Below are 280,092 nucleotides of genomic sequence, written 5' to 3'. Positions count from 1 at the left end.
ACACATAGAAAACATATTCCTATTCACTATCATAAGTTATAGAATGCTCATGACACATTTTTGGCCATCAATAACATATTAAAAAATCATTATTTACTTGTCTATGTGATAAAATGGGTATAAATTACGACTAGATAGAAAGAGAAAAGGAGGATAGAGGGAAAGGTTGTACGACTAGTAAATTCCAGCAATACCTAACGATTGGTGGAACGGGGAGATTTATTTTATATTTCCAATGGTAATAGTTATTCTCGTCAAATAAAGAAGTTTTGGTTACAAGCATTCTATGGCAAATGTTAGGGAAGAGTTATGGCTAGCCATTGTGGATCTTTTGTATAGGCTCAAGAGTATCTTTACTCTACTACCACTTTTAGGACACCTCAAGGCGATAAATTGGTAGGATGGACGAGGATGTCGAATTGCTTTATCAAAATTTCAAATATAATTTGAATTTTTTACCCACATCAAAACAATAACAAATAGGTAAATTTAAACAATAAATACAATCAATCACCACTACACCTCAAATGTTTATAGTAATTCATAATTAATATTTCAGATTGTCTACTCTTAAGGAGCCCTTGCCCTAGAATGAAAACATTGATTAAAAATCCAACCAACGACATCTACAACTAAAAACCCACCAAGGACCAACTCAATATAGGACTCACAACCAATAGTTACTAGGTACATGTACCTTGACCCAATTAAGAGATTTTTAGCAAATCCCAATCTACTTATACAAATCTTACTTGGTTAACAAGTGCAAAAGATACCTACTTATCTAGTTAAAACACAAATATGGTTCTTAATATAAAGATATTACATCTGATTCCAATACAAAATGACACATAATCCTAAGGTGAATCAACTAGCAATTCAATAACTCTAAGGGGTAAAGCTTTGAACTAAAGGGCATCCAACAACCCTGTTAAGTTGGTAATGAGGGGAAGTTTCAAATTAGCCAAACAAATGAAAGTCAAAGCCTATTATTATATGAAAATCAAAGAGGAAACTACCACAAAAAAAAAAAAAAAAACAAGTATTCAATTCAGATCAAAGTATTCAAATAATTAGCTTTCATTGAAAACCATTGGTGAAGTCATTCAAGGGTATTATTAACTTGTCAATTTGACAAAATGGGTGTAATTACAACCAGATAGAAAGAGAAAAGTGGATAGAGGGAAGAGGGAAAAGGTGATAGGACTAGTAAAATTCCAACCATACCTAACTGTGAGTGGAAAACTGAAATGTTTCATTCAATATTTCTATTCAAAATAGATATTCTTATTAAACAAAGGGGCTTTGGTTACAAAAAAAATTGTGGCAAATGTGCGGGAAGAATTATGCATGGCAAGCCATTGTGGATCTTTGATACTCAACTTATGGTTTGGATTAGGCTCAAGAGTATTCTTACTCTGATACCACTTGTAAGGTCCCACAAAGATAAATCTGGGGGGCGAGAAGTTGAATTCATTTATAAAATTTTTAATTTGAATTTGAATTTGAATTTTAACCCACATCGAAACAACATAGAGAGTTAACTTTAAAGTGAAAACACCTTGAGAGTGCCACTCCCCCAACACCAAAACCCTAAAAAATCTACGTGTATCTAGTGATTGGGTGATATGTCACTTGGGACATTCATAGGAGTCCATACCAACATTAAAAACTTATGCAGTCACATGCACATCCACAAACTAAAAGATGCATATTCATGTGATTAATATGGGTTAAACTAATCTTAACTAAGTCGGAACTAGTTCGGTTCTGTTTTTTAGATCCAACTACTCAATAACTATAGTTTTCTAAAACTATGCCTCCCAATGAGGCATCTATAAGGACTCCAATCTCTCTCCTCGACTGAAATAGTGAAAATGGCAACTCATGATGAGGGTTCAACTCATTTTTTAAATTTTAGAACTCAAGATTACTGGGGTTCGACTTCTTTTTCCTTCCTTCATGCTGGAGGGCTCGAACCATTGTATGGGTTCGACTCTTTTCTGAAAATGTTTGAAGTCCCTTTCTTTTTTGCAAACAATTCACTCAAATGCCAATGTTAAATTTCTGAATTGGTTATCCTCACAATTGAGGTTCTTAGAGATAGCTTGAACCTCAATTTCAACATGAATGGGGCTGGATTTCTAGACCCATGACTAATTGTTATAAGTAAGATTTTAGATCAAGTTCATCGGATTGGGATGGGTTTTCAACCCTACATGGAAAACACTTTCTATTCACTATCATGAGTTATAGAACTCACAACATATCTTTGGGATAGAACGATGAGGAATAGGTGGTAGGATAAGTAGAATTCCAACAATACCTAACGCTCAAACTGGATTGAACTAGTTCAGGGCAACTTTCTGAATTTTCTAGTCCACTTTAAGAACAAGTGTGACAAAACCCTGTGATCTAATCTGATCCTACTTGTGCCTTAATTCAAAAATCTACCATATCAATCCTCATGAACCTTGCACCTTAACCCACCCTCGTGATAGCTAATAGTCCATCCAAATTTACCTAAACATTATTTAAAATGGTAAAATAAAAAAATCATAGAATGAAAAAAAAATATAACTATATTTAGAATTAAATAAACTACAAACATGGTTTGTTTGTAGCCTCTTAATGTCCAATGGGGAGCCAACATGTAGATAGTACCCTTGTATGGGCATGCTTGATGACTCTCATCTTCCTGATTGAAATGGGAGACAATGAAAAAAGTGCAAAAGTCATGTGACACTTACAATTTTGCCAAGACAGTTTTTAATTGTATGAAGTGTCACTCAAACGTTAGGGCCTCTCTCCCTTTATATATATATATGTTTTCATGAGGTTCCGGATCAATAACAAAAATAGAACAAACGTCCATTCTCAGCTATGAAACGTTTTAGACCGTGATTTTCTAACAATCATCCAGCCAAGTCCAAACATAGCCTATTACTGGTTTTTTTCTCTACAAGAAGCACTATATATATAGACAAGTTACAATGATCAGATCCCATCAGAACCTAGAAAAAAAAATTAAAAAGTAAAATGGCAGCCAAGTCTCTTGTTTCTGTGTTGCCTCTCATCTGCCTTGTCTTCGTCTCCGTTCAAACTCCTCAAGTTGCAAATGCCCATGGCATCTCCTACATCAACAAAATCTGTTAGAGAGCCACCCGGTTCAACTGCGCTATCAAGCTCGACTTCTGCGTCACCTCCCTCCAAACCGTTCTGGAGAGCTACACCACCTAGATCGCGGGACTATTGAAGATCACCACTGATTTGGCTCTGCAAAACGCTTCAAGCACGAGTGGTCTCATCAAGAAGTTGAACTCTGTAGCTTGCGAAGATTTGACCAAGGACCAGTTGAATACCTGCTTCAACGCCTACACCTCTACTGTTTCCTCTTCGCAAGAAACCGCCCAAGCCTTTGTCGCAAAAAAGTATGACGTAGCCAAGCTGGGGACTGTACTGGATGGGGAAGCACAGTGCGAGAAGGCATTTGAGAAGGGAAATGGGTCTCTGTTGGCTGATGAGATCAACAATCTCCGTCAACTAGTCACCATTGCTCAGGCCTTCCACCGTTTTGCTACCAAACACACGAAACATTGATAATTTGATCTCTTCTTCTGCATTCTTGATGTGCTATTGCTTTGTCCATCTCCTTGGGATGGAGCCATATCCTATTTTTTTATGTTGTCTGGATAAACTAAGCAGCAGTTTATAAAAAAAATAATTGGGAAAAAGTGAAGAGTAATTTCATTGTTACTGTTCAAACTCTTATCCTACCATGGTTCCATGTCCTTAGTTCATAGTGACTTTGATACTTCCCTTGGATGTGATTCATCTCTCTTTGGAAGAATGAGTTCTGTTTCGATGATCCCACCATGTTTTAAAGACTCAATTTGTTTGTATCCTTATAAACTAAACTTTTTTTAAAGATAAAAATAAAAGAATATTTATGAAGATCCATCTTAGCCTAGATACTAAAAGAAAGAAAATAATACGAGAAAACTTAAAAATCATGATATGAAATTTTTTTTTTGATAAGAAACATTAAAATAAATGTGATGATACATGATATAAATATTTGTAACTATTCTTATTTGTAATACTCATTTGTGAAATTAAGTACATGATTAGAGTAATTTCTTATTCATAATTGGTAAAATTTCCCACCTCTAGATTCCAACTTTATTTTGAAAATGTATTTAGAAAAATAATCTTTTTTACTTTTTTTAAAAATATTTTGCAAAATAGAACATTCTAATCGGATTTATTTGTTCAAAATTTGCCACCCTTGACTAGGAGTGGGTTTAGAAAGGATTAAATGAGGAACCCAACTTGACTTGACTTGATTTTAGGGGGAATAGGTTTTTCCCCTTACTTTGTGGAGCAAGGATGGGGCAAAGAGAAATACCCGATGTAGATATGGAGCAGAGACAATATATATTTGAATAGAAATTTTATTATTATTTTTACTATTGTCTATATTACTATCTCAATCCTTGGGAACCCCGCACCTCAACCTACCCTCATGATGGTTGATAGTCCATCCAACTTCACCTAAACATTATTTAAAATGGTAAAATTTAACAACATGTGAAAATTAAAAAAAATCATAAAATGAAAAAAATAACTATTTTTAGAATTAAATAAGCGATAAACACGATTTTTTTGTAGCCTCTTAACGACCAATGACGAGCCAATATGTAGATAGTACCCTAGCGTGGGGCATGCTTGTCGGCTCTCATCCTCCTCATTGAAATGGGAGACAATGAAACAGTGCAAAAGTCATGTGACATTTACCACTTTCCCTAGACAGTTTTTTACTGTATGTAGTGTCACTCAAAGGTTAGGCCCAACCCTATAGACTGAAGTACTCCTAGTAATAATAATTGTTTTTTATTGAGCTGAAGAAAGCTAGACTAAGCCTCAAACCTTCATCAAAAAATTTATGCTACCCCAACGAGTTGCCCCCATGCATGTTTAATGTCGATTGTGTCAAAATGGATTCCCCACTGATCTTGCCTCAACCCCGCCTTTAGTCATACCTCACTATTACAAGGGCGGGTAGGCAAGGAGAGGGGGTTGTTTGAATTGGTTAGCAATCTTAAATGCTAGTTTCTTAATTAAAAAATACTCAATTTCACTTATTAAATGACCAAAACATAAACTTAAACAAATCAAGTACGTCACAAGCTCTATAGAATTTATAGTGGTTCACAACCCATACTCAAGTTATCAGTCTAATCTCAAGGTGTTTGAACCTCAAAGTAAATTCACTATGCTCTTTAGCCCTAATATATCTACAACAAAATACCTCAAAGGTCTAATTTACAACTCTAGCTTATACTTGGGACTTATGGTCAACATCAATTAGGTACCCTTACCGAGACCAATAGAGGCATTTTCAGCTTCTCATCAGCTTACCCAATCTAATTGATCAAAATTTTAATGCAAGCATCGCTTGCTTTAATGGTATAACTCATGTTTGCTTGTTTGATAAGCTGATATTACAATGAAAAGATCAAAATTAAATATATCTAAGTCTACATGATGTACCAAAAAAACAACAACTCAGAGGTCAAATAATTCAAGAACTACGATGAAACTTTATTGAAGAAAACAAAAAATCAATGACTCAAGCCAAATATGCATGGTAAATAACCTAATTGAAGGAGATGATTTAATTATCTTGAGAACAAATGTATATAACTCAACTTAAACCTAGAGGCAAATCACTCCTTTGTAACCTCTTAGGTAGCGAGAACAAGAATTGGAGCTTAAGAGGATTTTTGGAACAATACAACGACTTTTGTCTTGAAGGCTTGGGTCAAAATTTCATAAACAGACAAAAGTAGAATATTCCGAACGATAAACATTTTACCCAAAAAAAAACAACCTTTTGTCCATGATCAAATGTCGTTAAAAAATTATGGGAGAATACTTAAAATTTCATTGTTGACCTTTTGGTTCATCAATAGCTCACTTGCAAGATTTGAAGCCCTATGGAGGCTTATTAGATGCTTGAAATATTCCTCAACGGCAATTTGTCCTTCTACCATTCAAACATCTTGATTGGTCGAACATTCAAGTTGTGTAATGAGCTTCTATGTAGGAGGGATTGTCTGAATGTTGATCTTACTTGAAAATCCATTTTTCTACAAAACTTTTTGTCCATTAATTGTTGTTCAAATAATGTGTCAGTTTGAATACATCATTTTCCAACAACTTTCTATTTGTTCAAATTGTTTGAATATTGCCTTTGGTCAGACAACAATCTCAAGTAGAACCTTTTGTTACTCTACGGTGTTCAAATTTCATCATTGATCGGGCACACGCCATCTCAATTTATCCTTCAATTTCTTTGCATCATTCAAATGTTGGCATTGTTTAAATAATCATCTTCTTAGCTGATCCTTCTGTTGTTGCACTCTTGTTTGAACGGTGCCTCTAATTGAACATTCTTTGTCTACATATGTTTTCTATTTTGTTAGCTTGTTCGAATAGCCTCACCATTTGACAACCTTCTTTGACTTAGGCTTAACCACTTGTGGAGCTTATTCGAACAATATTTCTACTAAAACACTTTCTTTGTAATATGGCTACATTAAAAAAATGAACACACATAATAAAGTTTAAGGTTCTTGTTATTATAAATCATGTGATGAGAATCTTGAGACCAAAAAAATGAACCTAGTACAACAATTTACTCAAGGATGAGTCACAATCTGATTTTCCTTGCATAAAATAATTGTACAAGGTGAGTTAAAAAGACATTTGCATATTATTTTGTGTGGAGAATTATGATTTATATTTCACAGTTTGGATTTTTCTGTCCATTCACTAACATAAGCTTTTGTCTCTTTCAATCACATAGTGACGGTGAATGTACTCATTCACTTGGGGAGGTCCATGTTAGAGAAATAGAACAAGTCTTATTTTAATCCATGGACTTGTAAATTCCATACAGTCTTGAATGATTCTCATTTAATAACAAACATTAATGCTAATTTATGGACCAGTAAATCTCATCCTAATTTGAAGTGATTAAGGTGTACTCAAGAAGAGCCTCACCTTGTGTGTCATTATGGTTGATGCTAGGCATGGGCATCACATGTGGGCAGCTTGACCTCCACCGATTCACTACCAATATTGAGATATATTCTCTCTCTCTCTCTCTCTCTCTCTCTCTCTCTCTCTCTCTCTCTCTCTCTCTCTCTCTCTCTCTCTCTCTCTCTCTCTCTCTCTCTCTCTCTCTCTATGTTTTCTTGTGATTCCGGATCAATAACAAAAATAGAACAAACGTCCATTCTCAGCTATGAAATGTTTTAGACCGTGATTTTCTAACAATCGTCCAGCCAAGTCCAAACATAGCCTATTATAGGTTTTTTCTCGGCAGGAAGCACTATATATATAGACAAGTTACAAGGATCAGATACCATCAGAGCCCAGAAAAAAAGATTAAAAAGTAAAATGGCAGCCAAGTCTCTCGTTTCTGTGTTGCCTTTCCTCTGCCTTGTCTTTGTCTCTGTCCAAACTCCTCGAGTTGTAAATGCCCATGGCATCTCCTACATCAACAAAATTTGTCAAAGAGCCATCCGATTCAACCCCGCTATCAAGCTTGACTTCTGCGTCACCTCCCTCCAAACCGTTCCGGAGAGCTACACTACAGAGATCGCAGGACTATTGAAGATCACCACCGATTTGGCTCTGCAAAATGCTTCAAGCACAAGTGGTCTCATCAAGAAGTTGAACTCTATAACTTGTGAAGACTTGACCAAGGACCAGTTGAATACCTGCCTCACCGCCTACACCTCTGCCATTTCGTCTTTGCAGGAAACCGCCCAGGCCTTTGCCGTGAAAAAGTATGATGGAGCAAAGCTGGGGACTGTACTGGATGGGGCAGCACAGTGCGAGAAGGCGTTTGAGAAGGGAAATGGGTCTCTGTTGGCTGATGAGAACAACAATCTCCGTCAGCTCGTCACCATTGCTCAGGCCTTGCACCATTTTGCTACCAAACACACGAAACATTGATAATTTGATCTCTTATTTTGCGTTCTTGATGTGCCATTGCTTTGTCCATCTCCTTGGGACGGAGCCATATCCAATTTTTTATGTTGTCTGAATAAACTAAGCAGCTCTTTTTAAAAAAATAATTGGGAAAAAGTGAAGAGTAATTTCATTGTTGTTACTGTTCAAACTCTTATCCTGCCATGGTTACATGTCCTTAGTTCATAGTGACTTTGATAGTTCCCTTAGATGTGATTTATCTCTCTTTGGAAAAACGAGTTCTTTTTCGATGATCCTGCCGTGTTTTAAAGACTCAATTTGTCTGTATCCGTATAAACTAAACTTTTTTTTAAATATAAAATTAAAAGAATATTTTTGAAGATCCATCTTAGCCTAGATACTACAAGAAATAAAATAATACGAGAAAACTTAAAAATAACGATACAAAAAAATTAGATAAGAAACATTAAAATAAATGTAATGATACATGATATACATATTTGTAACTATTCTTATTTGCAATACTTATTTAAGAAATTAAGTAAATGGTTAGAGTAATTTCTTATTCATAATTGGTCAAAATTTTCCACCACCAGATTTCAACTTTAATTTGAAAATGTATTTAGTAAATAATTTTTTTTCACTTTTTTTTTTTACATCTAGCAATTGTGGTCTTTGTATTTATCTGCCATTGCAGTCTTTGGTACTCAACCTATAGTTCAGATTAGTCTCAAGAGTATTCTTACCCTTCTACCACTTCGAAGACACCTCAAGGCTATAAACCGGCAGAATGGGCAAGGATGTTGAATTGGTTTATCATCAAAACAATAAAAATTAGGTAAATTTAAACAATAAATACAATCATTCACGACTACACCTCAAATTTTTATCGTAATCCACAATTCATATTTCAAATTGCCAACTCTTAGGGAGCCCTTGCCCTAGAATAAAAACATTTGACTAAAAATCCACCAAAATGACATCCATAGCTAAAAACCCACCAAGGACCAGCCCAATACATTGGACTCACAACCAACAGTTACTAGGTACATGTACCTTGACCCAATTAAGAGATTTTTAGCAACTCCCAATCAACTTATGCAAATCTTAATCGGTTTACAAGTGCAATAGATACTTACTTATCTAGTTAAAATACAAAGAAGCCTCTTAATATACAGATGTTACATTAGATTCCAATAAAAAATTACACATAATCCTAAGGTGAATCTACTAGCAATTCAATAGCTCTAAGGAGTAAAACTTTGAACTAAAGGGCATTAAAAAACCTTGTTAAGTTGGTAAAGAGGAAAAGTTTCAAATTAGCCCACCAATCTTAGCTATGGGTGGAACTAGTTTAGTTATGTTTTTTAGATCCAATTATACGATAACTAAAGCTTTCTATGACTATGTCTCCACATGATGCATTTGTAATGGCTCCAATCCCTTCCCCGACTTAAATGGGTGAAGATGATAACTCCTGATGAGGGTCAACAAGTTTTTTAATTGTAGAACTCACAATTACTAGAGTTTGACTCCTTTTTTCATCCTTCATTCTGGAAGGCTCGTAGCCATCGTATGGGTTCGACTCTTTTCTAAAAAATGTTTGGAGCCCCTTTCCTATTCACTATCATGAGTTATAGAACTTGCAACATATTTTTTAGCCATCAATAACAACATAAAATCATTATTATCAACTTGTAAATAAGACAACATGCTGTAAGTTACAATACAATCGAAAGAGATCAAGGGAAAGAAGGAAGAGGAAAATGTGGTAGGATAACTAGAATTCGAACAATACCTAACGGTCGAACTGGATTGAAGTAGTTCAAGGCAACTTTTTGAAATTTCTAGCCCACTTTAAGAACTAGTTTGACAAAACCCTATGACCTGTTGGATTACAATCCTATTTGTTCCTTAATTCCAAAATCTACCATCTCAATCCTAATGAACCCCGCACCTCAACCCACCCTCGTGATGGCTAGTAGTCCATCCAACTTTACCTTAACATTATATAAAAATGTAAAATGAAAAAACATTTGAAAATTAAAAAAATATCATAAAATGAAAAAAACATAACTATATTTAGAATTAAATAAGCTACAAACACGGTTGGTTTGTAGCTTCTTAATGACCAATGGAGAGCCAACATGGAGATATTACCCTAGTGTGGGGTATGCTTGATGGCTCTCATCCTCCTAATTGAAATGGGAGACACTGAAAAAAGTGCAAAAGTCATGTGACACGGACAACTTTCCCTAGACAGTTTTTAACTATATGAAGTGTCACTCTGAGGTTTGGTCCTACCCTATAGATAGAAGTACTCCTAGTAATAGTAATTGTTTTTGATTGAGCTCAAGAAAGCTAGTCTTGGCCTCAAACCTTCACAATTTTTTATGCTACCCCATCGAGTTGCCCCCATGCATGTTTGAAGTGGATTGTCTCAAAACAGATCCCTCATTTATCTTGCCCCAACCCCACTTTCAGTCATACTTCATTATTACATGGGTGGTTGTTTGAAAATGTTAGCAATCTTAAATGCTAGTTTCTTCATTAATCAATACTCAATTTCACTTATTAAATTACCAAAACATAAAGTTAAGCAAAACAATTACATCACAAGCTCTATAGATTTTTTAGTGGTTCACAACCCAAACTCAGGTTATCAATCCAATCTCAAGGTGTTTGAACCTCAAAGTTAATTCACTATGTTCTTTAAAACAACGATATCTACAACAAAATACATTAAAGGGCTAATTTACAACTCCATCGTATACTTGGCACTAATAGTCAACATTAATTAAGTACCCTTACCAAAAATAATAGAGGCATTTTAAGCTTCCATTCAGCTAACCCAATCTATTGATCAAATTTTTAATGCAAGCATTGCTTGCTATACTAGTATAACTCACCTTTGCCTCTTTGATAGACTAATACTACAATGAAATTATCAAAATTAAATACATATAAGCCTAGGTGATTGTACCAAAACAACAACAACTCAGAGGTCATGTAATTGAAGAATTACTATGAAACTTTAGTGAAGAAAGCTAAAAATCAATAACTCAAGCCAAAAATGCAAGGTAAATATACCTAATTGACGGAGACGATTTAATAATCTTGAGAACAGATGTATATAGCTCAACTTAAACCTTGAGGCAAACGACTCCTTTGTAACTTCAAAGGCTCTGAGAAAGAGAATATAAGCTTAAAAGCATTTTAGGAACAATACAACGACTTTTGTCTTGAAGGCTTGGGTCAAATTTTATTAAATAGACAAAAGTAGAATATTCCAAAAGCAAGACATCTTACCCAAAAATAACTTGTTGTCCATGACCAAAATGTAGCTAAAAAATGATGGGAGGATATTGAATTTTTTTTTGTCAACCTTCTGATTCATCGATAGCTCACTTACTAGATTTGAAGACCTATGTAAATTTATTAGATGCTAAAAATATTCCTTTCTGGCAATTTTCACTTCTACGATTCTAACATCAAGATAGCTCGAACATTCAAGTTGTGTAATGAACTTTTATGTACGGGGGATTGACTGAATGTTTATCTTATTTGAAAATACATTTTTCTATAGAATTTTTGTCCGTTAAGAATTGTTCAAATTATGTGCAAGTTTGAATACATCATTATTCGAACAACTTTCTATTTGTTCTTATTGTTTGAATATTGCCTTTGGTTAAAAAAAAATCTCATGTAGAACCTTTCGTTGCTCCACGGTGTTTAAATTTCATCTTTGATCGGGCACAAGCCAACTCAACTTATCCTTCAATTTCTTTGCATCATTCAAATGTTGGCACTGTCATATGTTGTTGCATTCTCGTTTGAACAATGCCTTTGATTGAACATTCTTTGTCTGCTTATCTTCTCTATTTTGTGAGGTTGTTTAATTAGCATCATCATTTGACAACCCTCTTTGACTTAGGCTTATCTACTTGTGGAGCTTATTTAAAAAATATTTCTTCTAAGACATTTTCTTTGTACTATTGTTACATTAAAAATAATTAACACATATAATTAGACTTTAAGTTGCTTGCTATTATCAAAATCATGCTACGAGAATCTAAAGACCAACAAAATAAACCTAGTACAAAAATTTAACGATGATCCTCAATCAGTCTTTCTTTGCATAAGATAATTGTACAAGGCGTGTAAACAAGACATTTGCATATTATTTTGTGTGGAGAGTTATGATTTATATTTCACAGTTTGGATTCTTCTGACCATTAACTAGCATAAGCTTTTGTCTCTTTCAATCACATAGAGACGGTGAATGTACTCATTATCTTGGGGAGGCTTGTCTCATTCATTCTCTCCATGGACTAGTAAACTTCATGCAGTCTCTAATGATTTTCATTTAATGAGAAACCCTAATGCTAATTTATGGACCAGTATATCTCATCTTAATCTGACGTGATTAAGGTAAACTCCAAAAGAGCTTCTTGAGAGCGATTATGGTTGACGTGAGGCATCGGCATCACATGTGCGCAACTTGACCTCCACCGATTCATTACTAATATTGAGACATATAGTTTGGAATTATGATTGAAAATAAGGTTACATGATCGATTGTTGACTTTTTGTAATGCAATACCTTAAAAACTTGCAGTAACTACCGCTTCTCTATGTTTTCTTGTGGTTGCAGATCAATAATAAAAATAGAATAAACGTCAATTCTCAGCTATGGAACGTTTTAGACCGTGATTTTCTAACAATCGCCCAACCAAATCCAAAGGGTTCCCCCTTCTTCAACCTTTCCAAACATAGCTTGTTATTGGTTTTTTTCTCGGCAGGAAGCACTATATATATAGACAAGTTACAATGATCAGATCCCATCAGAACCCATAAATAAAATATTAAAAAGTAAAATGGCAGCCAAGTCTCTCGTTTCTATGCTGCCTCTCCTCTGCCTTGTCTTCGTCTCCATCCAAACTCCTCAAGTTGCAAATGCCCATGGCATCTCCTACATCAACAAAATTTGTCAGAGAGCCACCCGGTTCAACCCCGCTCTCAAGCTCGACTTTTGCGTCACCTCCCTCCAAACCATTCCGGAGAGCTACACTACAGAGATCGCAGGACTATTGAAGATCACCACCAATTTGGCTCTGCAAAATGCTTCAAGCACAAGTGGTCTCATCAAGAAGTTGAACTCTGTAGCTTGCGAAGACTTGACCAAGGACCAGTTGAATACCTGCCTCAACGCCTACACCTCTGCCATTTCATCTTTGCAGGAAACCACCCAGGCCTTTGCCGCAAAAAAGTACGATGGAGCAAAGCTGGGGACTGTACTAGATGGGGCAGCACAGTGCGAGAAGGAATTTGAGAAGGGAAATGGGTCTCTGTTGGCTGATGAGAACAACAATCTCCGTCAGCTCGTCACCATTGCTCAGGCCTTGCACCGTTTTGTTACCAAACACATGAAACATTGATAATTTGATCTCTTCTTCTGCGTTCTTGATGTGCCATTGTTTTGTCCATCTCCTTGGATGGAGCAATCTCCTGTTTTTTTATGTTCTCTGGATAAATTAAGCTGCAATTCATAAAAAAATTATTGGGAAGAAGTGAAGAGTAATTTCACTGTTGTTATTGTTCAAACGCTTATCCTACCATGGTTACATGTCCTAAGTTCATAGTGACTTTGATAGATCCCTTAGATGTGATTCATCACTCTTTGGAAGAACGAGTTCTGTTTAGATGATCCTACTAAGTTTTAAACTAATTTTTTTTTAAAGAAAAAAAAAGAGAGTACATTTATGAAGTTCCATCTTAGCCTAGATACTACAAGAAAGAAAAAAAACCCATAAAACTTAAAAATCAAGATTTGAAAAAAAAATAGATAGAAACTTTAAAATAAAAGTATTGACACATGATATAAATATTTATAACTATTCTTATTTGCAATAGTTATTTAAGAAATTAAGTAAATTATTAGACTAATTTCTTATTCAGAATTGGTCAAAATTTTCCACCTCCTTATTTCAAATTTATTTTGAAAACATATTTATAAAAATAAACTATTTTATATTTTAAAAAATTATTTGAAAAAAGAATATTCTAATCTAATTTATTTTGTCAAAATTCACCATCCTCGACTAGGAGCGGGTATAGGAAGGGATAAACGAGGAACTCATCTTGGGTCTACTAGATTTTAGGGGGAATAGGTTTTTACCCATACTTTGTGGAGCAAGGATGAGGCAAAGAGATAAACCCAATGAACATTACTTGAAACATGTCTGTGCAAAAACTTGTGACGGGTGGGCCTTGGTTGAGGTCAAGTTCATGGGATAGGAATAGGTTTTCAACCACACATAGAAAACATATTCCTATTCACTATCATAAGTTATAGAATGCTCATGACACATTTTTAGCCATCAATAACATCTTATAAACATCATTATCTACTTGTCAATGTGATAAAATGGTTATAAATTACGACTAGATAAAAAGAGAAAAGGGGGATAGAGGGAAAGGTTGTACGACTAGTAAATTCCAACAATACCTAACGATTGGTGGAACAGAGAGGTTTATTTTATATTTCCAATGGTAATAGTTATTCTCGTCAAATAAAGAAGTTTTGGTTACAAGCATTATATGGCAAATGTTTGGGAAGAGTTATGGCTAGACATTGTCAGTCTTTGGTATATGCTCAAGAGTATCTTTACTGTACTACCACTTTTAGGACACCTCAAAGCGCTAAATCGGTCGGATGGACGAGGATGTTGAATTGCTTCGTCAAAATTTCAAATTTAATTTGAATTTTTTACCCACATCAAAACAATAACAAATAGGTAAATTTAAACAATAAATACAATCAATCACCACTATACCTCAAATGTTTATAGTAATTCATAATTAATATTTCAGATTGTCTACTCTTAAGGAGCCCTTGCCCTAGAATGAAAACATTGATTAAAAATCCAACAAACAACATCTACAGCTAAAAACCCACCAAGGACCAGCTCAATATATAGGACTCACAACCAATAGTTACTATGTACATGTACCTTGACCCAATTAAGAGATTTTTAGCAAATCCCAATCAACTTTTACAAATCTTAATTGGTTTACAAGTGCAAAAGATACCTACTTATCTAGTTAAAACACAAATATGGTTCTTAATATGAAGATGTTACATTTGTTTCCAATACAAAATGACACATAATCCTAAGGTGAATCAACTAGCAATTCAATAACTCTAAGGGGTAAAGCTTTGAACTAAAGGGCGTCCAACAACCCTGTTAAGTTGGTAACGAGGGGAAGTTTAAAATTAGCCAAACAAATGAAAGTCAAAGCCTATTATTATATGAAAATCAATGAGAAAACTACCACAAAAAAAAGTATTCATTTCAGATCAAAGTATTCAAATAATTAGCTTTCATTGAAAATCATCGGTGAAATCATTCAAGGGGTATTATTAACTTGTCAATTTAACAAAATGGGTGTAAATTACAACCAGATAGAAATAGAAAAGTGGATAGAGGGAAGAGGGAAAAGGTGGTAGGACTAGTAAAATTCCAACCATACCTAACTGTGGGTGGAAAACTGAAATGTTTCATTCAATGCTTCTATTGAAAATAGATATTCTTATTAAAAAAAGGGGCTTTGGTTACAAAAAAAATTGTGGCAAATGTGCGGGAAGAATTATGCACGGCTAGCCATTGTGGATCTTTGATACTCAACTTATGGTTTGGATTAGGCTCAATAGTATTCTTACTCTGATGCCACTTGTAAGGTCCCACAAAGATAAATTTGAAGGGCATGAATTTGAAATCATTTATAAAATTTTTAAGTTTATTTTGAATTTTAACCCACATCAAAACAACATAGAAAGTTAACTTTAAAATGAAAACACTTTGAGACTCTCACCCCCCCCCCCCCCCCCCCCCCCCCCCCCCCCCCCCCCTCCAACACCAAAACCCTAAAAAATCTGTGTATCTAGTGATTGGGTGATATGTCACTTGGGACATTCATTGGGACATTCATAGGAGTCCATACCAACATTAAAAACTTATGCAGTCACATGCACATCCACAAACTAAAAGATGCATATTCATGTGATTAATATGGGTCAAACTAATCTTAACTAAGGGTGGAACTGGTTTGGTTCAGTTTTTTAAATCCAACTACTCAATAACTATAGTTTTCTACAACTATGCCTCCAAATGAGGCATCTATAAAGACTCGAATCTCTCTCCTCGACTGAAATGGGTGAAGATGGCAGCTCATGATGAGGGTTCAACTCATTTTTTAAATTTTAGAACTCAAGATTACTGGGGTTTGACTCCTTTTTCCTTCCTTCATACTGGAGGGCTCGAACCATTGTATGGGTTCGACTCTTTTCAGAAAAGGTTTGAAGTCCCTTTCTTTTTTGCAAACAATTCATTCAAATGCCAATGTTAAATTTCTGAATTTGTTATCCTCACAATTGAGGTTCTTAGAGATAGAGTGAACCTCAATTTCAACATGAATGGGGCTGGATTTCTAAACCCATGACTAGTTGTTAAAAGTAAGATTTTAGGTCAAGTTCATGGGATGGGGATGGGTTTTCAACCCCACATAGAAAACACTTTCCTATTCACTATCATGAGTTATAGAACTCACAACCTATCTTTTGGCCATTAGTAACATAATAAAATCATTATTATCAACTTATAAATATGACAACATGGCATAAGTTACAATAGAAAGTGATCAAGGGATAAAAGGATGAGGAATAGGTGGTAGGATAAGTAGAATTCCAACAATACCTAACGGGGAGCCAAAATGTAGATAGTACCTGAGTATGGGCATGCTTGATGGCAAAACCCACTTTAAGAACAAGTGTGACAAAACCCTGTGTTCTAATCTGATCCTATTTGTGCCTTAATTCAAAAATCAAGCTAATTTGATCCTATTTTTACCCTATATATATTTATGTTTTCTTGTGGTTCCGGATCAATAACAAAAATAGAACAAACGTCCATTCTCAGCTATGAAACGTTTTAGACCGTGATTTTCTAACAATCGTCCAGCCAAGTCCAAACATAGCCTATTACTGGTTTTTTTCTCAGTAGGAAGCACTATATATAGAGACAAGTCACAATGATCAGATCCCATCAGAACCCAGAAATAAAAGATTAAAAAGTAAAATGGCAGCCAAGTCTCTCATTTCTGTGCTGCCTCTCCTCTGCCTTGTCTTCGTCTCCGTCCAAATTCCTCGAGTTGCAAATGCCCATGGCATCTCCTACATCAACAAAATCTGTCAGAGAGCCACCCGATTCAACCCCTCTATCAAGCTCGACTTCTGCGTCACCTCCCTCCAAACCGTTCCGAAGAGCTACACCACAGAGATCGCATGACTATTGAAGATCACCACCGATTTGGCTCTGCAAAATGCTTCAAGCACAAGTGGTCTCATCAAGAAGTTGAACTTTGTAGCTTGCGAAGACTTGACAAAGGATCAGTTGAATACTTGCCTCAACGCCTACACCTCTGCCGTTTCCTCTTTGCAGGAGGTTGACCAGGCCTTTGCCGCGAAAAAGTACGATGTAGCCAAGCTGGGGACTGTTCTAGATGGGGCAGCACAGTGCGGGAAGGCATTTGAGAAGGGAAATGGGTTTCTGTTGGCTGATGAGAACAGCAATCTCCGTCAACTCGTCACCATTGCTCAAGCATTGCACCGTTTTGCTACCAAACACACGAAACATTGATAATTTGATCTCTTCTTTTGCGTTCTTGATGTGCCATTGCTTTGTCCATCTCCTTGGGACGGAGCCATATCATGTTTTTTTATGTTGTCTGGATAAACTAAGCATCAGTTTATAAAAAAATAATTGGGAAAAAGTGAAGAGTAATTTCATTGTTACTGTTCAAACTCTTATACTGCCATGGTTACATGTCATTAGTTCATAGTGACATTGATTGTTCCCTTAGATGTGATTCATCTCTCTTTGGAAGAACGAGTTCTGTTTCGATGATCCCACCATGTTTTAAAGATTCAATTTGTTTGTATCCTTATAAACTAAACTTTTTTTAAAGATAAAAATAAAAGAATATTTATGAAGATCATCTTCGCCTAGATACTACAAGAAAGAAAATAATATGAGAAAACTTAAAAATCACGATAGGAAAAATGTTTTGATAAGAAATTGGAGACAATGAAACAGTGCAAAAGTCATGTGACATTTACCACTTTCCCTAGACAATTTTTTACTGTATGTAGTGCTACTTAAAGGTTAGGGCCAACCCTATAGACTGAAGTGCTCCTAGTAATAATAATTAGTAATAATAATTATTTTTTATTGAGCTGAAGAAAGCTAGTCTCAACCTCTAACCTTCCTAAATTTTTTTTTACTACCCCTACGTGTTGCCCCCATGCATGTTTAAAATCGATTGTGTCAAAATGGATTCTCCATTGCTCTTGTCTCAACCCCGCCTTCAGTCATACCTCACTATTACTAGGGCGGGGAGGCGAGGAGAGGAGGTTGTTTGAATTGGTTAGCAATCTTAAATGCTAGTTTCTTAATTAAACAATACTCGATTTCACTTATTAAACGGCCAAAACATAAACTTAAAAAAATTAAGTACGTCACAAGCTCTATTGAATTTATAGTGGTTCACAACCCAAACTCAAGTTATCAGTCTAATCTCAAGGTGTTTGAACCTCAAAGTTAATTCACTATGCTCTTTAGCCCTACAATATCTACAACAAAATACCTCAAAGGTCTAATTTACAACTCTAGCTTATACTTGGGACTTATGGTAAACATCAATTAGGTACCCTTACTGAGACAAATAGAGGCATTTTCAGCTTCCCATCATCTTACCCAATCTAATTGATCAAAATTTTAATGCAAGCATCGCGTGCTTTAATGGTATAACTCATGCTTGCTTGTGTCATAGGCTGATATTACAATGAAAAGATCAAAATTAAATAAACCTAAGTCTACATGATGTACCAAAACAACAACAACTCAGAGGTCAAATAATTGAAGAACTACGATAAAACTTTATTGAAGAAAGCAAAAAATCAATGACTCAAGTAGAAACACCATGGTAAATAACCTAATTGAAGGAGATAATTTAATGATCTTGAGAACAAATGTATATAGCTCAACTTAAACCTAGAGGCAAATCACTCCTTTGTAACCTCTGAGGCACTGAGAACAAGAATTGGAGCTTAAGAGAATTTTTGGAATAATACAACGACTTTTGTCTTGAAGGCTTGGGTCAAATTTTCTTAAATAGACAAAAGTAGAATATTCCAAAAGCTATACATTTTACCCAAAAAGATAACCTTTTGTCCATGATCAAATGTCACTAAAAACTTATAGGAGGATACTTGAAATTTTATTGTTGACCTTCTGATTCATCAATAGCTCACTTACAAGATTTGAAGATCTATGGAGGCTTATTAGATGCTTGAAATATTCCTCTATGGTAAGTTGTTCTTCTATCATTCAAACACCATGATTGCTTGAACATTCAAGTTGTGTAACGAGCTTCTATGTAGGAGGGATTATCAGAATGTTGATATTATTTGAATTGTTGTTCAAATAATGTGCCAGTTTGAATACATAATTTTTCCAACAACTTTCTATTTGTTCAAATTGTTTGAATATTGCTTTTGGTCAGACAACAATCTCAAGTAGAACCTTTTGTTACTCCACGGTGTTCACATTTCATCATTGATCGGGCACAAGCCATCTCAATTTCTCCTTCAATTTCTTTGCATCATTCAAATGTTGGCACTGTTTGAATAATCATCTTCTTAGCCGGTTCATCTGTTGTTGCATTCTTGTTTGAACAGTGCCTCTAATTGAACATTCTTTATCTACATATCTTTTCTATTTTGTGAGCTTGTTCAAATAGCATCACCATTTGACAACCTTCTTTGACATAGGCTTATCCACTTGTGGAGCTTATTTGAACAATATGTCTACTAAGACACTTTCTTAATACTATGGCTAAATTAAAAAAAATTAACACACATAATTAAAGTTTAAGTTGTTTTTTATTGTCAAAATCATGTGACGAGGATTTTGAGACCCACAAAATGAACCTAGTACAACAATTTACTCATCGATGAGTCACAATCTGACTTTCCTTGCATAAGATAATTGTACAAGGTGAGTTAAAAAGACATTTGCATATTATTTTGTGTGGAGAGTTATGATTTATATTTCACAGTTTGGATTTTTCTGTCCAATAACTAACATAAGCTTTTGTCTCTTTCAATCACATAGAGACGATGAATGTACACATTCACTTGGGGAGGTCAATGTTAGAGAAATAGATTAAGTCTTATTTTAATCCATGGATTAGTAAATTCCATACAGTCTTCAATGATTCTCATTTAACAACAAACACTAATGCTAATTTATGGACCAGTAAATCTCAACCTAATCTGAAGTTCACTTCAGGTGAACCCAGAAGAGCCTCACCTTGTGAGTGATTATAGTTGGTGTGAGGCATGAGCATCACATGTGGGCAGCTTGACCTCCACCGATTCACTGCCAATATTGAGATATATACTCTCACTTCAGGTGAACCCAGAAGAGCCTCACCTTGTGAGTGATTATGGTTGGTGTGAGGCATGAGCATCACATGTGAGCAGCTTGACCTTCACCAATTCACTGCCAATATTGAGATATACTCTCTCTCTCACTCTCTCTCTCTCTCTCTCTCTCTCTCTATGTTTTCTTGTGGTTTCAGATCAATAACAAAAATAGAACAAACGTCCATTCTCAGTTATGAAACGTTTTAGACCGTGATTTTCTAACAATCGTCCAGCCAAATCCAAACATAGCCTATTACTGTTTTTTTTTCTCGGCAGGAAGCACTATATATATAGAGACAAGTTACAAAGATCAGATACCATCAGAACCCAGAAAAAAAGATTAAAAAATAAAATGGCAGCCAAGTTTCTCGTTTCTGTGCTGCCTCTCCTCTGCCTTGTCTTCATCTCCGTCCAAACACCTCAAGTTGCAAATGCCCATGGCATCTCCTACATCAACAAAATCTGTCAGAGAGCCACCCGGTTCAACCCTGCTATCAAGCTCAATTTTTGTGTCACCTCCCTCCAAACCATTCCACAGAGCTACACCACAGAGATCGCAGGACTATTGAAGATCACCACCGATTTGGCTCTGCAAAATGCTTCAAGCACAAGTGGGCTCATCAAGAAGTTGAACTTTGTAGCTTGCGAAGACTTGACCAAGGACCAGTTGAATACCTGCCTCAATGCCTACACCTCTGTCATTTCCTCTTTGCAAGAAACCGCCCAGGCATTTGCCGAGAAAAAGTATGACGGAGCCAAGCTGGGGACTGCACTGGATGGGGCAGCACAGTGCGAGAAGGTGTTTGAGAAGGGAATTGGGTCTATGTTGGCTGATGAGAATAGCAATCTCCGTCAGCTCGTCACCCTTGCTCAGGCCTTGCACCGTTTTGCTACCAAACACACGAAACATTGATAATTTGATCTCTTCTTCTGCGTTCTTGATGTGCCATTGCTTTGTCCAATTCTTTTGGATGAAGCCATATCCTGTTTTTTTTTTTTTTTTTTTTTGTGTGTTGATAAATTAAGCTGCAATTTATAAAAAAATAATTGGGAAGAAATGAAGAGTAATTTGATTGTTGTTACTGTTCAAACTCTTATCTTTCCATGGTTACATGTCCTTAGTTCATAGTGACTTTGATAGTTCCCTTAGATTTGATTCATCTCTCTTTGGAAGAACGAGTTCTATTTCGATGATCCCACCATGGTTTAAAGACTCAATTTGTTTGTATACGTATAAACTAAACTTTTTTTAAAGATAAAAATAAAAGAATATTTATGAAGATCCATCTTAGGCTAGATATTACAAGAAATAAAATAATACGAGAAAACTTAAAAATAACAATACGAAAAAAATATAGATAAGGAACATTAAAATAAATGTGATGATAGATGATATACATATTTGTGACTATTCATATTTGCAATACTTATTTAAGAAATTAAGTAAATGATTAGAGTAATTTCTTATTCATAATTGGTCAAAAATTTCCACCACCAAATTTCAACTTTAATTGTAAAATGTATTTAGAAAAATAATTTTTTTTCAGTTTTCTTTTAAATCTAGTGATTGTGTCTTTGTATTTATCTGTCGCTGTGGTCTTTCGTACTAAACCTATAGTTCGAACTAGTCTCAAGAGTATTCTTACTCGTCTACTACTTCGAAGACACCTCAAGGCTATAAACCGGCAGAATGGACAAGGATGTTGAATTGGTTTATCAAAATTCAAATTTAATTTGTATTTTTAACCCACATCAAAACAATAAAAAATAGGAAAATTTAAATAATAAATACAATCATTCACTACTACACCTCAAATTTTTATAGTAATTCACAATTCATATTCCAGATTGCCTAATCTTCAGGTGCTCTTGTCCTAGAATAAAAATAATTAACTAAAAATCCACCAAATGACTTCTATAGCTAAAAACCCACCAAGGACCAGCCCAATGCATTGGACTCACAACCAACAATTACTAGGTACATGTACCTTGACCCAATTAAGAGATTTTTAGCAACTCCCAATCAACTTATACAAATCTTAATTGGTTTACAAGTACAATAGATACTTACTTATCTAGTTAAAATACAAATAAGCCTCTTAATATGCAGATATTACATCAGATTCCAATAAAAAATTACACATAATCCTAAGGTGAATCTACTAGCAATTCAATAGCTCTAAGGAGTAAAACTTTGAACTAAAGGGCATTCAAAAACCCTGTTAAGTTGGTAAAGAGGAAAAGTTTCAAATTAGCCTACCAATATGAAAATCAAGGCCTATTATTTTATGAAAATCCGTGAGGAAACTTCCACCAAAGAAAAACCAAGTATTCAATTCAGATATTAGAATCAAAATATTCAAATACTTAGTTTTCATTGAAAACCTTTGGCGAAATCATTCAAGGGATATTGTCAACTTGTCATTTGACAAAATGGGTGTAACCTTACAATTAGATAGAAAGAGAAAAGTGGATAGAGGGTATAGGAAAAAGTGGTAGGACTAGTAAAATTCCAACCATACCTAACAATGGGTGGGAAACTAAAATGTTTCATTCGGGGGGGGTGGAAAGTGTTGAATTGGTTTATCAAAATTTTTAAATTTAATATGAATTTTAACTCACATCAAAACAACATAGAGAATTAACTTTAAAGTGAAAACACGTCGGATTGCTCCCCCTCCCCTAAACCATAAAAAATGTTTATGAATTTAGTGAACTGCTGATATGTCACTTGGGACGTGCAATCGAGTCCATACCAATATTAAAAACATATACACTCGCATGCACATGCCCAAACCAAAAGATGCATATTCATGTGAATAATATGGGTCAAACTAATCTTACCTATGGGAGGAACTAGTTTAGTTCTATTTTTTAGATCCAACTACACGATGACTAAAGTTTTTTATGACTAAGTCTCCACAAGAGGCATTTGTAATGGCTCCAATCCCTTCCCCGACTTAAATGGGTGAAGATGGCAACTCTTGATGAGGGTTCAACTTGTTTTTTTAATTTTAGAACTCACCATTACTGGGGTTATACTCCTTTTCATCTTTCGTGCTAGAAGGCTCGAAGCCATCGTATGGATTCGACTCTTTTCTGAAAAATGATTGAAGCCCCTTTCCTATTCATTATCATGAGTTATAGAACTCGCAACATATTTTTTAGCCATCAATAACAACATAAAATCATTATTATCAACTTGTAAATAAGACAACATGATGTAAGTTACAATACAATTGAAAGAGATCAAGGGATAGAAGCAAGAGCAAAATGTGGTAGGATAACTAGAATTTGAACAATACCTAACGGTCCAACTGGATCGAAGTAGTTTCAGGTAACTTTTTGAAATTTCTAGCCCACTTTAAGAACTAGTTTGACAAAACCTTATGATCTGTTGGATTCCAATCTTATTTGTGCCTTAATTCCAAAATCTAGCATCTCAATCCTAATGAACCCCGCACCTCAACCCACCCTCGTGATGGCTAGTAGTCCTTCCAACTTTACCTTAACATTATTTAAAATGGTAAAATATAAAAACATTTGAAAATAAAAAAATATCATAAAATGAAAAAAAACATAACTATATTTAGAATTAAATAAGCTACAAACACAGTTGGTTTGTAGCCTCTTAATGACCAATGGAGAGCCAACATGTAGATAGTACCCTAGTGTGGGGCATGATTGATGGCTCATCCTCCTAATTGAAATGGGAGACAACGAAAAAAGTGCAAAAGTCATGTGACACTTATAACTTTCCCTAGACAGTTTTTAACTAGGATGTTTGGTCCTACCCTATAGACAAAAGTACTCTTGGTAATAATAATTGTTTTTGATTGAGCTCAAGAAAGCTATTCTCAGCCTCAAACCTTCAAAAAAAATTTTATGCTACCCCATTGAGTTGCCCCTAGGGATGTTTAAAGTAGATTGTCTCAAAACGGATCCCTCATTTATGTTGCCCCAACCCACCTTCAGTCATACCTCATTATTACATGGGTGGTTGTTTGAAAATGTTAGCAATCTTAAATGCTAGTTTCATAATTAAACAATACTCAATTTTATTTATTAAATGACCAAAACATAAAGTTAAGCAAACAATTACATCACAAGCATTATAGATTTTATAGTGGTTCACAACCCAAACTCAGGTTATCAGTCCAATCTCAAGGTGTTTGAAACTCAAAGTTAATTCACTATGTTCTTTAGTACAACGATATCTAAAACAAAATACCTTAAAGGTCTAATTTACAACTCCACCTTATACTTGGCACTTATAGTCAATGTCAATTAAGCCCCCTTACCAAGACTAATAGAGGCATTTTCAGCTTTCGATCAGCTTACCCAATCTAATTGATCAAATTTTTAACGCAACCATTGCTTGCTTTACTACTATAACTCACCTTTGCCTCTTTAATAGACTAAAACTACAATGAAATGATCAAAATTAAATACATCTAAGCCTAGGTGATTGTACCAAAACAACAACAACTCAGAGGTCATGTAATTGAAGAACTACTATGAAACTTTATTGGAGAAAGCCAAAAATCAATGACTCAAGCCAAATATGCAAGGTAAATATACCTAATTGAAGGAGATGACTTAATGATCTTGAGAACAGATGTATACAGCTCAACTTAAACTAGAGGCAAACCACTCCTTTGTAACTTTGGAGGCACTGAGAACAAGAATAGAAGGTTAAGAGGATCTCAGGAACAAGACAATGACTTTTGCCTTGAAGGCTTGGGTCAAATTTTCTTAAATAAACAAAAGTAGAATATTCTGAAAGCTAGACATCTTACCCAAAAAACAACCTTTTGTCCATGATGAAAATGTCGCTAAAAAATGATGGGAGGATATTGAATTTTTTTTTGTCAACCTTCGGATTCCTCGATAGCTCACTTACTAGATTTGAAGACCTATATAGGCTTATTAGACGCATGAAATATTCCTCTCTAGAAATTTTCACTTTTACGATTCTAACATCATGATAGGTCGAACATTCAAGTTGTGTAATGACCTTGTATGTAGGGGGGATTGTCTGAATGTTGATCTTATTTGAAAATCCATTTTTCTACAGAATTTTTGTTCATTAATTGTTGTTCAAATAATGTGCAAGTTTGAATACATCATTATTCCAACAACTTTCTATTTGTTCTTATCGTTTGAATATTGCCTTTGGTCAAACAAAGTTCTCAAGTAGAACCTTTTGTTGCTCCACAATGTTTAAATTTCATCATTGATTGGGCACAAGCCATCTCAACTTATCCTTCAATTTCTTTGCATCATTCAAATGTTGGCACTGTTTGAATAGTAGTCTTATTAGTTGATTCTTCTGTTGTTGCACTCTTGTTTGAACGATGCCTCTACTTGAACATTCTTTGTCTGCCTATCTTTTCTATTTTGTGACGTTGTTCAAGTAGACTCATCATTTGACAACCCTCTTTGACTTAGGCTTATCTACTTGTGGAGCTTATTCAAACAATACTTCTGCTAAGACAATTTCTTTGTACTATGGCTACATTAAAAAAAATAAGTTGCTTGCTATTATCAAAATCATGCAACGAGAATCTAGAGACCAAAAAAATAAACCAAGTACAAACATTTACTGATGATCCTCAATCAGACTTTCCTTGCATAAGATAATTGTACAAGGTGAGTAAAAATGACATGTGCATATTATTTTGTGTGGAGAGTTATGATTTATATTTCATAGTTTGGATTCTTCTGTCCATTAACTAGCATAAGCTTTTGTCTCTTTCAATCACATAGAGACGATGAATGTACTCATTCAATTGGGGAGGCTTGTCTCATTCATTCTCTCCATGGACTAGTAAATTCCATACAGTCTTGAATGATTTTCATTTAACGAGAAACCCTAATGCTAATTTATGGACCAGTATATCTCATCTTAATCTGACGTGATTAAGGTAAACTCTAGAAGAGCTTCACCTTGAGAGTGATTATGGTTGATGTGAGGCATCGACATCACATGTGCGCAACTTGATCTCCACCGATTCATTACTAATATTGAGACATATAGTTTGGAATTAAGATTGAAAATAAGGTTACATGATCGATTGTTAGCTTTTTATAATGTAATACCTTAAAAACTTGCAATAATAACCGCCTCTCTATGTTTTCTTGTGGTTCTGGATCAATAACAAAAATAGAACAACCATCCATTCTTAGCTATGAAACATTTTAGGCCATGATTTTCTAACAATCGTCCAGCCAAATCCAAAGGGTTCTTCGTTCTTCAACCTTCCCAAACTTAGTCTGTTACTGGGTTTTTTCTCGGCAGGAAGCACTATATATATATAGACAAGTTACAATGATCAGATCCCATCAGAACCTAGGAAAAAAAAGATTAAAAAATAAAATGACAACCAAGTTACTTGTTTTTGTGTTGCCTCTCCTCTGTCTTGTCTTTGTCTCCCTCCAAACTCCTCAAGTTGCAAATGCCCATGGCATCTCCTACATCAACAAAATCTGTCAAAGAGCCACCCGGTTCAACCCCGCTATCAAGCTCGACTACTGTGCCACCTCCCTCCAAACCGTTCCGAAGAGCTACACCACAGAGATCGCAGGACTATTGAAGATCACCACCGATTTGGCTCTGCAAAATGCTTCAAGCACAAGTGGTCTCATCAAGAAGTTGAACTTTGTAGCTTGCGAAGACTTGACCAAGGACCAGTTGAATACCTGCCTCAACGCCTACACCTCTGCCGTTTCCTTTTTGCAGGAGGTTGCCCAGGCCTTTGCCGCGAAAAAGTACGATGGAGCCAAGCTGGGGACTATACTGGATGGGGCAGCACAGTGCGAGAAGGCATTTGAGAAGGGAAATGGGTCTTTGTTGGCTGACGAGAACAGCAATCTCCGTCAGCTCGTCACCATTGCTCAGGCCTTGCACCGTTTTTCTACCAAACACAAGAAACATTGATAATTTGATCTCTTCTTCTGCGTTCTTGATGTGCCATTGCTTTGTCCATCTCCTTTGGACGGAGCCATATCCTTCTTTTTTATGTTGTCTGGATAAATTAAGCTGCAGTTTATAAAAAAAAAATGGGAAAAAGTGAAGAGTAATTTGATTGTTGTTACTGTTCAAACTCTTATCCTGCCATGGTTACATGTCATTAGTTCATAGTGACTTTGATTGTTCCCTTAGACGTGATTCATCTCTCTTTGGAAGAACGAGTTGTTTGAAAATGTTAACAATCTTAAATGCTAGTTTCTTAATTAAATAATACTCAATTTCACTTATTAAATGACCAAAACATAAAGTTAAACAAAACAATTACATCACAAGCTCTATGGATTTTATAGTAGTTCACAACCCAAACTCAGGTTATCGGTCCAATCTCAAGGTGTTTGAACCTCAAAGTTATTTCACTATGTTCTTTAGTACAACGATATCTACAACAAAATACCTTAAATGTCTAATTTACAACTCCATCTTATACTTGGCACTTATAGTCAACATCAATTAGGTACCTTTACCAAGACCAAGAGAGGCATTTTAAGCTTCAAATCATCTTACCCAATCTAAGTGATATAATTTTTAATGCAAGCCTTGCTTGGTTTACTGATATAACTCACTTTTGGCTCGAAACTACAATGAAATGATAAAAATTAAATACATCTAAGCCTAGGTGATTGTACCAAAACAAAAACAACTCATGGGTGAAGTAATTGAAGATCTACTATGAAACCTTATTGAAGAAAGCCAAAAATCAATGACTCAAGCCAAAGATGCAAGGTAAATATACCTAATTGAAGGAGATGATTTAATGATCTTAAAAATAGATGTATATAGCTCAACTTATACCTAGAGGCAAACCACTCCTTTGTAACTTCAAAGGCACCAAGAACAAGAATAGGAGCTTAGGAGGATCTTTGGAACAATACAATGACTTTTGTTTTGAAGGCAAAATTGCTTAAATAGACAAAAGCATAAATATTCCAAAACCAAGACATCTTACCCAAAAAACAACCTTTTGTCCATGACCAAAATGTCTCTAAAAAATTATGGGAGAATACTGAAATTTTTTCTGTCAACCATCTGATTCATCAATAGTTCACTTACTAGATTTGAAGACCTATGTAGGCTTATTAGATGCTTGAAATATTCCTCTCTTGTAATTTACACTTCTATGATTCAAACATCATGATTACTCATACATTCAAGTTGTGTAATGACCTTTTAAGTAGGGGGGATTGTGTGAATGTTAATGTTATTTGAAAATCCATTTTTATGCAAAAAAATTGTCCATTAATTGTTGTTCAAATAATGTGCAAGTTTGAATATTTTTATTCCAACAACTTTCTATTTGTTCATATTGTTTGATTATTACTTTGGTCAACAAAATGCTCAAGTAGAACCTTTTGTTGTTCCATGGTGTTCAAATTTCATCATTGATCGAGCACAAGCCATCTCACTTATCTTTCAATTTCTTTGCATCATTCAAATGTTGGCACTGTTTGAATAGTCATCTTCTTAGCCGATCCATCTGCTATTGCACTCTTGTTTGAATGATGCTTCTAATTGAACATTATTTTTCTATTTATCTTCTCTATTTTGTGAGGTTGTTCAATTGGCCTCATCATTTGACAACCCCCTTTGACTTATCTACTTGTGGAGCTTATTCAAACAATATTTCTGCTAAGACACTTTCTTTGTGCTATGGCTACGTTAAAAAAAATTAACACACATAATTAGAATGTTATTATCAAAATAATGCAATGAGAATCTTGAGACCAACAAGATAAACCTAGTAAAAAAAATAACTCAGAGATGATCCTCAATATGACTTTTCTTGCATAAGATAATTGTACAAGGTGAGTTAAAAAGACATTTGCATATTATTTGTGTGGACAGTTATGATTTATATTTTACCATTTGGAATTTGTCTCTTTCAACCACATAGAGATGGTGAATGTATTCATTCACTTGGGGAGGTCCATGTTAGAGAAATAGAATAAGTCTTATTTTAATCCATAGATTAGTAAATTTCATTCGGTCTTGAATGATTCTCATTTAACAACAAACACTAATGCTAATTTATGGACCTGTAAATCTCATCCTAATATGAAGTGATTAAGGTGAACTCCAGAAGAGCCTCACCTTGTGAGTAATTATGGTTGATGCGAGGCATGGGCATCACATGTGGGCAGCTTGACCTCCAACGACTCACTACCAATATTGAGATATACTCTCTCTCTCTCTCTCTCTCTCTGTCTCTCTCTCTCTCTCTCTCTCTCTCTCTCTCTCTCTCTCTCTCTCTCTCACACACACACACACACACACACTTTCTCTCTCTCTCTCTATGTTTTCTTGTGGTTCCAGATCAATAACAAAAATAGAAAGCTATGAAACGTTTTAGACCATGATTTTCTAACAATTGTCCAGCCAAATCCAAAGGGTTCTCCGTTCTTCAACCTTACCAAACATAGCCTGTTACTGGTTTTTTTTAGGCAGAAAGCACTATATATATAAACAAGTTACAATGATCAGATCCCATCGGAACCCAAAAAAAAAAAGATTAAAAATTAAAATGGCAACCAAGTCTCTCGTTTCTGTGTTGCCTCTCCTCTGCCTTGTCTTCGTCTCCGTCCAAACTCCTCAAGTTGCAAATGCCCATGGCATCTCCTACATCAACAAAATCTGTCAAAGAGCCACCCGGTTCAACCCCGCTATCAAGCTCGACTTCTGCGTCACCTCCCTCCAAACCGTTCCGGAGAGCTACACCACAGAGATCGGAGGACTATTGAAGATCACCACCGATTTGGCTCTGCAAATTGCTTCAAGCACAAGTGCTCTCATCAAGAAGTTGAACTATGTAGCTTGCGAAGACTTGACCAAGGACCAGTTGAATACCTGCCTCAACGCCTACACCTCTGTCGTTTCCTCTTTGCAAGAAAGTTCACAGGCCTTTGCCGCGAAAAAGTACGACGGAGCCAAGCTAGGACATGTACTAGATGGGGCAGCACAGTGCGAGAAGGCGTTTGAGAAGGGAAATGGGTCTTTGTTGGCTGATGAGAACAACAATGTCCGTCAGCTCGTCACCATTGCTCAGGCCTTGCACCGTTTTGCTACCAAACACACGAAACATTGATAATTTGATCTCTTCTTCTGCGTTCTTGATGTATCATTGCTTTGTCTATCTCCTTTGGACAGAACCATATCCTGTTTTTTTATGTTGTCTGGATAAATTAAGCTGCAGTTTATAAAAAAAAAAAAAAATTGGGAAGAAGTGAAGAGTAATTTCATTGTTGTTACTATTCAAACTCTTATCCTGCCATGGTTACATGTCCGTAGTTCATAGTGATTTTTATAGCTTCCTTGGATGTGATTCATCACTCTTTGGAAGAAATGTTTCATTCAATATTTTTAATGAAACTATATATTCTTATTAAAACAAAGGGAGTTTGGTTACAAACACTCTGAGGCAAATGTGCCAGAAGAATTATGCATGGCTAGCCGTTGTGAATCGTTGATACTCAACTATGGTTTGGATTAGGCTCTAGAGTATTCTTATTAAGAGGCTACAAACAAACCATGTTGGTAGCTTATTTAATTCTATATATAGTTGTGTTTTTTTTTTACATGTTTTTACATTTTACCATTTTTAATAATGTTTTGGTAAGGTTAGGATGGACTATTAGCCATCACGAGGGTGTGGGTTTCCGGTGGGATTGAGATGGTAGATTTTGGAATTAAGGCACAAATAGGATTTGAATCGAGCAATTCATTCAGAAGGTTTTGTCGAACAAGTTCCCAGGGTGGGCTAGAAACTTCAAAAAGCTATCCTGAACTAGCATGAGTTCCATCAATAGCTATTGTTGGAATTTTTCTTGTCCTATCGCCTTTTCCTCTTCCTTTATCCCCTTTTCTCTTTTCATCTAAGGTGTAATTTACACCCATTTTTGCCTAAGGTTTGAGTGAAAGTTAAATATTTGGATGCTTATGATTCTAATATCTGAATTGAATACTTAGGTTTTTTCTTGGTGGAAATTTGCTCTCTGATTTTATATAATACCAGGCCCTGATTTTAATATTGGTTTACTGATTTCAAAACTTCCCGTCATTACCAGCTTAGCCAGAGCCTTTGAATGCCCTTTAATTCAAACTTTACCCACTAGAATGGTTGAATTGCTAATAGATTAAGAGTAATTTTGTATTAAGAGGCTCATTTGTGCTTTAACTAGATAAGTAAATATTCCTTGCACCTATAAACCAATTAAGACTTGTATAAACTGATAGGAAGTTGCTAAAAATCCCTTAATTGGGTCAAAATACCTGTTCCTTGTAGCTGTTGGCCGTGAGTGTAGGAAGTTAATTCAAGGTAACTGTTATTTCATCTCAACCTTTTTATTTTTTTCCTTTTCTTTAAAACTTTTTATGACAAGTTAAAGGCTAAGGAGAAGAGGTCTAGAAATTTCAAAACAAAAAAAGTCTAGGAAGTTATTTCAAGATTTTTTTTTTTTTTACTTCATTTATCAGTTTTTTTCAACAACTAGAAGAAAGTGGAGTTTCTCTCAGTAGTTAGTCTCATTCTGCTTAGAAGAGATACCTCCTTGAGATCTCTAATAATACCTATAATCTGGACCCAGCTTTGACAGCCCTAAATTAAATTTACAGAATTCCATGAAATTTTCTAGGTTATTCTTGCAATCTTATATGTCAAGAACAGGATCGAGACAACATCAAAAGTGCACCTCAAGAGAGTCATTAACTGCACAACCTGGATCAACAACCAATTACACTAAGAGACTCTTTAACTTGTTTATGCTTCATGGCTCATAAGCTGACGTCTGAAGTCTCAATTGCAAGGAAGACTTGAGCAGGGGTTCTAGGCTTATTTCTAACCAGGACATGGGGATGAAGAAAATAAAATAATCAATAAGCAGAAGCATCAACTAGTCAAGTAAGAATGACATGCTAAATGGTGACAATTTTACAAATCTGCAAATAAGAAGGATGAGAATAGTCTCCAACGGGACAGATCATATTCATCAAATTTCACAACTAAAACCATGTTGTTAGGACAAGGATCATGCAATAAGATATGGAAGACCTGATGACAGGTACACAAGAAACTTCATCAATCCTCCTCCAAATTAATTGACTCCTTGAATTTCCCATATAAAATCTTTTTTAGCTCAGCCATCAGTGAAAGTACCGATTCCTTCTCTTCCTCTAGTTTCTCCAAGAGCTTACTTGTATCCTCTTTCATCTTCTCTAACCTGTTTTCAACTTCCTCTCTTGGCACATGTGTGAACACTTCACCTATTTGAAACCTCACCACATCCTCATCTGAGAGGATCAGTTCGTTACTTGCATCCTCCAAATTATCATTTGTTTCCTGCCAGTAATTTTGTTAATCAAGCCTTTTGGAGCCAGCTCAAGGATGGAGAAGTCATTTAGAGGAGACTGAAGCAAATTGATAGAAACAGACATACTACATGGTACTCGAGCAAAAATTACATCTATGTGTAACATAAAGCTTAAAAGTTCTAATTAACTTCAAAAGAAACTTAATACAAATATATAAATAATTAAATAAACAAAACAACAGAGTCAAAAGAATCTCTCAAGTGTTTTTTGGTGCATAAGTGTTGTTGCCTAAGACAATTTAAAATATCAGGTTATTCTTTTCTCAAAATGGGAACCTTCCAAACTTAATTTACTTGCTTTAACATCCATTTTATCAATTCTCTTTTAGGATTTAAAAATGCAACTCAAATTCTGTATTCTTTTTTCTTTTTTAGTTTCTTGGAATGACAATCCCATTGGTATATTTTTTTAATATTGGTTAGACATGCACACACCCCTCGCACCCCTTGGTGATACTTGACCTCACACTGGAAACCCTTCATGTGAACATTAACTGAAAGGCCTAAGCCAATCCAATGGTATTCTTTTGAACAAGAGAAAAGAAGGTCAAAGTTTACTTTTGAAGAGATTAATGTATGAAGAGCTTCCAAATCATCAAACTGTGTAACTCAAGCAAAATGAAAGCGAAGGTGACAGAAGCAGGAGGGAAAGAAACCGAAGAAACTTTCACCGGCAATGGGAGACATACACTTCATCCATGCAAATTGCTAACTCACAACACAGTATGAGAAAGAGGAGAGAGAGAGAGAGAGAAAGAGAGAGAAGAAGGGTAGTGAACAAGAAGCTTGTGACATATGGGTTTCAGCAACAGTAAATCCAGCATTCAACCATCTTTTCCAGCCACACACTGCTTTCTGTATATCAAGGTCTCACCTAAAGTCAAACGGGACCTTTTGCAGACTCTGCTGTTTCATGGTATAATCAGTAAAAAATGAAGTTGAACACTGTCCAAGAAAATCTATCACAAAATCCTATTCTCCTATGGATAAGTTAGCGCAAAGTCATCAGCATCCCACAATACATGAAATGAAAAAATTGTACAACCGTTACGACCCTTTATCTCGAGAATGCAGTTCTTATCCCTATATACATACTTCTTCTGCTATAGCTAAAGTTGAACTCAGGTGATAGTTCAAAAATCCAAATCCCGAGGGACCCAAGAAGTGATCATGGACCTGAAAGGATGACAGTGAGTCAAAATGGGAGTTTGGTTGTGTTATGCATTTTTGTCCTTTTCTTGTCTCATTCTCACTGCCACTTATTTGTGCATTCTAGCATACAATATCCTTGTGATTAATTTTTCTTTAAAATATTGTGAAGTTCAACTTTCGTGAGCTCAAATTTTTGGTATCATACCAACCTTGTATTTAGATTGTATCGAGTCTTATCTTAATCTGCACCATTAAAATTTTCACAACTCTATCAAGGCTGAACCAACAACTCTTCTCCAGGGAATCAAGATATATTGTCCACGGATTTTCCCATTGTTGGAATAGGTCCACAGATGTTCATCCAGTGCTGGACATCATAAAACAACATTAAGAACATTCAAGATCTCAGGTTGGTTCTCTCCATTGAATGATCTCACAAAAAAATAGCAGAAATTTGTGTTGAGGATTCTCGAGCAAGAAGTGGACTTGTCCTCCAACATCTTGTTGTGACCTGACTCCCTATCCATGTAATATTTGTTGTGAATTTCTACTCCGTTTGGCGTTTTCTTTGGTCATCCTTCTCACTTACTTTTATTTCATAAAATTGTTGGCCACTCAAAGAAGAAGAAGAAGAAAATTTCAGTGCAAAATAGCTATCAAATACTCCAATCAGAGCTTGAAATGGAAGAAGAAAATGGTATAAGAGCACACGAGTTAGGGCAGTAACACTCCAATCGAAGGGAAACTCAGAACAATAAGACACTCTCACGCCATTATGTAGTGTTAGTGACCCCAAGAAATTAGTCTGGTATTAGCAAAACATTTAAACAACAAAGACGCCAGTGTAAACCGACAACAAGTCACATCACTACCTTGTTCAAAATAGAAAAGGAAAAAAATTCCAAACAACGCCTAGAAAAATTTGAACACAGCATTCTAACTTAATAAATTGGTTTATTCACTATCTCCAACGAAAAAAACACCTAATGTATTACTTCTGGATTCCGGCGAGAGTTAAAACACTTTTAGTAGACAAATAACAGCACCTCGACAAAGGATATCACTTTAACATTACCTTCGCAACCTTAATCTCGTCCTCTAATTCGTGAAACCTGTTGTTCAATCTTCCGAATTTATTAATGTTCTGCTGATCCTCCCAAGTCACCTCCGTTTCCGATCCGCCTCCCTTTCATAGAAGATTAAAACATTAACACACTAAAAACAAATCGAAAGCAATTAGGATTCAAGAGGCCCGCTTTACCTGCTGCATCTCGCTCCTACGACGATCTCTAACGGCACAACGAGCTAAGTCTGGCTTCTGGGAGTGCAAGCAGTAAAACCTCTCCCGGAAAATGTTATACTTGTCTACAGACGCGGGGCGAGGCGAACCAGATGTCTGGAAAGAAATTGATGACCCAACCCGGGTTCTAGGATCTGATGCAAAAAATAAAACTGATTTTTTATTTTATATGTATTTTTTATTCATACATTTGATTTTTTTATTTTTTATTTTTATCAAGTATAAAATAGAGATATTTATATTTCCTTATTTTAATTTAATAAAAACAATTTTCTCGTTATTTTTAAGTCCTCATAACAACACGAATTATTATCTTTATTTTTAAATGTATGTTTTCTTTTCCAATGTCGTCCACCCCACTCAAACTCAAAGGCAATTCATCTCAAATTTACGATGTTTCAAGGCAAATAAAAGCACGTCTCCAGGTCCTCTACCAAGTAATTTAACTTTCTTCTTTTTCCCATGGATCTTGGCATTCACCTTTATCTGTTAAGTTGTGGAACCAAATCAACGCCTTATGTTGAATCGATATACGATCCATCATATATTTATTGTTGTTTCATTAAGGACAGTTTGAGAATTTTATTCTTGTATTAAAATTGCCTAATTTTTTTTTGAATTGATATACGACCCACCATATATTGATTGTTGTTTTATTAAGAACAGTTTGAAAATTTTACTCTTGTATTAAAATTACCTTAATTTTTTTTGTATTTGGGGCGATAAGTATATGTAATTTTTCTTTGTAAATTATTTCATCTTTATAGTAAATCACTATAACATCAAAAGACAAGACATAACCTCACCTTTATAAATCATATTATATTTTTGTGTTTATTTTTCCTTATTTCGAGATTATTATTATTACTTTCGTTAGTTTGGCCCTTCCACGGAGATAACAGATGGGGTAGCCAACCGAAACAAAGGCTTTCATTATGCTGACAAATTAATGTACCACAATCCCTCGCCATAGTATGAAAAGAAGCCGACCACACTAGACAGAAGTATACAAAGCCAAAAGAATACTTGAAAAATCTACAAAAAAAAAAATCATTTGTACACCGTAGGGGCATCTAATCATCCCTGAACTGCTAACTCTTGCAAGTGCTCGATAAATACTTGCAAACTAATATCATCTGTAAATATTACCTCAGATCCATCAATGACCTGTGACTTCTGAGTAACAGAAGGATTCAATTTCGCCAGCAAAAACCTTGACTGACTCCCATGCTGGTCGCATCTTATTAACTTTGGCACAGGGAGACGATCAGTTATCAAAGCCTCTGCATCAATTTCTGGAGCTTCTAACAGTTTTCTCAGGTTTTCATGGTTCGGGTCCTTATCATACCCGAGCTTTTTCCACTGTGCAATTTTAGATCCATAGTGAATCACCACATAGAAGAAAGAATCAAACAGCAAAATAACATCTGGAGATATTGAGCTGACATCTAGAAGGACGGGCACAGGAGGGCCATCAAATGAGTACCGAAAGAGTGTTGGTTGTATCATGATAAGAGACCCTACTACCCCTTCTCGGTTTAATGTTATCTTGAAAAAAGCAGTTTCGTCAGGGCTGCTATTGAACAGATCTACAAACTGTGACCTCCTTAGATAGAACATGAACTGGGGATAAAGGGAAAAATTCGATGCAAGACGAAAAGAAGCTGGGTCTTCAGCTACATAATCACCAAACTTGGCAGCAAACTTTATAAGGTTCTCATCCAACCATCGTATGACATCTCGAGGGAAACATTTCTCTGCTTTGTCTGCTGCAAGTCTCGCCATAACTGCAGCAGCAGCTTCCTGATCAAACCCTGCAGCTATCTCTGGTGATCGGGTCCCAACCCATCTTCTAGCAACAGTCGTTACTCTGAGCCGCGCAGAACCATTCCCATGACGATACCTAGTCATGAATTGGATTAAGAATACTGAGAGGTCTTTCTGTTCATTATTCACTTGGAAGAAGAAAGCAATGCAAGTCTTGCTTGTGAGTGTACCCAACTTCCATGAGCAGGTCCCTCCTTGGCCAACCTCTTTATCACTAACCAAATTGTTCTTGTTCCGTAGGGAGACACATGGACCTAAAGCTCCACAAATTTTCACTTCTTTTGTGGTGACTATGTCAATACTTGCGGCTAAATTCATATTCATGTGACCCTGGCCGTCCTGCTTAAAAATGTGCCTTATGCATTTCTTAAACTGATCTGACTCAAACGACTCAGCAAGGACCATGAAGCCACAGGACCTCTCAATGGGGATTCTGAGCTCTGCAGCCCCAACTTGATCAAGAGAACAAGCAAATAAATCCAGACTAAGAGATGCATTTGATAGTCTTTGAGCCAGCTGCTCATAAAAGTTGCATGATTTTCTGTAATGGGGAGAACTTCCACTGATTATATCCTGGTGATTCCGGATTGGCTTACTAAGATCAGTCTCTACAACAATACCAGGCCCAATAGTGGGAGGGCCAGATGTAAAAACCATGACACGACCACCACTAGATGATGAACATCCTTCTAGTAGTCCAACTGCAATGGATATAGCTGCACCAGTGGACCTTTGAGGACGATGTCCAGGCAAAGGTTGAGAAAGAGAGTAGAGGTCTTCAATAGCAGAGGTGAAAATGAAATCACAATCAGATACTGCTAGAAGAAAGCCTGGCCTTTGGATTGAGAAAGGCTTCCTGAACTTCTGGCTCTGGGATGTAGAAAACCCTAGAAGCTCTCGCACCTGGAAGTTTAATAGGACTTCAGATTTTAGCCAACAAGATATGATCAATTTACTGAAGAAGATCCCTCTTTCCTACTGATATAATATTCAGGAACAAAAAAGAAAAGAAAGATCACTTTAGTTGAATCATATCACTTTTACATAGTTACAGTACATGAGCAATTGTCATGTTCTTTGATATGCTTATCTGATTTTCAAGGAAATATATATGACAAAAATACAATTGATAAAACCATATCTGTGAACAGCATGTGCACTTCTGCCTTTTTTTTTATAATATTAAGTACAACTTAACAATATCTACATTGTCAAATGAACTTCCATACATTGTTATAGGTGCAGAACACATCCACTGGAAATTAAAAATGAACCCATCAACACATAGACTTACAAGAAGTAGACTTCAATAATCCCCAAACAAGAATGATCTAGATGAGGGATACCACTTAGGTGGTAAATAATGTCATCATTGGCATAATAACTCAAAAAAGTGCAATCTCAGAACCAGAAGAACAGACAAAAGATCTGTTGGATGTGGCTGATCATATTAGCACTTTGTATGTTTACAACTTAACTGCAATGTTTGGCATTATTACAGGAGATACATGCAACAAGAGGCAAAAGAAAAACTGATGTGGGACGTGCACAGTTTAATGAGTCTGACGGTGGAATTGGAGAAGAATAGAGGAGAAACAGAGAAAGAGGAGAGGAATTGAGAAGAAGAAGAAGAAAGAAGAGATTAGAGAAGGAGAAGAGAAAGATCGGGAAGAGAAGACAGTAGAAGGAAATTCTAATTCATCATCAATCTAATGCGATTACAATCCATTCATAAAGAAAAAGACTGAAATTAAAAATTAAAAAAAAAAAAGATAAATCATTAACTGATAAATCTCGTAAAATGGGAAAATAAAAACAAAATGAAATGAAATAAATAAATTACATAAATATCGAATCACTCAACCACAATGTGGTGGGTCCTGGTGGGGTCCAATGCCTCCAAGTGTAAACTCGTGTGACTGGTAGCAGCACATTGGTTTCCCTACGACAAACTGTAGTTGGGTAAAAAAATATATGGTCCTATGTGCCACATATCTCAAGCTAGTCATCTAACATGAGAATTGTTGTTCTTAGGGGTAGAATATCATGCTGGCCTGGGCATGAAGAGATCTTGTGTGTATTAGTGAAGAAGAGACAAACTAACTTCAGCTAGTCAGTTTGGGAGTAAATGGCCCAACCTTAACATGGTATTAGAGCCGACCTAAGCTCATGTTCGTATTCTCTGTGGCACCTACGGGCCAAGAGTGTGTCTTCCACATCTTGAGCAAAGTTTTCTGCCTACACCTAGATGGAAGGGAAAGTGTTGGTGGATAAGAAGTTCTCAATCTGTCATTGTGCACGCTTCTCATATCAAGCTAGTTGATTGAAGTGAAAATTGTTGTGTGGGAGAAAAGTCTCACATTGGTTTAAGTTTGGAAAGATGCAACGCTTAAGTTTTCTTTTTCTTTTTCTTTTTCTTTTTTAAAGAGACAAATTTTATTCCAAAACACAAGGAAGAGGAACAACTTGAGGACCCCATGACAACAAGGAATTGCAGGGTCACCCCATTTTAGCAAGAGAATCAGCCAAATGATCGGTTAATCTCAGAGAGGCCTCCTAACTTCGGCTAGTTATTTGAGAATATCTAACGCAACTCTAAGACAAACTTTTAGGTGTAAAATTATACATGACATATTCACTACAAAATAAACAAGGGCATTAACACAATAAAGAAGGCCGACTATAAGATAGGAAAACATCCATGTTAAGCAACGAGACTCCTGCTGTTTAGCTCAATTTACCAGGAGTACTCTTAATTCAGTCAATGCCCTTCCCTGCAAAGTCAATGCCTTTCCAATGTTAAACCCCTTTCCATGATAGGCCACCTTACCTCATCCAGGTTCAACAATTGAATGTCTTCACTTGGTGTTTCTTTGATACAGTTACAATATCATCAGTTATACTTTTATCATTTTTTTGTTATTAATTTTTCTTAGTTGGTTATTTCTGTTGCTTATCTGAATTTTCTATTTTAGAGCAGCCAAAAACAATGTAGGGTTAAGGCATTGATGTAAGAGGCATTTTTAGTCTTTTGACCCCCAAAGGCAAACAGAATTCCCACAAATTTCCTCTGTGTTTTGGAGTTTAGGAGATTTGGTAACTTCTTGAATTGGTACCGAACCAATACTCCGATCTCTTTCATCCTTCTTCACATTCAGCACTTGTTATCCACTTAGTAATTAATCTGTATCAACATAACGTAAGATTTGTTATCAGAGCAAATGGATTCTCGGACTAAGGAATACGTTTGTATGAGGTTGAGATCAAAGAGAGAAGAAACAAGCGACTGAGACTTTTGGTCACCAAGAGCTCGTTTCTGCATGAAAACCATAGAAATCGGAAGACCAGGTTTCCATGGAGGCCCTAGATGAGTAGGCTTGGCGGGAGAAGGGTTTCTTTCAAAACCCTAATTGCCACCAAGACAACCGATTGGGAACAACAAGGCTGGTTTGTGCGAGGGAAGGCGATTCGGTATTTCCATGTCGTTCTTCTATTTTTCCTCTTTTGAGCACAAACACGAAGAGAGCAGACTCGAGCAGTACTCTTTGACTTGCAGGTCAAGTGTTCAATCAAATTTCGGCATGACACACTCACATACCATGCACCAAGCTATGTTGGAGACACTTTTGTTAAAGGGATGTTGGAGACACTTTCAAAACGTCGTGATAGTCTTGATGAAGAATTTAAGGTAGTGTGCAAGAAGATAGACATGTTAAAGCAGATTGTAGATACCAAATTCGCAGCACTATGTGAGCTTCTTTTAGAGAGACTTGCAAGTGAAGAGAAGGAGCCGAGGGGTTCTTTGTCAATGGGACAACCAGACAAATCCTCACTTACAGATGTTAATACAAGGTTAATACATTAGATTGCCCAAGATATGTGGATTGCGAAGAACCTACTGTATGGGTCAAAGAAAATGGAACAGTTTTTCGAGTATCATGGGACTCAAGAAGACCACATGGTGGGCTTAGCCAGTTTTTACTTAGAAGCGAAGGCACTTTAATGGTACTATAGCCATAAGGAAGACAACAGGGAGCCCCCATGGACTGATTTTGTTGTTTATTTGGCAAAAGATTTGATCCAAAAGAATATGAGAACCTACATGGCAGCCTTGGCAAAACTAAAACAAACCACTACAGTCCACACTTATCAAGCCAAATTTGAACATCTTTCCAACCAGGTTCAAGGTTGGCCTCAAGATGCCAAGGTGGGTTGTTTCATCATTGGATTGAGAATACACATAGTCACAATGGTTAGTTCTTTTAATCCCAAGACTATGATTGAGGCAACATGTTTGGCAAATGTCCAAGAGAAGAAACTTAACATATTTTGGAACCTAGAAATGACTCCTACACGCACTACAACCTAGCCCACACCTCAACCACAAAAACAGGGGTGACAAACACACCCCAGAAACCGGCTACCAACTCTAGGTCCAAACCTTCTGCAATTTACTCAAGAGAAGATACATAACAGATGTACACAGGGATTCTATTTTAATTGTGATGAGAAATTTGCACCAGAATGTAAGTGCAAACATTTTCAGCTACTCCTTTATGAAGAACGCGAGAAAGCAGCCAACAGTAGTGAGATTGAGGACCCCAACAAGCTATTAAAATTTTTTTCAACAGTGTCCCTTCAGGCGATGGCAGGGAACTTTACAACCCCACACTATGAAATTAATGAGGACAATAAAAAAGGACCGCATTGGACGTACTATTGGACAGTGGTAGCATACATAACCTCCTCTGCATGAAAGTCGTCAAGAGCATATTTTTTTTTTTTATAAAGATGCAATCCATTAAAAAGGAAAAAAATTACAAAGAGATAGGGAGCAGATTCCTAACAACAAGATGTTGAAGAGATGCTCCTTGTTTGGCAAGCACATCTGCTGCCGAATTTGCAGATCTCGGAGTGTGAGACCAAATACAAGAAAATAATGTGGTAATCTCTAAAATCTCCTGAAAATTTTCCTAATGCCTCCATGGCAGAAAGGAAGTGCCACGGCCCCATCCAATGACTACCTTGGAATCCCCTTCAATGTGAATTGGGCCACCACATTTATCTTTGAAAATCCGGAGCCCGTTGAGAAGACCATGAAGCTCTGCAGACGTTGAGTCGGAGATGCCTAATGGACCCGCATAAGAAAAACACTGATTGCCAAATGAGTCCGAAATCACACCTCCGAAACCTGCGATCCCCAGATTACTAAGAGAAGAACCATCAAAATTCAATTTTAAGTATCCAACCTCTGGGGACGCCCACTCTTTCATAACTTGAATCTTGGTCCCCAAATGCATCTTTGCTAGATTGCTCCAGTTTTCACGAATAGAAGTGTCCTTGAAAGAGCAAAAAGGTTTTTGCGTCAAGAGCCAGGTGGATATTTGGCCCATCACTTTTTCCGCAACATTTTTCTCAGATTCAAATTTAGCCTCGAACCGCCTCCTATTCTATTCATTCCAAATCCCCCATGGCACAAAACTGATACATGCCGATAGCATCATTTTACCGAGCCCAGGAAGGGGATAACCATAGATTGACTTGCTAAAACTGAACAGATTTGCAGAGATACATATTTGCAAACCGAAATTGCAAAAGATAGAGGACCAAACCTTCCAAGAATACGGGCATAATAACAGGGTATGGCTGGCGGATTCTTCTTCAATGTTACAAAAAGGACATAGGAAGTCTATTGAGAGGCGACCCCTTCTTCGAAGCACATCTGCTGTAAGGATCTTATTTTGGCAAACACTCCACATGAAGAATTTTACCTTTGGAGGGCAACAGAGACGCCACACAAAGTATATATCATGCTCGCTCTGCGTTGAGTCCCAACCATTAATGTGTCTGTATGCAGATGCAACTGAGAATTTGCCACTTTTGTCAAGCCACCATATGAACTTGTCTGCATTAGAAGGCCTCATCCTGACATGATTAAAAGAATCCAGTAAACGGCTTGCTTCCATTGCTTCTACATCAGAAAGACCCCTTCTGGGATGGAGACTCAAATCACCTCCCTCGAAAGCATCTGCCACTGTTATCTCCCTTTGAGTGGAGATAAGAAATAGACTGCTAAAAGAGTTTCTCAAAGGTTCCTGTCCTGTCCACCAATCGTCCCAAAATTTAAGAGACCTGCCGCTGCCCATAAAGAATCTACAAGCTGAGGAGAAATCTGGAATAAGTAAATGAAGAGATCTCCAAATTGATGATAGCCTTCTCCGAAATCCCCCTGACATCCACCATAAAGAATTCCAACCCAACTTGGTACGAACCATATCCTTTCAAAGGTTTGATGAATTTGTGTTAAACTTCCGTATCCACTTAAGAAGCAAGGCTTTGTTCATTTCTTTTGATTTTCGAATCCCTAGTCCACCTAATTTCTTAGGCAAACAAACTTCATCCCATCTATCCAGGTGATATTTAAAGGAATCACTCGAACCTCTCCAAAGGAATCTTCTTTTCAATTTATCCATGGTTTTGCATACTGACGACGGGCAAGGCATAGAGGATAGCGCATAGTTTGGGATACCAGCAATACATGACTTGAGGAGTATCAGTCTACCTGCTTTGCTGAGGAGCCGCCCCTTCCAAGTTGCTAACAGAGCTTCAATTTTTTCCACCACCGGGTTCCATAAGTTCTGAGAAATTCGCCCATGAAAAAGAGGGAGACCAAGATATTTTGCAGGTAGTGTAGTAGTAGAGCAACCAAATAAACTTGCCATCTCTGCAAGGTTCTCCTGGTCCACATTAAATCCTATGAGAGATGTTTTCCCCCAATTAACTTTCTGTCCAGATGCTATTTCAAAAAGTCCCAATACTGCCTTTATCCTCCTAACACTGTGCATATCTCCGACTCTAAAAATAATAGTATCGTTTGCGTACTGAAGAATCGGAATATTAAAAGCCCGGTGTGGACTTGTTGGAGATAGTCATCCAAGGTCGACTGCTGAATAGAACATAGCAGACAGGAATTCTGCTACTATGTTGAATGGGAGCGGGGAAAGAGGGTCCCCTTGGCGAATACCCCTGGTTCCTTTAAAGTAACCACATATCGAGCCATTGAGTATAAGGGAATATGATGCTGAACCCACACAATTCCTAATCCAAAATCACCATCTTTCTCCAAATCCCATTTTTTCCATTATTTCATCAAGCAAGATCCAATTTACTCTATCAAAAGCTTTTTCAAGATCAAGCTTTAGGGCGATTCTTGGGTCCTGATTACGTCTGAAATGGTCCATAAGCTCGTGTGCAGCCATTGTGGAATTCAGAATCTCTCTCCCCTTTAGGAAAGCGCATTGACCTCTGTGAATGACGATGGGCAACACTGCCCCAACAACGTTGTCATCTTTGTGTTATGGTGGGTAATGATCAGTCTCATTCTTGCTCAACTATGTGTTGGCAAGTACCTCTTGCTATTCAAAGCACTTCCATCTCAGCCAATTTTGATATTCTTTTGGTGAAAGGAATAAATGTGGTACTTAGCCTAGAGTTGCTTGAAACTCTTGGGACCATCTAGTAGAATTTTACTAAGCCTTACTTTGAATTTGACAAAGAGGGGTAGACAGTCTGTTGGCAAATAGTGAGGCCATTGGAAAAGGGAACTGAGCAAGCTACTAAGTTCAGTTATGGGAGCATCAGCATCAGAAGTCACTTACCTGCATTTGAAGGGACCTCCTTACCATTTGGTGAAGGCACCCAAATTAGAGGAGATGGTTGCGACTGCAGGTTGATTGGATGAAGCAAGCTGTCAAACAACAACTAAAAGGGAGTTCCAGGTCGGCAGCAGAGTCTATTTGAAGCTTCCACCATCCCATTGAATATCGATGGAGCAGCAACAGTTGACGGAGTCAACAGTATCCAGATTCTTAGAACCTTGAGAGCAAGGTTCTTTCAGGGAGGGTAGAATGATACGGTTACAATATCATTGTTTATACATTTACCATCTTTCATCATTTATTTCTGTTAGTTGGATAGTTCTGTCATTTATATGCATTTTCTATTATTTTAGAGCAGTCTAAAATGATGTAGGGCCCAGGGATTGATGTAGGGACATTTTAGTCTTTTTTACGAACAAAGGACGTAATTAATAAAGGATGTCCAGCATGCCCCAAAGTCGGGCAGAATTTTTTTCAATTTCCTAGGTTTTCCAGAGTTTATGAGATCTGATATCTTCTCGAATGAGTACCAAACCACTTCACTATTCCAATATCTTCCATCCTTACTCACATTTAGCACTTGTTATCTACTAAATAACCAATTGGCGCCAACAGAAGTTAATCGTTTTGTGTAATCAGAAGGCATGTATCAACAACTTTATAGGCAACTCAAAATTTGGTTCAATCTTTAAATTCTTCGTTCATCTTTCAATCCATTGATCTTTCAAGCGAAATCTACGAATTAATTTGGTGAAGTAGGAGTACCTGTTCAGAAGAGAGCTCACGCTCACCATGAAAAAGCACCACCCGCGAACAATTTGCATATCCAAGGTCATGCACACAAACCGTGAGACCAAATGAGACCAGTCCAACCACAGCATTTTCGGGCAGCTGAGCAACTACATGCAAAACCTCGTTCTTCAGCACCCGGAGCTCCCCCTCTTCAGTACAAGTGTCTACGACAAAGACAAAAGCAGGCCCTCCTTCCACCACCACTCCCGATGCCACTGAAGAAGAAAAAGAAGATGCTAGGGACGACCCTGAGGGCGATGTCAGCAGATTGGAAGAAGATGAGGACACCCCTGTTCTACCCCAGTGCGAAGCAACATTTGCATGGCTATAACTAGCATGTGGAGTAGAAATCTTCGCGCTGATTTGGTACTCAACAGTACTATAAGTGGGGAAAAGCTCTGCGGGTAGATTGTTTTCACCGATTCCGGCATAGGACCTGGGGAAGGAATTCTTCTGATAGCAGAAGGGGCACATCCACAAAGCCGATTGGTAATCTACTCGAGCGTAAGGATTTAACACAGCGCGACATTGACCACAGATAAGAGGGTCATAGGGGAGGACAGGTAGATCAGCGACCTCCATCAAAGGACTGCACATTACACTAAGGGGGACAACCAGCGAGGAGGCCTCGGAAGCAGACGAGGGCCACGAGTTCCAGGGCCATCGGAGGCCTTCAATTGCTTCCAGCTCAACGAAATCCATCGACGCAGAGAATCTCCGATCACTCAAGTTTTAGAGAAGGAGGTCATCTGATTAGAGTTTTTATACAGAGAAAAAAAGGTCTGACCCTCGAGAGAAAAAAAGGAAGGGATGTCATAGTTTGTTTAAGATCTATCAGAGAAGAGGAAATCCAAAGGTGAGAGAGAAACGAGAGTCGACCGGTTTCAGAAGCGAATGGAATCATCGCTTTTCCGCAGACAGACGAAACGGGAAAGCAAATTAGGGCTACGGATCGGTAGAGAGAAATAAGGATCCGAATTGACGATTAGAGAAGCATTTTTTTTTTTTTTTTCAAAATCAGTGAACCAATCGGTACTGACGAAACTTTGGACTTCAGACAAATGAACAGAAGAAGTATCGTCTGTTTCTACGGGAAGCAGAAGAGAAAAGTGAATCATCTGATTGACACGTAGTGCTACTCAGTGGCAGCTAGATGTATCTATGGTAGGCTCCAGCCGCACTACCAGTGAACCAGCTGTTGCAATGGCGATAATGTGACAAGAAACCTCCCACCATGGACATGGAGATTGGGTTCTTACCCAGAGCTCGGCCTTCCCCAACCCATGACAGAGTGATCTATGGAGGACATTCTCTCCCATGAAAGAAGGTGAAGAAGTATCACCCATCTCCTTTAAAAAATAACAATAATAAGATAATATTCCAAGATAAAAGGGGTCTAATAGTGATTTTCTCCTCTTTAAAAATAATCATCTTAAATGTAGTATTTTCAAGTAGAATCATGAAATAGAATAATATTATAATATTAAAAATAATAATTAATTAAAATAATTCAAAACTCCTCCACACTTGTAGTAGCTTTGGAGAGGAGGGTCACAAGGCACTAGCTGTGAGACCCTCCCCTTAAAAAGAGAAGGGAAAGGGTTCCCCCACCTCATTTGTTCTCAAAAACGGGAGACCAAGGATGCCCCAACCCTCCTCCTCCTCCCCCTACTTTTTAAATATTAAGTTTTAACACATTAATTTATATATTAAATAATAGCAAATAAATTAATCCCTTGTTATAGTAGAGCATGTTAAGATGAATAATAAGATTAGTAAATGTAATTATTATAAAATATGGATTTGAGAAAGAAAAAAAACAGTTGATCGTTCTCTTTCCATCTCTTAGAGTTACTTTTTAATTAAAATATTTTTCTATTTTATTTTATTCCCCTTTTTAGAATTTAACAAAGCTGAAAATTAAAAAAAAATCAACTAGAAAAATCGTATGTTAGAATTTTAGAACATTTTATACGTTTCTTTGTCGATCTGAAGCAAAAATCAACCGAACCAACAACATTTTTTAGGAAGAAAAAAGCCGCAGATTGAGTTGCAAACTTGCAATTACAGCAAAGAAGACTAGATAGCAGAAATTACAGTTGTTCAACAAGGTAGTTGTCAACATTAATACAAAGCAGATCGAACCTCTGTCATCATCTTCTTCTATAATCCTCCTTTACATAGCAGGGGAAACCCGTCATCTTCTCACTTACAGGGACAACCCAGACTCCTCGTCTTCCTCAAGGGTGGAAGTGTAAACGAAGTAGAGAGCCCAGATGAGGGCGAAGACACCTAAAAGGATCCACCCAAGAAGGTTGTTGCTGACCCCAAGGCTCAGCCCTGTCCCTTCTGTGCTCAGCCTCTCATCCACCAGAGCCAAGGCAGGGCCAGATGAGGCCACTGCACTTGCGGCTGCCAAAAGGGAAGCACCCATTGTCATGTTGACACCTGCATCTGGCTTCTCCTCCGTCGAGCATCTCACTCTTCCTCCCCTCCTCACCATAGCGGGCAAACCTATTATAATAAACAAAACAAAAACAAAAAAACAAGAAAACAAAGATTGAGCTTTCTCTCAGTACTGATGCATATATAGCTGCAAGCCGTATAAAACGAATTAACTCTGAGAGTTGCCAAAAATTCCCAACTTGTTTATATTACAAAGAGGACAAGAGAGCTTCTCTTTTCTACTTTACCCTTCTTCACATCACACATCTCTGCAATTATCTTGCTGCAAGAGGCAAGAAGATAGCCAGATAAATCAGATGACCCATATGGTCTAATCTGACAAGAATCTCACCTAGAACATGCGGCGAGGAGGCACCGGTCACCCCCCTTGGGACAACGGCGGTGGCAGCGACGGATGAGGTCGGAGTTCTTGCAGTAACGGTGGCCATTTTTCCTCTGAGAGTGCAAGGAGAAGCGGAGGAGGGAGAAGAATAGAAGAAGGCCGCGGACCGAGTTGGAAATGTTGCAATTGGATAGCGCTGGTTTATTTGAGAAAGGAATTAAGAGATTATTAGAAAAATGAATGGTCGTCCAACAATGGAAGGATAGGGGGATTGATGGCCTTCAAATTCTCATCCCCATGATCCCAATTGTCGAATGACACGTGTCCTTTTCTCATCCCCATGATCCCATCCTCAGCCATTTCCATCTTAGTCCGATGCCCATCAATTCAACCCGTCGTCACATGGGTTGTCCATTCACGTAAGCCAAGCCCTGATTCTAGCAACATCAATTACAAATGACAAACAATGATCTTACTTAGATAATTTCCCCAATTCAAAACTGAAGAGAAAATAAACACAAAAAATGCACAAAATCACTCAAGGTGAGATTAAGTCTTATATTTTATCGTTGCAGTAATTCCCTATAAAAATAAAATAATTTACGAAATAAATCACACACTTAACCGCAACCAATGATCATTCTCAATGATAATCCCTAATAACGACCTCCCCTAAATATAAAGAAAAAATTAGGGCAACTATAGCACAAGTGTGAAATCTTCAAACTACATTGGGAGAGAAGGGGGAACGTGAACCCCATAACGACCTTATTGCGAAGGTCGATTTGTGTACCAACTCAACATAAGACGTTAATTAGGCTCCATAACTTAACAGTTACTATTCACAATAAAGATAAATTGCATGTAGTGCAACTAAAACTATAACAAATTTGTACATGGTGTTGTCAACAAAAAGCCTAAACTATAAAAAAAAAAAAAAACGCCAAAAGCAGACTATTACTTTACCTGCATTTATAAACTAAAATGAGCTCTATTTAATTATGCCCGGAAACAAAGAGAACAAAATTTACATGAGGAGGAAAAAGAAGAAAAGAATGGAGCATCTGCTTTCAATTGTTGAACTACTGATGGATGTTGCATCGTTCCAAGAAAGGGTGCCCATAACTTACATATTTGTTCCAATAGCCTTTGTATTTTTGTAACCCAATGTCGAGCCAGGGCTTCAACTGCCCATTGTAGTGGATCACTGCAGCCCGTTCAATTTCACTCCGGCCAATGCCCGACTCAGCAACACCTAGACCTTGTAAATGCCACCTGCGGTCCAAAACCAGTGTGTGGTTGTAGAACGTAACCAGACCCAGCGGCAAGCTCCCAGCTTTCCACAATTGCCTCTTCTTCCCCTATGATCAAATTCGTACAAAGAGAATAGATGACTATATGCAGATATTAAATTTTTTTCTGTTTTTAGTAGCTAATAATACAGAAGTCGTAAGAATCATAGAATGCATTCATAGACAGCCACTTCTCTCCATACATGAAAACACCAAGAAAGCAATGAGGCACAAAACCTGGCATTGATCATGCTCACATGAACAAACTTCAGAGATTTAATGACGCACAAGCACTGTCATCGAAACACAAATAGAAGCATCATGCATGCATGCACTTATTGTCTAAAATAGAGTAATATCAAGATACAGACAAGACCTAGAATGACAAAGTTCAGACTATGATGCAGCTGCAGGTCTTCGAGTCCTGTAATGTATAAACATGTTAATCTCTGATTTGGGATGCTCAAACTTCTGGCACTAGGAATGCGCTTTCCTGAGTGAGCTTATATGAATTAAACATACCTAATGTGTTCCTATCATCCTAGAATATCCACATAACATAGAATACTTTCAATGATACTGTTAGAAAATACATCCAGGGGTATTTTGGTCACTTTACATTTCAGGGTATTTTGGTCATTTAACCACCTCTATGGTTAAATTTCTTTATGTAATATTTTTTTTCATGTTAATTCATGTCAGTGGTTAAATTTGTGTAGTTAGGGAGATATAAGGAGAATAAACTTTATTAAGTGTACAAGGGTATTTCTGTAATTATTATATCTGGGAGTCATTTCTCAAACTCTCAGCTCTCTTCTTTCTCTTTTTCTCTCATTTTTCTCCTCTTTCTTCACCACAATCTTCACTTTTTACAGATACACTTATATGCAGATATGTAACTAAAACAAAATCAATATCCTTACCAATTCTGACCACTTATGGTAGACACTGGTCAAATCTTGTCTCCTCCATTCTTGAAGATTAAACATGTTCATACCAAATGCCCACGTGCATGCCTTAGCCTTAAAATTCTTTGCAGCTATCGGATCTGAGAAGTTAATGAACACATCCATCCAAGGGAACAAGTCAAACTCCTGATTGCCACATGTCTCAACGGCTCCATTCACGTTTCCCTTCATATCAACTTCCCATAATCCCCCAAGATCCCTCTGCACAACCACATCATGGTCAAGTAGCACAATTTTATTCAACTTGGGGAAAAGCTCAGGCAAATAGAAACGCAAGTAGTTCAGCGACGAACAAAATCTTGGGTCCTGTGACTTTGGCTGCTGAAAGATTGGACCATGGTTTGTAGATTCCACCTTAACCCCATCAATAGTTTGAACTTCAATTGTTGCTTCACCAGGTTGGGTAGTCAAAAACCACATTTTGATTGCTGGTGCATTGAGTGCATCAGTAACAACATGAAAAACTACTTTCTCCGGTTCCTGCCATAAAAAGTATCATAATGCATAAATTACAGTTCAAGCCTACAGACTGTATCATTTTTGGTAATAGAAAGGAAACAACACATACTAGAAGTGTGAAGTGGCAAATTAAAAAAACTTTAAGCATCCAACGGAAGCACTAATATTTGACCCTTGAAAACTAGGGACTAGTTTGTGAGTCAGATGGCCAGAACAAGATTAATTTAAGGCTGCGCATCAATCAAGGTTATCAGATGCAAAGCCCAATAACATTTTCATGTAGTACAAAAATCAGTAAAAGATTGTTCTAAAAAATAAGTAAAAGATTCTTGACATAACATAAAACACAAAGAAGACAAAAATATAGAACAACAAAGCTGTCTGTTATGCCATTTGAAAACATTTTAACTGTCATGCAGAGCCAAAGACCTGGAATAAGTTGAGGAGACTTCCGCCTACAGTTTCCAAAACAGAAATCATAACACTACAAGAAGTCTCTCAAAAAAACACTACAAAAGTGAACAGGGAGGGGCACAACAGATTTTTAAAGAAAAAAAACAGCAATGACATAGTGGAGTTGATAGAAGAAATTATGAAGTACAGGTATTGACCAATTTTCATAAAAAGGCAGGTTCTCCTTACCAGAGATGAGGATACAGTTGAGTTAACAACCACTGCACATGCAAGGACATTGTCCGAAAATACAGCATAGTGATAAAGATCTGGTTTTTGCAATTTCTCTCTATTGGGGAACTCCCGTTCCTCAGGTGGAAGGGAGAAATATTCATCTGTAAGCCTCATTGACAAGCAGTGGAGACCTTTAGGGATTGTCCTTCCTAAAAGACGAACAAGGTAATCCACCTTTTTCCTCTGTGCCCTGAGTAGTTCTTCAGTGTTTGCAGTCATAGCACGGAGTTTTGAGGACATAGGGGAGCAGTTTGAGTACACACTGCTGGCTTTAGACAATGTAGCATCCATTGACTTCAATTTCTGCAAAGCACTGAAATTTTTGGTCCATAATTAGTCAAGTAGAGGATGTAAATGCAGTTCCTCTATCATTTTGCTTCAGACCTTGAGAACTGAATATGATTAGCTTCATCTTTTCTTCAACATTGTTCACTCTTTTATTTCTCTTAATAAACTTTTTTTCCAATTTGTAACTCTATTTCCGTTAATGTTTTTATCATTTTCCTCATTTCTATGTAGATTGGCACTAATATTTATATTTGGAAATGATAGTTAATGGTTTTACTTATTAGTACCTAAAACTGGGTTTGTTCTACTACTATCGCATGGATTCAGCAGAAATGCAAACAAATACTATGTGAACAAGTATCATATTTACCCCCTATGCAAATCTGAATCCTTTGTGGCATCACCAACTGCTTGTTCAACCTCCTTTATTCGCAGTTGTAGCTCCTTTACTAAGTGGGAATTACTGTTAGGTGGTGCAAAAGCTAAGTATACTTTGGCTAAGATCACTTGATCTTTCATTTCTCTTAGCTTCTTATCAGCAGCATTCCTAGTATGGGACATCCCATTTGGATCTCCTTGTTTATCCTGTTGCTCCTGTTTCTAGAATCAAAAGAAACAGCAAACAGATTAGAAGAATAAAGAAAAGTCAGGTCACAAAGGAAGAAAGAGTAGAACAAACAGCAAATTAAAAGTCATTGGTTTAAACAATGTCATGCTTGAGATCTTCTATGGAGCCTAGCATCAAAAACTTTCCTCATGCCTACTCCTGGACAATATCAGTAAAACCACAACAATGACCAAAAACAGTATGATCACACCCTAGATTTCTAAACAGAGGATTTCATCTCTGGGCCCCATAGTTAGATTCAAACACAAAATGCTACTTAATGATCCTTGATGTCCACCAAGAACAAACCTGTACCAAAAAAAGAGTCCACCAAAACAAAAACTGTACCAAAAAAAAAGTCCAACAAAAATGTGTACGTATAAGCCTCCCCTGAGAAGAGCAAGTGGAATAAAAAGAAATTTATAACATTCAATGTAGGAATTTATATTCCATACAAGCAACTATTCCTTACCATTCCATAGAAATTTAATATTTACACTGCAAAAATGTATGGGCAAACATTTTCTTACGTTTGAATCATGTCTTCAGGACTTATAGTTTTTTTAGAAAATCTATAATTGAAAAAACTCAAACTAGAACTTGAAAGGCACAGTAGCCCCTATTAAAAGTTATGTTCTTCTACTTGTAGGTCCACTATTTCAATGTGAATCTTGTCCCTCTTACATGAGAACACCACTCTGATGTGTCTGCTAATATGGAGCCCATCAGAAAAGATCACATATCAAATGTACAAGTAGCACTAAAATGGCAGACCCACATGTCTACATTATAATGAAAAAAAATCATAATAGCTTTTCACACTTTATGACTTCTATACCATAGTTTCATCATTTTCCAGTCTGATTAAATTTAGTTAAAACTGTGACGATTTTCATGTACTGAGTAATTTCTAACTTTTCCTAGGTTCTACAGGCCTCTGGGTTCTGAGGAACTAATGTTGCTCCAATCCTACCAACTATATAAGATGTCACATTACAATTACTGAATTTGACAGTGAAAAGCCATCTCAGAAAAGGTGAAGCAAGTTATATTTTTTCACTTTAGACATCTCACTGCATTGAAACTGAGATGAAAAATACAAAGTGGAAAGGAGTATAGTAGAGAACACATTGTGTGGCTATAACTCCAAATTACATAAAATTTCAAGATTCAGTTGTACTAAATTATCTATTTTATGCAGGATCTCATAATCTTTTTTTGTTTTGCAAAAATAATTGACTAGATCTCTTAATGAAAGACTCCCTTACAAAATTTCAGAAAGACACATCCAAAACTACTTCAAGATAGCTTCCACTCCAAATGTCTGAACTGTTATATGCCCTTTTTTTCTAATGGTGGGCTAAGGACCATTAGAAACAGAGATTAGCTATATTACCTTTTCCTTCAAATTCTCTGCAACCCCTTTGGGGATTGATACAGGTATATGTTGAATTCCTCTCTCGCCACCATCATCAACCGTGGCGACTTCAGTTGGAAAACACGAATGATGGTGATCATCGCAAACAAGAAAATAATATAGGATAAAATCTAAGCAAGAAATATTACCATTTTTCACTTGAATGTCTGCTATACTATCTGCATGCTCATTCATGAATTTATCATCATTGGAGGTCCTACTAGCTACAGAACTAAAGTCACCATCCTTATAAACAACTAGTTCCGGCACTCTTAGATCCCCGCGTATTTCCTGAATAGAAATTACCAACAACTGCACTAAAACACTAAATAAAATAATCGATAATTTCTACAAACACTTGCAACAGAACGGATCAAAACAAAAACCTGCTGGATCGCATTGAACCTCAAAGAATCACGCGCATATCTCTGTATAACACACAAAGCACACGTTCAATCGCTCAGAGAGAAACATAAGCAAAACGTCAATTTTACGGTAACAAAGAATACGGTAGAACAGTTGCCGGAAATGTTATAGGAGACAACAATCTTACAGGACCAGATATATTCTCCACGGAGCCATCGAACTCTGCATCAAACATATATCATCAACGATCACGAGAACTTCCGAAGACAGAGCAGAAACCATCCCGGAGGAAGCAAGTGAATTACAAAAATAACAATAATAATAATGATAATAGATTACCAGTCGAGGAAGAATGCTTTGCGATCTTTCCAGGTAGATACAGGAGAGGAGCAAATACGGTAAGCGAGAGCAAAGAGAGGATGAAAATCCTCTGGCATTTGACACCCTGCTTCATCAATACAAGGTTCAATCTTCGTTGCTGCCACTCGCCGATTTCGATCTTTGCAACGCAGACAAACGCTTTGAACACCAGAAATAGTGAACGAAGTTCGCCTTCTATCTTACAGAATAAAAAACTACTCGAGAGACGAAATTCAGGCTCTTGTCTTCCTCATTATGTTATTCAGATTTTATCTTGATTCAGTTTTTCTTCCTTATTCTGAAGAAGAGGGGGGAGGGTTTAGATCGGCCACCGGCTTGCCTGTTTGTCTTGGTATTCGGAGGTTTAAAGAGGTGAATAGAACAATAATATGTTCTCTTCTCCGGGGAATGTTTTCCTCGACGCCTCGACGCTGCAAGAGTAACGAGATTTTGTATGTGGCAATCGTCATGATGGTGATGGATGCACTGGGGCCTGTGCATGGATGAATTATGATGTGACATTTTAAGTAAATGTACATGACATAGTTCAGTTTTTCTTACACGGGAGAGTGCGATAGTAAGCGGTAAAATCCACTACCAAGTATGTATTCTCTCAGATCACATTCAATTTCTCCATTTAAATGGGTTTTATTCATTTGATCTTGTGATAAGAAGGGATCAATTACATTATAAATATATGAACTAACAATCTAATATTTAATTATAATGGGTAAGTTCTGAACAAGCAATATATTACTCTTGTGTAATATTCAGATCCATAATTCATAATTGAGACCTGTTTGGTAATATTAAGAGAAATTGGCTCGGACCATTCATAGAAGATTGATATAGCAGAGCGGGGTGCGGTGGAGTTCGCTGGGCGAGGTTGGTTGTTTCAAAACCAGCCCAAAACCTGCCGCGCTGCCATCGCTAGGCCTATAGATGCCGTCGCGAATTATCGTTCTATAGCCCTCCCTACTAATATAAAACCATAAAAAAAGGTCATAAAAGAGTCGGCCTTTCTGGCTCACACCGAACGCCATGTAAGCATCTGAGAGCTTTTGGAGGTCGTCGATGGAGACGAACCTGCCCGCGATTTATCACTCCAGAACTTGCCATGTGGTTTTGCTTGCGGTTATCTTATAATTATTCCGTTTGTCGGTGCTTCTTTCGCGAGTGTTGATGGTGTTAAGTATCAACTCCCTACTTGATACTTCCGGCGTTTCTACCTGAATTTCTCTGCCGGCGTTTCCGGCTGCCTCTCTGTGTTGAGATTAGGAATTTGACCTCGTTTTTTTAAGTGAAGTGGATCACCAGGAACGATTGTGATCGATATCTGTAGTTCTTCAGTTTCCTTTCGCCGTGTCTCCGTTGGTGATATGAATTAGGAGGCGGAATGGCTCGAGACGGTTTCATTGTCCCCGTTGATACTCAGACAGCTTTGAAGAAAAAGGCAGCGGCTTGTAGAAGTTGGATTTTGCTGGATTGTACGGGTGAGGGTACGGTACTGGATGTTGATAAGTATGCGATCATGCATAGAGTGCAGATTCATGCACGAGATCTTCGAATTCTTGATCCGCTGTTGTCGTATCCTTCAACCATTCTCGGCAGAGAGAGAGCTATCGTTCTCAATTTGGAGGTTAGTTTTAATTGCTCTTTGCTGTTTTTTTTTTCTTTCGTTTTTGTGATGGTCAGTTTGTTCACATCACGGATTTTTGTCAACTTTTTTTTTTTTACTTTTTCTATTTTTTTTTTTTTTTGTTGCTAATGTGTCTGAAGTTAGCTTTATATTTTTTCAGCATATTAAGGCGATAATCACTGCTGAAGAGGTATTTTCTCCCTTCCTCATAATTTGTCTTTAAAGTTCTGCAGCTGCTAATTGTTTGAATTTTGCTTTCTTCATACTCATTTACTGAGAAAAGTACTTTAGCATTTTTGTTTTTTAAAATGTATTGAATTCACTTCTCAAAAATAAAAATAAAAAATTGAATTCAGAATCTGATCACTTAGCTTTTTCAAGCTTTTGCAATCATAAGTGAACGTGATATTTATTGTCCGTAAGAAAAAAAAAAAAAATTCTTCCAGTTACTATCTTCCGGGAAGAAGTTTTGTTGTGTTCAGTAATCAATAGCTGATTGCAATTGGTCATTTTGTTGGCTCTATTGATTGAAATAATGATTTGGGATTTTCCTGGAGAAGGTATTGCTTCGGGATCCCTCGGAGGATAATGTTATTCCCATTGTTGAGGAACTTCGCAGGCGTTTGCCAGCTGCAAATGACGAACCCCAAGGACAAGGAGATGGGAGGGAACAAAACAGTGGACTAAATGATACTGAAATGGGTGAAGAAGATGGTAATTACATTTGCTTGTATATTTTGTTTCTGGTATGAATTTTCTTATCACTCCTGAGCATAAATAAAGCGTGAACTTTCTTTTAGATAAAATCTTTCATTTAATGCAGAGTCTCCATTTGAGTTCAGAGCCCTGGAGGTAGCTTTAGAAGCTATTTGCAGCTTTCTTGATGCACGGACGACAGAACTAGAGTCTGCTGCTTACCCAGCTTTGGATGAGCTTACATCCAAGGTAGGTTCATTTTTCATTTGGAGATTTAAAGTGTGTTTCAGGTTGCTTTTCTTGAATCCAAAAATATGTATAAACTTACTGACCTGGGTTCATTACTCTAAGGTTCTTTATACATTTGGTTTGTATATTTTGGTGAATCTGGCCCATATCTTTTTGGTATGAATACTCCTAAGAATTACATGAAGAAATGTTTGACAAACTAACACTATGTTATGATCATTGTCTTTTTTCATCCAAAATAGTTTTTTTTTTATCAATGCAAAAAACAAAAAAAAAAACTCTTTTGCCAAATGTTGCAGAATGCACTTGTGATATGCTTGTATTTTTAGCTTATGTAAACATATATAATACACTATCATTATCATACCTTGTCCCAGCTGTCCTGGTATACAACAATGTGTTCCACCTTTATGGTCTATCATATTTTAGCTTGGTATTCTTCAAAAGAAAATTTTTAGCTTGATAATGAGGCCACCCTTTTTTCTTGTTTAAACTTATGACTTCCATTTGGCTATTGGTCTTTCTTTTCTTCATTTCCACCAACCACCTTAATAAAACCTTACAACTATGTACAAACCATGTTAATATTAAATATTACATCATTTATGCAATAAAATAGTTGCTCGGCATTGAGGTAGATATAACAAAAACCATATTATTTCCTTAAAGGCATCTTAATATTAAGCTGGAAGCCTTTTTGAGTATATAGCTGGATAACAGAATTCTTATAAGTTAAACATAATATACCAACTATAAAGTTAAAAAGTAGAAAAATGATAAAATTATAATTTTCTTCATTCCGAGAACACTGCCATTTATTAAAGATTGTCTTTTTCCATGGATAGTTTCCTGAACCTCAGCACATGACTACCATGCTTATGTCTTTGAGCACACTTATTGTATCCCATCCAACTCTTTTTAGCAATAGCTGAAGACTGTAAAGGAATTAGCAAGTGCGTGTTGAAATATAAGTGTGAGTTTAACTTTGAGGACTTTGGATTTCTTGAATATTTTACATCTACTTTTCATGTATCCAGCTGTTTGCTTCCTTGTTTCAATATTTTAAGTTTATATTGGATTAGAGTAATCTGTTGGTTAATTGATTTTTAAAAAAGATGAATTTCATTAATTTGCAGATCAGTAGTCGCAACTTGGATCGGGTGCGTAAATTGAAGAGCCAAATGACCAGGTTGACTGCTCGGGTTCAAAAGGTGAAAACATTTCCTCTTGCAGTATGAGTTGGTTTTCATTTATTTTACTCATTATCTTCTTCTGAAAATGATGATAAGTCATTTAGAGGGAGAAGAGGATACCGTACCGGGCCAGTCACCTAGTAGAAAAAACGAAGAGAGAAAAAGAACAAAGAATTGAAAAAAAGTACAAGTGTGTTAAAATACAAGTCCAAGGTTATTTTTGTTTTTTCCCATATTTTCCACATTCTTATTTTATCATTAGTTAAATTTTCATTCAATTTAGACATGTATTTTAGGAGATATGTAATTTTGTGTATTGAGGAACATTTTTGTCTTTTTGTATATATTCACTTAAACCCTGATTATAAAGAAGCCGGATGGACCTTTTTGGCTTGGTTTCCAACGCAACAAAGTTGCTGTTCTTCCAGAACTCTTTTTCCTCTTCTATTTTCTCCCCAAATCACATATTTTTCATGGTATTTGAGCAGTGACGCTTGGGCAGGTTTCTTTCGTTTTTGTGGATCTTCTCTCCATTTTCAGCAACCTCTTTGAAGGTTTTTCCCAAATTTTTGGACCGGTAGGGTAAAAATTCCAATTTTCCCCTTTTTTTTGCCTATCTTAGCCTATTGGCTAATGATTTATTGCCTCTATTTGATTGATTATTGAGATTTAGAAGTGTTTGATGATCCCAATTTGAGGAAATTTCTCAAATCTGCTTGTATCATCAACCCAATACTTACGTCATAATCCATATAGCCTGCGTTATCCTATTTTCTTGCAATTAGGTCATTCTTTCATCGATTTATGGTCTCAATTGCTGAAATTGATCATTATTGGTTTAAAATGGAGTGAATTGGGTGCTGAATTGCCCTAATTGAATTCGGTGTGGAACCCACTTGATTCCACAAGCATAAAATTTTTGGGAAAGTGTTTCCCTTTGGTTAATTGACGTTCTAGTGTACTAAATTGAGGTGATTGCTGATATTTAATGGCTGATTCTAGTATACGGGTTGTTGTCCAAAAGACTGTTGAAAGCTCAGATGTGAAATTCTCTCAGTCTGTTAAGATAATTACGCTTCGGCTGAATGGATTGAATTATGTAAATTGGTCCAGATCAGTTTTGATATATTTGAGGGCTAGAAGAATAGAAAAATATATAACCGATGATTCCCCGGTGCCTGTTACTGAAGATTGGGTAGCAGAAGATAATTTAATAACGACATGGTGTTATGGTCCTAACAGGCCGGTCTTTTGGGATGTATTGGCTAGGTGCTTATCATTTGGTATCAGAGCGGGCTCCCACGTCGCGAGTTCGAATCCCCGAGGGGAGTTCCCGCACGTGGGTGATCGCGAACCCCGGACATGGGCTCCGTAAGAGAGTATGGGTTCTTGACCCAGACCCCGTCGCTAAGTGTTAAGCCGTCGTGGACGTCGGCTTGCAAAGGTGGGGTGTATTGTTATGGTCCTGGGGTTAAGTACCTATGCCTTCCGCTCCTAACAAGCGGGTCTTTTGGGATGTATTGGGTAGGTACTTATCACATGGTTGGTCAACAATATATAATTCAGATTTAGTGACCAAATTTTGAGTTGCAATACTGCTAAGGCAATGTGGACTACCTTGGCTTCCATTTTGTTTCAATAAAGTAATTTGTCAAAGATCTATGAGTTATATGTGAAGTTCTTTAATATGAAGCGTGGAGGTTGATTAGTGACAAATTATTTCACTGAGATGAGGGGAGTACTACATAAGATTAGTAAATTACATCATTTTACTACGAATGTTGAATGCATTCATAAGAAAGAAAATCAGATTCAAGTAACCCAATTTTTGGATGGTTTGGGGCCTAAGTATGATCCTATTAGAGCCTAGTTGGTCGTCAATGACGATGTGACCACCCTTGAACAATCCTTTAATAGAGTTCTTCGAACTGAAAGTGCAATTGTAACTAAAAATGAGTCAGGTGGAGCTCTCTCAGAAGCAGTTGCTCTTAACCTTCAGTTTTCTACTAGTAAGCCCGATGGTTAGTTTCATGGTGGTAATAATAGAGGTAGAGGTTGCTCTTACTCTACCCGTGGCCATGGCCGAAATAATCGATGGGATCAGAAATGTGTTTATTGTGGTAGGACTAATCATATTTCTGAGAAATGCTGGGAAAAAATTGGTAAGCATGCCTGGGCCAACTCTATAGTTATAGATATGGATGCATCCTCACACACTGGATCCTATGAGGAAATTCAACGGTTATTACACTGACTAGGTCAACCGATTGCTTCATCTATTGCTTCTCTGACTACTGAGACTCCTCCTTCTTCCTCGGCGAGTGCCTCGATGGCTAGTACAGGTATGAATGCACTAAATGTGTCTCATTCCCCCTCTTGGATCATTGATGCAAGAGGCTCTACACACATGTCAGTTATGCCCTCCCTATTTCAGTCCATTAGTCCATCTCATTTATATCGTCGAGTTACTTTAGTTGATGGATCCACCTGTCCCATTCAGAGAAGGGTACAATTCACACTACTCCACAAATATCCTTAGATTCTGTTTTATTTGTACCAATGTTTCCAGTTAATCTCTTGTTTGTGAGTAATATAACTAAAATTTTAAACTGTTCAGTAACCTTTTATCCTACTTCTTGTGTTTTCCAGGACTTGCTGACGAAAAAGACAATTGGTTTAGGACATGAGAAGGGAGGGCTCTACATGTTGGATGATGTATCCGTTTCTCGTGTAGCTCTCACTACCGCAGTTTCTTCTTACTTGTGGCATTTGTGCTTAGGGCATCCCTCACTAGCTAAGTTGCGTCAGTCTTTTCCTTCTTTGCTAGCCGATATTTTCATTTGATTGCGAATCTTATCAGCTAGGAAAGCATCGTCGCTCCAGCTTCCCATTTTGTTCTTGTCAAAGCACCAATTTGTTTGAATTAATCCACTCTGATGTATGGGGTCCATGTTGGGTTCCTAGCCCATTTGGTTTTTGCTTTGTTCATTGATGATTTCAGTAGAGTCACTTGGTTGTATCTCCTACGGGAGAAGTTCGAAGTATTTGATGTATTCCTCAATTATTTCAATGAAATAAAAAATTAATTTGGTGCCTGTTTTCATGTACTTCGTACTGACAATTGTTTGGAGTATCTTAACCATAAATTTTTAGTATTTTGTGTTTCTTATGGTATTACCCATCAAACGTTCTACCCTTATACACCACAACAAAATGGGGTGGTTGAACGTAAAAATAGACATCTCTTCGAGGTTCAAGGACACTATTACTGCATATGAATGTTCCTAAATCATTTTGGGGAGATACAGTTTTAGCTTCATGCCACTTGGTTAATTGTATGCCTTCATCTGTTTTGAGTGGTCAAGTTCCTATTCAGGTTTTAAAGCCCAATTGTAAATTGCTTGATGTGGCTCCTCGTATTTTTGGATGTACTTGTTTTGTTCATATGTTTGGAACTTCGGTTGATAAGTCGTCACTTCGGTCTATCAAATTTGTTTTTCTGGGATATTTTTGTCGACAAAAAGGGTACAAATGTTATGTTTCTATTCGATGGAAGACATATGTGTTAGCCGATGTGACCTTCTTTGAACATATTCCATATTTTTATCATCTACTAAGCTTCCTATATATCCTGAATCTCCTTCAAACAGTCCTGTTCCTGTTGCAATTTTGGATGTACCAGCTTCATCAAGTTCTTCAATGCCTCTTCGCGTTTACAGCCATCACTCTTGAGCTCCTGCAGTGTCTCCAGAAGTTACCTCTACAAAGCTCTCTTCTCCACCAGCTTCCTCATTGCCTGCAGATCCTGTAGTTTCTGATTTGGACCTACCTATTAGTCTATGAAAAGGTAAACGATCTTGTACTTCTCATCCGATATCCAAATATGTATCTCTTGACTTTTGGTCCCCATCCTTCAAGTCCTTTGTTATGTCATTGTCTACTTCTCATATATCTCGTTCAATGCAGGAAGCATTGTGCTCTCCAAAATGGAAACAAACTATGGATGATGAGATGAGTGTTTTGGTGTATCAGGGAACATAAAGTTTATGTAATCCACCTAGAGGAGCAACTATTGTGGGGTGTCATTGGGTTTATACTATCAAATATAATACCGATGGCTTTATCAAACGGTAAAAAGCTCAGCTAGTAGCGAAAGGGGTATACATAGACTTTTGGAGTTGATGTCTTTGAGACATTCTCTGGCCCGACTTACTTTTGGTACGTATCTTAATATTTGTGGTTGTTAATAAGGGTTGGTCTCTCTTTTAGCTCGATGTGAATAATGCTTTTCTATATGGTGATCTACATGAGGAAGTGTATATAGAGCAACCTCCTGGGTATGTTGCTCAAGGTGGGATAGAAAATGTGTGTAAGCTACAGAAGGCTATTTATGGGCTTCAACAGGGTCCATGAGCATGGTTTAAAAAGTTTAGTGATGTGGTACTACTATTTGGGTTCTATAGGAGCCATTGTGTTCATTCCATGTTTCTACTTAAAAGGAAGACTAGTATGGTGGTTTTGGTTGTGTAGATGACAGTGTGTTATTTGGTTATGATTTTGATGGTATTATAGAAGTTAAACAATATCTGGCCACACATTTTCAGACAAAGGATTTGGGCTCTCTCAAGTACTTCCTTGGTATTGAAATCGCTCGTAGCAAGTGAAACATTGTTCTTTCTCAGAGAAACTATATATTGGATATGTTACAGGAGTATAGTTTATTAGGTGCTAAACCCATAAACACCCCCATGGAAGTTAATCATAATTTACATGACACCTAAGGTCCTACACTTAAGGATAAAACTTAATACCGATAGTTAGTAGGTAAACCGATCTATGCTACAGTTACCAAGCCGAATATCTCATTTGTTGTGAAAGTTGTGAGCCAGTTCATGGAAAATCCTTAGAAAGTTTATTTAGAAGCTACTCAGAGGATTTTGAAGTACTTGAAGGGTGCACCTGGAAAAGGTCTTCTGTATACTCAAAATAGGAAAATTGATGTACTTGGGTATTTTGATGCCGATTATGGTAGGTGTAAGATGGATAAATGTTCTACATCAAACTACTGTTGTTTTGTTGGAGGCAACCTAATAAGCTGGAGAAGTAAGAAACACACAATTGTGGCTAGGTCCAGTGCAGAGGCCAAGTATCGAGCAATAGCTCTTACAATTAGTGAACTTATGTGGATTAAGTTTGTGCTTCTTGAGTTTGATTTTACGTTACCTGACCCTATGGTTTTCTTTTCACTGCTTCTAATTTCATTAAAAAAAATGGTTATGAATTGTGAGAACTAGGGAACCATTTTTATTGCCAACAACCCTGTATTCCATGAGAGAATGAAACATATGGAGGTTGACTGCCACTTCATTAGAGATGCAGTGATGCAGGGGAAGGTGGTAACTCCTTATGTAAAGTTTTTAGACCAGTTGGGAGATATATTTACCAAGCCTTTGGGAAGACTTGAACATGTATCCATTAGTGACAAGCTTGGATTGTTTGATATCTACTCTCCAGCTTGAGGGTGAGTGTTAAAATACAAGTCCAGGGGTATTTTGGTCATTTCCTATATTTTTCACATTACTTTCTTCTCTTATAGTATTGCTATTAGATAGAGAATGTCTTATTTTATCTCTAGTTAAATTTTCATTCAATTTTGACATGTATTTTAGAAAATATGTAATTTTGAGTATTGAAGGGCATTTTTGTCCTTTTGTAAATTTTTATTTAAATTCTGATTATAAAGAAGCTGGACGGGCCTTTCTGGCTCGGATTCCAAGGTGGCAAAACTGTTCTTCTTCCAGAACTCTTTTTCCTCTTCTATTTTCTCCCTAAATCACATATTTTTCAAAGTGGACCAAAAATTTCGAGAGGAGCAGAAACCTGACTACAAGTTGTGGCTGCAAATTCACTACAAGTGAGGGCGGTGTTAACCTAGTGATGTTTCTCCACTGGGATGTCATTTTAATGTATAATCTTCTTGTTAACATCTAAAAATAGCTAAATTCCAACTAGAGTTATAATATCTGTCAAAATCAATAGAATAATAGTCTTTTCATAGAATTTGAATTAATAATGTGAAAAACCAAATGAGGGGGCTGCTGTATCTCTCTCTCTCTCTCTCTCTCTCTCTCTCTTTTCATAGAATATTTGTCATGGAGGGATGTGTTCCCCATATATCTTCTAACAGAAGAGCGGCTGCACTTCCCTGCTGTGTTCAAAGAGGGAAGTGCCGAGCTCTGACATCCTCTTATTTTTCTGATGAAGGCAAGGGCAGTGGGGCCCTCCCCTCCATTGTTTCGCCAATCTTCAAGCTATGAGTGAGGATGCCTTCCACTCCCATTCTCATCCTGGAGAGGGAGGGTGAAGCTCTGTCCTATTCTCATTTTCTGAGTGAAAGTAGAGGAGGGAAGGCCCACTTTTGTTGGAAAACAGTGCCTCTGTCATGGCCACCTTTCCATTATCGCTGCCACTCTTGATCATACCTTGCACAATGTTAGGTCCTGTTATGAAAGCCTAAGCAGAGCTTTGGTCAATTTCTCCTTGAGGTGTGCTTGGGTACTCATTCTTATCTTGGATTATCCATGAACTTGTGCGGAAAAATGCCTGTGTATCATTGTAGTCCCTATCCATCAGTATACAGAGTTGAATATGTGTTATTATACTGGCCAGGTTTATCTCTCCTTTCTTATTCTTATACTTCATCTCCAAAACGCGACTAGTAGCAACTGGCAAGTTTAATTATTTTAATTCTTTATTACTGAACTGGAAATTTGGATTTGAGTTTTAGGAGTTAGTTACCTATGACCTAAACCTAAAATCTGGATTATGATTTAATAGATAAGTTTTCACACGAAGAAGAAAATTATGAGACATCCGAGGAGACCACTATATGACTTCAAACTGATCAACACTACAACCACTCATGATGGCCTAATTCGAGGAGAAAGTATGATTAATGAAGTTTGTTAAATTGGGTCCAAGGCCCTATCCCAAATTGACTAGCCAACTTAGGAAACCTTTTTCTCAACTAATAAACTCAAGATCTTTGTACTTACTAATCCATGTGGGACTATTCCTTAACACTCCCCCTCACGTGTAGACCCTATTTTTGTGGCTCTACAAGTGGATAATTTAGGAGTAGGCCCCTCTTTTGTGGCTCTACAAGTGGATAGTTTAGGAGTAGGCAGTTTAGGTGTAGGCCCCTCTTTTGTGGCTCTACAAGTGGATAGTTTAGGTGTAGGCCATCTTTTGTGGCTCTACAAGTAGATAGTTTAGGTACAGGCCCACATATGAGTACCTGCTCTGATACCATGTTAAGTTGGGTCCAAGGCCTTATCCCAAAATGACTAGCCAACTTGGGAAACCTTTTTCCCAACTAATAAACTCAAGTGGATAGTTTAGGTGTAGGCCATCTTTTGTGGCTTTACAAGTAGATAGTTTAGGTACATGCCCACATATGAGTACCAGTTTAGGAGTAGGCAGTTTTAGGTGTAGGTCCCTCTTTTGTGGCTCTACAAGTGGATAGTTTAGGTGTAGGCCATCTTTTGTAGCTCTACAAGTAGATAGTTTAGGTACATGCCCACATATGAGTACTTGCTTTGATACCATGTTAAATTGGGTCCAAGGCCCTATCCCAAAATGACTAGCTAACTTAGAAAACCTTTTTCCCAACTAATAAACTCAAGATCTTTGTACTCACTAATCCATGTGGGATTATTCCTTAACAAAGTTGAGTCATATGGATGATGAACAAAAGAAATGCTAAAATTCCTCAATATTCAGAATGGGGAACCATGAAACCTAGAATTTGCCTATTCATTGTCCTCGACTGAGGTTGTATTTGGTCTCACTTCTTTTGGGTAAAAAGGTCACCTGTGCTATACTTGTTTGTGAGCTGTTATTATGGGCTGCCTGTTTTTGTTGTTGCTGGATTCTTTTGTGTGGTGTCACGAAGTAAGTTGCCTTTTAGATATTTAAAAAGTTCATAAAAACTGAGCCTTTCAGTAAAGCTATGTCACTGAGACATCTCGTGATAATAGTCACTCTGTAAAGAAGGGGTGGGATGTGCCTTAGGCACTACGACGGGAGATATGAGTATGCAGAAGTGATCTGTCATTTCAACTGCTTACACTACCAAAAACTTCAGCTAACATGACATCAACCGGGCAAACAATCTTAAGGCATGACCCTCAAACCATCAGATAACCTGATAATTCTGCTTTGGGTCGAGAATCTCTTGGTGTGGGGAGTGGCACATTATTGTGGTGATGTTGGACAAAAATGTATACCTTATTTAAAGAAGACTCACATATGATACTGGCGGTTCTCCTTTACTGAAGTTGTCTGGTCTATGGACTTGATGGGAGGGCATATTGAGCAACGGCTGCGCTTTGCCCCTTGAGGAATAATACTCACTGTAGGGTCCATTATTAATAGGTTTAGATGATTAACAGTAATCTAACTTATTTTTTAGTGTGAAAAGGTAAGGAAGAGAGTATAGAGAGAGGAATTACAGGAGGAAAAAGGGGAGAAGAAGTTGAGGAGAGAGAGAGAGTCACAATTACATGACCTCCTCATCTTTTTTGTTAAGTGAAAAAAGATAATATTACATAATTGCCCCTATACACTTAAAATCACTTAAACCCCCTTATATCTCCCAATTTACATACTCAAATTACATGAAAATAAGTCTAGACGTATATCTAAACATGTAGAACAAGATAATGTAAACACCAGAAACAACAACTGATATGAAAAGATGAAACTACCCCTCAGTAGATTATCTAACACTTAGGATGTTGAAGATATTTGCAGTTTCTTTTGTTAACAGGGCGGATAAGCTCTGATCATCAAACTCAATGATTTAACTCTTTCTTTTGGAAGGGTGATGCAGATTAGCTTGTACGGATTAGCCTCCCTGCCTGAGAAAAGGACTTCTTTGTTGTATTCTTAGGGTGTTATTTTTAAATAAAGTCTTTAATTGTCATTCAAACAAAAATAAATAATGAAAAAGAATGACTAAATTTTTTATTTGATGAAGGTTTTCTACTATTCTCCATCTTAAACTGTATGTGTTTGTTCTTGGTCACTTGAAAGAAAGCAAGCAAGTTTTTGGTGCTGCAACATCACAGATTTCATCTTGTCTTGCCAAGTCTTCTATCTTGTCTTTTTTTTTAATTTTTTTAACAATGCCTAGCCTTCTATCTGTTGACCAAGCATTCTTAATGAATGTTAACTTGATGCTTATTCAAATAAGATATTTTATCTTGTGTCATTTGTTTATGAACAGATCTGTTTGTTTTTCTAGGTAAGAGATGAGCTTGAACAACTTCTTGATGATGATGATGATATGGCAGACCTTTACTTATCAAGAAAATTGGCTGGGGCATCTTCCCCTGTAAGTGGTTCTGGAGTGCCTAGTTGGTATCCTGCCTCTCCAACATTTGGTTCCAAGATCTCTAGAGCAAGCAGGGCAAGTATGACAACCATACATGGAAATGAAAATGATGTCGAAGAGCTTGAAATGCTTCTTGAGGTAAGTCTAACAAACACTTTTTCTGAAGGAAGCAATTACCTGATCAAATGAAACTGAGACAAAGTTTTCTGAAACTTGGTAGGCATACTTCATGCAAATTGATGGCACATTAAACAAATTAACCACGGTGAGTGAGTCTGAACTGTGGGTGTTCATTTAGAGTTATTAATTCCTTTTATATTTAGAATCTAGTTTCTTCTAGGACTAAATTGACTGTCATTTGTCTGATTGGTTTAAAAAGCAAACAGATGATCCTAGGTCTGGACCTGGACTTGGGTATCGATTATTTTCAACTTCTCTAATTCTTTGATAGCACCCCTTTTGTTCTTTGGTGCCAATATCTAGTGGATCATTTGTCCTGTTATGATGCTTTATATTAAGGTGCAGAATTTTTTGCGTGTATATATAACACTCTTATGGACTTACATTAGTGCTCCTTGAAGCCTAGGTATGAATCTCATTTATCAGATTCCTTCTTCTCTCATGCCAGTATTTTCTTTTGGCAGTATCGGCAGGAGGTCATACTAATTGTCATCAAAATATGTTAGCATGAACTTGGATTTATATGCTTTTATGTACAGTAGATATAAAGCTAAAAATGATTTCTTATGCATGTAGCCAGATAATATAACAATAGCCCAAATAACTTATTTCAAAGAGGTACATGTTTCTCATCACTCAAAAGCTGAACCCCATCCAGAAAGTAGCCATTCAGAAAAAGAAAAATAAACAATCATATGGAAGTAGAGATTCCTGAAGTTTGTTCATAAATTCAACTGTATTTTCTGTTCAAAAGAGAAAAGGCGAAAAGTATTTTGGTAAAGTATGCCTATGTCCTAGAAGTTGAGTTTCAATCTTCTCAGACTTGTTCTCGTGTACATACAAATGGAAAAGCTCTGTTTTGCATGTCAGTGTCTGCTACAATGACTTTTGGTGAACCTCCATTTAGTGCTCTGGATTTGGATCCTGCCAGTTTTAGTCTGTTTAATTGATATCATTGCTTGGGTCTAGGTTTATGTGAAGGGTCACTTGACATGTGCCTTAGTGTAAATGCTATTAATTCCAAATTATATATACTCTTTGATTATGTTTATTTCACGTAAATCTGATTGTTTATTGCTTGAATGGATGTAATTATGAAATATTTCATTGCTTCTACTGCTTTTTGTGCACACCATAGTGTGACTGAATTGGGTATTAATATTTTTTTAGCTTCGAGAATATATTGATGATACCGAGGACTACATTAATATTCAGGTAATTGCTTAATAAGAATATTTCCTTCAGTAGAAACAATCACTATGATGATTTTTTTTTTTGTTATTTCTTAAGACATTTTTGTTCCAGTTATTATTTTGCTAATGGCCTTCTATTTGCTTTTGTCTTGCAGCTAGACAATCACAGGAATCAACTGATTCAGGTTAGGCTTCTGACAACATGAACGTTCTTCACTTTTACTGCTATCTTATTTCCTCATTGTACAAGATTCTTTTGGTGGTGTATTTGCTCCTGCCCTTTATTCTGAATTCTCCTTGTTCTTTAATGGCAGTTAGAACTCTTCCTTAGTTCTGGAACTGTTTGCCTTTCTATATATTCATTGGTTGCTGGAGTTTTTGGCATGAATATCCCATATACTTGGAATGACGACCATGGGTATATGTTTAAATGGGTAAGCTAAAATATATGTTTGCATCTGCTAAACAATTTTTTTTTTTTTTTTGTCATTTTTTTGATTGACAACCGTTCCTTTTGGTGTTTGGGTCGAGCAGGTGGTTATTGTTACAGGAATAGCTTGTGCTGCGCTCTTTGTACTGATAATTTCTTATGCTCGTCATAAAGGTCTTGTCGGGTCTTAATATCAAATATTATTAAGGAGATCAGGAAGTTGGAAAATGCCTACGTACTCGAACCAGTTAAAGAGACAAGCTTTGAAGGCTGAGACATTGCATCATAACAAAGACAAGAGCAGCCCTGCTTATCCTTGTTCCCCTCCCTCAAGTCACCATTATTCCTGGATTCTGTTTTGTTTCTTCATTTCAGATTGAAGGGGCCTTTTACAGATTTCACGTGCCAAGCAGGGATACAAGTGGTGAAATTGGATTTTGATTCGCTACATTCTTAATTCTTTTTTAATCTCAATTTGCAGTCTGCAGCAATGTGGTCGGCTTCAAATGCAAGCCAGAAAGGGCCTTTGATATCTATTTAGATATTTGGGTATTCGAAAAATAAAAATAAAATACTTAGAGGTGTATTTTTACCTCTCTGGATTATGTATATTTTATTTCCGCAGGTGCATATTATTGTCCAAACATGTGTCGTGGTAACGAATAGCAAGCCTATTCTCTTAAGAGATGGTGATAGTCTGGTTGCCGATGGTCAAAGTTTAGACCGCGTTTTGATTATTAATTTCCCGAGTGACCAATCGTGCATGGAACAGGATAATTGTGTTTGTTGGGCAATGGTCAGAGACCCACGCCGGGGGGACAAACTGACATGAGCACAATGTTCGGTGTTCATGGCGAATGGGCTTCATCAATTCGACATGTTCAATGTGTGGCCAAACATTAGAGAGGGGTGGAATAGATATGAAGTAAACATTAGAGGGGAAAAATGTGTCAAGTTGATACCTAGGATGAATAGATATGAAGTGGATGTCTTACAATCTGAAAAAAAGGTTTTATGTTACTCTCCAAAGCTGAAGCAAGTGTTATAAATGTAATATTATACATGACGTATAATATTAATTGCTTTTCAGTTTTGGCTTGGATGTAGTCAACGATGGCATTTTAAGTCATCCATACAATAGGCCATTCTAAATTGCTGTCTCATCTCTCTTATATACTTTTGCATTAATTGTAAGTCAATGTTGTTTCTCTAGTCGAGGTAAGGGTGATCTGACTTGACCCAAAAAATGTGGGTAGGTAAAAAAAAAAACCTATGGGGTTTCAAACTAGGGATGGGTTTTTTCAAAATTGACCTAACCTGACTCATATATGAGATAAAAATATAAAACATGATTAAAACGAGTCGAGTTTTATTGGGATGGGGTATATTTATTTTGGTTTATAAGGATGGGCAAGGACGTGGTTATAAGGATGGCGATCGGGTTGGGTTCGGGTTTGATGAATTGGGTTTTTTTTGTTCGAGTTTTGGAGTCGGGGATCAGTTCTGGTTTTAATAAATCCGACGCTGACCAAGTCCAAGTTAAACCATCTGGATGGGGCCCCCTCACTTCAAAGATCTAAATCGAAATCTAACGAGATTTGTAAATTTCATGACCTTAGTTTTAAGCAACATACTATGCACGTGTCCTGCTCTCATAAGTCCAATTCCAGAGAAAAAATTGTACTTGGACGCATTTATTTTCGTGTCTCTGACTCCAACTTTTGTAACCTCTAATCATGCTATTGCCACCTTAAAACCTGATCAACCAATCTCCTCCTTTCCCTGCGCCTGAGCGGCGTACTTTAGTTTCCATGTTATTCCACGCGTGCTGAAACCGGGACGCCGATGGCACTAAAAATAGAAAACGGATACTCACGAAATGCCGCGCGGGGAGGAAACTGGTAGCGCATCCGGCGCATGTTAGTGCTTTTGAATTGTCTTAATTCACTTTGGTGCCGAACTCGTAGTTCTCGTAAGAGGGAAAACTCTTCTCTTGGTCCATGTTGTTTCGTTGAATCTCTCGAATCCGAGCCTCGAGCAGATCAATCAACGAAACTTTCCTGCAAATCCCGCAGAAACCACGTCGGTTCTTCGCGGATTTTTCACGTCCGTCCCTGATTCGACGCCAAAATTTGTTTTTTGTTTACGGATCGCACGGCTTATGCTAATGTGAGAGGTGGAAACGCCGTGTTTTCTCATGGTTTCGGCTTGCTAATCTCTGCGGTTTCGCAAGTCGTGGCGTTTACGTTTTATGGAACGAATGCAGCTTTCGGGGAGGAGCACTGATCCATAACTACAACGTTTTTAGCTTCGTTTTTCGTGGTTTTTTTAGATGCCGGGGTGGGACGTCTGTTGAGGTGCGCTGTTCTAGTCGGTAAATATGACGACCCAGGTCGTGAAAGTGAAGAAGGAGTTGCTTGTGGCATGCATTACATGCCCCCTCTGTGATAAGTTGTTGAAAGAAGCTACCACCATATCCGAATGTCTGCATACTTGTAAGTTTCAACTCCAATGTTCTTGTTTCTTATCATTGGTTTCGGCTTCAATGATTGTACTACTTTTTCGTATTTTTTACCCGGGACGTTCGAATTGATGTTTTTTCTTGTTAGAAAAAAATGAACGTGCCATGTTTCTCGGCTCTATTTTGATTATTGACGTCGTACTCGTTTATGTTGATGTCCGTTGGATCTCTTGTGCTGTCGATTTGATGATTGTCATAGTAAAAGAGATATTAATGCGTCTTTCTGCTTATTGAATTGGATTCTTATTCGTGAGTGTAGCTGTTCTGTTCGCGTTTGAGTGTGCTTTTGCAGTTATTCTGTAGCGTTATTTTCCCCCTGAGCTTCTCTGGGTGAAAACTTATCATCCCATTTTTGCGTTTGCTGTTTTAATTTCCTTTCCGTACTCGAAGCCTTATCATTTCCTACCATATTAGATACTGCTAGTGTACAGTATCCAAAATGTTATTTTTCTGTTTGCATTCGGGTCTTTTCATACTTGGCACTATCTAGTCTTCGTACGTCAACCTTTCCCTGATTTTTTCTTCTTTTCCTTGAACTTTTGCCAGATCCGAGTGCTTCTGTATTTGGAGTTTCATCTTTGCTGCTAATGGTCGCAATCTTTTTTTTTTCCGTTTTTATATTTCACTGTTTTCCGTACTTTTTGGTTGAATTAATTTTATTATTCTTTAATTATCAGGGTGTCTCTTTTTATATCTTCAACCGTTGTTTCTTATTGAACTAACTATAAATGAATCACATTTTATATACTCCTATTCTGGCTTTTATTTTTCTATAACTCCAGTTCAGGCTATTTGCCAGTTTCCAAATGAATTCCGTGATTTTATCTTCTACTTGCAGCAAACTGATTTGCTCCTAAGTAGAGGTTTGATTATTACTACTTACCAGGTTCCTCTGGTGCTATGTATTATAATATGAAAAATAAAATGTTTAAACACATGAAAAGAAATTGAAAATAAGGAAAAGAGACATGGTCACCAATGCTGTATGATTCAACTTGCCTGTTTCAAGATCCAATGTGAAATTGTTGTTTCAGCAGTTAATTTGTCATTTTACATCTTTGGATGCGAGCAGCAATCTACAAAGCAGTGGTTAACCATTAACTTGCTTAGTAGAAGAGCCATTCTGTGATTTTCCTTTTTGCTCACATGTGTTAGTTGACCAGCTTTCAGGCTCATGTATTTAAAACAATTCCTATTAGATGTAATATTGAGTTTAAATGCCAAATATGAAAAGCTCTGCATGCTCCACACTTGGAAGTGGAACCCAAAATTACTGTTGTGGGAATTTGTTGTTGTTGTCCAAATGTAAGTGGGGCAAATTTTACAACTTGGAATGGTGCATGTGCCAACTTTCCACATTAGGAAGCACTCTCACCATCTTTCTGAGTTTTACTGAATAAACTTCCTATCTTTTCGTGGAAGTTGTTTAGTCATTCAAGTTTTGGTATTTAAGAGTATCATTGCTGATTATGTGGTTCAATCTTGCTTTGTGTCATATACAAACTATTGTCTCTCACATTTATATTGTGTTAGGTTTTTGACTATTAGGGTCTATTTGGTACTTCACACTTGGAAGCAATATTTAACTCACGAGTCTCATGGAATATATTGTTTTGGACTTTGATTGAGACTACAAAATCAGCCTTTTGTTGTTCACACTGACAAAGGCTGGTTTTTGATTTATTTATATAATTATTTATTTTATATGGGTGTTTTTAAAATTTTGAATCATGCTATTCAAAAAAAAAGTTCTCGTAAACAAGGATAATAATGAGAAAATAGCAAGGCAATTGTGCGTATGTTGATGTTGAATAGTAGACATGAAAGAGTCTTACATGATTCTCACAATAAGAAGTCTTACAAAACCATAATTATTATGGAAGGAGATCTCACAGAAGAGTTTCAGTTAAAAGGTGTTTTAGTTATGTTAGTCTTCTATTTATGTTCAGTTGTTTAATTATGCTAGGACTTATCTTTTAAGTGTTAGACTTTGGGTGTAATTAGATTCTAATACTTTCTTCTATTATAAATAGGGGCTCATGTAATCAAATTATAAGTTAGTAAAGTTTTTCTCTTTTCCGTAAATTCAACATGGTATCAAAGCAGGTTTTGTAAGTTGACTCGGTCAACCCACAGAGATAATATGATCCTTTTCTTGATCTATCATCTCAAGTAGTATAGGTTTGTATTCTATCTTTTTTCGTTTTGTTTTGTCCCAATACCTTTTGTTTTCTTGTCATTCACACCTCAATACTAAGTTTTTCATATTACAAATTATATATTGACGGAAAGATCTTTGAATCTACTTTCCAACGCACGAAGAATTTTAGCAATCAGAGTTTTTACAAAGAGAAATCGATATTTGAAGCAGCAAAGGTTATATTGCAAGAGAGGTTCGAGCAACAAAAAAAAAAACTTCAAATTTTGAGCCGTTTTATGCCATTAAGAACGAGGCTTTATATAGAGAATTATATATCAAAAGAAAGATTTGTAAGTATATTTTCTTACCTAGTCAATCAATTCTTAATCTGAGTTTTCTAGAGGGAGATATTGATCTCAGAAGAGTCAATTGTCATGCTAGCCAAAGAAGAAAGAGTATTCAATTTGATCAGATTACGGAAACCGAAATCAATTAGATTCTTTATCTCAAAAGAAGTATATTTTATGAAGAAAGGTTATACTTGGATGAAAGATATTGAAGTCTAGTTTCAGAAGGAGAATTTTTTATGTCAATCTGATCTCTATTTAATGAGATATTCGCATTGGAGTCGGCAAGGGTCAAGCTACGAAACAAGGAGAATCAAGAGATCATAAAGATTCAAGAACAAATATTTTTGTGTCTATCAAATTAAAGTTCTTCAAGTCTAGTTTCTTGAGCAACAAACATTTTGTGATTTTGAGCTATATTTTGGGAGATATTGATATCAGAAGTACCAAATGTCAGTTCTACTGATTTTTTTTCCTATTTTCCCTCCTATTATCTCTCTAGGCATTGACGTGAATTGAGTTTTTTTTCTCCTAAAATCAAAGTTTTTTAGTCAAATTTGTCTTCTAATCAGAGAGTTTTGGTTTGACTTCAACATTATCTTCTTTTTTGAAACCTCTTTGATCCCATTAATCTTGTATCTTTGGAAAGTCTAATTTAGGAAAGTATTGCTAATTCAAGAAAGTCTTTCATTGGAAAGGTTTTGTTTTGATTGTGCAGAATTTATTCCAGATAGGAATTTGTTGAGTATTTAATTAGAAACCTTGCTCATATGGACTGATCAATTTGGAAATAGAAACTTGTAAGTTATGCAATTATCAAAATTTCTATAGTCAATGTTGTTTTCAAGTGTTATGATTTTGTTACTTGATTGTATATCTTTTGCATCGTCAACTCCGAATTTTTTTGCTTACCCTCATGAAATTATCTTGAGGTCATACTTGGTCAAATTTGGTAAGTTATTTTTCTATCATTACAATCTCCTTCTTATTATTGTGGTGGTTATTTTTCCTTCGTTACATTTCCCACATACCTCTTTTTATATGTTACATTTCTCCCACATCCTTTGTTGACTCTTGCATACCCCTTTGGGCCAACCTATTATGTGTTGCTTCGGTTGGTTTCTCTTTGTATATACATATGGGTGTTTTAAGTCCATTGAGATTTTTTTATGAGTACCATAAGGTGGGTTTTTATCGTTGTCCTTTGAGTGAAGAAGTTATCCTTTTTAGTGATTATTATCACTACTTTTGTTTGAAATCTTATGAGGTTGGTTTCAACCTTTTTTATACATATATCACCCATCTTATTTTTTGAGAGTTTGTGTCTGATTGAGTTCTTATCCTTGGGACACCTTGATGGAGGAAATAATAAATACAATTATATTTTTGTTTCAAGTTGGGATTACACTGATACCTTCCAGCTTGAGGGGGAGAAGTAGAAGATGAAGTACAAGAAAGAAGTATTTTATTTCACATGTTGTGGTAATTTTTATGTGACCAAAATATTCAAGAAATGGGGAACACAAAAGATGAAGTTTTTGCATCTATGAAGAATTGCATCTGTTAAGAATTCTTTTTCAGCAAAAGAAAATTGAAGACCAAGAATCCTTTTCATTACAAGTTAAAGTTATAAACTCCAGTTTGAGGAGAGTATGAAAAGCAGATATGGAAGAGTCTTACATGATTCTCACAATAAGAAGTCTTACAAAGCCATAATAATTATGGAAGGAGTTCTCACAGAAGAGTTTCAGGGTTTAGGGTTTAGAGATTCAGTTAAATTTTAGTCTTCTATTTATGTTCAATTATTTAATTATGAGAGGACTTATCTTTAAGTGTTAAACTTTGGGTATAATTGGGATAAGGGTAGTTTAATTGTAATTGGACTCTATTACTTTTATCTATTATAAATAGGGGCTTATGTACTCAGATTACAACAAGTTAGTGAAGTTTTTCTCTTTTCCAGAAATTTAACTGTTGATTTTCGAAAGAATGGAACTCTAGCAAAGGTGGAAAGAAAATCACATGTAATCTCATTATGTCTTCTAGAATAAATTAGCAAACTGAAAGTTGGCTATGCCCTTCATTTAAAAAAAAAAAAAGTTGGCTATGCCCTTCAGCTATAACATAAATATCCAAAATGGGTTATTGATGGACTTCATTTCATTAAATGTCTGCCAGACTAGCATCTTGTATGAGATACTGATTCCTTTTTTCAAATGATGTGATTCCTTTTTTCCAATTTGGTTCACACTGCCCTGGCCAGATGCCTTGGTGGATGATGTCAGCTATTGCTAGACGAAGAGAGCCAGATTGGTAACAAATTACATATTGATTATTTGATCTTTTGACTTGAGTGATTCGGTGATAATTGGTTCCCTGTTTGGTATCTTCAGAAATCTAGATTTGTTGCCATTTAAGTTATAAATCTAGTGGCAGTAGAACTCATCCTTTGTTTTGAATTGCTCTAAGCTAAGTGGGTATAGTTTCACAATTAATAAGTAAAAGAGCTTTCAGATCTTAACTTCCCAGCCTTTGAAAATGGATGATCTGTTCATTATTTAACTGCACACTAGTGCTGCACTTTGAATGTGAATCTTCAGATGAATTAAGGGATAGATTTAACCATGGTTTGTTGAATCTGCACCTTAATCCTTCCTAATGTTTTTGCTTTTTCTCTAAACTTATTAGTATGTGCTCAATAGCTTATCAGTTATGGCTTTGGTTATCACCTCATTAATGATTGACAGCTTAAGTGATCACCTAATAGTCAGTTACCTCATACCTTCTCTGTTTTTTATTGTCTAAGCCAATATTACCAAGGCAACCTTTGAATCTGCACTGCTGAATGACTATCCAAATAAGTGCTCTGAACAATCATTTTCTTGAAATGGGTGATCTGAACAATCTCAGTAGACTAGTGTTTGAAAATTGAAATTTTGGAGACATTAGTCATTGAAACTAAAAATCCTTCTATATTGAAGCTGAGATTTGGAACTGCATAAAAGAGTTTATGCTTTCATAAATTGGATCCTTAAGAGGAAAGTCAAATGGACTTTAGAACCTGCACTGCTTTCTCATCCCATTTACTTGTTGAAAGTGGATAATTGTTCTTACATGTGCTCAGATGCAAAAAAATTGGAAACAGCTGATCTTGGAGGGTTTGGCTCAGTTTTGATGAGATCGTCCAAAAAGAGTCCTAGCTCTCATTTGCTTAAAGATTTGGCCTGAACAGTATCCTAACTGGTGGTTTATTTACTTATTTTTGGTTTTCACACTTCTACGAACATTTTATTAGTGGATTCCATGGAACCCATTCTTTAGTTTTCTGTTCCTTTATGAGAACATTTAATTAGGGGATGTTGGAGCATATTTAAAAAAATACTCCAAACTATAAAAGTTCTCCACAATTTATCAAAATGCTTTAGATTTTATCTAGAGGCAATCTCATTTTAGAAAATGGAGTGGGTGCTATCTCTATATCATCAATGTTGTCATCATCGGAGCCTTGTCTCAACTATATTCGGCTACATAATTATTCTACTTGCTTTATCATTCTCTAGTTTTACTGCAATCTTCGTCTTGGGGGAACACTATCATTGTGCTGAAGTTGAACACATCCCTTTATCTTCCATGCTAATTTATCAAATGAGCATCTTTCTCTCGAAAATTGCATTATTTTTCATTATCTATTCAACCCTTTCCCACTTGCTGTTTTCTTTTCCTGCTGCAGCTTGTTTTCCCATTTTTTTTTTTTTGAGGATCTTCATATCCCATGTGTTCCCCAATAATACTGACAAATTCTGACATATTTTTTGCTTCAATTTTAAACCAGTCTGCAGAAAGTGTATATACGACAAACTCACTGAGGAAGAGATAGATTGCTGCCCAATATGCAATATTGATCTTGGCTGTTCACCACTGGAGAAACTCAGGTTAACTTTGCTATCTCGATATCAATTTTACTGTCTAATTTTAAAAATCTGTATATATTATTGGGTTGGCCACTATTGTTTTTTGTTTGTTTATATGTTATTGTAATATTCTTCATTATCATTGTCATCATTGTTATTTTTGCTACTTCCTTTAACCTCATACTAAAAATCAGTTGATGGCCAAGGCTATTGTGCACAACTAAATTATTAACTTTGCATTGGAAATAAATTTTCTGTGGAGCTTGTTAAACTTATGTAACACATTAAGACTCTACCTACAAGGTATAATCAGTTTTTGTGCTTTTTTTTGTGGAACTGGTGATTCTTTTAACCGAAAGCATAGCTAATGTTGCATGGCTCTGTATTCTACATGGGAGATCAAGTATTGATTAGTCACATATATCATATGTCATGCCATATTCTAATGCACAATTCTTATAATGTTTGCAGGCCTGATCACAATTTGCAAGATGTAAGAGCTAAGATTTTTCCTTTGAAGAGAAGAAAGGTGAAAACCCCAGAAGTTGTGACTCCTGTTGCCTTACCTGTTAGAAGAAAGGAAAGATCACTCTCTTCTTTGGTGGTGAGTACACCGCGAGTCTCAACCCAGTCTGGTTTGACTGGGAGGAGAACCAAAGCGGTTGCAAGGAGGGCTGCCACTTTGAAGAATTCAGGCTTTGCCATTAATGGCTCCATTAAAAAGGAGGAAGATACTGGAGATGACCGGCCAGAGAGCTCTAGTTCACCTGAATATCAAAATAAGATTCCACAGAACAAAAGACAGGTAAAGGAAGTACGGTTACACTCACAGCAATCTGACTTGAGAATATGTTGCTGTTAAAAGAAAAAAATGAAAAAAAGAAACTCGAGCATATTTAATAAGAAAATTCTATTTCAAGGTTATCTGTTGTATCTGCCATTTGCTATTTCTTTTGTAAGCTTCACTAAATTAGCACGGTATAGTTATTTAACCTTGAGCTATTAATGATAAGCTCATTCTAGACATGCTCATCTTATATTACTACCACTAATAATACTAGGCTTCTCAAAGAAAAAGAAAAAGTAGTAGTACTAGCACCCACACATGTGGCCCTTTTAGACGTTTATAGATGAATATATTGTGCTGTTTAAGTCTCTGTTTGTAGGATTTTTTGAGCAAGGCTCCTTGAATTGGATCTGTATGGATTATGTACTGTGGCTTATGAGCTGTTTGTTACTGGGTGTCCTAGCAATAGGAGCTCCGAAACTGACTGCACAACTGGAATTCAATATTCACAGTCAGTTTACTTAGCTGATATAACTATAAGCAAGATGGGGAAAAAAATGTAACACAGCTTGTTGTCTCTGAAAATTATTGTTATTCATCTTTATAACAAGAGTTATGATTTTTCTCCTTTATTGAATTTACTTTTGCAGAATTCATCCACCGGAGAGCCTTCAAATCACACTTCTAACAGGGAATCCGATAATGGCGGGGAATCTTGGCCACCTAAAGTTGACCTCTGGAAACCCTTAAATTGTCTGGTTGAAGCTGCAAATAGGACAAAATCTTTTAAGTCTAACTCTTATGTCAAGTCAGAGCAATCTCATTGCCCTGAAAATGCAAAACATAGTCATAAAAGCAAGAAGGAGCATAAATCAAAACTCCAGAATGGCAATAATGGTGGTCTTCCTGCCTCTTCAGGATTGATGAAAGCTAGAAAATTAAGGAAAAAGGCAGCTGCTTCACGAGCACTGACCTCCCCTCAGGCACTTCTCAATGCTATAGGTGTTCAACATGAAAGAAGAACTAGTGCTATTTGGTGTTCACTGGTAGCTTCAGATCACCAGTAAGGGTCTATGTCAGATATATCTAATTGCTTTCCTCTCTTGGGTGGTAGGCATGCGTGATTCAAGCAACCACATGCAATAGCAGATATCTAGATAAACTAATGTACAAATAGTTAATTTCTACTCAGCACCACATTGTCATGTCTCTGGATGGACCTGCTCCCACAGGATCACACATGAGTTGGCCTGTTCCTAGAGCAATCATCTGTTTTGTGTGGTGTGTGTATACAATCAGTGCATACATAGCTGTCTTGACAAGACTTTTCAAGATGAATGTCTTTAAGGGTAAATTCATATTCTTGAAAGTGAGAATTTTTATGGTCATGGGCCTTCCTTGCTTAGAACCTCTATTTGGGATCTAGGACAACATACATGCGTCTAATCTTGTATGTTCTGTTCACTGGGAGTAGATCCACTGAGGAGGGTATTTGGATGTCCTTTGACTGGATAAATAAATGTGTACCAGGTGGTATTGTCTGATGAATTTGAGTTTTTAGAAAGCAAGTATCATGAGATAATTGGCTAAGGCTGCCTTTCGATGGAAATATTTTAACCTGCACAGGCGTCTCAGTATTTTCTACTTGCTGAGGCAAATACAGCCTCAAAAGGTTTCGGTGTCATTATATGTTGCATTATTTTATGATTATATTATTTTCTCAATTATTTGTCAAGTTCATCTACTCATTAAAAAGTTTTCTATTATCTACTTATTGTTTATACTTTTTTCAGGGAAGGAGATGCACCTTTACCCCAAATTTCTTCATCTTACTTGAGGATAAAGTAAGGTTTTTCTATCCCCTTTTTGTTTTGTATATATCTGTTGTCAAGTTAAAACACTTTCATAATGGTTTGCATCTTTATATGTTGAAAAGCTCTTTGGTATATAGCACTTTATCAATTCTATATTGTTGCCATTATAGTAGCTTTTCATTATTCTATTCATTGTGTAAGAAATAGTAAAACATTTTCATTCTCATTTATTGCTTTTTAGAAGCCTTTGCACTTTTTTGGGGGGGGATAAGCTGAGCCTGTGAATTAAGCATATTTTATTCAACCATGTTTTTGGTGCATCTTATGCGAATAACTCACTTTGTCCTTTTTGTCAAACTAATTGGTTGGCCATTTAGCTCATTAACTTCATCTTCTAAAAAGTCTCTCTTTTTTCTCTCCATGGAAAATTCTACTTATTAATTTCTGTTATAGTTTTATTAGAAGTTGTTTAGCAATTTGACAGATAGGAATAACATAAGTGCAAGAACTATTAAACAAGACAAATTGTGTACTTCTCAAAAAAAGAAAAAAGAAAAATAAAAATTGTGTATACCAAATGGACTGACACCATACTTGGATAGGGCTGTAAACGGATCTGGATTGGAATGGTTGGATCAAATCCATAATTTTGGATCTTTTGGATCCTAAATAGATGTCCAGATCCAAAATAAATGGTTCCAGATCTAGAATCGGAAATGAAGTGGTCTGGATCTGGACCTGTAAATATCCGGATCTCGAACCTCACTTTAAACCCCCAAAATTTTCACCCCTCTTTTATATGCTCTCTGCTGTTTGAACTTCCAACCCAAGAAGTTCCTCCTGCCAAACAGCACCACCATTAGGTAGTCCCAGCATTCTTTCTCCCTTATTTCTTGCTTCTTTCTCCATTCCATTCTTTCTCTTCGCCAGTGTTCCTCTGGTATATTTGGACTTGATGCACCCTCTATCTCTTCCTTTTGAATTTCACATGCAAGAGGCACCTCCAACAATTGTAGCATAATTTTCCATGAGAGCTTGTTCCCATGGTCCCAATTGGTTTGAAGAGGATCTGGAACCGATGTGAGCCGACTCTTGGAATTGGTGGGGCCCATTCATGAAGACCTATGAAGGCTCAAACCCTAGATGTGCTTCCTGGAGCTGGCTTGGTCCTGGTAGGACCATTGCACTGAAGGCATGGGGGCAGAATCAATGAAGGAGCTCATTGGTGTACTTCTCTCTCATTCCTAGCAAGTACTTTTCTTTCAACACAGCCTCCTTAAACCTTATAGCCGCTGCCACAGAGCTTCATGTGGATCTGAACACCACCATGCCTCGTTTGCAGGATTTGAAATATCATACATTCAGTGCACTGATTGCTGAAATGGCTTTTGTTTTTTTTTTTTGGATTAACCCAACATTTGATTCTGTAAGCATCCTATCTGAGCTGATTCTGTAATTTCTTCCTTTATTATGACATTTTTCCTTCATTTAATCTTGCATTTCTCAATCCAACATTTCCCCCCCTATTTTATGAGATGATCCTATAGTATCCAGTTGAGAATCGATATGTGCATTTTATATGAGATTTGCATTTTAGTCATTTTTGTTACAAATTTTTTCCTATTTTTAGTTATTTTTCCCAGTTTTTTATTTCATTTTCTATAACACGTTTCAGATCAGGATATTATCCAATGGTTCAGATTCAGACATCCATCTTTGGATAATTTTTCCAATATTCAGATTTCAGATATCTGAATATCTGCAAACCGACTGGATTCGGAATGGCAATATCTGGACCGGATCCGGTCTGTTTACAGCCCTACTTTGGGATAAATGAGCTCACATATTTTCTGAATATCAAAAGATGGTCCAATCCAACTGGTTCAAATGGTGAGAATAAACTTTAGTGGAAATGAATTGAAAGTTGAGTGCACTAATAAAGTAGTAACTGCTTAAACTTAATATCATATCATTGATCATGATTTTATTGTTGATCTTGAAAGGCACTTTCTTTCTTTCTTTCAATTGTTTTTAAGAAGGTGAAAATTCAAAAATTTAGGGGGAGGTCTTCTTATAATGAAGATACACTCACTTAGCTAAAGAGTCTGCCACATGGTTGGCTGATCTTGCAAGATTACTGCAAACACATTTAAAACAAGAGGCTAGGTCCATAATTTCATGTTACGCTTGTCAGTGTCTCCAAGGATGATCAATTCTTTTGGGCATCCCATCAAGTTCTTGAAAATGAGCAGCCCCTGCCTAAGACTTGGAGTTCTTAAAGGCACTTCTAACAACTTATTTGTGTACCAATAACTGCTTCCTATGTCAAATAATCCATGCCAAATATAACCTGTCTATGTCTCACATTTTTTAACTCTCTCTTAGTGCTTGGAATATTGACGCAAAAGGAGAAAACTGACTTTTTTATTTGTATGGTGATTTTTCTCAATGTGTTATTGGTCTTTAAGTTCTTATTTAATATTTTATTCCCCTTTTGTTATAGAGATGGAGATTTACCTGTTTCTTATATCCAAAAGTATCTCACGAAAAAGCTTGATCTTACAAGTGAAACTGAGGTGAGTTTCTGTTCTGTCCCTTGAACGTAATTCCATGAAATATGACACTTTAGAAATGATGATGACAAAATGTGCTACTTACAATATTCCTCTATCACTTTTTTGCTTGTCCACTCAGTTATGTCCTTGAGCATATTGACATTGTTCAATTTTTTCTATTCATGTTTTTTAGCGTGCTGCTTCTCATGCCAATTTTTTGAGCCAAGTTTGATTGAAATATGGTCCAAACTCAGCAGAGAGGAGAACATGAGGGGTGGGCATATCAGTTTTCCGATAAGTATCAGATAACCTTGAAATCCAATATGAAGTGGCCATATTGGCCGATACACTTCCCGTTTCGGCTTATAAACTTTGTAACGACCAGGGGGAATTCTGATATGTAAGTGGATATTTGGTATGTATGAGCGGGCGATACATCCATCACTGGAGAACATAGGATATGGTTCTGATGTTGATGAATAACTTTTTACATATAAAAAATGATGAAGAGAAGTGTTATTCTTGTTGGGAAATGGAGTTGCATGCGTCATATATTTGATATATGACTTAGCAGGTCTACTACTATGTGCTTCATTGCACAATGACCTAGAGTTTATCATCTTAGATCTCATATTTAGCCTTATAGTTCCTGATCGTTATTTAAGCAGTTGATGGACATGTTGTATGCCATAGCTTGTTCTATCATGGAGCTCTTTCTTTTTTAATAGAAAGATGGAGCGGTTGGTCTAGAATTTAGTGTCGTTGTTTAGGGCAATTATGGCACTTGTGTTGACTTAAAAGCCAAGTTCTTTGCGGTGTTGTTGCACTGAGAAACATGGTCTTGTGACTGGCCAGGTTGACCTGGATTTAGAAGAGGGGTGGGTAGGTTAGGAGATTGGACTTACCCTTGCATTTTTTATGGTTTCTGGACTAGGGAAAGCTGACCTGACTCAGGTGACCCAACCTGGTCTTCCATGGGAAGTCAGGACTTCATGCTAAGTCAGGCCATCCCCTCTTTGGCTCTCCATGTATCTGGTTCATGGTCATTTGGACCCAACATTTTTTCAGATGCTCTGATAGCTTCTATGCGTATGCTGTTGTTTTTGATAGTCAGGACTTCATGCTAAGTCAAGCCATCCCCTCTTTGGCTCTCCATGTATCTAGTTCGTGGTCATTTGGACCCAACATTTTTCCAGATGCTCTGGTAGCTTCTGTGTGTCTGCTGCTGTTTTGGATAGTTCAGATTGATTGATCAACTTATTTTGTAGGTGGAGCTCAGCTGCCAGGGTGAACGTTTGGTCCCCAGCATGCCCCTCCATACTGTAATAGAGCTCTGGCTAAGGGCGTCAACATCACAACGGGTGGCAGCTGCAGTGGGCACAGCTGCCAAAGAATTTGTGATGGTTCTCTCGTACTCACTGAAGTCTCCAGTCCCATAAAATACCATGCATACTGCCCACCTCCCAGTTCATGAAATAAATCAGTCGCCAAAAAGCTATACTCACCAAGGCCGATCTGTCTTGACCATCTTAAGCAGATCAATGCCTGCAAGCCATCCAGAAGATGTATCTGGGCACTCATGTATTATAGATTACTTGTATCATTTTACTTATTTTCTAGTGCTTGAACTCGCTGGAGAGACTCTACAGTTGGGTCTGTGTGTTTGATTATCTGAAATAATAGCAAGTTCACGGAATATTATTTTATCCACAGATCTTTAGCCTCCATTTGCGTCTCTGCTCTGTTAAACTCAATTATATTAGATCTTTAGACAGGGAGCCGCCTAAAGCACAGATGAGGTTTGAAAAAGTGAAGGCAATGGAGGGAGGGGAGTTGGAATCAAAGTCATCTATTCATCTCAGACGTGAGAGAACTGCTGTCTAATTTTATATTGGAACAATTCAGTTTTCTTTTTAATTTTCTTTTAACTTTTTTTTTATGGGTCAAGAAGAAGCAATGTAAAAAAAATTTCTCTTAGTGCTGCAGCTATGAAAAGTTCGTCAAGCAAAGAATTTTTAAATTCTTATGTTTCTCATTGAAGAAGCGAAGTACCAAAGAATTTAAGGTGAGTCTCATGCAAAGGAGGTCCTACGATTGAAACAAATTAGATTAAGTGAGATATTTTCCTTATTTTTAGAAAAAAATTATTATTATATTTCATCTCAAAACTTTCATTGTTGTTGTTTTTTTAACACTTTCTCAATCATACATGTTCATAGATGAATAAAAAATTTCTCCCTTTTGAGTCAAACTAGGTTACTTTTCCATATATTGGTCTTAAAGTACTATTCGGAAGAATGAATATGTGTATTTTGCACCTCTTTCGCTTGAAATAAAAGAATTGTTATCTTTTTATTCACACACTTAATTTTTCAAAATAATTTTTTAAAATACCCAACAACCAACTTAAATCAATTCTTTTATTCTTTTTACTCGAGTGGTATTTTTGAGCTACAAAAGTGATTAACTTCTTTTCATGCTTTAATATTGGGTCAGACTACCTTTACATTTGAGCGGTTATTTTAGATTGGAGTTAGAGTTTTGTTATTGGAACAAGGGTGATTTTTCTTCTCTCTTATTATTTTGTACAAACAGGCTCTCTTGGCAAAGAACAAGGAATCCCCAGCATGAGGGGGAGAAGTAGAAGAAGTACAAGTATGTGGTAACAAATAATGAAGGATTCCACAAGTTGTTGGTAGCCAAATCTCATGTAACTAGAATGTCCAATTAAGGGGGAGAACAAGATGAGAATAAAATGACGATAACAAACAAGATATGAATAAAAATAAGATGAATCAAAACAATCAAAATTTCATTTTTAGCCACTCAAGTTTCATGACCAAGATTGTTTGCAAGTTGAAATCATAAACTTTAGCTTGAGGAAGAGTATTGAAGAAGCAATTACCAAAGAATCCAAGGTGAGTCTTATGCAAAGGAGGTCTCATAGTTGAAGCAAAGTCAAAAAAAAAAAAAAGGAGCAGAAGATTCTGCATGGATCGTGTGTGGGAGGAAAATTCCTCCGTAGTCTCTTAGTTTTAGTTTCCTCATTACAACTTATTTTGATTAGATTTAGTGAAATATTCTTGGGTGTAATTGGAAAACACAGTGTAGGAAATCAACTGTTATCGGATTAAATGAAGCAATAATGCTTCCCCTTAGAAAAAATGAAAGAGTTGATGATCATTTGTTGGATGGACTTGGAAACATTAATAAATGCAATCAAACAGATTTAGTATAAATGAAACAAACAGATGAAAGGAAAAAACATGAAGGTAGCCTTAGATCAATTGTAAGTAAAAAGAAATTACTATATTTTAGGGGAAAATGTAAAAATCTTCATAGTTGCATTTGGGTTGGATCTGAATATTACCTTCATTGTCACATACTCTTTAGTTGCTTTGTTGCAAAGAAATTAATATGGCCTGAACTCTCTCTTAGCTCTCTTAACACTCTCCTTGAAACATAAAATATATATATATATATATATATATTAAGTAAAAGAAATAGTAAAACTACTCTCTCCTTGAAACAAAAAAACGAAAAAAACTATTAAGTAAAAGAAATAGTAAAACTAACATGTCAATTATTGATTCTATAGAATGTGCAAGACATCCAAAATTTGACCAGTGATGACGATGAACACGGCTCAATGAAGAAGACACTGGTGAGGGGAAACATGAAAAAAAAAAAACATTAAATGGTGGGTGTTGATTTTTAAGAACAACTCATAAACACAAAAGATCTAAAGGGAAAGAAATGAGAAGAATTCTAATTCTTGGAAGAGGGGAGAGAAGAAACAAGGGAGAGAAGGAAGAGGAAAATAGAGAGAGGTGTATGGACGAATTTGAGGGAAGATGCTGAATACTCAACCTCATGCCTTAGGTTATATTTATAGTTATGTGAAAGTGTTTACAATGATTATAATGTCCTTAGGGCTACATACTTCAAAAAGAAAATGATATAAGAGGATATATACCAATTTGTATAATTACAATTTTATGTATATCTAAGAAAGTTCTCCTTATTTACTAGTCATGTTACCTCAACACACGTGGGTGTCTCTTAATCGTGGAAACGATTAAGATGAAGAAGAAATTGATGATGAAGATAAGCAAAGAGAACTGGATAAAAGGAGGCATCATAGTTAAGAAAAAAAGAAAATGGAAATTTAATATAAGATATCTGAGGCAGATAGGTTGAGAATGAGCGAATGCTTTTAAGTTAAAGAAAATGAAGAACAGATAAGCTTTTAAGTTAAAAGAAAATGAAGAACAGATAGGTTGCGAGGGCAAACCAAAATTGATAGAAGAGAATGCATATAGAAACTTGCAAAAAGCAATGGATTCCCCTGTTGATGGAGAGTCAACAAAGAGAGAAGCATCTAATTAGTTTATTTAAAATATTTCAAAAAGAACCGTGTTTACAAAAAGTATTTTTTCTTAAATTCGTCAAACAAATTTTTTGTACATACTATATGATTTCTTTTTAGCAATATCTGACTCCTGAACCAGGGGATCGCGTTCGGTCTACTCCGAGCCGATCAACTGGGTTGTTGAGATAAACAATTTCGACAGCCGGGCTTCTCGGTCTCTTGATTTTGTTCTCCTGCTTCCTGAACATATCTCCAGCAAGTAACCAAGTTTGAGCTTCCACCATTTCACTCATGCGTGACAACCAAGGATTCTTTTCCGAGTTCCAGTTCTCTACAAGGGCAGTCTGATCATTGGGTAGACACCCATCTTAAAAAAATCAGAATTCTTTCAGAGTTCCAGTTCTCTATCGTAGCAGTGCGGAGATCAACTCGCCATGGGCACATCTCTTGGAGCTGCTCCCAAGGCTACCCTTTCGTCCACAGCCCTCCAAACCCTCTATAGGAGGTTCCCTGTCCCTTTCTCTTTGCGCCCTCTTACTAAATCATTTTCCCTTTCACTTGCTAGAACCCCCAAGTTTCCGTTGCAGAAGCAGGTCTATTCAACTTGCACCCGTTTCTCCACTCGGGCAGTGAGTGAGAATGGTGCTGAACCGCAAGGGTACGATTTCGACCTTTTCACCATTGGAGCGGGAAGTGGAGGGGTTCGCGCCTCCCGTTTTGCTGCGAACTATGGTGCTTCAGTGGCTGTTTGTGAGCTTCCGTTTAGTACGATATCATCTGACAACGGTGGGGGTGTTGGTGGGACGTAAGTTTATTTTTTTATTTAACTATTTGAAGATTATACCTTTTATGCTTCCTGAAAGAATTCCCTGCATGTTCTGCGATAGGGCCTGATACGCTTCGCTGTTTTTTCTGGCTCGTTGCTTGAGGTTGCGTCAGTCAGTGTGGTAGAATCTAGGACCGAACTCGGGATGATTGGATTTATTGACCATCACCCTAGCACACATGTGATTTGTTTCTATATGCATCTGAGAGCATCTGTTTTCACCGACTCTAAACCCCTTTCAGCGTCGAAGTCTAGAACCGAATTTCATTTCATTAAGCTGTTAAAGTGTCAGAGTGCAGTATGTTAAAAGTTTTTCCTCTTTGTTTTGAATGCAGTTGTGTTCTTCGAGGATGTGTGCCAAAGAAGCTTCTTTTCTATTCGTCTAAATTTTCCCATGATTTTGAAGAGAGCCATGGCTTTGGGTGGAACTACGAAGCAGATCCTAAGCATGATTGGAGCACTCTCATGGCCAACAAGAATGCTGAGTTGCAGCGGCTCACAGGAATTTACAAAAATATCTTGAAAAATGCTGGTGTGACACTAATTGAAGGTCGTGGAAAGGTTGGATGATAATTTTAAATCAGGTTCTCAGTTTTGTGAAGATGACCACTAAATGTATGGTTTGTATGCGTTGAAAAGTATTCTAATCTTATGATATGAACCATACTATTATTATCTGCAGATTGTGGGACCTCATAGCATAGATGTGAATGGAAAATTGTACTCTGCAAGACACATACTAATCTCAGTTGGTGGAAGGCCCTTCATCCCTGATATTCCTGGAAATGAGTATGCTATTGACTCCGATATGGCTCTCGATTTGCCTTCAAAACCTGAGAAAATTGCAATAGTAGGTGGTGGGTACATTTCTTTGGAGTTTGCAGGCATTTTCAATGGATTAAAAAGTGATGTTCATGTATTTATACGACAAAAGAAAGTATTGCGAGGCTTTGATGAGGAGGTAAGGAAGTCTAATTTTCAAATTGTAATCTTGAAAAACAGATTTGGATTTTAGATAAAAATTCAAACAAGGCAAACCTGTTGATTGGATGAGATTCATGTGTAACATGGGGCAATAGTGGGTCATATTAGTTTTTATGTTGGAGAAAAGAGTGACTATACTATTCAACTACGTAACAATGATGGAATAGATGATTCTGAAATTTCATTCTAGTTTATTGCTGTAGTTTAGTATACCCTAATTTTTGTTTTGTTTTGCTTTTTTTTTTTTTTTTTTTTGGGTCAGATTAGAGATTTTGTGGCTGAGCAGATGTCTGTTAGGGGAATTGAGTTTCACACTGAGGAAACTCCTCAGGCAATCCAAAAAACAGGTGACGGGTTGCTGTCACTGAAAACGAACAAAGGAACTATGGATGGTTTCTCACATGTGATGTTTGCAACAGGACGAAGACCGAATACTAAGGTTTAACATAATTTAGAAATGTTGGTTAAAATGCTGAGGGTGATTTTTGTTGGATCTTTTCAGTTTGGTATCACAAACTCTTCTGGAGTTTTTAAAGCATTGATTAGATTGATGATGATTGTGTGTTTTCTCATTATTTGTAGAATTTGGGTCTGGAGGAACTTGGGGTGAAAGTGGATCAAAATGGAGCAATACTGGTAGGCGTGGAACTTATGTCTTCTTCCCAAATTTTGGTTTGTCATTTTTTTTAAACTTGCTTTCTGTTCATGATGGATGGGCAGGTGGATGAGTACTCCAGGACATCAGTGGAGTCGATCTGGGCTGTTGGTGATGTCACTGATAGGATTAACCTGACCCCAGTTGCACTCATGGAAGGAATGGCATTAGCAAAAACCATATTTGCCAATGAACCCACAAAACCTGACTATAGGTATGCTATCATATTGTTATTATTGGTCAAATATGCATATGAGGTTTGAGTTGTGCCATTAAAAAACAATTAGAGGCCACTTGATTTATTCTTCCTCGGAAATGAAAATGTGAGTCGTGCTTCCTTGGCAGCTGATCTGTGTAAAAGAATTAAAGTTCAATATAAGAGTCCTCTGGCTGAGGCAAAACTGAGTGTCTTTTAATTTTGAGCTGACCTAAAAACCTAAAAAGCTTTGAGACTTGAAGGTCTTGGTATACATTTTATTATTTATGATTGTTAAGCATAAGTCTTTATATAAAGGATTAATATGTAATTTAAATTAAAAAATCTTCGATAGTTGTTGTTAAAAATTAAAGTTTAGGTATTGTAGTCATTTTACCTAGTCAGTACGAATCTGTAGAAGTGGCTGTATGTTTGAGTGATTGTTAGAAGTCTATTGATCAGTTTTCATATTGTTTTGATGAGTATTTTGTAAGATATGGGTTACTAAGTTATGACGGGCATATTTGTTACTTGACATGGAACTCACTTAAATGAAATAAACAGAGGGGTCGATTAAAGACCCTAACAAGTGCTGAAACAAAACACTCTTCTCTTCCCTTTTTTCTCTTCTTTCTCCTTTTTTCTTGTTAAAGCTTATATTTTTGCAGTTTTCTATTAAGAACTTTTTCTGTTCAAATCATATGATTACAAGTAAGGGGACTTGCCATATATTGTCTATTGAGCAAGTGTTGAACTTTGATTAGTTGTTGCTATAGAAAGCTCTGATATAACTAGTTTTATCCTTTTTTTACTCAACACAGAAAAAATGTTAACCGTGCAGAAAATAATAGAAAAACAAGTAGTTGAACAAAACTGTGGAAGGAACAGATATACTGCTTAAAGGCATATTTTTTTATGAGCTTGACAGTTCATGCATGTGCCTTTAGTTTTGTGTGTTATTGTTGCTCAGTGGCACTTGATTTAATTTATGTGAAAATTCTAAACAGTCTATAGATGTAGTGATGCCTCTTAGATTATTGTGACTGTTTTTAGCAAACTGCTACCTTCAAAGATTTCTATGTTGTTACATGTAATGTCTACTCGTAATAGCATGTTCTCATGTGTCTAAATGTTTCATCATCTTTTCCCATTTGTGCTTCTCTTATCTTCTCTACAATTTGTATCAAAATACTTTTATTTTATTTCAAACAGAGCTATCCCATCTGCTGTATTTTCACAGCCACCAATAGCTCAGGTTGGCCTTACAGAGGAACAGGTATCCTAAAAACTCTCACCATTCCATCAATGTTTAATTTACATTTGATTTACCACTAACATTTTGAAAGTGATGAAGGCAATCCAAAAACATGGAGACATAGATGTCTATACAGCCAACTTCCGTCCGCTGAAGGCAACACTCTCTGGGCTCCCAGATCGTGTATTTATGAAAATAATTGTCTGTGCAAAGTCAAACAAAGTTTTAGGTGTTCACATGTGTGGTGATGATGCCTCAGAAATTTTGCAGGTCTCTACTCACTCTTAAATAGTTCATTTTATGGGTTCACGAATATCTAATCTATCTACAATTCGTTATTGGGTGGTATTATACTTTCAGGGGGTTGCAATTGCAGTGAAAGCTGGATTGACCAAGGCAGATTTTGATGCAACAGTAGGAATCCACCCTACAACAGCAGAGGAGTTTGTCACAATGAGGAGCCCGACCCGAAAGATACGAACAAATTCGTCTGAGGTTTGTCATCGGCGTTTATATTGAAAATAAGTTTGTGCTAAAATCTTTCTGTCTTTTTATCTTTTGGGTTCCCATTTAAACTTGAGGCCCACAATGGGCTCTCACTGTGTGACGAATTCAAAAGTTCTCAAACTGGATGATTTTTTTTATCATTGCTAAAAGTTGGTATGTAGAGATGGAATGGTTTTAAAGCAATTAAAAAAATCATCTTTATTGAGTGGTATTTTTGCTTAAAGTATATCTGTCACACTGGGAACTCATTCCTTTCATCTCTGATCACTTCAAACATGGAAAGGAAAGGTGCAAATGCTGTTCTCTTGAGTGTAAACAATAGGATCAATTATGGAAGAATATCATAAATGATCTTCAATCACACCATTATGTGACTATTTTTGGAACTTAGTGGATTTCCAAACACACTGCTGCTAAACAGTGCAGTCTGCTGATAGAATCTGTTAGATTCTTTTAGAGATTGACAAATAGTCTTGGTGATGGAACGACTATCCTTGAATTGTTTGTTTGAGTTGGGGTTTGTTTCACTAATGTGAAAATGGTGATTAGGGGTTTCGGGAGAGATGAGTTGTCTATATATTTTATTGTTTATTTATGCTTTGGACAACTTGGTTTATTTGCCCTTGTCTATTCTGGCCTCTCTTTTTGATTCATTTTCATTGCGCTTTTCAACGGTACTTGTCTCTTCCATTGCAGGGAAAATCCGATACTGATAAAAGAGCTTCAGAGAAAGTGTAGTGCATCACTTGGAAGTGCCACATCTACTCCATGTAAGTTCAGATATGCAAAACCAAGTACTTCTAGTCAAATATGTTCTCATTCATTTGGTTTCTAAATCATATGGTTATATTCCCCAAAATGTAATTTAGAGGCTTGGAATCATAGTTCCTTGAAGGTTGTGGCCAAATCTCAATCCAAAGATTAGACTTTGGGGGTTTGCAGTGTTTTTGAATTTGTTAGCTCCGGATCAATTTCTAGTTTTGCATTCCAGGGAGATCAACTGCTGTTGTTATTTCTCCTTGGATAGCTTACAAAAACATTTTGGGTGAGAAAGGAAAACCAGATCGGTATTTTTAGTTATTGAGAAAATGTAGGATAGAGTGTTTTGGGACCTGATTAGATAGATGCGAGGACAAAAAATGTATTCTCCTCTTTTGAAAGAAAAGGGAAGCACAAATGTCCTACAGTGGCATATTGATGTACTAAGAGAAGCATAATGGTGCTATAACTTGTGTGAAAAATAACGGGTGAGGAAGCAATCGTATGTGAATCATTTCTGAGGTCGTATCCTTCTACAATTTTCTCCATGAACTGAACTGCCTTCATTCAAAAGACTACCTGTTTCTATATGTTTCTTCTTAAAAAAAAAAATATATGTTTTGGTTTGCGAGAAGGCTTTTGAACCCAAAGATACTACTGAACTATCATTGTTTTTGCATTGGTCTGAGAATCAAATGTACTCCATTCTGCTATTAGTGGGCCTGTTAGACTTGGTAGAGAAGGGGTTGATCTGCAATCCCTCCTTAGTTACTGGTTTTTTCAGCCTGTGGGCTGTGTATTTGTGCTCTTTTCTCTTTGCTTAATAAAATCTTCACTATTCAAAAAGCAAAAGATCGGATTGAAGACTCTCACTTATTGGACATTGAAGAGAATATGAGTCTATTGCAGATTGTGGGCCAAGTTATAAATAGACTTGTTTATCACCTGAATTTGATTGTTCAAGATGGAGGGTCAAGGAAGATGAACATAAAATTAATGTTGGGTGGCTAAATTGCAGACTACTTTGTAGAATGCTATGAGATATAGCAAGGAGGTTGAAGTCGAAATGCCTGTAAAATTATTGGTGTACACTACGAGAAAGAGAGAGTGGAAGAAGAAGAAGCATGAGACAGTTACAGGAGAAAGCTCACTGCTTGAGAAGACAATCAGTGATGATAGGGAGTTGGGCTTGACCCCTAATCCTTTCTTATATTCTCTTAATGAAAAATTAAGAGAAGTAAAAGACTGCTACTCCTCTCTATAATATTGTTAAATATTAGTAGGGTTATTTTGGTTATTTTGTAAATTCTGTACGAGTCTGTAGAAGTGCCAGCATGATTGTGTGATTATTACAAGTCTATGGTCCAAATTACATGTCATTCTGATATGTAATTAATGAGATATGGAGTTTTTAGTCATAAAGAGGTATTTATGTAATTAGACTCAAAGGCACTTAAGTAAGAAATCAATCGAAGATGGGGGTTGATCCTTTCCCCATCGAGTGCTGAACAACACACTTTTCTCCTCCCTTCTTTTTCTATTTTTTCTTCCTTTTCTATCTTTTTCTTCTACAAGCTTGTATTTTTACATAGTATCAGAGCGATGAGATCCTATTATAGAGTTTTTAGGCGTTTTTTTCTTCTAAGTTACACCTACTACAGAAAAATAGGACTCTAGGATTTCTTCTAATTGAAGTTAAAGGTCAAATTTTTCTTTTTCTTTTTCTTTTGTGTCATAACCATAGCATTGATGGCTTCATGAAAACACATTGAATCCTGTGGAAATTCCTGCCCTAAAAAACAGCATCTATTATCAGAAATTTGAGCAACTGGTCTCAAACATGTAGACCTGTAAATTTGCACATACTACTCGTAGGAATGGTAAGTGCATTACCTCTAAGTCTAACCCAACTTAGGGCCCAAAATCAGCATGTGGATGCAAAAAAAAAATAAAAAAAATAGAATAGAAGTACCTTAAAAACCTCCTCAGTACAGCAAAAAAATGAATTTTTCCCATAGGAAGAGTTGGTGGAGGAAAGGGAGAGAAAACCTTGAAGAACTAATCAGAGAATTGATTTCAGCTCTGATTCTGTATAAAATTATAAGTTTATACTAAGAGGAAGAGAGAATGGAAGCAAGACACAGAAGCATCAGATGACCTTACTGCCACAGATGAGAAGCAGCACTGATTAGGGATCTGGCTCAATCTCTAAACCTTTCTTATTTTCTCGTGAGTGAAAAATAAATAAAAATAAGAATCCCTTCCTCTCTGCACATTCCTGAGAAGATAAAACATAAACTTAGGATCTAATGACAAGAAGATACTCCTAAGCTGAGAGGGATGAAAGTACCTGAAATAATCATGAGTAAAATGACCACAAAGCCCTTCAGTCTACAATATTCAAAACTTCTACAAGACAGGTCTTAGCAGGCCGTGTTCTGGGGCATAGATGTTGCTGTAAATGTAGCAAAACTGAGACATATAAATTAGGACCATATATAAGAACTCTACTATATTAACAGGCAGAGGTAATAAACCGTTTGAGAAGGTTTTGGTATGTAAAATAGAGGTTAAGTAGCACACCAATGAGAAGGGTCTCGCCAATGTCAGTTGACGGACCAACAAAACATATGGAATGCTGAAAAGGATACTAATGGAGGCAGTGAAAAGACTTGAAGAATGCCAACCTACAGATAAAGTTAAGAAAATTGAGATCTTGTTGCTGACCGACATAGTTAAGGTTCTGATGATTGACCTTAAAGTGGGTCTTACTTGTTGTTTTTGCTGAGGAGGCCTAGGTAGAAGAATGTCAGGAGCAAATATATTGTGCTTGTCTGGGTTGAGGCATAGATCTGATTATACTGGGGCTGAACATTATTGGTTTTAGATGGTTTTTAGATTGCATTTTGTCCTTTCTTTTCCTGTTAGTTTACTTGTTATAACAATTTTCTTTTGGTTTCTGTGCAGGGTTCCTTTCTCCTACACAAAGGTTTCTCCAGGCTTGAATTCAATCAGCAGATAGGTTATGAGCTCATCTGGTCTATGGTTTTGTTCACGAGCTTACCTTCTTTCTTGAACATATGCTGCATCTGTAAATCACTCCACTCTGAAGCCATTGTCCAGGAGAGCATTTACTTGGAGAAAAGTTTGGTTTGAGGCATTCAGATAGAAGGCTGCCTGGGAAACGAGGAAGTCTTATTTATTGTTTCCAAATTTAGTTCTTCCAATAATATCATACAGTTCTCAGTATTAAACTGCTGATTTTCAGTTCCATATGAGCTTACTTCACGCGTGCTTCTGTATATGTTCTTCCATTTCTCTTTTCGTTGTTGCTCTGGCAAGGGTTCTGAGACCCCTCGGATTCATGATATCAATGGTGTTAATATGTCATCCTCCCTAAGGCAGAGAAAGTCATGAATGGTGGTGACCAGCAGTACTCTGTCAATGGTACAGAGACAATCAGAAATGATTGAAATGTTTCAAACTGGCGATTTAATTTTCTCTTCCATTAAAACCACTTTGAATCTCAAAAAAATTTCCCCCACTTTAATCAACTGAATGGAAATGACATCAACAGAAAAAGTTCTAAGACCATGAATTGTATAAGAATGTAACAGTGGATGGAACTTCAAACGAACCTATTTTGTTGTTAATGAGACCGGGTTGAATCCAAAATGTTCAACAATTTGATAGCTTTAATTGCTTACATTAACGATAATACAAGTGCTCGTAGTAATGCACGATTGCATTCTTGTACTTATCGTGAAGAAAAAACAAAAGAAACAAGCTCCCCACTCTCCTAAACACCAACAGTCATCTGAAGGCGAGCATTGAGATGACAAAACCATTCAGAATTCAGCAAGCAAAAAACCACTCGTAAGTGTTTCAGAGTTTTAATTTCATCGAACGTATACATAGATCTCTTCCACTGTTTGGCAATCTCCACTTGCTACAGCAGAAGAAAAAACAACAAAGGAGAATGATCAGAAGAAGTGAAAACAGGAAAATTGACAGCCGAAGAGAAGATGAAAGCGAGAGGAGCACCTGCAACTGGCACACTCGGAAAGTTGTTTGGGATTCGGTAGGACAGTGACTGACTAAACAATCTCAGAAGTAGCAATGGAGTTTTGAAGAATTGGGAGCTCTTTCGATGGATTCCCATTTCTCATTGTTATAAAAAAGACAGTTGATCTTATTTTGAAATGAATGGTAAAACTCTGGGTGAGGGTCAGAGGATCTCGATTCTTTTCTGCTTTAAATAAAAATATATCACATCGAAGATTACTTGAAGGTATAACATAACATCACCTCCAAATTCAATATGTATCGGTCACCCTACGTGTAAGTTAAAAGCTAGCACACCTACCCCTCTGGTATATTGTACGAGATTTGAGCTCCTTCCTAGAATAGATGAAAAACATTCAGTATTACGCCCACCAGGCAAGAAGGCCCAAACCATCTGAGAGAATATCTGCCTGAATGAGATTAGACAAAAAGAGCATCCCAAATGATCAAGAGAGTGGATTAAACAAAGAGTATATGAGCTGTTTTATCTAACTGGTTCATATAAAAGAGTAAGAAACTTTAGGTCTCAATTTGAGAATATAGAAGCTTACACTGATCTCCATAGGTGCGAATGATTTTTCATCTTTTTCTTGCTCAATTGGTATTGCAGGGTATTTGATACTGTAAACTCGAAAACGGATCTGAAAATTGCAATGTAACAACTTAAACAGAATCTGTGAAATGGATCTCCAACGCTACCCCCAGAGAGTGTAAAGTACATTCACTACAAAACAATTCCTTTTGCAACATTGGGTGAGAAAAACATAAAATACCTCTTCGCTTTTCTCTATGATCAATTCATCTCCTTCGTAATCCCAAACCCATACACCATCATCCTTGCTTCCCTTCCGACTGTGCATGCCATATGATAACAGGGAATAAGTAAAGGATAACACCTATAAAGTCACTAAATTCCTTTAAAGGAGTCCCTCTACACCTGATGAGATTTACCAACAAAGATTTATGAATCAAGGAAAAAAGATTCTTACAACTTGCATGGCTTCCGCAGAAGGTGCTCTGGGATGTATATGTCATTAAAGAATCCTAGAGTCACTAAAACAATGAGTTCCAGCAGAAGCCCGTCAGTGTAAAAGAAAAACAACAACAACAACAACATCAAATAAGACAATAAACAGAATGAAAACCCTTGGGCTGCACTGGCAAGAAAAAGAAGTAATCAGGATATGAAGGCGGGCTAAGGAATCGTGCAGGCATAAGACAAGTATACAATGAGATCATACAATGCAACATTGCAGGCTTCTACGTGGGGCCAGAGAAAAAATATAAAAGAACAAAAAGTGTGTATAAAAGCAAGATTGATGAAAATAAAACACAGATAATTTCTCAAACGACATTTGTTTTAGCAAGACAAGATGTGATACGTAAAGTTCATTTTGAGTGGTGCACTTCCTACAAACAAGCAAAAAAAATATAAAGAAACTTCATGAAGTAGAGCATTTCAAGAAGATATCAGCAGCTTTGCAGTAGCATGTGAAACTCTAAAGCTAAGCATTGAATAGTCAACAAAGACAACAAAAGATAGAAAAATGTATTGTTTCACTTACACTGCAGTCCTTTATCATCACATTTTTCAACTTTTCCAATAAGAACCTCTCCAACAAAAGGACGAAACATAACCAATCTGAAAACCACCTGCAGTGTACCATAAAACTGAATGAACTATGTAACAACTCAAAAATGTTTACCAGAGTTAAGAAACCTAATTAATCAGCTACCAAGAAAGAACAGCAATTCCATTCTAACAGAAAAAAAAGGTAAAAATTTATTTTTTTTAAAGAAAAAACCTTCAAAATTATTAAAAACTCATTATGATGTGAATTGAAGAGGATGACCACAATAAAGAGTTTATACCTTGTAGGTTGAAGATCCTTCTCCAGGCAAGACAATTCCACCTTCAGCAGACTGGATGTCATAGACAGAGATGCAGAGGCCTAATTTTTGGATAACCTGGATATAATAAAATGACTCTTAGAAAATACATGTTGTAAAAATTTTAAACAGAAAAAATCAGTAAAGTGGTATAAGGTGTAAAAGCGCATAAATACAAAAATTTGCTTACCTTGTCCAAAAAGAGCTTCTCAAGTTCTCCCTTGACTGCATTGGTGAGAGGTAGGAGTTGAAGGTGTGGAGGAATTGGCAAGTTATGCTCAATGAGGCTAAGGGCAAACATTGGGCCTGGTAAGAAGGTAAACAAATTTAGCCCACTCTTATAGTCAACACAATATCAGGCAAAACTAATGAAAGATATGAGAACTGTTGCAAGAAAAATGGTCTGGTTGAGTTTATATCCAATTAACAAGATTTAGATACTTCTCCATAATTTAGTCAAAACAAAAACAAAGCAAAAAAAAAAAAAAAAAAAAATTGACTGCTAAGTTATCATGGCTTTGTCAGTAAATAGGTCAGGGTGGTCCAGGGAAAACGGTTTAATTGAGTTATTCCATTACAGAGAGAGAACATAATGTACCATCAGCATGAGTAGAGGGAAAACGAAGAAACAGTTGCTTTTTTTCTAAGCCGATACAGCTAGGTCCTCCAGTTGTTCAAGCTGTATCCAGGCTATCCAAGAGAGATCCAAGCATGTCAGACCCATTTCTTACTTGTTGGGTTTGATCTAGGTCAAACAAAACCAATGCTATAATGAAGGTGTACAAACAAGTAAACTTGTCGTTGTATTTCTTTTCAGATACCTGAAATTGGCACAACTCATTTATTATTTGAGATGGTGGGAAATGTTTTGCAATAGCTCAGAGTTCATAATACATGGTGCAGCTTTTATAACACTATAAGTTGGACATCCAATATTGGTAACCAGGGAAGCTCCAATCTGATGGACATAAATCCTGTTCATCAGTCTGTATAAATTCTCAGTAGGGGTGCAAACGAGCCGAGTAAAGCCAACCTCGGGCTCGGCTCTTGCCCTAAAAACTAGACTCGTAGACGAAATTGAGCGCGGCTCGAACAAAACTTCATATACTCGAGCTCGAGTGCCCTCAGTGCAATTTATACTTCTCTCTATCATCCTTAGGATCATGATTTCCCCTTCCTGAAGCTAGAGGATGTCAATTTTGTAACCATATTAAATTACTTTCACTATTTTTATGAGAAACAAAAGACTCAGCACCCAATGCCGATCACGGTTTTTCTACCATTCAAAATTGCCTCCAAAAGCGTAAGGGTGAATTGGGAAGGGAGCGGGTGGAGACCTGATTGATACCAATCTTGGGAGGGGAGCCGCCGCTGCCGCCTCAACTTCTCCTCTCTATCGAAACAAGGAGGCCGACCACCATATGGTGACTGAAGAGAGGGAGCCCATCTCTGCCCCCTTCATCTCCTCTCTTCTGGCAGTGATGAGAGGGATGAAGAAAACATAGAAGGAAGATGAAAAAGAACAAAGGAAGGAGGAATCGAGAAGCTTACATGTAGGGGTGGCATTGAGCCGAGCCAAGCCCGAACCTGCCTATGTTCGAGCTGAGCCCAGCCTCGAGCCTAAAATTGTTATCGAGCTCAAGCCGAATTCGAGCTCCAACATACATTTATAACTTTCCAAAAAATGCATGTCAAATAAACTGTATATAAAATTATGCATACATTTTACATAAAATTGGGCATGACCTCTACTTAAAATTGGGCATGACCTCTACTTAAAATTGGGCATGACCTATGTACATAATTGCTGCATAAAATTGGGCATGTGCCAGGGGAGAGGTAAGCCTAGTCACCTAATAATCCACATTGATTTGTTGCTAAAGTCTACAGAATAAATGACTCCAATCAGTAGATAAGATTAGGGGTGGCATTGAGTCGAGTTGAGCTCAAACTTGCATATGTTCGAGCTAGGCTTGATTTAAATATTTAGAACTCGATCTCAAGCCGAGCCTAGCCTCAAGCCTAAAATTGTAATCGAACTCAAGCCTAAGAATTTTAACCGAGTTCGAGCTCCAACCCACTAAAATTGGGTATGACCTCTTAAACATAAATCCTATATAAAATTGTCTATACACTTTGCATAAAATTGTTCATAAACACAACATAATAGTATGCATAAACTTTATTCAATAATCAAACACGAACTTAAATGTAATATCGATATCAAATTTACAATTACCTAAACAAAAAATATAATACAGTATACATCTGAGTCTTAAACACCTTCTTACATTAGGATGGGGTAAAGCTAGTTTACTGCTGACTTGAAAAACCCATCAAGTCTTATTTTCCTATATGACTTAAATTTTGAATATGCATGTTTGTTATACTCAATTGCAGTATTTAGAGAGAGGTACCTTCATCATAACATCTAAAGCTCAGCGTTACTTCTGACTTTTCTTTGTATCTCCTTGGTCGGGTTTGGAACAATACACTCATGCAGTGAACAAGACATTTGTATCACAGTTAAAGAAATTATGATATTCTAGCCTGTCAGTTTTCACATGCACATATTATCAAACAAGTGGTCAGCACTATAACAGATACATATATCGTGATGCAATCAACAAGGATTGCTCGTTTATTTTAGAAAAATCAGTGTAAAGCATAACTTACAGAAATAACAGAGCCTAATAAAGAAACGAACAGAAAAATCTGAGAGAATGTAAAAGAGAACAAGATTTTTATTTCTGTAAAAGGGAACAAGATATTCGCCACTTGAAAAACAAGAAGAAAATCAAAGTAATCTGAGAGAAGTTTGTAGCTCGAGGGCAAAGAAGGGATCAGAAAAATGAAGGTCAGTCAGTGATGCTTTCTCGGGGTGGAAAAACGGGAACAAAAGCGAATATGCTTTCTCGGGATGGAAAAACCGGAACAAAAGCGAATACAGGGTTTTCTCCTCACCATCTCGGATTTGGTTTGACGCAGCTGGAACAAGCTCCCAAGCAGAACTTCATACATCACTTAAAAAATTAAAGACGATGCTCCAGTAGGCAATTACGGTAAGAAAGAAAAAGAGACACAACAAGGGAGAAGGGGGGAAAGTACCTGTAACCGGAGAAGGCACGATCGTCCCACTGGCTCTGGCCTCTCAGCCCTTGTTTCGGCGTTCACGAGCCGTAGAAGGGGGAGCTTTCGCCTTTCCTCCTTGGGTCCCGACCGGAGAGGTTTCTCTTTCGGTCCCGTCCCGTATCTTCACCCTGGGTTTAAATAAACGAGCCGGTTCATGAAAACCAAGCCTCATTCGGGTTCGGCTCGTTTACTTAAACGAGTCGAAAACCCTATCCCTATCTCGGGTTTAGACGGGCCGAACCAAGTTGGAACCGAGCCAAGCTTGAGCTACTAGTGAACTGGCTCAGTTCGATGCCACCCCTACCCACCTCCCGTCTCCTCGAATCTTGGGCTGCTTGTTAAGTTAAAGAGTCGGCTCACGAATTTTCGTACCAACCCATAATTCGGTCTAGTTTGGCTCATTAACTTAAACGAGTATTCAGTTCAAGATCTAGATAAATCGAATTGAGTTGAGCCTACGCCATAGAATCGGGTGTCGACCAATGATTGGGCAACTGGCAATGGTGGGAAACTAGGCATTCTTCCTTGTAATTTATATGTAATGACATTTTTGGTAAAACGAAGATAAGTATGTAAGCCTAAAGATTTAAGCTTCCTAAGTTTTTATTTCTTATTCAAGTCTAACACAATACAAATATAAATGGGATATATAAGTGCAGGGGCACCAAGAGGTTTGAAAACCATTTGAGATCGACTCAGTTCAGTTTTTACTTGAGTTATGCTTGAGTTCAAACTTGAAATAAGGTTTGTATAACAAGCCACACTCGAGATTTTTTAAGCTCAGCTTGTCAGTTAATTAGTCGATTCATTAACCTATTTATTTTTTACCAAAATGTCATTTACTTTAATTGTTCTCGTCAATTCGCTTTTTTATTAGTTGATAATTGCTCTTATTTACTTCAAACATCAAAGACGATTGATTGTTCAACCCTTTTGGGTTCCTCAACATTTAATGTTATTATTTGTCAATGGAAAAAACACTATTGTTGGAGGTATTTGCTCTTTCTTTTAGGTCTATTAAACTGGTTATTATATTAATGTATGTTCCATTACAAAGTCCTGGACTTTTCTACAATAGTTTTCAGTTCAATAGTACTAAGTTCATCATAATATTCTCTTTATTTATTTTTTATTTTATTATTATTTTAAATGTAGATTAAAGTTTTTGGACTTGAACTCAAGTTTGAAGTATTCAAATCAAGTCAAGCTCTAACATATACAGGTTTGAGCTTGGCTAACTATACATAATTCAATAAAATGAATATAGGAAGATGGAGAGGAGCATGGAAACTATCTCTCATCAGAGATTGAGAAGATGGAGAAGTCAAAAATAAGGTATTGAATTCATGTATTCCTCTCATCGTCAGGCATAAATAGTCATTGTACATGATCGTAATCATCTATACATAGTAAGATCCTAAAGTTAGGACCGTGATTACAGAATTACAGAGATTACAATCTATCTATTTTGTACAAGGAAATAAAGCGTTAACAGTCCACCTCAAGTTGGTACATAGATATCGCTCATGCCCAAATTGTCGAGACAATTGTTAAAAGCTCGGTTAGACACTACCTTAGTTAGTACATCGGCAAGTTGATCTTAAGACCAAACATGAGGGACTTCAATAATTCTTGCTTCCAACTTTTCCTTCATAAAGTGTCTATCAAACTCAATGTGTTTACTTGTATCATGTTGTACTGGGTTGTGGCCAATATCACATGCTGCTTTGCTATCACAATAAAATTTCATAGGACTTGTCTGATCAATGTGTAGTTCTTGTTACAATGTGGGACCGACTATGGTGCACGAGCTAGTGGGAACCACCATGAGGACATGGGATGCCAAGAAAAATCCTCACCCAAGCTATCACGAGTTAAGAGATAAGAAGCACAAGCTGGAAGAAGTTAGAAGACTTGAAGATCAAGTGGGACCCACAATGATACCACAAGCTGATAATCTTATCAATATGAGCTGGAAGATCATGTGGGAGTCACAAAGATAAGACTACGAGCTAGCCTCCTTTCTTATGTCCATGTGATTGAAGAAGAGTTAGAGTTCAAGTTATATTAGACCTCTAGTAGATTGTGTTAGCCTTTCATGATAGACTTATCTTAGAGAGTTAAAGTTGGAATGTAATTTGGAGACTTAAAGGTTAATTGTATAAGGACTCTATCATTTCCTCTACTATGAGGTGTTGTAATTCGGAATTAATCAAGTTCTATAATTCATTCTTGAGTAAAACTCTATCTCTTTGCTTGGCACACACCTTGTTTCTCTTCTTCTCTTCTCTCTACCCGAGAACCTTCTTCCCCTTTTCTTCTTTTTCTTTCTCTTTTCCCTTGCTCGGCCTATTGGAAAAGGGATCCTAAATTCAACAGTTCTTGCATCAGGTTCTTGATCCGTAATAATTCACATATTGCCTTAGCCATTTCCTTGTATTCAACTTCAGCCGACGATCTAGCCACCACTTCTTGTTTATTACTTCTCCAAGTGACCAAATTTCCACCTACAAATGTAAAGTATCTAGATGTAGATTGCCAATCCTCTATTGACCTAGCCCAATCAGCATCAGTATAATCTTCAATTAACAAGTCACCTCCTTTTTTAAACAAAATTCCTTTTCCTGGAGATGATATTTTTTTAAGTAGCGCAAGATACGGTTGACTACATTCATATGTTCTTCACTTGGAGAGTGCATAAACTGGCTAACCATACTTAGTACATAAGCCAAATTAGGTCTGGTATATGCAAGATACATTAACCTCCCAACTAGCCTCTGATAACATTCTTTATTAGTATGGACTTGATCTGAATATGTTCCCAGTTTCAGATTTTCTTCCACAGGAGAACTGACTGGACTGCATGTTGTCATATCAATTTCCTTCAACAAATCCAAAGCATATTTTTGTTGAGATAGAAAAATTATTTCCTTCGATCTGGACACTTCAATACCAAGAAAGTATTTTAAGTAGCTGAGATCTTTCGTTTCAAACTCCCTGGCAAGATGACTCTGCAATGTTTTCTTCTCTTCAGGATCATTCCCAATTATTATCATATCATCAACATACACAATGACAGTTGTGATTGCTTCCTTGTTAGATTTTAAGAAGAGGGTATGATCTGAGTTACTTTGTTTGTATCCAATAGACTTTGTAAAATTGGTGAACCTTCCAAACCACGCCCTCGGGGACTGCTTCAAACCATATAGGGACTTCCTCAGTTTACATACTTATTTGCTTGCTTTGGTTTGCATAATACTTCCATGAGTTAATTCAATATATACTTCTTCTTGGAGATCTCTGTACAAAAATGTGTTTTTAACATCAGACTAATATAAGGGCCAGTCAAGATTCACAACCAGTGATAGTAGAATTCGAACAGTATTGATCTTGGCCACTAGTACAAATGTCTCCATGTAATCAATCCGGTAGGTTTGAGTATATCCTTTGGCGACAAGCCTTTGAATCTTTCAATGGTGCCATCGGCTTTATATTTAATGGTAAATACCCATCTGCATTTGATTGGTATCTTTCCTGCAAGTAAATCAACTACTTCCCTTGTTGAATTCTTTTGGAGGGACCTCATTTCTTCATTCATAACTTCTCTCCACTTAGGATCTTTCAAAGCTTCCTGCACACTACTAGAAATAAATATAGCATATAATTGATTCATAAATAATTCACTTTCCTTTGACAATCTATGATAAGACACAAAATTATTCATGGGATGAGGTGATAAGAGGTTCATAGTTAACTATAGGTTTTCCTCTTGTGGTTTGATGAGGTAACACTTTTAGTTGTTTCAGAATTTACCTGACGCTCAGACATGGACTCGGACTCAATAAGGAATTGATCCACTGGTACATTATGAAAGGGGAAGTGATTGGCTGAGAAGATATTGACTGATATTCTGGTTGTACTACTTCCATCTGGTCTTGATGGTTTCCATCCTATGAATCAGGCTCATTTGTATCATTTTGATGTTGATTGTTGTCATTTGAATACTCGCCACTTGTAATATCCAAGGTGTCCAAATGATGATTAAGGGTCTGCAATTTAATCTTGTTATCCCCCTGAATTGAAGACTCGGGAGTATAATACATGGTATCTTCATGAAATACAACATCAAGAGTGACATACAATTTGTGAGAGGGAGGATGATAACAACGATAACTTTTTTTATGTTGAACATAACCAACAAAGACACACTTGAGAGCTCGAGGTTCCATTTTATTTCGCAATGGCTTATGAAGATGAACAAAAGTTACACACCCAAAACTCCTAGGTGACAGATTCAGCAGAGCAAGTGAGCTCATGACTTCTTGAAGAACACTCAAGGGGATCTGAAATTGTAATGCACTCGAGGGTATTCGGTTGATAAGATAAGCTACATATGTGATGGCTTCACCCCAGTAACTAGCCGACATATGTGCTTCAAACAAGGAAACACGAACAACCTCAAGAAAGTGGTGGTTTTTGCGCTCTGCAACCCCATTTTGCTGAGGCGTGTAAGGACAAGTAGTTTGATGAGTAATACCATGATCATTTAGATATTCTTTTAAATCTTGATTAACAAATTCTCCACCATTGTCACTGTGGAGGGTTTGTATTGTAGAATGATATTGAGTAGCTATCATTCTGTGAAATTGTTTGAACAATAAACTAACTTCACTCTTTGATTTCATTATGCAAATCCAAGTCATACGGGTGTGGTCATCAATAAGGGAAACAAACCATCGTTTATCATTAAGAGAGGGGATATTTACTGGACTCCATACATCAAAGTGAATAATCATAAAGGGTGTTGGACTCCTATTCATGCTTATTTGAAATGGAACATGATAGTTTATAGCTAATTCACACACATCACATTTAAATTCTGAAACAGATAATCGAGTAAAGAGTTTTGGAAACAATTTCTTTAAATATCCAAAGGATGAGTGACCCAACCGTTTATGCCATAGCCAAATTTTAGAATCTACAGATTTATTCACGAAGAATGTTTGAGTTAATTGACGAGAACTTGTCGGCATTAGATTAAGATAATAGAGCTTCCCCCTTTTAGTACCATAACCAATTGTCTTCTGAGTTCAAATGTCCTTAAAAAGACAAAGGTTAGGTCAAAAAATCACAATACAATGAAAAGTGAGAGTTATTTGAGCCACCGACAATAAATTATGATTGAGGGTTGGGACAACTAATACAGAATCAAGATTCAGATCTTTAGTGAGGGTGATAAAGCCTTCTCCAATAACAAGAGAGGGAGTACCATTTATTGTGGTATAATATGCTATTCAAATGGTCTCATAGATGGAATATGATGATTATCAAAGGTCATGTGGTCAGTAACCCCAAAATTAATTATCCGTTCACTATTACTACTAGGAGCAGAAGTGTGAAGAATCTTACTAGATGTAGCAATTAAGGTTGAGGTATCCTCAGGCATGTTGGACATGGAAAGTTCTGCTACTGCAACTGAAGCCTGGTTATTTGGTTTAGGGTTTTGTTTGCGATGTGCTTTGGTAGGATCCCACTATTCTGGATACCTAATCAGTTCATAGCATCATGACTTCATATGCCCCATTTCACCACAATGAGTGGACAATTTTGATCAATGGTAGGACCAATTGATCAAGTTGTTTTAGATTTAGCTCGACGTGTCACCATTGCAGATGACTCAACATGATCAGCTTCACCATTTAGAGTGGTTCTGTGAATTGAGTCACGACGTACGTAAGCATAGGCTTCTTCAAGATCCAATATCAGGTCCTTTTGAAGAATCTCACCTCGGACTTATTAGAATTTTGCATCCAATCCATTCAAGAAGACGTGTACACGCAATCTTTCAACGGATTTTCTATAGGCAATAACATCATCAGGATCTTTCATCACAATCCTGTTACGATGATCAAGTTCTTGGAAATTTTCTACAAGATCATCCTAATACGTTGATAAAGGCCGACCAATCTATTTGGTAGAGAAAGCTCTCTGATTCAATTAGAAGAGTTGTGATTCATCTGATCCATCGTAGAAAGCTTTGGCCAGAGCATTCCAGATTTCACGTGTAGTGCATAGTAGAATGTAGCATTTCATGATGTCTAGTGACATAGAAGTTAGCAACCACCCTTTGACCTTTTGATTTTTAGCATACCACTTCGCATAGGAAGCATCATTATCTTGTGGGAGTGGTGTTTTTCCCATAATACATTCAAGCTTCTCACGTCCTGCAATTTGCATCTTCATGATTTGGGACCATACATCGTAGTTAACTTCTGTAAGAATGATGTTGGTTATAAAACCAGAGTTTTTGGATTGAACATGAATAATCAGTGTTGATTCCCTTAACATGATGCAAGAAGAACAGATCAACGGTGATCAGAATAAAATAAACACTACAAAACAGACCTCTTCATGCTGCTAGGTTGACCCGATGGAACAAACCATACCTGGTTTGGGTCACTGCAGAACAAACCTCTTCCTACTGTTGGGTTGACCCAGTGGATCAGACCAGACCCATTTTGGGTCACTAGACAGAGAACTTGACTCGACGGAACAGGCCAAACCCAGTTTGGGTCACTCGGCGAGAACAGACCCGATTTGGGTCAATCGGCTGAAAAATCAGCCGACCTAAGTAAAAAAAAAAAAATTTACCTTCTTCTTCCCCGCGCCTCTTGCTTCTCGTCTGAATTTTTTTTTTCTCTCACCAACAATGAGCCTCGCAGTGACTTCTCTTTACTCCCCGGAAGTCAAATCGTCAAAGGCTCGTGCAGAGCCTGTTTCAAGGGTTACGGCTAGGGGTGGCATCAAACCAATCCGGTTCGCAAGTGGTTCAAGCTCGGCTTGGTTCTATTCAATTTATCTGGATCTCGAACCGAATTCGAGATCCAAATAAGGACCGTTTGAGTTAATGAGCCGAGCTCAACCGAACCATGGTTCAGTTTGAAAGCTCGCGAGCTGACTCGTTAACTTAACGAGGGATCGGGACCGGGACTAGGAGTCGTCTTCAAGTTTGACTTCGATTTTTTCCTCTGATTTCTTCCTCCTCTCGTATGTCATCGTCGATCCTTATCACTATCGAGCCCCTCCCGTCCTTTGTTGTGGTCACCTTCATCGTCAACACCTGCTCGTTGACTGCCTTCGTCGCAAACTCCCTTACCCCCGCGTCGTCTCGGTCATCGCTGCCTCCATCATACCCGTCAACCCCGACGATAGCTCCTTGTCGGCACCGCTAGACTCCCTACCCCCCGCGTTATCTCGACGAAAAACCAGAGACCAAAGTTAGGGGAGAAATAATTCCTCCCCCCCTGTGGGCATGAAGACATCGTGCGATTTAGCACCTGCGAGATCACAAGCACGTGAAAAAAACAATTGTTTCTTGAACTCCGACTGTCTCTTCCTCATGGCTCTTGAAGAGACTCAAATTGTTTGAGGTACTCTCTTAATGCTAACTCCACTCAAGTTTTTCAAAAGAATAGATTGGTAGCATTTCAGAATTGTTGCTGTATGAATCCATGCTCTGAAGAAAAAACGAAAATGGGCATACGATTAAGTCATCCAAAACCATTTTTCTTAAAATTTTTCTCTATCTCCATGATCTGGTTTTCCAGTCCTTGAATCAGAACGATCTGATCGAGTACAAATGGACAAAACTAGTGTAACTTTTCAAATGAATGTTTTTGTGTTTGATTATTGAATAAAGTTTATACATAATTATGCAACTTTTATGAATAATTTTATGCATAGTGTATAGATAATTTTATGCAGGGTTAATATACAGAGGTTTATGTCCAATTTTAAGTAGAGGTTATGCCCAATTTTATGTAAAATGTATGCATAATTTTATATACAATTTATTTGACTTGTATTTTATACAAAGTTTTAAATGTAGGTTGGAGCTCGAGCTCAAACTTGGTTAAAATTATTGGGCTTGAGCTCGAACTCGATTAAAATTATTGGGCTTGAGCTTGATTACAATATTAGGCTTGAGGTTAGGCTCAGCTCTGCTTAAGCTCGAATTCAAAATATTTAAATCAAGCTCGGCTCGATGCCACCCCTAGTTACGGCAGAACTCGTCTTCTTCGAAAAATGACGATCAATCCAACATTGACGACGGTGGAAATTCATCGAATGATAGTTGAAGCTCTTTGGCGCCATCGTGAGACTATTTCAATTTTGCGTGTCTCAATCAGAAGCTCTCTTCGATTTCACTACAGCGAAATGCACTGATTGAAGACTTTGTTCATCGTTGATCGGAGAATCGTATCTGCCTTCCACAAACACTCTAATACTAAGTCAAACATAAGGTATTAAATGCATGTTTTGTTCTTCTCATCGTCGGGCATAAATAGCCATTGAACATGATCGTAATCATCTATACATAGTAAGATCCTAAAGTTAGGAGGTGATTACGGAATTATAGAGATTACAATCTATCTATTATGTACAAGGAAATCTATCTATTATGTACAGGAGAAGATTGATAAGTCTTGAGGCGATTCTCATAACAGTTTTGTTGAATTTTGGATCCCTTGATTAGAACCTCGAGCAAAGTAAGAGAGGGAGAGGACAATAAAAGAAGAAGAGATGAGAAGAAGGGAAGAGAAGGCTAAGAGAGAGTTTGGATGAATTAAGAGAAGGGGAGAAAGCTTCAATGTTCTACCCAAGCCAACATAAGAAAGGATATAAGTAGACATGTTATTCTTGACTAATTACATCCTTATACCATCTTTATGAAACGACTTTTTATTTATCATCATGCCACCTCTCTTCGAAGTATGAGCCTCTCCTTGGATTTGTCGGTTTGAGCCCATCTTCTAACAAGTTCCCACATATCAAACCCTTTGTCGAGTTCCATTCCGACTATTTTGGGTAAAGTAGCCATTTGCTATTTCGATAAGGGGGGGTTAGTCCACAATGAAATGGAATGAATTCCCCCTGCATTACCTAGGTCATCACAAATAAGGCGTTAGTGTAGAATGATTCGAATTGAAGCGAGATAACACGTTTAATCTCCTCAGGCAAAAACGACGAAAAATTGATTTGCCCTTTTTTTCGAATCATTCACTTACCACGAGCGACGGCGTCGCTTCTCCCCCCCCCCCCCCCCCCCCCAAAAACGAAAAATCCCTCTCATTTCCTCTTCTCCTCTCATCTCGCTCGGCCTACGTCTCCCAACGAATTTTTTCGCCTAACCTTCTTCTCTCATTTTCGTTCTCTGCTCCCTCTGCTTTCTCTTCTCCCTCTAATTTCTCGTGTCATCTCTCGTTTTCGCCCCATCTCCCTCTCTCGTCTCTTTCTCTTCCTTCTCCCTCTCTTGTCTCCCTCTCTTGTCTCCCTCTAGGCCTCCATCTCTTCTCACTCTCGTCCTCACTCTCGTCCTCCCTCTCCCTTCTCGTTCTTGCTCTTCTCTTTCCTCCTCCCCCGATTTCCTTTGATTTAACCTATTCCGGTTTCGATTTCCTTCAATCTTCTTCGATTTTCGACAGTTAGGCGTCGATTTCTTCCATTTGGCTTACATTTCCCCATTCGGCGGTGGTTTCCCCCAAATTTCAGAAGGTAAGCCGAAACCCTAATTTTTTTTTCAACTAATTTAGTGTTGTATTTGAGTTAATTTTAATTTTTGTGAGTAATTTATCTTGATTGTGGCCTAATTGTGGGATTTAGGGTTAGGGTTTATGGGATTTAGGGTTCAAATTCGTGTTGATAGGGTTTAATTTCGGGATTAGAGTTGGGGTTTGGGACTTTTAGGGTTTTAAGGTATAGTCTTGAGGTCTAGAATTAGGTTTTATGTTTGTTTTTTTTTAAATAGGGTTCTCGGTTTTTGGGGTGATAGTGTTTTAAGTGCTTAGGGTTTAGTGTTTGGGGCTTGTAGAGGTTTTAAGGTGTTTTATGGTTTGGGGCTTTAAGGGGTTTTAAGGTTTAGGGTTTAGGGTTTAGGTTTTATTTTAATTTGTTTAGGGTTTAGTGTTTAGGGTTCTCGGTTAGGGTTTAGGGTTTAGGGGGTTTAGTCCGAGTTTAGGGTTTAGTGACTGCGAAGCCATATGGAGCTCTACCAGGGGTGTTAGGTGAATTTGGATTCGATGAGTTAGTATTTGCATTGTTCTAGTAATCTACAATGAAATTAGTTAGATTGATTTTGAAATGTTTTAGAATGTTGTTGAATATGTTTGAAGTGATATGGAATGTATTTGTCATGTGGTGAGGAGATTTTGGAGTTATAAATGTCCACCACATGGTATTTTATTATTTATTGGTTGTGTTTCTGTGTGTCCCTAGTTACTACGACGGGTAATGGTTGTCCGATAAAAAAAATTTCCATGATGACCATCTCGGATTTAGATTATAAATGGCTGAAAGAAGACCACAAACCCCTCGATCATATTACATTTGGACCTTCGATGATGACAACAAAATGCTCGATCTCTTAGTTGAGCAAGTCAATATGGGGAACAGGATGCCCAACCAGGTTTGGAAGTATGAAGTGTATTTGGCAAGACTATATCAAGGTCAGTAAATTATGATTGACGGTAAAATATTTTGTATGTTTTCCGCATTACTAGAACTCTATTCCAAGTCGTCTAAATGATGTTTTATCCTTGTAGGAGCATAAAGAACCTGAAAAGTATAAATAACAAGGTTGCCCTCTTTATGACAAATTGGCTTTTGGTAGTGGGAAACTCAATAGCCATGGGGAGAGCAAGTCAAAATGACAAAGACATGTGCAATGATGTCCAACATGAGGATTCACGCTTGGACATGCTCGAGGATGTCGATTTAGGTAGATATACTCCTTCGCCATTCTTTACAGAAAATGAGTCGGCACCTGATCAGTCTCCAAGTACTAACCCGTCAACTTCAAGTCATCGTAGAAAGAGACCGCAAATGGCCACCGATGATAGTATTATGTTCGTTGATACAATGACAAGAATTGCCACCCTATTGCAATCTTTACGACCTAAAGATGATGAAACCACCGAAGAGAATTGGTATGAAGCCCTCACTGAAATATCGGACCTGTCAGTAGAGATAAAGTTTCGCGCTCCTCTATTGTTAGATACACCAATGAAGAAGGACATGTTTACGAAGCTGTCAGTGGAAGAGCGACTTAATTGGATTAAATACTGTGTTGGTGAAATGTAGTCAATAGTTTTAAGTAGACTATGTATGTTGGGACGATTGTTTTGAAGTTTAATTATATTTTTTTAATTATGACTTTATAAGACATATCATTGATAGATTATGAATGTTATTATGGTTAAGATTTGGGTTTTCATGATTATTGTGTTCTTATTGTGTGAAAGAATATTGTGGGTGTGTGATTAGATATAGGTGTGATTGAAAATAGGTTATGATTGAAGATAAGGGTATATTTTTGTATTTATGACATTTAGGAAGAAACAATAATTATTGTTGTAGTCGTCATTGTGGTTGTGGTGCTTGTATTTGCAGGTTTCCATGGAAGACAAAAATAGGAATACAAGAATGATTTTATTGACATGTCTTATATACATGATGGGAAGATACTATCTCAACCATAGGTATAAACGTACATTACGTCCTCATGGGATTGGTGGTCTGATTACCAGGTGAAAATTTGGATGAAGATAGCGATGATCTTGGGGATGAAGGCAACCTATCAACAACAATGCGGAAGCGTCATGCATTATAATCCACTAGCTGCACAATTTCGAGATGCCATAGCAACTAGCATGTGGAGTGATTATTAGTGGTTGTACTTTATTGCATTTGAACATGTATGTTGTCATTCGTTTCTACTAAACTAGTAAGTTGATGATGTTAAACGCACAAACTCGTTGTTAAAAATAATTTACTCTAATTATATTCGTTGTTGTCATTTTATACCTTTTTGTCACGTGTTTTAATTTTATTTATTAAGTATTTTAATTTATTAAGTATTTTTATACTATATATTATGTTATTACAAAATAATTTATTTATTAATTATATTCATTTATGTTATTTTTAACTATTTTATGTACTTTAAATAATTTATTCTAGTCACACATCATTAGTATATTAATTTAAAATAAATTGTAATCATTAATTGGTTTAATTATGCAATTTCTATAATTAATTAAACAATTAGGTTTATTTATTATATTCCCATATGTTATTTTTTAATTTTTATTAATTTTATATAATTTATTCTAGTCACACGTAATTAGTATATTAATTTATAATAAATTGTAATCATTAATTGGTTTAATCATGCAATTGCTATAATTAATTAAACAATTAGGTTTATTTATTATATTCCCTTATGTTATTTTTAATTTTTATTAATTTTATATAATTTATTCTAGTCACACGTAATTAGTATATTAATTTATAATGAATTTTAATCATTAATTGGTTAATTATCCAATTTATATAATTAATTAAGCCATTAGGTTATTTATTATATTCCCTTATGTTATTTTAAATTTTTATTAATTTTATATAATTTATTCTAGTCACACGTAATTAGTATATTAATTTATAATGAATCGTAATCATTAATTGGTTAATTATCCAATTTCTATAATTAATTAAACCATTTGGTTTATTTATTATATTCCCTTATGTTATTTTTAAATTTTTATTAATTTTATATAATTTATTCTAGTCACACGTAATTAGTATATTAATTTATAATGAATTGTAATCATTAATTGATTAATTATCCAATTGCTATAATTAATTAAACCATTAAGTTTATTTATTATATTCCCTTATGTTATTTTTTAATTTTTTATTAATTTTATATAATTTATTCATGTCACACATAATTATTGTTTTAATTTATAATAAACTATAATCATTAATTGATTTAATTATCCAATTGTTATAATTAATTATACCATTAGGTTTATTTATTATATTCCCTTATGTTATTTTAAAAAAAAATTATTAATTTTATATAATTTATTGTAGTCACACGTAATTATTATTTTAATTTATAATAAACTATAATCATAAAAAATTACTCATTCTCTTTTTTATCTAGAAAAGGACACTGGAATCTATTTTCCAAGCACTAACACTGGAATCTGTTTTCCAACCACTTCAACTGGCCTTGACTAACACCCAAACATGAGTTAAAATTAAATAAATTCATTTTATTTCAATTCAATTTTCCACTTCATCGTGGACTAACCCCCCTCAACTACACAATAAATGATGTTGCCCCATCGTCAAATCCACAAGTAGTCGGTCGTCCTCTCCGTATGTGATAACAACACAGGCATCTGGAATTTTTGCAGACATACTGCAAGACTTGGCCATGGAGGTCATATTCAATTTACTCCCTCTTTGCTATTCGTTCATGGCTTCAGTGACACTTCCGTTAGGGAGAAGGACGACGTCAGTTCTGCCATCCTCATCAACCGCAGCTGCTCCACCTCTACCTGTAGTCTCCTGTTAACCAGAAGTCGTTGCTTTGTAACCATAATAGGACATCTTATTAAAAACAAAATTATCTTAAGGACAACACTCATTAAGATATAGCTGTTAATTATTGTTGAGAGCTTGACAACTGCGACATTTCATCAAACCAAAGAATTAAAAACACTTGGACACTTATTTATCAGCTCTAAAAGTAACTCAATCCTTTCTTTCTGGACACAATTTACATTTTATACAATATTATGGGTAGAACTCCACCAATCTCTATCTCTGTTTAACTAAATACTAACAACGGAGAGACAAAGACAATCAATCCCCCCAAACTTTTATTTTAGCTTGAACTTGGAGGACTTGAGAATGATCTGCTCCAGGTGGTGGTTGATGTCTGGCGGGTGGTCGTCGAGCCTCGGCCGCTCCGGCTGTATCCACCTCCCGTCATAGTTCCTCACCATCCCCTTGTTCTCATCCTGCCTCCAGTGTGGTGGCACAAGGTGGTGATCTTTCAGGAAGTCGCAAGCTTTGTTCACCAATGCTGGGTCTCTCCCACTTGACAAGAAGAACCTTCGGCCCTTCCCATGGTACCTGTTTTCCATTTCCGAATGCGTCAGAAGCTAAGTAAGGCTGCAACTCAACCCTCTTCTTATTTTTTTGCATTTGAACAGAATCGCATTAATCGATATTCTACTTTGTCAGAGGATTTCTGAAGCCAAGGAGAGTTGGTAGTCCTTGTAAACTTGTCTCAAGCTGGTGTGAGATGACATAGAATAAAGTATAAAATAAAATACTGAAGATGGAGAGGACAACTGTTTCCGAACATGTTCTCCATATTATAATATAATCCTCGGTAAGGGTCAATGTGATTCATCACATGCAATTATTTTAGCTTTCTTTATAAATAGAAGTAACAGGACTCCAGGGAAGATTCAAGAAGATGGCCCCTTGACCATGATGGAAACTATTATACAGAAAGGGAGAAAAGAATACTTAAACAATGGTACTCTATATGAGAGCTGTTACTCTATATGGAGAATCTATATGGAGAAACAATGGAAGGCAGAGACAGTTTGTAATTGGGGAATGGTATGAGGGTTAGATTCAGAAATCTACCAGGTAATTTGATTATTTTCATCAATGAGGCTTATGCTTCTCACCCTCACACCTTCTGGTCTCTGAATCAAAGTTTTATCTTATATATGGCTTGTATCTTCACCTAAAGATTCAGCAAACCTAAGCACAGACTATCTGAACTTTCAATCAGTTAGATAACACTTCAAACCTAAGCTTGTGCAGATGAGATTAAGGAATAAAACAAAAGCAAGATACAGCAATCCCATGTAAAATCCTGCATAACAGTAAGAGTTTTGGAGAAAAGAAGACTTACCCATCAAGCAAATGCAAGTGAACTTCCAAATTGTGGAAACAAGATGGATCGTTTGTATCCTTCAAGAAGGGTGAGTTCGTGTGATCCAGTGCAAGCTCCACTCCCACATGGGAGTAACTCCATGGCAGATGCTCCGCAAACTTTCTGACAATCATAGGCACCGTTTCATTCACAAATATCCCAGGCACCTTTGGCACAGTATCATGAACATTGACCACCCTCAACACCTTCACCCCCAGCCCCTCTATCCTTTCCTTGAATCGGCCATTCCCCACCCTTGGACCAGAGAAGGAGAAAACGCAGATCGGTATTGGCCGCCCGTCTTCCGTCACGTTTAGACCTGTTTCAGCTATGTCATAGGCACTCAATAAGGCTAATGCACTCCCCAAGCTGTGGCCAGTGAAGGTGATGCTTATCTCCTCATCTTTGTAGTGATGCACTAATCTCCTCACTTCAGTCAAGATCTGCTCCCTTGCCGAGTACTTGCAAAATCTGCATTCCTCCACCTTATCAGTGTACAGATTGATGAACCCCGACTCGACTTTCACATTAGGATATGGGCAAGGTATACCCTCCGAGGAGACCGGCACCAAGAAATCCATCAGGTCAGCCACCCACTCCAACCGCGTCACGGTGCCTCGCCACGCCACAATGATGTCCCGGCGGCCGATACGTTTCGAGGTATCATCGGAGGAGATGGCGACGTAGCCCATCCAATTGGCATTCGGGCTCCACACATTGGCTCGCCCGGACTTCTTGAAGAAATTGGGGAGGTTGATGTTGGAGGTGGCGTAGAGGAACCGAGTCACCTCGTAGCCCACCTCACCCATGCCAAGATCCTCGAAGAATTTGCGACAGTGGTATTTGCTGCTGCCACAGTACTTGGAGAAAGGATCGAAGTCGAAGGCGTCGTAGCACGCTTGAGCCATCTCCCCGTACTTGATCAGCTCGCTGCGTAAAAGTGGGTCTATTGGGTCGAGCAGTCCGACCCAATCATCTCGACCGTGCATCTCTTGCCACGAGTCAGCCAAACTTCTTCCTGTTTCTTTCTCTCCTGTTGCAGCTCCTGCTTCGTCTCTCTCCCCCTCCAACTCTCTGATGGTGGACATAAACGTTTCATCCGTCTTTGGTGATGCTCTAACCACCGTCAAGGATCTCCTTGTCCGAGACCTCTCGAGCTTTAGATCACATGATCGACCACTGAAATTCAACAGCACGGACTTACCCTGAGACCGAAATTTTCCGGCGATGGATTCTTGAAATGGGGGAACCGCGTTCTTCACAGAGACGGCCATGGAGGTTGGAGTTTTAGAAGGAGGAGACCAAGGTAAGTAGGTTTGCCCACTTGATGGGTATATATATAAACTCATTAATGACAGTAAATAGCGTGGCAGTATGATTCCCAAGATAAAAAAATCAAAATAGTTCACCAAGATAATGATCCATTTGAGAAGAGATAAGGACTCTGATAGTAAAAAAACATTACTGTGGCGAAATTTCCAGAAAAGATACTCAGCAGAATAGTCGTGTGAAGCAGGCTCTACCCGACGCTGACAGGAAAGTAGTTCATCTTTAATAATAATGGCAGCGTCGTCTTGAAAGGGAGATCGGATGTATTTTTTGTAGCATTTTCATTGGAAAATTAAATGTTAAAGAGGCATTCATTAACTAGTTGGATTTTCACCATAAGAATAAACCATTCCGATCATTCCCACGTGTTCCCCGTTGCTACTATTCAGTACTGTGTGAATGCAGAGACTCTTTATTAGTTTTTCCAGGAACGAGTTGGATTCGCGAAGATGCGTCAAAGCTTGTGTCCAAGGGTTAATCAGTGCCTAACTTTTTAATATTTTTTTCTAAATAATACAGATTTTTTTCATGAATAATACAACATACTTTCGATCAGCGGAGAAGACGAAATGGTTCGCTCCCGATGTTCAAACCAGCCGAAGAATTGACGGCCTCTTTTCCGGCGTGGAGGTGAACGCGCGAAGCGTGCCGCCGTTAAAGCATCGCCTCCAGTTGAAATTCCGTTGGGGCGTTAGATTTCCAGCTCCTCTTTTCCTTTTTCTCTTTCGTCTTTCCCCTTCCTGCCCATCCCCACCACGACCGGCGATCAGAGCTCCTCCAACTTTTCTCCTTCCGGCTCGATTTCTATTTTCCGGCGACGGGGGGGGGGGGGAGGGGAAAGAAGGAATTTTAGGTATTGGTGACGTGGCAAGTTGACTTTGAAAAACCGGTATTAGGGAAATATTTTTTGGAATTTAATATATCGGTAAATATGTTTTTCAAATTCGGTTTTTGGGTAAATGTCACTATTATAATTGTGTCAAAACGATTGTCACGCTCTGGAGGTAAGATGGTCCAAGTCAGCTATTTTTGGCCGAAAGCTGTTCAGTGAAGACGGTGAAAGCAGAATGGAGGAAATTTTGAAGCAAGTTAGAAACAAGTCGCATTCTGCCACTAACGTTAAAATCGTTAATTTTTTTAATTATAAAAATAAATTAATTAAACCAAGTGTTTGAGTTAATAATATTTTAATTACTACTATTAAATCACTAATACAATAAAGTAAATAAAAAATAAATAAAATTAATAAATAAAAAAATATTATATTAATAACATAGGATAGATTTTTTACATGCATTAATTAATAATATATTTTCACAAAATTAAAAGTAATTAATTAATAAATACATACTTTAATTATATTTTATTTACCAGAGACTTAAATATGAAGTTTAATATAGTAATAAAATTGATGTAGTGTTGAGTTGCGTCAGGTGTTGATCCGGCGCCACATTAATTTTTTCCTAACTTAGGAAAATCAAAATTTCCAATAGTGACTTCTTCCCACGACGCCGAAAAACCAGAGATTACGGCAAACAAATAGAGAAAATCAATCCAAGCAGCTAATCAAACTCCAATTGAATTTACAGAGCAGATCAATACAACTTGTCCTCAAACTCGAAAGTAGGGCCTGTATGCCAACGTCTCTACCTATGCCCAAGTAGCATCCGCGATAGCTATGTCCACCCTCTAGATGCCCAAAACTGGAGCTTATTTTATTTTTTATTTTTTTTATTTTTTTAGTTGGCCTCGGTTCGAGTTGGCTTGGGTTGACTCGGTTCAGTAAGCCCGATCCAGTGCATGACTCAGCGTATTGTGCTAATTAAATTTTCCTAACTTAGGAAAATTGTAATCGGAAGCCTCTTCCTCCTTATGCGGAAATTTCGCCGACAGGTCGTTTGCCGCTATGCTACCGAGATGGGGGTTGATCGAAAATGTCATCGACAGAGTCTCCTGCTTCTTCGATGGCGAATTGCAGCCCGTTGGGGTTTCACCGTGTGGAGAGTTTCTGAGACAGAGGGCTTTCGAAAACCTGTTAAGCTTTGTTTCTCAACCCCCCAGATTAGAGAACCCTTGCAGAATTTTCGCTAACGGAGTCTCCTGTTTCTCCGGTGGCGAATCGCAGTTTCTTTGACATGAAGGATTTTAAACCGTGGAGATGAAAGACTGTTTCATCCCCTACATCCAGATGAAATGTCATATGCACTCTACTAACGACTTCATCTGTTGAAGGGCGTCATGCGGTTGAAGATCATCTATAAATTTTTTAATAATTGAAGGTAAATATAGCCCCATAGCCATGGTTTTTTTACTAAGTGAGTCACTCACCTTCCCTCTCCTTCAAATCAACTCTTGTCCGCATTTGACTCACTAACGACCCAGAAGTCCAACTGATTATCAAATTGAAGTTGTAAAACGATGCTTAGTCACATAGGATAAGTGTTTAAGATTTCATCTTATAGTAATCACATGATAGCATGTTTACTTGTTTCTTGATTAAAACTCCAAAGTGATTAGGACGGACCTCCCCGTCCCCTCCTCCATTGATAGACTTTTAAGGTGTTCTTCTTGATCCCGGGGTGAAACAGAACGATCGACAGAGCAGCCATGGAAACGTTCATAGGCCAAGCGCGCCTCCCGAAATTCGCCACCCCTAAACGTTACGATATCAAGCTCAAACCGGATCTCTCCGCCTGCACCTTCGCCGGAACCCTAGTGGTCGAGCTCGATGTCGTCCTTGAAACTAAGTTTCTCGTCCTCAACGCTACCGAACTCGTCATTGGTAACTCTTCCGTTGTATTCAAAGTGTCGAACTCTGATAAGGTAGAAGAAAGCTGTTAATGCTATCTGTTTTGTGTCGGTACGTGCTAAATAGCTAATACTCCTCTCTGGTGTTTGCGTTTCTCAGGAAATTTGCCCGAAAGAGATTGTTCTCGTTGAAGATGACGAGATTCTGATTCTGGGTTTCGATGAGTTTCTTCCTCTTGGGAGAGGTGCTCTAGCCATTAGCTTTGAGGGGACACTAAATGATAAGATGAGAGGATTCTATAGAAGGTTTTTGTAGTATAATTAGCTTGTTTTTGGTTTTATTTTTTTACTTTGTTTATTTTATAGACCGTATTCATTGGATTTGTTGGCTTCTTTTTTAAAAAAATTGTGTTTCTGTGACTGTAGTACGTACGAGTATAATGGAGAAAAAAGGAATATGGCGGTCACGCAATTCGAAGCAGCAGATGCTAGACGTTGTTTTCCATGCTGGGACGAGCCTGCTTTTAAGGTCAAATCTCCATAATATATACATTATGTCCTTCTCTGTTAGTTTTGCTGGAGTGGATCACGTAATCCGTACCTTTCTGTATCTAGTCTAAGCATTATGGAATTAAACTGTCTGAATTATACGGACTTTGATCTGGTAATCAATAAGCGGGAAGGAGGGAGTAATATTCAATTGCCTAACCGTTTGTGTGCATCTTACTGTACCTGTACAGTGGTATTGATATGCTTTGATTTAGCACTTAAATTACTCATGTAAAGTTTACTTATTGTTACTCTTTTATACAATTTCAAACACATTTTTTTGCTCAGGCGACATTCAAGATAACTCTTGAAGTACCTTCCCAGCTGGTGGCACTGTCTAATATGCCAGTTCTTCAAGAAAAGCTTGATGGGCAACTCAAGACAGTTACCTTTCAGGAATCACCAGTCATGTCAACTTATTTGGTGGCTGTTGTTATTGGTTTGTTAGATTATGTTGAGGCCTTCACTCCTGAAGGTAAGGACTGTAAGCATGTGCCCCATTTACTTAAGAGTGGCTTCTGACATCCCCTGAGTTGCATCAACAGGGACAAGTGTTCGTGTTTACTGCCAAGTTGGTAAGGCAAATCTCGGAAAGTTTGCTTTAGATGTTGCTGTGAGGACACTTGATCTCTACAAAGTGTATGTTTTGACTGTACTATGCTTTAAACCTGCTTTTTTTCTTACTCTTATGTGCTTTTGTACTGGTGGAACCTTATTGCAGGTACTTTTCTCTACCATATTCCCTACCAAAGCTAGATATGGTTGCAATCCCTGATTTTGCACTTGGAGCAATGGAGAATTATGGTTTGGTTACATATCGTGAAACTGCTTTGCTTTATGATGATCAAAATTCGGCAGCTGTTAACAAACAAAGGGTAATGTATGAGTCACAAGAAGAGATGTGAGGCAATTGTCTCATCAATTTGAATTATCTTTTCTATTCTATGCCACATAGCTGTCACAAGGTCTTAAGCTGCTTATATGCTATTTTTAGATTGCAATTGTTGTTGCGCATGAATTGGCACATCAATGGTTTGGCAATCTTGTGACGATGGAATGGTGGACTCATTTATGGCTTAATGAGGGGTTTGCAACATGGGTACAAATCCAAAATCTTGCCTCTCTCTGATGCATGTAACTGGTGCTTGATTTGTATTCATTTGAAGCACTGATTACTAATCTGTATGATACAGGTCAGTTATTTGGCGGCTGATCATATATTTCCTGACTGGAAAGTTTGGACTCAGTTTCTTAATCAAACTGCTGAGGGTCTCAGGTTAGATGGCTTGGCTGAATCGCACCCTATCGAGGCAAGCACTTTGAATCATTTAAGCATTTTAATATCTACCACAAGAGCTTCTTATGTTGGAACCTTAGTACATCTTACCACTTTTTAGATTTTAACATTTCAAGTTATAATTACAATCCTGTCATTAAGAACATATATTCTCTTTAACTCTGCAGGATATGTAATAGAAACTTGTTAAAGTGTTATAGAAGAAAAAAAAAAGAAACTGGTTAAAGGATTGAAGCACTTGTACTTTAACAGTTAGGAGAGAGAAAGCTGGAATTCTTGGTTTTCTCCGTACAAACTTGTCTTCTCTCAACTCCTTTATAAAATAAAGAAAAAGAAAGAATTTTGGAAGAAGTAAGTGAGGAAGAGAAGAAGATAAGAGAAGGAGAAGGGGAAGTCTCACGTTGAGAGAAAGAGACTGGTTAGTGGATCTGTACAATCCCTAACCTCTTTATTGATAATTTAAGTGATTTTAGTATTAGATGGCTGGACCAACTAATGTAAAATTACCAAAATACCCCCAACCTTTAATGCTCGCCCTCAAGCTGGAGAATGTATATCCACTAATTCCAGTTTGGAACAAAAATCAACAAACAGACCCTTTCTAAGGGCCCTGATAAACAAATTGCCAACTTGCTTTGTAATATATTAAAGGCAGCATTGGAACCAGTTGTAGTTTTACCATTTTTCTTCAGCCCGAAGAACTCTGTTATATACTCTCTCCATGTATGATCACCATCATCAGCCAGTATTTGTGCCCGTACATCATCATACTATGGTCCCAGCCGTCTAGAAATTGCATAACCGGAATCTGATTTTTCTCTCTCCAAATCTCAATAGCATCAGTAGTAAAAGGATGAAAAACGCTAATCTCTTGCAAAATGCCTCTCATCTCTATAAAGTATTGAGTTACACTTCAATCACCCCTAATCATACCAAAAAACTTTATATAAAAGCTCATATATTCTTGACAGATTAGTTTCTTGGGAGAAAATAGCCTTCAATGCATCCCAAATCTCTTTTGATGTATTACAGCTCATAACCTGGTCACTTAGATTTTCTCCCATGCAATTAACTAGCTAAGTCATAACTTTACTATCTTCAACTTTCAGTCCTCATTAGGAGGAACTAGGGGACTCTCTTGCAGAAATTTGAGCTTTTTTTTGGCCTTAAGAAACATTTGAAGAGACCTGGACCTATTAATCTAGTTTCTTCCATTCAGCTTGGTAGAGTTTATCTGAATAATGTGTGACTCCTCGGAATCTGAACTTTCTAAGCCTCTTGAGGGTGAAACTACTCACCAGAGTCTGCCATTAATTCATTTCCAAGAAACAACTCCATAACACTCACTGAGATATAATTCAAAAATGTATCAAGATTAAAAAAATGCAAAGAATTAGCGTGCGCAAGTAACATGGATCTCACGCACCATGAAATAATTAGAGTACCAAACTCCAATGGGTATAGGCTCACTAATACTATCCACCAATTCTAAAAAAACAAAACAACAACATACCAAGTAGTTAATTAGGGTTAACATCGGCTCTAATGCTGATGATCTAGGCAGACACAGGGTCTGTGAAGGGAGTGCTGGCAAGAATAGGGTAAGCGAAACCCTAACAACCCTCAAGAGGCACAAATATCACATAAGGTTATTCAATTGACATCACCAACCACCAACCCTAGGGTTATGGCACAAATAAATGGAAAAAGGCTAAATCTTTACCTTCAATCACTTGCAATTTTATGAAATTCTCCATCTTGGGAAACTTCTAGTTTTGAGGGGTAGAGGATTCTCTATTTAAAAAAACACATCCATCAGATTGTTTACTCTCTGATACCATGTAAAATAAAGAAAAAGAAAAAAATTTGGAAGAAAAAAGTAAGGAAGTGAAGAAGATAAGAGAAGAAGGAGAATGGGAATTCTCACATTGTGAGAGAAAGGCCTCTTTATTGATAACTTAAGTGATTTTAGTACAAAATGACATAATGCCCCTACTCGATTTATCTTAATTACAGCTATCAAACAATAATAAGAAAATGTCAAAATTACACCCGTGAGTATATCTAATTCTCCTCTATCCAATTAGATGATTAGGCCACAATACAGTAGTAAAATTACCAAAATACCCCTTCCTTTAACATCCTTCATGAAAAATTCAGAAAAAATATTGTTATATAAATTTCTAGAAAAAAATGAAAAAAGTGTATAATTTAAGGTTTTTCAACAAGGTCTGTAATGTTTTAAACATTTTTTTGAAAAATTCAAACTTTAGCTAGCTATGTGCATTATCTTTCAAATATTTGTTTGCTTAATGTAAAGTACCCATGCTTATATATAATAGTTCTTTATGTGCATTATCTGTCAATGGCATGTCATGGTTCAAAGAAGATATGTAGCAATGTTGGATCATGTCTGTAGTTGTTAAGATATCTATCTGAGACTTTGTATTATTTTGCAAAGTTTGATATCCCTCATATAAAGCATATGTCACAGGTGGAAGTAAACCATGCTCGTGAGATTGATGAGATTTTTGATGCAATAAGTTATAGAAAAGGTGCATCTGTTATTCGAATGCTGCAGAACTATCTTGGTCCTGAGAGTTTTCAGGTTGGTAAATTTGGATTTTTTTTTTTTTGTTGCTTTATTTGAAAAATAAAACTGTGTTAGTCTAATCTTCCAGCCGAAAGCACTTTCTAGTGATGATCAATCATCACTTGCAGTTAAATGTTTCATATGAAGGTACTTAGCAGTCTTGAAGCTTGATGAAGTCTGAATTTCTGCAGGCATTCCAGACATGCCAAATGAAACATGTCTACAAAGCTAGAGTGCGGTCCCAAAGATCCAATGTGGTTGATCTGAATACCGAATTTGTTTATTGGATCATGGATGTGACTTATTACAAGACAAGGAATATCTTTGCAGGTGGTCCAGACCAGCTTTGTTTGCATGATTCCTGCTAGGATACTTGAAGTGGAACCCTTGTTCAACTTTGCCATATTGTGGCCACATGTCATTAAACAATACTACAATAGACATTGTGTGTAGTTCTAGTAATGAGAATTCATTCATCTAAGCCACCGTATGGCATATTTATCCTAAACAGTGTCTGACATATTCATACTTTGTCAAATTTATAGTAATACGGTCATGTTGTTTCGAGTAGACAAATCTACTTATCCTTTCAGCAGGCTATTCTGTTGGAATGAACATTTTCAAGTCTCTTATTTGGTGTTTTTATTTAATTAGAGATCTCTGGCCTCATACATAAAAAAATATGCTTCTTCAAATGCAAAGACTGAAGATTTATGGGCTGTTCTCGAGGAGGAATCTGGTGAACCAGTGAAGATGATCATGAGTTCCTGGACAAAGCAAAAAGGGTATCCTGTGGTTTATGTGAAAATGAAAGAAGCAAAGTTGGAGTTTGAGCAGGTTTGTCAATGGGTAGCTTATCTTACTAGTTTTCAATTAATAGTTACTTTCCCAATTAATAATTTCCTAGGTGGCATATCTCTGAATGTAATGGCTAAATCAGTAGGCAGACATGCTTTGACAAAAAAGTGACAAATTGGAAGCCCAGGGGGAAGGGATGGAATTGTTGAACAAGGTAACTTTGAAATTTGAACTCTCACTGGGAAAAGATACAAGCTCAAGTCTTCTTCTTGGCCAAATGCCTGGTTCACTCAACTTCCCTCTGGTTCAATTTGAGTACTTTCATGCACGAAAGAAGTAATATTTCATTAACAATCTTATTATTTTCTATTTCTTTCCACCTCATTTATGGTTTTGGAAGCATGCAATATTATTTATAAACATGCTTTCAGCCAAGTTACTTTGAGGCATAAACTGCTTTTATGTCGGATCTTCTTTGTTTTTATTTAAACTAACTTTTTCATCTTTTTTAAAAGGTTTCTGACTTCATCATCTTCTTGTCAATAACAGTCTCATTTTTTGTCAAGTGGGCATGATGGGGATGGGCAGTGGATTGTCCCTATCACTGTGTGTTTTGGCTCTTACTCTACTAGAAAGAGTTTCCTTCTACAAAAAAAAATTGACAACTTGGGCATGGTGGATCTTATAAGTTCTTCAGGTAAAGCTAGCTTGCAGGAGAAAGGGAGCCAAGGAAGTAGGCAACAGGACAACCCAGACTTCGAGTGGGTCAAACTTAACATTGACCAAACTGGTTTCTATCGTGTGCAATATGATGATGAGCTTGCAGCTAGACTGAGATATGCAGTGGAGGCTGGTTGTCTATCTGCGACTGATAGGTTTGGTAAGTTCAAATGTATGCAGTGATAATTTCTGCCTTTTTAATTTTTTTAAATTATGCTTTAATAACAAATAATTTTATGGCAACTAAAAGTAATTTATCTTCAACATCATTTCAAAAAAAAAAAAAAGTAATTTATCTTGTACCTTAGGTTTAGTGGATTAGTCTACCATATCTGTAGCTAGTGGCTTGGTGAAACCCTGATATGTTAAGAATGATATGCTACAAAGTTTCAGATGTTGTCAGAGAAAAACCATTTATGAGATGGTCATGTTTTTCTAGATGTATGGAGAACCCTTCTAGTTATGGCTCAGGGTTGCACCAATAAATGGAGATTATGTTTCATTATATTACCTTGTTAATAGCTATACTAATTGTAGCTCTATATTTCCTTATGTCAGGCATTCTGGATGACTCATTTGCCCTTTGTATGGCTGGCAAGCAGACATTATCCTCTTTGCTCTTCTTGATGAATGCATACAGGGAGGAATCCGATTATACAGTTCTCTCATGTTTGATTGAGGTAACCACTCTGTTCTAGCTGTGACCACTTCTCTGAATTAATTTTTTGCAGTGTAAGATTACTGATTTCTGTCTCTGCAGGTAACTGATAGAGTTGCAAAATTGGTAGCTGATGCCCTCCCTGAGTTGTCAAATGATGTCATACGATTTTTCATCAATCTCCTCCAAATTTCTGCTGAGTTAGTAATTTAAAACTATTCTAACATCTTTGTGCTTCCTATGCTAAAAATTTCCAAACTTGTTGTTTTTATTCTTTTCATTTTACTATTGAATTTGTTTACGAAAACATCTTTCATTTGGTGGTGAGTGCCATATAGTTACAAAAGTGGGGATTGAATTGTAAAATGTTGAATTTCTAGGAAAGAGAAAAACTTCACTTGACTTGTTGTAATTTGCGTACTATGAGTCTCTATTTATAATTGAGGAAACAAGTAGAATCCAATTATAATTAAACTACCCTCGTCCCAGTTATACTCAAAGTTAAACACTAAAAGATAAATCCTAGAATAATCGAACAACTGAACATAAATAGAAGACTAACATAACTAAAACACCTTTAACTAAGACTCGTCTGTGAGACCTTCTCTTGTGACTTTTGTAAGACTCCATAATAATTTTGGCTTTGTGAGACTTCTTGCTATGAGAGTCATGTAAAACTCCACCATACCTACTCTTCAACACAAAATTATATGAATGGGGAGCTTTTTAAATAAATGCTACAGTATTATATTTGGTTTCTCTGTGGCGGTGGATGGGGTTGTGTTTTTTGAAAAGACAAGGGGGAAGTAGACCTTTTAGGCTCTTCATGCAGAATGGTTTGATTTTTATGCGTCTCAAAGAGAATGTGGTTATTGTTTATAGATAGTTCCCTGTAAATTACAAATAGGTCTTATCATGAACATTTAGAAGACAAGCATTTGCAGGCTCTGTTTTCTTAATTTTTATAAGTATGGTTTATTAATTGATTATTGCTTCTGTTTCTTCTTATTCATTAGATTGAAGGAAAACTGGACTTGATAAAATTATATTCTGTTACACTTAAGTCAAGGATGATGCAAAACACTTGAAACTTTTCTTTATGTTTTTGTTGGAAAAAATACTTGAACAACCTTTCTGATGGATTATCCCAGAAAATTCAGAGAGGAGAGCAGGGCCAGTGAGAGTCACTTGGAAGCAATGTTGAGAGGGGAGCTTTTGATTGCTCTTGTTGAATTTGGGTATGATGTGGCACAAACTGAAGCTCTTAGACGTTTTAAAGCTTTCCTTGATGATAGAAACACAGCTTTGCTACCCCCAGATACAAGAAAGGTTGAAATTGTTACAAATGAATCTGACCTAATGACTGTTGAACTCCTTATTTTACTCATGCTTATGTTTTGTTCTTTTGTCTCCTGTAGGGAGCATATGTTGCTGTTATGCGAACAGTGAACCGTTCAGATAGATCTGGTTATGAATCTCTTTTGAGAATCTACAGAGAGACTGATTTGAGCACTGAAAAAGTTCGAGTACTGAGTGAGTCCAATAACTCAATTTTAAGTTTGAAACAGTAGTACTATTCAAACTTATGTTCATAGACATACAGAACATTTGTAAATGTGTAGAAGACTTACGACAACTTGGATAACCTTCTCTGCTAGCTTATGTTATCTGCTTATTAATAACCATAGTTTTAATTAAGAAATGTGTTGTAATCAGGATCTGGTCCCATGCATTGCACAAAAAAGCCTCCCTAAGTTTTTATGGAACTGCAACTTTGCATCCGCTAAAGGCGCAATTTGCAGGAGACCTTTTTCTTTTCTTTTTTAAATGTTGATCACACACTCATGCACAATACACCGAAGACCCTGGTAAGACTTGAACCTAAGACCTTACAGAAGAACTTCCGCACCCCTTGTGGCAATTGAGGTAAAGGCCCCGATGTAGTACATAGCTCTATTGTTGAAAAAATTGCTGAAGTTTTTATGGACAGGCTAAGCCATCCTAAACCATTGAAAGTTTATGAAAAAGGGTATTAGTAAAGGAAAGGAAAGATAACATCTTTTGTGAAGTTGGGTTCAAGGCCTATCCCAAAATGACTAGTCATCTTAGGAAACTTCTTTCCCAACTAATAAACTCAATATATTTGTTCTCATTAATCCATGTGAGACTATTCCTTAACACTCACCCTCACGTGTAAACCCTCTAGGTTATAACATGTGAGTAATTTTGGGTGGAGGCCCACATATGAGTACCTACTCTGATACCATGTGAAGTTGGGTTCAAGGCCTATCCCAAAATGACTGGTCATCTTAGGAAACTTCTTTCCCAACTAATAAACTCAATATATTTGTTCTCATTAATCCATCTGAGACTATTCCTTAACATCTTTTTTTTGGAAAATTACTGTTTTAGGAAAGAACGTTTGTGGGAAGTCACTGTTTTAGGAAACAGGACACTTTCCTAAAACAGTGACTTTTCAAAAGAGTACGGTTTTGTCTTTCAGTCTATATGTTTCCTTTTCTATTTCCATTCTCTCATGAACTATCAATGGCTTAGGATGGCTTAGTCTGTCCTTCATAAGTTTCAGCACGTTCAATATTAGAGTTATGTGCTACATTAGGTCCAATCTAAAATTTGCAGGTGATAGACCATTTCCTATCAAATTAAATGTATTAAGTGGTTTTCGCCAAGGTTCACTACTTGCAGGCATAAAACTTGTATAGGGGATACTGTCACATTTAGAGGAGGCTGCAAAGGGTATTAGCCAATACTGAGCCTTGTAACTTCAGCTAAGTTGGTTATTCACTACGTGATACAGTACTTAAACAAAGACAACAAGCTATGGTTTTCGTTCAGCTTATTGGTTATTTTAGTGATATTACTTGTTCTGTGGACCATCTACATATGATGATCAGCTCACTTGTTACTTAAGTGCTTGTGACTACGTGATTGTACTGTATTTGAATAGCCTCCATAGTACTCTCATGGTTCAAAAAAGAACCTTTTGGTCAGTTCCATTTTAGTTGTAATCAAGCACATTTGTTTGTTGTATTCTGCAGGTTCACTGGCATATTCTCCTGATCCGGAGATTGTTCTTGAAGTTCTAAACTTTTTTCTAACTTCTGAGGTATGCTGAATGGATAATCTTGGCATTCAACGCATGGCTGAAGCCAGCTCACTAGTATCATCGGGCTTCATGTCATTGCCACCTTTCAAAGAACTCTTCTTATCTTTATTTGGTTCCATCATTTTTATCCATTCAAGATATTTATTGACATTCGACTGTCTAGGTTCGAAGCCAGGACATATTTCATGGACTCTATGGGATAAGTGCTGAAGGGCGGGAAATTGCATGGAAATGGCTAAAGGTGCTTCTGTTCAACATTATATTTGCTTGAAGCTTCTCATGCATATGACTTGGATGAATCAAGTGTAGTTGCAGTTATTTCTCAATATTCACTGTTTGCTGATTACTAACCCTTGTTGGTTGGTTGGGAGTAGGACAACTGGGATCACATCTCTAAGACATGGTCTGGACTTTTGTTAGCCCGTTTTGTGGGTGCTATTGTGTCTCCGGTATATTTCTCTCTCTCTCTCTCTCTCTCTCTCTCTCTCTCTCATATATCATTCTCATGGAAAAAGTTTCTGTTTTAGTTCTCTTCGGATGAGAAAGCAGATGAGGCAGAAGAATTTTTTTCATGCCGCATGAACCCAGCAATGGTACGTACTCTGAAGCAGAGCATTGAACGTGTCAGGATAAAGGCAAAGTGGGTCCAGAGTATAAGGAATGAGAAAGATATTGCAGAGGTAGTGAAGGAGTTAGCATATAGGAAGTACTGAGAAACAATCCCATTTGATTGCTGCTTTTAAACTTTGTTAGAACAAATCAATAAGTCGATGATCCTACAATGGAGAATAATGGTTTTGCTTTATTAGGAGAAGAAAATAACTCATTATTTAAGCCATGTAAATTGTAGGTTACTGTTTAAATTGGCTCATAAATGGTGTGAGATTCTTACCAACAATCTCCCACTTTTTTAACTGAGTTTCCCTGATATCTTCCCAAACCCCAATCTCATAGCATAAGTCTGGCCTTATATATGTTATTGCATAAATTAGACTTCCAATTATAGCAGCATATGGATATCTATCCACATAAAGTTTTTTAACCTCGTTTTATGGACAAGTCATTTTTATCATATTTTTTTACCTTTTATAATAGGTGATAAAACTAAATTACAATTTTCCATGTCAAACCTTTTAAATATGGTATTCTCATACCCATCTTGAGATAATCTTAACAATTTCAATTTTTTTCTCCTCTCTGCTACTCCACTATACTAAAGAGTATAAAGAACTGTAGTTTGTCTACAAATGCCATATTCTTTACAAAAATTTTGAAATTCATGTGAGGTATATTCATCTCCATTATTATACTATATTGACCAACTACAAATACAAGGATATTCAGATTCTAAACCCAAAGGTAGTCCTGATACATTAAAATCTATATTTGGGTATTTATCTTTACGTTTGATGGCAGTGCTATTTCATAGCATAGTAAAAAGCAAGATTGTATTGCTCAATCTACAAGGAAGTTGAATATATTGCTTGCTCAAAAGCTACCAAAGAAGCCAGGTTTGCTCTTACAACAGATCCCAGATGTCATAATGGCTTTAAATACATTCAAGTCAAGTATCATTATGAGAGAGAAATTTTAAGAAAAAAAATCACAGATCATCTCGAAAGTGTTTGATGAACATGAATCTTACATGTACTCTCTTAAAACTCTTTAATAAGTTGATATATAATGCATTGTGTTACACATGATTATGTATTTTTATATTTTACTTTCAACATGCAAAATTATGATAATATCATGATAATTGTGAAATATCAGTTGCCATATTGTCATTCGAAATGCTAAGCAAACGATTTATGAAATCCACATGGATTAAGGGTGCATCTGGGCAAATACTTTTAAATACCCGGTGAGGTTCAAATGAGGTGAAAATTGGTGTTTTATTTCAGATGAGGAAGTAAACAAAGGCTGAACTCAGTCAGAGATCAAGCCACATTATTTTAAGAGAAAAGGGTTATCTCCTTCTATATACCAAACATACATAGGCTTGTGGATGTGGTAAGCTTATACATGCCATCACATTCTCCCCACTGTATAACCCATTTCAATTTTCCAGTGCAAAGCCTTGCACACTAAAGAATAATTCCCAAGGGGTGCCAAAAAGGTGAAAGTGCATTTTCATCAATTAACATTTATGGTACACCTTGACTGCAAGGCCCTCCTTCCCTTCTCATCATCAGAAGTCTGCAAAAGGGCAGAATAACTTAGATTAGATGAAAAAAGAGAAGGAAAGAAAGTACATTCCAGGGCCTATTTCAAAATTAAACATGTTGATGGTAAATGAGTTTTTCACCTGTCGAGAGGGAAAACAAGGGACGAGGACCCTCTTTGAACCATCTGCTAAGCGTTTGCGAGGAAAATGGTCTGTCTCAGACATAAAATCATTGAAAATCTGCAAGTATTTTCAAAGACATCAGCTGAAGAGGAAGAAATGATTACAGTTTGTGTAAATTATTGTTTTAAACCATCCCCAATGTTCAGAGTCACCATGCCAATGCAATTGAAAATTTTTTAGTTCAGCAAAGCTTCCAATTGGAAAATGAGTCGTGACTTCATCATTTTGGTAATGGGAACTGATATTTCAAAAGGGTAACCACTTAGTCTTGGTATTTGCATGTTAATGTTTTTTTACCTGATTATGGATTGCTCCAATTAGAACATCTCCACATCCAACAGCATACACATTTTCCAGACTGGGGCAGTGAAGCAATAGCCTTGCTGTAACAGAATTGTGAACCAAGACTTAAACATGCTGCCAACAGTTTTAAGGCACACAATGTCTATTCATGAGATTCAACAATCAATCTGCATTTGATAAAACATCATAAGGCCCCTTACCTGGATGCAAGTTTGTACAGGAGTTGAGATTAAGATCATTCAACTCTGGACAGTTCAGACATAAGGCCTGCAAGCCAGACAAAACATATCAGAAACAACAAAGAAAAGAGAAAAATTGTGCCACAATAAAGTCCAACCATTTCCCAAGGAAGAAATAGTCCAACTACCCCACATTTCGGAGTTACACAAGGCCAATGGATTACAGGCCCACCTTGCTTTTCCAGGAGGCCTTTTTATAAGTATTAGGCAAGGTAGGTGTTATATCATAGGATCAGAATTCAGAAAGTATCATCTTATCAAAATTGGCCAAGTATTGAATTGTAAATAAGAATACTTAAAAAGATTATATATTGCATTGCAACATACATCTAAACCAGAGCAACCCCATAGACTAAGTTTTCTTAATCGCCCATGTTTGATAATCAGTTTCTGGTACATCGGATGGTGTTTTGTTTTAGTAACTCTCTCCTCATAATTTGGTTCACCGCTGGAGCTGTCCTGTTCAGCAGTTAAGTCTTCGGCACTAGGGTCAATTATTGTCATTCCACAGTCTATAAGTTGTAAGTGAGGCAATTGAGCTGTAGCAAATTGGATGCCACCTGTCAAGCAATGTCTAGCAATGAGCAGCCATATAAATAATGTAAATTAAAAATACGAAGAGATGTGTAAACGGTTACTTGAGGTAATATTAGGACAATGTGCAAGAGAGAGTCTTGATAAGGTCTGGGGGAAAACATTGCAGATCATGCCAATCCCACTGTCACTGATGCTTGATCTGAAATCAGAATCCAAACTCATGAGCAACCATTTGTGTATTCTGAAATAAACAATAGCTAAGCAACATTTCACATAAATGACAGACAAAATCCATTACACAAATTTCTAATCAGGAACTTTGCATACCCACTCAGATCAAGTAATTCCAGATTTGTGTAGCTTGATGCTATAGCAGCCACAGATGCATCAGTGATTTCTGCACCTAGTACCAGTGACAGCATCCGCAAGTCCCTGTGAAATTTTTTTTGCAGCACTCGTCAGTCCAAGAAAGCAAATCAAAAGCCAAATAGAAAAAATAAGATGGAAACTAAAAGAGTCAATGCTGCATCGCAGGAAGAAGTACATCAGAATCAGTTAGCATACAACATAAAGGATTTGGTTCCTTATAGATTATTTGCACCAAAGAGGAAATATTTTGAATCAAAGCTACATATCCAACATGCATATCTTGGTTTCCACTTTTAAGTTTAAAATGACAATATAAGTTAGATGTGATGTCCCAACAAACACATCATGCACTTCCTTATTGGTGAGTCCTCTATCATCAAATGGAGTGCTCAGGGCTTGATTGGTTCTTCCTGTGAAGTCTTTGGAGTATATTTTCACATTTGTTTGTTTCCAAATAAATGTATTTTAAATAATATAGAATTAAAGACACACCCTTTCTCGAAAAAAAATAATATGGAATTATCTTGCATGTCATTAGCACTGATACCATATAATAATAACATTTCGTGCTGTCTTATAAAGATTCTAGTGCTCATGGGGCTCCCTAAATAAATAGAAGAAGACACAACATGAAAATACAATGTTATAGTGGTTACAGTTATTGATTATTTTGCTCGAGAAAAGCTTCACACAGTTCAAACAAGGTTCAGTGAATTATCTTGCTCGAGATAAAGACTAACAAACCTCAGGTGTGCTTGGGCCAGAGAAAGGACAACATCATGTGACAGCCGAACAGAGGCAATATGCATATTTCTCAACCTTGGGCAGGTTCTTCCAAAATTGTCCACCATCATAACAAGATCAGTTGAATCATTTTCTTGGTGGGAAAATTCCAAAGAAAGTTCCTTCAACTTTGGGCAGTTGATAACCTATACAAACCAACAAAAGATGTAAGATGATGCTTGATACTAGGACAAACATGAGATAAGGCAAACACATCAAGTACATATCAGGTTAAGGATCAAAGCTTACTGTTCTGGAAATGGAGTGAAGATCTGAAAGCCAAAGAGTTGAGAGACTTGAAGAACAGATGTTAAGAGAACCAAGGTTAGTGCATCCTTCAATTTTAAGTGTAGAAAGGCATCTTTTTTCTGCAACAAAACGACCCAACTCATCCCTGTAGCACAAATTCCACAACATCTGAGTCATTTAAGTTGACACAACTAAACCCAAAAGCAAACAGTGTTATTACAAAGAATAATCATTACTAAAAAGGAAAAAAACAACCATAGGAATCAACTGCAGATCAATAAACCCCGGCCAGAGGAAAACAACCAAAGAGAAAGAAAAAACATCACTACTGTTAGTAACTAGTCTTAAGATAAAGTATTGGAAATTGTCAATGTTGTGTAAACAGACCCTCACCATGAAAAGCAATGGAAAATAAGCAAGAAACAAATCCAATCTAGTATTCCATAATCAACACGGAATATATGAATTTGTCTAACTGACAAAAAAAAGTAAATTAGAATGAATAGAAAGGTGGCTTTTTAAAGAAATGCATCACCCACTAAACTGCATCATAGCGAAGGCAGAAAAAATAACATTTAAAAAAACAAAAAAAAATCGTGCCATATTATACGAGCAAAACATACCCAGACATCCAACTGATTGCGTTTTCAGCTGTTCTGATATTCAACGATTCCAGATTAGGGCAGGAGAAAGCTATGCAGGCCAATAATGTTGCGTCTAAGTCACTGCAATATCCATCAGAAAGGAAAAAAATCAGTTCATTGAGCTAGCAATAAACTATCTTATCTTTCTATAACAAGTTAAGAGATTTTTTTTCCTAGTGCCTTCCGCTTTTAACCACTCTAAGAGCATACAGAACAAAAATATGTATATACAAAACAAAAGTGAGGCAATGTAACTTCTTCAGAAGCTCAGTTTGGTTTTGTCACTCCTATGATTTTATTCGCAAAATATAACACCCAGAGTTTCAAAATAGACAAAAAAAAAACATAATAAAAAGGAGGAAGGGAGGAGAAAACACGGTAGATTCCAGACATCATGCAAAACAAAAGTTTGCTGAAAATGTAGATGAGATCATATCGATATCTTAAAATCAGAAAGAAGCAGCATTACATCCTCACCACTAGCGCCTTTTTGCCAGAAATTTTCGCTTCCAACACTTAAGAAATAGACATACTACGTCGATACAAAAAAAAACAAAAGCAGAGCAGTAAGATTGGGAAGAGCCTGCTGGAGAAGAGGAAAATGTGACGCATCGACCTCAATCTTAGCATAAAAATGTTTACTTTTACCTTCTTTTAGAAAAAAGAAATCGCTTGTTACCACTATCAAGAAAGGTTGCATTTTGTTGTGTTTAGTCATTCGTTTGTTACGATGGCTACGAGTTCATGCAGAACCAAAAGTGTCCCATAAACGAAGAGCCGAATCCCAAAGGCCCCAACCTTTCCATCCTAAGCGTGAGCCTGAGAAGCCCAGTACATTTCTGCAGCAGCGAGCCAACGGATCCGAGCCTAGACCGAGGCGGGACCGGGAGTCTGAGCTCATCTACGGAGCGCCACAGTCGCTTGGCGCAGTCCCTCCATCCGCGGCAAACCTGAGCAGCCGACAGCAGCGATGTCGGTCCCGCCCGCCGGAACACCTCAACGAGGCAGCTCCAAGGCAGCGGCCCGCAAGACCCTGACTCGTCATCCGAGATTGGCGCTACGTGATCAACAGCCCCATCGTCGTCGAACGAGAGAGCACGACGGAGGTGGTGGTGATGACCAGATGGCGAGGACTGATTGTAGTCCAACTGCGCCTGGCGTGGCCAAGACGGAGTTGGAACAGGGTCGGTGGGATCCACAGTGACATTACAGTTGTGGCCCTTCTTCGGAAGGCCGCAGCGGCCACAGTTGTAGTTTCCCCGCTTTTTGCCGCGCTTCAGAGAAGCCGCGTCGGCGCCGGGGGAGAGCTGCCGCTGCTGCATTTTCCGCTCTCTCTCTCTCTCTCTCTCTCTCTCTCTCGATCCCTCGACCCTCGCCAGAGACAACGGAGACCAGAGAAAGAGAGGGGGGAAAGAGAGAGAGAGGACTCCGAAGAAAAAGAGGAGCGGCGCTGCCGCTCGTCTGTAAGGCGCGGGAGATGAGGGTTAATTTCGCGCCACTTTTTCTCTGATTCGCCCTTGGAAACTTGAAAAGGAGCGTGGGTACGTCGAAGTACGAAAGTACCCCTATGTGCCAATTTTAAAAATTTTAAATTGTCTAAAAGAAAGTTTGATTTACAAAAAATAACTCTTTTGCCCTGCCAAACCTAAAATGAATGTCGAGGTCTACTATCTTACGGGTCTTTCGGATCTTGCGCTGATTTCTTCTGCCTTGAACGGAAATCCCGGCTTTAAATTGTGAAAAAAGGTTTAAATTCTCTGAGTCCGACCGCAAATCAAAACTGTTATGGAGTGAAGAACCGATGAAATTCGACCAAAATTCACTGAATGCAGAAACAAGACGTTGTCTCCTCAGTTTCATTGATCTGAACGACTTCCCTCGACAATCCGAGAAGCTTCTGCAAGTGTTCGTGGACTGGGGCTACTTCCTTTTGATCAACCATAATATTCCCTTGGCCTTGTTATCGGACGTGAAATCAATCATCAGAAGCCTCTTTGACCGGCCGGATGAGATTAAGGGCGTCGGAATGCCGACGTGATCCCCGGAAGTGGGTATCTGGCGCTGGCACCTGATTTCCTACTCGTGTACCAAGGTCTGGAGCTTTATGATTGTGTCTCCGACGACGCGCTCGACAGTTTTTGCTCCCAGTTGGATGCAACTCCTCAACGAGAGGTATATCCAGCTTCTTCTTCCTCTATAATTTCTTTCTTCTGGTTGCGAATTGAATCTACTGATATAATACATAAAAAACGAGTCCATGTTTTTTTCTGATTCTGGTGTGATACAACAAGTCAACCATAATCACGCAGAGAGGTTGAAATTTTACGCCAGCAAATTACAGGAGCTGGTGATGGAGATGGGACGGATGATACATAGGAGCGACCATGGGCCTGACCTGTGATTTTTTCGATGGTTAGCCATGCCAGTTTAGGATCGACAAGTGCCATTTCACCAACGATGCTCTCCTCCGGCTCCACGGCCTTCGTGGGGATCTTGCAGAAGGACTCACCGACGTTTGATTTTCACATACGGAGGAAACAGTCAGAGCGCAGAGAGCAGGCACTGACGGAGGCGCTTTATGCACCAGTCTGTCGAAGGCACTGTGTGAAACAGTTGTGGCGTTAGCGGAGAAGCCACTACGCAGTCGTAAGATGGCTTCGAGTTCTGCCTCGTCGATAGGATCCCATTCAGAAAATTCTTGCTCGGCTTCCATTTTTTTTGCCGATTGCTGATTCCGTAGAGGTGGTCTTGTCGCGGAGAGCCGAGTGCTAATTTTTAGTTACAGAGGCGGGATGAAGGGGTACTTGCCGCTGCTTGGTTTGAAGCTGAAGCTGAGAAAAAATGGCCTACGCTCGGTTTGGACTCATTGCAATGTCAGCGATGCACCAGGCAGGGCGTCGCAGTGGCGGTGTGTGTGCCGGTGTTAAGCTTTCGTTGACGCGCACCCAACGCCGGCAACCAGATCACGACTGTGGCACAGGTGCTATGCCTGCGCACTATGCGGGGCTAGAGGTTGCTTGCTGTGTCATAAAACGTGTCATTGGCCTAGAAAATTAGATAAAATATTACATGGATAAATATTCAATTATTTGGCTTTACTAAGTCTTTTTTATATTTTTTAGTTATTCAAACTTTATCTATTCCAAATTTTGATTCCTCCAATATTTTTCCTCTTATCAAAAGCCTATCCCAAAATGACTACCTATATTATAAAAAAAAATCCTACTAATAAACTCAACATATTTGTTCTCACTAATTTATGTGGAACTATTCCTTAACATAGATCTGCTCATAGAATTTAACATTTTTTTTGTGCCAAAAATTATTTTTTAATAACCACAAGCAATTGGAAAAACTTACTACCTTAACCAGGAATCCACATACATTACGTAAGATTTAAGGGGGGGAAATACCTCCCTTTCTAAAAATAAAAATAGAATTCAACTTCGGTTTTCAAGTAAAAAAATTCAAACGTCCTAGTTGCCTATTATTTCTAAGTTTCAATTGCCAAGTTTTAAAGTGAAAGTGAAAGTACTTTCACTAATGAAAATAACCCAAAATCGTTAGTGCATGCACACGAGGGAAAGTGAAAGTGAATGATTCACTCCAATGTATTTAGTAAATAAATAATTAATAATTAAGCAAGGAACTAATCAATTAAGCGATGATTTGTGTCAATTTACCGACCAATTGACCTATTTAATCTAATAACTAATCAATTATTTAACGGAACAACTACTAATTACTTAATTAATTAAACTCATTCTAATTATTTAATTAACAAGTTAATTGAAGTAAGATTCAAGTAGTGGATGCGAACAACCAAAATGACATACTATTTGATTGTAGCTAATTCTAGTTAATTAATTAGCAATTAATGTATCAAACGCATGAACCAAAGTTCCAATACTCAATTAGCAACATTCCGCCAAATCACCAATCAAGAGGCACGAGAGTGTCAAGAGAAGGGGTTATGTTATTATTGTGATGAGAAGTTCACTCCAAGCCATCATTGTGAATAACCTATTATTCATGACTGAGGATTCCCTACATGCGAGCATTGAGGATGGCGAGAACGATCAACTGAATTATAGGTCGAAATACACTACTAATGCCAATTGGTACGCTGCAACGGGGATAATGTAGTAGTCGATGGTGACAAAACGTCCTTAAATGGTGAGGCGAGCGCCTGACATTGTTCAACACGTTCTATCTTCTCTTGGTTAACAACCATTAACATTGGCTAGCCAATACACCCAAAAGACCAATCTGTTAGGTACGAAAAGCTACCACCTATAAGAGTGGACGGAACCACTCTGACACCCACTTCGCCCATTCTGGAGCCGCCTCTCACGGAATTTGAATGCAGGACGTGGCGTGTCTAGCTCTAATACCATGACAACGGCTAACCAATACTACCCAACAGATATATCTGTTAGGTGCGGAAATCTACCTCCTACAAAAGTGGACAGAACCACTCTGATACCCACCCCGCCCATTCTTGACCATTTTTTATGGGATTCGAACGCGGGACGTGGCATGTCCAACTCTGATACCATAACAGCGGCTAGCCAATACACCCAAAAGACCAATCTGTTAGGTGCGGAAAGCTATTGCCTACAAAAGTGGACGGAACCACTCTAACACCCACCCCGCCCATTCTAGAGCCGCCTTTCACGGAATTCGAACGCGAGACGTGGCATGCTTATCTCTGATACCATGATAGCGGCTAGCCAATACTACCCAATAGACCGATCTGTTAGGTGCGAAAAACTACCACCTACAAGAGTGGACAGAACCACTCTGACAACCATGACTTAAAATTTCTCGGATTACTAGTAACCCAAATTTAGAGACTATGGCTTGATCAATGAAATAGTGAGTGTTGCCACCGTCTATTAACACCATTACATCCTTGTTTTTCAGCTTGCCAAAATGCGCATGGTTTGTGGGTGCTCGATACCTGCAATTGCATGAAAAGAAATTTCGGGTATGGCTTCATGATTTTCTGATTTCGGTTGACTGTTCTTGCCATCCTCGATGCTCACACGGGGGGAATCCTCAATCATTATTAATTGCGGCCATTCACAACAATGGCCTAGAGCGAACTTTTCATCACAATAATAACATAACCCCTTCTTCTTGACGCTCCTGTGCTTCTTGATCGGTGATTTGGTTGAATGTTGCTAGTTTAGTGTCGAAACTTTGATTCATGTGCCGACTTGGTGGGGAGTCTAGCATATCAGCTATTGGGTTGGTGGATGTCCTCGATGTCATGAAGGCTAGCTGGGATTGGATTTGATCGTGTGGTTTCCTCTGTAGTTGGTTTCGTTCAACAATTAGCCTAGTCACTCCTATTGTATTTGCCAAGGTCCTGATTTGTTTGATTTTTATGTCTAAGTGATGATCGTTTCAAAGTCTTGCAATAAAACAACCAATTAAAAGCCGTCAACTTGGTGGGAGAGCCTTTTGAGCTTCTTGATAAGCTACCACAATTGTGTTTTGTTTAAGATGAGTCAAAGCTTCCAACAGGTCCTCGTAGTCAATTGGGTTGAATCGGAGTTGTACAGCCTTGGTGAATTCTTCCCATGTGAATAATTCGTGAAATTTCGTCAACCACCGATGCCATTGCAGGGCAGTACCTTCTAAATGGAAGGAGGTCAACTGAACTTGTTGGTTTGAGCTAATATGTTTGAAATCAAAATATTGCTATGCCTTGGAAATCCATCTCACTGGATCATCTTTGTTGAACATTGGGAAAGATAATTTGAGGTGCTGATGAGGGTGGACATTGATGGGGTTGGGACGAGAAGTATGTAGATATGAAGATTCTTCATGTGCAAATAGGTTGATTTTGAGAGGGCTAGTGTTTGGGCTATGTGAGGCTCGAAGAGCTTGAAGCTCGGTTAATACTACTTGTAAGGCAGTGTTCACTTGATCGAAGCTCAACTCATGCATTGCCAAGATGTCGTTGACATCGTTGTGAAATTTCGCATTTGATTTGCCACAAGTGTCCATGGTTGGAACCGTGCTCTGGTACTACTGATAAAAATGAATTTGAAACAAAGAAAACAAGAGAATTGGAAGAAGGAGAAAGAGGAAACTATTTGGTAAATACGTGTGTATCCTTATTGAATTCCATTATACTATATATAGCTATACAATGGTAGTAATGCTAAAGAACAGAAACTGCTGAAAGATAGGACAAATAATAACACCCATTATGAGCACCCATGATACTACTCAAACTTATTCAATAACAGACTCAACAAACAATGACTAAACAAATTAGACCAAGTCCAACGTTGCCACTTCTTGCCACTGCCCCTTCATGGTCGGGTGCGTGCATGTCTTGCTTGCGAAAATGGCCCATATCATAGAGGATGTAAAGAAGGCTTGGAGACATTAGGGAGATTTCAAGCTTTCGGAAATCAAAAAATCTACAGGAGTTGTTACAGATCTCATTCTTCCCTTCTTCTCCTTCCTTTTTTTCCCTCTTTTCTTTTTCTCTTTTTCTCTTCTCCTTTCCCCAAATTTTCTTCTCAGCCAGATTGCCCTTCTCTCTCTTTTATTTATTTTTTATTTTTTTCTCTTTCACTTGAGAGAAAATGTGAGAGAGGCTGAAGTGTTGGGAACCATCCTCTTATACACAACAATGCCTTAACAAAATAATCCGTCAGTATTGTCCTTTGTTATACTATGCAGGCTGTTATTCTGCAATCGAAATTGTATCACTACTCTCAAAAGTTTGATATTTAGACCATTACCATTGACCATTGAGTGGATGCCAGAGCTAGCACCACTATCCATTTTGCATATGTTGCCTAGTGGCCAAAAAGAGCAAGATTCTTCTCTTATAAGTCTTAAATGCCTGACAACTGAAATGGGAGGGTTAAATGAACAATAGAGGTTTCATCCCTTACCAGATTTGAGTCTAGTAGTAAAGGATTCTATTCTGGGTCATATTATGTGGGAAAATCTCTAATGGGTTCCAGATAGTGTTGATGTTTTGTTTTAATGGTATCACTCTTGGCACAGAAATGTCTAAAGGCAGAAGGATATTACAACAATGTTGCTGTTTTATTTCATTAGTTTCACCTCTTCCCAAGGACAATTTTACTGAATGGTTTGGTTTCAAAAAGAAAAGTTCATTTGAATGGTTTAATCTACAATCATAGAAATGAAAGGGTGATGAACTGGCAGGGGGAAGAAATTCCCTAAATTTCAAGATCAGGATGATACACTCCATCCATAGCTAATTTATCAGCAGAACTGTTAGCAGCTTACAGAGATTGTGACAACCAGAGCTGGTCTCCTTCTACTGCTAATGGACTGGAGAAGTGCTGAGTGTATGGGTTGATCGCTAAAAGCTGGGTGTTGCTCTTTCTTTCATTCTACTATGTATGTCATGGTCTAGCATGTGAGAACTGATTTATTTTACCATCTTAGTTTGTCATAATAGAGGTAGTCTTCATTTAGTACGTGCATTAATGATTTGATCTAATTCCACGCATCAACTGGCTACAGATCATGACCTTGTTGAGCTGCTTTAGATGGTATCTGCAGTATAATTATAATGGTTCTCATTCAGTTTTCTGTTTTTATTTTCTTGACAGGTTACTCCAACTGCCCACTTCCTGAGATTTTGATGGTTTTGGAAGAAGAATTCGGGTTTGAGATCCCAGACAATGAAGCTGACGAGATCAACTCTATAAATCTCGCTGTTGATGAGCAACAACGGTCTTTGTTCTTTCTATTTTTCTTACCTGGTTTCAGTTGAATACGACTGTAGATTGTAGAATGGCAGCTTTCTCTCTTCCTTGATCCCTCAGAAAAATTCTCTCCTAGGCTTCTTGTGAGTTTTTAAAATTAAGCTGTAGCAAACAAAGTTTTCCGTTCTACTTCTTCACATGTCAGAGGAACTGCCTTCACCTCGGCAATTGTTGACTTCAATTTTTTTTTTTTTTCTGTTATCAATGCAAAAGCTCAAAATTTGTACAGATCAGTTAAGGGCCTGAATCTTCAATCTTGAAGTTCCATTTTTAGCCTCAAAATTTAATATTGTCAGCCAAAATGAAAGAGAAACAACCTGGGAATTTTGCTAAGATTGATCTAGAATCAGTTCATTCACGGCCAGTGAAGTAGAATTAGACTTCTCTCACTCCCAGCAATCCAATATCCCCAGATGTATTTCAGATTCTACAAAAATCCGAAACGGTATGGTCACTGGTCCGGTTCCATTCACCGTCGGCTCGTGACCTTGTGCATAGGTTTGACGGACCGCCCGGTCCAGCTGAGCTCATCCGCTCCAGTTGCTGGACTCGACAGCTTTCTGGCAAAGAGCAACAGGGATTAGAAAAACAACATATCGAAAGAAAAAAGCAGGATCGGGTACAGGGATTAGAAGAACAATCGCTTGCTTTGTTTCGTTCTCTAATCTCTAGAAATGGCTGTTTCCATCTATCACGCGGGTGTATATAGGAGTTATTCTTCACCAGGTCTTACCGTCACTATCTCTGTCTAATTTGTGTTTCTTCTTTTCGTCCACTTTTATTTTCTCCTCTTCGTATTTGTCTAATCCTCATGATTCTATCAACACTTTGATGATTTGGTACGGGAAATGTTGATACCGCGTCAAACTCGTCGGGTTTTTTCATTTCATTTAAACTTTTCGGCCGAACTTTGTTTCTTGGATCATTTCTAAGAATCCGAATTGCCATATATCAGGTTTTTATTTTGTGAAGTTTGATTTTTTATGCACATTTGTTAATGACTTTGTAGTTTGTACTCGTATCTTGGCAATTGCTTGGCATTTGGTATTATGAAATGAGGGGACTGGTATTTTCTTTAATGTTTCTTAAAGAAATCGATCAATATATGGTTTACTTTCAAAAAATTACTTTAGTAGCTGTAGATAGCTATGCGGGCCGGCAAGTTTCTCTATTAATTTTTTTCTCTGTATCACTCGATTCACATCGCCTTTTCCCACGCTTTTAATCAACATTTTTGCTCTCTTTTGCTCACCAGAAAATATATCTCATGTTATTTTACAGTGGGTGACGGTTTTATTTTCATGGTAAGATTTATTTTCTAGCTCTTATTCTTGCTTTTTTTTTGTTCGTCTAAATTCACAATTTAAATATTGATGTATTTCATCCTACTTGATCCTTGATTTCTTCACATCAATCAAACTTGTATCTTAATAGAAGAGTACTATTTGCAGGGAAAATTTTGGTCCAAATCGTTCAACATGAAAAATGGTGATTTTGCAGGTCTTGATTAACATGCAAAGGGACATTTTTTTTGTTCGTCTTCTTCTCTTTCTGTTCTGTTAAAAAAAATTAGTCATTTAGAACAAAAAAGAAAAGAAAAGAAAAGAAAAGAAAAGATAAAGATAAGGACGTCCTTCTGCGTGTATTATGTGACTTGAAAACCATCATCTTTCATTGTTCTTCATTGATACATGAAGAGTAAAGATCATTAGAAAGTTTTAATTGACCCTAGAATCACTTTATATTTGTGCTTAATTGATATAATATATATCTCAAGCTGGATGCAAGAGATTCATTAAACTAAATGGATTTGAAGTAAGCTAAATTTTAGAATCACTAAAGCAGCCAAACTATTGTAAGGAACTTATTATGTCTCAATCCTTGATCTTCTCATCAATAAATGTTTAATTTCTACAAGCACCTGAAACGATGAGTAATTCTGTCAATATTTTTTCGCTAGCAATACACGGCCAAGATTCACAGGATAGTATTGTTGTTATTAGTGAATCTACTGTGTGGTTGAAAAACTATTGTAAGCTGTAAGAATGTATTTCCACATTTTGTAAAAAGAAAGGAATGTATTTCTGCATAAATTAATTGGGTAATTTCTTTCCAAAAAAATCTCTCTCGTGAATGTGGTTGCCTACATTTGTAAGTATGATCTTGAAACCATTATTTGCACAACGATCTGTTCATGATGATATTGTTATTTCTCTTGCTCGATTACCAACCCAAATATGTTCGACTCTCTGCTACATCTATGATGATGCTTATATTGCGATTTGACATTGATTCATTGTGTAATGTTATTGATGTAGGACCATCATCACCTGCAGACCAAAGATATCCTACATGGCATAGATTCCCTTTATCTATTTCTGTAAGGACAAGAAGTAGCCAACCGCCATTGGGCCAACTTGAGTTTGCGTCTGTGAAAAAGATCCCAGCAAAGGTTCCCTTTGTTCTGTGACATCTTTCATTTATTTTTTGAAGATAAATTTTTCTTATGATATTTTCAATTTCTTAATTGCTTTTCTGGGTCTATTTAGGTCTTATCTTGCTTGAATCAAGAAATTTCTGTTTTAAAGGCCAGGTAACACAATGTCTTTATGTGTTTAATTTGTGCATAATCTTACTTTATGAAAATTTGGCTCCTCTTTTTTCTTCTGAAAACTCATCCATTTTTTTTTTTTAACCCAGAAGAATTTCAAAATAGTGTTTTTCTTTTAGAAGTGTTTAGTTAATCTGCTTTTTATGGCATGCAGCTGACAAATGGAACTACTTCATTTGATATTTTTATGGAAGTTGCTTAGAATGTACTTTGTCTTAACATCTTTTTCTTCATCAGTAGTGCCTCTTTCTTTGCAGGTCAATAAATGAGGTATATGATGCTCTTGCTGAACGTCTTCTTTCTGTGGCAGCATTGATAAGTGAACCTCATTCAAAGTAAGTTTTAGTGCGAGTACCATCTAAGCAGGAATAGTGTTAGTATAAATATGTGTCTTTATGGAAATTTATATAAGTCTATTTCACCCTTTTCAGTAACTAAAGGTTTTCTGCTTCCAGAGTTTAAAGAACTTTTTCAACGAAAGTGAGAATTCAATAAGAGAAGAGAAGACTTCTGTGAATGGTTATGTATATTTTGGAGGGTGGGACGTCCTCATGGACAAATCTTTTCAAAAGTGCTCCCTGAGAGACTCTTAAAGCATGATAGTTAGTTATCTTGAAGAAATATGAATAGCATCATGCTGGTGTTATGCAGTCAGATCATCCACAGTATGTCCATTGATGGACTGCTCAACAATATCACCAAAGATTTTAAAGTACTTAATTTCTTATCTCGATATTTCCTTGTTTTTGAGAGGAAGGGTGCCAATTACATAAGTAAGATAAACTTTGAGTATTCATTTTCTATCTACTCCCACTTGCTTTACAAGCTCAGAGAGCTTTCATGAGAGCTGTCACATGAAGTATTCATTGTTAGGCTGTAAGAAATTCAGTGTTGGTATCTTTCTAAAGGAGGGAGAGATTTTTTCCTAAGAACAAAACTGCAACTAGTAAAAAAATTTTGAGTAACTAAAACTGTAAGAAATTCAGATAGCCTAGACTGCCAAGTGTGGAATTAGTTCTGGAATCTTCATTCTTCCAGCTGCCTGGCCTCAAAATGAACCAGGGCCTTCCAAGAGTTGGTAAAAGTTTCTGGAATTGGCAAATATTCTGATATTATGTGAGCTCATCATATACAACTCGTGAGATGATTGAATCATGGCTGGTTGACTGAAGTACTGTTGAAGCTTTAACAAAAAAGGTAAACCTTAAACACTTGTACACGTAAAGCAGGCCTTAGGGAGTGCTAACTTCATGGGTGCAGGATTTCCTTGAAAGATGTGAAACACCCCATACTTGCATTCACCTATCTAGACAAAATGAAGAGAAGAACATAGTTCCCTCAAACTCATGCAGTCCCAAATCTCGGAGAAAGATGGGTGGATCATTGAAATAAAATAAGATGGAATGCAGTTATGGCTGCAAACTCCTGTGATAGTTCAGGGAAGGGTATACAAGTATGTGTTTAATTGTAATTGGACTGTAATTTCAAAGTGCTAACTATTCTGGAAATACTTTTGTTGTTGAAAGATCTGTTCATGGAAGGAATCCAATTAATATACCCGGCATCCAGCAATAACTGGCATTTTACTCTTCCATATTTAAAATTGGTCTATTTGGATGGGAGCCATTATCTTTAGCATCTATATTCTTTGAAATTGAAATTGTTTGCCTAGCTTGAATCCAAATCTCTTTTTTGTCAACAGAAGAAAGGGAAAAAGAAAAGAAGAAAAACTCTCAGTTAGCAAAGTAACCAAGAAGCAATTGGTGATTCATGCTCATGAACCAAAGACAGAAAGTGGAACATGTTCATTCTAGTAGTATTTGAATTGTAAATCTGGTGTCTCTAGAGCCCAGTAATTTTTTCCGCTGGATAATCTAGCTAATGATTGTCCCTGAGAAGGATCCTCTTTTGCATAGTTGTTATGCTTCGTCTACTTCCTTCGTTCAGTCGATAGAATTATAAAAATTGGGCCAATCCTGTCAGTCTTAGTTGAACCCTTGGATGGCATACCAATTGAGAAGGAAACCCTGCTAGTCTTGGGCTTGCAAGTTGCATCGTTTAAATTGAGCCGGAGGATTGTGTCCTGTAGTAAATTTTAAATATCGATCTAGGGACTATTTTCTTGACTTTAAGTTTAGCAAAAGAGAAGATAGTCACAAAGCCTTCAGGTATATATAAACTTTCAAATAACCATCAATGTGGAAGTATTTGGTTTGTTTTGTGTTTCAGTTCTTTGTAGTTTATCATTATTGTAATTGCCTTTAGTTTTATTGTTTTAGGTATATAGTCGGTTTAGCAGGCCCTCCAGGTGCTGGTAAAAGCACTTTGGCTGCTGAAGTAGTCAACCGTCTAAACTTGCTTTGGCCCAGCATAGTGTCTACAGCTCCTGGTACAGATTCTGAAGTGGAGCCTCCGACTGTGGCAACTGTTCTTCCAATGGATGGCTTCCATCTTTACCGCTCCCAATTGGACAAAATGGAGGTTAGTTTTCATTCTATGATAGCAAGTTTGTTTCTCTTGTTATTATTTTATTATGTTTGCATACATTGGCTATGCTAATTTGTTAATTAATGTTTCTATTTCTGAAATTGTTAGGATCCTGAAGAAGCACATGCGAGAAGGGGAGGTGAGGGCTTCTCTATTGGTTCATCCGTATTTTGAGATATTACAAACCACTAAATTTTTTACCCTTCATCTGTGGACCTTAGCCCCATGGACTTTTGATCCGGAACGGCTTCTTACCTGTCTTAAAACCTTAAGGAGCCAGGTAATTTGCTGCGGATGCAAATATATTTAGTCTTACATTTCAAAAACTCCATTCAGCTTCATGTAATTTTTATTTGTATTAGATGTTTTATGTCTGGGCTTTACATATAAAAAACTTCATGAACCTTAATGTGATTTTTACTTAACAAATAAATTGTTTTTAGATGTTTTATATCTGGGGATATGTTCAAATTACAGTTTCAGGAAGTCATAAATTTGACAAAATATTGCATAATTTTTTTTTATTACACATATGTTGGTTTCAGGGATTTGTATTTGCTCCATCTTTTGACCATGGCATTGGAGATCCAGTAGAAGACAATATTTTTGTGAGCCTTCAGTAAGTCATCCTACTAATTCATATTTCTTCCCTGCAATCAATTAGTTTTAACTAAAACTATTACGAATTATGTAGTAAGTTGTCTTTTGATTTTCTTGCCAGGCACAAGGTGGTGATCGTTGAAGGCAATTATATACTCATGGGTGATGGGGTTTGGAGAGAGATATGCTCCCTATTTGATCAGAAGTGGTAATTATCAATTCTGTCATTGTAAGATTATCGGTTGCTTGCTAGGTGTAAGCTCTTATCTGGTCTTAAATGTGAAATTTTCATTTATGTCCCTTTGCCTCCTCAGGTTCATCGAAGTAGACATGGACACTGCAATGCAACGAGTGCAGAGGAGACATGTTAGGACAGGTATTGATATAAGACACTGTTGACCTCCTCTTATTTGGTGAACTGAGATTCTCAGTGACATTGTTACACTCATTTTCAGGAAAAGCACCGGATATTGCTAAATGGAGGGTAAGATTTGTATTTATTTGTTTAGTCCACTATAAGTGAGCACTCTCGGTCTTATCTTTTTTACGTTTCATTTAGATCGAGTATAACGATCGACCAAATGCGGAGCTCATTACGAAATCAAAGAAGAACGCAGACCTGGTGATCAAGTCCGTGGACATGTAGAGCCATTTGGAGTCGACCTAAAGAGTGGTTTGGGGTAAGTCTTTGTCTATGAAAGTTTCTTCTACTGGGTACCCTGAAAAGTTGAAATAAACGCTCTTTCTGTTCAGATTATCAAAAATAAAAAAAAGGGTTCGATATATATTGTGAAAGCAGAATTTTTTCTGTTCATCTGCACTTGTTCATCTACTGAATTTCCCTTCCAGAGAACAAAGACCCAGAATCAATTTCATACCGGCTATATGCTTCTATGGGTGGCATCATCGAGCCAAACTAAGCCCGAACCTGCCTATGCTCGAGCCGAGCCTCATCTCGAACTTAAAATTGTTATCGAGTTCGAGCCCACCGAATTCGAGCCGACCTCGAGCCTCAACCTATATTTAAAACTTTTCAAAAACTATATATCAAATAAAATATATATAAAATTATGCATACATTTTACATAAAATTGGGCATGATTTTTACATAAAATTGGGCATAACCTATATATATAATACATGTATAAGATTGGACATAACCTTTACTTAAAATTAAGTATAACATATATAATACCTTTATAAAATTCGACATAACCTCTATTTAAAATTGGGCATAATCAACATATATAATACCTGCATAAATACTCTATAAAATTATTTATACATTCCATAAACACTCTAATAAATTGTTTATACACTCTATAAAATAGTCTTAACACTCCATACACTGCATAATATTATAAATAAATTCCATACAATAATCAAACACAACAAAATTAAATGAAATATCGCTATTAATTTATAATCACCCAAATAAAAACTATAAATCCATTATAAATTTACAAACTATAGTTATTTCTCTTCATGCTAGAAAATAATATACGTCATTGCTTGAGTAAAATCTCCACCTATGACAAAAACAAACAAATAAAATTAGTTATTGTCAGATAAAAAAATATTCTTCCACTACTAGTTACTTAATGTCGTTAAAAATATTAAAATTACCACGATGAGAAAAACATGAAAAATCATGTAGTTGGTAGCATTATCTCTGCACTCTTCTTCCCAGGTTGTAATCATAAAACAAAATTTTAATAAATAAAACTAAAAAATATACTAAAAAATATCGTAATAAATAATTAATCAAATAAATTCACCTTTTGATTTTTCTTTATACCATGAAGAGTCTGAACCCAATCACTGCCACAAATCAAAGTTTGAAATGTATTTGGTACCAAGGAAAAACGATACGAGTCTATTACTCTACCACCAGCACTAAATAATGACTCCGAAGCTACTGTGGATATGAGAATTATAAGGGGAGATAGTCAACGAACTTAAAATTTGAAGTTCATCTTCATCTCCTACTTCAAATTCATTTTATTCCTCTACATGAAATTCAATTTCAAACTTGGTGTTTGTGTGGACGAGTTCATATACATTGGAAAACAGTTTCCGGTGTTAGTACCCCAAAATAAGAAAAATATAAAAAACAAGAAAATGAGTAACTTATAATAGTATACTTAATTAAAATATAATATTTAAACCCCAAATTAAGTAAAACAATCATGATTACAACACAAATAAGTAATTTAATGTATAATTAAAATAAATTAATATATTAATTAATTAAATTATATATTATACTATTTAATGATTGCAGTTTTATTATACATTAATACAATAATTACATGAACCAATTAACTGTGTACATGATTAATTATAAAAAATAAAAAAATAAACAGGAAAATTTGATCAAATGCTAACTTTAACATACTATATTTTTACATATCAGTGCATCGTCCAGAGGAAAAACAGGCTGAGAATAGGATTTGGAAGTTTTTTTTATAAAAATCACATGCAAAACTCGCATGTGTGAACTGCACGTGCGAGTTCGCATGCTGTGTGGGACGGAGCGTTTAGGGGGGAAAATAATCTCCCCCCCTCAACTTAGGTATATGAACTTTAGGTATCCGGGGGTTCTGTGCCGTTTCGGCGAGAGCGGTGCCCGACTGATTTGATGGTGGCAGCAGGCCGCTCTAGTAGGGGGGTGACGACGATGGGAGAGGGTCCAGAGCAGCCGCTCTAGTTGGGGTACGACGAGGCGAGGGCAACGCTACAAGAGTCGACAACGACGACGATGAGAGGCAGAGAAGGCGATGAACAGGGGGAAGGATTAGGTGCGGCGGCGGTGGAAGGGGCACCGACGACGAGAGGGAGAAGGGAGATGGAGGCCGAGAGAGGGACTTTCGGAGGAAGAAGAGAGAAGGGAAGGAGGAGACGAAGAGAGCCAAGGCGGGAAAGAGACCGATTTTTTTTTTCGGGAGAGAGAGTGCTAGACTCCCGAAAATTTGCCCCATCCCGCCGCTCGTTAAATTAACGAGTAGGCTCGCGAGCCAAACTTGGCTATGCTCGAGCTCGGCTCGTTAACGTAAACGAGCCCATTTATGAGTTCGAGTTCGGCTCGAACTCGATATATAACGAGTCGAACCGATCCGAACATGAACCGGCTCAGTTCGAAGCCACCCATATAGTTCTATCTATCCTCTAAAAGCTGCTGAATGAGTGAAATTTTCGAGTGATGAATGACAAAGCTGCCTTAAAAACCAGATTTTTAAAAATAAGAAAAAATCTCAAATGATCATAAACATAAACGTAGAATAAGAAGAAATTGATTTTTAGTTAATTTAATTCAAAATTGATAATTGATTAAAAATTAAATAAAAATGGATTAAGTTTATACTCAGTATGTAGAAAATTTTAATTTTTTAAAATATTAACACAAAATCGACAAATAAAAATGATAAGTGCGAGAATAGGGCCAGGTATCGGGTATCCATTCCAATCGGGTCTGCCGTCCGAGGAAGGATTCGGTTTTCTTGATTCTAGTCTTTGGAAATGGCTGTTTCTATAAATCACGCGGATATGTAAGAGTTGATTCTTCAGCCAGTCTTCTCATCACTCTGTCTAATTTTCCTTTCTTCTCTTCATTTCTGTCTGATCTTCATCATTTGGTAACACTTTTTATGCCATGGTACTAGAAAGTTTTTATTGCATCGAATTCGTCTGCTCCATCTATCTGGTTTTTTATTTGTGAATTGGTTGTTTAACTCACATTTGTTAATCACTTTGTACGTGAAGCTTGGCGTTTGACGGTATGAAACGAGGGGACTGACATGATCTTTAATGTTTCTTACAACAATTATTGAAGATTTGGTTTACTTTCAAGAAATCGTTTTAGTAGCTAAAGGTAGCCCTGCGGGCTGGCAAGTTTTCTCTTTCGCTGTAGACTTCGAGTAACATATCCTTTTTCCACGCTTCTATTCAACATTATTACTCTGATTAGCTCATCTAAAAATATCTCGCATTTCATTTTTTGGTAGTGGGTGATGTTTTTATTTTCATTCACTTCTAGCTGTAAGGTTGATTTTCTAGCATGAATCAAACTTTTTGCTCATCCGAGTTCACAATTTTAGATATTGAAGGATTTCATCCTACTTGACCCTTGATTTCTTCACATGAATCAAACTTGTGTCTTGATGGAAAAGTTCCATTTGCAGGTATATTATATCTAAATTGGTCAACAATTAAAAAAACGATGATTTTGCAGATCTTGATCAACATGCAAAAGGACGTTTTGTTTTTTCGTTTGTCTCCTATTTCTGTTCTATTAAAAAGATGAATGATTTAGAAAAGAATTTGATGAAAATGCTCTTCTGCATGATTATGTGACCTGGAAAACCATCATCTTTCATTGCTTTTCATTATTACAAGAATAATAAAGATCCTTAGAAAGTTTTAGTTGACTCCAGAATAGCCAGTTGTGCTCAAGTGATGGAGTCTATAATTCAAATTGGATGCAATGGATTGAAGTAAGCTAAATGATGAAATCATTAAAGCAGCCAAAATATTGTAAGAAACTTATTAGGTCTCAATTTCTTTGCTCTTCCCATCGAACACATGTTTAATTTCTGCAAGCACCTGGGACGACGAGTTATCCTGTTTATATTATTTTGCTAGCAATAGAAGCCATCATTAGTCAATCTACTGTCTGGCTCCAAAGTTCTTTTTGCTGCAAGAATGTCCTTCTGCATAATCTCTCTCAAGAAAGTGGTTGTCTACATTCTTGTAGTATGATCTTGTAACCAGTATTTGGACAAGGATCTGTTCATGATGATGATGATTATGTTATCATTTTGACCTTGACTCATTGTGTATTGTTACTGATATAGGACCATCATCACCCATAGACCAAAGATATCCTACTTGGCATAGATTCCATTTATCAATTTCTAAGGAGGAGAAGTAGCGAAGCAGTACACTTGGGCCAGCTTGGGCTTTCATACCTGAAGATCCCGCCAAAGGTTCCCTTGGCTCTGTTACATTTTTTCTTTTCTTTTAAGTAAAAATCTCTTAGTAAATGTTAATTTTCTTAATGACTTCTCTGGTTCCATTTAGGTCATTATCTTGCTCAATCAAGCAACTTCTGTCTTAGAGACCAGGTAACGCCATTTCTTTGTGGTTTTAAATTGCACATAATCTTACCTTACAAAACCCCTTGTCCTGTTTTTTTTTTTAGCACTCATCTGTTTTCCTTTTCTTTTTCGCCATGAATAATTTCAAAATGGTGTTTACTTCAGAGGCATTTTTGCTTGTATAATCTGCTTTTTTGTGGTGTGCAGCTGAGCATAGGAACTTCATTTATATATTGTTTTCTGGAAGCTGCTTAAGTGCACTTTGCTTTAACATTCTCTTCTTCACTAATAGCGACTCTTTCTGATGGTCAATAAACCACGTGTATAATGCTCTTGCTGAAGGTCTTCCTCCTGTGGCAGCAATGATAAGTGAACCTCTTGCAGAATAAGTTTTAGTATGTAATCCCTCTAAGCCGGAACGATGTCAGTGTTGGTGTGTAAGGTCTCCATGGAAATATATATCCGTCTAGTTCGACCTTCTTTTTTCTTTTCTGTTGAAATGATGAATAATTTATTGCAAAAGAATTAGCAATGTAATATTAGAACTTACAAAGGGAGGGAATTCCAGCCCTACTATCATAATGAGAAGGAATTCCCGACAACAAGAAGAGGATGGGAAACACTCTCTTTTGTAAGTTGATCTGCAAAAGTATTGGCTGACCAAAGAGTGAGTTCCATCCTCTTCTTTAGCAGGAATTCCAACCTGAGCAGGAGGATGATAATTCATCATAGACATGTCTAGATTTCATATTAAGCTTTCAACAATTTGGTTGTTGGTCATTACAAGGAAGGGGGCTCATGAATTGGGTACTGAGTTTTAAAGAATGCGAAGGCAGGGAGTGACACCTAATGTGGAGTCTCATGAAGCATTAGTTGAGCAGATGCAAAAACTGCTCTGGATGGTATGGTTCAAAGTAGGCAGGGAGTTACACCTGATATGGAGTCTCATGAAGCGCTAGTTGAGCAGATGCAAAAACTGCTTTGGATGGTATCATTCAAAGTAGGTCTGTTCTGAATCCCGCCTTGTTTAGGTCAGTGATTGAAGTTCTATTTAAGGGTGAAAGAGTTCAAAAAGCAAGCTGGTTCATGAATTGTTTGATTGAAAAGGGTGCGATGGAGAAAATGGAGTTGGCTTCAAAGATATTGGAGACAATTTTGTTGAGGGTCCACTTCGTGAGGCTCTTGGAAACATCAATTGATACTCAATGGGTTAGTCCTGATCTTGATAATCTTCTGACTGTTTTATGTAAGAAAGATATGAGAGTTGCAGCTTTGGGGTATTGGATTATGGCCTGAAGAGAGATTGTAGTATTTAATTTCAAGTTATGAACGGGTTTTGGATACTCTGTTAGGTGTTAGGAGCCTGCTTAACATATATACAATATTGTGTAAGATTATGGAGAAGGGAGGTGTTACTGATTGGAGCAGTTAAGGAATTAATTAGGACTTTTTTTCAAGAATGATAAAGGGAACTGGTGGAAAGAAAAGGAAAGAAAGTCATACTGACAGCTGAATTAAATATTACCTCCTGGTCTTGACAAGCAGTGAAGTAGGGAGGAGAAAATCTTGAGTAATTTATTTGTTTATTGGTTTTTAATCACTAGGCTCCAATCAAATTGTTTCCCAATGAGATGGGAAGCGAGGATTGAAATTGCATTAGTAGGAGCAGCAGGACTACTCTTGAGGTGCAGTTTAATAATACTCCGAAGTCATTGAAATTTGCAAATTTTGGCAGTTTTCATTTTAATGCTCCGTGTGGAAAACTTGGAAGGTCTATGATGTTGTTGGTAACTCTTCCTTATATACTAAATCCCCTCGAACCGATGAAGGTTTACTAAAAATGCAGATTTGTGAATTCCTGTCAAAATATGCTTTTTGGTTGTTCATCGCCATTACCTGTAGGCTTTCCTCCCCATGAAAGTTCAGTTCCAAAATCATTATTATTGTTTGGTTTTGCCGTTTCAGATTGGTTTATGAATTTGAGGTCCCCAGTTTTTTGTTGTACAAGCAATGCCGTCAGTATTATAACTTTAAACTGGAATTAGCATTAAGAATCAATCTCCTTTGCGTCTGTTTCCCTCCCTTGCCATTTTTCAAGGGTGTTAAGATTTGGATTTTTCTTTTGGTTGTGCAAGACACTCAAGCAGTTTGATCTTGTGGGTTGGACTTGTTATTTTGGCAGGGAATCTTTGATTTTGGTGGATCATTTAGGAGACGGCGGCTCGCTCCATTGACAACCATGGCTGCTTCAGAGATCATCGCCGTGCCCGTCATCGATCTGAACGACTTCCCACGACAATCCGAGAAACTTCTGCAAGCGTGCGAGGACTGGGGTTGCTTCCGTTTGATCAACCATAATATTCCCTCGACTTTTTTATCGGAGGTGAAGTCAGTCGTGAGAAGCCTCTTTGATCGGCCGGAAGAGATTAAACGTCGGAATACCGAAGTAATCCCCGGAAGCGGGTACGTGGCGCTGAAACCTGATTACCCACTGTACGAAGCACTTGGGGTTTATGACATCATCTCCGGCAACGCCCTTGACACTTTTTGTTCCCAGTTGGATGCAACTCCTCATGAGAGGTATTTCCAGCTTCTTCCTCCAGTAATTATTTTTTCCGCTCCGCAATTTGAATCGATTGAGACAGTAAGTTAAAAACTGTTGCGGCAGAGAGACGATGAAATTGTTCGGCAGCAAATTACACGAGCTGGGGATGGAGATGGGGCGGCAGATAGCAGCGAGCATGGGGCTGACCTCTGATCTGTTCGATGGTTGGCCATGCCAGTTTAGGATCAACAAGTACCATTTCACGGAGAAGACTGTGGGATCCATTGGTGTCATCACGCACACGGACTCAAGCTTCTTAACTATACTTCTGGAGGACACTTCTGTTGGGGGGCTTGAAGTGGTGGACAAATCCGGCAGCTTTGTCGCCGTCGATCCCTTTCCAGGTTCGCTCGTCATCAACCTCGGAGACGTGGCCAAGGTACGTGAAGACTAGAGACCCGCTGGCTCACTGAGTTTACTGCTGGTTCTCCGGAGTTCTGAAATGTTGTGTGGGTGTACAATGAAGGCATGGAGCAATGGCAGATTGTGCAATGTGAAGCACCGCGTGGTGTGCAAGGAAGCAGAGGCGCGCTTCTCTCTGGCAATGTTTGTGCTTGGGCCAAAGGAGGAAGCCATTGATGCACCAGCTGAAGTGGTGAAATCTGATCACCCTCGTCTCTACCGGCCCTTCACCTACGGCGAGTACAGGAAACTCCGCGTCTCCAAACAAGCCCAAACGGGTGAAGCCCTTGCATATTTTGCAGTGGAAAATGGTTCCAGTGAATCATAAGACGCATGCAGGATGTACTCACATCTGAATCAACTGAAAATAAAGTTTAATAAATCATCTGTGAGTGCAGGATGTACTCACATCTGAAACTCTGAAAATTAAGTTATCCTTAATAATCCATTTAAGTCTATACTAAGTGTGTTTGGGAAAGTAGGTCATTTTCTTTCCCTCGAGCTCCTTCATCCTTTTAAGGAAATCTCGTTATTCCTAAGGCAAAAAATGGTTGCGGATTATACCCATTTTTCTGTAACACGTCTCATTCTTCTGTTGGGAAGAAGATTGTTGTCGGGATGGGTCGATTTGGGAGGCGAGGTACAGTGGCAAGAAACCCGGGAATTTTAGGGGAGAAGAAAGTGGAGACTTCCACGCAAGCTGCCATGTCACAGCTAACATGGTTTGCTGTGACGTTGCAAATGTAGCAATCTTCGTTCTAAAATTACCATTGGAAGATACATAGCGTCTTCTTATATGCTATAAGTTAAAAAGTTTTCGTCCACGGTCCACCTGTCGTCCTCTTGCGCAGCGATTGCACGTTAGAAACGGCGTGAGAAGAATCCAGACTTGAGCGATGAAGCCTGATTGTCGTCTTGAAAGTTGAATCTTACATTTGCAACTTAAAGTTTCTCCTGGTTTTACGAAAAGAACTCACAAGATCAGAGGTAACGACGTACATCTCTTAGCAGATCTTTTATGAATAAGGGGACCGAGTTTTTTACCTATTTCTGTTTCATTTTCTTCGTTGGGGATAGCCTTTTTTTTTCTAATATACGTCAGAGTTTTTCATTTCGTTCTTCTTTTCCATCTTTTGCTAAGAATTTATGGTTTGTCTTCCATGTGCCTTGTCGTTTTTTTTTTCCTTCGTGTGTTGCTTGGCTTGTACAGAATTTGGAAGTTTATTATTTAGCTTCATATTTTGATGAGCTATCGGATTTTACGCATTTTTTTATTGATTTTGGCTATGATCTGAGGATTAATTGCGAACTGTGTACCCTTATTGCTGTTTCTCGTTAATATTTTGTTATTTCCGGTTGATAACTTGCTGCAGTTAACAATTTTGTTCGCCGCAATCACAATTTCAAGCGTTCTGGCATCTTTTTTGGATTACATGATTTCTTGAACCTGATAAAATACTGGGAGTTTCCCCCAACTCCAAGCCCCTTGACTTAGTGTCACCTTCACCGGTAAGGCTCTTTTGGCTCAGAGATTGTCTATCCTATCAACCCAGCCGGTTGTAAAATTTCCCTTCTGATCATAAGGTGTCCCACCTTTGTAGAATTATCATCTATAAGAGATGTCCCACCTTTAAGAAGTGCCTTTTTTGGTTGAATTACTCAAATGGTCCCTCCGCTGGTTTCTAGCTATGCTACTGGTGGCCTTAACATTGAATAGTAAGAGCACCAATTATAGAGGGCAACCAGTGAGGTCTTTTATAAAATGTTACTTTCTGTATGTGTGATGCTTCCAAGTTTATCCTGGTTGCCTTATACTTATCTTATTCTAATGGTGCCATATGTGAATAAAATCTTAATATGCCTCTTTTTTTTTTCAAGAAAAAAAAACTCTCAATAAATCTGGATTCTGAAAACCACTCCTATGGGTTTAATTAGGTCTGTATCATTGGCTTATCTTATTAGGCCAACTCTTTTGTTTGCCTGTTTATTTTTATTTTTAATATAGTGAGAAAGATTTCTAGGTATGCTTGCTTTTATTTGGTAAAGAATCAGTTGTTGTAGGCGCATTGATTAAGCTGCACATCGACTCTTTTTTTGGGAACTCGGCATGCTTTTAGTATGAACTAAAATAGCCACTAGTACCATTAGCAAAAAGCATAAATATTATATATTATTGAATTCCAAGGAATTTTTAAAATAGTCTTGTGGACACTACAAAAGGCTGAATTGGCATTATGTTCACAATGATATGTCTAACCCTTTTTTTATAGAAACTCGAAACTTTATGACAGTCTATGTATTATTACTACGATAGGGCGGTAAAATGCTATGGCTTGCTTCCAGCAAGTTTACAACTGGTGATGCATCTCACATTTTTTCTCTGTTTATTTATTTTGACAGAATGAACCATCTCTGTTTTGGGTTTCTTTAAATTATTTTTTCTTTTTAACCTATAATATCTACTTTTTTCATGATTTTATTATGATCATGTCTTCATCTTCATAGACAGGTTGTCCATGTTTTGTTCTCCCTAGCACCCTATGCGGGATGAATCAATGGCCAGAAGACAAAATATTGCTATTTTTACTACAGCAAGCCTTCCATGGATGACTGGAACTGCTGTCAACCCTTTGTTTCGTGCTGCTTATCTTGCAAGGTGTAGAGAATGGGAAGTTACACTAGTGATTCCTTGGCTGTCTTTTGAAGATCAACAACTAGTTTATCCAGACAAAATCACATTTCCCTCACCATCAGAGCATGAGCTGTACGTTCGAGGGTGGCTTGAAGAGAGGGTTGGATTTATATCAGAATTTAATATATGCTTCTATCCTGGAAAGGTACTTGTCCTGTGTATGCCACTTTCAATGTTTAAAAGTTGTTATGCCTTGACCAAAGTGGAGATACACTTACTCATTGAGTTGTGCGTCCATGTTCATATTAATTTGTAGTTCCCGAAGAACACTTGTTATTTGTTCTATTATATGGAAAATCAAACTAGTGGTATTAAGTAGCTTGACGAGCAGCCTTGGTTGACCCCTGGGTTAATTTGATCTTTCAACTGTGACCTTCCAAAAGTATTATAATTTATCAGCACTATTTTAAAAAAAGTATTATAATTTACTTTTCTAATTTATTGAAATTGTACTGGTTGGCAAGCAAATTTTTTAGGTTTTTTCTTTGGATCTTTTTAAAGTTTAGAGCCAGGTCTTATTTAGTCAACTTGCAGTTCTCCACAGAGAAAAGGAGCATTTTGGCTGTTGGAGATATCACTCAGATCATTTCTGATGAAAAAGCGGATGTTGCTGTCCTTGAAGAACCTGAACATCTTACTTGGTATCATCATGGACAGAGATGGAAAACAAAATTTCGGCGAGTTATCGGGGTTGTTCACACTAATTATTTGGAATATGTGAAGAGAGAGAAAAGTGGGCTCCAAGCCTTTTTGTTAAAATACATTAACAGTTGGGTTGTTCTGATATACTGCCACAAGGTACCTCTTCATTGATTTCTTACTAATTGTCTTCTGCTTTATAATTATGCATTATTCAACCTTGTGTGCTGTTTATTTAAATGCCTGCTATCTTAATTCTTTCAAAAAGATAAATCATAAGTAATGGTTATCACCATATTTGATGACACTTTTGGTGATTGATGAGTTTTAGCTTTGATCACAATTTAGCTTCAATGCAGTGTGTAAAGATTTCTTTGCTGTAAACATTTTATAATAAGCATGTTGGCATTGGTCTGAGATTAAACGTACTGCATAAAATGAACTAATTCCTTATTAATCACGAGACTCGTGCATTATGTAGTACATCTCTCTGCAGACACTTGGTAGGCCGAACCAATTATTTGCTCAAATCATGTTAAGATACACAAGCATCTTTATGTAGTTAGCATGCTATTAAAATGTGAAAAAAAAAAAATTGTTAGGATCAATTTGAAGTTGCAATCTTGAATTACTAGATGTTTCTTGCTCAAGGATGAGTATTCACTCCTCTACATCATTTTCTGGCACTAAAAATCTTGCGGAAACTGCCTTCAGCAGTTCCTCTGTCACACACATTGGTCTTCTGATTCATCTAAAGCAGCTAAATGGATGTTTTAAGTTCCCATTTTGTTCCAGGTCATAAGATTGTCAGCTGCAACACAGGATCTTCCCCGATCTATTATCTGCAATGTTCATGGTGTGAACCCGAAGTTTCTTGAGATTGGCAGGAAGATGCATGAACTGCAGCAAACAGGGAAACAAAGTTTCTCCAAGGGTGCTTACTATATCGGTAAGATGGTGTGGAGTAAAGGATATAGAGAACTCCTACAGCTACTCTCTAAATACCAGCATCAGTTAAAAGGCCTTCAGATAGATCTTTATGGCAATGGGGAAGACTCTCACGAAGTGCAAGAAGCAGCTAAAAAATTGAAGTTGACAGTTAACGTCTACCCAGGACGAGACCACGCAGATCCTCTTTTTCACGAGTATGATACCTCAATCTAGGAGCTTCTCATTAGATATTTTTCTGATCTGATATTTCTCAGGGGCCCAGAAATCGGCTTTGATTCTTTTAATGAGTGTGATATTTTTTTATGCAGGTACAAAGTGTTCATAAATCCTAGCACAACTGATGTGGTTTGCACAACATCAGCTGAAGCACTTGCCATGGGTAAAATTGTAGTATGCGCCAACCATCCTTCAAATGATTTTTTCAAACAGTTTCCAAACTGTCGCACTTATGAGCATAAGCATGAGTTTTTTAAACAAACCCTCCAAGCAATGGAAGATATGCCCTCTCCATTAACAGATTCACAAAGACATGAATTATCATGGGAAGCAGCAACAGAGAGGTTTTTGGAGGCTGCTGAGCTTAATCAACAATTTGTTGAGGAATCTGCAAACTCCGAAGCAGCAGGTAATTTCATGTCAACATCTCTCAGGGTTCCAAATCTGAGGAAGACTATAGAAGATGCCTCAGCATATGTACATTATAAAGCATCTGGGATTGAGACAGCTCGTCGAATATTTGGGGCAATCCCCGACAGCCTGCAACCGGATGAAGAGCAAAGCAGAGCGCTTGGATTGAAACCCTTGAGCACTTAGGATAGTGATGTGGGTGCTATTTGATTCACCTGTACATTATGATGTGGGTGGGTTTCACCGTAGTTGTTCTGATGCCCTGAATGCTTTCAAGTGCTTCGAAAACAGCAGATGCATGTGCTTTGTACTTTATAATGTAGATTTGCATTTTAGGGGATGCAAGCCGCTGGATTCAGGCTGGATTGATTCATTATGAAACTTTGTATTTGTCTGTGAGAACATCAATGGCTCCTTTATTTCCCTGTAATAGCAAATTTTTAAAGATCAAAGAGGAACTTCTAACGCAACAAACATTGAGAGCCAAATCAAGGTATGATATGAAACAGACCCAGAAAATCTCAAGATGCCAAAATGGAAGTCTGCTGAAGACTTTCTCAAAACTCTCAGTCAAGGTCTAGTCAGAACAACTCCTTCCCTGGCATGAACGTGTGGAGAACGGCAGTTCTTGTTAGGTAAGTCTCACACCCGCTCTCAGTGTTCATGGTTTCAAACACCACAGAGTTTCTATTCAATCTGTCTTCTCTCTTGCTTGAAAACCAAATCCAATCCTCGCCGCTGAGATTCAGCCGCCTGAATAGAACGTTAAAAAGCAAGAACAGTGCAAAACCAATGGAAAAAAAACAAATTTGAAGACTAGTTAGGTGATTGAGTCCAATAGTATTATTGAAATTGCAGCTATTTTTATGAAAATTATAATTGAGAATGTTAATTGTGTAAAACAGAGTAAGCTCAACTCAGGAACGTCTAAACAACAATCAAGAAGAAAATCAACACTGATCTATTACAAATACAAGAAAGTTGCGTCCTATCACACGCTCTTAGAAGAGCTTCAACGGCTTCTGGACAGAGCAAAAATACAAGAGAAAAAACTAAAACAAAACAGAGTAACAAGGAAGAGGTCTCATTCTGGAAGGCTGATGTTGCTAAAGAACTCGTCTATTTATAAGCATTGCAGCACTCAATGGCTGCTGCATGCTATGGTTGCTTCACGCAATGGCTGCTGCATGCAATCCAGTGACCTTCATGAAGCTTCCCCAGACCCCGCCGCCAGGGGGCCAGTTCCCTTGGACCCCCGTCGGGGCTGACGCCCCAAACTCCGCTATCGGGGGCACTGCCCCCGAACCCCGTCTTCCTTATTCATTTTATAGTTTCTTCACAAATAACTATTACGGTCACAATTTGACCTCATTAGCGTCTAAGCCGAAATCGCTAACTAATTTACTCACTATCGATATTGGTACTCCTCATAATTGGGGCCCAAAGAATATATTACATTAACGGTAACTTATGAAAGGTGGGCATTGAGACACTAACAAATTGTGCTACTAGGAATTTGCTACAAAGTAAATAAACGAATGAAGGATAGCATAAGCTAAAAGGTTAAATGACTTGGGGCAAGTTCCTCACATTAACCCACATTAACCAAGTTTAAGATAACCGAATTTCAAAAACTAAGTTTTACAAAAAAATTATCCACAAGTTTGCTGAGCATCACCAACCTGCAAATAGAATTGCCCAACCATGTTATTCCTTCACCAATCAAAATAGTTATTGTGTTTCATCTGGTTTTAATATGTGGTTTCCCATGGGGTGGTGTCCTAGTTTTGTGATAATTTCTTGAAGAGGCAAATTTTTTTTATTGATTGAGCTACTCAAATTTAAGGTATTATTTTTTATTGACTGAGCTCCTAGTCTGAGATATTTTACCTGATACACAAAACTTAGTTTTATTTTTCAATGTAACATACTTTCTTTGTAATTTGTTGTGACATCAACATTGTTAGCATCTCATGGAGGTAAAACTTTTGACACACTTGTAACTTTGACTAATGAAAATGATTAGATTAAACATTGTGTGAATTTTACTCCTTGCCATTCTACTAATATATTTGATTAAAGTTGTATGAATACTTTACCAATGGGTCAAATTGTGAAGACATTTACTATTTTCAACCACTTTCATGCAACACTCTCAAAGTAAATCTCAACCAAGCCTTGCATGTCTGTTATCCCATTCCATGCAAGAACCAGTTCAACCAAGCCTCGCATGTCTACTATCCCATTCCATTCAATAACTAGTTCAACCAAGCCTCGCACGTCTACTATCCCATTCCATTCAAAAACCAGCTCAACCAAGCCATGTAAGTCCATTTCCTAATGCACATCCACCATCTCATTTCATGCAAGAACCAACTTAACCGAGTCATGCACGTCCTCCATCTCATTCCATGCAAGAACTAACTCAATTAAGCCATGCATGTCTACCATCTCGCTTCATGCAAGAACCAACTCAACCAAGTCATGCATGACCACCATCCTATTCCATGCAAGAACTAACTCAACCAAGTCATGCACGTCCACCATCTCGTTTCATGCATGAACCAACTCAACCAAGCCATGCACATCCACTTCCTCATACACACCCACTATCTCATTACATGCAAGAACCAACTCAACCAAGTTATGCACGTCCACCATCCAATTCCATACAAGAATTAACTCAACTAAGTCATGCACGTCCACCATCTCATTCCATGTAAGAAGTAACTCAACTAAGTCATGCATGTCTACCATCTTGCTTCATGCAAGAACCAACTCAAATAAGTTATGCATGTCCAAGTCATGCATGACCACCATACCATTTCATGCAAGAACTAACTCAACCAAGTCATGTACGTCTACCATCTCATTTCATGCATGAACCAACTCAACCAAGCCATGTACATCCACTTCCTTATTTACGCCCACCATCTCATTACATGTAAGAACCAACTCAACCAAGTCATGAACGTCCACCATCCAATTCCATACAAGAATTAACTCAACCAAGTCATGCATGTCCACCATCATATTCTATGCAAGAACCAACCAAGCTATGCACATCCATCATCCCATTCCTTTTAATAACAAATTCAACTAAGCCATACACGTCCACCATCTCATTACATACAAGAACCAACTCAACCAATTCATGCACATCCACTATCATGTTTCATGCAAGAACCAACTCAACCAAGTCAAGCACATCCACCATCTCATTACATGCAATACCTAATACAACCAAGTCATGCACGTCCACCATCCAATTCCATACAAGAACTAACTCAACCAAGTCATGCACGTCCACCTTCCTATTCCATGCAAAAACCAACTCAACCAAGTTATACATGTCCATCATCCCATTCCATGCAAGAACAAATTCAACCAAGCTATACACTTCCACCATTTCATTACATGAAGAACCAACTCAACCAAGTCATGCATGTCCACCATCTCATTCCATGCAAGAACTAACTCAACCAAGTCATGAACATCCACTATCTCGTTTCATGCAAAAATCAACTCAACCAAACCATGCACATCCACTCCCTCATGCACGTCCACCATCTCATTACATGCAAGAACCAACTCAACCAATTCATGCATGCCCACCATCCAATTCCATATAGTTAACTCAACCAAGTCATGCACGTCTACCATCTTATTCTATGCAATAACCAACTCAACCAAGTTATGCACTTCCATCATCCCATTCCATGTAACAATAAATTCAACCAAGCCGTACACATCCACCGTCTCATTACATGCAAGAATCAATTCAACCAAACCATGCACGTCCACCATCCAATTTCATACAAGAACTTACTCAATCAAGTCATACATGTCCATCATCCCATTCCATGCAACAATAAATTCAACCAAGCCATACATGTCCACAGTCTCATTACATGCAAGAACCAACTCAACTGAACCATGCACATCCACCATCCAATTCCATACAAGAACTGACTCAACCAAGTTATGCATGTCCATCATCCCATTCCATGCAACAATAAATTCAACCAAGCCATACACGTCCACCGTCTCATTACATGCAAGAACCAACTCAACCAAACCATGTACATCCACCATCCAATTCCATACAAGAACTGACTCAACCAAGTCATATACGTCCACCTCCCCATGCACGTCTATCATCTCGTTCAATGCAAGAACCAACTCAACCAAGTCATGTACATCCACCATTCTGTTCTATCCAAGAACAAATTCAACCAAACCATGCACGTCAACCTTCTCATGCACATCCACCACCTCATTTCATGCAAGAACCAACTCGACTAAGTCATGCAAGTCCACCTCCTATTTCGTGCAAGAACTAACTCAACCAAGCCGTCCATGTCTACCTCCTCATGCATGTCCACAATCTAATTCCAAACAAGAACCAACTCAACCAAGTATGTATGTCTACCATAAGATTTCAGACAATAACCAACTCAATTAAGTCATGCACGTCCACATGGCTTCATGCAACACAAACCACATCAAAATCCCATGAAAGACAATTCTCCCACATTGTTCATAAGGGAATATGTTCTTCGTGATTCTATCAATCAAGATCCTTCAAAAGAAAAAAGAAAAGGAAGATAAAATCCTCTCAATCAAGATCATAAAAACTAGGGAAGAAATATTCTCAATCAAGATCCTACAAATTATCCCTACGAAAGATAATATAGCTTAGAATTTTAAATTATTTCTAAAGTTTTCGGATCTCAATGGAAAAGTAAATCATTGACTAGTCTCTAGAGATTTCTACAAACCCACATGTATTGCACCACATGTTACAATTTTATGTATAATAGGCCATCTCTTGTATCATTCATTCATTCAAGTTTCAATTAAAATTTAATTTCTTAGAAAAGTTCTTCAACTTTTTCAGTAATTTTTATATGAATATTTTAAAAGGTTTTACAAATCATTGAATATCTTTGGACCAACACTTATCACACACCTATGATTTGTACAAATTGAAGTATCTACATACTTACCTTGAAGAACTTATAAATCTAATAATGAAAAAGAAAAGAAAATTCGCACCATACCACCAACATCATGTCGGTACAATTCCATAGCCTGAATGGGTAAGATATTACCTAGTTACATGTAGGCCATGAATACTAACAAAAAGAAAGGTCTTTTGTGCTAGGGTCCACATAAGTTTGGTTTCTCATCATCCAAGAATACCAAACTAGGTTTTCAATTCCATCTTCAATTGTTCTCAAGCCAAGATCTAGTGAGTCCAAAACTTGGTTGTATCAATTAAACCTCTTAGTATATATGTAGCCTTGCTCAAAACCTGAGAAAAGTAACTCCAAAACTTGGTTGCATAGACTCAAGTTAGCTGTTCCACAAGTTGGATTAACATTGTCCAACCATTTTTTTTTTTTTTTTGTTATCATATTAGGGTCCTACCCTTTCCTCTTCAGGACTAACAACATTGAACTTGGAAGTGTTGGGTGGTTAGGGGAAAGCTTTATCGACCATATCACGTTACTTATGTTCCTAGTACAAGGGAATCGTCATGGGTTTGAGAGACTGCGGGACCTGATCTACATTGGAGAGAAAGAGAAGACAGAACCCTACAGATGTTACTAGCCAAGTACAACACCTTCCATGGAAATGGAACGAAATGCTTTTCTTTATTTACATATATAAAACCAGGGCTGGCCTACACTCTTGACACAAAATCACAAGCAGAAGAGCTCAAGCTCCCTTACTGTGGTAATTAAAAGATTATCGAAAGAAGGAGAGAGACAATAGAAGTAGCAATTATCTCTAAAGCCGACAAGCAGATCCTCCAGACATAGGGAATAAACGGGTACATGAGTAACTTTCACAGGCTATGTGACTGCTGCTACGGAGATGGAGACCCTAACCAGCCCCAATAACCCAAAGTGAGAATCCATCCGAGCTTAGCAGAAGCTTTTTGTATTTTTCATGTCAGAAAAAAAAGCAAAAACGAAGAAAAGAGCCACCATGAATTCTGTTGCTTTCACCGGCAAGCAGAGACGAAGATAGAAACGGAAAAGGAAGGATGGAGATCCTACCAAGCCTCCATGAAAGGAAAAGGTATGTCATATGTGTGCGGATAAGCAAGAGAGAAACCATTTGGAGTAAAAGCGCAGAGGGGATAATGTACAGGTTGAATGGAGAGAAAAGCTTTTGTGAAGACAAAAAAGGATATGTTGTCAACTCACATGATTTGATTTTCGTATCTTTAGGACTCCAGCACCAAAACCAGGTCCCATACGCTTTCGTTGATGCTCATCAACTCAAACTTCTCTTTCCTGACGGGTAGATGGTGTGCAGAAATGACTTTCGCTTTTCCTTCTTCCAATCAGACAAGCTCCTTTCATGGCTTCTGTCGGGGTGATTCAAGACAGTTCTATCATCGTCTCTCTTCCCCTCCCATCTCTTTCTCACTTTCTCTCTAACCATGCGCGCACTCGGCAACTAATACCCTTTTACTAGGCTTTCAACAGGCATCACAGTTCTCTCTCTACCCTCCTGGTGGACTTCTATGATGCATTCTATCAAACACATACAGAGCAAGAAAGAGAAGACCCCACATGAATCGACTACACCCAGAAATCAAGTGGAGGGTGCACCATCTACGTACCCATTACCCAGTCCAAATACCTCAGGGCCAGCACGAATTGACTACACTGGAAATCGAGTGGGAAGCGCACCATCTACGTACCCAGTTTTCTGTTGCTGATTTATTCCAATGGATAATCGTATCAGTACCTGCAACTGGTCTCCCATATAATCCTCATAATCTCCAAAACAATCTCTAGTAACTTTAAAGCTTTCCATCTCACGTACAGAGAGAGAGAGGGAAAGGGGGTGAAAGAGCCTTGTAAACGGATCTGGATGAAAACCGGAAGCCACCAATAGTGACTGCAGAGAGGATTTCCTCTGCAGAAGCTGCCACATGCTTCTGTACATGTAACAGCAAGCAAGACATATGCAGGCATTAAATGGAAGATGGCACTCTCCCCTCACCACTTGTTCACTGATTCCAATAGTTCTTACATTAGTAGGGGGGAAATGAAGAAACAAAGAAAGTAGAAAGTCGACATGAATTTCTCAAAGTTTTTTTTTTTTTTTTTTTTCTCATTCTGCAGATTAATGCCCACCACCACCATTAACATGCCACATGATGTGTATGGACAATCGCCATTAAAGGCCATCAAGGAAGCTCATTCACTTGCAATTAAAATACTAAAATGAATGGAACATTTCTGTTATTATACAAATGAATGGCCCATCACAAGCACATGGGGTTGCTCCCTCTTCTCCATCTGGATCATGGAATTGTTTAAATGCCTCATTACCAAAAAGAATAAATATATACAGGGTACAGGGAATCCGATGAGAAACAGCTTTAAAATTCAAGGAACAAAAAGCTCACAGAAACAGCAACTACAATAACAACAACGATACTGTAATTATTATTAAACAAGCCATTAATAAACAAGCTAGACACATCAAGACTTGAAAACAAAGTGTTATTGCTTCTGGTCCATAACAAATATCCCACTTTTTTAATATTCTTATATATCAAGCCACGATACAGACACCCAGACACCCTGCTCGATCCATCTCTTCTTCACGTTCATCGCTTCGCCTCGGCTTCGCGGAAGCTGGGATTCCGTAGGTGGTTTCTGGAGATTGAATGAGCAGGCCGCGGTGGTTGGTTTTTCAGCTTCTGCTTTTACATTTCTCCACGGCCCTTGGAGCTGGAAAGGGACAGTAGAATGAAGGTTAATTTCATGCCAGACGGTGAAAAAAGGAATTACAGGAGAAAATTATAAATTTTCCTTCCTTGCATGAGAATCTCCTCCGTGTCTTCAAAAAGAAATTAATGGTTTGATTAACTACTATTTAAAGAAGAAGTACAGGTTATGCAACATTATCATTTTCTTTTTTTTCTTCTGTTGATGCAGTTTACGGACAAGCAGGCCTTAATGAGTGGTTTGATTTGCTTGGAAGATATGCTAGCTATTTCATGAACAAGATTCGCTGGAAGCATATGTTTGTCGTCCATTAAAAATCAAAAACTTTTTCCAAATTCCAACCAGGCTCGCAGATGATGAACAATAATTCCTCGAAGCTGCTAATGCACATGAAGCTAATGATCCTAGGGTTTATCAAGCTACTAACCGAGTCCAATGGCCTCTGATCCCTTCATTATGCGCAGGCGCTTGCACGATTCCACGAACATGCTGCAAGAAACCAAATCGGGGTCAGCGATTTGCTTTTTTATTTTAAAATTATCGGTTGCTTTAGTCAATCCCGACGTATACTGTACTCTAGTTTCATTCTGTAAACATTAGATTAACTTTGCGATATTATCGATGTGAGAATCGAGGGACTTACTCCCATGGAACATCACCAACGAGCATCCAGTCACCGTCCTTGTCTTCGTAAGTAGGAACATAATCAGAGCCATTCAGAAGATCCTTCAGTTTGCTCTCGTTCATGAAATCCCTTCCATTCATCCCTTGAGAGCCTGTAATTGAGAATAAACAAATTAAGATTTCGACGGAAAAATTAAACTTGTTCCAGAGAAACAAAAGCAACCCCTGTTAAGCAGAAGAGATTAATGAAATTACGTTGGGTTTTCAGAGGTGTGAATTACTTACCCATGGTGAAGGAACTGAACATCGTCTCCAGGGCATTGGAGAAATCCTGGTAGCTTTTGTACATCTTGAGGTCTACCTTACGTAGGTAAGGTGCGCCGTCCATACTAACTTTGACAAAGGCACCGCTGCTGTTAACCTTGTCACCCTCCTCGCTGCTGCTCTTCACAAGAATGTTCTTCCTGAAGGATCTGACTGGTGGCCAACCCACCACCTGTGCCCTGAAAACCCAAATGCAAGCACATATAACGCTTCAGTACATAATAAGAATTCTCCTTAACATATTTTCAGGAATTTGGCATGTTTCTATAGTTTCCGATTTTCATGCAGTAATCTCGTTCATGAAGAGGATGGTTGCCTCAGTTCAAGAGAAATGGAAGAGAAAAGAATTAAAAGAAGGAACTGGAATAACAAAAAGGAAATTAAAAAAACTCGTTTTTCTCTCTCATGCATTCGTCTTCTTTTCATGTTTTTGGTTTCTATCATGAATTGATGACCGTCATACATGTAGCTGTATTGTTATCAAGTAGAAATACATCAAATATCAAAGATGAAGTTCTGAGAGGATCAAAATGTAAGCTCTGAAGCGAGTTTTTTTATCCTTTTGCAGAAGTTTTTCATGTCATCTTAAGACGTGAAAGTAAAGAATAACACACCCTAAAGTAGTTATATTTCTTCTTATTCTTTTATCAGCAGTAGACTTTAGCCAGCTAAGATAATAAGAGCCAGTGCAAGTGTAAAAAAAGATTAAAAAGTGTAGCTTTGAAGAAGATGACAGAAGAAAAAGAGAAAAGAAAGAAAGAGAGAAGAAACACACTTGGGAGCGGAAGGCTTTGCAGGGTCATTGTTGCAGGGAAGGAGGTTCTTCTCCTTGGGGGAGCTCTTCATCTTCTCCGACGAGTCAGCACGGACGTCTTTGGACGACGGTCCAGTCGGCAGATTGAGCTCCAAATCGACGGTCTCGGCGAAACCTCTCTTACCGGGGTTCTTGGTGGTTTCGCCTTCTCCTCCACCGCCTCCAGGCAGCCCCAGACGGAGCTCCGTCTCCTCGAACTTGAGACTGTACTCGTCCCGCTCCGCCCCCAGCATGTTCGCCATTTTCCGGCTAGTTTCCATCGAGACTTCCGATAACGACTTCCTTGCTTCCAGATCTACACGATGCACTCTTTTCAAAGGGCGAAACTAAGCTCAATAAATTTAGAAAACGCAGAGAAAGAGAGAAGGAAAGGTTTAACTTTCAGAAGGAGATTGGGATGGGAGAAGAGGAAGAAAGAAGGTGGAGCGTTCTATAAGACCAGGATTATATTAATACGAACCAAGCCGTGCACAGTCTGATGAGTGCACGAGCGTAAGATGGCGACACGTTGCCAGAAGCAGAGCTGGATCGTAACCGGGTTTACCGGGGGAAGTGACGGGGTTAATGACGTCATCGGAAGAGGGCGGGAATGATAAAGGCGGACGAGCCGGAATCACAGGGAGCGGGGGCGGTCTGGACCTCGAATAATGAACCGGGGTTAAGCCGTCCACGACACGTGGGGCGGAGGCTCAATTATTGGAGACAGTGAGCGAGACGGTGGTGGCGATTTGTACCTACAAACGACCAAAACTTTAGGGACAAGTCCTTTCGAGTGAACCGTGTATTTTCCCAATTTTAAATTAAAAAAATATGTGAACGCAAGTGATAATGAGAATCCTGCCGGTTCAGACACTGGGACCCGGGTTGACGTCTCCGCGTCGGTGGTCGGTAAAAACAGTCGACTCCGTCTGCGCGGGTCGGAAGTGGAAGCCTGAAATAGTGAGTAGCGAGTAGAGTAAGTGAGTAACAGGAACGAGGAGCGGGTGGGACAAGTCAACTCGGCACCATGTGCTTGGAGTCATTGAAGGCGGGTCCCGCGCCCCATGTGAACCTGTTTCCCTTGTCCCTCTGCATCAAAACCCATGCCCATGTGCCTACTACATAAAACACACACCCATGTACCACTTCCTTTACCCCCTAACAATTTGTTACAAAAGCTAGGGATTATGGTTATTAGGTCAAGCACATCTTTAATTAGCCAAAAATCCAAAATAATTTTCCAATGATTTATATGTTACATAATGTGGTTCGATTTGATGTCGAGACAGAAAAAGAAAATTTCTTGCAAAAAGATTATGTTCGACAAAAAATAGGAAGGGAATAAGAGAAAAAAGACTTGAATATGCTCTTTTAATGGCAATTCCATGAAAATGATATTTTAAGAAGAATAAAAAATAATACTTGAGACAATTAAATTATATTTATTTTTTATGTACAAAAAGGGGTGAATGTTTTGTACCACTAGAAGAAGAGACCATGATGTGCTAAAAGAGGTTTGACATGGCTAACATTAAAAGGGTACTTAAATGTGGAGTCAACTCATGTGTGTTAATATAATATTAGTGTCATTCACATGAAATTTTCACACCTAAGTCAACTGATGTGTCTAGGCATGACCCCCTTTAGGCCACCAAATTGACACAATTCAACAAAAAACTAACACCCAATTTTAAAATTTTACACATTGGAATTTGTAAAAAAAATCCAATCCTGTGTCGAAGAATCTTATTTGGAATCATTTTGGACATATAGACATGGGGTCCCATTGAAATAAATGACCCAATAATTTGGGTGTGGTTCACATCAAGATTTGGACTAAACTAAACCCTCTCCCGTAGCTCTTTAAAATTGGGATTTCTCTAACCAAGGTTTGGTTAGTTATCCACTGCCTCCGTGCAGAATCTTTAAGAGTTTGGTCTCAAAAATATTCGAGATGCTGGTTGACCGGGGAACATTAGATTTGAAGAGCTAGAGCTGCCCGGCCATTCAGGACCTGGGAATGTTCAGTTGGGGTCCGCCCCTGACCGTGCTGCCCGTCAATCATTCCCCTCCTCTTTTTTGAGATTAAACTCCATCGCCTTCATTTCTCTTTCCTGGCCCTCATTCATAAGAAATTAAATGGATACCTATCTGCTCTCCTCCTGATTTATTGGCTGATGGCCACAGATTTGGACAGTGGAAGAGATTTGCTCACTTTTTTATGTGGTACTGGAATGTAGTTTAATCTGTCTTGAAAGGGACTAATTGTCTCTAATTATCTTCTCTAGCTTTGGGTTTATTAGGAGTATCAGAATTGATATTCAAAACCCCTTTTCTTTTGGTTCAATTCCCATTCAAATGTGGATCAGAAATCACATTGAAACTGATAATTGTTTCCGAATGCGAAAAAGTCCGAAAATGCTTAGCTCAAACTTGATAGTATGTGCAAGAAGAGTTTCATTATGATTTAACAGGAAAAAGAGAAAAGGAGAAAGATAACACTTTTCACTTACCCTAATCCTTCCACTGAATCACTTCCTAAGTGGGTTTTGAACACCAAGTCCTGCATCAATGCCAGCAAGTGCCTTTTTGTGTTCAATTCCTCCTGCATTCTTGTTGGAGTGCTGCAATCTTTGACTGCATAGTCTGCTAAGCAAATCAATTAGTTTATGCAATTTCCCGCAACTAAACATCTTACTACAGCTATACATATCTTACATCATATCAAGAGTAGTTTCAACAGTATCAAATTTGCCAAATTGGGGGACTCCAATGGTAATTAAGGTTGCTTTCCAGTTCATGGGTGTGTCACACCTAACAGATTCAGAACAGATAGTGTTAAGGGGCTGATCATTTTCTTTTCCTGAAACTGAAGCTTAGACACTTAATCCAGTTAGATAAGAAATTTTTCTTGACCATTAGCTAGTTTCTTAATTTGCAAGGAACAGCTACCAGTATCTATCCCTGATGTTGAACAATAGTCTCTCCTTTTGTCCATAATAACATTGCATGCTTTATGAGCTGTTAACAAATAGAACTGGATCTTAGAGTATCTAAATCATTTAGCCAAGAACATCAGGTTCCAGAGGGAAACAATACATGTCTTGCATGCTAACTGTTCTTCCTAATACCCAACTGTGGGTTCATGGGTTGTTACTTGGTTTGATCTATCTTAAACTCAAATACAAAAACATCTACAGCATTTCCATTCTCGCAAGTAAGCTGGGAAATGGACCTTGAAGCTGAACCCTGACATCTCAAATCTTCAACGCAATCTCACCATCACAAATCTCAGCTCCAGCTTCAACCTTCAGTTGCCACATTTTGACAAACACCTCCCAGGCACGGCACAACTTTACAACCACATTTGACCCCAACCACCTGGATTTTTCCTTTCCCACAACAACGAAGCGGCAGATTTCCCCAGTACCACTCCCATTGTACGACCCATCCAGTCCAAGTTCCCTGCATCTGAACATTGAAATGGAGTCCCCAAGAAGACAGGTCCAAGACTCCACAGTGGTCCAAACGAAAAACACCAATCTCACACCCACCCGAGGATAGGTTCCGTCCATAAGATGGGCACAAATTTATTACAAAAAACTGAAAAATCTGAACATTCTTATCGGAGACAGCTATGATAATCCTTCCGTAGCTTTTTTCTTCCCCTTTGAAACCCTAATTTTGTGGCAAGAGCTGGTCAAGAGGTCAAAAGTTACGAAGCTAGAGTCCTTAGTTGAACAAAGGACAGCCGAGGCATGACACGAGAGAAGCCCTTTTTCCGTAAAGCAGTAGGGAATGTTCACCTGCCAAAATGGCTCAGCCATGGTCCTGCATGGCCCATAACATTTATATCATGGTTCTATGTCGACATGTAAAAATTTCCACAATCAATCTAAAATTTCAGCTGAAATTCCAAGGATAAGTAAGCATGGATGATGATGGCGATGGTGATGGCGATGGCATCCATGACCAACACGGTGTCCGTCATAATAGGGGGTTATTCTCCGAAGGCTGACAGCAAAGCAAAGCGGACCAAAACCAAACCATCCCTCTCACCCTGTCTCCCTCCCGACCCCACTCTGACTCAAAAGGCACCACACGTGAGCATCGACGTGTCATAATTTTCCTCTCGTCTCAATCCTTCCAACGCCTCCTGGGCCCACCTCCTCACCTTCCATCAACTTAACTCTTAATCCTTACCTAATGAGAACCGAAAATAGGGAAAATCAGATTGGAGGGCGACACGTGTGACGAGCCAGCTCGACAATGATGGCACGGGGATGTTGCCCACGTGCGATGTACACGGCATCCCCGCCCCCCTCCCCGGTGGTCCGCTTCCGGGTGAGGACGAAGGGACAACCCTCCGTGGGCAGTTTAAAAGCCTGGTGGTGGTCCTCGCTTTTTGGGGTTGTAATGGTAAGAGAGAGAAAGTAAGAGTTTTAGTGAGAGGGAAAGAGAGAAAGACGAAAAAGATGGCGGTTGGCTGCGGGTCTTTAGACTTTTAGAGAGAGAAAGCACGTCCCTTTCTCGATTATTTCAGCTCGATGTGTCCCTCCATAACGGGTGGGTGTGAGATTGGTGTTTTTCGATCCATGGGCTTGGGGCATTCCCCCGATCCAATCTCCGATTTGAGAGTCTTGTCAGTTTTACTTTGGGAAGGCCAGGAGAGACTGTTGGTGCGTCACTCCTGTCCCTTTCCGAGGCACATAGGGTCACCCACACGAGCACATTGATGTGCACGCGTGGACCCATTGGAACCAGTCTCCCATGGACCCCACGAGAAGTACACCAGTTTTTACTAGAGTTTTTGGACCTTTTTACAAATATACCAAGCTTTTAACACATGATATTTTTTGTGGGTCCCTGATCAGTGGATAATGGGATTAATGGCAGTCAAAACCGCGTCTGATTTGTGGGGGGGATCCAGTGGTGGATGGTTCATCAAATTGGTCCATCGTTGATGACGAGAATTTGATCAATGAATATCTCGTGAATATCTCACGAGCATTTCATTCATGCGAATTTAAAGATTACGAAACTCAGACCGAACAGTAACGTCCAACGGAGACTAACCCGAACCGGTTATCATCCCAGACTGCTTTGGCTCGCTGAAGGCAATCCGGCTAGAGTCCAGGTTTGATGAGAAAGCTTTTAACAGTTTAACTGAAAAACCCCGTCGTGTGGAAATTGAGATTCCTGGAAAAAACACTCGAGAAATAAATGGAGTAGGTGGAGGAGCCGACCATGGCCCATGAGAGATGACAACCTCCACATGTTATGTCCACCATATTAAACGCCGCGACTCGGTAGTTCCCATCACATGCCCATGCCATACCCATCCACGGCACCGCCCGTAGGGCCCTCCTCTCCCACATGGGTTGCCTCCCCCATCCGACGGCGCTCCTGCCTCCTCCCAACCCATCTCCGCCCTCGCTTCTTTCCTTCCACTCCCAAGGCCGCCAACTGTCAACCCTTGTCCCCTATCCTGGGGGCAATCCCCTCAAAAGTGTCACCCATGTGACCGACAGTCGGGTTGTCTATGTCCTCAATTCATGCATGGCAGAGAAAGAGTCCCTAGATTTTGTCCTCCCAACCCCTTCATTTCTATAAAACTTGTGACCCGTTTCACCTTCCAAATCATCTTCCATCGAAGACGTTTTATGACTGAGAATTGAGAATCATCAGCACGGACTTTCTTGAGTTTTTGGCCGGGTATCTGGTTTATTCACCGGCATCGGAGATTAGACGATAAGTGTGTTGACTGGTTTGCAGAGAAGGGTTGCTTGAGTTGTTGTTGTTGAAAGGTTGTGGACAGAAGAGAGGAAGAGATGGCCAGCGCTGGTGGTTTTGAATCTGGTCTTAACCTCAAGGACACCGAGCTGACTTTGGGCTTGCCGGGGACGGAGGTGAAGGAGAAACAGGTGGCGCCGCCCACCCCTAGGGGTACCAAGCGCCCTCTGGCTGATGCTAACGAGGGGGTCTCGGAAGGGAAGGAGAACGACCTCGAAGCAGCTCCTCCTGTGGCCAAGTAAGTTTCTGATTGATCTATAGATGAGACTCATGTCAGGAAAAACAATAAAAAAAAACATCTTTAATGGGTGTTTTCTTTATCTGGTGCTGATGGTTTCTTTTTCACATATGGCAGGGCACAGGTTGTGGGTTGGCCACCAGTCAGATCTTACAGGAAAAACACCTTCCAAGCCAAGAAGGCAGAGGCTGAGGCCAGCGGTATGTACTTGAAAGTTAGGATGGATGGAGCTCCTTATTTGAGGAAGATAGATCTTAAGGTGTATCAGGGGTACAAGGAGCTTCTCAAGGCCTTGGAGAGCATGTTCAAGTGCTTTATCATAGGTAAGTGGAGAAGATCAAGATTCTTCTTTTTTTTTTTTTTTCTCTTTTCCCTTTGAATGGTGGTATCTGTTATATATTTGATATCTGAGGATGACGAGGAACTGATCTGTGTGTCTGTTTTGTTTATCTCCAGGTGAGCTTTCAGGAAAAGAAAGCTGCAGTGGATCTGAATATGCTCTCACATATGAAGATAAAGATGGAGACTGGATGTTGGTTGGAGATGTTCCCTTCGAGTAATTATCTGCCCCACTCTATTTCTTCCTCTCCCTCTCTTCCTCCCATATGTATTTGGTGCTTATGATTGTTCTTCCGTTCTGGTTTTGCAGTATGTTCATTTCATCTTGCAAGAGGTTGAGGATTATGAAAGGATCGGAGGCTAGAGGACTTGGATCTGGTTTGTGAGACCTGTAACAGCCACAGAAGAGGTGTAGAGATATGGGGATTGACAAATCTCATGAGAAGAGAACTTGAGCTTGGGTTGTCCAAGATGGTGAAGGAAGGGTTGGATCTGGCATTTTGATCAGTCTGGTGGATTGTCTTGCCCACCAAAAATCAGTTTACACGTCTGTATGTTTTTGACAGCAAAATCAATGGCTTGTATTTTTGAGTAATAATCTTATCAAACAAAACCCTTATAGAGATGAACTGTATAAAGGAAAAGTTTTACAAAAAAAAATTCTTGTACAAGTACTTGTAGAGAAAAGAATGTCTTGCTTGTTTGCAATCCAAAAGGGCTTGGAAATATGATCAGAAGAGATCTCAAACAGTTTTGTGAATGGTATCAGTTCATGGAGGATATACTCTCATGTCGATTTTATTTTATTTTTACTTTTTTGGTTTCTCTTCTTCCTGTTCATTTCTTGGGGGTCGTAAAGTAAGACATACTCTTCAGTATCAAGATGGAATGAAGGGATCTGCTCTGACTACACTAAAACACATGATGAAACAAAGAAGTATATGAAAAGTGATTTGAATCTGCTTTACTTTCTGGCAGAAAAGCTAAAATCGATGTGAATTTGTACACTGGAATAGGGGGGATGTAATGACACGGAAGGTTCTTCTCCCTTCCTTTTCTTTTTTCTCTTTTCCTCTCTAATGGAGGAGGTTGAGGCTTACAGAAGCTTCCCACGAAGGACTCCCATCATATCCTTTCACAATGAGAATGCCTCAATCATTCACGTCAACCGCCTGTGGACACAATCTCTGAGGCTTTTTCATCTTGATCAAATGGCGGAGGACACTGTTGCTTCTTTTATGATTTTCCGTAGATGGCGATTGGTCCAGGCTGACCAGAACAGTGAATCCGGTCAGCCACTAACAGTTCCCCAGAACTTTCATGAGCATTTTCCTTATTCACAGTAATTCTGAGTGGGAGCTCATAGGGGCCGACTGCATGCAGGTGACAATCATTTTGTAGCTGCAACTACGGGCAAGGTGGGATTAGTTTATCTGCACTTCTTTTAGAGCATTGGCTCCGATAAGGCGGATACCTGAATTGACCAATTCGAGGAAATGCCCTGATGAATTTTCTATCTGGAGCTGCGGCAGACTCGTCTTCGACACGTCTGTGTTCAATGTTCATCGATAAGCTTCCACAAGTAATATCCATATTAAATATAGCTCGTGTAAATGATAAGATGCCTCCTTGTGCAGTATGCGATTCTCCATTTGATTAAGGCAGTCATGGGGTCGCTAGATCTTGAAGCATCTTGGGATTGGATTGTTTAATCAGATTTATATTCGTGGAATTGAAGTCAGGAGTTAAGAAATTGACTCAGATTTCATCTTCTCCAAGTTGCAATCAGAACTGGGAAAACTGGATTTGTCAGAATGCTACAATTTTATTCCCAGAGAGAGAGAGAGACGGAGAGAGAGATGTAAATAAAGGAACTCTCATTAGTCATTTCTCTTTAGATTTATCCCTAAAAGTAGGGGCAAAGACACATAGAGCTTTAGCTACTGTAAATAACTAGTTGGTTGCACAACAGCAGTAAAGAATCTGTTAACAGGTAACTCTTTTCTTATTCTACCAAAACTGGAAACAGAAACAACTCTTCTGTTCTTTCTTTAGAGTGGGCTGGATCTATACCTATGGCCTCAGACTTACTGCACTTGGCTCATCAGCAGAGACAAAGCCTCCAAACCCTGAGTATCTTCGGTTTCGAGTAAATAAATAACAAGTTAAACAGTTTAAATACCAGTAGAACATATATATATGCCCTGAGTTTTCCACTGCATAACCTACCGGCCCTATCTCACTGAACCATGGTACATGTTCACCTTGCCTGCTCCAAAAATGAGGTTCTCAAAAACCAGATTGATGAGTCTCTTATTGAATACTACTGTGACGTGGGTCGCCCCCCCACTACTTCAACAGTTGAGCTCATTTGATGTCTTGAAAGAGCAAGTCCAAGAGAGCGTAAATGCTATCAGAATCTTTATGTGATATGTCTCCCATGACAAACTCATGAACTGCATAGTCCAACTCAATCCAGCTAGACGCACGATTTTTTCTCACCTTGTTCTCTCTTATCATTCCTCTCACTCTGGCAACATCGTCCCACCTCTTTGCAGCCGCATATATGCTACAGAGAAGAATATAATTACCAGAATTGTCTGGCTCAAGCACAAATAGATTCTGGGCTGCAACTTCAGCCAGTTTGGTATTGCCCTGAACCCTGCATGCAGCAAGCAGAGCTCCCCATACACCTGAATGAGGTTTAACACTCATGCCTTCAATTAGCTGATGTGCCTCTTCAAGGTATCCAGCTCGGCCAAGAAGGTCCACCATGCAAGCATAGTGTCTTTCTGAGGGCTTTAGGCCAAATTCATCAACCATCATCTTGAACAACCTCCTGCCCTCAGTTACAAGACCCCCATGGCTGCAACCAGTCAAAACTCCTAAGAATACCACCCCATCAGGATTTATGTTCTCGTTGATCATTTCATTAAACAAACAAATTGCATCATAACCCATACCATGACTAGCCAAAGCTGAGATCATAGTGCTATAGCAAACCAAATCTTTACTAGCACTTTTGAACACTTGAAAGGCCTTTTCCAAAGCCCCACACTTTGCATACATGTCTATCAACGCAGAGGCTAGCTTCACATCTGATAACTGAACAAGGTCAACATATTCCAGAAGTAGTGCCTCAGCAGTATCTAGTACCCCTAACTGTGCATAAGTTGAAAAGATCAAAGAGAGAAAGGTACTGTCAGGTTTTATACCTGTTTTTTTAAACATGTTAAACAGCTCCAGAGAACGATTAGGCTGTCCAAATTTGGCATAACCAGCTATCATTGAAGACCAAGAGATCAAGTTCTTCTCTGGCATCTCTTCAAATAAACACCATGCATATTCTAAGTTTCCCACTCGAATGTACCCGTCCACAATTGCAGACCACGAAACAACATTTTTCTGAGGCATCCTGTTAAAGATATCCCAAGCACATTTCATATCCCCAGACTTACATAGTCCAGAAATCATTAAATTCCAAGTTCCAGTATCCTTTTTGGACATTTGCTCAAAAATACTCATTGCATTTGCAACATCACCAATATCCATGTACCCTGAAATCATCACATTATATGAAGCTGAGTCTGGGGAAGGCATCCTAAGAAACAAATCGTTTGCCTTAGCCATGTTTCCAACCTTGACATATCCACAGATCATTGCAGTCCAAGAAACCACATTTCTGTCTGGCATTTTATCAAACAAATCCACCGCTTCGCTCAACCTACGATTGTTACTGTAACCAGAAATCATGCAATTCCATGAAATTACGTCTTTTAAAGACATTTCATCAAATAGAAGTCTTGCAGTGTCAACTTCCCCACATCTCCAGTAAATATCAAGCAACGAATTCTGAACCATCAGATCAGAATCAAACCCAGATTTCAAACTCAACCCCCTAATGCATTCCCCCTCCGGTAGTCTAGATTGACGGGACAAAGCCTTGATAACAGATGAAAGAGTGAAGTTCAGTACTGGCACCCGTTCAGTCCGCATTAGACGAAAAAATTGCGAAGCTTCGCCATAAAGGTGGTTTTGCACATGCCCATGGATTATAGAGGTCCACAAAAAAGAGTTGTTCGGTTGTTGAATCGAATCAAACAATCTGCAACCGTCGTGGATGGCGCCCAAACGGAAATAAGCTCGAAGGAGTTTGTTGGTGACAACATCCGAGGAGCACAAAGATCCCTGTATCAAAAGATAGGCGTGTATGGATTTGAGAAAAAACAGAGTTTTGCAGCTTTGGAAGAGAGAGAAGATGTCGATATTCATTAACAGCTTCCTCAAATATGATCTTGGGAGATCTCATGGGTGCTCGCGTCCAGTCCTTCCTCCTTCCCGCGTAGCCTTCAGTTGTTACAGTTGAGAGGAAAACAATCAACCCAGTGCAGGATGCCAATCCTCCATTGGATGGTTCGAGACTTTCGGTTAAGTTAATTTAATGTTTAAGTATTATATTTTAATTAAATATACTATTACAAGTTACTAATTCTTTTATTTTCTACCTTTGACTTTTGGGAAACTGTTTTCCAGTGAACATGAATTCTTCCACCCATTTCGAAGATAAAATTCATCTAGATGATTAAAATGAATATGAAGATGAACTTGAAATTTTATGTTTGTTGATTAACCCCCCAGTAACGACAATCCAGGGTTATCGAGTCCATTTGGGCAAAAGATTCATGGGTCTCCATTTGTCCATTTATTCAAATGACTCGATTATGAGGTCTACAAGGAAGAACAGGCAAATTCCACACAAGACCTCGAGTCAAAATGAATAATAAGTCGTATCGAGGAAATACCATGATAAAGAAAGAAGAATTGAATACCCTTTATGTTAAATAGAAAATATCAAGAACGCTAGTTTTATAAAGTGGATAGCCACTAAAATTCCAAACTTTATGCTTTGAAGAGTGGAATATACAAAAAATTTCCAAAACCAACTTTTTAAAAGTCATTGAAATATTGTAGAAACTTTCATTCAAGCTTTAAGTCTTAAATTTACACATTGTAGAATAGTATGATCGATCATACAAAAAAATAAACAAATATTTAGCATAAAGAATGATCGATCAACTCCCTTGGGCATGACTGATCATACAGACTAATGTAGACAAAAGCTACAAAATATGATCGATCAATAAATAACAGCATGATTAATCACTATGCTATAAAAGTTTAAGAAAACACTTTAAAGTATGGTATGATCATGCCTTGTCCTCGAGAAACCCTTCAATACAGTTTTCTATAATATGGTCTAAAATGACTAGTTTTGCTAAGAAATTTATAAATGGGGATGCAAATTTGATCGAACATTTTTGGTAAGTTTAAGTATTTTATAGTACAAATTTTCAATCTTACCCTTTTACAAGAGAAAATTCATATTTTAGCCAAATTCTTTCATTCTCTATTATTGTGTTTCTTTGCATTCTTAGTTTCTCCAATGCTCCGAATATTTTCTTATTTCGTGTATAAAGATTTACACTGCACTTTATATAGTGTACACTAACACAAACAAGTACTTTCAACTCACTTCCCATTGCACACTAATACAAATAAGTGATTCACTTTCTCTAGGTAATTTACTTTCGCTTTCCACAAAATCTTACAAAAACGTGCGTTAACCCCCCTTAGTTCATAATAAAGAACGAGTCCGCGGGGCACAACAAACTGTAGTCCGCCCTGGAGCACGGTAGAAAAAAAAACAAATACTGAGATCGGGACGGATTGGTAGGGTTTTTGAAAGATCGAAGAATATGTGCCTCTTTGTTACCTTTATAAATGCCCAATCAAGAGTGGTTATTAGCCTTTCCTCCGCTTTCCTTGTCGACAAAGAGGGGGAGAGAGGGAGCGAAAGGGGAGGGAAAAAGTGCAGGAGAAAATGATCGGGCGATCACTTCCTTATTCGGCTCTAAAATTCGAATTCCATTTCCGGAACGGGAACCTTCTCTGACTCTGATCTTTCTCTGTGGAAACCCTAAAGATTGTCAATGACATCAGAGTAGAAGAACTCCGGCTGGAGAATGGCGGAATTAGGGCAGCAGACCGTCGAATTCTCGACGCTGGTGCGTCGAGCTGCGGAAGACTCTTATCTGTCGCTCAAGGAGTTGGTGGACAAGTCCAAGTCCAGCGAGCAGTCTGATTCCGAGAAGAAAATCAGTTTGCTCAAGTATATAGTCAAGACGCGGCAGCGGATGCTTCGCCTTCATGTTCTTGCCAAGTGGTGTCAGCAGGTCCGTTTTTCGTCGCTGCGGTTTTGTGGCTTTTGTTGGGTGTTGGTTTTCGTAAGGTTGTCGGACGTGGTGTAGTCGGATTTTAATGGTGGAGGTGGATTTTGGTTCTTATGTGCTTAGAAATGAATGACTGAACAATGGGTTATTTCTTTGTTTCAGTTGTTAGGAGTGAGGAGGTGCGAGAAAACTGGGTTTGGGGAATTTATTTTTCCAGTAGAGTGCCAAACTTTTTTCTTTTTCAATCTTCTTTGTAAAATTTCTGTTGGAAACTAGCTTAGTAGAAGAAGAAAAGCAGGGAAAACAGGAAAACTAGGGCAGCCAAATCTGTTTTTCTTTCTTTATTTTTCTTTTTAAACATCCAAACCCAAGGGATTATTTTTCTCGTTATAAAAAAAATGAAGCAAACTTACTACTTTTATGAATTTGATTCTGTTGCATGGTTTGAAAGATTCATCTGACTCTCTATTGAATCTTCTCCAGTCGTCTATTGTTAGCTGCATCAAGAATTACTGTCTTATTATGTTTGCTGAGTCATGTTCAGTTAGTAGAAGACCCAGAAGTCTGAGAAATTGTGAAAAAACCATCCTGAGCTCTAACAATGTCGGATGCTTTATATTCAACTAAGATAACTAAACAAACTGGGATGGGATAACTTACAAGGCGTATGTGTTGCTGTCTTAAAGAACCCAACTCACTGTGTTCTCATGTAGATTTAACTGCCATAAAGATTTAGCCTAACAGCTCCAGAAGCAAAGAGACGGCCGTGTTGGTTGCAGGATTTTGATAGACCTACTCCTAGCTAGAAGCAATAGAGAATGTTGCAGTCTTTGTTCGTTCATTATTATAGAGGATGGGAGTCCTTGACAAATCGATACATGACACAGAGAAAGTGAACAGTCCTTAAGTGTTTATTAACAAAGGCAAATTTGTTTCAATCCTGATCATTGTTGTTCTTCAGAAGAATTATATAGCCTGTACACTGTTGAAACTGTCCTTCTGCATGAAATTTGGAGGGTATAGTAGAAGTTCATAAGCTCTTGTATATTCCCCCTCTGCCACCAGTTTTTGGAGAACTTAGCTGAGGAAGGCCCACCTTTTTTATCTGTTACTCCTTTAATGTAGTCACTCAACGGTAATTGTTCTTACATAAGTTGAAAAATAATTGAAAAAGAGGTTGGCTGAGGTTGACACAACCATTTTGAGGGTACTCCTCTAGCAAAATTTGTAGAAGAAGCAGAAAATGGAGAATAGGAAGAATCAGAAGAAGACAGGCACAAACAAAGACAAGAAGAGAAAGGAAGGAGGTTAAATGATAGTGGTTAGGAAGAAGGCTAGTCATGCTACTGTTTCTGCAGAATTTCTTCTTGTGCCCTTTCCGTTTTTTCATTTGTGTCTGAAATTGAAAATCAAAGTAGAAATAAAAAAAAAGTAGGGTTGGACACTATAAATTAAAAAAACTGAAAAAGAAATAGGAGAAGAAAAGAGATTAAATGGGAGAAAGCAGAGAAGAGATTGAGAGGACCTGCTTTTCTAATTGGTACTTAACAGTGACTAATCATCCTTCTTTTGCAGCCACTTATCAATTTTTCTTTTTTGAGTGACAGAGGGGTCTCTAGCTCTCCGAATAGAAACTAGACTTTGAGTTTCTAAATCAAATGTAGAGACTGGCAAAAGAATAAGAAACATCTGGATGTTGAGTACAAGGAAAAACACTTAGAACAGAGAGTAATTAAGACTTTGGATGAATTAAGATTCCTGATGACCTCAAATTTTAAAGGTAAGCCTTTGATATGGAAACTGACATAAGATAAGAAACATACTGACAATGTGACTTATAACTCTTTCTAGATAAGAATTTAAGCTACTTCCTAAATACATATCAAGACTAATAGATCGCTGCTGCTGCTGCTGCAATTCTACTATATCTCTTCATAACAAGAAATCCTCTCTGGAGTTGCATGTAGTGTTAAAATAGAGTGGTTTTGCTATTAATGCCTGTTTCTTGTAATATACTTCTTATATATTCTTCATTTGTCCTACTTTCCATAATTTTGTGGTTAAAGCTGACAAATTTGGCTTATGCAGGTTCCGCTGGTTCAATACTGTCAGCAACTTTCATCTACTCTTTCAAGCCATGATACATGCTTCACACAAACTGCTGATTCACTCTTCTTCATGCATGAGGGGCTACAGCAAGCCCGTGCACCCATGTATGATGTGCCATCTGCAATCGAAGTGCTCCTGACAGGGTCTTATAAGCGCATGTCAAAATGTATAGAAGACATGGGCATGCAGAACACACTGACTGAGGATGAGCAAAAGCCAGTTTTACAAAAATTGAACACTCTTCTTCGAGCTAAACTCCTTGAAGTTTCAATACCCCAGGAATTTTCTGAAATTAGAGTATCTGATGGTACTGCACTCCTGCGTGTGGAAGGGGAATTTAAAGTTCTTTTGACACTTGGTTACCGAGGATATCTATCCCTGTGGAGGATTTTGCATTTGGAGTTGCTAGTTGGTGAGCAAAATGGTCTAGTGAAGCTTGAAGAGATGAGAAGACATGCACTGGGGGATGATCTGGAGCGTAGAATGGCAGTGTCAGATAACCCATTTATGCTTCTTTACTCAATTCTGCACGAACTATGTGTTGCTCTAATTATGGATACAGTCATTAGGCAGGTCCAAGCTTTACGTGCGGGCAGATGGAAAGATGCAATTCGGTTTGAGCTAATATCTGATGGAACTGGTCAAGGAGGGAATTCAGTGAGTTTGTTGCAGATGGGACAAGACGGTGATGGAGATTCAGCTGGCCAAAAAACTCCTGGTTTGAAAATTATGTATTGGATAGATAGTGAAAGGAGTACTAGTGGGACTGATCTGGGTTCTTCCCCATTTATAAAAATAGAGCCTGGGCAGGATTTGCAGATTAGATGCAGTCATAGCACATTCGTCATTGACCCAATAACTGGCAAAGAGGCTCAGTTTCGTCTTGATCAGAGTTGTATTGATGTTGAGAAATTGCTACTGAAGGCTATTACATGCAATAAACACACTCGACTGCTTGAGATCCATAAGGAATTGGGAAAGAATGGTCAACTATGTCGGACAACTGGTGATATTGTTCTTAAGTGCCATGGAGATGAATCAGACACAGACTTCAAAAAGGTTGGCATAGGAGATAAAATCCTCAATTTTGGTATAAGATAGTTGTTTTTGTCTTATCTTTTATTTAGGTAATTATTGTGAGAAAGAAAAAGACCACTTACTGTGATAACTTGTCACGTAGTTTTGGGAATTTCCTGAAGGAGTAATTGTATTTGTTGAGGCATCAAACCTTCATTCTGTATCCCCTTTTATGTGTGTATGTTGACCTTCAAAGTGCCTTATTTGAACTACTACGGCTGACTAATGCTATGCTAATAAAGGCGCGATGAACAATTCATGTACTAAATGCATAAATTAAATTTCTGGATACTTTAGATCATATCCAGTATTAACCTCTCTCTCTCTCTCTCTCTCTTTCTGAACTGCAGAAGGACAGCAAGTCAAATACTAACGAAAATGGGACTGATGAAGTGTTACTTGTTCGAGCCTATGGAGCATCATATATTACTCTTGGAATAAATATCAGGTTTGTCTTTAAACTTAGCCAAAAGAAAAAAAAATTTGCTTCCTTGAATTTTTCGTCTGTATGCTTGTCTCAAGTGTTCCCATTTGCAGTTTGGTGCTTGTTGTGCACAAATAATGTTCTTTTTTTCTTTTTTATCTTTTAATGAATATTTGACCTGATGCATTGCTGAAACTTGAACCCAGGACTCCACACTAGAGACCCCCACTTTTAGGGTGAGGGAGACAGCAGCTATACTCCCTCACTCCTAGTTTGGGTTTAGAGTCTCTCACTCTATTTGGCTTAAATTTTGCTCCTAGCTACATTATGAGATGCCCTATCTCTGTTGTTTTTCATTATTGTTTAAAAATTGGTGCTATTTTCTCTTTAAAAAAATAAATTGATACTACTGTTTGGGTTTCAATTGTTTTCATATGTTGGGTTGCTTTTTACAATTCTTGTCTACACTTCAGCTCCCTGCTTTACGTTGCATGATGCATTACTAGTGAATCAAGCCTATCCTGACTGATCTTTCTTCTGAGTAATCATTGCTCATCTGGTGACTTATCTTGCATTTAAGTTGCTATCAACAATCTGTGGGCGTACTTTTGGCAGTAATTATACTTTTACCTGGCTCAACCAAAAGAATATGACAATTTAGTTATGAAGGGGAAACAATCTCAGCTGCTTTTAACAACTGTTGGTTTCTGATGTTTCGTTTTTATCTATAAAAATACGTTGCATAGATTCTTTTAATAAAAAGTTGTAATTCATCTTTTTGCAGGACTGGACGTTTCCTTCTTCATGCTTCTAAAAATATTCTTGCTCAATCTGCGCTGTCAGATTGTGGAGAGGCATTAAATCAGGGAAGTATGTCTGCTGCTGAAGTGTTTATGAGTTTGAGATGCAAAAGTATTCAGCAGTTATTTGCTTCAATTGGCAAGTTCTTAGGCCTTAAGGTATCCTTTGTTCTCCATGCTGCTTTTCCTTCTTTCCGTTGGTCTCACTATGGCTTCTTCCCAGTTAGGTTGAGGGAGGACAGTTATTGTTTTTAATTTGTTCTGCTGCTCTATAGCATATTAGCAAGCTTTCTTGACATTTTGAATTTCGGCTAGGATAATCTTAGTGGATTTATGAAATGCATGGTTGATGCTAGTTTAATTTAAGTTCCCGATTTAACCATTTAGCCTGGAGATTAAACTTTTCATTTCTATATCTTCAGAGGTAAGTTGCACTTATCTTTTTAGAGATGATTTTGTTTAATCATTAAATCATTCAAATTGGTGATCGTTTCCATGGATGTATTTCTCCTTCAAGGCCTCGAGTTGTAAGTAGATTCTTCTTCCAGCTCACTGATTGTTGAATGTGATTTGCTGGCTGCATTTTTTTAGTGAAAAGGATAATGCTCCTTGGGAGATTTGGTCAGCACCATTTGTGGATTGGAATTTCCTGTCAGCTATCTTTTTGTTGAATTCATTCACGTTGATGAGTAAATACACAACAGGATTCACTTTTCTGTAGCTTGTATATTATTAGTGTAACATTTGGTTGAGATAAGTTAAACTTGAAAAATTCTGTGGAGCAACCATTAATGAGAAATGATGAATTCTGTAAGCTTATGGACCTTCTCAGCACATAATTTATTTTGTTTCAAGATCATGTCAGTTAAGTTTGAGAATAGCTCTTTTTATCTAGCTTCTCAATCATCAGACGAAATCTGTCATGCTTTATCTGAGATTCTATGGATATGAGGAACATATCTTCAGATATTAGACTTGTACATGCGCATAGCCCTTAGTGAATTTATATGAACTGTTTTGAAGGTTGTCTGGCCACTCTATATGCTTTACATTTATCTCCATTAAGTTTTTTAAATAATGACTTCTTGAATCTTACTTTTACTTTTGGTCTTCTTAACAATTTCACCATGAAATTCTTGTATTGCTATTTATCAAGGCAATCTTGGTCATCTTCCTTTTTTGCTACTTGAGAACCTATCTGTGTGGTCAATACTTATACAAGAAACTACTCTTCTTTTCAAAAAATTAAAAATAAATAACAATAACAAGGCTGTTTGGTGCTATCACAGGTTTATGAACAGGGATCAGCAGCAGTAAAGATACCCAAGACTCTCATTAATGATGCAGATTTGTTGCTTATAGGATTCCCTCAGTGTGGGAACTCCTATTATTTGCTGATGCAACTTGATAAAGACTTCAAGCCTCTCTTCAAATTGCTGGAAACACAACCAGAACCATCCGGACAGTCTCATGCAGTTGGTGAATCCAATCAACTCATCCGGTTAAACAAAATTGATATTGGCCAAATAAGAATGACAGATGATGAACTAAGTTTGAGCCTTCTGGACTGGGAAGAATTGTTATTTTCTCTGCCTAATGTTGTTGGTCGCACTCAGACATCAGACAGCTTGCTTGGTGAGTTTGGGCTGGAAACTTCTATGCAGGTTGCTACCTGCCCCCAGTCAAGCTTCTCATCTGTTGTTGATGAGGTGTTTGAGTTTGAGAAAGGTGTATCAATGTCTTCATATCCAATTAAGAGCCACGTCTCCTCTTCCTTTAATACATCTATACATTCAAACACTGTCCCAGTCAACCATCAAGGTTTGAAACCTGGAATGGTGACCTCTCCTAACTGGGAAAGCAGTTCACAATTTTCTCAAATCAGCATAATACCAAAAGTTCAATCAAGTGGTTCCACATATAACACTTCCTTGTATCCCTCAAGCAACATCAAGGGGTTACTTCAGTCAGGGCCCGCCAACTCTTTTTCATCTTCGAGCCCTATTAGGGGTCCATCAATTCAGAAATTACCAACCTCAAAATCTGAGCAAGAGTTAAACTCTCTTAAATCTCCACCACATGGAGCTGAACTTGGTACCATGGATGAAGAGCGTCCTTCTCGACTGTTGACTCCACTAAGAACAACTGGTTCCCGGGTTGTTTTGGCAAATAAAAAAACAAATGGGATCAAGAGCCCATCCAATGGACTTCCTGTTGGACCTGCTAGGAATGGTGGAACTGGTATTTCATGGTCTTCATCACTCGTATGTAAGACTCAAGCACATGTTTTCAAATTCTTTTGATAGTGTTCTCTTTTTGTTATTTTGAAAGCTGACTGAAACTTCATGCTTTTCTGTCTTTTAGGTCAAACCCCAGAATCTGGCGTTTCTCATGCTTCAACTTTTGATGTTCCCAAACACGAGAAGAATCCACATAAGCGATCTCTTTCAGATATTGTGAAACTAATTCACTCATTGCAAGGGGTGGAGCCCAAATATGGATCATCCGGGAAGAGAAGGAAAATCCTGGAAACAAGTTCTCATCCTGACCCTTCTCAGTCTTATTGTCCATCATTACTGAGTTTTAAAAATGATGGATTTACCTATGGAGCTATTTTAGCTGAAGCAAACCATGGGTGTGCACCTCCAAGTGTATATGTTACTGCCTTCCTCCATGTTATTCGACATTGCTCATTGTGCATTAAACATGCTCGATTAACTAGTCAGATGGAGGCTCTTGACATCCCTTATGTGGAGGAAGTGGGTCTCCGGACCCCATCCTCAAACTTATGGTTCCGACTGCCTTTTGCTAGAGATGAATCATGGAGACACATATGCTTACGTCTTGGTAGGCCAGGGAGCATGTACTGGGATGTTAAAGTGAATGATCAGCATTTTAGGGATTTGTGGGACCTTCAGAAGCGAAGCATAAGCAATCCACGGGGTTCAGGGGTTCGTATAGCTAATACGTCCGATATAGATTCACATATACGCTATGACCCAGAGGGGGTGGTTCTGAGTTATACAACTGTTGAAGAGGACAGCATTAAAAAGTTAGTATCAGATTTGAGGAGGCTCTGTAATGCACGGGTATTTGCTTTGGGTATGAGGAAACTACTTGGTGTGAGAGGTGAGGATCGAGCAGAAGAGGTCCATGACAGTAAAATACAACCAAGTAGCAAAAGTGTTGGTGAGATGACTGAGAAGTTGACAGAGAATACAAGGAAAGCATTTAGAATTGAAGCCATGGGACTGATGAGTTTACGGTTTAGTTTTGGGACAGTGCCTGGGATAATGGCACGATTTGTTGTTGAATGGGAAGCAGGTAAGGAAGGCTGCACCATGCATGTATCTCCTGATCAACTTTGGCCCCATACTAAGGTTTGTTGTTTCTTAAATTTATATTCTAATATATCTCTTGTAACACATCTGATTCTTTTTGCCATTACCAGTCTTTTCGAAATGTGAGGCAGATACCTAGCTGATGAGGCAACCTTTCCAATTCACCAGCAGAAATTCTTTAGCTCACCCATTCATTACATGTCAATATACATTGTTTATTGCAAGCTGCTGAATTAACTGACCTTGTCAGATATATGGAAACTTGGAAAACTGCTTGTATTTGGTTATCTCTAGAATCCGGGGTCATGGGCTCATGAATTGGACTGTAGGACAGATTTTTTTCTTTCATTGTTTTTTCTATAGGAAAAATCTCTGCTAAGATGTTAGGAGAGATTCTACTCCTAGCCTTAGTGCTACAGGTATCCTTTATCTTGTTGAAATACTTACATAGGTGCAGATTGGGTTTACTATGTTATGATGAAAAATGTGACACCTGTGAAACCCAATTTTAGTAAATAGTGCTTATCTAAATCTAACTTTAACCTTCCTTGGGGGAGGATACACAGCAGGATTTTCTCTCTCCCCATCATCCAATTTTCCTCATCAGTGAGTCAGGATACAGGTTGTTGTTTCTGGATTAACTATCCCAGTAAGAATCTGATGAATCATGAATCGTGTTTTCGACAAAATGTGCCATTTGCTGACATTTCCTCCACTTTGTTCTCTCACATTATTAGTTTTGCATGTAATGTACTAAACGCATGGGCAAGCTATCTGTTCAGCATGTTTTACTAAAGATCCTGATCCTCTTTTTAAAGAACCACATTACTTTGCAGCCATCTCTTTTCCAGGGTTACTTCTAATTTTGATCAGCTTTCTTTCAGTGGACTGACTGCATCAGTATATCTCATTTTTGTCATTCCTTGGAAATTTGAAATGCTGGTGGTGATTCATTCTGTTTGTTATATTTTGCAGTTTTTGGAGGATTTTATTAATGGAGCTGAGGTTGCATCCTTGTTGGACTGCATTCGTCTGACCGCTGGACCTTTGCTTGCTCTTGCTGGGGCAATACGCCCTGCACGGATGACAGGTCCTGTTTCTGCTGGGATTCATGGTGTGCCTGTGGCAGGTATCACTCCCATCCCTAGTAAGCCTGCTGCTTTTGTACCCTCTCAGGGACTTCTGCCTAGCAATTCAACCTCCACTGTCAACAATCAGCCTGCATCCTCTACCAGTGTCAGCAGTTCAATGGGTGGAAATGCTGTTACTGGGAATCATAATCTTCACAACATTGCGATGTTATCTGTGGCTGGAAGGGGTGGACCTGGCATTGTTCCTAGCTCTCTGTTACCCATTGATGTCTCTGTTGTACTTCGTGGGCCATACTGGATACGCATCATTTACAGAAAAGATTTTGCAGTGGATATGAGATGTTTTGCTGGAGATCAGGTTTGGTTACAGCCAGCAACACCTCCCAAAGGTGGCCCGGCAGCTGGGGGCTCATTGCCGTGTCCCCAGTTTCGTCCCTTCATTATGGAGCATGTTGCTCAAGGTTTGAACGCTCTGGAGCCTATGACTGGTGGTGCCCATGCAGTTGGGCTTGGAGGTTCAAGCAATTCAAACCTTAATTCTCCTGGCTTGCAACCTCCAGCAGCCAATGGGAATCGGATCAACCTCTCCAACTCAGCCGCAATCTCTAGAACTGCACCTATAGCTGGAAACCAAGGAAGTAGCTTGAGCCGAGTGAGCTCTGCTATGTTGGCATCTTCAAATTTAGTTGCGGCAAGTTCAGGATTGCCTTTACGTATGTCTCCAGGCACAGGGGTCCCAGTGCATGTGAGAGGAGAACTTAACACAGCTTTCATTGGTCTTGGGGATGATGGAGGGTATGGCGGTGGATGGGTCCCACTTGCCGCCCTCAAGAAGGTTTTACGCGGTATTCTAAAATACCTTGGAGTATTGTGGTTATTTGCACAACTACCTGATCTCCTAAAAGAGATCCTTGGTTCTATTTTGAAAGAGAACGAAGGTGCTCTCTTAAATTTGGACCAGGAACAGCCAGCACTTCGGTTTTTTGTAGGGTAAGAGAAACTTCCATGCTCATTTACAGGATTTCTTAAATATCTGAAATTGTGCTCTTTGAGACCTATCCTCCAATCCCTTTCTGATGGAATAGATAGATATAGTAACTAGATAGACAGGTAGATACGTATATAGATTCCTTTTTTTTTTTTTTTTTGGAATAGCAGATTCATAAATAGATTGATTGATAGGCACATGTGTATGGATGTATAGATGCTTCTTTTTCTTGATTAGTGGCTTCTAATCAAAATTTAAGGCATGTTGCTGACATATTGGAGGGTGAAATTTTAATAAGCCATATTTATTTGTTTACTACTATTTGGAGTAAGATCCAACTTCTTGAAGATTAGCGAAACCAGCAGTCTATTTGTGTTAGGGCTTGATAATGAACTATATTCAGCCATTAAGAAATCCTGTTGAGGGTCATGACACCTTAGTTTTCTGTTTCCGTTTTCGAAGTAGGAAAAACTCACTTTTCACTCGAACTATTTTGTTCTTAATCTGTTATTGCTCAATGAATGCCTCAGAATAAGATTCCAAGATCTTTTTACAGGGGATATGTCTTTGCTGTAAGTGTACACCGAGTACAACTTCTCCTTCAAGTCTTGAGTGTGAAGCGCTTCCATCATCAGCAACAACAACAACAGCAGCAGAGCCAGTCTTCTGCACAGGAGGAACTTGCACACTTCGAGATATCTGAGATCTGTGACTACTTCAGTAGGCGTGTTGCGTCTGAGCCCTATGATGCCTCTCGTGTAGCGTCTTTCATTACTCTGCTCACTTTGCCCATCTCAGTTCTGCGAGAATTCCTGAAACTAATAGCTTGGAAAAAGGGGTTATCTCAGGCACAAAGTGGGGAAATAGCCTCTTCTCAACGGCCTCGTATTGAGTTGAGTCTTGAGAATCATTCAGGATGGACCAAAGATGAGAATTCAGAGGGTGCTACAACCTCAAAAAGTAACATCCATTATGATCGGGCTCATAACTCAGTAGATTTTGGTCTCACCGTAGTTCTTGATCCTGCTCATATACCACATATAAATGCTGCTGGTGGAGCTGCTTGGTTGCCTTACTGTGTTTTAGTCAGACTCAGATACGCATTTGGCGAGAATCCCCATGTTTCTTTTCTTGGAATGGAAGGAAGTCATGGGGGTCGAGCTTGCTGGGTACAAGCAGAAGATTGGGATTGGTGCAAACAGAGAGTGTCTAGAGCTGTGGAATATGGGAATAGCACTACAGCTGGAGATGCTTCTACTCAGGGAAGATTAAGAACAGCGGCTGACACTATTCAAAGAGCTCTGCAAGTGGCTCTGCAACAGTTGAGAGAAGGAAGTGGTGCTACCAGTTCTGCAGCAACATGAGTGCTTTAGTGTTGTGGTCTTAGTGGGGAACTAATCCACTGTTCTGGTTGATCCTAGGGTGTCCTTCAATTCTGTGAATATGGACTAGTGGTTTTTTCTCGTCCATTAAAGTGGTCGAATTTTTGAGTGGATCAATACTGAACAGAGTTTGATAGGGTCAGATTTGGATTTTGTTGTCACAAGGTCAGCACAATAGAAACTTTGGCTGCCTTTCACAGTTGAAAGAGATGATGGGAGATTGCATTTTTTATGGGGAAAGATATGAAAAGCTGTTCATTCAACCAACGTAGAAGACCAGAGAAAGAGTTGTACCATAGATGATGACCAGACACTGCTCGCACCGTCTTTGAGCATAGAAGAATGGAGTGGAAGTTCGTTTTGTACAGGTCACTAGTAGACTCACTTCACTGTAATATCTGTTTTGCGAAATTTAGGGTTTGATGCCTCTCTGCTACGAGGATTCAATTTTTATGCTGCTAAGCATGTTTAACCTTTTGAACGTGGTTGTCCCATATTCTGACTGGAGAAGGAAAAAAGTTTCTCCAGGTCGCACCTTCAAGTTAAAAAAGAAAGCCTTACAGGCCAATATATCTGCAAATCAAAACGTTCTGAGAAGGTAGAGCAGACAGGCATAGTGTCTTTTGGGCCGTGTATAATTGTATTTGTGCACCGGTAATAAGGAAAAGCAATGTGTTCGAGGCTTCATTTTTTATATTGAGAAAAATTTCCCCTGAATGGGCGGAAATAGTTTGAAAGGACAAAGAAAACGTTCAGCATACACGAGACATTTGAGAACTGGACAATGTTTTGTGCTCGAGTAGGTGAGCAAGAGAAAATCTCCAGTCTATTGCTTGTTTCCATCCATTTTGTTAGCTTCACGGAGTTGTAAAAGAATTCACAGAACAATTTGAGCGTGGAAGAGTTGTGGAGAAAATTTCAGTGCTCTCTATGCTTTCAAACTTTAAATGACTAGCTTGATACGTACAGGCAAAGCTCTGTAGAACCCTGAGCAGGCGGCTGAGTACTGAACAAGAATCAGAGCACAAAATGCAAGAGAAGGGGTTTGGCTGATCTCGTAACACAACTACATAACATTTAATGAAATGGATAAAGACATCATAAAATGAGGGAAAAACTAAAGAAGAAGAAGAGGCACACCCCTGCCCCTGCAGAGACTCTGCACTGTGGATGAGTGGATCAGTACTGCGGACGACCAAAACGTAGAGGGATACATGAAAACACAGTCAAGGAATTGAAACTCGTCATTCTAGGGTTAGTTATATTTTTAAACCCACTAAATGTGAAATACAATTATGGCATTCTGGCACATGGGTTATTATCGTTAGTCTCATCAGTCAACTTAGCCATTAATTTAAACCGAGTGAGCGTGCACTTCAGTTGAACGCAATCACTTCAAACGTTCGTAACTCGCCGCACACAGATTACAGGGACAGATTTTCAAAAAGCGGCACTTCAAGTTCTCAAGGTATATGAGTTGAACCTAAGCTTGCATGGTTCATTAAAGCCATCATAAGAAGACAAAATGTAAGATTAATTCCATCATCTCAGCCTTAAGTTTATTATTTCTTTAGCATAAGCTACAAGCAGATAGGTTTCAACAGATGTATCACATTTATGTGAAGAAAATAAATATCACCAAGTCCATGTAAAACAATTTGTCAATATAACCCTTCCTAGCAGTTTCATGGCCTACAGAAACAGAATGTTTAAAAGTCCCATCTGCTCCCAAAAGGGTGCCATGATTGTGAAGTAGTCTACCAAACTGTTTAAAGCATAAGCATTTGCAAGAAAATGTAAGAGATGATCACTCCTTCGAGGTGAATTTGGTTTCATGACCACACTCAAAATTGAACAAAGAAAATCCCTGCCTAAACTCTCCTCTGGAACTCAGATAAGTTGTTTGAGATTTAAAACAGAATTAGAAACCACCACCAAGAGGTTGCCGCCATCCAAAACAAAATCAAGCTCGCCAGCCTCGTTATAGTGTACTTGCTAATCCTATCACCAGGAAACAGAAGAAAGGTAAGACACAACAGAAATACTTTGCAGTTTAGGTACTTGATATGTCCTCCTTAAGTACATGGCTATGAAGTTAACCCATAAAGAGAATCAGATGTAGTTATAGCATAACAGATATATATTCTCCAAGGCAGTAAGGCTACTGACTCTTACCATTCCAGCAAGCAAAAAAATTATTCAATGGGCTCTCTTAAAAGACACACTGAGAAAAGGCTAACGCGCATAGGTACAGTGACACCTACCCAGTTCTAATGTTTTGTCAGACCAATACTCATTTAGGAAAGCAATCTAGACCGCTGACTATTAGAAAAATAACAACTTTGACAAAAAAAGGGCATTTGACCGATCTTGTTTCATCTTAAAAGAATGTTCATTATGCCTCTCAACCCCCTTTGCGTTCCCAAAGCAAGCAAGTTGATCCATCAAAAGCAAATGATAGAGATGTTGTTGAAATGGCTGATTCACTCAAGTCAGCCTGTCCCCATTTTGGAGATTCTCCTATGAAGACTTCATGAGAAGAAAGACGCAGAAAGACCATAATCTGAGATATCACACTCTTTAGTTTTTATTTTTTTTTCAATTATTAAAAGTTTCTAGTTCACACTACATGACCCAAGAAAGTATTGACTAGTTTCATACAATAGAGGATGTTAGTTTCAACTGTTATCCTTTTGTATCTACTTCCCAATAGCAGCCACTGATCTCAAGGAGCAAAGGAACTTAATGATTATGTTGAAAAACAAGTACAGGGGCATTTTGGTCATTTCACCTTATCTTTATTTATATGTCTTGATGTAGAAAGATTAGGGTTTACACTCTTAAGTAAGGGCATTTTTTTGTAATTATACCCAACTTATTATAAATAGAGGTTGGGGGACGTGCAGGTCCCCCAACAGAGATTAGTTTTCTCTTTCTCTAGTCTCTACTTTCTCTCCCTCTCATTCTCTCTCTTCAACTCTCTCTTCAACTCTCTCTTCTTAATTTTTTCATGGTATCAGAGCAGTAGATCACATCTGGGAAAACTTTTTTGTCAAGTTTTCATCCTTTTGAACCAGATGTCTACATAAAAGAAGGATTTTTATCTAGTTTTTTGACTACTGGTAAGTAAAAATTCATTTTTTTTCTCTTTTTCTCTATGCCATAACCCTAGGGTTACTGGTACTACTGTTCTAAAAACAGATTCTAATGTTCTATACTGCCCAAAAGAGGTTTTTTATGTAGATCTCGAGAAGTGTGCCAACTTCCAGACATGTTAGTGCTGACATCATCTTTGACATCTGCTAATGTCAGCCCTAGTGCTGCTCTCAATGCACTGTATCTTATGGAATTTGATCCCTATGTTGGATTTTTTGGATCTCTTGACATGCACACATCATCTATCTGCCCTAATTGTAATTTTATGTGGTGGGGCCCACTTAAGCTGGTTGATTTGGAATTTTTTGGAAGTTTTATTTGATCTGTTTGGTATTCTTATATATCTGATATGGCTGATTCTGGTAATGTTTACACTCCATTTAAAGAATCATATAATCCATAAGGTAAAAATATTATTACTATCACCTCTGTAAAGTTGAATGATGATAATTACCTTACTTGGTCTAGATCTGTTATAATGTACATCAAGAGTAAAAAAAAACAGATATTTAAACATTTTATTCCAACCAAACATCTAGAGGACATACAGGAACTGGCAGAGGCAAAGACAGAGATAACTGAGGCAGAGGACGAGGCCAAGGAGATGGTAAATCTGAGTACAAGTGTTCATTGTGGATGAACAAATTATAACTTTAATAGATGTTGGATAAAGTTTGGGAAAATTGTGTGGGGCAAACTCTATTACACTCGAGAGTACAACCCCAGGGTTTGAAACTACAACATCAATCCCACTTGGTGCTCTAGATTAATTACAAAAATTGATCCAATAGCAACAACAGATCTCACAATAGCACAACTATCTATTCCTACTGCATTCTTGGCACATACAACTCCTCCCACAGGTATGTCTGCATCCTCAGTGTCTCATTCTCCATCTTGGGTCCTTGATTTCGATACCACAAAACATATGTCAGGTATATCCTCACTATTTTCTAACTTAAAAGAATTTGTTCTCGTTAAACATGTTAACCTTGTTGATGGGTTAGTTTCACCAGTACATGCAATGGGGAATGTTCTCCTGCTGATGGGTCAATTTCACTATTAGTTCCAAAATTTCTTTAAATTTGTTGTCCGTCAGTCAGGTGGCTAAGTCAATGAATTGCTCTCTAACCTTTTATCATACTCATTGTGTTTTTCAAGATCTCGTGACGAGGAAGATAATTGGTTCCGCTTGTGAGAGAGGGGGACTACTATCTGGACAACTACAATCCATATAGTACTTTGCATGCACTACACAGTTGATTCACCTTTTCAATGGCATCTCAGACTCGGTCATCCATCTCCTGCAAAACTGATTCAAGTAGTTCTAAACTTTCCTTCTAGAATTACTTTTCAGTGCGAGTCATGTCAATTGGACAAGTATCACCAAAGTTCTTTTAATATTTCATCTCATAAGACAAGTAAATTTATTAAAGAATAGTTCCACATGGATTAGTGCGTACAAAGATTTTGAGTTTATTAGTTGGGAAAGAGGTTTCCTAAGTTGGCTAGTCATTTTGGGTTGGGCCTTGGACCCAACTTCACATGGTATCAGAGCAAGTAAATTCAACATGGTATCAAACGCCTTCATGAGATGATTCTTTATTTACCATCATACCACCACTGTGTGGGCTTGTGGGCCTTCTCCTTGGTCTGTGGGCTTGGGCCCATCTTCTAACGCTCCCCCTCAAGCTAGGGATGAGAGAACATCATAAATGCCTAGCTTACTGCAAATGGTGTATAGGATCTTCCCGTATAAAATGGTAGTCCGGAGTGTTAAGGAATAATTCCAATGGATTAATGTGTACAAAGATTTTGAGTTTATTAGTTGGAAAAGAGGCTCCCTAGGTTGGCTAGTTATTTTGGAATGGGCCTTGGACCCAAGTTCACAAAACTATTTGAGCTTGTCTACTCAAGATGTCTGGGATCTTTGTTTTGTGGATAGTCCTTTTGGTCATAGGCATTCTATTTCGTTTATTGACGATTTTAGTAGATGTACTTGATTTATTTCATACAAGAAAAATCTGAAGCCTTTGATGTATTTCAACTATTTCATAATGAAATAAAGAATCAGTTTGCCACTTTTATCCATAACTTGAGTATAGACAATGACCTTGAATTTATTAACTGTAAATTTGACTCTTTTTTGCAGTCACAAGGAATTCTTTATCAGATTTCTTATGTGTTCACTCCACAACAAAATGGAGTTGTTGAACGCAAGAATCATCACTTACTTGGGGTAGCTTGCACTATGTTGATTCATATGTATGTACCTAAACCATATTGGGGTGATATTGTTCTTATTGAATGTTTTCTAATAAATAGAATGTTGTCTTTTGCTCTTGATGGCAAAATTCTCATTCAGATTGTTTTACCCACTGCACCTCTTTTTCCTATATCACAGCGTGTGTTTGGGTGTGTATATTTTGTACATATAGTTGATCCCTCCAAGGATAAATTGTTGCCTCATTTTGTTAAATGTATATTTTTGGGTTATTCTCAAACACAAAAAGTATATAAATGTTATTGTCCATCTATGAGGAAAACATTTGTATCTACAAACGTCACTTTCTTCAAGGATGTTTCATTTTTTGAATCTTCCAGGTCTGAGTCAGTTCCTCCTATACCTTTTGTACCTACTCCAGTTATTCCTATTTCAATTGATGAATGTATTCTGAATTTGCGTGATGCTCCTACTGAGAAACCACCGCAGGTATATCAACACCGACAACAATCATTTCATCCTGCTCCAGACCCCCTATTCCCACCAAACCATGATTCTTCATCGTTTCCAAATCTTAAGGTAAGTGATCTCTACCTTCCTATCGCTCTTTGGAGAGGTGTTCACAAAGGTACTCGCCACCTTCTATATCACTTTGTCTCTTTTGATTCCTTGTCTGACAATTACCATAAGTTTGCTCTGTCCATCTCCACTCGCTCTATTGCTTCTTCAGTGAAGGATGCTTCGTTGACTCTTCGATGGAAGAAAGTCTTGAAGTTGAGATGGAAACACTAATTGATAAGGGGGTTTGGGAGTTATGTGATTTACCATCAGGTGCTGCTGTGGTTGGCTATCAGTAGGTTTGTATTGTTAAATATAACTCTGATGGGTATGTTGAGCTATATAAGGCTCGTCTTGTTGCCAAAGGATATACTCGGACCTTTGGTGTGAAAGTTTTTGAGACTGTCTCTGTTTTCTATTTGCATACTCATTTTTGTTGTAGTCCATCAAAGTTGGTCTTTATTCCAACTGGATATTAAAAATACTTTCTTATAAGGTGATCTTGAGGAGGAAGTCTATATGAAGCAACCTCTAATGTATGTTGTTTAGTGGAAGACATAAAGTATATCCACTCAAGAAGACCCTTTATGGCTTAAACAAAGTCCACGAGCATAGTTTGAGAAATTTAGTCAAGTGGTTATATCCATAGGATTTTGTAGAATCCACTATGTTCACTCAATGTTTATTAAATCCCATTTGGTGAATCACTTTCAGATTAAATATCTGGGTCAAATAAAATATTTCTTGGGTAATGAAGTTGCAAGAAGTGAGGGAACGACTTTGACTCAGAGGAAATATGTCACTGATATGTTTCAAGAATATGGACTTTTGGGGGTCAAACCAACTGATACACCTACGGAAGTAGGACTTGATCTTCATGATGATCAAAGTCCAAAATTGAACAATAAAACAATGTATCAGAGACTAGTAGGCAAACTCATTTATGCTACAGTAATTAGACTAGATATCTCATTTGCAATCAATGTAGTTAGTCAGTTCATGGAACATCCATGTAAGATTCACCTAGAGGCCGCATAGAGAATCTTAATATATTTGAAAGGAGCACCAGGAAAAAGGTCTCCTTTTTAAACCTAATAATCACTTGAGGATTGAGGCTATAGGTTCCAAGTTTGACAGAAAATCAACCATTAGATACTGTGTATTTCTGGGAGGAAATCTAGTAAGCTAGAAAAGTAAAAAGCAGGATATTGTTGCTCAGCCTAGTGCAGAAACTGAATATAGAGCAATAACCCGCATCATTAGTGAGCTAATATGGGTAAAATTTGTTATCCACGAATTAAGCTTCTATTAGAAGGATCCTATGACTATGTATTGTGATAACTAGACAACATTCTTCATTGAAAGCAATCCGGTCTTTCATGAAAGGACAAAGCATATAGAGGTAGATTGTCATTTTATGCGGGATGCGGTAATGAGAAAAACAGTATAGGAGTGTGCCCAACATCTAACTTAAGTCAAGTCTTTTATTCTTTTCACCAAAGAGGTGATTTGTATTTGAGCTATCTTTAAAAAGTGAGTAATCACTTTGTTAAACCCTAAAGTTGGGCCGTTTTTTCACCTTTAAAATTTAGCAAAGTGTGTTTCAGACTATGACCGTTTTGATTGGTGTATGGAGCTTTGTTGTATGACTAGGAGTGATTTTCTTCTCCAACATTGTGTTTCATCCAAGCAGGGTCACTATGTCCTTTGCATCCCTAACTTGAGGGGGAGAAATAGAAGAAATACAAGAAAGAGGTATTTTGTTCCACATATTATAGTAATTTTTTTGTGACCAAAATATTCAAAAAAGGGGGAGAACAAATGATGAATATTTAACATCTATGAAAAAAATTTAGCCAATGAAGATTGAAGATCCAAAGTCTTTTTCATTGCAAGTTAAAGTTATAAACTCCATATTGAAGGAGAGTGTTGAAGAGTGGATATAGAAGAGTCTTACATGACTTTCACAGTAAGAAGTCTCATAAAGCCAAAATTAATATGATGAAGTCTTATAGGAGTCTCACAGGAGGAGGTCTCATTGAAGAGTCTCAGTTAAAGGTGTTTTAGTTATGTTAGTCTTCTATTTATGTTCAGTTGTTCAATTATTCTTGGACTTATCTTTTAGTGTTTAACTTTGGGTGTAATTGAGATAAAGGTAGTTTAATTGTAATTGGATTCTATTTGCTTTCTCTATTAAAAATAGAGGCTCATTGTACTCAAATTACAACAAATTAGTGAAGTATTTCTCTTTTCCAGAAATTGAACATGGTATCATAGCGGATTTTGCGAGTTGACTCGATCAATCCATAGAGATAATGTGATCCTTTTTTTATTTATCATCTCAAGTAGTTTAGGTTCGCATTCTATCTTTTTTATTTCTTTCCTATCCCAATACCCGTTTTTCTTCTTGTCGTTCGTATCTCCATATTGAATTTTTCATATTGCAAATTATAAGTTAACGGAAAGATATTTGAGTCTACTTTTTAACGCAAAAAGAAGTTTGGTAATTAGAGTTTTCTACAAAAAGAAATCGATATTTGAAGCAGCAAAGGTCAGACTGCAAAAGAGGTTCGAACAAAAAACTTCAACTTTTTAGGCATTTTTTATGTCATCAAGAACAACACTTTATACGGAGAATTATATATTAAAGGAAGATCTATAAGTCTATTTTCTTACCGATTAAACCAATTCTCAATCTGAGTTTTCTAGAAGGAGATATCAATATCGGAAGAGTTAATGGTCATGTTGGCTAAAGAAGAAAGAGCACTCGGTTATGCCAGATTACAGAGACTTGTGGGAGATATCGATATCAAAAGTACTAAAAGTCATTCTACAGAAAATCCCTCATTTTTCCTATTTTCTCTCCTATTATCTCTTCATGCATTAGCGTGAATTGAGTTTCCTTTTCTCCTAGAATCCTAGTTTTTTAGCCAAATTTCTCTTCTAATCAGATAGTTTTCGTCAAAATTAATCACTTCAAGATGTGCTCGTTCAAGGTATACAACAATTTCCTACTTTGATATTGTTTTCAAGTTTTGCGTTTTTGTTACTTGGTTGTATATTTTATGCATCATGAACTCCAAAAATTGTGATCACCTTGAAAAAAAAGTTATACTTGGTCAAATTTATTAAGTTTTACTGTTATTAGTCTCTCCTAGTTTTACAAAAAAAAAATGTCATATTCTAGATTCGTTTCAACGTAAGAGGGTTACATAGTCGCTTCCTTCGATTAAAGTTGTTTCCCTGTAGTATTTCTTCAATTTATCTTCTTGTGATTTTATCACTTCGAAGCAATGCCTAGATCCACTACCTAAAAAGTATAGGAGTGTCCAACATCCATCTTGAGTCTAATCTTTTATTCTTCACCCAATAAGTGATTTGTATTTGAGTTACCCTTAAAAAGTGAGTAGTCTCTTTATTAAGCCCTAAAGTTAGGCCTTTTTTTGTCTTTAAAATTGAGCGGAGTGTGTTTCAAACTATGAATGTTGTGATTGGTGTATTGAGCTTTGTCGTATGGCTAGGAGTGATTTTGTTCTTCCACATTATGTTTTGTCCAAGTTGGGTCTCTATATTCATTTCATCCCCAACTTGAGGGGGAAAAGTGGAAGAAAAAACACAAGAAAGAGGTATTTTGTTCCACATGTTGTGATAATTTTTATGTGACTAAAATATTCAAGAAAGGGGGAAAACAAATGATGAAGATTTAACATCTATGAAAAAGTTTTAGCCAATGAAGACTGAAGACCCAAAGTCCATTTCATTGCAAGCAGAAGTTATAAACTCCAACTTGAGGGTGAGTGTTGAATAGTGCATATGAAAGCGTCTTACATGACTCTTATAGTAAGAAGTATCACAGAGCCAGAATTAATATGGTAGAGTTTTACAAGAGTCTCACAGGAAGCGGTCTCACAGAGAAGTCCCAGTTAAAGGTGTTTTAGTTACGTTAGTCTTCTACTTATGTTAAGTTGTTCAATTGTTATAGGACTTATCTTTTAATGTTTAACTTTGGGTACAATTAGGACAATGGTAGTTTAATTGTAATTGAATTCTACTTGTTTCCTCTATTATAAATAGAAGCTCATTGTACTCAAATTACAATAAATCAGTGAAGTGTTTCTATTTTTTCAGAAATTCAACATTTTCAAAACGAGGAGTATCACTTTTATAGAAAGAAGAATAAAACAAATAATATAAGAAATGAAATAAATATAAGTTTTTCCTGGTCACAGCAGAGTGAGAAAGAAAACAGAAAATAAGCAGAGGCAGTTTAACCAATTAACATGGGGTACTTACAAAGCCTACACATGTTAAAAGAGAATAAGAAACTACCTTCTGAAAGCCATCCCCAGTTTCGAGTCTTCAAAGAAAGCATTGAAGTGAGCAATGACGAAGAAGTAACACTATGCAATGGCATCAGAGATTGGGCACAGCCCAATATTGCAGGAAGCCTGACATTCGGAGATAATACCCAGTGTCAGAAACCAATTCCAAGAGACTGCAAACTTAAGACATATATCAGAAATTCATTTATCGAGCAAAGAGAAAAAATCTATAGGTTTCATTTGGGTCTAAGGAAACTTATTCCCAGGAATAAAATTAAACCTATTATAGGTTTTGAACAACTATACTGAATTATAAGAAAGTAACTACATGAGCACCATGAAGAAATCTCCGAAAACTTAGGTAATATGATTCATTTTTCAAAATAAAATAGAACTGTTATTAGAGTAAGAAAATAATTGCTGATTCAGTACTCTTTTGCATACTTCTTCTGATCTTTTTGAATAGTTCCTCCTCCATATGCACAATACCTATTTGCCCTTTTATATCACATTATAAACTTTTTCAGTCTTCAAAATCACACCTCAAGTCCTGAGCTACACGCAGTTTTGAAATAACTTGATGTTTGGTCATAACTCCTGTTCCAGGATCCAACTGCTTTAGAATCCCAGGCTGACAAATGATTTTTGAAACTTTCTAGCAGGCAGAATCACCTCATTTAGCCCCAAATTGATTTCTTGGTCAACACTCTATTTAGCATGTTGAACCGATAGTCAGAAATGAATTTCTTTCAAGAACCACCACAGAAGCTCTCGGTTCCATCTCTCAATGGATCCTAGCAAAACCCTTTGGTTTAGCCCACAAAAAATTTCTCGGATCCAGCTTTATTGTTTGAAGACCTCTGAACCGAATAATTGATGAAACCTCCCATTTCAGTTATGGATCAATTAGTTTGATGCCCATAAACCTGTAATTCAACCAAACCTTTCTTGAAAGCACCATGGTTTCAACTCACATTCAAGTCCCTCCTGCAGTTTCACATACAGCCACTTAGTCAACTTGCAGAGGATATACAGAGCAGAACAGTGGATATGGGATACGTTGAGCAGTTACCAACACTGTTCTTCTGCTGTCTGACAGGAAGAAATGACATTTGGAAGTGTTGCGGACTTTATATTTAGGTTTAGGCCACAGGCCAGGCATACCTGGCTTACTAATTCATCCGCATAGGCAGACTATCCAACCATTCCATTTATTCTTCTCCTGTTCAAGTTCTTTTGCTGCTTCCATTGAAACAGAAAATTAATAAAACAAAAAATACACTGCTAAAATTGTTTGAACTCAAAACATTTCCTCTCAAAGTTTTTGAGGTGGAGTAAGGGAAGGTTTTGCCTGCTACATTTTTTAGATTTAGTGCTTAATCTAACTAATTCTAAGTAATGGATTACATAGACCTTCTCTAACTACTAAATTGGAACTTATAACTCAAAGAGGTCAATGTAAAGTGGAAGTTTCGAACTGAAGCTATCTTAATTATTTTTCAACACTCTTAGCTGACCCAAGCTGGAAACTAGAAACAATTTCTCCGCCAGAAACTTCACAAAAACAAATGAAGAACATGTGGTCAGAAAGATCAAAATTAAGCTAGTTAACATATACAGTAATAATAACAGTCCAGTACCCGGAAACAATTAGAATGTATGAGAAGTAAAGCTTCGGTCGTCCAACCTAAATCAACGAAGAGAACAAAGAGTACAAAAAAGTCTGGGAATGACAAAATCGTAAAGAATAGTAAAGAACAACAAATAAAAGCCTAGGATTTGAAATGTCCACCTGCTGACAGAGAGCAGCTTATGCCGAGAAATACGAGCAGCAGATGGAGAAGATGTGGCGACATTAGCTGCTGCAGAAGGGAATGATCTACAGCTGCCACGCAAAGAAGGCGAGGGAGAGATAGAAAGGGCGGCTCTTCTAGCACAAAAAGAAGCCATGCTTTGGTTTCCCTATGCAAAACCGCAAATAGCTGCGGAGGGAAAACTCCGTTCCTTATGCTGAAGGATGTAGGTAGGAGCGGCCCGAAATGGCCGATTGAAGAGGCCAGCCCGGACCCGAACGAGCTGAAAATATGTCTGGCAAGTTTGTTTCAGCCATTAGTAGATTGTTATTTATTTCTGAATTGTATCTGCATCATTAAAAAAATAATTCTATTATTTTCTAATACATTTTTCTTATTTTTCAAACATAAATATATTTTTAATATAATCTGTAATTGATTTATGTTATGTATTAAATTAATATACTTATATTCTTATAACAATAATTTTGAGAAAGAATTATAAAATATGTTATTAATTTAAAAAATGTAATTATCTGTAGTGAAAATTCATAAATGTACTGAAATTGAAACGAAAAATAAGTATAAATTAAATTTATGAAATTGAAAAAATTATAAACATATAAGATTGTTTACATCATTTAATTTGAATTTATTCTATTTACATGAATTTTATCAGAAAATTGTTTCAGAATAAGCTTAGTTGATATAAAATTAAAATTAAATTATTAAATTTTATATAAAAAAAAATATATTTTTTAAAAAGTAAGAATTATATTTTGTGTTTGGATTGATGCTGATATAATTGTTGTCAACGACAGGCTCAAATGAGCAATGATCCAATGTTGTCAAGTTAATGTACTTTGGGGTGCAACAAGAATAAAGGTTTTGATAGTAGTGTACCATGAAACTATTTCTTTTTAAGTTGAAAGTTGTACCGTGAAACAATAACCTGGTGATTTGAGGCAGCAGAGTAGTGTTCAATCTATTTGAACTTGCAATATCAAATCGAAAGTGTCTACTGATCCAATCAACTGCTGCAGTAAATCTTTCGCTACCACTAGTTTTATATGGGCAGAGGTTTCTAAACCACAACTTAACAGCAATAGATTGATTTCTCTTGCAGATCAAATCCCAGTTTTCCAGGTTTGCGCACGGCAAGATTCCAGCCATTAGATGGATGTCAACACATGAATAAGAACTGGGATTTTATTCATATATGTTTTTTCTATAGGATATAGTTCATTCCAAACCACATTAAAAACCACACTTATTCAGCCAATACCACAAACAGTTTGAAGGATCAACCAGCCACAGATACTGCAAATTTCATCTAAAGAGCCTCGATAGCCTGTTCTTGAACGCCCTTCTTTACAAAAGATTCAATATACTCCTTTCTGCAAGCGCATTACAAAATAAAGCGGAATAAATTCAGATATCTAACAAGCACAAAATTATAAACTAGGATGAGAATTAAAGCACACTATTACCTAGCAGGAAGCTCATCATGAGGGCGGTTATAAGGGGTCCAAACTGGATCTCCCACAAAAAGACGCATTGCCTGCAACATTATTATAATCTTAATATCATGTGGTGATCTCTGCGAAATATCACTTCAATCATCTTTCAGCAAGTATAGAACCAGTTAGCAGCATCTGCTGAAGGTTAAGAAAATAAAACAACCTTGATGTAGTTGTCAGTATCCAGCGTAAAGCGATGATAGATTCCAGCAGGTAACACAATCATTCCACCTTTCTTCACCCAGATGCGAATCCATTTTTCATCACGGTCCCTGACATCAAAGTATCCTACACCAGAAAAAGGCAATCGGGACACAAACCAAAACACTAAGTCTATTAGATGTGCTTCAAGTGTTGACCTTTTTCAGATAAAAGTTTGAGGGTTGCTTGTGTTTCTTCTAATAAAAGACATATCTATGACGAATCCACATTACCAAAATATGTAAATATGGAGACTAGTTATCAAAATGCTGCACATCAATATAACATAACCTCTGCAGGTTGAAGATCCACACACAAATTGAAATTCCCCAACCAACTATAATGCAATTCATGTAAACTCATGAAATTATAAACAGCTCATTCTTTCATGACATTCATATAAATAAAATAAAAAACTAATATTGTATCTTTTCAGTCCATCATCAGCAAGGCCTTAATTCCAACTACATCTTTGTTGTTTATAGTCGATCATTGAATCATCATCCTCAAATTCGTATCCCAACTGTTGCCCAAGTCAGCTTTGCCATTGTCATTCATGTCAATCGATGATACTACAAGTGTGTTAAAGTTGGGGACTAGCCATGCAACAGTTGAATACAGATTCATATGACAGAGTTGCTAAAATCCAACATGATCAATGCACTTTGCCCGTAAAATATTTATGATAACATTATGCTTACCACTTCCTGCAACACAGTAACGGATCTCCTCATCAGTGTGAAGATGCTCCTCAAAAAAGTTCTTTATCTTCTCTTCATAATTTGGCAGCGTTTCACGGGACACATCACAGAAGTCCTGTACATGGAAATCAGGATAACATATCATTCTAGGGCTTCATCCCTGGATAATACTCCATTTCAGTAAATTGGTGTTTGACAGGGTGGATGGAATAGAAAGGGCAGGTGTGAGAAAGTTGCAAACCATGTAAGAGTAACCCCTAGCTTCGCGAATTTTCTTCAATTCCTTGTCAGTTTCATAGTTATCTGCATCTAGATGCCAGCTTAGGACTCCAAGCTCTGCATAAGGCAGACAACTGCTATCAGCAAATTATCAAAATTAACAATTAGGGAAATGCAGGTTAGTTCCTGAGGCCACCTCTCTTTTGATGGATAACCTTCTGACGCTTTTTTTATAGTACAATGATATTACTGTTTTTTCTTAACATACTTTAATATCAATGATGGATAATGTTCAATGTTCCTATGTGAAAAGCTAATCATCAATAATCAATGCCTGCTATGTCAGTACCATCAAGTTTGTCCAAGGAAACAAACTCCTTGGGCTCACGATGATGCGGAAGTCTTTGGTCCTCTGTACTGTCATCCATATACCAGGCTTGGATGACCTCCTCTTTGCCACCCTGAGAGAAAAGGAATACCATTAAAACCAGCTCAATGCATTAACCAGTGTTCAAGCATGAAAAAACATTGATAAAGTGTGCATAAGGAATAAGAGAACTCTTGGTCTGTAATATTACCAGTGTTTGGTAACCCTATAATTGGATAGCAAACGCATGACCTCTCTATCAATATAATACTCATACTCAACTAAAAATGCATCAGACCAACAACAAATGCGAGTACAGACACGAGCAACACATCAAAAGCAATAAATATGACGCTCTAACTCATGCTCAATTTGTCAGGTGTCAAGGATATAAAAACATACAACTTCTAATTAACCACAAGTCTATCATTCTTCCTATTTTCAGTACTTATCATTAAAGATATAGATAAAAATGAACAGGAAAACTAAAAAAAAATTGTTTTTATCGACAAGCAGCATCTATCAAAATTTTCAGATTATCATATTCATAGATAAATTATAAAGAGTCAAAAAAGAAAACGAGAGCATGAAACCAAGACTACCAAGTATCAACAAGACGTCGTTAAAAGATGATTTAATCCTGGTAATCTAACTTATTTTCCTGAACTCACTACTGGCTTAACTAATCAGATTATGCCTACAAACTAAAAACTCCTTTTAACTCCGGCAAAAATAAGCGACGATGACTTAAAAAAAAAAAAAACAGAAAGTGGCAAGAAGCTCAATCCCAATTCAACGATTCAATAGCTGCTCAACCGTAATTTTACAAAATACTTCACGATTACGAACACAATATTGTCGATATATTAAAGTATTAACCAAAAAAAAAAAAACACCGTATCATATAGATTATTCTGGACAGAATCCGCTTCAAAGAACTGAACTTCATCTAATCCAGGATGAAAAGAGAATACCTCCATATAAAGTCTGTATGAAACAGAATCAAGAAAAACAAGTCTTACCATAGCGGCGACAACCACCTCTCACTCTTCGCGCTGAATTTCGCCTGCGAACTCTGCGGCCACGGTATGTGGAAAGGGAACAAGCGCCCCTCCTTATAAGAGAAACATGGTCAGCCAAAAAAGGATGAAAAGACCAAATTAGCCTTTGTTGGGAATAAAAACCGAGACAGGTACCATGTACGTGGACAGTTAAGGAAATAAATCAGGGTTATTATAGGCAATAAAATTGAAAGAAACGGCTTTTATTTATTTCTGTTCTGATAATGGCGAATAAGAGAATCTCCGAATTAAAATTTTCAGTCCAATTTCTGTTGGCGCCGCATGTGCAGGAAGACTCTGGAAGGAGGTTCGGTCTGGTTCGGGCCGAGTCGGTCAAACCCAAAAAATAAAGCGTGGGTCATGGTTTGACCGGGGGTGATGAGTGTCCACATATATTATCCCATATATTTGTCATTATATTTATTTAATATTTTCCTTTTTTTGTTATTTTTAATAAAAATAATAATATTATTTTAAAATAAAATAAATGGTATTCTTGTCAATAAAGTGATTTTTAAAGCAGAAAAATCAGGTGCAAATAAATAGGCGGCTTAGATCAGGTGGGGCCAGGAGGGCCTCGTGCTTTCAAATGGATCCTTTCTCTCACCAGCGCTAAGTTTATGCCTCCCTAAAAGCGACAAAACAACGCGTCAGAATAGACCCGCTGCGAGTAATTGCAAGGGACACACGCAGGTCATTAAAATACAGCGACGATTACTCCATTATCTCGAAAACGCCCCTCAAATTTTCCCAAACCACGGGCTTGTTCCGCTGTTTTCTGTCGCCTGCTCTCTACCTTCCGGGGGGTTATTCCGTCATTTCACGATCCAAACGCGAAAATCCTTGTTTCTCTTCCAGGTCTCTTTCGACTCTCTTCACCTTCTTCTCCTTCACTTCGTCTCCAAGCTTCCTCCGCTCGCTTTGGCTGTCCATTTCGCTAGTCTACTTCTTTTTGTTCTCTCAGTCAGATCTGTGATTCTGTTTAATTGATCGTGTTGAGTTTCTGGTTCCGGGTGGGGATTTCTGGAGGCTGCGGATTTCGATGTCGGCAGGTTTTCTTGTTTGTGTTGGGAGCGGGGATAGGAGTGACTTGGTTTAGAGGTTCTGTCTGTTTAAGCGTATCCAATGGGGGCCGTGCCTTCGACGCCACGGAGAAGCGCGCGGCCACAGGAAACGGCCGAGTATCTCATCGGAGTCTTCGTCGGGGACACGTCGTATCCTCTCTCGTCTGAATTTTGGCAAAAACTGCTGGAGCTTCCCCTCACCCTCCAATGGCCCCAGCATCGAGTGGTTGAGGCGTGCCAGATTTTTGGTATGATTTTGTTTTAAAAAAATGTTTGTTCTGATGTTTTAATTGATCTTGAGTTGTTTCCATCTGTAGCGTGGTGGACTTCTGCTTGGTTGATTCTTTAAATGATCGGCATTTAGTTTTATTTTTTGGAATTCCGTCGAGGAAATTTTGATCAATTATGCGAAAATTTTCAGTTGCGCAGAATGGTAAAGAAATGGAATTTGAACTAAAATTGAGATCTTTTCGGTGTGGTTGTTTTTTAAGGTACCTAGTACCGTCGCTCTGACGGTTCTTGCAGCGTCTGCAGGAGGTTTTCCGATGGGTTTTTAGCTCCTACGGCATTCGATAAGAATTGGAACAAATTAAAATAGATTTATGGGAATTATAAAAGGAAGTGAAAACGGAAAATTATCAGAAGCGATCCTATACGAAGGAAACGGACAGTAACATGTCCATTTGCCATGATCCTAAACTTACACGAAAGACCAGGTTCAGACCCGTATCTTTTTATACTTATCATGGATCAGCTTATTGCTCGCACTGGAGTTAGCTTTCTGATGTTTATCCTCTGGTCTCACTTCCTTGTCCACAAAGTAGAATTGGAAGGGTCTGATTGCCCATCCCCTGTTAAACACGATCATCCCCTTTGTGTCCTTATCTTGTACTTTTGTCCCCTTGTTCAACTGACTGATGTGGATTTCTGCTGTATTTGTTTTTCTGTATTTAACAAAATTACCTCCATGCATAAGGAAAGCAAAAACATAAAATATGATACAGTGTTAATTAACATTTTCGTAGATTGTGTAAATAGAAAGGTAGTTGTATGGAAGCCACCTTTAGAATTCAAGGACTTCCAAGTTATTCGATCACAGATTGCATACATGAGCGGCTACTTAGGTGAACAAATATAAGATATTGAGGATTCTTTACAGATCAGGCAGAACTGTAAGAGAAACTGAGTTGTTTTGGTATATAGGCCTGATGAGCAGTCAAAGGGAAGGGGAAAGGATGCAACTCTCAGAATAAATGTTGGATGGTTGAAGTTGTGACAAGTATAATGAGAAAGGAATCTACAACATAATTGTTATCCATATTTTATGGAGCAATATATATTTTTTTGAATAACCTAAAGGAGGGGAGATAAAGAAGCAATAGTTTTAGAAGGTAAATGTGGTACAATTGAAGATAGATGACTATCAAAATGAGGAAAGTGAATTAGGAATTGAACTTGTTAGGGAACACTAAGGAGTAAGTTGAAACCTCCAATATATAAGCAGATGAGAGGGAGGTATGTAGGGATGGTTTTGACGTGTTAATTGTAGATGATGCAAATCTTCTCTGCGGGTTAGAAACTTTGTAATCTGGCCTTAAGCCTCTAAATATATCCACAGTGCAATGTGTGTACTAAATGAGAATGTGTTTGTTGGTGGTTAAAAGTTCACTACTCTATAGTGGTACATGTGCTCCATCTTTTAGGCTAATTGCCTAATAGTGAAAGTGGTGGTGCATGGGAAGATAATTTTACATTAGTTTGGGCTGAAAAGAGCGTATTTTTATTACTTTGGAAGAGGTCTCATAATTTTTGCTTAGCTATGTTGGAGGAACTGACCCAACTTTAACAAGGTATCAGAAGCTCCCTAAGCCTATTGTGTTTTCTATGCTGCCTCTATTTGTTTTCTAGAGCCCTTGTGTGTATATTCTTCAATCTTAAGTCAGATTGTTGGTTTATGTCTGGACATCTTTTATTTTTTATTTTTAACTTCAACCTGCATTCATCTAGCTAGTTTCTCTTCTTGGGCCCCTAATTTCATTGTGCCTCTTGGATAGGTAGAGCTGAACCCTCCAAGCTTCACAATAAGCTTCCTTCTTATAATAGGTGTCTCAAGGAAGTTATTTAGTGGGGTGTATCTGGCAATTGTTGGCCATAATAGTTTATAGAAGTTCGTAAAGAGATCCAACATTTATTTTTCTTTTTGTGTTTTTCTATTTTATATGACAAGATCCAAGATCTTTGCGTCTCCACTGAAGTAACTTAGTGCTATGTCTTCCAAAGACCTGGTGGAGGTGGTTTTGAAAGGAAAGAGAACATCTAAACAAACAATAGACCATTTGCATTTACATTCGTGAAACATTCAATAGAATATACTGCAAAAAAAATTAATATGATTTTCATGAAAACTTCAATTGACCATTTAAAAAATACAGTTGAAAACATAAATTCTATTTTTAGTTGAATTTGTTGCTCTATGTTTTTGTTTAATGAAGTATGAGATATGTGATCATTTGATTTCTTTCTGTTATGCTTTTGCAGCACAGAACAACTATCAAACGAGGCATCTTGCGAAGATATTGATCCATATGGTATCATGTTTGCAAGAGTCTGCATCAGCTTCAGCTGGACCATCAGCAGTTCATGTGAAAGTTATCAATGCTGCATATATATCGTCCATATTTCTGAAGTACCTGACTGAAAACTCTAAAAGTGATAACTTTGAAGAATTATATCTCTATCTTGATGAAGGTGAAAGCACACATAATGATCACAAGGGTAATGATTTCTCTTCTTAGCATTTTATCATAAGTGTTTGCTTATTCTACTAGTTTGTTGTTTTATCTCCATTTTGTTGTAAGGTTGTTGTTGGTTTGCATCCATGTATCTAGAATCATCTAATCTGGTGTTTTAGCTTGTATAGATTTTATTTCAACAGCTTGAACTGATTTTGATTTGTCCTTTTGATGCTAATATTGTTCTAACAACAGCTTGAACTGATTTTGATTTGTCCTTTTGATGCTAATATCGTTCCAATCCTTCTCTTCTATTTCCCTACAATAAAAGGAATAAACAGTCTATTGTGAGTGGATTTATGGAACATGATTTACACATCCTTCCTGAAAGATACATTGAGAAATTCACAGAACTTCATGGTTTATTTATTTATTTATTTTTCACTCAAAAGTGATGGGTGCAAGGTAGTGGCGTGAAGCAGTGGTCTTTGCAATATTGGCTCCACATATGTCTCTCAATCTAACAAAGTCATATTTTTCACTATGTCTCACTTTCATCTTACTTTGTTTGTGTTCTTTATCTTTTCATTAATTTAGGCATCCAGTTCATGTTAATGTGTTTGCACTTTATCTTTTTTCATTGATGTAGGCTTCTCAGAGCTTGACTTTGTAAGATTTTACATTCTAGTATTTTAGCGTAATGTCTCAAAGGTCTTAACTACTTTTTCTGTTTGATGTAGATCAAAACATTGTGAGTCTTGTTATGCATGGTGTACTTAATTATATTGGCACTTCAGATTTGAGGTAAGGATTTCTTTCTGATGTCTATATCAATGACAAAGAATGAAAAAAGCTATTCATGCTGTGATATACTTGTTTTTAAAGTAGTTTAAATCATCCCGTCCAAATATACTCTGACCAAGTTTTGAAGTTTAGATTGAGCAAGAGGAGTAGCTCACAAAGTAGTTGTGCATGTATTTGAGAGGTGAATGGTGTGATGTGCCTAAAATTATTTAAATGTTTGTTGCTAGTCCGCACACGTACCTACTCCACCATGAACTGCTGAACTTCATGATTGTGGCTCTTTCAACTCAACTTTGTGGTTCATCTCCAAGCCTAGGAGATGTGCATCCATTTATAGATGCAGCCATGGTTCAGGTGATCAGCAAGGATACCTCTGGCTTCCAAGTGTCAATATTATGAATGTTTTATGTTAGTGATGGTTTCTCAGTGGGGTTTCTCTTTTGTCAGGAAAGTGCACTGGTTAGTTCTGTTGTTCGGAGACTGCTGCTTAATTATATCACTCGACCTCGGGTTCCTCTAAATGGTGCATTACAACCTGTTTTTTCTGAAGGAAGACAGTCTGGTGTTTTACAAAAAGTGGGTTCCGTTGCTGGTATGGTGTTTCCTTCTTTAAAGCTCATCAGCTCTTTGAATGCAGTTTTACTGTGCTTGTGTGTGTGTATGCTGGCAGTATGACTTTTATGGTCCTCGAAAGTCGAACTCATTTTTGTATAGATTCCCTCTCTCTCTCTCTCTCTTTCATACCTCTGAAATCAAAGAAATTGCTTCTATCTTTGTGATTAAAAAAATGCTTTCATTTCATGTTGAAAGGAGATACACAATTATTACACAATTATTATTTGGTTTTTGTGTGTACCTTGTGTTGTTTCTGGTAGGAGGAAATGTTTAGTTGTCTCCTTTAAGTTGTAATTTGTAATTTTGTTCTTTGTCTTTGGCAGTGAATAAAATTCGCCTTTTAAGAAAAATGTTCCACATTTTTCCTTTTGCTTGATCTTATACCAGATTATAGAAAGGTTCTTTCTAGTATTCAGACAAGATCATTTTCTTCTCAGTAATAATGAGTTCCTAGTTTGACTATGTTTCATTTTTTTAAGAATAGTGTGACATCTGAAATAGCTCGGGATTGTTGGGTTATACATTAAAACAATAGGTCTCCTAGCTAGTCATGTTGGAATGGATCTGAGTTCAACTTAACATGCTACTAGAGCATTTTGAAGCACTCTGCACCCAAATATTGTCCATGTGTAGGAGTCACAAAGACTGCCATACGTGAGGGAGAGGATTAAAAATAGTCTCACATTTAAATTGCTTGGAATGATGTGGGTTTCTTGTTAGGAATTAAACGCCCTAATTCCAAACTAACGAGAGCAATAAAAATAATCGCGGAAGAAAGAAAAAGCAAGCACGAAAACAAACAACAAGATTTGTAGTTTCAAAGTGAGACTACGTCCTGTTTTCCACCGCTACAGTAATCCACTATAAAGATGAAATAGTTTACAAGAGAATTCGCACACACTTACAAGTGTTTTCTCTAATCTCTCTCGGGCTGCAACTCCAACACCTCGGTGATGATCAATGATGAAACCCTAATAGCGGCGCCCCCCCAATATAAGGAGAAAAATAGGGCACCCGCTTTACAAGAGTAAAATTCCAAAACTGCCCTTAATGAAACAACAGTTAATATATCGTGGACCGGAGCGGGGGCTCCGCCCCCACAATGACCTTACCGCGAAGGTTGATCCGCATACCGACTCAGTGGAAGGCGTTGATTAAGCTCCACAACTTAACAATCTCCCACTTGGAGACTAATCCATCATCAATAGCTCTGCAGCGGCAACAACTTCTCAATCCTTACATAAAAGTCCAACTGAAGTTGCTCATAGCTTCAATTTCTTAATCGTAATGGTCTTTGTGAACATATCAGCCGGATTCTGACTTCCTTCTATCTTCTCAAGTGCTAAGACTCCATCCTCCCGATCCGATTTGATGAAGTGATAACACACCTATATATGCTTTGTTTTGGCATGATAAAAGGGATTCTTTGCTAAATGAATAGCACTTTGACTGTCACAATACAACACATTCTTCCCATGCTTGAGACCTAATTCTTCCCAGAAAGACTGCAACCACCATCTCTTTGCTAGCTTTGGTCACATCAACATATTCTACCTCAGTAGTGGAAAGAACAACTATCTTCTGCCACTTAGAGACCCAACTAACTGCGGTACCACTTAATGTGTATACATATCCAGTGGTACTCTTCCTATCATCAATGTCTGCAGCCATGTTAGCATCTACATAACCCTGTAATCCCAAGTCTGACTTTCTGAAACATAGGGCTGAGTCTGCAGTGCCTCTCAAATACCTGAGAATCCACTTCACTGCATCCCAATGTTGCTTACCTTGATTACTCATATATTTGCTCACAACTCCCACTGCATGAGTTATGTCTGGTCTAGTGCACACCATGACATACATGAGACTACTAATAGCAAAAGCATAAGGCACATTAGCCATGTTGGCTCGCTCCTGCTCTATAGAAGGTGACTGCTCCTTAGATAGCCTAAATTGACTAGTCAAAGGAGTACTTACTCGTTTTGCATAATTCATGTTGAATCTGCTCAACGCCTTCTTCACATATTCTTCTTGTGACAGTTTCAAGACATCACTGTCCCAAGTAATCCTCATCCCAAGAATTTGTTTTGCAGCACCCAAATCATTCTTTGCAAACTTTTTGGACAACTCCCTTTTCTACTTTTCTATTTCTTGTTTGCAAGCACCTGCTATCAACATGCCATCAACATATAGTAGTAGAATGATATAAGAGTCATCAAGCTTCTTCACATAACAACAATGATCTGCCTAACACCTCAAGAAACCATTACTACTCATGAAGGTGTCAAACTTCTTATACCACTGTCTTGGAGCTAGTTTAAGACCATACAAACTCTTTTAAAGTTATGCACACCATTTTCTCCTTTCCTTGTGCTTTGAAACCTGTCTTGGAGCTAGTTTAAGACCATACAAACTCTTTTAAAGTTATGCACACCATTTTTTCCTTTCCTTGTGCTTTGAAACCCTATGGCTGTATCATGTAAATTTTTTCCTCCAAATCACTATGAAGAAAGGTTGTCTTTACATCCAACAGCTCTAAATGCAAGTCTTTATTTACCACTAGTCCAAGCACTCTTCTAATAGTAGTCAATTTCACTACTGGTGAGAAAATCTCACTGTAGTCAATGCCTTCTTTTTATTGAAAGCTTTTTACCACCAGTCTTGCCTTGTACCACTTGTTGCCATCATGTCCATCTTTATTCGTTACACCCATTTATTCTGCAAGGCCTTCTTCCCTTTTGGTAACTCGGTCAGCTACCATATCTAATTGGATAATAGTGAATCCATCTTGTCCTTCATGGCCAACTCTCACTTGGTTGATTCATCAACTTGCACGGCTTCCTCATAACTCTCTGGTTCACCTTTATCAGTCATTAAAATATAACTCAATGCAGGGGAGTACCTCTGTGGTGGTCAACTAGTTTTGGCAGATCTCTTGAGTTCAGTCATAAGAATGTCCTGATTTATTTCTTGGGGTATGTTTTCTTGGTCTTCCTGAGCGATATTCTCCATCTCAATAACTAGAAGATCTCTCAACTGAATTACTCTTGGCTTCATCGCTTGTGCTCTCAGACTTTGTTCTCAACCTGTCTTTATACAGGGCACCTTCATTGAAGATCACATCCTTGCTCCTGATCACCTTACGACTTTGGTCATCCCAAAAGCGATAACCCAACTCGGTATCACCATAGCCAATAAAGAAACATAATTTAGATTTAGCTTCAAGTTTACTTCTAGCAACAGAATCAATGTGAATATAAGAAACACGACAAAAAACTTTCAAGAAAGAAAGGTTTACCTCTTTGTCGATCCAGACCTCTGTTGATCAAATAGGCAGCGGTGCTAATAGCCTCAGACCAGAACATCTTTGGCAATCCCGCATGTAATCTCATGCTCCTAGCATGCTCGTTCAAGGTTTGTTCATCCTTTCAACTACACCATTCTGTTGAGGTTTTTCAGGAATGGTCTTCTTCATCTTGATTCCCTTATCAACACAGTACCGCTTGAAATCATCATCTATGTATTCTCCCCCATTATCTGACTGCAAATACTTCACTTTCAAATCTGTCTCATTCTCAACCATTGTTCTCCATCTCTTAAAGGTATCAAAGATATCTGATTTCTTTTTCAGAAAATAAACCCATACCTTTCTACTTGCATCATCAATAAATGTCACATAGTAGTTAGAATCACCAAGGGAGGTAACAGTTGAAGGCCCCCACTCAGTGTGAACCAACTCCAATTTTGCTGTCTTTTTCTACTTTCCAACCTTAGAAAAGCTAAGCCTTTTCTAATTGCCGAAAATACAGCCTTCACACAAACTGTTGTTTACAGTTTTCTACCCTAGTAGCTTCCCTTTGGATTGAAGCATTTTCATTCTATTCTCACTCATGTGACCGAGCCTATAATGCCACAAATCAAAATCAGTAACAGCATCAACAACTGCAACCATGTCTCTGCAACTGGAAGTGATGTAAAGAGTTTCAGTTTTAACTCCTCATGCAACATTCATGGCTCCCTTAGTTACTTTCCAAGCAACACCATTGAAAGTTACATTATGACCTTCATCACTACTGAGATCAGATTACGCATCAATTTTGGTACATGTCTCACCTTGTGAATTTTTCACACTGACCCGTTTGACATCCTCAAACTGACATTACCAATACCGACAATATCCAAAGGTTCTCCGTCAACAAGATACACCTTCCTGTGATCTCCAGCAACATAATTCTCCATTATCCCACGGTGTGCGGTGGTGTGAAAAGAAGCTCTTGAATCTAACACCCAAGAGTCAATAGGGCTATCAACCGACAAGAGTAAAACATCTTGTACTTCTCCAGTCACCGCATTTGCAGCATCGTTTTTCTTTTCATCCTTCTTCGGTGCTCTGCAGTTCTTCTTTATGTGACCAGACTTGCCACAATTCCAACACTCCACATTCCTTCCGAATTTGGACTTGCTTCTTCCATTCCTTGACTTTCCTCTACCGTTTCCCTTGTTGGAATTCCTCGCGAAGTTCTTACCCCTAGTATCGATACTTAGGGCAGAATTAGGTGTTGACGATTCTCCAGAGTCCTTTCTACAAATTTCCTCTGCAAGAATGGTATCTCGAACATCATTAAAAATCAACTTCCCGTTGCCTACAGAGTTGCTGACCGCAACCCTCACAGGCTCCCAACAATTTGGTAGAGACACCAAAAGAATTAAAGCACGAATTTCATCATCAAATCTTCCAACCCCCACGACGACCTTACCGCGAAGGTCGATCCGCATACCGACTCAGCGTAGGGCATTGATTAGGCTCCACAACTTAACATTTGTAAGTTTAAGTAGCTTGTCTTTTGCGTATGGATCTAGGCTCATTTTTAGTATTGTTATTCTTGTATTTTATCTTTCAACATCCATTGGCAAAATAAGCTGAAACTAATATCAAGGATCCAAAGGAAATAGAAGAAGCGAGCGAGAGCAAATAATCAAAATTTTATCTGCTAGTTCTGGATCATCAGTCAATTCTAAAAACTTAATAAAGGCAGAAACATTGGGCAGCTTTTTTATTTTCTTCAACAGTATTATGCTGCATGTAAAAGTGGCTTTAACTTAAACTTCAACTTGTATTTGGTCTCCTGTTTTTGAGCTTGAAGTTGCTCATAAATTGTGATTTGTGTTGGGTCATGCAGCAAATTTTGTGCTGTTGCCATATTACACTTTCAACTATCTAGTCAGCTCAAGTGGTGAAGGAACAAGAAGCCCTCTAGCAGACAAAAGCTTACTTGTTTTGCTTGTTTTAATTCACTACCGAAAGTGTGTGCTGCTAGAAGAGCCCATGGAAAACAAAAGTGAGAATGATGCTGACCTCAATCCTCATCTGAAAGAAAATTCAAATTTTGCTGTTAATCCTTATTGCACAGCCTTGGAGAATGCCAGAGACATTGAATGTATGCTCTCTCTCTTCTCATGGGATGGTTGTTCTTTTTCTACTACTATGCAGTTACATATTTACATTCATTTTTTTCATCCTTTCATAAAATAAAAAAATATTTACATTCATTTGTTTGTCAGCTCAGATTGGGCCTCTGTATCCCTATTTTCTTTATAATGAAATCTTTTTTTTAAATGATTTCTAATGAAATCTTTTATTATTCAAAAATAAAATAAGTTATATATTGATCCCTGGGTTGCAGTTGATCGGGTGGATATAGAAGGGAATGCATGCACTGGGCCACTTGTCAGATTGCCGTTTGCTTCTTTATTTGATGCACTTGGGATGTAAGTCCTTATTTCTGTCTCTATTTAATTACAAATTAACTTGCAAAATTTTCATTTTTCTCTATGTTGCTGTGTTTTCTGCAGTTCTCCCAGTTGCTCCACTGTTGTTTCACACTGATTTGAGTTCTGTATCCATAATGTGTAGTTCCTTGCTGCTTGTCTGATAGATTTCAGAAGTAGAGTTTTTTTTTTGAAATGTTCTAGAAGTAGTATATCAATTTCATAATATTGCTTTTATGGTGTTTTTCCAGATTTTACTAATTGAATAGATCTCAAATTTTTTGCCTGTGCATGATATCTTTTCCATCAATTTACTTCTTCTAATTCTGTGCTCTTCTTTAAGAAAAGAAAAAAAAATTGTTGTCTCTTTGTTGTTTGTCACATATATCCTTAATTGCATACATAGTCATTTTAACTTTCTTGATAAAGATTAAGACTTCATAAAATGCTGAGGGATACTAGCTTAAGCAATTTTTGTTACAGGTTTATGGATCTTTTTTCTGTTTGTACCTTTTCCACTGGTTAGCTAGAATCACTTCCTTTATTTGACAATCCTTTTGTCTTAGTGTCCAATTCATGACTTTTGACTCTGCAGGTGCTTGAATGATGAAAGTTCTATCCTTCTGCTCTACTCTTTGTTGCATGGGAACTCAGATTTTCTGGAGTATGTTTTGGTGCGGACTGACTTGGACACATTGGTACCTACTCTACTCTCTTCCTGTCACCCTCCATTAATCATTTTAGTTGTTCTTTAAGTTTTGTGGTTAACATTCTTGCTCCAAACTAGTGTATGACGTTTTATTACCTCTTATTTGACTCTAAATAATCATAGAAGATCTAGTAACATGAAATGTTGTCATTTATGGGTATTGACAGGTGATGCCTGGGCTGGGAATGCATTTATAATGCTGTTTGATTTTTATTTGTCAAAAAAGATGTAGTAACATGATATGTTGTTATTTATGGGAAATGACAGTTGATGCCTGTCCTCGAAATGCTTTACAATGCTTCTAAGAGGACGGCTAACCAAATTTATATGCTGTTGATTATACTCTTGATACTCAGTCAGGATTCATCCTTCAATGCGAGCATACATAAATTGGTAATTTTTCTCATAGCTTGGAACTCCTTAATTACTGGATTGATTATTATTTCCATAACTTAATGTGGTTAGTTAACAGATTCTGCCCAGTGTTCCATGGTACCAAGAGCGCCTTCTCCACAATACTTCCCTTGGTTCCCTCATGGTTGTGATACTTATAAGAACAGTGAAATACAATCTATCCAAGTTGAGGGTATGCCTTACTGCATCTAACTGATCATTGATTCTCTAATACATCTGCAGCGTTCTTATGCCTTACAGTCAATAAGTCTTTTTAGCCACTTCTTCTGAGACTCTTGTACATGTATAACATCCTCGTGAAATATTAAAATATTTTCAGGATGTTTACCTGCATACCAACTGCCTCGCAACTTTGGCAAATATGGCACCACATGTCCATAGGTTGAGTGCATATGCATCACAGAGGCTGGTTAGCCTTTTCGACATGCTATCGCGGAAGTATGTGCTCCCTCTCTCTGTCTCTCTCTCTCTCTCTCTCTGTCTCTCTCTCTCTCTATCTATCTGGGCTTTGTTTTCCCTGAAGGAGGTGTTGTGTCTCTTTATTCTTCATATGGGACTTTGTTTCTCCAAAGTGTTTTTTAATATATTAAAGTTTATTTTGAAAAAAAAAAGGAAACCTTGGACTATCACAAGGAAATAATATACTTTCTCTGTCTTTACTGTATGTCTCACTGCACAAAACTTCTTGTTATTAACTTTTCTTGCTTATTGTATGGCAAGTTATTGCAGCAGCAGATGAGTGTTTAGTGAAATTTCAGATTTGCGAGTAGTTACACCTTTTTAATGTGAGCAAGTGCTCTTGCTTGATGTTGATGTTCTGTAATCTTCCTGCCAGGTATACCAAATTAGCAGAGCTAAGAAACGATAAAGTTCATAAATGGAAAGTGACTTCCTTGGAAGGAGAAAGTATGGCAGAAGATACGGTATTTCACTATAATATTCATTTATTGAGTTTTTTTTTTTTTTTTAGTGACTATTCTGGATATATTCACTTTTATGAATATTTAAATTGATTGAATTTGATGGTGCAAAGCGAGAGGCTTCTATATAGTTTTATTTTATCTCTTTTCTGATAAAAAGAAATTTGTGTTCATTGCAGTCCACTGAGCTACACATTTATACTGATTTCTTACGGATTGTACTTGAAATAATAAATGCAATCCTTACATATGCACTACCAAGGAATCCTGAGGTAAAAGTTCCTTGCTCTTTTTGTTCCTTATTTATCTGCTTCTTCATTTATTTTAGACTGAGTGAGTATGTAACAAAAGGTTAAAAGAATGGAAAAGATGCTGGAGTATTTCGCATAAAAATCACCCAGTTATCCTTCTAACTTTGTTGGCATGGTAACAGGTCATATATGCGATAATGCACCGACAGGAGGTTTTTCAACCTTTCAAGACCCATCCACGCTTTAATGAACTGCTTGAAAATATTTATACGGTATGTTTGTTTTCTTGAGGAATTCTGGTGATTATATCTGAATGCGGCGGGGGGAGATGTCCTGTCTTCCTTTTCTTATTGTAAGACTTGTATCATCTATGTTTGGTTTGGCTAAACGAATTTTCCTTTGTGCTTACCTCATAAACACTTGACACATTTAGGTTCTGGACTTCTTCAATAGTCGAATGGATGCACAGCGGATGGATGGGGAATGGTCAGTTGAGAAAGTTCTGCAAGTCATAATCACTACTTGTAGATCTTGGCGTGGAGAAGGGATGAAGGTGAAATTCTTTATAGAACATTGATGCACAATATTTCTAGCTAAGAGATTGGAGATGATATATGTTCTTATGCATACAATTTTGAATTTGAACAGATGTTTACTCAATTAAAATTCACATACGAGCAAGAGAATCACCCTGAGGAGTTCTTTATCCCATATGTGTGGCAGCTAGTTCTATCTCAGAGGTAGTTTATCATTTTATTTATTTATTTATTTTTTAGTTACTGGCTGAGAAAGAAAGAATAGAGTAAACCACGATATGTTTAAGAACTAGAGATTCTTTAGGAATTCTAGAGACCAGAATGTGGCCTGTATAAGAAACTACCACTTTACAAATTGTCCTACCTGATGTACATTACTGTTGCATATTGTCCACTTCATAAACCTTAATCTGGTTGGTGACCTTTGATTGCCCAATCCCTTACCAGAGTTCAAAATCAATGTTGACTGAAACTTGCATTCCAAATCATGTATGTTGGCCTGTGAGGTAACAATTAAGGATGATAAATGTAACTTTAAGTGGTTTATTCAGAATGATGGTCACTGAAGACCTCTCTCTTGCCAAGTTTATGTGTCCTCTCAAAGGGTTCAGGTTTTTTTCAAGCAGGACTAGCTAGAGGAAGCAGAGGCTCCTCTTCTTGGTCTAGACGAGCCAGCCTGTAGATATTCAATGTCCGGGGTTATGTCAGTGGAACGATCACCCGAGATGCCCATTTAGGGGATCTCTAGCACAGAGAAATTGTTGGGGGATCAATGCTACTTTTATTATCCCTTCATGCTCTATGTTTTCTTCCTGCCATGACAAGGCAGGAGAATGGTCTGCGTTTTTTGTTACATGTTCAACCCTCAGTTATCGTTTGCTAACTCCATGTTATCTGCCATGTGCCTTCGTTTAGTGGTTTCACTTTCAACCCAGCTGCCATTAATTTGTTCCCTATTGATGTTCCGATGCAAGTAAGTACTGTTTCTGGCATAATGTTTCTTGAACTACTTTCTCAGTATTTATTTATTCAGAGGACCTTAATGTGTTTACTATTTTGTTCTTCTCTTACCTCAAAACAATAAGCTATGACCAAGATATTGCTACTCTTGATTATTGGTTTTGATGCTTACATCAGAGATAGGTGGAGTGGATTTGTGGCAGCCAATTTGATTGATCTATTGTCTTAGTTTGTTTTTTTTTTTTTTTTTGGAAATGGAAAGTATAAATTAATAATTTACTGATAATGACCTAGGGCCACAATTTACTTGGAAATGTGTGTCATTCACATATTAACTTAGCATATTGTAAAAGCCTGGTCATGCAATTAGCCCTTAAAGCCATGATTTAGATCTGATTTCTTTCAGGGTCAGTTCACACTTGTGAAACTGCCATCTTACTAAATAGTTTATATAAAGATTGAAGCACCTAGGGCCATTCCTCTTTTCTTTCTTATCCCTCTCGTCTTGCCTACCTTGTTGTCTTCGGTTTTATGATACACAAATTGTTTACTTTTTTCGGTTTTCATTCCATAGTCTTCTAAAGACATTGTTATTATGATGATATAATATTGTCCGGCTTTGAATGAATTGCTCATCGTTGACTTGTTCTTGAGTAGAATGCTAATGCTGAGGAGACAGCCGATGCATACCAGGCAGATGAATTACCAGTGTAGGTCGATGGCTGCTTTTCTCACCCTGTGGAATCAAGATATCGCTTGATTGATGTGTACATAAAAATAGTAGAGAGTATTCTTCTCATTCTTTATGTTAATATTACAGAGGCCAATAATTTGCACACAAAAATTCCCACATTGGTAAATGAATAGAGAATTTAGTATATTCAATAAATGTTACAAGTTTTCATAAAAAAAAAAAAAAAAATGCATCGGTTGTTGTAGCAATTTTTTTGAATGCTTATCCTACTATGATTTGAGACTCAGGATCATAGCGAGATACAATTGCAGGTTAACGAATGCTGTGCAAATACCTCGACAAAAGAAGAATGGATAGATATATATTTTTTAAAGCAGTGAAACTAGAATTCATTAAGAGGGTTTAAGCGCAGAAAAATATGGATATATTTGCTATAGCTGGCCTGCAGAAGAAATTGTCTTCTTCAAGATCTACCACTTCCTACAATTAATTCTATATGATCAGTTCACATTTTGTATTGAGTCTATAAAGCTCAGGCCAAATTTGTCAAGTGAGGTTCATATAAGTACAATCTGAGTCATGATGTGAAGCCAAACTTGAGAATCCGTTCCCGTTCAATTACCTGTGGATGCGTTAAAATCAGCAATACTTGATAAAAGAAAAGAAGCCACAAAATTCTGAAAGCAATTGCAAAGAAGCATTGGAGTAAAACTTTGTACAATTTTCAACTGAAGGGCAGAGGGTGGCACTGACTTTTTAGGTCTAAATTTTGATTAGATTATGGAGAATGTATGTAGCTAAATCACTTCTATCGAACACGTTCACTGGCCAAACAGCATTTTTTTCTTTGATACACAATTTTGCCACCGTCTTTCCTGAGCTTCAGGTGTCTCAGTCATCTTCCCCAAATTTAATGCCTCCCAACAATTGTACTGTCTAGAGACATACACTAGTACCAAATCAATGTTTTAATTGGATAGAGGATGATTGAATAGGAAAGACAGGGCAAAGGATCATGAGACACTCTTTCTCCAACAAGATCTCCATCATGTCTAGATTGTCTACAGTGAGTTATGAGGACTTCAAGAGCTCACTTATACGCTAAGAGTAAAGGGTAAACTCTTGCTCCAACCATATCTGTAGCTCTTTTCCAGACGTCATGTCTGGATTGCCTATAATGAGATATCAGGACTGTCAAAGAGCTCAGTTATAAGCCAAAAATAAGGAACAAACTTGAGTAATTGGACTTCCAGTCATCTTATTGAGGGACCGGTCTCCAACATGTATCTGTAAATATAAATTTTTCCACGGATGCATTTTAGATAACCTTGAATGGTTGATGTAACCAAATTTAAGCTTAGGTCAAGCATCACAATTCTTTAGAGTAAATAAATCAAGTGAAGAAGAAACCCTTTTAATAATGGCAAGCTACGCAATAACTTCCCTGTGGCCTTGCGCCTAAAGCTTGGAATTCTCATGTCATAGAAATTCCAGACCATCAAAGCACTCCTGACACAAGTTCTTGATTGTCAGGAATAATTCAGTTGAGAGCTTCACTTTGACAGCAATGAAGTTTAAAACTTCAATTGTAGGAGGAATTTCACAAATGATGAGACTCGCTTGGCCAGCACGCTCCTCTCTACTGTTGAAGGCACTTCTGGGACCATGAGGATGACCTCATGACTTGAAAGGAGTCTGCCAGGGGCGAGCATATTCTCACCACAGATGAGAGGCGTATTCTCCCTCAATGACACTGTACAAAGGCTGCTACTCTTACTTGGAAACTCAGAGGCAAACGGTTAACTCTAGTCATTTCTTGGTGTACTTTGAGGGAGAGAATCTTGAAGCTGGACAATCTCAATCTGTGCGGCATTCAAAACCTTGATCCTGGACAATCTCATACAGTATGGCACTCAAAACTTGGAGCTTTTGTGCAAGCTTGGCAAGCACAACACTGAATCTACATATGAACTTCTCCTATATCACCTCTTCCCTTTCAAGGTTTAAGGGTTTTTTGTGTCCTAACTTGATATTAGCCTGGTTTTTTATGTTCCTTCACGGACATCATTGACCGGTGCATCTTTTCGCCATTCCCCAGACCACATGGTGTATCTTGAATTTTAGGAAAAGAGAAATACTTCACTAACTTGTTGCAATTTGAGTACATGAGCCTCTATTTATAATAGAGGAAACAAGTAGAATCCAATTACTATTAAATTACTCTTATCCCAGTTACACCCAAAGTTAAACACTAAAAGATAATTCCTAGAATAATTGAACAACTAAACATAAATAGAAGACTAACATAATAAAAACAACTTTAACTGAGACTCTTTTTAGACTCCACCATATTAATTCTGCCTTTTTGAGACTTCTTACTGTTAGAGTCATGTAAGACTCTTCTATATTTATTCTTCAATACTCTTCTTCAAGCTGGAGTTTATAATTTTAGTTTGCAATGAAAAGGATTATTGGTCTTCAATCTTCATTAGCTAAAACTATTTTATAGATGTTAAATCTTCATCATTTGTTCTCCCCCTTTCATAAATATTTTGGTCACATTAAAATTACCAAATCATGTGAAACAAAATACCTCTTTCTTGTACTTCTTCTTCTACTTCTTCCCCTCAATCTGGGGATAAAAAGAACATAGAGAACCTACTTGGAAAAACACAATATGAGAGAAGAAAATCACTCTTAGTCATACGACAAAACTGCATATACCAATAAAAAATGGTCATAGTCTGAAACACACTCCGTTCAATTTTAAAGGCGGAAAAAGATTCAACTTTAGGGCTTAACAAAGAGACTACTCACATTTTAAAGATAGTTTAAACACAAATCACCTCTTGGGTGAAGAATAAAAGACTTGACTCAAGATGGATGTTGGGCACGCTCCTATACTTTTTAGGTAGTGGGTTTAGAAATTACACTAAAGTGATAAAAATACAAGATGATAAACTGAAGAAATACTAGAGAAAAACAACTTTAACCAGAAGGAAGCGACAATGCAACACTCATACTGCCAAAGTGACTTTTTTTTAAGAAACTAGGAGAGGCTATAACAATAGAACTTAATAAATTTGACCAAGTATAACTTTTTTGGAGTGACCACAATTTTTCGAAATTGACGATGTGTAAAATACATAACCAAGTAATAAAAACGTAAAACTTGAAAACAACATCAAAATAGAAATTTTTTGCATACCTTCAATGAGCACATCATGGAGTGATTAATTCTAACCAATCCTCCATGTGTCTTGGAAGATACAAGTTGTTGAGGAGATGCAAGAGGCTAAGAGCTTCTTTTGCTTTAGAATTGTTGAAAGCTCTTCGCAAGTCTAGGGTCTGATGCGGTGCTACCATTTTCCCCATGTCTTGTCCTCATGAAGAAAAAATCATCGTAGAGAAAATGAGAGCGAAAGAGAGGAAAGTGTGTGGAGGGTGAGCAGACAATGAAGCAGACTTACAACGACAACAAGAGGCAAAGAAGGGTTTGAGCTGATGGTATAATAGGACAAAGAGAATGGCTGAAAAATTGTGGCAAGAAGAAGGAAGGAGGAGAAACCAAACTCAAAGATCAAATTGAAGAGATTTCACAATGAAAGCTTTGTTTTGAGAATAGAGGAGTTTGGGCGGGATCTCAACAAGTATGTCAAGATTTCAATCTCAAAGGGTGAGAAACACTCTTTCATCAAGATGCCTTAAAAAATTGGTCACCTATTTGTTATACAATTGCAAGCAGTGTTATAGCGCCAAGACAAAAAGGTTTGCAGCAAGAATGCCTGGATGGAGAACTCACTATTCGTGATTTCAGTTTTTCATTATCAAAGAACTGAATGCAAGAAGATTGTTTATTTAAGGAAAGCAAAGTTATTGGCCAGACTTTACGTTCCTAAAGTCACATCCAATGGCTTCAGATGGCCTAGCTTCCTTGAAATAGTGAAATCTTTCTTTTTGAAGGATTATCAACAAAAGTTGGTTGCTCCATCTTTGCTTTCAGAAGCGCAGACATCAAAACCATAAACAATGGCTCCAAGGGTTCATTGCAATATTTGGAAGAAGACCATCTATTCTGCTTCTCAATTGGATCCTGGAACACTCCTTTCTTCATCTTCACCCAATTTTTTTTTAGTGAAGGTCATTAAAGTATGTGTAAAACTGTCTTCTGGCTATGGTCAAAAGGAGTTTGGACAACAATTCTGAGCTTGGTGATGACTGATCCCAATATCAAATCTGAAGGACTTTAAGACCTTACTGTCAACATTGGACTCGAAATCCCCAATTCCATGTAAATCCATGACAGAATGTGTTCCTCTTCCCCAACTGGCCATTTGGATGCTGGCTGAAAATTTCTGGCCTTCTTGTTAAGCTGTGGTCCAACAAAGTTTTCAATACCCTAGCAACAAAATTCAACAAAGTGCTCAAACTAGATGAAGATTCTCAGTTGAGGAGGCAAAAAGACTTTTGTGTGAAATCCGGTCCTTCCATCCACAAATCCTTTGGTTGATACATGGTTGGACATATCCTTGGGGATGTCTTTAAACATTTCCGTTCAGCCATATTCAAAGGTCATTCACAATAGGCAAAGGAACCGACAAAGAAGAAGAGGACATTAACTCAGGCATGAGTCATCGTGAATTTACTCAACTCATTCTGATTGGAGGAGATTCCTCTCTTCCATCTCTGATGCATTTCATTGCTGAAACCAAGGAAGCCCATATTCAAATTTCAACTTTCAGGCAATTATCCCTGAGCAGGCGCCTGGCGAAATATCAGTTTTCTTGAACATGAGACTTCATGGACTGGTACAGTTGACCACATCGTTCCTATCACCAATCCCATTCAACGTAACGACCAATTTTGCTAATATTCTCAAGAAATTAACTCCCCTGCCACCCATATTAAGCCCAGCAATCAATTCACCAAATCCAACCATTACACCAGCAAGAACTACTCCCAGTCAACCACCTCAGCATTCCCACTATGCTCAGCATTATGGAGTAATAAAGCAACACTCTTTCACACGACCAACTCATGTTTCCTCTACATTAACCCAACAAACTTATTACCACCTACTCATTCAGACATTAATTCACACCATATTAGCGAACAACAAAACCTTGGGTTTTGAAATGGTTGAAAATGAAGCCCCTAAAGTCAACCTGGAAAAAGGGACCCCGAACTGACCCATAACCTATACCACCACAGCAGCCTCTCAGCCTTCTCTCATGCCTACACGGGAATAAACTTAACCAAAATTTAGCAAAAAAGTTACTCTGTAGCAAACAACAACTGCCAACAAATCCCCTGAGGGACAATGCTTCTGGCCCTATGCACTTCAAACCACTCTCAACTACCAGCATCTTTAATAAAACAATGGGAGAAACAGAGGCAGATAATTTCGATTCTCATCAACTTGAAGAACCAAGTCGCACTAGGCAAGGGAAGGAAATTGTCAAATGTTCCCCAAGTAAAGACCAGAAGCGGATTACCAAGCAGAAAACTTGCTCTCTACCTGAGTCAATCCAGAGTCAAAAGGAACCAGTATGATGATAAACCTGGAGGAAGATGATGGACTTGCAGAGCGCTTTCATGCTATGATGAACAAAAATGAAAAAATCTAGGAGTTACAATGAAAAGGAAGGGCAAGAAATGAATATAATCTCCTGGAATGTTCAAGGAGTTGGCAGTTCTAGAAGAAGGGTTGTAATAAGAGGCCTTCTTGAAATGAGGCAAGCTCAGGTGGTGATTCTTCAAGAAACAAAAGTGCATACCATGTCTGAATCGATGGTCTTTCAAATCGCGCAACCTGGTTGGATTGCCCCGGACATGTGGTTCTGTAGGGGCATCTTAATCGTTTAGGATAAGGCAATCTTGGAAGCTGAAGATAGTAAAAATTGAGGATTTCTCCTTGTCCATCAAATTCAAAGATAGGAAGGAGTTATTTGGTGTCTTGGAGGCGTAAAAAGCCCTAGTGACTGTAGACAACGATCTGAATTTTCGGAGGAGATGTACCAAGCTATTGATGACTGGAAGTTCCCTTGGCTTCTTGCCAGGGACTTTAGCTCTATTCGCTTTTGCAATGAGATATCACCTCTGGCTACACAGATTACTGCTTCGATTGGAGGCTTTTGTGACTTCATAGGTGCATGTGGTCTCAAAGAAAACCCCACTTCAGGTAAGTCCTTTACTTGGAGGAATATGCAATGAAATCCCGTTTTATCTAAACCTGACCACTTTCTGGGCATTGATAATTGGCTCAAATATACACCATATCTTCAGCCTTGATGTTGGAAAAGGTTGTGTCTGATCATCCGTGTATCCTTCTTGATACAAAATCAAGTTCTAGGACTCGAAAGCCATTTAGATTTAGGAATTTCTGGTTAGGAAACAAGGACTGTTGCAGATTGATGAATAATTGGTGAAAGAAGGAAGGTTAAGGGTCTGATTGGAGGAACTTTCCTGAATTTCAGGTCTCCCTCTCAACCCAGAAGGAAGCCTTGCATTTGCAAATTGAATCTATTGATCTCCTCGAAGAAGGTAAACCTCTTTCCATGTCTGAATTTTCTGATTGAATTGTTGCTCCAACTACTGTTCGAGATTGGATTAACCATGGCTTAAGTGGATACAAAGAGCTAGATATTGATGGCTGAAAGAGGGGGGTGCAAACACCTGCTTTTTTTCAATCTATTGCATCCGCTCAATGTTGATCTAACAGAATTACTTCTCTACAAATTGGAGAGGAATCAACTTTTGTTAGATCGGCCATCACTTACGAAATTCTGAGTTTCTATTTAGGACTTTACAAAAAGGAGTGTCACAATAGCTCTTTCCTTGATCAACTTCTTTTGAAGAGACTCTCCAAAGCTCAGCGAGAGGCCCTTTTCTACAAAAGAATTTGAAGCTGCAGTCACATTAATGCCTCTGGATAAGGAGCCTGGCCAGAATGGTTTCAGCGGAGAATTCTTTAGGGCAGCATGGGTATTCATGGTGGACAACATTCAAATGATGATCGATGACTTCTACAATAAGAATCACATTCCAGAATATTGGAGCTTACTTCATTTCATTACTGCCAAAGAACGTCTAATTTTCATCCCATCAGTTTGATTTCTGGTCCTTATAAGATCATCTTCCATATCCTAGCAGACAAATTAGAGACCATGATTCCTCATCTCATTAGTAAGGAGCAAAATTCTTTTATGACAGGTAGGGTCATATTAGATGCAACCATGAGAGTGCATGAGTTGATTGATTGTTTCAAGAAGGGTACCAACAAGAGGATCAAGCTAAAACTTGACTTTGAAAAGGCCTTTGATAGTTTGTTGGAAGCATGGTTTTGCATCTTGGTGGGTTGACCCATGACTCGGCTGGGACGACCCACCTTTGGAAGGATCAGATTCCACTCAGGGGTGCAGAACCGCACTGAGTACCCAACCCACTCTAGAATGTGAAAGTGGGGCAAGTTGGTGTCGAATCAGGGTGATCGCCAGGTCCCTGATCCAATCTAACATTCTGACTTGGTCACCCATATAAAACCCCAGCCGAAAAAATAATAACAGTAACACATAAGTAAATAAATCAGCAACCTAATTCGCCAGCTTGAACAAACTTACTTCAAAAGCCCAAGCGGACAAGTTGATCTGGTGTCCAACTGCTAATGGGAAGTTCACCTTTTCATCTTCTTATTAGTTATTGGCATCAAGGGACTTAGCTCCTTGTCTAACAGCCGCGGTTTTGTCTCTTTCTATGCCTCCAAAAATCAAATTCTTCATGTGGAGCACGCTACATGGAAAGGTATAACCTAGTTCGATGAGGATCTCAATTTCTTAGCTTTTCCTATTTATAGAGCAGCCTCACCGAGGAGCCAATTGACCATCTCCTCCTCCACCGCCATTTCTCGTAGCAAATTTGGAGCAACTTCTTCATTTTGTTTGAGATATCTTTATGCTTTCTGAGTTTCCTCAGTGAATTAATCGCCCTTTGTGCCGGTTTGCCTATTCTTTTACTGAGGAAAACAATGCTCAAAGCTTGCCAGACCTTCATCCCCAGGAGTACTGGAATGAGAGAAATTAGATGTGTTTCCAACATGTTTCTTCCACCTGGCCAATGGTTGCTAAGAAGATATTCTCTATTATTGTCTCTTGGGTAAGTACGTTGGATTTGTTTGAGGAAATTTAGGGTGGGTTGCTGCGAGAAAATTTGATTCTAGCTCACTTTGCTCTCACATGTTTGGCCATCCCGATGGTCGTTTGGCAGCCTCCGGATACCACCACCATCAACCCAATTTTGATGGCTCCTCCATAGGTAATCTTGGTCCTTTGGGATTTGGAGGAGTTTTTAGGAGCTCTTATGCCGATATTTTGGCTTCTTTTGCTGGTCACCTTGGCATATCAGATACCACCTTTGCCGACCTGCAAGCCCTTTGACATGGTCTCAAGATTTTTTTTCATGCTAGATTTAAGGAAATCTGCATGTGGAAGGTGATTCCAGCCAGCTAGTGCTTAGGAAGAAGGACCCTCCCTGATGCCATTGACCTTGTTTGTTTGAAATTCAAGATCTGTCTAAAAACATTATTTGTAAATGGAGCCATGTTTACAAATCAGTAAATGGCGTTGCAGATTCTCTTGCTAAAGAGGGGGTTTCTTATGTTGTATTTTGCTTTGCTTTGGGGCTTTAAAAAAATTGCACCCTTTCTCAAAAAATAAAAATAAAAAAATAATGCATACGATGAGATATATTTTCATTAGAGAAATGAAGGATAATCATAGAACAACACCACAAAGCCAGATGAGAATTAAACAAATCACATAAATGCTCAAATCAAGGTCCTTGTAATGGTCAAACTGAAATAGCAATTACAATGTCATGACTTACCTCTAAAACATGAGCACACCAGAAATGTCTGACGAACAACACCAAGAAAGCTTTCCATCTTTCAGGTTGCAATCAAAACTGCTTTCTCTTGTTCCTGAATATCCTATCCCTTTTCACGTAAATGTAAAATAAACAAAGCAAAAGAAAGCCAGTTATAGAAGCTGTAACCCAGGGAAATGGAGGGTCCTTGAAACACACAAGTGAAGCCTCTAATTCCTGAGAAGCCTGGTAAACAAGTGTGTGGATGGCAAAAAGATCATGATCAGAAGACTTCAGGAAGAAAAGAGCCATATGATAATCCAGATGGGACAGAGCTGAGATTGTCTTCTCCAACTTATATTTGAACAAGTTCCATCTCTGCACAAACTCCACGTGTCTATTTTTGTTAAGAAGTCTCCTGTCTCCACCATGCCCTGCCATTGATTCTAGCGCATCAATTGCACTTGCAATAGTGTAGTTCAAAGAGGTCAATATAAGATTTCTTCGAGCAGCATCCTTTTGAATAAAGGACAAAGAAGAAGTTTCGGAAAATGGCCCAAAGGGGGTCTGCCCTACACTCCATGTGTAATCAACCAGAGTGCTATTGTGACTTGGACTCCAAATCAAATGTGTTGGTGAGACACCCCACATACTCTGAAGAATTGAACCCACAAGGGGTCTCTCCAGCTCACGAGCTTGAGTAATTACATGACGACCATTACAACTATAGTCACTCACAGTTTGGGAGCTTCTTGTTCTAACAGCAATAACCATATCTTTAAAAGCTACAGCTTGGTGATAACGATCCAGTAATAAAAGCCTGTCACTGTCCAAATCAAACACATAAACTGGGATAACTCTACCAAATTCTTCTTCTTCAATCCCAACTGACCTCCTCAACTCGTCAGTAGAGTCTGATAGTATCTGATGCAACCGTTTCGAGTCCAAGTACTCACTAACAATCAAAGTGTAGTTCGTGAACAAAAATCTCGAGGTGTAAGAGTTGGTAGAACGTGATACAGCAAATGAACAAATTGGACAGTCCGAAATGCGTGTCGCATACTTCTTAAACTTCAAAGACTGCTCTCCCAACAACAATCCGTCCTTTTTAACCTCTTTAGTGAATGTTTCTTCAATGGCTCTCCAATCCAAGCCTTGCGAATCAATGTTATCGGACCCATAAATATGGATAAATTCCACTATAAGGAGGTTCTCAAAGGTAACAGGAATTCTCAAGGAAGGGACAACAAGGACCTGATAGGCGCTCCAGACCAAAGAAGCTAAATCCGCCACATACGCTTTGTTCGATTTCGGGCGGCCGTGCAAAGCCGTAAGAGGATGGAATTCGCCTCGGGGAAGGACGCCATCACCCGACAATGCTGGGCCGTAGTCGACAGGCCCGGCAGCCAGGTCGATCCAAAGATACCGATCTTCTCCTGTGTATAGAGTACCCAAACACTTGGTGTATGCCATGGACGAGTCACCGGGGGAGTACGCATAAGCATAGGGTTTGGATTCAGAATCTGGATTTGAGTTGAGCAGGTAGAGGTGGGTTCCCGGAGTGGTAGCGTGGTGTTTATGAAAGTCCTTCTTAACCAGGGTGTCGACAAGGGAAAAGGGTACGGACTGCAGCATGGAGCGGAAGCTTGAGGGCGCGTTACTCAGGTGAGTGCGGATGGCGTCGGTAATTTCGGTAGCTAGGGATAAAGTGGAGCTATCGACGTCGAGGTGGAGGGTATGCTTGAGGGCGAGATGGTGAGGGTCAGCGCCGATGACATGGAACCGGTCGGAGAAGACGGCGGCGGAGCGGAAGGAGAAGAGAAGGGAAACAGTGGAGGAGGGAAAGGGGCCGACGAGATGGACGTGGAGAGGAACGGAAATTGTAAGGGAGAGAAGATAGGAGTTGAGATCGGAGAGGTGGGAGAAAGAGGAGACTGAGAGGGGCCTCTTGAGGGACGCCGGCAGTAAGACGAAAGTGTCATTGCTGGCTTCTCGGTCCACGCGGGACTGGTGGGCAAGGAAGGTATCGAGGCCGACTATGGGAGGAGAAGCGCCGGCGCCGGCGGCAGCAAAGCAAATAATGAGCAAGGCCCACATAAAGGAGGAGCGGATGCTAGAAGGGAGCATTTCGATTCTCTGCGGCCCTTTCATCGCCGGCATGGAGGCTTGAGGAGCATAAACGGACATCGAGAGCGATTTTTAGTCTGCGATCATCATCTCAATTGTTTGAGAGCAATGAGCTCCTATCGAGCTATCTGACTGCAAGGTCTGCCGAGGGCAGGCCTGTTTTCTCACAAGCTCCGATCGGATACAAACGGGTAATTGGATACGGCTTCAGTTATCGGTTCCATTATGGTCCGACAGAAATAGGAGAATTAACTAAGAAGTGGGAAGGTTTATTATGTAATAAGTGACATAATGACTTTTAATTATTTTCCATAATTTTTTTTAATAATGAGGGCTGGATTTATGAATTCATGTCTTCTTCTTCAATACATCAAAGCCGAAACTTGTTATGGGATCGGAAACTCGATTCAGAAATTGAAAAAAACTTTTCCTTTTTGGAAGCGCCTCCAATGGTCGTCACAGTGAAGCCTACTGCTGCTTCCGTCTTCTCTCCATTCGTTTTCTCTAAGTCTCCAACTTCCCTTCAGAGCTAGCGTCATGGACTTAAAAAGGCGAGTAAACTCATGCCTCCACAGCTATTTCTTTCGACAATACATGCGCTTCAGCCCGAGACGACCATCGGCTTCTGCAATATCCAATAGCCTCTTCAAGCATCCGATCACGTTCCTCATAACTCATCGCGCTGTAGTAACCATCCCCGGGCGAAGACTGCACAGGATGCAGTGACTTGCACTTCATGGACCTGTATACGGAACCAGTCCCGGTCGTGCTACAAACTGTTCCTTCATGTACAGTCACGCAGCACATCTTACACGCCCTGAAACTCTTCTTTACGGATTTCCAGCACCTTCTGATGAAAGGCTTCTCCCGGGTGTTGCCGGAAACCGCGTACGTCTTGTGAAAAGGGAACTGGTTCGGGGTGACGATGGTCTCCCTTCCGAGCTCCAGCACCCAGCAGTCGACTGCAGCATCATAATGCGTTATGTACCCCATTGGAGGCGGTTCCTTTGATCAGTACTCTAGATTCGTTTCTAGTAAGAAAGACGAATTGGTGGATGTAGTGGGGAGGCGCTGGAGTACTGAGACGGGTTTTAGAATTTTCTGGGCTGTTTTGCGAGAAAAGACAGGGCCAGAGATGATATAGGAGATAGATTCCGCTTCCGTGCAATCAGAAAGAAGTAATGGTTTTTTGTTGATGATAAGCTTGTATCTCGGAAGATCTATTGATAACATATATGTTGAATTTATAGAAAATAGAAATAGAATGTAATTAGACTACATACTCATCCTAAACAGAAGATTAGCATAATTAAAACATCTTTAAATTTAAATTCTTCCGTCAGACCTGCTTCTATAATAATTTTGGATTTGTAAGACTTCTTATTGTGTAAAACTCATCATGCCATCATTGTATAAGCCTGAGACCTTCTCCTCTATAAACCTTGAGCCCATCTTCCAAATATCTTGGATGTGTGGGCTTTCTTTGGTCTTATAAGATTGGGCCCATCTTCCAACACATTTGGATATATAGGTCTTCTTTGGTCATGTGGGTTTGGGCCAACTTCCAACACTCCCCCTCAAGCTAGAGGTGAGAGAACATCATAAACTCTCAGCTTGTTATAAATGGTGTATAAAATTTTCTCGTATAAAATGGCAGTCCTCCATATCTTCCGACAGTCCCCCTCACACTGACAAAAGATAAGTGAGAGTAAAATCACTCCATGAGAGTAAAGCTAAGTGACATTGCTCCATACTTCAATCATAACCCATGTTGGATGTAGGACACACTCCTATCTTCTATAGGTAGTGGGACTATACACAATGCTCAGAAGTGTAATAAAACTTCTCCATCACAGTGTCTAAACCCTAGACATCGACTCTCAAGTGGTAGGAGTAATAAATGTCAATTAAGGAGGGTAACAGATAATTACTCAGAAGATAATATTATGGGGCCACCTTGGCTTTCGTCATCCATCAGAACAACCAATGCTAATAAAAATCAGCAATTGAGAAGTCTTACTTCAATAATAATGTCTCAAAAAGTTACGCAAAAAATTTGACTTAAATTCAGATTTTTCAATGCAATAGGATACCAACATGACCTTTGATTCTTTCAATGCGAATATATCCTTAAATACAGATCAAATTGATATTAAAATTTTTCCTTATGAAAATAGACTTAAATACCTTTCATCCACATATAACTTCTCTTCATAAAATATACTTCTATTGAAATATATAATCTGATAGATTTCGGTCAATGTAATTTGGCTCAACTAAGTACTCTTTCTCCTTTTGCCAACATAACCATTGACTCTTCCAAGATCAATATCTCCATATAAAAAACTCATATCTAGAATTGGTTGAGTAGGTAAGAAAATAGACTTATAAATCTTTCTTTTGATTTATAATTCTCCATATAAAGTCTCGTTCTTGATAACATTAAATAGCTCGAAAGTTGAAGCTTTTTGCTCCTACTCGAACCTCTTTTGCAATCTTACCTTTGCTACTTCAAATATCGATTTCTCTTTGTAGATAACTCTGATTGCAAAACAAAGTTATTTTTTCCTGGAAATTAGACTCGAATATCTTTTCGTCAATATATAATATGTAATATGAAAAGCTGAGTATAAAGGTGAAAACGCAAAGCAAACAACAGGTGTAGAGACTTAAAAGAGAGAAAAAAAAGATAAATACAAACCTAAACTGCTAGAGATAATAAATCAGAAAAGCATCACATTATCTATGTGGGTTGATCGAGTCAACTCACAGAACCTGCTCTGATACCATGTTGAATTTATGGAAAAGAAAAATACTTATTGACTTGATGTAATAAAAATATATGAACCCCCTATTTATAATAGAGGAAAGTAGTAAAGTCCAACTAAAATTAAACTACTTTTGCCCCAGTTACACCCAAACTCCAATACTTAAAGATAAGTCCTCGAATAATTAAATAACTCATCATAAATAGAAGACTAGCATAACTAAAACTGTAAGACCTGCTTCCATAATAATTTTGACTTTGTAAGACTTCTTATTGTGTAGGATTCATCATGCCATCATTGTATGGGCCTGGGGTCTTCTCCTTAGTTTATGAGCCTTGAACCCATCTTCCACATCTCTTGGATGTGTGGTCCTTAGTCTTATGGGATTGAGCCCATCTTCCAACACACTTGGATATGTAGAACATAAACATCCACAAAAGATCCATTGAAGATAGACATCTTCATTGATTCAATTTGTTTTTAATATGTGTATAAATATGTAATCAGTGTACATAATAAATATCACCTGAATATACAAAATTTAACATGGTATTAGAGTGTACCCGATCCTGAAATCATCGATAAATAGGTTCCAGAACTTTTTTTTAAAAAATCCTCTATTTCCAACTGGCAAGGTTTGTCCTGGCGTCTCCATCGCAACACGCCATTATACCTTCTGGCCTCCCAACACCAAACATCATCGCAAGGCTCAGTAACAGCTCTTGTCGTAGAGCCGATCAGTTGGAGCGCCTCCGGTGTAGCATAATCTCTATCGCATCACTGCCTTCGTCGTAACCCTCGCAGCCCCCCCTTTCCCAGTCGGATCGCCTCCCCCCCCCAGGGCCAGCTCTGTCACAACGCTGTGAAGAAGAAGACGCACTACTGCCTATTTTTCCCAAGTTAGTAAAAATTAAACCAACACTAGTTCTGCCCGAGTTCAACCAAGTTAATTCAGGTCAACTCGATTTAAAAAAAAGGGATATTGCAAGCATGACTAACCTTGCTAATTCCAATTATCTATTGTATCTTCACCATTCAGATCAGCCCGAGTTGGTTCTTGTACCACAACTCCTCCCTGAGGAGAATTATAGTATATGGAGTCATTCCATGACTATGGCCTTAATCGAAAAAAACAAATATGGTTTTGTTGATGGATCACTGAAACGCCAAGACAAGATGCAGAAGATGAATTGCAACAGTGGAATCGTTGTGACAACCTTGTCAAAACATAGTTATTGAGTTCAATTTCCAAGGATATTGCAACATACGTGTTCTATTGTGAAAGAGCACAAGCAATGTGGAATAAACTGTGTGAATGCTTTTCTTAGGTAAACAACGTTCAATTATTTTACATTGAGAATGAAATACACGACTGTGTACAACTTAATATATTTGTTAGCTCCTATTGCACCAAACTCAAAGGATTGTGGAGATACTCTTTGTCCTATTTCACACTGTCATTGTGGAACTATGAAAGAGGAACTATCCTATCGAGAAACACAGAAAATCATCAAGTTTCTCATGGGATTAAGTGAATCTTTTACTACAGTTCATGGGCAGATATTGACAATGGACCCTTTGCGTAAGATTGACAAGTTTTATTCCTTTGTGCTCAAGCATGAACGACAAAAAGAAGGCTCTGATACCATGTTAAGTTAGGTCCAAGGCCTATCGCCAAATGATTAGCCACTTAGGAAACCTTTTTTGCCAACTAATAAACTCAAGATATTTGATCTCACTAATCCATCTGAGACTATTCCTTAACAGTTTCTATTTTCTGTGAGTCCAAATTCTAATTCAAGACTAGTGATGGGATTGAATTGAATCACCAATAATTTCTGCTAGTTAACAGGTGTTGCAGTGATCGTTGCTCTTTGTTGAAGTTAAGGTATAACAAGGAAAACCTCCTACAGGTCTCCTAAAGCTTTGAATAATTCTTTCTACTAGGTTTTTGTTTCTAATAGACAACTAACAAAGCTTGAAATTTTGTTTAAGAATAGATTTATTTATATTAGAATTCTCACGCATTAGGACTCTAGAATATTTGATCCCTTTTGGTAGAGATTCTAAAGAAAACAGAGTTGTACCAAGAGATGGTGAAGAGTTGCTTTAATTGTGGAGTCAAAAAGAGAATCTAAGAAAATATTATAAAATAATAAAAATTACACTCATATCGGAAATCCTTAATGAACTGCCCTTTAATTGATATTGATCTTTACTTTGGGTTCTTCAAAACGCGAGTTAGTTCACCCTAAAAAGTTTAGAGCAAGACTTTGGTTGAATTGAAAAAAAAAATACTTATTAAATGCATCAGTGGCAGATTGTGCTCTAATATGTTGAAGATTGGATCGCAATTTAGATGAATATAGTCGATAAAATTAAATTTCAAAATGTACATTATTGGAAGTCTCTGATTTCTTAATTTTCGTTGAGGCAATTGAGATGGGGGAGGAAAACAATCATCGGGGAGGGAGAGGGATTGGAGAGAAGAAGTGGTGACTGGTGACTGTTAAAAGACGTGAAGATTGCCAAAGATACTTTAGAAGAAGGTGAGAGAGAGCAGGGTGATGTTGGCCATGCGGGCCAACGACAGATCACAGGTTGTTCAGGCTTTTGTGTTGAAAGGACATCTTAGAAGCTAAACCCCTGGCTTTAGTTTCTTTGTTGTATCTTCAAAAGACCCAATACTTCTCTCTCTCTCCTGGTCATTTGCTCTTTATATATTTGTAAAGTCACCTCTTCCTTTAAAAAAATTATATTCTTGAATAGACATAGTCCTGCTCTCTCTCTCTCTCTCTCCCTTAGGATTATCCTTTATGTTGTTCAGTTCAATGCAAAGATGTGGTTCAGTTCAACATATTATATGGTGTCAGAGTAAATTGATTAATCCTCGCATTTGCCTTCTTCCATTTTTTTGTTCAAAATACTCTATGTCCGTCACTCCATATTTGCAACGTCATCTCCACTGGAAACTCTCACCGGCCAAGCTTCCGTGTGCCTCCAACAATTCAAGTTGAGCCACTGGAAGTGATGGATTACATCACTGCCATCTCTTCCTCTTTCCTTTCTCCTCTGCTCATGTGATGCCTTTGATCCATGTTGCATTGGCGATCTTGTCACACCCAAAATTGATCGCTCTGTCTTCAACAAAGATTGGCAAAAGCCACAAGCAGACCTACTCGCATCTCCATCTCGCCCCTCATCTGTCTGACTCTTCTATCGTTGGCCAAAGTCGTTGTCGCCATCAGTTCCAACTCACTGCAAATCTCTCTCCAAATTCAAGCATCTTCCTCTTGGCTCAAATTCATCCTTAACGGGTATGATCTCATTGGGTACATTAATGGTTCTAAACCTTGTCCACCGAAAACTCTCACTAAAAATCTCTCCCCAAATTCAAGTCTCTCCCACTTGGCTCAAATTCGTCTTGATTGGGTATGATAAGGGATTATCTTTCCTTCTGTTTAGGGGATAAATTTTTTATCTTCCCTTCTTTTTAGGAGATAATTTTTTTATCTTCCCTTAGGTTTAGGAGATAAGATCTCCGTGATTGTATTTATCCTTTCTATTATATTTTTTATATAAATATCACTCTTCAATCAATGCAAATATGTGGTCCAGTTCAATATTTCATACCCAACAAATTTAATTTATCATTTTAACAAGAATATGTATTCCAGGCTTCCTATTTCCTATATCTTAAGTATTATTTCATCTTCATAATTCCTAAAAAAAAAGTTCATGCACTTTTATTGTTTCTCAAGTACTTACTTGGTCCCTAATCGCTCACTTTTAATATCAATATATTGCATTTCAATCTAAAAAAGGTAAGGAATAGTTGGATTATTCACCCGTGAAGCAATAGAGATTGAAGCATACTACCTTGGATGCTTATAACAATATGGCACGATATGGTAAGTTTGAAGCACTTATTGCGTAAAGGGGCATGTGCGATTCAACAACAACAAGTGCCCGCCTATTATGTAAAGGGATTTACATGCTAGTATTATTTGTTTGTATTTATCGTCTATTCATGTAACTTATCACTGTTTGCATTGAAGATTGTCATCTTAAAGTGGTTACATTTTTCTTGTGGATTCCTGGTTATGTCATGTAATTGAAAACTAAAGAGAATTGTTTTTGTTTTGTTGGATTAGTGGGTTCTCCATTATGCCATTGGGTGAACGTCAAAACACTTAGGGGGGTTAGTCAACAAACTAGAAATTTGACCTTCATCTTCATCTCATGCATCTATATGATCTTCATCTTCGAAATGGGTGTTAGTGTGGACAAGTTCATGTCCACTGGAAAAAAATTTCCAGTGTTAGTGCCCCCAAATGAGGAAAACATAGAAAATAAGAGAATTAGTAACTTGTAAATAGGAAAATGAATATAATACATTTAACTTATTAATTTATTGATAATATATGGTGTTCTTTAACATAAAAAAGTCATGATTAAACAGGAAAAATCTATCAAATACTAACTTTAACACACTATATATTTTTACACATTATTAATTAAAAATATTTTTCCATTAAATATAAAATCATTGATTTTATTAATTATAAAAACGAGTTAATTAAACCAATTGCTTGAGTTAACAATAATTTAATTACCACCATTAAATCACTAATACAATAGAGTAAATGGGGAAATCAAACGAAATCAGAAGGTATTTTGGGGGAAAGGAGAATGGCGAGAGAGAGAGAGAGAAGGGAGTGGGAGGCTAAAAGGGAGAAGAGAGGGAGAAGAGAGAGAAGAAAGGGAGGTTGAGAGGGATAAGAGAAGGAGAAGCCAGAGAGAAAAACGAAGAGCGAGTCTGGGAGGAGAGGGAGGCATGGAGACGAGAGAGGGGGTGCGAGAGAGAGGGCGAGTCCGAGAGAAGACCGAGAGACGGAGGCCGGAGACGAAAGGGAGCAGAGACGAAGACCGGAGAGGAGAGTTCGAGAGTAGAGAGGGAGCAAGATGATGGGGGCGCAAGGAGACGAGAGGGGAAAAAAAAGGGGTGCAGGAGAGAGGGAAGAAAAAATGAAAATGAGGATGCGCGAGAGAGGGGGGTGCGAGGAGAGAGAGGGAAAAAAAAAGGTCGCTGGTTCGAACCCTCGCGCGTCCTTCATCTGGAAAAATGGCAAAAAGGGTTGGAAACCACTTGAATTTTTTTATAACGTGGAGATGATGTCCCCCTTCATCTCCAACATCCAAATGAAATGTCATCTACGCTCCACTAACGACGTAAACTGATGAACGACATAATGCGGCCAAGTTGATTAAAATATTCACTTAGCTATTTTGTTGTAAATTAATCACTCATTGTTCCTCTCCTCTGCTTCTCTTTTACAAGTTTTTTTCTACTCTTTTTCTTTGGAGGGTTAGTGCATTTTGAATGTGTTGTGAAAAGTGAAAGTGAATAACCTTAACGAGAGGGAGTGGTGAGGGAGCAAGGCAAGAGGGTACACGAGAGAGAGCAACGAGTAAAAGTAAAATCAATGAGGTAAAGGGAAGGAAGAATGAGAGCAAGTGAAATACCCAAGTAATTCACTTTCACACCAAGGGGGGACTAGTGTGCATAATGGAAAATAGAGTGGAAAATATTTTTTTATGTTAGAGTATAGTCAAAAGTATAGTATGAAAGTACATAAGAAATTCATTAATAAAATATTATAATAGATTTAACTTTTATAAGATAGTTTTTATTTATTTTTTTATTAATAAGTTAAGATAGATTTTAACTTGTTATAATTAATAAATAATAAAAAATAAATTAACTTTATTTAATTAATTAAATATATAAAAATATTATAATAGATTTAAGTTTATAAGATAGTTTCATTTAACTAAAATAAAATATACTTTAAATTTTAAAAACTAATAAATAATTAAAATAAAATAAGATAATTTATTTAATTAAATATATAAAAAAAGATTAAACAAATCCTTACTTTTATAATATCCAAAATTCAATCAATTATTACTTTTAAAATAACTAAGTTCTCACTCTTAAAATAGTCATTAAATATAATATAAAAATAAGGAATTTATATAAATAAAAGGGAATTTTATTATATAATATTAATTTAATAGATTTAAATTTTATTTTAGATAGTTATATTTGACTAAACTAAAATAAATTTTAATTTGTTTTATTTTTTTTAAAAATATAATTTATTAAATTAAATATATAAAAATAAAATGATTAAATAAATAGTTACTAATATAATATTCAAATATTTAATTTTTTAATATCTAAATTCTCACTCTTAAATTAAAAATCAAATATAATATTAAAATAATGATTTAATATAAATACAAATTAGGGTATTTTATTATATAAAATTAGTATGATTTAATTAATTTTTACAAGATAATTTAATTTAACTATTCAGTTAATATACTAAGATAAGTTTTAACTTGTTTAAATTAATAAATATTTAAAAAATTAAATATAATTTTATTAATTTAATTAGATATATACATTAAAATATTAATTTATAATATCTAAATACAATAGTGAGCGGGCAAAATAAAACAAAAAAGTGAGTGAAAGTGAATTTATTAGCCTTTGGGAGATTTTACTCTTTATCCACTTACAATAGAGGCTAATAAGTTTTGGGTTATTTTTACTTTCACCTTAATAGTTTACTACAAAGGGCCTACTAGTAAATTACTTCTGGTTTCGAACCTAAAGTTGTATTTAATACATTTAGGTCCCACGAGTGTACTAGGTCATGTCAATCACCTACCCACCATAACCTAGAACGTTCTGGACCATTCCTTTAAAAATCTGATGTATCCAAAGGCCACGTCTCCGTCTGCCAATTATGGCGACACCGAACTCCACGTGACTACAATTCTGTGGCCTCCACGAATATACTCGACGTGGCATTGTCACCAACCTCAAATCCTTGACCTTCTCGACTCGACGAAGAAGAAGAAGACGCAGGCAACGGAACTTTTATCGTGGCTCTTTTACAGACCTCAGCATCATCATCTGTCCCTACTCCCTCCCAGCTCTATAAATACACTTCCCGCCTCCCAGTTTTCTAAAACGAAAGAAAGGCAAGACTGCTATACTTAGCTTTCTCGTCTGCTATCAGTTGTACGTTACGCGCTGTTTGGAAATCAGAATTTGCATTAGTTTTCTTTTTTGTTTCTTAGAAGAGTTTTATTTACAGCAATGGCGGCTGCATCAATGGCCCTCCATTCTCTTGTGGCGAACTCCGTTGTGTCGAATGGTCGAGCTCAGTTTCTGCCTCATGGGAAGAGACCTGGTCGATTGGTCGTGAGATGTCAGGGAGAGGTTAGCCGCATTTTCAACATTGATGATTCTTCCATGGGTGGTGAATCCTTTTCTTCCGTTTAAGCATTCTAATCTCTTATACTAATGTCTTTTTCCTTTTTTCAACGGTGCAGGAGCAGAAGCAGTCTTCTACACCTGAGCAGCAGCCAACCCCAGTGTCGAGTTCCCCTCTTTCCCCACCTACCCCACCCCGTGTTCCCAAGGTGAGCACATCATTTTCCGACGTGCTGGCGTTCAGCGGCCCTGCGCCTGAGAGGATCAACGGGAGGCTGGCAATGATCGGATTCGTCGCGGCATTGGGTTCTGAACTTGCCAGTGGTGATCCCGTGTTGACCCAGATAACCAACGGAGGTTTGCCGTGGTTCGTCGGAGCCACCGCGGTACTGTCCCTTGCATCGTTGATTCCCCTGTTCAAAGGGGTCAGCGTTCAGTCGAAATCGGAAGGGCTGATGAACTCCGACGCCGAGTTGTGGAACGGGCGATTCGCCATGCTGGGAATTGTGGCGTTGGTCTTCACCGAGTATCTCAAGGGGGGCGCACTAGTGTAAATTTCTTGAAGCGTCTGCAAACTTTTAAAATCAATAGTTTGATCGAAGATGTCTTGTATCCATGGGCATACGAAAGCTGTGAGACTGTTTTCAGTCATTGTACGAAATTAATTTACAGGAAGTGCTTTGCTCTGCATCTCTGTGCAAAAAGATAAAACCCTCAACCCTAAAAAGATGCTATAAATCAATGAGGACGAGAAAGGAGTTGAACAATCGGTAGAAAAGCTGAAAGTTTAAATTGTGGCGTCGCCCGGACTCGAACCGGAGACCTTCAGTGTGTTAGACTGACGTGATAACCAACTACACCACGACACCTTCGCTTACACCTAAGTACGTAAAGTATACACCTTTTGGAGTTCATAAAAGGAGAGAATGAATAAGAAAAAATATCTTCATGGAAATTGGAAAGAGAGGAAAAATTATTTAAAATAATTATTATTATAGTAACATGGCAGGCCGCGTATGCTGCCATCTCACGTGTGAAGCTCAACTCACCCGTGGTCAGGTCATCTCCTAATCTAACTGTTGTATTTGACTACAGTCCAAGGAACATAGATCGGACGGTGAGGACTGAATCTTAGCGTCGGTCTAGTGATCCGTAATAGCCTTGAAAATGAACCTGCGCATCGACATGGTCTGTGCGGAGGAAACTTCTCCGTCCCCTTCCTCCTCTTGATCGACGACGGCTCTCTTTAAGCCGACGATATTTCCAAGTTTGATCTGTTTTCATTTTTCGATTTCCTCCGGAATTTCAATCTTCCCTCCGCCTCCAAATCTCTCGCTTCTCTCTCCCTCTTCTCGTCTTAGACAGCTTATCTAGTGGGGAGTCGGAAAAAAACCCCATGGATAACGATGTCTTCGAAGTGGCGCCTGTCGGCGATGTGAGACTGCCACTAATTGAAAGGGAAATGGAGGAAAAGAAGATTTCCGATGCTAAACACGAGGAAGATGATGATGAAGAAGAAGAGGATGTTTGTCGAATTTGCCGTAACCCAGGTGACTCGGAAAATCCTCTTCAGTACCCATGTGCTTGCAGTGGAAGCATAAAGTATGTCCATCAGGATTGCCTACTTCAGTGGCTTAATCACAGCAACGCCAGAAGCTGCGAGGTATATGTTGATTTTAATCTTTTTTATGTCCCTTTTTCCCTCATCTTGGTTGAAGATTTAGTCAGCGGATTTTTGATAGTTCTTCATCACTGCCCTATTGAAAATTCTTGTCGGTTCCATCGTTTGTATCTGAAATCTTGTTCATTTCCTAATTGTAATGGTTAGTTTTGATAGAAAATGCTGCTTTGGACTCTTCCATATGCGCAATTTAATCAGTTGAGAGGAACTTTTTTTTTTTTTTTTCGTCTGAAATTCTATCTAATGGATTTTAGGATGTGCTAGCTGTTGCTACTTCATCACCTGGCTTTTTAAAAAATAATATCTAGGATCCATTTGTCAGATATCAAACACTTTTTTTATGCAACTTTGCGGATCCGAGGAGGTTAAAAGTTAGGGAAAGAATAATAACAACGTCTACAGTTAAATGGGATCCACTAGCTTATGGCAAAATGAGTGAAGACCAAAATCTTTGTCAGTGTCCTTAGGTCTGTTTCCTCTGAATGTCATTTAAACCCAGTGAATTGAATTGATAATGGATTAGAATGAACTCGTTAACATTTGGATGAAGTTTACTTTATAATTAGATAGGATATTTTAGGTTCAACGAAAAGGAAAATGGCCTTCCTAGAGCTCTTATAAGTAATTGCTTCTGACTTAGAAGTTCTAACCTAGTGTGACATTCATTTTATATTGGTTAATTACAATATCTTAAACTTGAGGTGAAGAATTGGTACAAAAGCCACAAAAACTAGTAAAAGTCTAAGGAGAGCCTTACGCCCCTGGATCCTAAAGACTGCAGCAATGGAGTTGGTCTTGGAGGATATGGTAGTAAATGCTTTTAATCCATGATGAGCCATCAACTGCATAGTGGGAATCCCAGGCAAAGAGTGCTTTATTTTCTTATTGATCAGGTTACATCTAAACTTTAATTGTTCTATAAAGCATGTAGTTATGTAATCTTTTCCAAATGAATTAATTGCAACTTCTACATTGGAGGAATCTTCAAAACATGGGATTCCAAAGGAAACAAAACTGTGTTGATTCTAGCCCTTTGGATAGAGGCAAAACTACGGAACTGGGATTGCCACAAGAAGTCTGAGTACTCAATAGATAGCCTATGCAAATCTCCTTCCATCAACCTTCCTTGTGCTTTTTCAAGGCACACGGGAAATCACTTCCACCTCATCTGGTGATTTATCAGTTTTACAATCCAAGCAATGTAATCTTTGCACCTCAAAATATTCATCTCGAGCTTATTTGATTACTGGTAAGGAAAACTGTATCATTCATTTGCTAGTTAAGTATGTTTGCAATTTGAAAGTCTCAGAAAATGCCTGTTACGGGAGAGTTCAAGTGTCATCTGTGTAGATGAAAACAATTCATTCAGCAGTATTTATATGGAGGTGGCACAGGTTGTCTGAAGGAACAGTAAAACCTCCAATCAAGCTTTAGGTTGTGGGGTATAAGAAGTTTGCAAGAATCTTGAACCAAATTTCACTATCTTATTGTCTTTAAAAGTAGTATGCAACAGCCTTAATACTTGAATAGGCTTTCTTAATGACAAATCGTCAACCTCTTAGTACTCGTTAAAGGGAATGAGGTTTGACCTGAAAGAGTCTCCAACTCTTTATGTTGTAGAAACTTTATGAGACTTGACTTGCAATTCCGGTCTTCTATTTATCCAGGAAAAAAGCCAGGTAGTAGCTCATTAGGAGGTTGTTGTGGAATCTGAATTTTCTTATGTTACTGTTCAACCAAAAGTAAGAATGGCAGGCAAGTTAAATCCTGGAAAAATAAAAATTGCCAGATAAAAAATGAAGCTTTTAGTTTAACCACTAGCGAATTTATAGTAATTTTCCTTAAAAGTAGATTTAGTTTGGAAAAGGAAGAAATTTTTACATGCCAAAGGGAGCTGTTTTGTTTGTATGAATTTGATACCCAAATTCACATGAGTCAAAATTTGGTAAATCCCCTCTTGCTCATGTAGGTATGAGGGAGTTTGGGTTTAGAGTTACTAAAACGAATGACAATGATGGCAGTTACGGTGTACTGGTGGTGTTGACTGATAAATTAATATAACTAGATGACTGCTTGTTTGTTAGTTTTGAGCTTTATTTATTTTCTTCTTGGTGATCCAGTTAATATGTACCACTAGAAAGTGTTAATTGTGCTTAATTGTGCTTTACATTCCAATTTTTCTGAGAATGAAGATGTCTTACCTCTGTAATAGTCTGTTTGAATATTTTCATTTGGTGGTTCAGCGATTTTTGTCTAATATGTCAATAACATATATTGCAGGTGTGCAAGTATGCTTTTTCCTTCTCCCCAGTCTATTCTGAAAATGCACCTGCCAGACTACCTTTTCAAGAGTTTGTGGTAGGAATGGCAATGAAAGCTTGCCATGTCCTACAGTTTTTTGTTCGGCTTGCTTTTGTACTTTCAGTGTGGCTTCTCTTAATACCATTCATTACATTTTGGATTTGGAGACTGGCATTTGTGAGGAGCTTTGGTGAAGCCCAAAGTCTATTCCTAAGTCACTTTTCAGTCACTATGGTTCTCACAGACTGTCTCCATGGGTTTCTTCTTTCAGCCAGCATTGTTTTTATCTTTCTAGGAGCCACTTCCTTGAGGGACTATTTCAGGAATCTCCGGGAACTTGGAGGTCAGGATGGTGAGAGAGATGATGATGGTCAGGAGAGACAGGGTGGAAGGATGGTTAGAAGAGCTCAGGGCCCACCAAACGGGGTTCTAGCTGTGGATGCAAATGGTGAAGATGCTGTTGGGGGGCAAGGCATTGCTGGGGCAGGTCAGTTAATTAGAAGAAATGCAGAAAATGTTGCTGCACGTTTGGAGATGCAAGCTGCACGACTTGAAGCACATGTTGAGCAGATGTTTGATGGCCTTGATGATGCTGATGGGGCAGAAGATGTGCCCTTTGATGAGCTTGTAGGCATGCAGGGACCTGTTTTCCATTTGATTGAAAATGCTATAACAGTGAGTCTATTGTCCAACTTCTTTACTGATTTACTTAGAATGGAAATGAAAATTGTGGATGTTTGCATGTCGATATTTTCAGGATGTATTAGGTGTTTTCTGCTGAATTAGTTCGTATTTGATGATAGAAGAATTTTATGATATTATACAAATATTTCCTTTCTTAAAAATCAACAATTGCTTTCTTCCTGCACCTATTGTTTGAATTTTTTTCTGTGATACATATGTATATGTAATGCATCCAAGTTATAGGCTATTTTCTTCTTTCTTTTGTTTCTGCTTTATTTTGGTTGTTAATTGCTATAAACTATTTCTTTCTTTACAGGTTTTAGCCAGTAATGCAATATTTATTACGGTCGTCATCTTCTTCCCTTTCTCACTAGGACGGCTTGTCCTCTTCTATATATCTGGGATTTTCTCAGCATCGTCTTGGGCATTATCAGCTTCTTCATCTCTTGCAGAGACAGCAGTTTCCATAGCTAATGACACATTGAAGAGCACTCTAGCCGCTTTTACAAACATGTCGTCTTCTGGGACTCATGGTGAGGAAGGTTCATTTGGCCATGTTGTGGAGATGGTATCTGAATCCTTGAAACTTAATGCAAGTGGGGTAAACGAGTCAATCAAGGTTGGCACACAGGTTACTGCAGAATTGTTGAAAGGAGCTGGTAGTGGTGCATCACGCCTTTCAGATATGACCACTCTTTTTGTTGGATATATGGTCATATTTTACCTGGTCTTTTTGTATCTTTGTCTTCTTGCATTTATTCGTTATACTAGAGGTGAGCCTCTGGCAACGGGAAGGCTGTATGGGTTTGCTTCTATAGCTGAGGGGATTCCATCTCTAGTCAAGCAATTTTTGGGAGCAATGAAACATTTGACGACTATGGTTAAAGTTGCTTTTCTATTGGTAATTGAATTAGGGGTCTTCCCACTAATATGTGGCTGGTGGTTAGATGTTTGTACCATCAGGATGTTGGGGGCTACACTCTCTCAAAGGGTTGAATTTTTCTCTGACTCTCCTTTGGCAAGCTCTTTAATACATTGGCTCGTGGGGATTGTGTATATGCTACAAATTAGCATTATTGTTAGCCTTCTTCGAGGGGTATGTTTTCCTATGACTTCCTCTGAGGGGAAACTGATTCTATTTTTTTTTTTTAGTAAGTCACTGATTCTACTTTTCTTGAGTGATTACACTGAGTTTATCAATGTGTTCATTACAGGTGTTGAGGAATGGAGTTCTGTACTTCCTTCGTGACCCAGCTGATCCAAACTATAATCCTTTCCGCGACTTAATTGATGATCCAGTGCATAAACATGCTCGTAGGGTTCTTTTATCTGTTGCTGTCTATGGGAGTCTGATTGTGATGTTGGTATTTTTACCTGTCAAACTTGCCATGCGATTGGCTCCATCCATCTTTCCATTAGACATCTCGTGAGTATTATTCTCTCTAACATACATATGATAACACATGCACTTTTCAAAAGACATTTAACTTATGGTTTTATTTGTACATTTGCAGTGTTTCTGATCCATTTACTGAGATTCCAGCTGACATGCTCTTGTTTCAAATCTGTATACCTTTTGCAATTGAGCATTTCAAGCCAAGAGCAACTATCAAGAGTCTTCTGCGGCAGTGGCTTTCTGCAGTCGGTTGGGCGCTTGGGTTGACTGAGTTTTTGCTGCCTAGACCTGATGATAATAACGTTGGGCAGGAAAATGGTAATGGAGAGCCGGTGAGATTTCATGATGTACGAAGAGGTGGACCTGGTCAGCAGCAAGATAGGCAGTTAGTGGCCCTTATACCCCCTCAAGATCGCCAGCCTGGAAATCAGGACATTCTTGAGGAATCTGATGTTGATGATCAAGCTGATGCTGAGTAAGTATTACCAAATATGTTTATGATGCTCTCTCTCTCCCCCCTTCTCTATTCTCTCTCTGTCCTCTCTCTGTCTCAACAGTTTATTGAATTGGATTTGTGAACCATTCAAACCATTAGTAAGAAAAGAAAGTTGGCTTTCCGATGTGTGATCCTATAAAGTTCATGCGAAGCTAATTGATGAAATCATAGATTATTAACGTCCCTGTGTTTCTTATATGAAGGTTTTACTTTTCGATCTTTATACTTGGTGTTAGTAATTGATTCTATAAAGCAGAACACTAGTGTTGTTCTGTTTGCCGTTGTTGTACATCGCAAAATGGGATTAAATTGTGCTGTATGGACCTTTATTTTAGAAAAAAAAACTGTGGTTCTGCATTTTTGTAGATGTTTATTTGGAGCTGTCCTAACTACTATTGTCATTCTTTATTAATATTCACTTTTCATTCTCTTCACTATATTTGTCTGGCCAAGACTTTGAGAATGTTTCTTGCTCGTTTTTTATATGCTGTTTTATTGTTAAATTAGATGATAACTGTAAGTGAACTAGTACTTGTACCCACATAATTAATCAATACTAGATATACTCACTAGGCATTAATATATTTATGCGACTTGCAGAACAATGTGACCCATCTGCAGACCCTCTAGAAAATCACAGAATTCTGCAGCGAGTGTTGATGCAGGATAAAATTTCTATAAGTTTCTTAGGAGTTTCTAATTATTGTTCATTTTTCTTTATCAGATGCATATTTTGATGCCTGTTGGTTCGTAGGAATTGTTCTCTGTAATTAAAAGAGTTTTGTTGGGTTCTCCCTTCTTTTTTGGGATTATGTCATAGACGCATAGGTTTTGCTATCAAGTTCTGTATCCAATTTGAACATATTTTTAAGATGTGAATCACTAAAAAGGAGGAAAAGAAAGCTTTACTTTTTAATTACCATTTTGCTCTCCTTAGGAGTTTTTCGTTGTCTCAGATATGGTTTTGTACTTCGCATTGTGCTGTTGCTGGTACTGGCATGGATGACTCTTCTTCTCTTCAATTCAGCCTTAATAGTTGTACCAATCTCACTGGGACATTCACTATTCAGTGCTATTCCTCACCTCCCAATAACTTATGGCATCAAGTGTAACGGTAAGTTATCCTTCAAAGTTTGTTTCTTTTGCTTCTGTTCCTATTCTTAGACTTTTATGCAATACTAATTGGTAAATGTTTCCTTCAAAGATTTATATTCGTTCAATATTGGCTTTTACATCATCTGGACTGCGCTAGCTGGGGCTCAGTATGCACTTGAATATGTAAAAACACGGAGGGCTAGGGACCTTGCCACCCAGGTCTGGAAGTGGTCTGTTATTATTCTTAAAAGTTCAGCTCTTCTATCCATATGGGTAAGTGATTTTCTTTCTTGCGTTATTATTGAATCTGTTTTATTGAGACCTGTTATAAAATTGTTTTTCATTCTGTGAATGCTTTTATCACTTCAAACTCTTTTTTTTTTTCTCTATCTTCTCAGATCTTTGTCATACCCGTCCTGATTGGATTGTTATTTGAGCTACTGGTGATTGTGCCGATGCGGGTTCCTGTGGATGAAAGTCCTGTATTCCTCCTTTACCAGGATTGGGCATTAGGACTCATCTTTCTAAAGATCTGGACTAGACTGGTATGTTACTTTTCTCTTAATGTCCTCGACTTTTGTAACCTTGTTCTTAGAAAAATATGGACTTTTGCTATCCTGAGTGGCAATGAAACAACCCTTTTTATCTGTCAATATGAAACAGGTTATGTTGGATCAAATGGCACCATTGGTGGATGAGAGATGGAGGATTAAGTTCGAGAGGGTGAGGGAGGACGGCTTTTCAAGACTACAGGGTCTTTGGGTCCTACAAGAAATCGTGGTTCCTGTCCTGATGAAACTACTAACAGCCCTTTGTGTACCATATGTTTTTGCACGGGGTGTGTTCCCAGTACTCGGTTATCCATTGATAGTCAACTCGGCGGTCTATCGGTTCTCATGGCTTGGCTGTCTCACATTGAGCGCAATCTGCTTCTGTGCCAAGAGGTTCCATGCGTGGTTCACCAATCTCCACAACAAGATTCGTGATGACCGGTATTTGATTGGCCGGAGGCTGCACAACTTCGGCGAGAAAGCTGTAGGCAGAAATGACGAGACGGAAATTGTTGCAGAGGGGCAAGAGGAGGATGATGATCCAGTAGTGGTCCATGAGCAAGAAGCTGATGTGGGACTGCGGTTGAGAAGGTCTAACACGGGGGGCGAGCATCAAGTGGAGGAGCAGATGGTGGCTTAGTTCGAGGAGAAATTTCGATTCAGGATGTATACGTAGGGGGCCATGACCCCAATACCTCCAATTAGAAATAATGTTGATGAAAAGTTCTGTCTGGAAAAAAAAAAAAAAAAAAAAGGTAAAATTGCAGCGTCTGTAAAGCTGTTATAATTCTCTAAAAGTTTAGTCTAACATGGCAACTCGTGGGTTTTAGATTCACTCGGCCAATGGTGGCTAGAGAACTTCTCAAAAGAAAACCAAAACTCAACCTCATATTCTGTGTATTTGGATGGAGTCTGAAGGAAATAAACATTAGAGAAAAAAAAAGAAAAATAAAAAGGTTATATTGGGAAGCATACTTCCCCAATTTTGCTTTCAAATTCGACCTTAGACCCAAAATGAATTACTTTACAAAATCTCTTTTGATCCTTTTAACTCGTAGCTGGAGCAGTCCAATCCGGTGTAAGATGCTTGAGAACACAATTGCTTTAAGCATTAGAGGAAGCAATGACCTGCTTAAGCAATCCAAATGGCACAAATTCTTCCCTTGCAGATGCTGTTGCATATGCCTCTAATCCCTTCACAAAAAAGTCCCTTTCGATCTTCTCTTTTCGTAGCCAGCCCATCAATTTACAAAGCTTTCTCCATTGATTGAAGGCAACGAATTCTTTCCGTTTTTTCCTCTAATATCAAGAAACCCAATGTAGGTCCAAGCATTTATGCTCCCACAGGACTCTCAATACGCCGTATCATCGGTCGCCAGTGTGGGATTACGACTTCTTTCTCCGTGCTTTTCCCAGATGTCGATGCTCAATAATGGGGTTTGCTATGATCTCGTAAATAAGTTGAGGCGAGGCGGGGCTCTGGGTTCATTTGAAATGGGAATCTGGGGAGAGTCAAAGAACAATGCAGGTAGCAGAGTCAATATTGAAATGGAAGATAAGGTGGAACCTTTGAAGCAAACATGGCATAAAGGCAAGCTTTCTTGGAAAGCAAGTCCGGCATTATTCCTTCCTACCTTCTTTGCTGTTTGGATTCTGGAAAGATGAATGGTGCGGTCACAGGAGCAGAGAGGTGGTGCCATGACTGAACAGGGTTGGCGCATTAGGTTCTGTCTACGTGATCCACTGGAGCACCAAAAGGAGACAAAAAATGGAGACTATCGAACGACAAAGGCTGAGTAACAAGTCAAACAGATGTATCTTTTCCAATTACTAGAGAACAGCAAACGGAAACCCACTAAGGCCTGTTTGATCCTCTCTTTCGAATCCATTTTACTTTAAATATTTGTGCATTTCATTACAAGGAAAAGGAATTCAGGAAAACAGGGTGATTTTGTCGCTTGGAAAGAAAGGACATAGTCGGGATTTTTTTCTTTTTGAGAGCCCAAAGAGGAAGTTTCTTGGAATCTTCGATATTTTCTGGTGTCATAGTGGTAATTTCGACCGCTCTTGCTCTCCACAAAAAATATAGGGGAAAGTAGACCCAAGCAACAAAATACTGTTAATTGGAGAGATTTATGGTTCAAATGGTCATATATGCCCCTCTGAACTCTTATAATGACACTTTAATCTTCCAGGGAATCAGCCAAGTCAAAGACAATAGACATCTTATTCATTTTACAAAACTACCCCTATAAATTATGAAAAATGGGTGGGTGAAATTCTACCCACAATCCATTATCATCAATTAACAAAAATTACAAAAAAAAAAAAAAAAAAAACAAAGACTCGAATATATAGAAAATTAGGTGACTCAAATTGATAACTATATTTACATTAAATTATTAAATTTTATTTTTTAAATAAAATTTGTTGTATTTTATGCATCTGTGTTTTGCTCAGCCGATTTGGGTTTTTAATATTATAAATAAAATTATTTATGAACACAGCGAAAAACAATTTCCTTGTAAACATTATATTTTGATTAGTGAGAAAACCAAACTTGAATCTATAATTCATGTCGGGTCGGTACCAAATGATAAATTATTAATTCTTAAATATTTATAATCAGTTAAACCCATTCTTTTACATTTTTAAAGTGATTAAAATAAATAAAAATTTCTATTCGTAAGTAAAAATAAAATAAAATAAGTATTTTTAATATTTTTCAATAAAAATAAGTAAAAATTTTCTTTTATTTCATTTTCATTTTATTTATAATTATTTATTTTATTTGACATATTTTTTTATATATTATAGATACCTTTGGAAGGAGAGGAGAATGTTGGAGTGGGTTGTAGGCGTTATTGTCATTGAAAAGATTGTGCAGGGTAGATTAGTAATTATACTATTCGTAAACGATTTAATAAATATGAGAGGAGACAAAAGGCGTAATACACCGAGGACGGTCCCTCTTAAAATACGCACTCCCCCTTCGTACATCAGGTTCTCCAATATTTCCCAATCCCTCCTCTTCCTCTCCCTCTCCTTCTCAGACATGACCAGCTCTTCCGCCCCTTCTCGCAAGGTCTCCCTTATTCTTCTATCTCTCTCGGTTTTGTGGAATTCTCTTTTTGAGATCTTTGGTCCGTCTTACCTTGAATTCTTTTGCAGGCTTTGAGCAAGATCGCTTGCAACAGACTTCAGAAGGAGCTCGTTGAATGGCAGGTCAATCCACCTGCAGGGTTCAAGCACAAGGTCACAGATAATCTCCAGAGGTGACGGTCTGAGTTCATTTTGTTCGTTTTTATTGGATTTTTGGTAGATCATGAACGGTTAACCCCTTTTGCTAGTGGCACTTTGTTTTTTGTTTCTGTTTCTGTGGGTTTTTAATTTGTTACGTTTTTTGTAGGTGGGTAATTGAAGTTACTGGTGCCCCCGGAACTTTGTATGCAAACGAGTCATACCAGCTGCAGGTCGATTTTCCTGAGCATTACCCCATGGAAGCTCCGCAGGTGGAGTATTAGCGTCTTTTTTTTTTTTCGCTTTTCTGGGTTCCGATGATTTTATTTCAATCTTGTAGTTGGTTTTAGTTAGACCTAGTTCTGTTTGACAGGTTATTTTTCTCCACCCTGCTCCTTTGCATCCCCATATTTACAGCAATGGGCACATATGTTTAGGTAACGTTTCAAATCTATAAGCTTTAGTGTATCTGACCTATTCGCTTCCTTTTGGTTGGCCATGATTGTCGTGTAGTTCACTGGAATGTTTTTTGCCCAGAGGTGTAAAGTAAATTGCCGAGTTTATGTTTCTCTCTTTATTGTTTGTTTTACTTGTGCATTTCTTGCTATGCTACTTGTTGTTCTGAATATTCGTTTTCTGAAAATTCAAATCTGTCTCGTAACCAAAATGAACTGTTCCTAGATGTTTTCCTCCTATTAGAGTCATTTCTGTGGAGAACTTTGGGTGACTAGCCATGTTGGTGCAATTAATTTTTACTGCCATTTAGTGGTGCCAGGATAGAATAATTAAGAAGGATAGTGATTACTGTGGAACCTACTAGGAAGTATAAAGCAACAGTATGCAACGAGTTATGTGAAACTTCCCATCAACTAAAGGAGAAAATATGGCTTTCTTACTTTGTGTTTCAGATGGAATTGATCCATTTAATTTAGATTCTTGTCCTGTAGAACAATTTTAAGTGATTTTTGGCAAAAAAAATTCAGTTACTGCACTATTATTTGTGGATTTCCTGCATATTATTCCCTTGTTAGCAAGAGTAATGCAAAAGCTGGTGGATGTCATTCTTTGCCTTCCATCATGGAAAAGACTTTATCGGATAGTGAGTGTGTCGTCTGGAGAATTTTGTTAAATGGTCAATACCAACCAACTAGGCTGTGATAGTGAAGTATCTAAAAGTTTCCCACCACCTCCTTGATTCTGACTGCAATACTGATTCTTTCAGTAGTGGCATCTTTTTTTTTTAAATGACATCCTTTCTCTCATGTTTGATGTTGACTTTGTTTCTTATTTTTCTATGATAAAATTGCGAGAATGGCTTTTCTATTAATTGGAGAAACTGAGTGCAATCTTCTAACTATTCTCACTTTTCAAAGTGGATCTGGTCTTGAGTCCAACCTTCTTTTTCTCGTATAATAATTATGTGTTTCCGTATTTTATAACATTTCCTACTCGCGTATGAGAGAAGAATTGCTTTATTCTTCTTGTTTCTGAGCTTACTTGCCCACCGGCACATTCATGGTTCTTGTGGTTAGTGGCTGTAGAATTTTGTGACAGATGTAACTAACAGAACTTTTGTTAGGTTGTATGAGGTTGTTTTGTGTTATTTTTGTTGGTGAGTGAAAAAAAAAAATTCGGGTGTCCTTGTGGTAAGCTCTTCAAGATAAGTAAATGTTTTGATAACTTTCTATATGATGGTCAGCTAAGTAAAGTACATCTTCTATTTCAAAAAAATAAAACAAAGTGCATCTTGAAACATGACCATTTACTTGTGGGGGTTAATAATTCTTTGAAACTTCCCATTGCACTAAAGTAATCTGATTCAAGTCTTTGTTCTGCATCAGGTTAGTCAATAATTTTAAAAACTTAAATATAAAAAAAAAGCCAATCATAGTGAACCCAAACCATATGTTACTCCTGTTAATAGGAGATGGATTTGATTCTCTATACTATTTTTTGGGAAATTTATTATTTTTTTTATTAGCAAGTTCTTCCTATTAGCATAAGATTGGCATATAGTGGGACTCCACTTACACTGAATTGGTATAAGTGCATGAATCTAGGAGTATATTTTCATTGGTTATCTAGTGCAGTAAATTTATGCTCTGATTGTTGACGAAGGTTCTTCTAAATGCTGATTGGCATGTATAGTTCTTTTAAATGATGACACTATTCACAACACTATCATGAAGTTTCCCTTGCTAGTCTCCTTTAAACAACTATATTAGTTCACTGCATCTGACGTTTCTACGACAAAGCTATGCAAACCACAAAATTGCAACATTTAACTAATTTTGAGTTGACTTCTAGGAAGTTGATTGTTGATCATTGATTGCTGTTTGCTTCTATTCACTTATTTTTATGGTCCTAAGGTGCCCAACTAGAGGTATAGGTACCGGGTTGGGACAACCTAGTATGGGATAGGCTTAAGGCCCTTGCTTTCCGTGTTCCATGACCTTTAGAGCTTTTGGCATATTGGCTAGATAGCTAACTGTGGTATCAAATCAGACACAAGTCACGTATTTGAATCCTGAAGGGAGTGACCTATGTAAGCGCTATGTGGTGCCAGTGAGAGAGCTGTCACGAAGGTGAAAAGAACTACCTGGTCCTGATTGAGAGACGTCACAAAGGTGAAAGGACTAAGTTGTGAAAAGGACTACTTAGTCCGGAGGGAGAACCGCCACAGAGTGGGCTGTTGTGGACGTTGACACGAAACTAGACTGTTTTGGTATTGTAGAGCTCAACTTGGGGTATGGACGTCTGGTTGGGCCAGCCTACAACAGGTTTAAAGGTAGCTTTCTAAGTTTCATCAATTTTGGAGCTTTTGATATATTGGCTAGGTATCTAACGCTTATGATTGAGATTTTGAAGCACACTTTTGAAGTGTAGGTCTTGCATTTGTAAAAATATCTTTACGTAGCTGGTAATGTTTGTTTGAATCTTCAACTTACGACTTGAGCTTGCTGAAAATCATTTTGATGGAGGGTGGCTTGGTGGTATTGTTTTCTGAATGAGCCTGTGATATATTTATTTTTTGAAATGAAGCCTGTGATATATTAATGTCTCTTTACACAAATTGACATTTGGTGACATCTTGCAGACATTTTATATGATTCATGGTCCCCGGCTATGACCGTGAGTTCCATCTGTATCAGCATATTGTCCATGCTTTCAAGCTCCACAGTGAAGGTATTACTTTTTTTTTTTTTTAATCTTTTTCTAAGAGAAGTATTACTTTTATCTTACTTATAATAACACTGATGTTATCGATTTAACAGCATAGAATAAAAGTTAGTGGTTTTTATTGGTATGAACCCTTCAAAATTGTTGTCACGCAAGACTAATGTTCGAATCAATATGTTGCAAGGTTCGTATTCTAAGTGTTATTGTTCAATCCTTTTCTCTGCTTTTAGCAACGGCCTGCAGACAACGATCGCTATGTCAAGAACTGTAGGAATGGCAGGTCCCCTAAGGAGACACGATGGTGGTTCCATGACGACAAAGTGTAGAGTCGGCCTGATGGGCATCTAAAGAGTAGGTTTGGCGTAAGCATCCCAGTGGACCCCACTCGTTGAGATGCGATTCGGAGGCGAAAAATTATCCTTAAGAGTTGTTGCTGTAAATTTGCATGCCTGTGATTTGTAAAGGAAGTGTACTTGTGTTTCCAAAGTGTAATTGAACCACAGATGTTGTGGTAGTTGTTAAGACACTTGTGAGCTTTTTTATTACTCTGGTCAGTGACTGTCATGGAAATCTAACAAACTATTGATACTCTGCTATAGAGACACTATCTCTGTCATAATGTGTCATCTATTCCCCTGTTTCTAACTATGTTTTCCACTTGGGAGTACTCATTTTATTGCAGGGATGTAATCTTTGTAAATGAAAGTAGAATAGAAGCTTAAGCAGACAAATTGTAATCTGAAGGTAGTTTTGGAATTACATAACCAGATTTCTGATCCAGAAATGAGGCAATTTGTGATTCTCTTTTTATCCCTTTCAAGGAACTACTGAAAGGGTGTAACGAGAATTCTGGGTTTTTCATTATTTTTTTGGTTTTTTACATGCTTTAAAACCCTTATGCTACTTGATTTTTACCAATGTTCTTGATATTTAAGCGGTGATGATCTTTCCTGGGAAAGCTAAATCTGGTTAGAAGGGCATTCTCATTTGGAATAATTTTCCGGTGGCTGGGTTGAAATCACGAAAGTGTTTCCTTGAACCAACAATCCACCTCATTTGTAATAACTTTCGATTCATGGTCAAGCAACTCAACGAGTGGACTCGGTTTCTAAAGTGTTTGGTTCATTCAGGGACCATGCTTCGAAGCAATGAAAATGTGATACAAAATAGGAAAATCTTATAATAAAGTACTTTCCTTTTCATAGCCTGGTTCTATGGTGTAGTGGTTAGCACTCTGGACTTTGAATCCAGCGACCTGGGTTCGACTCCCGGTAGGACCTTTTAAATTTTTACCTTATTACAATGTTGACCTTTTGCTTTTTTCTTTTTATTTAATTGCTCTTTTCTCTATCTACGCATTAACGATTCTCTCCTTTATTTTTAAAAGCAAATTAAAGACGAAGTAGATGACTAGACCAGACCTGTTTCATTACTAGTTCATCTTGATTTGATGTTGTTCTTGTTGATTGTAATTACTTGGCACTGGGGAAAACTGGATTCTCCTGAACATGGGATCCATCGTTAATCGAAGATATTCGACCATTGATCTCTCCCCCCTTTTAACTTTTCAATGTTTTCAATCGGTGGAAATGTCGGAAAGAAGAAACAATTCAAGGAGACATGATCATGTGAATGCTCAGTGCCAACCAAAGCTCAACTACTGCTACGTCTATTATAAATTTTTGAAGCTTCCTGGGATAAAGCTTCTCCCATCAATGGTTTTTAGAATAAAGCTAAACACAACGTGGTGTGTAATTTCACAGAAGAAAAGAGCAGTTGGTCCGGCGGGCTTGTTGTCATATTGCTTCAGCAGACAAAGAAGGAAACGACGGCCATGGCGTCCAGGGGTAACCAGAGGGAGATGTACGAGATTGCGCGTGAAATGTTCAGAGATGCAATGAGAGGCAAATGGAACGCGGTGGAAGAGAAGTACAGAACCAACCCGCAAGCCCATTTCACGAGGATCACCAACTCCGCCCACACGGCGCTTCATTTTGCCGTCTCGGAAGGGCAGACAGAGGTGGTGAAGCAGTTGACAAAAGTTGTAACAGTCGAGATCTTGTGGCTGCCGAACGACAGAGGAAACACGCCGCTCCACCTTGCTGCTGCGCATGGCATCGCGGAGATGTGTTTTTGTTTCCTGAACGTAGATGTCCAGTTGGTGGGGGCGAGGAACGGAGACGGTGAAACTCCACTCTTCTTGGCTGCCCTCCATGGGAAGAGCAAAGCCTTCTTCGCCATTCACTCGAAGCTGCAGAACGGGGATGATGGGCTGTTCTACTGTAGAAGGGACGACGGTAATACGATCCTCCATGTTGCCATAATGGGGGAGTTCTTCGGTAAGTCTCCATTATCATGACTTCACTGGCTTCTGGCTGTCTAGTTTACGTTGGAGATTAGCAACTGGTAAAAGATTTCTGGGTCTATGTAATCTCTGTGTCTAACTAAGTTTTTTTTGACAGAATTGGCATTCACCATTATGAGACTGTACCCACAGCTTGTCAACTACAACAACGAGAAAGGGGAATCAGCTCTGCATCTCCTCGCCAAAAATCCCTTCTCTTTTAAGAGTGGACATCGTTTTGGCAGACTAGATCACATCATCTACTTCTGTGAGTCCCCTATTGAACCAGATCTACAAACGGATCGGCTGTTCCCTTTGGCTTCTACTGTAACTTCCTAGGAAAGTGACTCAGGACAGTCCTACATTACATATAAGGGTCCCTTCATGTCTTAGGTGTAGACTTCTCATGTCCTACAAGCTCATCCCTTTGGAAGAACAATTAGTATTCTGGCCTAATCTCTTTTGCCTTTTTCTCTATTTTTCTTTGCTGGCCTAAGCGAGCAGGACTTGGTGAAAACCCCTACTTTCTTGATGTAGATTATAAGTTCTACTAAACACATTGAAGTGATCAATTCAAAAGTAGTAATTCTTATTTACCAAATGTAACGTTCTTTCCTGCATGAATTAGGTACATGGGTTGAGCCCCTCAAGGCGAAAGCGCACAGCAGTCACTCCATCCACCAATGTCAGGAAAGAGAACATAAGCCTCCTGTTCCTGAAAATTGCATCACTTGTTGGACCATCTTTAGGCTGTTATGGAAAGCTGTAAATGTGATAGGTAAGCAAACAAATTCACTCTAGTATCCTTACTAATCCTGATGCTAATTCATGGAAAAGAAAATCTCATCTCCTTGCTCGATCTGTTTCCTCTTTCTCCTTTGTCTAGCAGCGAAATGTCGAACAAGTACTAAAAAGAAGGACACAGAAGTCCCTAGTGACAGAGATCAAGGTAAGTAACACAAATTACTAAATCGTTTTTAGTTGACAAGAAATAAAATTGTATTGCTTGTAGTTAATTCCTAAGCCTAGTACTAACTCTTACTCTCATTCTCTTTAAGATAACAAGGACACTAGAGATCAAAGCGATCACCGGAGCGCCGCAAATAAGCTGTCCAAGAAGATTTCATTTGCTAGAGATCAGATGTTTCCTCCTAATTACATGACACTTTTCCATGTTTTGGTGATTGTCATGGAATTCTTGTTAGTTCTTCTTGGTGTGGGTAGGTGAATAGAATGTCTGTCTTTTTTGCTCGTTATCCAACTATGACTAAATGGTTAAATGAATTTCACAATATTGTCCATTGCTCGCCATTACAGGCATCTTGAGATTCTCTAAGTTAAAAGAAAAGAAGCAGAAGAATGTTTGGGCGGTTCAAATAATGGAGGAACTTGTAATGCAGGCCTCTCAGTGGGAATACAATGAAGACGGCAGAAAGCCCTTGTGGTCTTTATTTGATACAACAAATCCCGGCGATAAGTTAGAACTTGAAGATTCTGTACAAGAGCCTTTACTTTCAAGTGCAGAGAAGGATCCTGGATCTGTAATACCTAATGGGCAGAAAGGAGATGATAAGAAATCGATTAAAGTTCTGAAACAGTTATCAGATAAGACGGAAACTCCAATCCTGGTGTCTGCAAAGACAGGAGTGATAGAGATGGTGGAGAAAATTCTGGACGTTTTCCCAGTGGCAATTCAAGATGTAAACGATCAGGGAAAAAATATAGTGCTTTTGGCAGTGGAGAACAGACAGCCAGATGTGTATAAGCTTGTAAAGAAAAAATGCATGAAAGAGTGGGTGTTTCAGAAAGTAGATAAAGATGGGAACAGTGCCTTGCACCTCGCAGCAAAATTAGGGGAGAAACATCCATGGATCATCTCTGGAGCAGCTTTACAAATGCAATGGGAGATCAAGTGGTACAAGGTAAAATACAATATGCCAATCAAAGCTTGACTCGATCTATAACTTTTCGTATTGGATTAGCCCTCCCCAGACGTATCGAACAATCTACGTCACCTATATGCTCTCTTTTTCTTCTTAGTACTTTGTAGTTCAAGCTTAACATTTCACCTTCAAATGAAACAGTTTGTGAAAAAGTCCATGCCAAAACATTTCTTTGCTCGCCTGAACAACGAGGGCGAGACCGCTAAGGAGTTGTTCACTCAGACACATAGGAGTATGCTGAAGGAAGGTGGAAAGTGGTTAAGTAAAACTTCAGAGTCATGCTCAGTTGTTGCGGCTCTTATTGCTACAGTTGCCTTCGCCGGAGTGGCCGAAGTCCCTGGAGGCAATAGAGATGATGGAACTCCGAATTTAAAAGATAGGCTTGGATTCGACGTCTTTGCCATGGCGTCTCTGGTAGCCTTGTGCTTCTCTGTCACCTCGTTGTTGATGTTTCTCTCCATCCTCACCTCTCGCCATGTAGCCGAGGATTTCATAAGGAGTCTACCCAGAAAGCTCGTTCTGGGTCTAACCTCCCTCTTCTTCTCCATTGCCTCCGTGCTGGTTTCCTTCTGTGCCGGCCATTTCTTCTTGACGAAAGACAAATTGAAATATGCAGCTCTCCCCATTTACGTCGCGACTTGCTTTCCTGTTGTGCTCTTTGCAGCAGCACAGTTTCCACTGTATCTGGATCTTGTAAAAGCCATACTGACAGATGTGCCACAACGTACTTACAGAGAAACCACCTTTTAATTTAATTTAATTTTTTTTTGGGTGTCTTTTATCTATATGTATCAGCATTTGGATTGTGAGGAGAAATTAATTCTGGGTTTTGAACAAGTTCTTGGTTTGTCCCAATTCCATGATTTTAGATTTGATGAGTTTTTTACTCAGTTTTCACTGCCTTTATTATAAATCTCATTTGAATTTGATATTCGAATTCGAATGTTATTAGGTTTCTGTGGAAGAGTTATAAGTTGCCTTAAACAGGTAGAATTTTAAGTAATTTTCAGGTGGAGACAAAATAGGAACACTCTTTCAAGCGTTTGCCATCACTTTGGCCTCATGGATGAGTTGGTGTGCAAGTAGGAGCTTTGAGTAGGAGCCTCCGGGGATGCATGGTGATGCTTTGAACTCTATTGAATTTATGAAAAAAATAAATACTTCACTAATATAAATAAAACATCTTTAATTAAGATTCTTTTGTGAGACTTCATCCTATGATACTCTTGTAAGACTCCGCCAAATTAATTCTGGTTTTGTGAGACTTTTTGTTGTGAAAGTCATGTAAAAATCTTCCATTTCTTCAACACTCCCCATCAAGTTGGAATTTATAACTTTAACTTGCAATGAAAAAGATTATTGGTATTCAATCTTGGTCTTTAATCTTTATTAGCTAATTTTTTTCATAGATATTAAATCTTCATCATTTATGCTCCCCCTTTCTTGAATATTTTAGTCACATAAAAATTATCACAACATGTGGAACAAAATACTTTTTTCTTGTACTTTTTCTTCTACTTTCCCCCCTCAAGTTAAAGATAAAAAGGTCATAGAGACCCAACTTGGACTAAATACAATATGGGAGAAGAAAATCACTCCTAGCTGTATGACAAAACTCCATATACTAGTCAAAGTGGTCATAGTCATAGTCATAATCATAATCTTAAAGTTGGAAAAATGACCAATTTTAGGGCTTAACAAAGAGACTACTCACTTTTTAACATAAACTCAAATACAAATCACCTTTTGGGTAAAAAATAAAAGACTTGACTCAAGTTGAATATTGGGCACACTCCTATACTTTTTAGGTAGTTGGTTTAGGCATTGCTTTGAAGTGATGAACCAAAAGATGATAAACCGAAGAAATACTAGAGGAAAACAACTTTAACCGGAAGGAGGTGACCATGCAACACTCATACTTCAAACTATAACCATAGAACTTAAACAATTTGACCAGCTATAGCTTTTTTTTGGGGGGGTGGGGGGTGGAGACCACAATTTTTGGAGTTGACGATGTTGTATAACTTCATTCTTGAATCTGGTATGGTCTCTTTATTTTGTAGCTAGATGGTTATCGACTCCAATGCGAATATTTCCTTATATATATATATATATATATATATATATATATATACATTGAGATAGAGAGAGAGAGAGAGAGAGAGAGAGAGAGAGAGATCAGGTTGACATGAATTTTTTTCCTTATGAAACTAGACTTCAATACCTTTCATTAAAGTATAATTTTTCTTTACAAAATATACTTATTCTGAGAGAAAGAATCTGGTAGATTTCGGACTCTATAATCTGGACAAAAAAAATGGAGCAAACACGTTGATGCTTCCAAGATGAAAATTTTATTAGAGGAAGAGCAAGAAACCCACCTTATAAAATAAAATTGTATAAAAGAAAGAAAAGGATGAAGCTCTCCTCGTCCCTCCCTTTGCATTGGTGGAAGAGCCACACCACATTTCATTTTCCTTGTGCAAATGATCCTCTAAAACAGGACCAAGATTTGTTGTGAATCACTTTTAATTTTTAAAACATAAATGAATCTGATGCTCATGAATGCATATCCTACATATATTTGTTTAGGCTCAAGGTGATGCTCATGAGAACTTGATGCAGGAGAAGCGTGAGGCGGGTAAGTAATCGGATCCGTCTTTCTGAACCCGGTTTAGGTTTGTTTGCTTTGAGCTGTAGCCCGGGCTTGTCGGGGGCTTTACATTTTGGATGTTAAAACTCGTCATGTGTACAGGATTCAATTATTGATTGTGTATGAAATTGAATAGAAACAGGAGGTTTTCTCTCTGTGCGTCAGAACTCATCTATAATTTTCTCAATTACGGAAAACAGATTACAAGTCTGATGGATATATGTTCGGTTAGAGGAAGAGATGTACTTGGCATTTTTTTAATAATTTTTTAACCTGAACTCTAGATGAGACTTTACTTGCTGTTTGATCTATTAATGGCACCTCCAGCAGTTCATCAGCAAAAGAAATATCCTTCTCAGTCTTGACAGAGAAAAAAGAAAATATAATTCCATGGCTGTGCACTGCAGTTAGCAATGTTCTCTTTCTCCTTTTCTTTTGAAAATTCTGTCAGGCTATCACTGCAAAAAAGACGAACGACAAATAAGACTATGTAAGGCTTTAAAGTTAACAAGTGATTCATTACGTCAAGGTAAATCCACCCGAACCAGGTGGCTTTTGGCCTTGATTTGCTGGCTTTAGTGACCATTCATGATGACCTAAAACCATGAGAAGAACATCAGAAAGGTAAAGATCGAGCTGGTTCAGTGGGTCTTTATCTTTAATGGGGCAACGGGAAGGTAGAAGGATCAGGTGGGCTCTATAAATAGGGCTGGCCTGAAAGAATTGAAAAACAAACTGAGCTCCTAGTTGGTAAGCTCCTTGACAACGCAATCATGGATGGTTCAATTGTTCAGATTGGTGATGAACAAAAGAAGGGCGATATCAAGAGAGTTATTTTCCAGGCTGCCATGAGTAGCAACTGGGCCGTCATCAAGGAAGAATCTCATAAGCACCCGAGTGCCCTGGAGGCGAAGATCACCAGCTCAGAGGACACAGTCGTGCATTTTGCAGTCATAGAAGGCCAGAAAACGGTGGTCAAGGAGCTCATCAATGGTTTGCCTGATGATGAAGTCAAGAAGAAGATCCTGTTACTGAAGAACAAGAGAGGGAACACGCCTCTCCACCTGGCTGCTGCCCTGGGGGACAGGGAGATGTGTGATTTTCTGGCCAGTGTGGCTGCAGAATCACTCATGGACGCCCGTAATGACGACGGCGAGACCCCCCTCTTCTTGGCTGCTCTCCATGGGAGGAAGACAGTCTTCTTCGTCCTCTACGCTAAGCTCACGAAGACTGGTCAACAGAATGAAATCGGTCGCTACATCAGAAGGAAAGATGGGAACACCGTCCTTCATGTCGCCATCTCGGGGGAGCATTTCGGTGAGTAATTCAATCTTCTTTGTTCTTCCAAAGTGATTAAATGTGTTGGTTACATTGAGCGATTTGGAGGAATGCAGTTAAGGTGTTTGGTGGATTTTGTGTTCCAATTCAAACTTGGACAGATTTGGCGTTCCAAATAATTAAGATATACCAGGACGTGGAAAAAGACGGGGAGAGAGTCTTGGCTAATATGCACAATGAGAAAGGCCAGTCGGCTCTGCATGTTCTTGCCACAAGCTCCCACGCTTTCAGAAGTGGTTATCACCTTGGGACGGTTCAGCAGATCATCTACTATCGTGAGTATTTGATAGTTTTTTAGTTTACCTGATTACTCTGCTCTGCCTCTTGTTGCAAAAATTCTATTAGCTTGGACATTACCATCCTTCGGTTTCCTGTATCTGACAGTTACATGGGTTGATCCCCTGGAGAAGAAGGTAAATGGCCAGAGTTTCCACCCGCAGCGATTATCTGGAGAAGATGAGAAAACCATTTTTCCAGAGAATTACAGCGCATGCTGGAACTTTTTTAAGCTTGTCCGGAAACCATTTGAGGATATTGGTCGGTAAACACTGTCCTTAAATATTAGCTCTTACGTTAAAGGTTTTGTTCAGTATAATTTTGCAGCAGAAATCGTATTCTTTCCCAGGAGAACAACGCCAAGGACGCAACATATCGGACGCAAAGAATCCAGCATCTTCTCAGTCGAATGGAGATGTAACAAAATTGAAATGTAAACTTGCAGGGAAAGCTGACGGAACACAAGAACAAAAGAAAAATACAGTCACCTATGCTGCCCAGAAATTGACTCCACCAAACTATGCTCCACTATTTCGTTTGTTGCAGCTTGTCATGGAGCTCACTATGATTCTTCTGGGATTTGGTGGATACCTAGTAACTTACCACTGATTAGTAATTATATCCTTCTTCATTGCTTTTTTTTTTGAGTGAGTAGTGCCGCATGCAGGGTTTTGGAGAATGAAAAAATAAAAGAGTGGAAGCAAAGACACACCTGGGCAGTTCAGGTAATGAATGAGCTAGTTGCAGGTGCTTCTGCTTGGGAGTATAATGATGATGGTAAAGAACCAGAACATTCGACTGCAATTGGCCTGCCGGATTTGCCTGATTTTGCAACAGATCCAGACAAATTAAGCACGACGGAGATAAAAGAGGAATCTGAAGGTACAAAAGGGACTTTTTATGCTTGTGATCATCATAAAAACTCCAATAATTAACAGAGCTTTGATAAATGAAGGCTGTTATTAGCAACTTTAAAACATCAAGGGGATTCCAGGTATGGACATGGAGAGTCAAACAGCAGAAGACACGCGATACAATAGAAGCCAAGAGCACCTTAAGCACAAAAATCCGTGGGAAACCTCTATAGATCAGAAGACAGAAGATGGAGGTACCGGCATTCCCATTTCATTACAATGCGAATTGGCAACAGCAGAACCTCTAACTTTGAGCACACTTGCAGATAAATCAGATACATCAATCTTACTTGCAGCAAAGAATGGAGTGGTGGAGATGGTGGAGAAGATACTCAATGTCTTCCCAGTGGCTATTCAAGACGTAAACAAAGATGGCAAGAATATAGTACTGTTAGCAGTGGAGCACCGGCAACCTTGTGTGTTTGATCTCTTATGGAAGAAGTTCATGAAGGAGAGTGTGTTCCATAAAGTAGACAACGACGGAAACAGTGCTCTGCACCTAGCTGCAGCTCTCGGAGAGAACCGACCGTGGATCATTCCTGGAGCAGCTCTGCAAATGCAATGGGAGATCAAGTGGTACAAGGTCTGTGCAGCAAAAAGTCTTTATCTTTAATTTGCTTATCTTAGTGTCAGTGCACCATTAATGCCTTTTCTGGAATTTAAATAAACAGTTTGTGAAATCGTCCATGCCACCGCATTTCTTCATGCGCCTCAACAACAAGGATCAAACAGCTAAGGAAATATTCACCGAGACACATAGAGAACTAGTTAATGAAGGAGGCGAGTGGCTCAATAAAACTTCTGAGTCATGCTCAGTCGTTGCAGCACTAGTAGCGACAGTGGCCTTTTCTGCTGCTGTTACTGTACCTGGTGGGGTTAAAGCAGATAGAGGAACTCCCATCCTTGAAGGCAAGCTTGCATTCGACATTTTTGCCATCACTTCGCTGGTGGCATTGTGCGTTTCCGTCACCTCGCTCATATTGTTTCTAGCCATCCTGACCTCTCGTCACGCAGCAAGGGATTTTGAATGGAGTTTGCCGAGTAAGCTTATGATAGGTCTCATCTCTCTCTTCTTCTCCATAGCAGCGATATTGTTGTCGTTCTGTGCCGGCCATTACTTCATACTGAGAAACCATCTGAGGCATGTAGCGTTTTCCATGTACGCTATCTCCTGCTTGCCAGTGGTGCTATTTGCATTAGCGCAGTTTCCCCTTTACTTTGATCTTGTGAGAGCTATATTGATTCGGGTGCCACACAGGACTTATAAGGAAACTGCTTACTAAGTTTTCCTGTCTGGTTTGAAAGGTGAGGTTCCCTCTTTTCTTCTTTCCTCTTTCCTCGTACTTCCTCTTCTTCTTCCTCTGGCTTTTCTCCCCTCCGATTTGATTCTTTTCCTTTTACCTCTTTCTTCTTGATCGAGTGCATCATGGACACATTGAGAAGCAGAAGCTGATGACTATTAAATAATGATATGTTTTATTTTCTCCAAGTGCTCTTGCTCTTAATGACAATTATATCAATATTTGTTCATTCTACTGTTCTATCCTTTATCATCTCGACATGTAGGGAAAGAGTCCAGTAAACGCGAAAGGGAAAGAATCCAGTAAACCCTTCGCGTGTTTGAGAAACCATCCCCAAATAAAAGAAGGAGAGAAGAAAAGAACACAAAAAAAAAAAAAAAGTCTCAACAAAAACAAATTAGTCAGCACGACAGGTAGAAAGAGGAAGCATTCCAGTGAGTAATCTCCTTTTTTTCCTTCAATCTATGGCAAGTATATGTGTTACGATACCTTAAAAGCACTGTTTGGTGGATTTCGTGATCAAAATTGAGCAGATTTGGCGTTCCAAATAATTCCCTTCGTATATAACGAAAAGAGAAAGAAACAGAGCGGAAGAATGTATAACAAAGGAAAATTGATTATAGTGAAGGCGCACCATGAATATAAGAGGGATCGGCTCAGTCGATATTAAATTCTCAACACTCTCCCCCGCACGTTGCCATTTGTGGCTCATGGAAACAGGTGGGAGCGAGACTCGAACTCGGGACCTACCTTGCTCTGATACCATATTGAAACCCGTTGCGTTAAAACCTTGAGGCTATAGTGAAGGCACAACATGAATATAAGAGGGATCGGCCCGATCGATATTAAATTCTCAACACAGTCTTAGTTCGTACCTTTCGAATCCAACTCAATATAATTTTGCAGTGATCAACAAAACATGAGAACAAAACCATTTGTCCAGAGACGATGGAGGAGCTTTTTTAAACTTCTTTAGAAACGGTTTAAGGCTACACTGCAAAGAAGCAACGGCCTTCTCATCCAATGGAGGTAACGAGATTTTGATGACCCATAAATAATTTTAATTAATTATTTTATTTATTTATTTATTTATCAGATATCTATTTTATTGTTCCATAAATAGGTAAATAAAAGGTATAATAAGCTTATTCCATATTGTCGTATATTAAATACTAAATAAGATATATATATATATATATATATATATATAAAGAATTGTTTATATATTGCTTATTTTGGGAACCCAAACTCTAGGACATTATTCTCCTTGGATATCGGAAACCCTTGGCCCACAGGATGGATGAAAAGGGCAAGCCCATATGTCTAGTGGCATATAAAGTAAATATCCAACCAAGGGTTTTTGTCTCTCACCTGTTTTCTTCTCCTTTCCGATGACCCGAGTTTCTCGACCAAGTGCTCGGAATTCGGGCACCCCCCCCCCCCCCCCCCCCCCCCCTTCTTTTGACTTGACAGTCACGCTCTACTGCAACAATAGCAAGGCTTCCCCAGATCTCCCCTGCTTTAAACTTCCACTCTCCTCTCTCGCTCTCTCTCTCTCTCTTCTCAGTCTCTACTGACAATCAAGCAACATCTCCGTGACTCCTTCTGCTGATTCACCTCTTCTCTGCCTTTTTTTTTTTTCTTCTTCTTTATCTTCGGCCAGTCCATGGCCCTCCACTTCTCCTCTGCCACTGCTCTTTTCGCTCTGTTTTTTTTTCTTTTCTTTGCAACCAACAAAGCACTGCTGCTGCGCTCCCAAGAACAGCGACAGCACCCACAAACAGGACAGGGGGTATACTCGCAGAAGCTCCTGACTCGGAGGCGACTCGGTGGACCCGGGTCCTCTCCTCCCACCTGCCGATCCAAGTGTGGGAGGTGCTCCCCTTGTAAGCCCATCCACGTCCCTATTCAGCCCGGCAAAAGCATGCCGCTCGAGTATTACCCGGAAGCTTGGCGCTGCAAATGCGGGAATCGGCTTTTCATGCCCTGAGACGGAGACGCAATTCAGGCGACTGTATACTGCGTTGTTGTATTACGTTTTTTTTTTTCTTTCTTTTTTGTTTTTGTTTTTTAACCTTGATGAAGAAAAAGGAAATGGAATTGTAGCAGAGATTTGTCACTTGCCATCTCGTCTGCTTTTTCATCCATTTCTTTCATAGATTTTTTTAGCGTGTGTAAATTAACGGAAGAGAGTTTAAGAGTTAAGCATGGAAGAAGAAATTCTGTCTGTAATCTGTATGAAAGAGGTTTATAGATTATAGGTCTCTTGAATCTCGATGAGGCTACTTCTGTGCAATTTCATCATGGAAACGGACAGACAGAAATACAAGTGGAGCGATTGTCTGTCGTCCATTGCGAGTTAAATTTTCATATACCTGTCTTGTGCACATCACTGGATATATGTCGCCTGTAAGTTACCTTTACGACTTTCTCCTGTCAGTTGTCTCCTAGCTCGGAAACGTGGGCATTGTCCCTTAACTTGCAGGGTAGATTACTTAGATTCCCACTTCAGAGAGTAAAAGAAAATAATTTCATGGAGAAAACAGTGAATTATGAAGCATCAAGAAAGTTTACCCAAGTAATCTTTAGAGAAAACACTGGCTAATTCGAAGTTTAAGGTGTCTGTAAGTCGGTGAATCCTGCAAAGAAAAAAACAAACAGAGTCGTTTCCGATTTCCAAACAATATTATTCTGAAAAGCTCCAAAGCAACACTGCCCTGCACGAACCGGTCTCTTCACGAGATGGACATAATAATATAAAAGATTATTGTCCTTCGTTTTTTATAATTATTTTCTTTCCTCGTCAGATTAGGTGTCTGGGAGCTTACGCCCACGAGTTATCTGATTTGACCGTGCTGTTGTTTCTGCCTACGGAAGAGGGATGGGGAGTCCTCGTGTCGAGTAGCCTACTCCCTCTTTAACTCGGCCTGTAAAAGGTCGTACATGTATGAAAAGCTCCTAGCGTCCGATTACGAAGCAGCCACTACAAGGGATCTCTCTTAACGGTAACTGCGGCCAAATATGAAACTGATCATGGTCAAATGATAACAGTGATTTTACCCTATCTGATGGGTTGCTTTTGGAGGACAGTCAAATGGCCCTAGTTTCACATTTGGTCTGGCACCATCAGTTATAAATAAAGATAAAATTAGATTCCTGGTCGTGGGTTCTTCTAGTTCTCCTCTCCTTCCGTCGACCAAAACCACTGTTTGTACAGCCACCTACACATACGAAACGACGGTTCTGGTTCTTCTTCTTTGAAGGTGGCGAAAAGATTCTTATCGTCACCATCGATATCAATGAGCATCTGATCCCTCGTCTCTGAAGCCTTCGCACCGTTTCCGCAGATCCCTCGTTTTGAAGTTTTTCGAATAGTTTCCCGATCTTACAAACTTCACTTTCTTTCTTCATTAGTTTGTCGTCTCCGCAGTCTTAGTGTTGATCTCTCGCACGGTAAGATATGACTCCATCTGCTCATCGACCAACCTGACACTCTCTCCTGCTGTGTTGATCTGCCACAAATCCCACCTTCCTTGTTTCCTTGTTGTTTTCTTTCATCGTCAGATGGACTGATGATGTCTTTGAAAATTCCTAGTAGCAAACCTAGAACAGTGGCCTTTCTGGTCAAGCAGAGTGAACTTGTACTTGAAACTCTGCGCTGTTTGAATGGAACACTGACTTTATGTAAGAGTCTGCTCTGAAATCCTAGGCTAGGTTCATACCATCCAGAACTATTCTCGCCGCAGTGGGGATTCCGACGAGAGTTGTTTCTTGGTTCTCAAATTAAGCAAGGACAACGAACCCTTCTTGGTCTCCATATGAAACAGCAATTCTATTCGGCCGTGAGACAGATCTGGTTGTTTTTGATAAAAATCGCTTTCTGCTTCTTCTCACCGATAAGTGGATCTTCTCTATTTTTTGGGAGTATTTCTGTGCTTTTAGTGGGTGCAGAGTATATATATAATGTACATATATATATTGATGGATCCAACATTAATCAACAATTTCATTATCTTTCTAAATGCAAAAATGGTATGGAATTCTATTGGTGTCACCTTTTATGATGGGATTGACACTTCCCAAGCATATGATCAAGCATATGATCTGAAAAGATGAGTGACTAGAATGAGATAAGCCCAAGGGTCCTTTGAAAAATATTACAATGATCTTCAAGGCTTATTGATGGAAATTGATTTTCATCGTCTAAACCCAATGAATCAAAAGGATGTTCTCTTCTATATGGAATGGAAAATTGAATATCACCTCTACTCATTCTAAAAAGACGAAACATACTTGTGAAACTTGTTTCAAGTACATAGATAACTTGCATGGTAGAACGAGTTCAAGGGACGGAAACAAAGTCAAGTTGTTGCTAGTGGAGGCTCAGATTGGGCTGCTCTAGTAAATGCAGAACCTCAGTTATCTTTCATCTCACAGATGGAGCCGTCACAGATTATGCATTCCTTAGTTCAAAAGGGGGTAATTATAGTGCCAGGATAATTGACTCAAGGGCAACTGATCATATGACATTTGATTCAAATGATTTTATCAAAATCACTCAACCAAGGTGAACTAACATTCCTAATACTAAAGGAGTTATATATCTTGTTAAGGAAGTTCTAGAGGAGCTAATAATATGCAACATGTGACTAGGGTGAAGGAGAGACAGATCTGGCTATGGCACCACTTGTTGGGACATCCATCATTTGGGTATATGAAGTACTTGTTTCCAAATTTAGTTTCACAACAACATGATTCAAACTTTAAATATCATGCTTGCATTTTACCCAAAAGTCATCATGTACCTTATTAGGTAAGCTTGAATAAAAGTGAGATTCTTTTTTCCTTAATTCATTATGATGTTTGGGGACCTTCTCTTATTACCACTTCTTTTGGTATCCAGTGGTTTGTTACATTTTTGTAGACGATTACAAAGATAATGGGTTTGGTGTTTGGATCCTTTCATGCCATAGTCAAACACAATTTTCATTGATAATTCAAAATTTTCATTTGGACAATGGAGGAGAATATGTCAATCAGAAATTCCAAGACTATTTTCAAATTCATGGTCTTCTAGATGAAACTTCTTGTATTCAAACGACACAACAAAATAGAATTGTTGAATAGAAGAACAAGCATATCTTAGAAACAACTTGTTCTCTCTCAATTGGAGCAAATTTGCTGAGTAGGTACTGGGATGATTGTGTCACTATAGCAGTACGTTTGTTAAATAGGATATCTTCGAAAGTATTTAATTTTAAGACCCCCATTATAGGTTCTCTACAACCATGTTTTCTTGCCTACTATTTTGATGATTCCTCCACGAATTTTCGGATGTGTGGCCTTTGTTCATCTGCATAAAAATCAGCGCTAAAACTTGATTCATGCGAGGTGTATTGTATTTTTAGGGATATAACACACAAGAAGGGATATCGATGTTACAATCCTGCCAATAAACACTCCTATGTCACTATGGATGTCACCTTCTTGGAATCTAAGATGTTTTTTCCTTCATCAATATCCACTTCTTCTCTTTAGGGGAGATACAAAGTAAAGAGCAGATTTGCTGAAA

At 37.8% G+C, this 280,092-nt stretch overlaps 33 protein-coding genes and 2 non-coding genes across 54 annotated transcripts; 22 read left to right on the top strand and 13 right to left on the bottom strand.

The window, feature by feature from the left end:
- Positions 1-7,467: 7,467 nt before the first annotated feature.
- LOC137948505 (putative invertase inhibitor) lies at positions 7,468-8,028 on the top strand. The gene has a single exon (XM_068794590.1). The coding sequence runs from the start codon at positions 7,468-7,470 to the stop codon at positions 8,026-8,028; it is 561 nt and encodes a 186-aa protein (XP_068650691.1).
- Positions 8,029-12,881: 4,853 nt separating this feature from the next.
- On the top strand, positions 12,882-13,442 carry LOC137948504 (putative invertase inhibitor). The gene has a single exon (XM_068794589.1). It carries the CDS (start codon positions 12,882-12,884, stop codon positions 13,440-13,442), a length of 561 nt encoding a protein of 186 aa, XP_068650690.1.
- Positions 13,443-17,141: 3,699 nt separating this feature from the next.
- On the top strand, positions 17,142-17,702 carry LOC137948503 (uncharacterized). The gene is made up of 2 exons (XM_068794588.1): positions 17,142-17,253; positions 17,431-17,702. The coding sequence occupies exons 1-2, from the start codon at positions 17,142-17,144 to the stop codon at positions 17,700-17,702; spliced, it is 384 nt and encodes a 127-aa protein (XP_068650689.1).
- A 3,201-nt stretch (positions 17,703-20,903) lies between these two features.
- LOC137948500 (putative invertase inhibitor) lies at positions 20,904-21,464 on the top strand. The gene has a single exon (XM_068794584.1). The coding sequence runs from the start codon at positions 20,904-20,906 to the stop codon at positions 21,462-21,464; it is 561 nt and encodes a 186-aa protein (XP_068650685.1).
- Positions 21,465-26,930: 5,466 nt separating this feature from the next.
- LOC137948499 (putative invertase inhibitor) lies at positions 26,931-27,491 on the top strand. The gene has a single exon (XM_068794583.1). The coding sequence runs from the start codon at positions 26,931-26,933 to the stop codon at positions 27,489-27,491; it is 561 nt and encodes a 186-aa protein (XP_068650684.1).
- Positions 27,492-30,102: 2,611 nt separating this feature from the next.
- Positions 30,103-30,663, top strand: LOC137948496 (putative invertase inhibitor). Its single transcript, XM_068794582.1, has one exon. It carries the CDS (start codon positions 30,103-30,105, stop codon positions 30,661-30,663), a length of 561 nt encoding a protein of 186 aa, XP_068650683.1.
- Positions 30,664-32,482: 1,819 nt separating this feature from the next.
- On the bottom strand, positions 32,483-35,439 carry LOC137948897 (probable prefoldin subunit 4). The gene is made up of 3 exons (XM_068795106.1): positions 35,358-35,439; positions 35,172-35,282; positions 32,483-32,913 (listed from the first exon to the last, which is right to left on the bottom strand). The coding sequence occupies exons 1-3, from the start codon at positions 35,364-35,366 to the stop codon at positions 32,653-32,655; spliced, it is 381 nt and encodes a 126-aa protein (XP_068651207.1). The 5' UTR covers positions 35,367-35,439; the 3' UTR covers positions 32,483-32,652.
- An 865-nt stretch (positions 35,440-36,304) lies between these two features.
- LOC137948080 (protein transport protein SEC23 G) lies at positions 36,305-46,790 on the bottom strand. The gene is made up of 2 exons (XM_068794018.1): positions 45,647-46,790; positions 36,305-38,126 (listed from the first exon to the last, which is right to left on the bottom strand). The coding sequence occupies exons 1-2, from the start codon at positions 46,373-46,375 to the stop codon at positions 36,474-36,476; spliced, it is 2,382 nt and encodes a 793-aa protein (XP_068650119.1). The 5' UTR covers positions 46,376-46,790; the 3' UTR covers positions 36,305-36,473.
- An 873-nt stretch (positions 46,791-47,663) lies between these two features.
- Positions 47,664-48,673, bottom strand: LOC137948705 (photosystem II reaction center W protein, chloroplastic-like). The gene is made up of 2 exons (XM_068794853.1): positions 48,471-48,673; positions 47,664-48,187 (listed from the first exon to the last, which is right to left on the bottom strand). The coding sequence occupies exons 1-2, from the start codon at positions 48,565-48,567 to the stop codon at positions 47,883-47,885; spliced, it is 402 nt and encodes a 133-aa protein (XP_068650954.1). The 5' UTR covers positions 48,568-48,673; the 3' UTR covers positions 47,664-47,882.
- A 700-nt stretch (positions 48,674-49,373) lies between these two features.
- On the bottom strand, positions 49,374-55,289 carry LOC137948863 (probable galacturonosyltransferase 6). Its single transcript, XM_068795048.1, has 9 exons — positions 54,885-55,289; positions 54,733-54,767; positions 54,566-54,607; positions 54,329-54,470; positions 54,159-54,247; positions 52,526-52,755; positions 51,823-52,180; positions 50,677-51,201; positions 49,374-49,822 (listed from the first exon to the last, which is right to left on the bottom strand). The coding sequence occupies exons 1-9, from the start codon at positions 54,997-54,999 to the stop codon at positions 49,544-49,546; spliced, it is 1,815 nt and encodes a 604-aa protein (XP_068651149.1). The 5' UTR covers positions 55,000-55,289; the 3' UTR covers positions 49,374-49,543.
- Positions 55,290-55,933: 644 nt separating this feature from the next.
- On the top strand, positions 55,934-70,565 carry LOC137948017 (magnesium transporter MRS2-I-like). Of its 3 annotated transcripts, none has more exons than XM_068793920.1 (12): positions 55,934-56,092; positions 56,212-56,544; positions 56,705-56,734; positions 57,105-57,258; positions 57,368-57,489; positions 58,626-58,700; positions 67,990-68,217; positions 68,300-68,344; positions 69,430-69,474; positions 69,608-69,637; positions 69,767-69,886; positions 69,987-70,565. In XM_068793920.1, exons 2-12 carry the CDS (start codon positions 56,302-56,304, stop codon positions 70,071-70,073), a joined length of 1,179 nt encoding a protein of 392 aa, XP_068650021.1. In that variant the 5' UTR covers positions 55,934-56,092; positions 56,212-56,301; the 3' UTR covers positions 70,074-70,565. The 3 variants fall into 3 exon arrangements, with proteins under 3 accessions (XP_068650021.1, XP_068650022.1, XP_068650020.1); XM_068793921.1 differs by having other exon boundaries at positions 56,207-56,544; XM_068793919.1 differs by having other exon boundaries at positions 55,934-56,544.
- Positions 70,566-71,873: 1,308 nt separating this feature from the next.
- On the top strand, positions 71,874-85,902 carry LOC137948137 (E3 ubiquitin protein ligase DRIP2-like). The gene is made up of 7 exons (XM_068794099.1): positions 71,874-72,377; positions 78,723-78,822; positions 79,273-79,606; positions 80,239-80,651; positions 81,382-81,432; positions 83,906-83,978; positions 85,226-85,902. Exons 1-7 carry the CDS (start codon positions 72,263-72,265, stop codon positions 85,394-85,396), a joined length of 1,257 nt encoding a protein of 418 aa, XP_068650200.1. The 5' UTR covers positions 71,874-72,262; the 3' UTR covers positions 85,397-85,902.
- A 2,580-nt stretch (positions 85,903-88,482) lies between these two features.
- On the top strand, positions 88,483-96,945 carry LOC137947909 (glutathione reductase, chloroplastic). Its single transcript, XM_068793749.1, has 11 exons — positions 88,483-89,134; positions 89,491-89,716; positions 89,838-90,116; positions 90,402-90,578; positions 90,722-90,775; positions 90,860-91,008; positions 92,203-92,266; positions 92,345-92,515; positions 92,606-92,740; positions 93,449-93,522; positions 96,479-96,945. The coding sequence occupies exons 1-10, from the start codon at positions 88,764-88,766 to the stop codon at positions 93,488-93,490; spliced, it is 1,668 nt and encodes a 555-aa protein (XP_068649850.1). The 5' UTR covers positions 88,483-88,763; the 3' UTR covers positions 93,491-93,522; positions 96,479-96,945.
- Positions 96,946-97,122: 177 nt separating this feature from the next.
- LOC137948408 (DNA-directed RNA polymerase III subunit rpc8) lies at positions 97,123-102,694 on the bottom strand. Of its 7 annotated transcripts, none has more exons than XM_068794495.1 (10): positions 102,575-102,694; positions 101,884-102,016; positions 99,657-99,772; positions 99,449-99,544; positions 99,142-99,229; positions 98,566-98,629; positions 98,350-98,428; positions 98,128-98,217; positions 97,878-97,982; positions 97,123-97,460 (listed from the first exon to the last, which is right to left on the bottom strand). In XM_068794495.1, exons 2-10 carry the CDS (start codon positions 101,963-101,965, stop codon positions 97,311-97,313), a joined length of 870 nt encoding a protein of 289 aa, XP_068650596.1. In that variant the 5' UTR covers positions 101,966-102,016; positions 102,575-102,694; the 3' UTR covers positions 97,123-97,310. The 7 variants fall into 7 exon arrangements, 4 of the variants coding, with proteins under 4 accessions (XP_068650596.1, XP_068650597.1, XP_068650598.1 ...); XM_068794497.1 differs by having other exon boundaries at positions 97,298-97,460; positions 97,878-97,912; XR_011111625.1 differs by having other exon boundaries at positions 97,373-97,460; positions 97,556-97,982.
- A 10,590-nt stretch (positions 102,695-113,284) lies between these two features.
- LOC137948495 (uncharacterized protein At2g29880-like) lies at positions 113,285-113,737 on the top strand. The gene has a single exon (XM_068794581.1). It carries the CDS (start codon positions 113,285-113,287, stop codon positions 113,735-113,737), a length of 453 nt encoding a protein of 150 aa, XP_068650682.1.
- A 2,362-nt stretch (positions 113,738-116,099) lies between these two features.
- Positions 116,100-118,721, bottom strand: LOC137948353 (phospholipase A1-Igamma1, chloroplastic-like). Its single transcript, XM_068794421.1, has 2 exons — positions 117,384-118,721; positions 116,100-116,584 (listed from the first exon to the last, which is right to left on the bottom strand). Exons 1-2 carry the CDS (start codon positions 118,676-118,678, stop codon positions 116,329-116,331), a joined length of 1,551 nt encoding a protein of 516 aa, XP_068650522.1. The 5' UTR covers positions 118,679-118,721; the 3' UTR covers positions 116,100-116,328.
- A 2,523-nt stretch (positions 118,722-121,244) lies between these two features.
- On the top strand, positions 121,245-132,195 carry LOC137948288 (aminopeptidase M1). Its single transcript, XM_068794324.1, has 19 exons — positions 121,245-121,556; positions 121,642-121,787; positions 121,908-122,010; positions 122,319-122,505; positions 122,576-122,669; positions 122,752-122,905; positions 123,025-123,129; positions 123,224-123,340; positions 125,822-125,935; positions 126,575-126,757; positions 127,268-127,598; positions 127,997-128,118; positions 128,199-128,296; positions 129,248-129,425; positions 129,515-129,629; positions 131,156-131,223; positions 131,387-131,464; positions 131,598-131,672; positions 131,751-132,195. Exons 1-19 carry the CDS (start codon positions 121,341-121,343, stop codon positions 131,934-131,936), a joined length of 2,670 nt encoding a protein of 889 aa, XP_068650425.1. The 5' UTR covers positions 121,245-121,340; the 3' UTR covers positions 131,937-132,195.
- Positions 132,196-133,114: 919 nt separating this feature from the next.
- Positions 133,115-138,086, bottom strand: LOC137948368 (F-box/LRR-repeat protein 17-like). The gene is made up of 11 exons (XM_068794446.1): positions 137,496-138,086; positions 136,677-136,778; positions 136,054-136,198; positions 135,766-135,950; positions 134,980-135,084; positions 134,754-134,851; positions 134,443-134,675; positions 134,077-134,143; positions 133,871-133,956; positions 133,532-133,630; positions 133,115-133,422 (listed from the first exon to the last, which is right to left on the bottom strand). Exons 1-11 carry the CDS (start codon positions 138,017-138,019, stop codon positions 133,360-133,362), a joined length of 1,707 nt encoding a protein of 568 aa, XP_068650547.1. The 5' UTR covers positions 138,020-138,086; the 3' UTR covers positions 133,115-133,359.
- A 6,265-nt stretch (positions 138,087-144,351) lies between these two features.
- LOC137948611 (putative uridine kinase C227.14) lies at positions 144,352-150,972 on the top strand. 2 transcript variants are annotated; one of them, XM_068794707.1, is made up of 12 exons: positions 144,352-145,195; positions 146,788-146,921; positions 147,019-147,062; positions 147,338-147,415; positions 149,360-149,561; positions 149,676-149,706; positions 149,789-149,847; positions 150,113-150,186; positions 150,289-150,375; positions 150,482-150,543; positions 150,623-150,651; positions 150,727-150,972. In XM_068794707.1, the coding sequence occupies exons 1-12, from the start codon at positions 145,144-145,146 to the stop codon at positions 150,811-150,813; spliced, it is 939 nt and encodes a 312-aa protein (XP_068650808.1). In that variant the 5' UTR covers positions 144,352-145,143; the 3' UTR covers positions 150,814-150,972. The 2 variants fall into 2 exon arrangements, with proteins under 2 accessions (XP_068650808.1, XP_068650809.1); XM_068794708.1 differs by having other exon boundaries at positions 144,395-144,437.
- Positions 150,973-153,635: 2,663 nt separating this feature from the next.
- On the top strand, positions 153,636-163,581 carry LOC137947943 (digalactosyldiacylglycerol synthase 2, chloroplastic). 9 transcript variants are annotated; one of them, XR_011111568.1, is made up of 9 exons: positions 153,645-153,802; positions 153,930-154,038; positions 154,601-154,700; positions 155,021-155,152; positions 155,247-155,290; positions 157,446-157,843; positions 157,932-158,247; positions 158,335-159,257; positions 159,644-159,779. XR_011111568.1 is itself a non-coding variant. In XM_068793816.1 (6 exons), exons 3-6 carry the CDS (start codon positions 160,811-160,813, stop codon positions 163,363-163,365), a joined length of 1,416 nt encoding a protein of 471 aa, XP_068649917.1. In that variant the 5' UTR covers positions 158,600-159,257; positions 159,644-159,779; positions 160,776-160,810; the 3' UTR covers positions 163,366-163,581. The 9 variants fall into 9 exon arrangements, 3 of the variants coding, with proteins under 3 accessions (XP_068649917.1, XP_068649916.1, XP_068649915.1); XR_011111566.1 differs by having other exon boundaries at positions 153,645-153,822; XR_011111570.1 differs by lacking the exon at positions 153,645-153,802 and having other exon boundaries at positions 153,838-154,038.
- A 7,029-nt stretch (positions 163,582-170,610) lies between these two features.
- On the bottom strand, positions 170,611-173,131 carry LOC137948101 (auxin-responsive protein IAA14-like). Its single transcript, XM_068794046.1, has 5 exons — positions 172,663-173,131; positions 171,849-172,066; positions 171,583-171,715; positions 171,367-171,428; positions 170,611-170,942 (listed from the first exon to the last, which is right to left on the bottom strand). Exons 1-5 carry the CDS (start codon positions 172,959-172,961, stop codon positions 170,905-170,907), a joined length of 750 nt encoding a protein of 249 aa, XP_068650147.1. The 5' UTR covers positions 172,962-173,131; the 3' UTR covers positions 170,611-170,904.
- Positions 173,132-178,258: 5,127 nt separating this feature from the next.
- On the top strand, positions 178,259-179,801 carry LOC137948068 (auxin-induced protein 22D-like). Its single transcript, XM_068793995.1, has 4 exons — positions 178,259-178,711; positions 178,829-179,034; positions 179,168-179,267; positions 179,361-179,801. The coding sequence occupies exons 1-4, from the start codon at positions 178,512-178,514 to the stop codon at positions 179,434-179,436; spliced, it is 582 nt and encodes a 193-aa protein (XP_068650096.1). The 5' UTR covers positions 178,259-178,511; the 3' UTR covers positions 179,437-179,801.
- Positions 179,802-181,048: 1,247 nt separating this feature from the next.
- Positions 181,049-183,344, bottom strand: LOC137949024 (putative pentatricopeptide repeat-containing protein At5g37570). Its single transcript, XM_068795280.1, has one exon. The coding sequence runs from the start codon at positions 183,320-183,322 to the stop codon at positions 181,418-181,420; it is 1,905 nt and encodes a 634-aa protein (XP_068651381.1). The 5' UTR covers positions 183,323-183,344; the 3' UTR covers positions 181,049-181,417.
- Positions 183,345-184,883: 1,539 nt separating this feature from the next.
- LOC137947875 (mediator of RNA polymerase II transcription subunit 14-like) lies at positions 184,884-196,973 on the top strand. The gene is made up of 8 exons (XM_068793696.1): positions 184,884-185,283; positions 187,369-188,448; positions 188,817-188,914; positions 189,675-189,849; positions 190,980-191,958; positions 192,055-193,070; positions 194,007-195,112; positions 195,667-196,973. The coding sequence occupies exons 1-8, from the start codon at positions 185,074-185,076 to the stop codon at positions 196,472-196,474; spliced, it is 5,472 nt and encodes a 1,823-aa protein (XP_068649797.1). The 5' UTR covers positions 184,884-185,073; the 3' UTR covers positions 196,475-196,973.
- A 1,112-nt stretch (positions 196,974-198,085) lies between these two features.
- LOC137948947 (protein NUCLEAR FUSION DEFECTIVE 6, mitochondrial) lies at positions 198,086-208,796 on the bottom strand. The gene is made up of 3 exons (XM_068795174.1): positions 208,545-208,796; positions 206,760-206,878; positions 198,086-198,493 (listed from the first exon to the last, which is right to left on the bottom strand). Exons 1-3 carry the CDS (start codon positions 208,700-208,702, stop codon positions 198,474-198,476), a joined length of 297 nt encoding a protein of 98 aa, XP_068651275.1. The 5' UTR covers positions 208,703-208,796; the 3' UTR covers positions 198,086-198,473.
- A 932-nt stretch (positions 208,797-209,728) lies between these two features.
- On the bottom strand, positions 209,729-212,636 carry LOC137947947 (acireductone dioxygenase 3-like). The gene is made up of 7 exons (XM_068793819.1): positions 212,576-212,636; positions 211,536-211,647; positions 211,209-211,303; positions 210,968-211,082; positions 210,229-210,353; positions 210,036-210,106; positions 209,729-209,942 (listed from the first exon to the last, which is right to left on the bottom strand). Exons 1-7 carry the CDS (start codon positions 212,576-212,578, stop codon positions 209,879-209,881), a joined length of 585 nt encoding a protein of 194 aa, XP_068649920.1. The 5' UTR covers positions 212,579-212,636; the 3' UTR covers positions 209,729-209,878.
- An 878-nt stretch (positions 212,637-213,514) lies between these two features.
- LOC137947990 (uncharacterized) lies at positions 213,515-228,251 on the top strand. 3 transcript variants are annotated; one of them, XM_068793871.1, is made up of 18 exons: positions 213,515-213,926; positions 216,217-216,453; positions 217,151-217,214; positions 217,442-217,568; positions 217,662-217,806; positions 223,010-223,267; positions 223,514-223,598; positions 224,194-224,296; positions 224,575-224,700; positions 224,780-224,893; positions 225,041-225,159; positions 225,557-225,644; positions 225,821-225,913; positions 226,075-226,164; positions 226,326-226,445; positions 226,541-226,632; positions 227,344-227,401; positions 228,046-228,251. In XM_068793871.1, exons 1-18 carry the CDS (start codon positions 213,740-213,742, stop codon positions 228,100-228,102), a joined length of 2,163 nt encoding a protein of 720 aa, XP_068649972.1. In that variant the 5' UTR covers positions 213,515-213,739; the 3' UTR covers positions 228,103-228,251. The 3 variants fall into 3 exon arrangements, with proteins under 3 accessions (XP_068649972.1, XP_068649973.1, XP_068649974.1); XM_068793872.1 differs by lacking the exon at positions 227,344-227,401; XM_068793873.1 differs by lacking the exons at positions 227,344-227,401; positions 228,046-228,251 and adding an exon at positions 227,055-227,330.
- Positions 228,252-228,419: 168 nt separating this feature from the next.
- On the bottom strand, positions 228,420-239,176 carry LOC137948957 (uncharacterized). Its single transcript, XM_068795189.1, has 2 exons — positions 236,963-239,176; positions 228,420-228,704 (listed from the first exon to the last, which is right to left on the bottom strand). Exon 1 carries the CDS (start codon positions 239,126-239,128, stop codon positions 237,035-237,037), a length of 2,094 nt encoding a protein of 697 aa, XP_068651290.1. The 5' UTR covers positions 239,129-239,176; the 3' UTR covers positions 228,420-228,704; positions 236,963-237,034.
- A 9,693-nt stretch (positions 239,177-248,869) lies between these two features.
- Positions 248,870-249,817, top strand: LOC137948830 (early light-induced protein 1, chloroplastic). Its single transcript, XM_068795009.1, has 2 exons — positions 248,870-249,133; positions 249,247-249,817. The coding sequence occupies exons 1-2, from the start codon at positions 249,011-249,013 to the stop codon at positions 249,679-249,681; spliced, it is 558 nt and encodes a 185-aa protein (XP_068651110.1). The 5' UTR covers positions 248,870-249,010; the 3' UTR covers positions 249,682-249,817.
- Positions 249,818-249,922: 105 nt separating this feature from the next.
- Positions 249,923-249,996, bottom strand: TRNAV-AAC (transfer RNA valine (anticodon AAC)). The gene has a single exon. It is a non-coding gene; the product is annotated as a tRNA-Val (tRNA).
- Positions 249,997-250,314: 318 nt separating this feature from the next.
- LOC137948052 (probable E3 ubiquitin ligase SUD1) lies at positions 250,315-258,317 on the top strand. The gene is made up of 9 exons (XM_068793974.1): positions 250,315-250,790; positions 253,089-253,784; positions 254,110-254,889; positions 255,008-255,219; positions 255,308-255,664; positions 256,642-256,799; positions 256,890-257,053; positions 257,179-257,325; positions 257,444-258,317. Exons 1-9 carry the CDS (start codon positions 250,524-250,526, stop codon positions 257,969-257,971), a joined length of 3,309 nt encoding a protein of 1,102 aa, XP_068650075.1. The 5' UTR covers positions 250,315-250,523; the 3' UTR covers positions 257,972-258,317.
- A 1,993-nt stretch (positions 258,318-260,310) lies between these two features.
- Positions 260,311-264,491, top strand: LOC137948327 (probable ubiquitin-conjugating enzyme E2 16). Its single transcript, XM_068794381.1, has 6 exons — positions 260,311-260,416; positions 260,503-260,606; positions 260,741-260,843; positions 260,945-261,008; positions 263,669-263,757; positions 263,982-264,491. Exons 1-6 carry the CDS (start codon positions 260,387-260,389, stop codon positions 264,075-264,077), a joined length of 486 nt encoding a protein of 161 aa, XP_068650482.1. The 5' UTR covers positions 260,311-260,386; the 3' UTR covers positions 264,078-264,491.
- Positions 264,492-264,959: 468 nt separating this feature from the next.
- TRNAQ-UUG (transfer RNA glutamine (anticodon UUG)) lies at positions 264,960-265,031 on the top strand. The gene has a single exon. It is a non-coding gene; the product is annotated as a tRNA-Gln (tRNA).
- Positions 265,032-265,585: 554 nt separating this feature from the next.
- Positions 265,586-268,788, top strand: LOC137948492 (uncharacterized). The gene is made up of 7 exons (XM_068794579.1): positions 265,586-266,090; positions 266,214-266,363; positions 266,724-266,873; positions 266,985-267,044; positions 267,154-267,315; positions 267,413-268,017; positions 268,180-268,788. Exons 1-7 carry the CDS (start codon positions 265,586-265,588, stop codon positions 268,786-268,788), a joined length of 2,241 nt encoding a protein of 746 aa, XP_068650680.1.
- Positions 268,789-271,464: 2,676 nt separating this feature from the next.
- Positions 271,465-274,502, top strand: LOC137948491 (uncharacterized). The gene is made up of 6 exons (XM_068794578.1): positions 271,465-272,008; positions 272,131-272,304; positions 272,414-272,570; positions 272,973-273,187; positions 273,300-273,802; positions 273,891-274,502. Exons 1-6 carry the CDS (start codon positions 271,465-271,467, stop codon positions 274,500-274,502), a joined length of 2,205 nt encoding a protein of 734 aa, XP_068650679.1.
- Positions 274,503-280,092: the final 5,590 nt, after the last annotated feature.

This window comes from Aristolochia californica, unplaced genomic scaffold (genome assembly GCF_029961685.1).
Source record: "Aristolochia californica isolate CCGP_79_NKW_82.1479 unplaced genomic scaffold, dmAriCali1.0.hap1 SCAF_13, whole genome shotgun sequence".
NCBI classification, from domain to species: Eukaryota; Viridiplantae; Streptophyta; class Magnoliopsida; order Piperales; family Aristolochiaceae; genus Aristolochia; species Aristolochia californica.
This window is presented reverse-complemented; position numbering and strand designations above follow the sequence as displayed.

Bases quoted from the DNA above. Each gene is read 5' to 3' on its own strand.
- LOC137948505 (XM_068794590.1), top strand. From the start codon at position 7,468: ATGGCAGCCAAGTCTCTCGTTTCTGTGTTGCCTTTCCTCTGCCTTGTC.
- LOC137948504 (XM_068794589.1), top strand. From the start codon at position 12,882: ATGGCAGCCAAGTCTCTCGTTTCTATGCTGCCTCTCCTCTGCCTTGTC.
- LOC137948503 (XM_068794588.1), top strand. From the start codon at position 17,142: ATGGCAGCCAAGTCTCTCATTTCTGTGCTGCCTCTCCTCTGCCTTGTC. The intron at 17,254-17,430 runs GTCAGAGAGCCA...TGAACTTTGTAG, and splicing joins CTCCTACATCAACAAAATCT to CTTGCGAAGACTTGACAAAG.
- LOC137948500 (XM_068794584.1), top strand. From the start codon at position 20,904: ATGGCAGCCAAGTTTCTCGTTTCTGTGCTGCCTCTCCTCTGCCTTGTC.
- LOC137948499 (XM_068794583.1), top strand. From the start codon at position 26,931: ATGACAACCAAGTTACTTGTTTTTGTGTTGCCTCTCCTCTGTCTTGTC.
- LOC137948496 (XM_068794582.1), top strand. From the start codon at position 30,103: ATGGCAACCAAGTCTCTCGTTTCTGTGTTGCCTCTCCTCTGCCTTGTC.
- LOC137948897 (XM_068795106.1), bottom strand. The intron at 32,914-35,171 runs GTAATGTTAAAG...AATTACTGGCAG, and splicing joins ACGAGATTAAGGTTGCGAAG to GAAACAAATGATAATTTGGA.
- LOC137948080 (XM_068794018.1), bottom strand. From the start codon at position 46,375: ATGGATTTCGTTGAGCTGGAAGCAATTGAAGGCCTCCGATGGCCCTGG. The intron at 38,127-45,646 runs GTACTCCTACTT...TTAAACTTCCAG, and splicing joins GTGAGCTCTCTTCTGAACAG to GTGCGAGAGCTTCTAGGGTT.
- LOC137948705 (XM_068794853.1), bottom strand. From the start codon at position 48,567: ATGGCCACCGTTACTGCAAGAACTCCGACCTCATCCGTCGCTGCCACC. The intron at 48,188-48,470 runs GTGAGATTCTTG...TTATTATAATAG, and splicing joins CTCCTCGCCGCATGTTCTAG to GTTTGCCCGCTATGGTGAGG.
- LOC137948863 (XM_068795048.1), bottom strand. From the start codon at position 54,999: ATGAAGCAGGGTGTCAAATGCCAGAGGATTTTCATCCTCTCTTTGCTC. The intron at 51,202-51,822 runs GTAAGGAGAACC...TTTTTATGGCAG, and splicing joins CAACTGTATCCTCATCTCTG to GAACCGGAGAAAGTAGTTTT. The intron at 49,823-50,676 runs GTAAGGATATTG...ATTTGATCATAG, and splicing joins ACCATAAGTGGTCAGAATTG to GGGAAGAAGAGGCAATTGTG.
- LOC137948017 (XM_068793920.1), top strand. From the start codon at position 56,302: ATGGCTCGAGACGGTTTCATTGTCCCCGTTGATACTCAGACAGCTTTG. The intron at 68,345-69,429 runs GTGAGTGAGTCT...ATATTTTTTTAG, and splicing joins CATTAAACAAATTAACCACG to CTTCGAGAATATATTGATGA. The intron at 69,887-69,986 runs GTAAGCTAAAAT...TGGGTCGAGCAG, and splicing joins ATGGGTATATGTTTAAATGG to GTGGTTATTGTTACAGGAAT.
- LOC137948137 (XM_068794099.1), top strand. From the start codon at position 72,263: ATGACGACCCAGGTCGTGAAAGTGAAGAAGGAGTTGCTTGTGGCATGC. The intron at 80,652-81,381 runs GTAAGGGTCTAT...TACTTTTTTCAG, and splicing joins CTGGTAGCTTCAGATCACCA to GGAAGGAGATGCACCTTTAC. The intron at 83,979-85,225 runs GTGAGTTTCTGT...CTTATTTTGTAG, and splicing joins ATCTTACAAGTGAAACTGAG to GTGGAGCTCAGCTGCCAGGG.
- LOC137947909 (XM_068793749.1), top strand. From the start codon at position 88,764: ATGGGCACATCTCTTGGAGCTGCTCCCAAGGCTACCCTTTCGTCCACA. The intron at 92,516-92,605 runs GTCTCTACTCAC...TTATACTTTCAG, and splicing joins ATGCCTCAGAAATTTTGCAG to GGGGTTGCAATTGCAGTGAA. The intron at 92,741-93,448 runs GTTTGTCATCGG...CTTCCATTGCAG, and splicing joins TACGAACAAATTCGTCTGAG to GGAAAATCCGATACTGATAA.
- LOC137948408 (XM_068794495.1), bottom strand. From the start codon at position 101,965: ATGAGTGTATTGTTCCAAACCCGACCAAGGAGATACAAAGAAAAGTCA. The intron at 99,545-99,656 runs GTAAGCAAATTT...TATTATATCCAG, and splicing joins AGAAGCTCTTTTTGGACAAG to GTTATCCAAAAATTAGGCCT. The intron at 98,630-99,141 runs GTAAGTGAAACA...TCATTGTTTTAG, and splicing joins TGATGATAAAGGACTGCAGT to TGACTCTAGGATTCTTTAAT.
- LOC137948495 (XM_068794581.1), top strand. From the start codon at position 113,285: ATGGGGAGAGCAAGTCAAAATGACAAAGACATGTGCAATGATGTCCAA.
- LOC137948353 (XM_068794421.1), bottom strand. From the start codon at position 118,678: ATGGCCGTCTCTGTGAAGAACGCGGTTCCCCCATTTCAAGAATCCATC. The intron at 116,585-117,383 runs GTAAGTCTTCTT...AATGGAAAACAG, and splicing joins CACTTGCATTTGCTTGATGG to GTACCATGGGAAGGGCCGAA.
- LOC137948288 (XM_068794324.1), top strand. From the start codon at position 121,341: ATGGAAACGTTCATAGGCCAAGCGCGCCTCCCGAAATTCGCCACCCCT. The intron at 121,788-121,907 runs GTTTTTGTAGTA...CTGTGACTGTAG, and splicing joins ATGAGAGGATTCTATAGAAG to TACGTACGAGTATAATGGAG. The intron at 128,119-128,198 runs GTAACCACTCTG...CTGTCTCTGCAG, and splicing joins TTCTCTCATGTTTGATTGAG to GTAACTGATAGAGTTGCAAA.
- LOC137948368 (XM_068794446.1), bottom strand. From the start codon at position 138,019: ATGCAGCAGCGGCAGCTCTCCCCCGGCGCCGACGCGGCTTCTCTGAAG. The intron at 136,199-136,676 runs GTATGTTTTGCT...TTTGTGCTACAG, and splicing joins GCAATCAGTTGGATGTCTGG to GGATGAGTTGGGTCGTTTTG. The intron at 133,631-133,870 runs GTAAAAAAACAT...AAATACTTGCAG, and splicing joins TTGGAGCAATCCATAATCAG to ATTTTCAATGATTTTATGTC.
- LOC137948611 (XM_068794707.1), top strand. From the start codon at position 145,144: ATGGCTGTTTCCATCTATCACGCGGGTGTATATAGGAGTTATTCTTCA. The intron at 145,196-146,787 runs GTCTTACCGTCA...TTATTGATGTAG, and splicing joins TAGGAGTTATTCTTCACCAG to GACCATCATCACCTGCAGAC. The intron at 150,544-150,622 runs GTATTGATATAA...ACTCATTTTCAG, and splicing joins GAGGAGACATGTTAGGACAG to GAAAAGCACCGGATATTGCT.
- LOC137947943 (XM_068793815.1), top strand. From the start codon at position 160,811: ATGCGGGATGAATCAATGGCCAGAAGACAAAATATTGCTATTTTTACT. The intron at 161,761-162,396 runs GTACCTCTTCAT...ATTTTGTTCCAG, and splicing joins TTCTGATATACTGCCACAAG to GTCATAAGATTGTCAGCTGC. The intron at 162,747-162,860 runs GTATGATACCTC...TTTTTTATGCAG, and splicing joins GCAGATCCTCTTTTTCACGA to GTACAAAGTGTTCATAAATC.
- LOC137948101 (XM_068794046.1), bottom strand. From the start codon at position 172,961: ATGGAAACTAGCCGGAAAATGGCGAACATGCTGGGGGCGGAGCGGGAC. The intron at 171,716-171,848 runs GTAAGTAATTCA...TCTCAATTACAG, and splicing joins GTTCAGTTCCTTCACCATGG to GCTCTCAAGGGATGAATGGA. The intron at 170,943-171,366 runs GTTAGTAGCTTG...GTCCCTTTCCAG, and splicing joins ATCAGAGGCCATTGGACTCG to CTCCAAGGGCCGTGGAGAAA.
- LOC137948068 (XM_068793995.1), top strand. From the start codon at position 178,512: ATGGCCAGCGCTGGTGGTTTTGAATCTGGTCTTAACCTCAAGGACACC. The intron at 179,035-179,167 runs GTAAGTGGAGAA...GTTTATCTCCAG, and splicing joins GTTCAAGTGCTTTATCATAG to GTGAGCTTTCAGGAAAAGAA. The intron at 179,268-179,360 runs GTAATTATCTGC...CTGGTTTTGCAG, and splicing joins GTTGGAGATGTTCCCTTCGA to TATGTTCATTTCATCTTGCA.
- LOC137949024 (XM_068795280.1), bottom strand. From the start codon at position 183,322: ATGAATATCGACATCTTCTCTCTCTTCCAAAGCTGCAAAACTCTGTTT.
- LOC137947875 (XM_068793696.1), top strand. From the start codon at position 185,074: ATGGCGGAATTAGGGCAGCAGACCGTCGAATTCTCGACGCTGGTGCGT. The intron at 191,959-192,054 runs GTAAGACTCAAG...TCTGTCTTTTAG, and splicing joins ATGGTCTTCATCACTCGTAT to GTCAAACCCCAGAATCTGGC. The intron at 195,113-195,666 runs GTAAGAGAAACT...ATCTTTTTACAG, and splicing joins GCACTTCGGTTTTTTGTAGG to GGGATATGTCTTTGCTGTAA.
- LOC137948947 (XM_068795174.1), bottom strand. From the start codon at position 208,702: ATGGCTTCTTTTTGTGCTAGAAGAGCCGCCCTTTCTATCTCTCCCTCG. The intron at 206,879-208,544 runs GTGGACATTTCA...TCCGAATGTCAG, and splicing joins AAGCTGCTCTCTGTCAGCAG to GCTTCCTGCAATATTGGGCT. The intron at 198,494-206,759 runs GTAGTTTCTTAT...TCCTGGTGATAG, and splicing joins CTGGGGATGGCTTTCAGAAG to GATTAGCAAGTACACTATAA.
- LOC137947947 (XM_068793819.1), bottom strand. The intron at 211,083-211,208 runs GTTTGCAACTTT...TTCCATGTACAG, and splicing joins CTAGGGGTTACTCTTACATG to GACTTCTGTGATGTGTCCCG. The intron at 209,943-210,035 runs GTAATAGTGTGC...ATGCGCTTGCAG, and splicing joins CATGATGAGCTTCCTGCTAG to AAAGGAGTATATTGAATCTT.
- LOC137947990 (XM_068793871.1), top strand. From the start codon at position 213,740: ATGGGGGCCGTGCCTTCGACGCCACGGAGAAGCGCGCGGCCACAGGAA. The intron at 224,894-225,040 runs GTATGCCTTACT...AAATATTTTCAG, and splicing joins ACAATCTATCCAAGTTGAGG to GATGTTTACCTGCATACCAA. The intron at 225,645-225,820 runs GTATTTCACTAT...TGTTCATTGCAG, and splicing joins AAAGTATGGCAGAAGATACG to TCCACTGAGCTACACATTTA.
- LOC137948957 (XM_068795189.1), bottom strand. From the start codon at position 239,128: ATGTCCGTTTATGCTCCTCAAGCCTCCATGCCGGCGATGAAAGGGCCG.
- LOC137948830 (XM_068795009.1), top strand. From the start codon at position 249,011: ATGGCGGCTGCATCAATGGCCCTCCATTCTCTTGTGGCGAACTCCGTT. The intron at 249,134-249,246 runs GTTAGCCGCATT...TCAACGGTGCAG, and splicing joins TCGTGAGATGTCAGGGAGAG to GAGCAGAAGCAGTCTTCTAC.
- LOC137948052 (XM_068793974.1), top strand. From the start codon at position 250,524: ATGGATAACGATGTCTTCGAAGTGGCGCCTGTCGGCGATGTGAGACTG. The intron at 250,791-253,088 runs GTATATGTTGAT...CATATATTGCAG, and splicing joins GCAACGCCAGAAGCTGCGAG to GTGTGCAAGTATGCTTTTTC. The intron at 253,785-254,109 runs GTGAGTCTATTG...CTTTCTTTACAG, and splicing joins TGATTGAAAATGCTATAACA to GTTTTAGCCAGTAATGCAAT.
- LOC137948327 (XM_068794381.1), top strand. From the start codon at position 260,387: ATGACCAGCTCTTCCGCCCCTTCTCGCAAG. The intron at 260,607-260,740 runs GTGACGGTCTGA...CGTTTTTTGTAG, and splicing joins GTCACAGATAATCTCCAGAG to GTGGGTAATTGAAGTTACTG. The intron at 260,844-260,944 runs GTGGAGTATTAG...TCTGTTTGACAG, and splicing joins ACCCCATGGAAGCTCCGCAG to GTTATTTTTCTCCACCCTGC.
- LOC137948492 (XM_068794579.1), top strand. From the start codon at position 265,586: ATGGCGTCCAGGGGTAACCAGAGGGAGATGTACGAGATTGCGCGTGAA. The intron at 266,091-266,213 runs GTAAGTCTCCAT...TTTTTTTGACAG, and splicing joins CATAATGGGGGAGTTCTTCG to AATTGGCATTCACCATTATG. The intron at 267,045-267,153 runs GTAAGTAACACA...ATTCTCTTTAAG, and splicing joins CCCTAGTGACAGAGATCAAG to ATAACAAGGACACTAGAGAT.
- LOC137948491 (XM_068794578.1), top strand. From the start codon at position 271,465: ATGGATGGTTCAATTGTTCAGATTGGTGATGAACAAAAGAAGGGCGAT. The intron at 272,009-272,130 runs GTGAGTAATTCA...AAACTTGGACAG, and splicing joins CATCTCGGGGGAGCATTTCG to ATTTGGCGTTCCAAATAATT. The intron at 272,571-272,972 runs GTAAACACTGTC...TGCCGCATGCAG, and splicing joins CCATTTGAGGATATTGGTCG to GGTTTTGGAGAATGAAAAAA.